The sequence below is a fragment of the Lontra canadensis genome, unplaced genomic scaffold (genome assembly GCF_010015895.1).
Source record: "Lontra canadensis isolate GAN:19392208 unplaced genomic scaffold, GSC_riverotter_1.0 scaffold15, whole genome shotgun sequence".
Taxonomy (NCBI): domain Eukaryota; kingdom Metazoa; phylum Chordata; class Mammalia; order Carnivora; family Mustelidae; genus Lontra; species Lontra canadensis.
The window spans coordinates 3136007-3420029 of NW_022631009.1; the positions used below are offsets into that span (position 1 = coordinate 3136007).

Sequence of the window (284023 nt, forward strand, 5' to 3'; positions counted from 1 at the left end):
AAAATAAAAGTAACTGTGACCTCCAGACACCTGGAAGGGTCAGGAACTACAATTTGAGAACCGTTGCTCTAAGAGAAGAGTAAGTGAGGAAAAATGGGTGAAGAGGCCATCAGGGAGCACATGTAGGAGCTTGTAGCTCATGGTGAGTGCTTGGAAATTTGTTCTCAGTCAAAGGTGAAGTCCCTGTAGAGTGCTGAGTGGTGAAGTGTGTTGGTCTGACCTTTAGAAGACCTATTCTCTGTTGAGGACAGACTGAGGGGGCCCAGCGTGAGCAGAGAGGCCAAGGAGGATGCAGGCCCAGTAGGTCCAAGTGAGATAATGACAGCTGGGACCGCACAGGTGGTGGGACTCACCACATAAACATTTGTGGAATGGCGGAAATGGAAACCTGTCTTTGCCTGAGGTCATTTCACCACTCTGTTAAGAATGATTCAATGGATTTCAGTTAAAGCCTCCATTTTTCTTTGTGGATGCTTCTGATGATCTATAAGAGATCTCGGTGTCTCAGGGAATTACAGTCAGCGCATAAAAGAACCCTGGAGAACAATCTCGTCAATAATTTTTAAATTATTCTTGAAGGAGCCACAGGATCTCTGTGAAAGTAAGATGCCAGTAATTATAGGAATTCAAGGAAGCCAATAGCATGTGCTTCAGGCTTCTCAACTCTCCTTGGGTCTGAGCAAGTCCACTTTTATCTGTCATATTAATGGAGTCTTTAAAAGCTTTTGTTCCAAGAAAGGGTTCTGTGGCTAAATAACAAGTTATGAATAAATCTTGGCACTCTTTGCGCAGTGGGGGGAAGCCGGAGTCCTCAACACAATATTCCACTCACGTTCTAATAACAGGTCAGAACTGGCCCTTCCCAAGAACACTCCCTGCCATTCCTCCTGTAAGCCCAAGCTCCCCAGCTCATCACACGGCCATCAGTTACTTGCAAAGCTTCTCCAGCTTCACTGGTTTCTACAACGTACCCACCCTGCCTCCATGGCTGGGGACGGTCAGCCATGTAGAGATCATGCAATGGTCAAGCCAAGGAAATTTTTAGAGATTCTTCAGGGACTCAAAACTTCAATGCCTTCAGAAGACAGGCGTGTAGGAGGCTAAGGGCGCGGCCAAAAGTGGGAAGACAGAATGTGGATGTCCTGACTACAGCATTCCGATTCAAAATTTAGAAAAACTTCTGGCAAACAACGATAAAGCACAGGCAAAGTAAAGAAATAAATCACCTCCCACAATGCCTTACAGATTCCGATTTGGCCCTTTAAAATCTCAAATTGGTTTGATTTGCCCATTTTTCACACGAGGCTCTCTTGTGGAGGGGCTGTGACTTGGGAGGTTATAGAGGTTGGGGATGGAGAGCTTGGGTTTTGAGTCAGATTCACCTAGCTTGTACCATGGGACCACCACTGGTGAGATCTGTGATCTTGGAAATCACTTCTGTAAGTCTTCCTTCCCTCAACTACACCCCTCCAGGAAGCTCTTGGCCCAGGCGGCTTGGCATTAAGTGCTCGAAAACCATAGCTGTTCATGTTGTTCTCAGAGAGGGTCCCATGCAGCAAACTGGGTACAAAACTAGAAGGTTCTGCATCATCTGGAGATTTGCTGTTGAAGAAATCTGCCACCGGGACTTCTGGTCCCTTTGGTGCACCTGCAGACACTGCCTCCAAGCCCTCAAAAAGAAGAGGACTGGAGAAAGAGGGAGACTTGGAGAAGGCGATGAATCAAGGCAGAGCTTGTGGCAGGACACGAGCTCCCTGTGAGCCAGACGGTGATTCTCAGGAGCAGCTGTTTTGCCTTAAGCATGGGGTCCCTTTAGGGGACGTTGTTAATGGAAGATGATCTTTCCCTCAGGTTTCCCCAGCTCTGCCCTGGGCTTTGGCAAAGGCCAGTGGCAGTCAGCTTGTGTGCAGGCCACTCTGCCCCCACCCCCAGGAGCCCCAGTTTCCTGAGAGTCCGCCGGGACTGCCGAGTGGCTGCCAGGAGGAACCACTTTCGGTCAGGTCAGATCGCGAACAGATTTGAACTGATGCCCTGGGATTAAAGAGCCATCCCGTCTCTGGCTGAAGAGAGACTGAAGTTTGCAAATGCAATTTTAAGCTTGTTGTTTGGATGGGTTTTATGTTGCCGCATACCCTTCTCTGGAGCGTTAAACACTTCACGAATGTCTGTTGGGTGTTTGGGCACAGTATGGTTTTGATTATATTATATTCACAGTTCTGGGGAAACGTTGTACCTAACATACCTCAGAGTATGGGTTTGGGGGACTTAAAGGGACATGATTTTACAGAGCGCCCACTGCCCTGATTCAGGACATTGGTACTTGCAAAGGAACCACTTTTATTCAAGAATTATCAGGGGTGCCTGGGTGGCTCAGTGGGTTAAGCCTCTGCCTTCGGCTCTGGTCATGATCTCAGGATCCTGGGATCGAGTCCCAAATCAGGCTCTCTGCTCAGCGGGGAGCCTGCTTCCTCCTCTCTCTCTGCCTGCCTCTCTGCCTGCTTGTGATCTCTCTCTGTCAAATAAATAAATAAAATCTTAAAAAAAAAAAAAAGAATTCTCAGTTTGCTTAAGGATGCAAAGTCTGAAGAACAAGTTCCAGCTGTCTGCTTTCCAGGCCTTATCAAGGCCACTTGAATCTCTCTGAATTCCTCTTTCTTCATCTGTTAAATGGGCATAATATCTCCCAGTCAGAACAGGGCAGCTAGGAAATTCAGACTGCATCGTGGGTGTTGAGTACTTAGCCCAGTGTCTGGGGATTGATTAGTGGATGTGCTGGCACCAGAATCGCCATGCCTTACTCTCCTAATGGCCTTGGTAAGCAAAAATAATGAATCAGATTTGGACCTCCTGCATCAATGACGCATGCATTACGTGTCTTGGGTTCGGGAGGAGCAATCTTCATTTTCTTACCACATGGCAGGTGCTGGGAGGCAAGTGCCACAGAGAACCGAGGTTATCATTTTCTGCACTTTCCAGGGCTTTCCAGAGATCAGTGACATTCCGCATTGGTACAGTGCCAGATAAAACACAATCGTGAAAGAAATTGGTTACCGGTGATCCACAACAAAGCAGGTGTGATTCACGACTCTGGCGGGTAGAAGGTGGGATAGGAGTCTGTTGTACTGTGAGCTTAGGTCTCCTGAGAAACTCTGAGAATGAGGAAAGAGAGATTTCAGATTTCGGAACACATAGGTAGAAATGCCAGGCACAAAGGGCCAGGCACAGTGTCTCCCTCGGGGTTACAGTGGATGAGACCGCCGGATAGGATCACCAGCCCTGGGCTCACCCAACAGAGCCAGACATGGGCTTTCTGGGTTCACCTGTTCTGCTAGACAGGGCTGCACCTGTGGTGACTTATGAGCAGGTGTCCCTCTAATTAATCAGCTCAAGCCTAAACTGTCCCCTTCTTTCACCTGCGAAGAAATGCTCCTCATTACTTTGGGTGTCCACCTTTCCTTTATGTGAAGGTGGGGTTTTTTTTTGTTGTTTTTTTTAAACCAACCAACCAACCAACCAACCAACCTCTCTCTCTCTCTTAAAATAGATAACATTTCTGGGAGAGGATTTTTCCAGCTATAGTAGCTGTGTCAGACTACTGATTTCCAATGAGACAACAAGTTGAGAGTGGGAGTAAGGACTTGGGGCTCATGAATTTTGAAAGAGGAGGACATGGTGCCCGACACACTATCCTGGGAAGTCTTTCAGTAAGTATGCTCTAAGCACCTATATCATCATTCTACCTCGGCCACTTACAGAGAATTCAGATTTTTTTTCTACAGATTTTATTTATTTATCTAAGAGAGAGAGAGCATGAGTTGCGGGGGGGTTGGGTGGAGGGAAGAGGCAGAGGGAGAGGGAGAAGCAGGCTCCCCGCTGAGTAGGGAGCCTGATATGGAGCTCAATCCCAAGACCTGGGAATCACAACCTGATCCAAAGGCAGATGCTTAACCAACTGAGCCATTCAGGTGCCCCAAGAATTCAGATTTCTTAGCCCCACCAAATCAGTCTTCAGGGGCAAGATCTGGACATCTTTGTGTTTAACAAACCCTTAGGGTAATTTTATCACAGTTTTGTTTTAGTCCTTGCCCTGGTTGGAGAGTCCATGGGGTGAACCACGTGTCATTTTAAGCTGCCAAATATATGATAGATCTGCTTATGTGATTGCACCTGAAGATGAAATTCATCTACTGTGCCCCAACCATGTTGCCGGAGTACATCCTGCTGTAGGTCTGTAGTGCTTGGGGGTCGAGTGCACTGACTCGTGGAGATGGAGAGGTGGGAAGAGAGGGGAGGATGCCCTTTCTTGTTCCCTCTGCTCCGACTCCTTATTCTACAACAACTCCCAGGTAGGAAGACACATGTCCTTTGATCTCCATTGTGTTCCTAGGATACCACTGTGAGCATATCTGGATTGTTTTGTTTGGACTTTCAAGGAGGAGAGAAAAAGCATTTAGCGGTTTCTTACGAGATCCTCGGTACATGGCAAAAAAGGTCTCCAGTGAGCTTTAATACAATCTGCTCTAACTCAGAAACTCACTCAATCCCTTTCCTGGTATGTGTACTCCTTAAGTTCTGCGGCAAACCTTTGCTTTGCTTTGTTTTGTTTTGTTTTGTTTTGGCAGAGCGGAAGGGAAACTGTAATGGGGGTTATTTTCCATACTTTTACCATAAATTTTTATTTCTCCATCAGGAAAGAAAAATAGCAGTAAATCGAATGTTCTACTCTTAAGAAGGACACATGCTAGGGAGGAAGGAAACTCACAAGGCTCTTAATGACATCATCTACAAAAGAAAGTCCTTAGAAACCTCTAGTGCTGGCAGGCAGACTTGCCTGGTTGATGTCTGAAGGAAATTAATTGATTCCTGTTTTTGTATTGAGTGGAAAGGGCATTAGATATGAATAATGCCTTTCACCTTAAATGCCTGCCCTCCAATCCTGCAAACACAAATGCCCTCCCTGAAGAATTTTCTGAGAGCACTAGTTTAACTAAGTGACAGGACCTCTCTAGTGGTCTTGGTTTCTGGTTGGAAAGGCAGGATTTTTGTATCTTTAAAAGAATTTGTTTTTAGAAGAGTAGTCCTATATGAATGCTGAGGTTTGAATTGTATAACTGCATACAAAAGGTTTACATGATCATCGTGAGCTTTCTTATCATTTTTATCTCTACTTGTCATGTTCATCAAGTGAAGATTGTATCAAAGGATCTGCATCTGATTTCGTAACATTTGTAAATGTAAGGAGCGTTTACTTTGTCCTGAGCGTACCAGTGCTTTGGGCGTCTGATCTTGTTAAGAGATCAAAAGAGGTAGGTACTGTCATTTTTATTTTATAGAGAGAAAACTGAGACTTGGAGATGTCCAAAGTTAACAAGAACAACAAAAAGCAGTCGAAAATATGTGATAGGAGCCAAAGACCATCTGATTTCAAAGTCCGTAGAGTTAAACACAACCCTAAGCTTGTAGGCATAGCATTTTGCTATGTGCCCACAGAGACGGATGATTATTAGGGACAAAATATTGCTTTATTTCATTTTATAGGGATCAGGTTCAAGAGAGAGAGGATGGTAGAGGAAAGGAACAGCCCCCCCCGCCAGCTCCCCACCAATCTGTTGGCCCTTGGAAAAAGTAGGTCAGGACTCTCACTCAGCCTCCTAATAACTGTTTCAAATCATTTTGACTTTGCATTTTAGTTTTGTTCTTTCGCTAACTCCGTATGTTCATAAGGGCAAGTGTCAGTGTCCTTAACTCTGGGTTCTCTCCCCTGGGAAAGATGGAGTTGGATCAAATAACCATGAAGTTCATTGAGTTTCTAACATTCTACGAGTATACATGGTGCCTGCTTCAGGAAGCTCGCGATCTCCCAGCAAGTGTGAAAAACACAAGCAATGCATGGTGCAAAGTAGAAGTTCAAGTGAATAAGTGAAGTATCTCTCTAGGTGGTCTGGGAGTCAGTGCTAAATCAGTGAGAAAGACTGTAAGGAAGGCAGAGAGATAACATAATCCTGGTGCCATCTAGGATTTCCCCAAGGGGATAAAACTTAAGCTGGGCTTTTTAAAAGTTCAGACAATTGGACTTACAAATATTTCTAAGATGAATCCATGCTCTCTGTAACGAGGCAAATACCAGGGGAGTATTGAAGCTGAAGGACAGCTAGGATAGATAAGGAGCAAGAGGGGAGCCCTTGCCCTTGTATCATCTGGTTTTTCATTTTGCTGCGTTCCCTTTAACACTGCACACACATTACAGGTCGCTTTGCGTCCCATCAGGGCCTTTCACTTAATGGCACTTTCATGAGGTCTGGAGTTCCTCGATGACACTTGTAGATCTCCATATCTGGCACAGTGCCAGCACTGATGACGCACTTAATAGATGATGGGTTGACTGAATGGTTGACATATTTTGGAGATGTTCATTCATTTAAACAACCACTACCACAACAACTCTATTGGTCCCTTTGGGGGCCAGGCACTCTTCGCAAAGATGAAAATGATCCTGACTCTGCTGTCACACAACTCCATCATCCCGTAGAGGTGTAATCATAAACAGCAGAAATGCAAAGTGGGAAGGGAAGAATGCCTCAAGAGAAATGTAATTGAAGCCCTCCCAATTTGGGTGGACCGGAAGGAAGAGTGCAAGTAAATTCTCAACTCGATAAAACCGAAAGAGAAGACATAGAATGGGCAAATATGGCCCCAGAGAGCCAGATGATTTTTTTTCTTTTTTCCCTATCAGCCCCTCAACTCTCAAAGTAGATCAGTTTTCTTAGGCCTTGGATGCTGGTTCTTGGAGTTCCCTCACTCCTCTGGCATTTTATCCATTCGAGAGGCTCAGATCACATTCTGACTTTTGGGTAGCCATGTGTCTAGCCAGCAGAACCCTGAACATGAATGAAAACAATATAGAAAGTGTTGGTTCTCATCACAGACAGAGCAAGAACTCAAGGGCAAGAGCTGGCCAGAGATTGAGGGGAAGGGCGAGGAGGATGAAAGCAGAAACAGCCCGTCTTTTCATTGCCATGTGTCGCCTCACAGAGAAGGAAGCATGGAAGGTCTAGGTGAGTGGGGGTTCTGCTTTAAAATGAGCTAGTTACTTCGTTTGACAAGCAAGTGGAGCATCTGTGATGTCCCAGGCAATGTGCCAAGCTCTGAGAGACCCTAGCGTCTCCCCATTTGTGTAATTAAATCTGAGATAGAGAATGCAAAGTGTATTAATTTATTGGGACCGCCATTACAAAGTACCACAGACTGGGTGGCTTAAACCACAGAAATTTATTTTCTCACAGTTCTATAGGCTAGTAGTCCAAGATCAAAGTGTCAGCAGTGTTTTTTGGTTTGTTTTTATTTGTTGTTGTTTTTGTTTTGTTTGTTTTTTTCCCTGAAAATTCTCTCTTTGGCTTGCAAATGGCCCCCTTCTCGTGGCTTCACAGCTCCCTGTGTGTTGCCTGTGTCCTGATCTCTTCTTATAAGAACACCAGTCAGACTGGACTAGGGCTCCCCCTCATGACCTCATTTTGCTTAATTATGGCCTTAAAAGTCCTGTTTCCACAGTTGCCTTCTAAGGCACTAAGGGTTAGGACTTGAACCTGTGAATTTTGAGAAGACACAGTTCAGCCCATAACATGGAACTTCAAACTCACAGCCTCAGTACAGGAAGGGGAGAAGCGTGGGGGTGTTTATTTTATGAAAGTTTACCTTTAATAGGTAAGTAAATCCATGTTCCTCAACAAAATGAAAACCAGCTTGAAAAAGCCAAAGTGTTAAAGTTTTCCATTTACTCAGGATTTTATTGTTTGATGAAGATAGTAATTTTTCAGTTTTTTTGGCACTAAGCTATGTTAACCAGCCCTGTTTTGTTTACTAAGTCCTTAGTTACAGCCTAGAGCTGACGTAGAATGTCTTGCTCTGGCAATGTGTACACAATGTACAAGCTCTGAAAGAGGAAAAAACATACTTTGCTGGCCGTAGCCTGAAATTTACTATAAAGGAGGATTTCAAGGGTGTTAAAAGAAGGGATAAATGATGCTGCATGATTTTCTTCCAGTGGATGGAGACGCATTTTTTGGACTTGGATAAGAGAAAACATTTTGACTTGGGATCAAGGGGAACAACATGACATTAAGATTGTTCGTTATGCTTATCAACAGGAACCTCTATGCTTGTTAAAGTCACTTCTGTTCCCATAGAGGACATTTTCATTTCTGACCTTAGTCATGACCTTTAAGTGCCTGTGTGAAACGATGAAAGATACTGCAAAATTCCATCCCTGAGCCAATTTTGTTATTATCATAGTGTGGCAACTTAAAAAAAAAATCCTTATTTTGTGCATGGAACAGATTTGGGGTTATTTTAAATAGTGCCACTTACTGAGTTTAAGTCTAATAATATTATCAATTTGTTTTTTTTTTTCCATGAAGAAAACAACTTTGTATAAAGTATTCCTAGACTAGTTGAATTCTAGGAGATATTATAAAATGCCTATCTTGTTCGTCTTCCTTATCTTACAGGGAAGAACCTGAGGTTAGCAGATGTTGCTTCTCTCTCTTTCTCAGTGAGAGAATCAAGATTCAACCCAATTGAATCCAAGGTTCCCCATCTCCCTACTTAGGGCTTGTTCTAGCCTTAGAGTCACAGAGTATGTGCCAAATGGGACCTTGGAGACCATTGAGTCAACCCCTCTTGTTACTATTAATTAATTGATTATTATTAATTAAGGGCCTGGTGGCCCAGAAAGGTGAGACAATCTGTTGAGGTCACAGGGAATTGAAGGTAGGAAGTGGAACCTACATCTTTTTCTCCAAGTTCTGAGACCACCCTTCCAGGATTTCTCCCAGCACCTCCTGTGTGTCTCCTATGCACAAAGGTACTGAAAAGGGCCCCGAGTCCTTATCTTACAGTAAGGATAGGAAGCACAGGGTTTGGGACTCCTCTTCTTGTACTATTTATCTTCCTTTTGTACAGAAGAAGGGAGATAGGACAGGGTTAGAGATTCCAACAAGGACACAGACAAAGTTCCAACTTTATTTAAGTGTGGTGGATCCTTTGAAGAATGTGTTTCTCAAGTATAGACTACCTGCTAGGAAGCAAGGATCAAAAACAAAACAAAACAGAAAAATGATTTTGTGCTCTCTTCCTTCTCAGTGTGGGGAAACTAGATTAAAAACATTTCAAAACATACCTAAAAATACACGGTGCATAAAACTAACTCACATACCAGGTATTTCTTTTATTGTAGTGTCGTGGACATGTCTCCTCTCTCCATCCACAAATTGAAACTTTCTGGAAGCAAGACTGTATCTCAATCACCTTTATCTATAATACTTAGCATGCCCAATAGCAGTTTAACTTAATGAACTCACATTCAACAACAATAAAAGATGTCATAGTGAACAAGATATCATAAGACTCCTACATTGGTTAGAATTAGATCCAATGGGGAGGAACAGGAAATAAAGGCAGTACTTAAACAAGTAGAAATGTTTTCTACCCCACATTCAAGATGTTCATAGGCAGTAGCCAACACTTCATGGTGCAAGTGATCAAGAGACAGTTCTTTCTTATAAACTGTGGAGTATGGCTTCTGCTCCAAAATGGCTGTGAGAACTCTAGTGATTACATGTAAATTCTAGCAAATAGGAAGGGGGGACATGATGAAGAATGATGTGCCCTTTCCATTTAAGAATACTTCCAAGAAACTACATACACAACTTCTGCTTATAACACAATAGCCAAAATTCAGTCATGGCCATAGCTAGCTGCAAAGGAGGATGGGAAATGTAGTCTTTTTCTCCTGAGGAAGTCACGGGCCAACCTTTAGAGGGATTTCATTAGGGAAGGAGAGGGAGGGTCAGGAAGAAAACTGGCAGGATCTGTCACAACTCCAAGCTCTTGAAAGGAAAGTTTCACTGTGGTATTTCAGGTTTTTGTTTCTTTGGTTGGTTTTTAGTTTTGGTTTGTTTTTAATGGGGGCCAATAGTCTTAGGTCTCATGATAAAGATTGTAGGTTTAGTAAGAAACAGATTGAACCCTGGCTCTGCCGATTACTACATGTGTGTGACTTTGATTAAGAACCTTAACTTGTAGGATTATTGGATGAATGAAGCCACAGTCCTGGCACATTTGCCATAGGCAATAAATGATGGTGTTTATTGTCATTTTTTCTTATTAATTTCCCCTTTGAGAACATGTATACCCCAAAACACATCTATAAAATATGTGTGAATTTCATCATTCTCCCATCAGCTGGAGGATGCATTACAAAATCACTCACCAAAGTGCCAAAGCAAGGAATAATTCTTTCCTTCTGATGAGCTGGCATGGGGAATTGTTTCTGCGAATATTCTATATATATGGGTCCTGACCTGTGGCCCCATGGGAAATGTCATTACATGTGGGATTCTGTGTATTTGGGAGCTAGGTGCTCTGGATAGAAATGGCATAGAGGAATTCCAGAACCCTTAAATATGTTCCCCTTATTAAGTATGTCCATTAAATGTCTTTTTCCCATAAGGAGAAAAACTGTAAAGTTGCTGGTACCCCTTCCAGCCAGTCTTGTTGGTTGGTTGGTTGGTTGTGAATTAGTGGAGCAATGAACTTGAGCACCAATTATGTGCCCCAATCTTGATGTTTTTATACTTTTTTTAAAAGACAGGCAAATGGGTTAGAGAACCACCTGCAGTGACCTCAGCCTGGAAAAAAAAAAAAAAAGAACAAACACACAACCCTCAGGAGAACAAACATTCATTGAACCCTGCTATGTGTCAGGCACTGTATTAAGCCCCAAAGAGCACTGATGTCTTGTAGGAGAGACAGAATCCAAGACAGATGATACCCTGAGAAAGAGGAATTACAATATAAGCTCACAGGTCAAGAAAGTTTACGTACTCATCATTCTATAACATAGCTGGAAATTATACAGAACTCAGGATGGAGAAATTTCTAATAAAGAACGGGCAGGGAAAACAGAGATATTTGCCTTGTTGCCTTTGTTTGGACACTAATTTTGTGACCTCTATTAGTCTGTTCGCATTTTCTGGGCTCTCCTCATTGCCAGGGTGGAAGCCAAGGCAGTCTGCCTGATCTGCAGGGAGCCTGGTGTGCTAGCCTCGTACCAACATAGTGCTGAGCACCGCGATTGTGTTTTGCCTGACAGCCGGAGTCCAGCAATAATTTTCTAATAGAAGTCACTGGGAAACGATGCTCTGAAACACATTTCATGTTTTTAGGCTCAGGTATTTGTTGATTTACCATAATCTGACTTGAAAGATAACATAGTGGAGACAGGATTGTGCTTTGACTGCAGGATTTGGGTGTAAATCTAGCTGCCTCCTTGGCTTCCTTGTGATGGTGCCAGAGTTACTTACTGTTTGTTAGCTTCTATTTCCTCTTCTGGGGGATTTTTGTGGAGCTTAACTGGAATGACATATGCAAATCAGTGGATTGCCTGGGAGGTATTAGGTACTTAATACTAGTTTACATCTTCTCCTCCACTTGCCTTCCTTGTCCCCCAGATTGCTCTCACCAAGGACCAAATTCTGTGGATGACTTTTAGTGCTTGCCTCCTAAGCCTTCTCAACATTTGACACGGCTGACCATCCATCCTTTCTGGGCACCCTCTTCCATTGTTTTGCACAAGGCCACCATCTCTTGTTTTCTTCTTACCTACCATTCTCTCCGTGGCTGGAGCAGCTTTCTGCACCAGCCCCTGAAAGACTGATATTCTCCAGTGTCTATCTTCACCCTCTTACTTCATCCTGTCTTTCTTGGCAAGTTAATCTATTTCATGGTTCCAGCCACCAGAGCTTTCAATCTGCTGGAGACATAAATCCATACCCACTGCCTTCTTTCCCAAACCTTGGTTTCCAACAGCCTGCTTTGTATCTTCCTCTGAATGTCCAGCAACTTCGGCATATGAAAGCATGAACTCTTCCCTCTGCTAGATTTCCTCTCTCAATGAATGCATGGCCATCTACTAAGTTACCTTTCTTTAACTGTCCTTTTTAATCAAAGTCCTGCTGATTGACCCACAGGATTTCTCCCAGACTTGTCTTCTTCCCCATACTACTTTAGCCCAGGTTAGCTTTACCTCTTCCATTTTCAATGACCATGCTAGCTTTCTAACTGGTTTCCCTTCCTCCCTTCTCTTCCCCCATCTAGTCTGCCTGCCAAAATCATAATTAAGTTTAGATCGATATATTCTCTCCTGCCTAATGATCTTCACTAGAGAAGTTCTGGCTAAAACAGGGCAGTAAAGCTGTTTCTACCCCAACTCTGTCTTCTAAAAGCAACTGAAAAAAAGGAAAAGAAGGTTTTCATCTTCAAATAACTTAGAAAATACCCACAACCCCAAGCTCTGAAAAATAATTGCTGAACACAGTTAATAGTTGGATTTAACTGAAGGAAGACACTTAGAGTAAATCCACTTTTCCATAGTGGTCTCCAGAAAGAGACAGCACATTGTTGAAGAGACAGTTTTGCCTGGAACAGCATTATGTGGGGTTGTGGGCAGCCTAGGTAAGTGTCCAAATCCCTGTTCTGCCCTGGGAAATGTCATGAGAAGCAGAGCCAGGAGAGAATCCTGCAGATGTGCCATCTTTACAAGAATTCTCAGAGGAGAGAGTACAGTAGAGATGGTAGGTGGCAATCCCGTCCGAGCCATTTGTTATATATAAGCAGACACACACAAAACACTTCTCACATATGTGAGGCTTCATATGTGTGCCAGTCAGACCTTGTTCTTCCATCCCATAGTTCTCCACAAAGAAAAAGAAAAAAAAACAGCTATATCAAAGAAGATAAAAACAGACCATGTAGTAAAAATTAGAAAACAAAGGAAGCATTAAAAATAGAAAACACAACTAAGAGAAGGCAACAAAGAACAAGCCCATCTATTGTCAATAAATTGAAATGGAGCTAAAATCATCTATTAAAAGAAAGACACAGAGAATGAATAACAAAACAAAATCCATACCTGATACCTTGTAGCAAAATGAACTCTTTGTTGATCAAAATTGGAAACATAAAATGGAAGTCCTAGAAGTATGAAAGAAAACATGGGTGTATTTTAAAATAATATTGGAGTGGAAGAGACATTTCTAAGACCTGGATGGGGCCCAGAACCCATAAACAAAATCATGGTCAATTTGCTTATTTTCCCAATATATAAAGAGCTCTTATAAATCAGCAAGGAAAAGACCACAAACTAATAGAAAAATTGGCAGGGAAAATAGAAACCCATTCCCAGAGAAAAAAAACAAAAATGGTTTATGAACATACAAGCCGTTGCTCATCTTCACTCAGTGAAAGAATTATAAGTCAAAACAGGAAGTTAAAAAAGGTCAACTTACTAGAGTGGCCAAGATTTAAAAGTTTGATAACAGAGTAATGTCAAGGATATGTGGAAACAGATACAGTCATACTCTGGTGATGGGAGTATAAATAGGTACTTTTTCTAATGGGCAAGCTGAAAGTAGCTCTCAGATTTTAAAAGCCACATACCTTTTGATCCAACAATTTTGCTTTTAGTGGGTTTTTTTCCCCCCTACAGGAATATTCTCACACACTTCCAAAGATATGAGGATGGATTGCAGCCTTATTGGTAATAAGAAACCATTGGGAACAGCTTAAATATCTACCACCTGAGAATCAGTTAAATAAAAGATATGCAACAACTAAAGTATGGAATACCTTACTGCTATTCAAAAAAATTAGGTGAGGGGAGTCTGGGGGGCTCAGTCACCCAGGTTGAGTATCTGACTCTTGATTTTGGCCCAGGTCATGATCTCAAGGTCAATCCCAGTATCACCCTCCACACTCAGCCCAGAGTCTGCTTAAGATTTTCTCCCTTTCCTTCTGTCCCTCCCCCTTCCCTGCTTGTGCTCACTCACTCTCTAAATACATACATATATAAAATCTTTAAAAAAATAATGAGATGGAATTATATATGCTGAATTATAAAGATCTCCACAATACATCACAAAGCAGGAAATAAGCGCATACAATGAAGTGTGTTTGAGTATTTGCTCACAGGCAAACTTTAAGAGTATTTATATGTATTTATATGAAAGGAGATAGAATAAGGAGCAAACACAGTTATGTGGGATAAGGACAGAGATTCACTTTTTATTATATCCCTCTGTACTGTTTGAATGCTTTCTAATATATGCTTGGTTTTCATAGTGAGAATAGAAAAATGTTAAAAACAAAATACAATGAGATGCAAAAGAGAAAATTTCAGATCCCTTTAATGCACCTGCATTATTTATAGGATTAAGTCCAGAAGCCCCGCCTACCATGGTAAACACTTAACCACCCAACCCAGTGGATCTTGCCCATCTCATCTACTGGCATTTCTTTCCTTTGTCTCTCTTCTAGCCATAACTAACCAGTTATCACTTCTTGAGCACATCATGACCTCAGTGTCTTTATTTTCCACTTTTGTATGAAATCTCTGATTCTATCCCAGGAAATGGTACTCATCCTTTAAAGCCAAGTTCAAATGATGCCTCGTCTCTGAGGTCTGACCTGACTGTTCAGATGCCGTAGGAGCTCGTCCATCCTCCTTGCCCTCACAGCACTTTCATCTGAGGGAGGCTAGGTTTGTTGTCATCTCACCTGCTCTGTGAGTCCCAGGAGGACTAGATGAAGCTGATTCTCTACAGAACAGCCTGATCAGGTCTCCAGTTGCTGTGTGCATTGGAACCATTCCTCTGAGACTCCCGTGAGCGAGGTCTGTGTTGAAGGACAGTTTGGACTTCACATTTGCTTGGGCAGGTCATCATACAGAAGGAAGGGGCAGGAAGGCTCCAAAAACATGTTTGCTGATACCACACACATGTATGTGTTTTACATAAATTACCTTGTTTGGTCTTGACCCTTCAAAGTTGGTCTTATTAGCCTTGTTTTGTAAATCAAGAAGGCTGAGGCTCAAAGAGGTTGGGTGAATCACTCAATGTAAATGGTAGAGTTTGGTTTCAAATTCGGGACTTTCTGGCTGCCAAGTTTTTGCCTGTTCCTTTCTGGAATCTGTGTTCTGTGGAGGGAGGGGGATTCAGGATGAAGTAACAGTGTTCTCATTGAGAGGCTATATCCCAAAGTCTCTCTTCGTTTGTCATATGGAGGTGAGCATAGACTGGGCTGAGGGCAGAGGTGTGGAGGATAACATAAGGAGTAACAGTACGGCAGATGGAGAAAGTTCAATATGGCATTTATTTGCTAATTCCTTCCCTCTGGAAGTCCCAGATTTGTGGATGTTCTCCTGACCCAGGTCCTGTCCTTCGAAAAGGCCAGCTGGAGCGATTCTGTTTTCTGGAATAACACAGGGAAGATGATGATTAATACTTGGCCAACTTCAGAGTAGGAAATGTGAAACACGTGCCTGTTCGGGGTTCCTTCACATGTTTCTAATCAACCAACCAGATTTTACTTGAATCTTTTATGGCTTCTCTGAAATTTGTAGTGAAATTGCAAGCCAAGTGTAGCCCGGGACCTATTTGCGGTTGCTATAATATCCCCTTTCCTGACTCCTTCCACCACTTAGTGAAAATTATTATTGCAGTAAAATCTCTTAGTCATACTTTCCAGGGGGTTGAAATTTCTTCGCTTGTCATATGGATAAATGTTATATTATGTTAATATAGAGCAGTACGGTTAGATGGGTCTTTGCTTGGAATTTGACAAAACACACAGTTGAAGTTAGATATTGAGAATTCTGTATGTAGGATGTATTGTAACTTCAAGAAACGTTATGTGTACCTACCATATATAAGGTATGTGGGAAAATGGGGATACAGAGATGGTTTCTACCTTGATTTTGTATAAAAGTCCATCACTTAACCCGGACACATCTTACAGTGAACTCACTATCTTTACCGACCTGAGTTTCGATGATGACACCGGCAGGAACCCAGTTGCTGAAGCTCAAACCATGGGAATCATCTGTTATTCTTCTCCCTCATTTATAACCATAATAATAGAGCAAATCCAAGCGATACATTTTCTCCTAAAGATTACTTGATTTTGCATCCTTATCTCCATTGCCATGGTCTTTTCTCTGGTTCAGGACTTCATCTCTTACCTTGAATGTTCTAGTAGCTTTCTCTCTCAGCTCCCTGCCCCCAAGCTCTTGTCTTCCTTATCCCTGCTTGAGCAGTTACTCAAAACACAAATAGGATATGTCACTCCCCTGCTTAAAATACTTCATGAACTCACTATCACCCACAGGATGAATGCCAGGATATTCAAGACTTTCCAAGGCCTTCCACTATACTGCCTTGGCTGCCAAGTGAGGGGAGGATGGGCAGACTCATAAGTGAAGACACCATATAAAGACCATCTTTTCATTTGGAAATATCCAACTCTGTAAAATGGGGAAGCTGTGGTTTTGGATGAACTAAGATGAGTTCCCAGTTCCTAGAGATCCACCCACCATGGTAAACACTTAACCTAACCTAGATGACCTTGCCCAATCTCATCTCCCAGCATTTCTTTCCTTTGTCTCCCTTCTAGCCATAACTGCATTCTGTGAAGGCAGAAAAAAATAGATTTAAGACAAAGTAATGAGTTTTGGAACTCTTTTAGTCAAAATGTGATGTTTATTGGAAGCATGAATTCAAGTTTTTTTTTTCATAACATACTTATGCATCCATCCATTTATCCATTCACTTCTTTGATCAACAGATAACTATTGAACACCTAGACAAGGGAGTTACAGAATACTGTGATACAGTCTCTGCTCTCAAGGAAAGGCAGATAAATAGGCAATTATAAGACCAGAGAATGAGCGCTCTGTTGTGAAAAAACACAGGGTGTTTTGAGGACACCTATTAGGAGCACCTAACGCAGTCCAAGGAAGGTCCGGGAAGGTATGTTGAAATGGAGAGCAGAAAGAAAATATGACTTACCTCGATGAAAAGAAGAATGAAGAGAAGTTCAAGTGGTGGAAAACATGGGCAAAGGGTTAGAAGCAAGACAGAGGGAAATTTCGAGATGCTGATATGGTGGGATTACAGTGCCGGAGGTTAGGATAGAAGCGAATGTGGGGATTCGATACGAATCTACAGCAGGAAGTAAAAGACCCTCCATTGGGACAGTGCCAGGGCTCATGGCCGAGCCTGTGGAACACGGACTGGGCTTCAGCTCACTGAGCTCCTTAGCTATGGACAACACCTTTATCTAGAGGAAGCACTTTGACCAGATTGTTGCTAAATTGTTTTAAGGAGTTGATCTTCTATCTTCAGGACAATGGAAAACCCTGTAAGGTATTCAGCAGAGGAGTTAGGTGGTTAGGTTAGAATTTTCAAACCATCTCTCTGGCTGTATCTTGGAAACTAAGTTAGAAGACTTCAGAGTTTTCCAGGAGACTTTCTTGGTGGTCCAGCTGAGAGATCATGGTGGCCTAACTTCAGGTAGAGGCATTCACTGGAATTAGGGCCATCATGAGTCATTGAGAGAAATTCAGCAGCAGAGGTCAAGGAGTTGGTGGGAATTACAGTCTTGCTCTTTCTCACCAAAAGTCTGCCTTGCTGAGAGGCACAGAATGCTGGGTTTGTTGGACCAGGATTTCAACTCAGTGAAGAAAAGGGTTTTTTTTATTTTTTATTTTATTTTTTTAAGATTTTTATTTTATTTATTTGACAGACAGAGATCACAAGTAGGCAGAGAGGCAGGCAGAGAGAGGGAGGGGGAAGCAGGCTCCTCGCTGAGCAGAGAGCCCAATGCAGGGCTCAATCCCAGGACCCTGGGATCATGACTGGAGCCAAAGGCAGAGGCTTTAACCCAATGAGCCACCCAGGTGCCCCGAAAAGGTTTTTTTTTTTTTTTTAAACAACAACAACAAAACTGTTAAATTTATTTCAGTTTATAACTGATATAAAAAACCTGCCTGTAGGGGTGCCTGGGTGGCTCAGTGGGTTAAAGCCTCTGCCTTCGGCTCAGGTCATGATCCCAGGGTCCTGGGATCCAGCCCCGCATCGGGCTCTCTGTTCAGCGGGGAGCCTGCTTCCTCGTCTCTCTCTGCCTGCCTCTCCGCCTGCTTGTGATCTCTCTCTCTCTGTCAAATAAATAAATAAAATAAAATCTTAAAAAAAAACAAAAAACAAACAAAAAATCCCTGCCCGTATCTAATGAATGGGATTTGGGGAGTTTGGACATATGCATACACCAGTTGAAGTAATAAATCTATCCATCACCCCAAAACAACTCTTAACAATAAAAATTCAACGAAGGAGTAGGAGGAAAAGCAGAACGAGATTCTGTTTGTCTCCCAAGCTGGCCCCAAATCAGTGCCCCCTACATCTTTTAATAGGAGAATAACCTCACCAGAGCCTGACAGGGACATTTATGTTTGTGACAACGTGTTCTATATTTCCTCCCACTGGAAACATTTTCACGAGGCAATTAGAGAATCTCATTCATTACCTCAAAAAGCAACTTGGGCTTTCACGGTTGTGCAATCACATCAAGTTAAATTTTTACAGGCCCTCGGTTGGCCTGGCGTGGGTGAGATTCGAGCCTGCGGGCGGGGGTGTGAGAAGCACTGAGAGTCAGACCCTAGTGGCATTAGCAAATGGCAGTTTGGGTTGGTCTGTGTTAATATCCTTAGTCACCAACTCAGGGGTGCTTTGAGGGCTAATTCTTGAGTTTAAAAAACCATTAATGAACAAAATAATCATTCATATTTTCTCTGGTTTCCTAAACACATTAAAAATTTGTTATTTTAACCAAAGGGGGAAAAACTATCATACAAGAACAAGGTGTCAGGAGAGCTGAATTCTATCTCCAGCATCGTCCCTACTCAGGCACCAGGATGCTTGATAAGACACAACCTTTCCCGGGCCTCATGGCCTTGTCTCAAAATTCCTTTCAGAGTGAAAATTCCATGCGTCTGTGAATGTTGGCATTTTGAAGTATTAGCACCGAGTAGGCTCTCAATGTAATATCTTTAAAATGAAAGGAATGTCCGTTGTGTGCTTGGCCCAGGGCTATGCCTGGGGGACACAAAGATAAGTGAAAAAATGTTCTTGTGTTGTAATTGTTCATAGTCACTTGTCCAGGTGATAACTGGAATTAGAGAGCTGTCCCACAGGCACGTGCAGAGGACTGTGAGATCACAGAGGGGAGGAAGGCAAGAAAGAGACAGTTGAGTAGAATCTGAATGGAGGCTGGCCAGATGTAAAGGAAAGACCATGCAAAGCAGTGGAATCAGAGAAGGATCTACTAAGACCCTTAATGCTTCCATGAAAGGACAACTGCCCTTAGAGCCAGAAGGATAAGTGTCAGATCAGCTGGTAGTAAATTCGGTACAGCCTGTGTCTACTTGCTACCGATGATTGTGTCTGGTCATGAGCTTGGCCACCGAGGGTCAGCCACCAAGTGCTGATTTGAGGTGTACTGAAGAGACATGCCAGGAGGGCTTAGCAGAGGATGCCACAGGCAGGTCCATATGTAAGAACAGTAGAAGGAAAAGAAAGAAATCACTACAGAGTGTAGTCCCTCAGGTCCATGAAGCCTATAACCCCTGCTTGCTAGAGGAACTGATATACATTTGGTGGGAAGAACGAGGTTATTTCTGTCAGCTTCTTATGCCAGGAATGGACCTAACCTGCTACCCACCCCCCCTCGCTATTTGTAATTCCTCTTCGGCTTCAGCTAAATCTTGCCACTGTCCCCCACTCTCACCAAGCAGAACGCAGATGACCATCTGGGATTGGGTATATGCATGGTGTATGAAACTATCCTGGAAGAGTGACTTGCATTATTTTTTAAAGCAGTAGAACCATCTTTCTACATTAAATTTTACTTAGAAGAACAGTATATAAACAGCTAGGGCCAAACTTCAAGAGCTACAGCAGCATAAATATTTTTGAGGCACTGATAATGTCTCAGGCACAGTGCTATGCACTTGATCTTCATCCCCTCATTTACTCTTATAACAATACCATGATGTGTGGCTTTAAGACAGGAATTATTTTTATCGTCTTTTTTAGAGATGAGGAGGCAGGGAATGAAGAGTTATAGCTAATGCATCACAAAACTCAAGTCTGACCTAGGCCATTGGCCCTCAGTGGGGACTCTCTATGGCACAGAAGGTCCTGCCCCAATGGGGGAGCTTAGACAGGGCTGGTGAGGCACAGCTGAGCCATCCCAGGATCTGTCCCCTTTCACTTTCTTCTGTGGTAGCAGGTGTAGCTAAGCTTCTATATCTCCTTTCTCCCAGCTCAGGAAAGGTTAGTTGGCCAGACTGCTGTGTAGTAGGGTCTAAGAAATACTGCCTTGACTTGTCCTCTAAGATCTCTTCCAGAGTCTGTATTCTGTCATAGCAACTCAATGTGAAAGGAATGCTTGAGGTTAAAAAGGTCTTTAGAAGTGGAAGTAGATGCCAATCTCTCTCTCTCTCTCTCTCTCTCTCTCTCTCTCACACACACACACACACACACACACACACCCCAAACAGTTATTACATGATTCCATTTATATGAAGTGTCCAGAGTAGGCAAATCTACAGAGACAGAAAGTAGGTTAGTGGTTACCTGGGATTACAAAGCTGGGGAGACAATAGGGGTGGGGTCGGTGACTGTTAATGGATATGAGGTTTCATCCTGAAGTAATAGAAATATTCTAGAAATATCAATTCTAGAATGGATTATTCTAGAGCTCTAGAACCTAGACTCTATAGATAGAGATCTATAGATTCTAGAATCTAGACTCTAGAATTCTAGAATCTAAGATAGATTGTTCTAGAATATTCTAGAATTCTGTAAATATCTGGAAAACCACTGAGTTGAATGATCTAAATTGAGGAATTGTGATGTTATCTGATTTATAACTCAATATAGCTCTTAAAAAACAAAAATCAAAAACAAAAAATAAAAAGTAAGCCTAGGGCTTATCTCTCTAAAAATTCATCCATGTGTGATCTGTTAATCTGTGAATTGATTCCACAGTGTCTGTGGAGAGCCATATCTGGCTGGGGAGTCTGCTACACAGGAGTAGACACGGAGGCCTGTCACCCCTCCCCAGTCAAGAAGGGTCCTGACACAACAGCAGGCAGCGGTAAGCCTTGCCTCACAGACATATATGCAAGAAGAGAGGAGGCTCAGAGCTCTGTGGGTGCACTGGGATGACCTGGGAGAAGGGTAGTATTGAACCCAAACCTAGATCTTACCAGGGAGACCAGCAGCAGGTAGCCAAGATGGCATCTGGGTGTTCTAGGTAGACATAGCTGCAGGCGAAAGCTTGGAGAAATGAGAGCACAGGTGAGTATCTGGTGGTTTATGTGCCTGGATAACAGCCCATTGTTTGGGAAGACCGGCAAGAAGGAGATTGCAAGACAAGCAGGAGCTACGTGACTCCATTCCTTCAATATTCATTCATCCATTCATTTCTTTATTGATCAACACCTGCGTCTAAGGCAGAGGTTAGGTTATAGTGGTGTTAAAGTTGGCTCTCGGAATTGCCTGGAAAGCTTACAAAAACTGATAGCTGGGTCTCACCCTAGGAGTAACTGGTGTTAGGGTGCTTTGAACATCAAAATTTTTAAAGCTGCTCAGGGAATTCTGTTTGCAATCAGCCCTGGAAACCAGTAGACTGTACAAGGGAGATGAAACAAAAACAAAAACTAAAGATCAGAGCAACGATGGTCCTGGCACTTGCGAGTTTACACTCAACAGATGTTTTCTGAGAACCTACCAGGTACATCCTGGACACTGGGAATACAGCAGTGAATAAGAACCCCAGACCTCATAGAGGTCAGACTAGTGGAAGGAACAGAAAATAGGCAAGCCAGCAAACGGAGGAGTCTCTCATTACAATGTGAAATAAATGATAAAAAGTAAATAAAGATTAACAGCCAACCCTGAGGGAGAGGATGGTTCATTAGATCGGCCAGTCAAGGGTGGTCTCTTTGCGGTGACTTTCAGCTGGGTTCTAAAAGAAAAAGCTGGCCTTAGAAGATTCATGAGAAATATGTTCCAGGCAGTGGGCACGTGTGCGCACGCGCGCGTGTGTGTGTATGTGTGTATGTGTTTATGTGTGTTATGTTCATTGTTGTTTTCATTATAAGGAACAGGCACATATTCAAATCCCATTAGGAGAAAAAGGAGTTCATTGTATGGAAGAGACTTGAATGTGTTTATAGGTTATGGTGTTTTATTTATCCTTTTATGCCCAGAATCAAAGGTGGTGACTGCATGTTATAGTTGTTTTGTAAATATTTACCGAATAAATGAACTAATGAAATCAGTAGAGAAGAAACTGAAAGATAGGGTGATGGTTGATCAAAGAATGTTCCAGAGGAAATGAGAAGAGGGGGATTCCAAAGCACACAGCGGGAGGGGTGCCCCTGAGGTGGGAGTGAAGGAGCCAGGGCAGGAAACACGATTCCTGGTGCAGAGACAGGAAGTGGTGTTCCCTCCTGAGATCTACAGTGTTCTGCTGGGGGAGAGGAGGGTGTTTGCTCAAAGGGAGCCAGGTGGACGTGAGCTCAGAGTTCTAAGGGTGGGAAGAGTGACTTTGTGTAACTGGGGAGGTGGGATGGTCAGGGACATTTGGAAAGATCTCAAGCATGGGTGTGTGTGCCCAGCCGAGGCTGCGGACCACACGCAGATGGTGGTAGCAGTGGACATGACCGTGGGACTACGTGCCGTGTTAGCAGATAACTGCGTCTTGGGGGTTGCTGGCGGATGGGTGTGACGGTTGTGTAGGACAAGGAAATGAACAAACTCTGAGTTTGGAGTGAGAGAAAGATTGAAACTGTTATTAAGGAAGTCATGTAGAAGAGCTGAGAGATAACAAGAGGAGGGAACAAAGGGCAAATCTTCATGAGTCAAAGGCCAAAGTGTGGTGGAGAGAAGGGAATGAGAGAACTGGAAGGGACGGAGATCCTTGCTTTCTCCTTGTTTCTCCACGGGAGGCACACAGCCAAGTACTATAAAATACAACAAGAGCTACTTTTTATTGAGTGTGTGTATCGGAAGAAAAGGGAAGAGTTTTCCCTACCCAATTTCATTTCATTCTCATAGCAGATACCATAACCCCCATTTTACTGATGAGAAAACTGAGGCACGGTGCGGTTGAACAGCTTGCTCCTGTTCTTGTAGCTGGGAAGAGGAAACCACGTGTGTCTGATGACGCTAAGGCCCCTAACTTCCAAGCTGGGTTGATAGAGATTTTTTTTCTTATTGTAGAACACCTCTGTGGCTCCTGCATCCTTTTCATGTGAGCTGATCACCCAGGCTGGCTGTATTTATCCATTCCGCACGGCAGGATGATGTCCAGATTCCCTGGAGTGATACAGGTGCCTGGCCAGAGTCCAAACCCACACCCTCCTCTCGAAGCTCGGCCTCCCACACCCAATGCGTGTGCCTGCAGGAATTATTTTCAGTCTCCCAAGGCACTGGGACAGCTTTTGTAGGTGTTGGTGTCTGGCTCAAGTGATGTCCTTCTCCTTCTTCTCCTCCTGGCTGATTTCTTAGAGTCCTTCCAAAATGAGTGTGAGTATCACCCACTTTCCCCTTCCCTAAGCTGAAAAAAAAAAAAAATGAGAGCGATACCACCTGTCTCCAGGCCATCGCTATAGACCATCACAGCATCACAGCTCTTTTCTGCACAGTAAAATTGTGGGATGCTGACTCCTTGTTCAGGGCTCTGCTCACAATCCCACACCCCCATCCCATCGTCTAGAAGGACCCAGAAAAGAGAGGGGAAACAGGCTCTGATCATCACCAGTGATGGCCTCTGGTAGCAGCCTCAGGAACCCTGGGTTTTTACCTAGACCTCAAAGTGGCCAGGCTGGTCCCTTAACCTCCTTTTAGCAGCTGCTAAAGGGGGGCAGGGGGAACCAGACAATTAAAAAATATGTTCTCAATAAATTTGAGACATCTGTGGGTATCATGATATGGGTATGATATCACAGCTATTATACTAAAGCAATTTCCAACCCTTGCGTAATTCAAAAATGAAAATAGTTGAGGCCACGACTATATAGTACATGCTACAATTATGTGTTCCAGTGTGTGTGTTTGTGCCATAACTGACTTCCGGCTCTGGGCCACCCGCAGGGAGGTGGGTGCTTTGTGGAAGTGGCCAGGCCGCCAATTTCAGAGGACGGAGATTTCACTTTCTGGTTGGGTGATTGGGGTAAAGACCTTATTTCTCTGGAGCTCTTGTTTCTCTGTGTGTGTAAAATGGCAGGCATGGGAGAGCCTCCCCGGCATTGTTTGAGGCCAAATGACAGCACGATTGTGAAAAGCGCTTTGTAAACCGTAGCATGCTCTAAAGGAGAGGGGGAAATGGTATTATTCCGGAGACCGTTAGAGGCGCTTCTCCAGCAAACCGCCCCCCAGGTTTCACCTGGAGAGGCTAATTCGGGGAACTCAGCAGCAGCGCGGCAGGAAACTCGTGCAGCAAAATCCTTTTGGAAGCAGGGGAAGAATCCCACCGAACGAGATAGAATCGCAGATCAAACCTCGTGGAGACTCTCCTTGAAAGATTACGGGATGAAAAATTAACTTGGCACTGTTGGGGGCGGGAATGTGGACGGCTGCCCTGGATGCCCCCGTCTTCAGCCTCCGGACACTTTTCCTTCCCCAAAGCCATTTTAGTCAAAGGTCATGTGTGAGTCTTGTCAAAGGCCAGCTTCCAATGGAATCATTGTCCCCCGGGACAGCGGCCCCCTGACTACATCTGCATTGGAGAAATCCCAAAAGCAAACGGCCCAGTGCAAACAAGAGCAGCCCGGGGCAGCCGTCCCGGGGCAGAGCTCACAGGTCCGCCGGCCCCGCAGCAGAGGCCGCGTCCGCAGCGCGGGGGCCGGGACCAGGCGCCCAGACGCCCGCAGCATGACCCGCCGCGCGGATCGGGTACGGTAGGCGCCCCGCTCTCTCTCCCCGTCCTCCATTACTGGGGCTCCCGAGTCCGAGCCGCTGTTCCGTCCGCCCGGGAAACCTTGCAAAGGGCCTCCAGATTTGCCGGAAAACGGTCCCTGTAGGGCTGCTTTCCCGTGCGCTCAGCTGGAGCAATTTCCAGGCGCGCAAGATGCAGAGCTTAACTCGGTCGAGTTTTCGTGGCCAGGGAATGTTTGGGTTTGTAAACACTGTGTACCTCGTTTCTGGAAAACGAGCCGATGGAACTTGCGGAGAGGGGTCGTGGACGAGTCTCCGTTCACCCAAGTGCTCGAACCCGTGTCGGATGGAAGCTCCCCGGGCCGCGGCCCGGCTCAGGGTGCTGTGAGCCGTGTGCTCCCGGGGCCGCCGGACGTTCCGCGTTTTGTTTATTGCCTGTTGCACAAGGGCTTTGTGGGAAGGATGGGGATTTTTAAAGCCATCTGTTTCGGTAATGTTCTCTGGGATCCCACACTTGTGTCCAGAGGAAAGGGAATCATCTCGCAGCTGGAGGGAGCCCCTTCCGCAGGGCCGGGGCCCCTCCCGGGCTCCACAAAGGAAAGATTTGATTGGCGTGCACGCAGCCGGGCAAGCCAGTCTCTGGGCCCTTTGAACTTAACTATTTGAACAGGTCTTTCAAATGGATCCGGCTCATTTGGGATAGGAGTTGAGGGAGCCTGGGGTCTCCACGGAGCAGGCGTGCTTTTGATCCGGACTTGGCCATCTCCCAGGGCAGACAGAGCAGGTGGGCACAGCCGGTGTGCGGGCGCGAGCGCTGGGTCAAAGGGTTGCCGTTGCTGCCCTGCCACGCTCTGGTTTCATTTTAACAGGTTAAGCCCAGAGCCATTTCTCCCTGATAAAGGGAATGAAAACAAAAGCCTTTCTCGCGCTCAGCAGGAGCTCAGCAGGACGGAGAGGGAAGCGGCCGTGGTGTTTGTTGGTGTGTTTATCGACAGTGCCACAGAGGCGGGGAGGTTCTCCACGCTTCAGTCCCTTAGATGTTACTGGAACTTCTGCTCCTCGCCATCTCCATTTTGTCCTCCACCTTCCACACCAAACTTCTCGGGAGTGGGTGACACCGGCTGTCTCCATTCATTCCCTCACCGCCCAGTGACGGCTTTGCTTTGTCGGCTTTGTCAGCAGGCCGGCCTCTATCATGGCTTTGAAGGTGCAAAGCTTGGGCAGGGCCACCCAAGACCTCTGTGAGCCCTAGAGCAAGTTCAGCTTTCTCCGGGCTTCTCTGCGTGGTTTTGAACCGTTGGTTATCCTCTCCCCCGCCCCCTCTCTATCTCATGACTCTGTCCTGGATCCCCTCTGACTTTCCCAGTGAAAACTGAAGACCTCGAAAGGTCTCCCCTTCAGCAGTGCTGGTGCACCCCTAGAATTCTTCATTCTCTTCCCCTTTCCTCCCTTGGGAAATCTCATTGGTTCCCAAGGCTGCAACCATTAGGTACAAACCCATGGCTTAGTCTGAGCTTTCTCCTAAGTAGCAATCTTTTATAAGGAACATCTTCACTTTGACGGGAGGGGGGGTTCTAGGTGTGTGGGGTCTCAGATCAAGGTGTTCTAAACTGAGTTTGTCTTCTCCCTCCCCCTTCTGGGCCTGCTCCTTCCTCTTCCATTCGCCCCTACTCAAATGGCCTGCCCAGGGTCCAAGTGGGGCATCCCAATCTCATCCTGAGTGACCGCCTCTGTTTCATTCAACCCGATCAGTCTCCGAGTCCCTACTGTACCAAGTCTCTCTTCTACCCACGTCATACAATTCATATCAGTCCCTGTGTTTCCATCTTACTGGGCCTTGTCTTAGTTGAAGTCAGTACCTCCCCGATTCCATTTGGGTCACAGTTTCCCACTCGGGAGCCAGTCCTACCTATCCTATCTTACCCACCACACTATGTCCAATGATCTTGCTAAAATGTAAATATCATCATACTTTTTTGCAGTCTTCAGTAGGTTCCTCTTTATTTCCTGTTGAGTCCGTGTGCACAGGTTTTTCCAGGCCTTGCCTTTTACCCTGCCCCACAATCTCATCTCTTATCCTTTACTTCCTCTCCACATTTTATGCACGTTGCTTGCAAATTGAGACATACTAAACTATTTAGGAAACGTGACTTTCCTCCTTGCCCTTCTCTTGGGTCTGTGTCTATATTTTTCCTTGAAGAATCAGCTGAGAGCAACTTTCTCTTGGAAACCACCCAGACCATCTGCTCCCCATCCTCCAGAATGGGTGAGGTGGCCCTCCCATATTCTTCCAGATCTTACTCTAGTCCTTCTGTCAGTGCATTTAGCAGTCCTCTTTCACATATCTCTTTATCTGTCTGTTTCCTACCTGCCTGGGAACTCCTCAAGGGCAGGGATCAGCACTTTTTCCTTAGTGTCCTTGGAGCTGATAACCTGGACCCGACTGGGATGCTGAGTGAATTTGTTTGAATTCTGGGGCAGTTCTTTTCATGACTACTATGTTCAGGCCTTGAATAGAATGAGAGAGATACAATCTACAAATACAGTATGGTAGAGGATGAAGAGCTAAGGTCAACTGTGATTATCAGGAAAAGGCATGGTCTTCAACTTTTTAACAAAGGAAGGGTTTAGACTTTCTGGGTATTTGAGATAATCCCCCAAGTCTCCCAGCTCACTCTCCAATCCACATCTCAACTTCTGAGTTTCTCTGATTACTCCCTGCATCTATCCTAACCTTGTTCAAGACCAGGAAGAGCTGCTGGAAAACCCTTTTGCAGGTTTGCTTTGGCTTTGTGAAGGCGAAGGAATCCTTTTCAGCTGGAACCTGGCATGGAAAGAGGGTCCTGAAGGCCAAGATGGGCGGGCTTTTAGGAGAGTCTTCTGTTAAGCTGCTTCTGATACCAGGTCTGCAAGGCCTTGGGAGGGACCAGATGATAAGTTAAGTGTGGCTCGAGTGTGGTAGAAGTTTGGGGAGACTAGAGAGCAGAAAATGCAGCTTTGGTTTTCCAAAGAGAGAAATATGTGCGGCTGAACCTCTAGACAGAGGTGAGTGATGAATGGGTTCTATAAAGAATTATTGAAACTGCAAGTTGTTTTTGTTAGAGCTGTGGTACTTTCGAGATCTGGATGGACCCGACTCTTCTTAGCAAAAATGACAAGATGCAGCACAGGCCACTTTCTGTAAACTCTAAGAAAGTTCGTGCAAGTCCACACTCTTGGATTCCTTTGAGTTGACATGAACCTCAGGTTAAGAATCTCTAGTCAAAGGTTAAAAAAAAAAAAAAAAAAAGCATCTCTACTCAAAGGGTTAATTCATTGGACAGATATTTGGGAGGGCAGGTGGTGATTAGCAGGAAACTGCATACATCCAATTAAGCATATTTTCTCTTTTGAGAGGATCCCAGTGTAATGTGTGGTGTTGAACCTGAGTCACAGGACCCGGGCTCACATTCCTGCGCTGGCACTCACTAGTTGTGTGACTTTCTCTCTGGATCGTGGTCATATTTTGTATTAAGGAGGGATAATAGGTTTCGGAAATTTTTACTAAAATAAGGCACCTGGAATATGGCTATACCTAATGATCACCAGTCAGTTCAAAATCTTGATTTCAGGAAGGGCCCAGATCTTACCTCTTCTTCTGGATTAGAAGGAGGCATGTGGGCTAAATGACGACCTGGTTGAGTGTCTTTGTTAAAGGCTACTGGATTAACAGGTGGATGTCTTTGCTGGTATGCTCTGGGCTCTGTCCTTATCCCTCTTTTATTCAATATCACTGACCTCCATAAAGGCATAATACATTGATCACATTTGCTTAGAAAAAGGCATCAGGATTAGGAGTCCAAAAACTAATAATCAGTTAGAGTCTATTTTGGCTTTTTACATTGTGGGGATGTACGCAGAAATCGATATAAAATGTATTGTGCGTGAGTCCTAAAAGTCAATTGCAAAGGATTGGGTGTATCTGTGTGAGAGGAAGAGGGGTGGGGGAGTGAGAAGTAGAGAGAGGAAGAGGAAGAGGGACAATGAGAGGGGAAGAAAGGAGGGGCTAGAGAGGCAGAGGGCAGGAAGTGACAGAGAGGGAAAGTTAAAGATAAAAGTCATGGCTTCGTGCAATTAAGGTTTAGGAATTTGACAACAGAATCAATAGTGAGATGTAGCCTCTAAAGTAATGTTAGGTTTTATTTAAAAAGGTATAGAATATAGAACAAGGAGGGTGACAGTCATTCACCTTTGTATTGTGCAGACCATATCAGAACTATTGTTTCTAGTTCTGGTTGATACATATTAATCCATTAGCATTTTTAAAGCATTTATTATGCACCAATTGTTGTGCCAGATGCTGATAATGGTGCTAAAAAATACAGACTTGCTTTCATGGAGTTCAGAATATAGCAAAGGTACTAGAAGAATAAGCAGCTGATTCAAATCCAGTGTGATACTTGCTTTATAGGGGAAACTTAGGTCCCTGTGGAACCACCTAACAAGGGATATTTAGTTCAGACTTTGTGGGACCAAGGTAGACTTTTTAGAGGAAGTGATATTTAGGATGAGTCAGGGTTCTCAAGGTGCAAGTGATGGAGGGAAGAGATTTCCAAACATAGGAGACAGTGCCTTCAGTAGGCTGAACTGAGACAGGGGGAACAGATTGATGAGGGGATGAGAGAGAGAAGAGATGGGGGGGGGGAGGGGCTGGGCCTTCATGTAGCGCAGCTGTAGTTGATCCCTGGGAGGGATTCATTAAGGGAATCATTAACACTGTGAGCAAGGCACAGTCTCGATCAGTTTTAAGTTTCGGAAAGATCATTCAGGCTGCAGAATGGACAATGGGCTGGAGGGATGGTTGAGGAGGGGAGGGGTTGTGATAACATAAACAAGAGAGGATGATGGCCCCAACCCCATGGAAGAGAGAAGAGGACAAGAGTAGAACGATTCAGAAGCTCGAAAGGAGATATTAAGCAGAGTGACCACCTGCGGGAATGCTGTAAGAAGGTGGCCCAGGACCTCTGCCTGCCAAAGGGAAGACTTAGAGGGGTCTGATGTCTGTCCTTCCATCTTTCACTCTCATGTGGAAGGGCGATTAGCATTGTGCTTGTCTCTCTGAGATGGCAGAGCTGGGCCAAATGGGTGGAAGATACAGGGAGATAAATTTCAGCTCCATACAAGGAGGAATTTTCCAACAGACCTCTTTCAAGGCAATGAGCATTTTTGTCACAGAGGTATTTGAACAAAAACAAACACTAGGTAACTATTCTTGTCAACTATATTGTCAAGAGGAGGCTGGGCTGGGTGGGCACTGACATTTCTTTCCAACTCCGAGATTCCAGGGTTCTGTGTGTGAAGTTCCACTATCTCAGCCTGGCATTTAAGGGCCGCTGTGATCCGGGCCTTTGTATGGCACCAGAAGGTCCTGGTTTCCCTGAGCAGTCCTAGTGCTGGCCTGCTGTCTCCTGGTCGCTCTTGAGAATTCCCACATTCACTGTCCAAGGGTCTTAGCTGGAACAATAAATTTTCTGACCATTCATCCCCCTGACTTAATATTCCTGCCTGGTCCCCTGGCATCCTGTTAGAAACCCTAGAAACGAAGCATACTGAACTATTTGTTACTCTCCGAGGAGACTCGGCATTTTGCTGCATGTTTGTTTACTTTCGCCCTTTCCTATGTCAGGAACACCCCTCCTCTGCCCAACCTCTTTACCTCATTGAGAAGATCCTTTTTTCATCAAGGCTTGACCTAAATCAAATGCTGAGTCCTTCATCAAGGCTTCCTTTAGCATCCTAGGCTGAATTATAGTGTTGAGTACCTAATTATTTTTATACGTACCTGGGCTCCTTCTGTTATCCCCTAAAAGTCCAGTACTGACATCTATGAAACATCCAGTAACCCTGTGGTATGAATGGTGCTAGGTCTAAGGCAAGAACCTTTCAGAAGGAAATTTCCACTTGTTAAAAAAGTCCTATTTTCATTCTATAAGGGATGCATGCATTTTGTAGGAAAAGCAAAATAAGGAAAGTATCCAGAAGAAACAAAAAATTGTCTACAGTCTCAAAACCTGGAGATAAGCATATGAACACATGGGTAAACACCCACCTATGCTTTTATGCACATTTAGTCTTAAAATCCTGCGAATCCTTCTGTAGCCTGTTTTTGACTTAATAATATACCAAGAGTATTATCCCATCACACTCTATGTTTTTCAAAAACGTGATTTTCAATGGGTGCATTGTGTTCCATTCTGCAGTCTCATGATTTGTTTAACAAACTTCTCTTGGTGGACATCAGGCTGTTTCTACTTTTTTGATAGCACAAATGATGTCATGATTACCCCCGAGACAGGTCCCCATGCACCCACATATCTGTTCTATATGGGATGTTTATAATTTCTCTAATGACAAGACGGGTTGTGACTAAAATAAGGATACTAAGTTGCTAAGAAAGTAAGAATTAAAAAAAAAAAGTTTACTTTAATTTTTAAAAATGTTTATAAAGATTTACATACTTATTTTAGAGATAGAGACAGAGAAAGCACAAGTACAGGGGGAGGGGCAAAGGGAGAAGGAGAGAGAATATCCAGCAGACTCCCCACAGTGGCTCACTGACATGGGTCTTGATCTCATAAACCTGAGATCATGACCTTGAGATCATGACCTGCGCCCATATCAAGAGTCAAGCACTCAACTGATGTAGCCACCCAGGCTGCCCTAATTTTAATTTAAAAAACTTCATTCCTATTCCATGCTATATAGATATATAATATATAAGACATTTAAATTTATTTATTTATTTATTTTTAAGATTTTATTTATTTATTTGTCAGAGAGAGAGAGAGAGAGAGAAGAGAGAGAGAGCACAGGCAGGCAGAATGGCAGGCAGAGGCAGAGAGAGAAGCAGGTTCCTTGCTGAGCAACAAGCCTGACGTGGGACTCGATCCCCAGGACCCTGGGATCATGATCTGAGCCGAAGGCAGCGGCTTAACCAACTGAGCCACCCTGGCATCCCAAGATTTTTAAATTTTTATGTGAGTATATATTTACTAACGTTTTAGAAAGATTTAATGAAAGCTTCTGATTTGGAGAGGTGGTAACAGTTAGTAAGCTTGATGCAGAAGTGAGAGATAACCAATAAATACATTTTTTAAAGAACTGAGTTTGAAATCTAAAAACTTCAACATCTCTGTGAGTATCAGTGTGACTAATTTTTATTTCTATGCTAAATATAAGGAAAAATGATAACAAGTATGTTACAGGATAAAGATAATTCTCTAAAATGAAGGACACTACCTAATATTTTGTTGTCTAGGGAAGGTATATGGCCGTGGCTTTAGATCCTTATTCTGGAGTAAATAATTTATCATCTTAGACATTCAGCAAACAGGTAGGTCTCCACTGTAGAGTGAAATGTGTTCATCTGAAAAGCAGGCCTTGATTAGGAAACACTGTGAATCGGTTTGGTACTTCTTAACAAAATAAATGAAAGATGTTTTCATGGGTTGAATTGTGCCTTTCCTTTACCTCCCATGTGAAATCCTAACCCTTGAGTACCTCAGAATTTGACCTTATTTGGAGGTAAGAAATGGCTCACATGATTATGGAGGCCAAAAGTCCCAAGATCTGTTGTCTGCAAGCTGGAGAATCAGGAAAACTGGTGGTGTAATTTAGTTTGAGTACAAAGAATGGGAGGCTGATGGTGTAAGTCCCAGTCTAAGTCCAAAGGTGTGAGAATCAGGAGCATAGATGTATGAGGGAAGAAGAAGAAGATGGATGTCCCTGCTTAAGCAAAAGGGGCAAATTTGCCCTTCCTCCACCTTTTTATTCTATTCAGGACCTCAGTGGATTGGGTGATGCATTGGTGAGGGTGATCTTTATTCGATTTGACCCAAATGTTAATCTCTTCCAAAAACATCCTCATAGACATACCCAGAAATGTTTTACCAAGTATTGGGTCATCCCTTAGCCCAATCCAATTGTCACATAAGACTAACCATCACAGGGTCTTTACAGAGGTAATCAAAGTAAAGTGAGATCAACAGGGTGAGTCCTAACCCAACAGGACTGGTGTCCTTACATAAAGGGGAAATTTGACACAGAGATATACATAGAGAGAAGAGGAAGGGAAGAAACACAGGGAGAATATGGCCATCTACAAAGCCAAGAAGAGAGTCCTGGAACAGATCCCTCCCTCACAGCCCGTAGAGGGAACCCACCCTGCCAACACCTTGATTTTGGACTTCCAGCCTCCAGCATTGGGAGTTAATAAGTTTCCGTTACTCAAGCCATTTGGTATGTGATACTTTGTTATGGCTTAATACAGACTTAAATTAGTACAGATTTCATGAGTGCTTAATTCCCCATCATGGTTTCAGCTAGTAACACTCATTATTATTATTTTGCTCTTCAGTCACTGTTATTTATTTATTTATTACTGAGATTCTGCTGTTATTTGCAGGAATGATAGATGACAGTGTATTGCTGTTCTTAGTTAGCAAAGCATTTCCATATTCACAATCTCCTTTGACCCCGACCAAAGCATAAGAGATGATAATTCTTATATCTCTGTTTTAGGAATAGGAATTGGAGGTTCAGAGAGATTCAAGGTTACACAGGTTAGATGTGGTAGAGCTGAAACTCAAACATAGAACTTTTGATACTAAATACTAAATACTTTGTTACTTTCACCTTCGTGGGCATGTCAAATACCATCTTTTGTCTTAAAGTTTGAAAAGACATGGGTTGTGGCATGTTGAGTCACATTTCTCTCTCTCTCCCTCTTTTTTATTTCTAAATCCCCTGAGAAAGATTTTATAATCCTACTTGTTGGACAATATCTGATGCCTAAGGCACCTACTCCTCCCACATCTTCATTATCAAATATTTATCAGGACTTGAGGCGCCTTTGTTTATGCGTGCAGAATATTTCTTCTCCACTCAGAAGCTTTGTTTACTGACAAACCGGGCTTTCTTAGTGCACAGTTTGATTGCTGACAAATCCAGTTGCAAAATTTGGACATGTTGGATATAATTGGGTTTTTCCATCATTAATACCACTCAGATATTAATTCAACAGATTGTCGTGAGGGGTGCCTCACAGTTTCCAGAAGCTGCTTGACTTTAATCAGCAGGAACAAATGCAAGATTATTGCACTTTTTCCTTGGGTGACCTAAGCTTGTTCTTGGCACCCGTGAGCGCAGAGCACTGGTTGTCTCATAGTGTTTCAGTGGCTTCTACCCAGGGGACTTATTAGTTTTGAACCTTGGGGATAATTCCATAAGAATGTAATTCTTTTCCTCCCTGAAGGAACAAAATGTTGCCTGTGTTGGGTTATTCTTGTTATGGGACAAGACCAGTGGCTCCCAAATTGTGGAATCATAGAGGTCCATAGGTAAGTTTGTCAGATTTAGGAAAAAACAAGCAAACCAAAACAGGCCACAATAACAACAGAAAACCCCAAGATTCTCTGGTTAAACTTCAATTTTAAATAATCAATGAATACCTTTTTACTGTGAATGTGTCCTCAATATTGAAAATACTAAAAGATGATGGTCTCCAGCAGCCCTACTTATAAAGTGATGTTAGGGGTAGAGTATTGGTAATTTTTCAACATTTCAAAAAAGTCTATGAAAGTTACCCATTTACCCAAGTAAGACTTCAGAAGTTCCTAACAATGTTAAATTTACTTGATTTTGAGGTTGGAATTTTTTTTGACCCAAGTTGAAAGCACTGGTCATCTCATGCTGAAACCATAATTATACTATCTTTTTTGATGACTTGTTGTATGCTGGAGATTATGCAGAGCACATACATTATCTCGTGTAATCTTCAAAACCAGAGGCTGGCAAATTATAGCCTGTAGGCCAAATCTGGCTGCTGCCTGTTTGGTAAATAAAATTTTCTTGGGACACAGCCAAACCCCTTTGTTTCTGGAGAGTCTGTGTGTGCTTTCATGCTATAAAAGCAAGTTGGGTAGTTATAAGAAGGATCACTGCGTGGCCTGCAAGACTGAAGATATTATGATCTGGCCCTTTACAGACAAAGATTGCCTGCACCTGCTCAAAACCACCCTTTGAAGGACTTACTGATATTCTCATTTTTAGAATGAGAAAAAATGAAGGCCTCAGGAGGTTCAATAACTCAGCAATGTCTCTCAGCTCTTAGGAGTGCCTTTGACATGAAGCGATGGGGGCTTCTCACAGCTCTTCGAATCCGAACAAAGGTCTGCTGAATTTCAAAACTTCTACTCTTTCTATGGCTGATCCGAAGGCTGATTTTAGATTGCATCTGTCTTAAATGGGTGTAACAATGCAGAATATGATTTATGATTTGATAACAATTAAAGGTCATCCATCTCTGAGACCAGGAAGACGGGATGGGTAATGGTTCAAGCACTCAGGCTCTGTTTACGCCCCGTCATTTCTCTGTACCTCTGTTTCTGCCCTTGTAATTTACAGATGATAATAGTACCTATAGTTGTGATTGTTACCCAGATTCAATGAGATGATGTCTAAAAAGAAATTAGCAGAGTGCATGTAGTCCACGCAACATCTGTTATTTTTAGTTCCAATGACTATTATTTCAAACTCGGGGTTAAAAAGAGTTTGGGAAAGTTGGGAACATTTGCCATGGTTGAGAACACCTCAACCAGGAAGCCTGCCTAGCATAGCTACCCCTGAGGGCTGGATAACAGCTAGGAAGGATGCTCTTCCAGCTTCACTGGCACAGACGTCTTTGGTCTGAGCCTGTCTTTTAGTTCTTGGCTGGCCATGTTTGCCTTGGGAAGGCGTGTTGTGAGATGTTACAGGATGTTCATCCCGAGCTCGCTGGATCCTAAACCCCTTATTACTATTACCCCCGATTATTTATAGTCTTACCATCCACTCCCAGTGGCTCTAAACTGACTAAAAATGTAGTCAGCCTGCCAGGGAATGACCTTCCTAAATAACACAAGACAAGCAATTTTCCTAAGAAACACCTCAATCTATAATTTGATCCTTAGGCCAAAACAAGGAAAAAAAAAAACCCAGTTTTTACCAGTATTCTCACCCTCCAAAGCAAGTTTTCTGTGTGGAATCACTAGGAATAAAATTTGTAGGTAGGATGTATTGAGCATCTTAGAATAGCCTTGATGTATTGAGGAGATGAGCGGGTGAAGTTGTTCCCTGAGAGGGATGGGAGTGGCAGGCTTGAAAAGCCTGGAAAAATTTTCGACGCTGTGTACAGACACTTGATGGCTGGTCAATGTGAAGTAACTGAAGACACAGCCGAGGCTCCTGGAGGCCTTGTTCCAGTGAAGAGATGTACGTGTGCGCGGACATCAGCAACATGGGTTTGGAGTTTCCCCAGCCTGTCTTGGGTGTGTGGGGACAAGAAAGTGGCCGTATTTTCTAAGGTTGAGCCTTAGCACTCCCCTGGGATCTAGAGAATTCTTGAGAACTCCAGCCTCGGGGACCAGGCTGGGGAAGGACAGAAGGAGAAGGCCCCAGCCAACCCTGCTGCCATTTCACAGAAAGGGCCAGTGCTGAAGGTTGAACCTAGGTTCACGCCTGACTCTAAGAACTCTCTACTTTTCCCTAAATTATAACCAAAAGAAGAATCATACTTGCTCTCAGAGTGTTTCCATTTGGCTGTGTTGGACTGCCACAAAGCAGCTTGAACCGCACGAAGGAAATCATTCATTCACCCAGTGTGGTCATCGACGAGGGGTGGGCCACACGGCGCGTGGAAGTGCAAATCGCAGCTGTGAGCACCACGACCTCGGGTGCTGAGGAAAGCCTTGTCAGGCTGGAGCTGACGTGATGCTGCCAGTTGGCATGCCCTTCGAATTCTTCACAATGCGTCCTTGACTCCATAGGGTCGGCCCTCATTAAAATGCAGGCCATGTGCCTCCCACTTGTGTATTCCTTTCATTCCTAAACAAACACCAGTCTAATAAAGAGGCAAGCAAGGCAATGCAGGACACAAGTCTGCCTGGGAATGCAGGTGTTTCCAAGACGTTAGGCTGAGCCTAGCCAGCTGCCGCTGCACCGTGAGCTCCGAATGTCCCCCGGCACTCTGGGGTTCACGGGTAGCATTGCCCGCCATGCTAATTGCACACGGGGACACGCTACCAAGCAAGGTTGTGTGGGCGGCCCTCTCTCTCTCTGTCTGGGGAATGCGGCCAGTCTAGAGGCAGGAGCTTCAGCTCGATGCTGGCGAACTTTCAGGAGGTGGTGGAGACACAGTCCCCGTCCTCAAGACACTTTTGGTTCAGGGAGAATTTTGGACAGAATGAACACAACAGAGAGGGCAAGGTGTGGTGGAGAGATCAGGGACTTTGAGCCATTCAGACGAGGTGTAAATCCTTTCCCCACCACTTCCTGGGTAGCTGTTTTTGGTTCTTCTCTCGTAAAATCGGACTCGATGGTAGAAGGTAATGCGATTATATAAGGTCATTATAGAGTACCTTCACGGGTGGTTAATTATTATAATCATTGTTATATCTATGATTGTCATTATCATAATATGGCAGATTCTTGTTTTAACAAGGATGACTTTTGGATGACTTTTGGCAAATTACTCAAACTCTTCATCTGTAAAATCAGATAATCTGAATGGCTTTATTTGTGCGGTTCCAGGGCTGGCTGTGGTCTTGCATCATTCCCACCATCCTGTTTTATCCTTTACTCAGGGCTCTTAACACTAATTGACATATTTGTCTATTTTATGTCTTTTCCATCCAACAAAATATAAGCTCCACGAGCAGGCTTTCGGGTTCTTTTCTTAATTGCTGGTGTCTTTTCTGCCTAAAAGAGTATTTGCTGCCTAAATGGAAGAACGAGTGAGAGCGTGCTGACCCCTATGTTAAATGTTTGGCCCGTGGTTTGCTCCTGGTAGCGGTGACTGCGCTTGGGGCCATTATTATGATTAGAATGTGTTGTGTGCAGTGAGAGGAACCAATACACAGAGTTTGCTCCCACCTCCGTCAGGCGGCGATCTTTGGCCTTACCGCTGGCATCTCATCAACGGTGTTGTCATTGGGTAAAACAACTGGGTCATTGTCAATAGTAAGGTCACATGAGATTAACTGCAAAAATAAGAGTTAGAGCATTTTGGTCAATTCTCAGGAAGCAGGGGAAGCAGCAGCCGAAAGGGAGAGCAGACTGGGAAAAGGAGAAAACGGCATCTTTTGCAAAGTGCTCTGTGACCTGAGGCCATCAGCTACATAGCTGTGACTGAGCTCAGCCAGCTTCAAACCTTGAAGGCATGCAAAACCAGCTGACTCGGTCAGGGGATGCAAAAAGAAAGCATCGGTAGAATCGTTCCAACCAGCAGTTGGTGCCAAAATGAGAAACCGTTCTTTACAGAGTCTGTTCTGTATCTGAACTTTAAAAAAAAAAAAAAAAAAACTTATTTATTTTAGAGAGAGATAGAGAGAGAGTGGCAGGGAAGGGGCAGAGGGAGAGAGAGAATCTCAAGCAGACTCCCCACTGAATACAGAGCCAGATGCGGGGCTCAGTCCCACAACCCTGAGATCATGAGTCCAATGCTTAATTGACTGAGCCACCCAGGCGCCCCTGTATCTGAACTCTTAAAAGTACCAAGAGAAAAACCCCTCAACTGCCCTCTACATGTGAGATTGGATGACTTTTTTTTTTTTTTTAAAGTAATAAACTCAATGTATCAAAGCATAGTGGACTATGTTCTATATTAACTAGACGAGTTAATAGAAGTTCTTAGAAGCTATACTCTGGTTAGGCAGACCTGAGTTTGAGTGAATTTGCATGAACTTGGGCAAATTCCTTCAACTTCTGTGAGCCTCTGTCAAAAAGAGAAACCAATATGTACTTTCCAAGACTGTTGAGAGAATCTCTGAGCCATGTCTGGCATATTCTAAGTGCTCAATAGATGGTAGCTGTTATAATTAACAATTAATGTCACAAGGGCCTTTTTACTTAATCCCCACAACAAGTCTGTGAGGGAGGTGTTGGTATCACTCCCATTTTAAATATTTGGAAACAGAGGTCTAGTGAGGTTTCCTAACTCAGGCCACACAGCTAGTGAACATCTGAGTTATGACCTTAACTAAGCCTGACAGCCCTGTATTTTAGAAATTACCAAGTTGTATAACATCTCTCATTAGAGCCCCTGAAGTTTAGTGGGATGCTGTAAGGTTCAGAACATCTGCATTCTCTTGCATAATGCTCTATTGGCAAGCTGAGGTCATTGTATTTCAACTTTGCAGTGGCCCTCTGTTTACAGAGTATTATAAGAGACCTGTAAGGCTAGGAGAAGAGGTATAAGGTCAGCTCATTTTATGCCTATATTTTAGATCTACCCAGAGTGGATTGCTTCATCTCTTACTTAAGTCCATCAAATGGTTCTTCCCTCACTTTATCTAGATTTTTGTTCAGATGTCCTCTCTGCAGAAAGGCCTCATTACCATCCAGTTGAAAATAGCTGCCCCCTTTCCTCTTTGTTCTCTAGCTCAGCTTTGTTTTCCTTATCACTTATCAACTATCTGGCATTATGACACATTTCTTCTCCCACTGGAGTGTGGGATCTTGGGGAAGAGGCTTTGTCTTGTTCCTTTTGTGTCCTTAATGCCTGATGCATACTAAGGGCTCAATTAATGTTTAAATAAGCTAATGAGTGAGTGAATTAATGAGGGGATTGGGTAACATGGACTCCTCATCATCCTACTAAAGCCTTTCTCAAGTACTGAAACGAGACATCCAAAGTAAACCCAATCCAGATGGGAGTCCAGGCTGTGCCAGGCTCAGCTGAACTTCTCTCTCCTGGATTGGGGAGTAATTGCCTTTGAAAGGAACCCAGGGTAAAATGAGGTCATTGAGAGCTGTGGTCAAGCATTGACTTCCACAGAACCTGCAGGTAACAAAAACTCCCAGCTCTCTTTTACAAAAATTGTTATCGGAGGAAGAGCTAAAAGGGCAGGAAGATGGATCGTGTCCCATTCTGCCGTTCAGATATCCTGTGCAGAAAGACAATCTCAGGAGTATAATTGACAGAATATGTAAATTGCATCTATAATGCCTCCAACAAAAAATCTGCAAGACGAGAGGGCTCCCTGGGAGTGGAGTGGAACAGAGATGGAGTGAGCCAATTCTCAGTGTCCCCCTCACATATCTGTTGCATACCTCTATGACAGAACTCACCAGAGTGTGCTTAACAAACTGTTGACTTCCACATCTCCCAGTCAAAACATGCTTTTTATGTCAATATCCCCATAGCCCTGGCATAGCGTACACTCGCGATAACCGTTAGCTTATGTTGTAGTGAGTGCTTGTGAAATCTGCCTTGAATCAATATTATATGAATTTGTAAAACTCTGGGTTCTCAAAGTTGAGGGCAATTGTCTGACAATGACGGGCCTTCTCTCTGATCTCCTGGGAACCTTGAAATGACATGGTTTTGACGCCCACAGTTATGGTCAGTCACTTCCTCACTTCCAACCAATTCCTTTTTTTGGGTGAGAACTAAGTCAGCCCAGAATAGAAGTTAATCTGTGGCTTCTGATATGTTCTGAATCTGGAGACATTATCAAGTGTTAAGACTTACCAAACATTCATCAGATTCTCTACTTGAATAGACTCAGGTTTCTCCCAGCAAATAGTTAACGTTCCCATTCCTTCTAGATTTTGCCAGTTTTATAATCCTCATTAGGAAATCATGGAGAACAGAGGAGTCCCCCATTTAACCGGTACTTGAATTTGGGCAGGTCTCCTGATATACTTGAGCTTGTTTTCTCATATACTGACAATAACAATACCGTGAAAGTTTTAAAGAAGGTTAAAGAAGGCAATACATATGTATATAAAATGTCTCTAGTACGTTGTCTGGCAAAGAGCAGACCTAGGAAATTACTAGCTATCACTTAAGGAGCGTCTGGTCCATGCCAGGTGTGGTATCATGCATACATGCTTGCTTTCCCCTTTCCCTCCACCATGTCTGAGCTGCCGGGATCTCTCCCAGTCAAAGGTATGTTAGCTCTGTGATCTTGCCTATGAGTTGACTTCTGGTTTTCCTGATCACAAAGTAGGAAGAGTGAGCAGGCCTTGGTTCTTCTTCTAGGGCTTTTTTTTTTTTTTTTTTTTAATTTTAAAGTTAAAAATTTAATTAATTTTTAAATTTAAAAAATGCAAGGCATTTTTAAAAATTGAAGTGTAATTGACATATAACATTATGTAATTTCAGGTGTCCAACAGAATGATTCTCTATTGGTATGCATTGCAAAATGATCACCCCAAAACGTTTAGTGAATATCTGTCAGCAAACATAGCTAGAGAATTCTTTTCATTGAGATGAGAACTTTTAAGGTCTACCTTTTTGTTGACTTTCCGATATGCAATACAGTATTATTATTGTCACTATGCTGTGTATTATATTCCTATGACTTATGCGTTTTGTATCTAGAAGTTTGTACTTTTTGACCCCCTTTACCCATTTTGCCTACTCCTCGTCCCCCGCCTCTGGGTGTATGAGCTTTTTTTAGATTCCAGCCATTAAGTGAGTTCATTCCGTGTTTGTCTTTTCTGTCTGACTTATTTCACTGAGCATAACGTCCTCAAGGGCCGTCCATGTTGTTCCAAGACATTGTTCTTGAATTCCCACAACTGTCCCACAAACTCTGATTACAGTGTGTTGCCATTAAGATCCAAGCCCCTTGAGATCTGTAGGCGAGAACTGGGTTTTCATTTTATTTTAAAGTAAAAAGGAAACAGGGAACTTGATTAAAGTATTATGACCGAGACTGAAGTAGTCCGAAAGAGATCCTCCTATTTTTAGGAATGTGAAGGGTTTCATCACACACAGGGGCTGGTTTAAATAGGTCCACACCACGACTCAAATGCTTGTCCCTGTTAATTGAAAGGTTTGGAGGGTAACTGAGGTGACTCTGTACACAACTTGGAAGGCACTGACCTGAGAGCTGAAGGTCAGGGTTAATGTTCCTTTCCTGTGGGTCCAGATGCTTTGGAATTTGCTTCACTGCAGGGATAATCTCACTAGCTCTCTCTGTCTCTCTCTCTTTTTTTTAAGCAGCATTTTTTGAGATATAATTCATAAACCATCCAAACCAATCCTTTTGAACTGTACATTTCAGTGATTTTTATTACTTTCATGGAGATATGCAAACATCACCACTGTGTAATTTTAGAATATTTTCATCACCCCCAAACAAAACTTCGTACCCAAAGCAGTCACTCCCACATCACCGGACAACCACTAATCTACTTTCTTTCTTTATGGGCTTGTCTATTCTAGATGTTTTATATAATTGAAACAATACAATATGTGGCCATTGTGTTTAGTTTTTTTTGCCTGATTTTTTTTCAAAGTTCATTCATATTATAATGTGTTTTGGGACTTCATTCCCTTCTATTGCTGAATAATATTTAATTGTATTGATATACTTAGTTTAGTTATCCATTCATGAGTTGATAATTCTGCTATGAACATTTGTCTACAAGGTTTTATATAAGCATATGTTTTCATTTCTCTAGGGTATACCTAGGAGTGGAATTGCTGGGACAAATGGGCACTCCATGTTTAACATTTTGAGGAACTACCAAACTGTCTTCCAAGTGGCTGCACTATTTTATAATCCTATCAATAATATATGAGGGTTCCGATTATTGTCACATCCTTTCCAACACTTGTTATTGTATGCTTTTAATTTTAGCCATCCTAGTGGGTGTGAAGTGGTATTTTATTGTTGTTTTAACTGCATTTCCCTAATGACTAATGTTGTTGAGCATCTTTTCTTGTACTCATTGTCCATTTATATGTCTTCTTTCTAGAAATGTCTATTCCAGTCCATTAAAAAAAAGTGGGGTTTGTGTTTTTTTTAACTGCTGAGTTGCAAGAGTTCTTTGTGTATTCCGGGTATCAGCCCTTTAGTAGATGTATGATTTGCAAATATTTTCTCCCATGCTGTGGACCACCTTTTCCATGTTCTTGCTATCTTGACATCTTGTCATCCAATCTATGAACATGGGTGTCTTCCCATTTATTTAGGTCTTCCACAATGTATTATAGTGACATTCTCTAGTTTTCAGTTTACAAATCTAATACTTCTTCTGTTAAATTGATTCATAGTAGTTTATACCTTCTGATACTGTTATGAGTGCAATTTTCTTATTAACTTTATTTTAGATTGTCCATTGCTAGTGTACAGAAACACAAGTGATTTTTAAAAGTATTTAGCTTGTCTTGTGCAACTTTCCATAATTTAGCTATTTGAAGAGTTTTTAAAATAGATTCATTAAGATTTCTACATACAAGTTCATGTTGTCTTGTGGATAGAGATAGCTATATTTGTTCCTTTCCAAGTGGAATGCCTTTTGTTTGTTTTCTTGCCTAATTGCTCTGGCTAGAAGTGCAGTGTTGACTAGAAATGGTGAGAAAAGACATCCTTGTCTTGTTCTGGGTCTTAGAGGGAAACCATTGAGCCTTTCAGCGTTAAGTATGATGTTGGCTGTAAGTTTTCACAGAAATCTTTTCTCAGGCGGAGGAAATTCCCTTCTGTTCCAAGTTTGTTGGATGTTACCAGCTCTTGTTTGTTTGCAGGGGGAATCACAGAAGGAGCAGTTTTGCTTCCTCTCCGAGAGGGTACCATTGTGCTGCTAAGCATGTGATGATACCATTCCAGTAGCAAGCATAAACTTCCTTTGAGGTTTGTGTTCAAACAAATTTCTTGAATTGAAGCTCAAATTCTTGGGGCTTTCCAATCGGAGTGGAGGCTCTTTGTTATTGTAATTCAAACTCATGCCTTCAAGGCTGTCCCCAGGGTCACCCCACCCTCTGCCAAATAAAAGCCGCTCATTTTCTCTTGAGGTCAGAGAGAATGTGACAAGGCTGGTTTGTAACATTTCCAACTTTAAGCTACATATCATCTCTCGAAAAGTAAATTTTCCTAGAACCTGTGTCACAACTAAGCACCTATTATGTGCTCGGATCTTTGCTGAATGCTGAGAATATGATAACAGATGTACTCGTTAGCCTCCTGTATGTAATAATAGCTAACATTTGTACATTTTCTATGTTTCAAGCAATGTTTCAAACATACTTGCTTAATATGCATTCTTAGCAGTTCGTCTTCACATCAGCTCAGTGTTGTAAGAACGCACATTATTTTTGCTAATAACCCATAGCCTTGGGAAAGTCTACGAGTTGACTGAGATTTGGGTGAACACCATGGAAAGAGGAGGACTTCAGAGCTGAAAAACAGCACGAGGAGTTGTGTGGAAATTAGCTTGAACTTGGAGAAGGGGAGGCGGCTGGTGAGACAGGATCCTGGCTCCCCCCACTTAAAGCGGAGCAGCTCCCAATTTAGATGTTACTATTCAATTTGAGATTTTACTTGAAAATAAGGTTTTAATGCTTAAAAATGTTACAAACCACTACATTCACCCAAGAGTTCTGCTTTATAGATGCAGAAACATGGGCTTGAAGCGACCCAGGTAGTAGTTAGTAAGAGAGCAAGGATTGAAGTTCAGTTGAAGTTCCAGTTCAAAGTTCTTGACACCAAGTACTTCCTTCAACAAAGGTTTATTGTCTGCCTGTTATATCCCAGGAAAGATGCAAAGCTCTGTGGAGTGCAATGATGACTGGTCCCTGAATTCAAAGAGATCCCAAGGGACAGAGAGGCCTCAAAAGGGATTTATTAGCAATAAGGGAGCAGAGCTGAAGAGTCCATTGGTCTGTATAGGAGAGGCAAAATCAGGGAGGGTTTTGCAGAGGAGTGACCCCTGACCTGAATTTTTATGAATATGTTGGAGTTTGCCAGGGAGATTTGGTGGAGAAGGGCACTCTAGGCCAAAGCAACAATCTATATTAAAGAATGGATGTGTGAGAGGGCATACCTTAATCAAGGAACAACAAATATTTCTCTAGTTAAAAAAACTTAACATTTACTAAACATTCTTCTGTGCCGGGCATTGAGCTAGGCAATTTACCCAGATTATTCCAGGTAATTCTCTTAGGAATCCTATGAGCTGGTTACAGATGAGAAAACAGAGTCTTAGGGTGGAGAAGCAGTTCGCCAAAGGTAATGTAAGGTCTCACAGTTAAACAGTAGTAGAGCTGGGATGTGAATCCGGGGAACTTAATTTTGGATTTAGAATCCTATTTGCCTTGCTCGCTTCGGCAGCACATATACTAGAATCCTATTTGCCTTGCCAAGGACTTTGGATTTTATGCTTTAGGTCAGTGGTTCTCAAACTTGCAGCAGAATCGCATGGGGGTGCCTGTTAACACAGAGTGGTGGCCCTACCCACCGCAACCCCCTGAGTTTCTGATTAGGTAGACGTGAGGTAGGACCTAAGGATTTGCATTTGTGACACGTTTCCAGGTGACCCCAACTCTGCTGGCCCAGGGATCGCACTTGGAGAACTGATGCAGATTTTGAGACTGGGAGGAAAATCAGCAGATCTGCATTTTATGCCAGCCTCTCTGGGCACTTAATGGGAATGAATTACGAGAGGCTTAATTAATGACCACGACTCGGGTCACCTGGGTGGTGCAGTGGGTTAAGCGGCAGACTCTAGGCCTCAGCTCAGGTGGTGATCTCAGGGTCAAAACCTCCCTGCGGCTTTGCACTCAGCAGGGAGTCCTCTTGAGATTCTCTCCCTCTTCCTTGGCTCCTCCTGGTCATGCTCTCTTTTTCAAATAAATAAATAAATCTTATATATATAAAAAAGAGAGGTCTCAAAGAAAGGGTGTTTGGAGGGGACAGAAGATGCAAACAGGTAGAACCATTTGCATGAGACAAACTGCCCATGTGTGTCCCAAAGAATGAAGATGAGGGGAGCATCTAAAATATTCACATGGGAAGACCATTTAGATATTAGTAACGCTCAGCCAGCTCTGAGAAAGGATGGTAATAGCTGGAATCAATATCTAGATCCCATAGACTTGGTGTCTGATGATAAGGAACAAGGGACGGAGGGATTGCGGGAGGTTTTCATGAGAAGGAGTGAACTTGGGAAGTGAGCCCGTTGTCTGGGCGGCTGTATTCTGCATGTGTAGAGTCGAGGCCCTCATGTGGTGTAACAGAGGGACGTCATGCTAGGGTGGGAGAGGGAATGAAGCTGGCTTAGGTGACTGGGTTCTAGACCTGTCTTGGAGATGTCACTTAATTTTGGATCTTCCATTTCTTCATCTGCAAGTGGAACGGGCAGCAGCTTCGCAACCTGCTGGGGTGGGAGACGGGAAGGCAAAGGATGAGCCTTTAGCTCGGGGGTGGACGTCTTTTCTGCAGTCTCACAGGCGGCCGTACGTGCAGTGTGTTCCACAGCGCTCCGTACAGAGCCGACACGCCCACAGAACCTCGCTCGAGCTCCTGCACGCGCAGGGGAGCCATCTCGCCCACCTGTTAAGTCCTTCCTCCACGCACCTGGAAATTGAGCATGCAGTTTTGAGAGTGAGAATTGAGCATGCGGTTTTGAGAGTAGACAAACTGACTTCTACGTTTTAAAATGTTCGTATTATGAGCTAGAGCTAGCAACGGAGTGGAGTTTTCCTGGCAACAGTTCCTTTTGAACCTCAACCATGAATGCGTGTGTCTTCAGTATTTAAAGTCCAAGGTAACTTTAATGCAACTGCCTTAGGTGATTTTTTACAATTACGGACAAATGTGTTAAAGCTATTAGCCATATCCCTTGCCCTTCATTTGAACTAATTCTGGAGTGTTAGCAAGCGGGTGCGTATCTCCACATCTGTTTTCTAATCCAGTTAGCACTGAAGGAGTGACTTTCCTGAGCCCTCTGTGTACTTGGTCATCGTCACCCAATTTCAGCTTCATTCGCTCGGGAGTCACACTTCACACCTTCCTGCGCCTCGTTCCTTGTACCCAGTTCATTGACGGGTCTTTCCCCGACTCTCTCAGTGTTCTCCCTCCCCACCGCTACGGCCTGGCTTGGTGCCAGTTGTCACTAGCTCCGTCACTCCCAGCTGATTGATGGGACCTGCCCTTGACTCCCTCCACTTCCTGTCTACACTGTACAGAGATTTGTCCTTCAAATCTGAGTAAATCACCTGCATAAGCCCTTCTATGGTTTTCCATTGCTCGTAGGGCCAGGCAATAACAACCCACATGACAGATGAAGCCCCACCTGAGCTGGCCCCTGCTAACCCCTCGGTCCTTGTGCGCCATGCTCACTTTTGCTTTGCTGCTCTAGTCGACCAGCTAGCTGTCTTTCCGTATCATGGGTGCGCTGGCCCTCTACCCTACACAGAAGCTTTGCCCGTGCTGTATGCTCTGTCTAGTATCTTCTCCTCTCTTACCTCATTGGTCCCACTTACCCTGCACATCTCCACCCCACTGATACCCCACAAAGTCTTCCATGAGCCTCCTAACTAGATCAATGCAAAATTGTATGCTCTCATAGCCACATTTACCTCTGCATTTCTACACGTAGCCAGGTGCAACTTTGCTTTTATTTCTGTGTCTGTTTGATTGATTTTAGGGGGCTCAGGGGGCTATGCTTGGTTCAGCTCCCCATATACTCCTAGTGCCCAGAACAGTGCTTGGCATGCAGTGGAAGCTAATGAGTATTTGTGCAATGAATGAAGATTCTTAGAGGAAAGAGATTGTTCTGGTGTGTGTGTGGTGGGGGGGCATATGCTTAGATTCCATTGGAAGTAAGTGTCATGCATAGAGATTTACTATATAAATTGTGGTCATTGAAAGACGTGCCAGTGTTGATTTCAGCTTTCAATGGTGTAATAACTAATAACGTAAGTCCTGTTCGCTTTTGAATAGATGTATGTTATTTCTCCACTGGAGAACCCCCTGGGGCCATAGATTACCCATAAAACCTTGCATCGGTGGTTTAGAATCTTAAGTGGTATCTGCTTTGTACACATCTGCTGTCCTGACTTGTGGGAGCAATTGTGCCCGCTCACTCCTCCATTAGCCACCATAATTTTTTGCTCAATTTAGATTGGTAAACCCCTTTTGCAAAGACTGCTATCCTGTTTTTCTCCTGAATTTTCTAACAGCCGGCAACCGCAGCAGAATTTAAAAGCAAGACTCAGCTCAGAGAGTTTTAAATTAAAATAGGGAGAAGACATGTGGCTGCTCTTTTCGTACTTTCTGAGCATATGTGCTGTATTTATGCCAAGAGATGCCACTGAAAAATTAGGTGGTCAGTAACTGCCCAACACCGACCTCTAAGGGAATTCCAGGAATAGGGTCAAGTCGCAGTCAAGATGCCATGATGTAGTTAATTCTGCATCACAAGAAAGTGGATGTTGATAAAGGCTGAATCAGTTCATGAACATTCCATAATTACCGCAGGAGGCAAGAATGACAACCTTCAATTATGTATCTTTCGAATCTCACTATGAACCTCAAGCCCTCTTACCTTCATCAGGGCTCGGGAACAAAGATTCACAGAACCATTTCATGAAAGATAGACTGTGCGTTAGTTAGTATAAATGCAACTACTGTATCGCAATCAGGCAACACACACACTGCCGCTTTGTGCCACCAGCAAAGTAAATAAAATTCTCTTCTGCTGCTTACACTTTGGAGATGATTCCTATGGAGGAACAGCCATGTTGTGTCATGAAGAACTCTCGACTTTTATGTCCACTTAATAGGGAATAAATGCTCTTCATCATGTATGAAAATTACATTAGGAAGGAGACCAAGCAATTCAACACACAGGACATAAACCAATTACTCAGAATAATTTATTCCAATGCTCTGTTCTCTCAATGTGTTTCTGACATTACTTGTGTCAGAAAAACCTACTGCAAAGTTCTTGTCTGACCTCTAGAATCCTCGTTTCTTCTCCTTGCCCCCTACACCCATAGGGGTGAATCCAAATCTTGGGGAGCAGGCCACAAATCCTGGCCTGATTCTAATGCCCAATAAAGCTTGAGAACCACAGAGTGATTACTAAGGCCTGAGTCTGTCGCAAGATTTGTTATAGTTCTGGGTGTGTTTTTTTTTCTGCCAGGGGGCAGTGTTCTCTGACATATGGCTGGATTGATAAACCATTCTGGAAGTTAATTTGAATCTTTCTCCTACACTTTCTTGTTTACTGACCCAGCCACGGAGGGCGTTATTCCAGAATCTTAAACTACCAGATTAAGTAGACTTTCTTGATTGGGTTGTGTTAACAGAAGGTTTGGGACCACATTCCAGTCACTTGGTTGAGTTTCTAGACCTATGGTACGCGTTTCCAGATTTTTTTTGTTTTCTGTTTTTGATAATGAAAGGTAATTGTATTTTGTAGTCGATTTGATGCCCGAGGTGGGGACTTTGGTCATCCCCCGAGAGGTAATTCATCATGATGTCTTGTAATAAAATTCTGTTTAACTCTGTATGGTTAGATGGTGTGTGTGTGTGTGTGTGTGTGTGTGTGCACATGCGCGCGTGCACACGTGCACATGTGAATATGTGTGTTTTAATGGGTTCCGTGGGCACAACGACCTGAAGACAAAACTCCTTGACAGAACGGTTGATGGAAATAATGCCTGAGCTCAGTCCTCTTAGATAACTGGTAACAAGTGCTGTACAGAAGCCAATTATGGATCGACATTACACTTAAGGCTTTTTTCTCTGCACCGCTTCACTGTATGTCAAAAAAAATTAATGGATGATGCTCAGCTTCTGAGTCTTCCCCCACCGCAAGGGGAGGCCTCATTATCCTCAAGCTGGGTTTCTATAATCAAATGTCAGACAGAAACTGAAGTTGTTGGCAAGGGCCAGAGAGGTTAGAGAGAAGGGGAAGCAGGGTTTTGGGGGAACATTGGGAACACCGTTGGCAAATGCGAGGCAATCCCAGGTTTGCCTTGAGCTTTTTTCCCCCCTTTTCGGTGTATCATTTTCTACTGTAAAAAGCAAGGCTGCACCTTGAACTTGAACCTGAGGAGTAGAGGACTCTTACACGGGGCAAACATCCTTCATAAGACTTGCCAAATCCCCGACTCCAAATCATTTCAGTACGGCACCGAAAATAAAGCAAGGGACTTCTGGAGAAACATCCACAAGCCTGCCCTCTCTGCGAGAGTACAAAGCTGAACGGATTCTAGAAAGGCAACTTGAAGTTTGGCCGTGCGTTTTCCTTTTCTCAATTAGCTGTTACTGAATTCTAGAATATATAATGAAACCCAGGCCTACTGTGCAACCTGCTGTAAACAAGGTCTTGCTTTTGTGCTCTCGTGTTTGATTTGAGCAGAGCTACTGCCCGGTTCGCAATCTGTTGCATGCTAAGTGCTGTATTTGTTAATGTACACACATACCCTCAGCCGAGATTGATGGTCCCCCCCCCGCCGCCCCACCCTCCAGGCACAAGGGAAACCGAAGGCAAGCCTTCTTCCCTCCTCTGAATCCTAAAAGCAGACAATATTTAAATAAGTTTCAGATTTAGAGACCTTGATTTTTTTCAGAAGCCTCCTGGTTGCCAAATGCTTCCTAAAGAAACTTAACATTTTAACATTTACGACGGCCTTAGAGGACAGCATTCGGGGGCGGGGGGTGGGGCGGGCGGCTAGAGGACAGCACAACTGGGGAATAATCAGGGAAACAATTTTTAAAGCTAACTTCTTGCTGCCATTGGGATTTCCTTCCTAAATTCAATCACTAATAAAGCTTCCCCATCCAGCCCCTTCCCCTTCATCCTCCCCTTCTCTCCCCTCCCCCTCCAAATATAAACCAAGCTGAGAGTATTTTTTCAGGAAGAAGAGACAGGCTGAAGTTATTTTGTCCTTCCTCACAGGGCAGAAGGACTCTCTGCTGCTTAGCTGGCATTCCCAGCATTTTGATAAAAGTTACTTCTTTAAACGCTAACAATACCACGAGGAAAAATAATGCTATCTCTGGTGTTTAGTTACAATCTTGGGAGATTTTATCGTGAGAAATATTTGAGTAGTCGGGAGTAGCTGAGAATGTGGCAGTAGGGACAGGGTCATTTAAACTGCCAGAGAAAATAAATAAATGGGAAAGACAGGGAAAGTTGTTAGGCTCATAAATTATAAAACTTTCCTTGTGTGTGTGTGTGTGTGTGTGTTTTTAAATAAAGCCGTGAGGTTGACTACATTGAATAACGACATTGTAAACCTTAAAAGCTTAAAGCTGGTGGAAACCCTTTTGCAGCTCTGTTTCATTTTGATCGGATCAAATACATTTGGTTTCTTTTTTAAAAACCATGTTTTTGTGAGGGAAGGAAAATGAACATGCACTGTTATTAACCACAGCAACATAAGAAACCCTCATGTTACCAGAGGAAACCACATGAAAGTGTGTGTGTGTGTTAGGGGCGGGACCGATAAGGGGGTGGAGAGAGGAGAGGGATGTTTCAAGCCTCTCAGGCTCAGAGCTGCCATTTGTGAACCAATCGTGATGAAATCAAGCTCCGGACAAATCAGAGGAGGCTGTCAACCTCCCAGGTGGGATTACTTGTAGTTAATAGACTGGACTCAGAGCCCCAAAAAGCAGTGCATTCAGTGTAGGCAAAAGAGAACGCACTGCAGAAGGCTTTCCAAGAACCCTCAGCCATGGCCAGGAGAAGCCAGGGCCGGCCCTATCAGGTAGGCGAGATTACGGCATCGCTGGGGAAGGACTGGAGGGGAGAACTGGTTCCTGATTTGGGATTTTTTCTTTTTGTTTTAAAACTGAAGACAGCGCTTTGTGATGCATTTTGGAAGTCATAGGGTAGGGTGGTGATGTTGAAGTCCTTTCAGTTGCCTTCGTGACATCTGACTCATTGGTTTGACACCTTAATCTCCTTATTCCTTTAGGTCATATCCCTGTTCACTTTTGCTGTCGGAGTCAATATCTGCTTAGGATTCACAGCAAATCGAATAAAGAGGGCCGAAGGTTGGGATGAAGGCCCTCCTACAGGTAAGTGTGACCCCTGCTTGTGCTGTCAGTCCTTTTAAAATACTAGGCACTGGATGGTCCATGTGAGCTGCTCACGAAATGCATCTTTAAGCTAACCTTGCAGTGTAACTAATTGAGTCCTAGATTTCTTTGGAGTAAAAACAGCTCTGTGTTTAATTCAGGTGAGAGAATGTGGTTTCAATTACAAGAACATGTAGGCTCGCTCTGTGATAACAGGCTATTTCAATCTTTGTTCTCTGAAACTCACACATCTTAAGATAAAATTAAAACTCTCGTTAGCAGACAAGGCTGAGAGAGAAGTGGTGGGAACAGGTGCTGGTTTAATATTGGAGAGACATGACTTTGATTTATTGTCAGATGGCATAGGATGTACAATTTGTCTCCAGAAACTTCTGATCTACCAAAAGAAATGTATAAAGGGGGTGTCAGTGAGCAAAAAGCAGTGAACTGTCTTTCTGAGACTTCAGAATTTAGGACTATGAGATTATGATTTACCTAGAATAGGAAAATATAAGAGAGAGGAGATGCTTTGAAGAGCTCCCAGGATTGACTTGCACCCAGTTTTCTCTTTTGGCATGAGGGCAAGTAAGTTTTAATAGTGTACCTTGACTTAACTAATAGAACCAAAGTGAAAGAGTTTCCTTTTACAATACACTGTGCCATAAGCAGTGTGGGAATTCTTATAAAGGAGCTCCTTGTGCAGACCGAGGGGGCTTAACTGACCAGGTCTTAAGTAATGAGTTGGTTAATTTCCTGGAAATTGGAGCTGCTGATGGTTTTATAAATAAAAATTACATATTAAGTAATGGGTACTCTAGGGGGCAATATTTTCTTGACTTTCTCCGACACCTCAGCATGTTTGTCTGCCTTCCTGCGGATTTTGAATTTCTCTGTATTTTTTGACCTGACTGATCTCAAAGACAATCACCTGTCTCTACTGAGCCAGCATGAACTTTTATTAACCAAGTCATGATATATATATACGTATATATATATACGTATATATATATACATATATATGGAATACTAGGTCTTCCTTGCCTCAAGTAAGTTGCTTTTTGTGTCATGCCAGAAGATTGAAAGAATAATATGAGAAGTAGTTTAGTGAGTCCAAGTGGGGTGTGGTTGGGGTACAAAGTGAGAAAATAGATCATAAAAATTGCACCCCCAGGGGGCCAAATGGACAAAATGAGTTGTCTTCTGTTGGGGAGAAAGAGGAGAGGAGATCACTGGGCTGGAGAATCCTGTTTTTATTAGTAACAAATGCTGTCTTCAAAGACCTCTTTTTCTTGTTCTAGACAAGTATAATTCCCATTAACACTGACTGTAACTGCACAGACTGACAGGGGGATTGGAGCCTTAGTGTTATCCTGTGGGCAAACGAGCAGCTTGAAATCCCACTGCTGGTTCTTTCTAGTGCATCCTAGAAGGAACCTTTTTTCTGCCTCAGAGTCCTATATTACGCCAAAACCAAGAGGACAAGCTGTTTTCTTAATAAATGTGTAAAATGAAGTAACTCGTTATTTTCATAGTTGATTTTTTTTTGGCAAACAGTCATGAGGCCCTGGACTGACCACTCGGATCCTTAGAATCTGCTGTGTGGCCTTGGGCAAGTCACTTGGGATGTCTGTGTCCTTAGCTGTATAACGAGAAGCAGGCCTAGATGATTTCTAATTTTCCTTCTGGATTAAAAAAAAAAAAAAAAGCTCATGATTCTATCCATTCTGTTTCATTGATCCTTGAATTTGGATGCGCTCTACTGGAGAACTTGGAAAGTATAGAACAGATTTATTAATCCTGAAATATATTTTGTGCATAATTATTCCCATACATTCTAAGAAGCAACTCTAAGAACTACTGAGTCTATGTTATGTCTGTGAAAATAATGTAATCTATATTGTAATGTGTACATCTAAGTGATCTTAAATGTAGTACAGAATATTTGCTTCTTGAATTATTTAATTAAATTGTGGATTATTTTATTTATGGTATCTTCTAAAATAATCTTAGTGGAAATCCTACCTCTTTGAATCTTAGTGGGGATATGATGACGTTTACGTCTGAGTTTTAGGATTTTGGTATGCCTGAACACTTCTTATTTTTAATTTATCTGTTTCCGTAGTTTACCAGGGTTTGGGGCACTAATGGTTGATTTCTCCTGAATAAAGCCCCGAGATGTACTTTGGAAACCAGGATGAGTGCGTCATGCAGAGAGTTTAATCATGTTCATCTTTTTAAAATGTTCTATGTGCCCTGAAAGGGCCTCCCTCAGATAATGTATGAGGCCGGTTACTCTGTAAGCAAGGCCTTCACATCAGAAAACACTGGGTGAAATTTTATATATGTATTAGGACAAGATACTAAAAAGGAAAAGCAGCCATTCCAATTTTCAGCAATGCTTTCATGTTCCAGAGAAATCCGGAGAAGCTCAGTGCTCCAAGACAGTGTGACCAAATGGAACTCAAAGGGTATTAATTTATGGCTAGCTTCAGACTGTCCAGAGTAAGAGCTCCCATTCAAAAGCATGCACCTTCTTGCTTCATAAACGTAGTTTCTCAGAGTCCTCAGGAATAGGTGAGAAAGTTCTACGCATGGGCAGACCCTCACTGCTGTACTCTGGACTGGGATGTTAGTTTCAAGGCTGTGGCTGTGCAAACAGACTGTTATAATTAACTAACTAGCACACTTGTTGGCTGGTTTATTGTTAGGGCCTAGTGACCCATCGGAAGTAATGGTAGAATGGGATTTCTTCTACCAGATGGTAAGAGATCCATGGATTTCTTAGGAGATATAAAACAAGCAGAGCTAAGTATAATTCTCTTGGATAAATATAATGGGCAATCAGGTGCACGGGATGGACGGAATATGTTTTCAAAGAAAACGTAAATAGGAAGTGCACATCCGTTTGACATCTTTGTTGCATATGTCTGGGGGTAGCCAGCTTGATTTACCTTTAAGGTTGGGAGGGAATTTGTATGCATACAGGTGTGTGTGTGTGTGTGTGTGTTTGTGCAGTCACAGACATATGTGTATGTGTATGTTTGTGGTGCGGAGTGGAGGCGATTTCATTGAAATCTGTGATGGATTCCCTTTTAGTCTCCAGATGGAAATGGGCTATCCTCTGAAACACAAGCCACTTAATACTTGCAAGGCACAGGGAAGTTTGTGAGCTTGTGAGTAACTGGCAAAGAGAGACTCGAAAGCCCACCCAAGTCGTCATCATTTTTAGTGACTCCAAAGCTTAAAAGTGTGTGAGTGTGAATGAAATTCGTGGGCAGATAGACAAGGAGGAGTGTCTCTCACAGCTTTATGAGGAAAGTGAGTCTTTGTGAATCTCAGAGAAGACAACCATGGTAAGAGGGACGAGAAGGTTCGTGTTCGTCCATTAAGTCTGAGAATCGCCTTCTACAATAAAAAAAACTGTCTCGATGATGGCAGAGCAGCATGTAGGAAACTGCAAAGCAGACAGATACACCAGCCATGATTCTGGAAGGAAGACCCTGTCATGACTAAGATCATGTTTTGGGACTTGATGTTAAATAAAATGTGGAGTCAGGGGTGTTTGTTTATTGAGAGAGAGACAGACAGAGAAAGACAAGGAGGGGAGGGACAGTGGAAGAGGGAGAGAGAATCTTAAGCTCCATCACCCAGGATGGAGCCCGACACAGGGCTTGATCTCACAACAATGAGAGTTGGTTGCTTAACCGACTGAGCCACCCAGGCACCTCGAGTCATGGGGTGATTTAAGTAAATGGAATAAAACTTTGCAGAGTAGAGTCTAAGGAGAGCACAGGTCATTCAGGGCTTTGTTAAACGAAGCTCTGGAATAGGGTTTTTTCATTTATCTTAAAACTATACAGAATTCTCTATCTTGTTGGTATACCCAGAAATCTTAGTCCCCCATAGTTACCACACAGATTCTCAAACCAAAAACCTTTCCAAATCATGTCTTCATCAGAGTCATAGACTGTGTACAGAATTTGAAAAATCCTTTGTGAACAAAAACAGTGCTATAGTTGTATTCAGATGATCTAAAATTTTAACCAGGCCCTTTTTAGCTCAGATTAGTCTGAGGGTTTGGATTTTCCAATCAGGAAAACAGGGATAATGTTGCCTTTTTATCGGAAAAGGTTTTTGAAAACAAAATGCTATATTAGGGGTGATGAGAATATAAGGTGTCAAGTATATGATGATACATTTAATTTATCTTCACTTATGTTTTAAGGCCAGTGTCTAAACTTTTACCTTTTCAAGTCGCTAGTACCTGTGATTTCGACGACAATATTTCCTTGTTTGGGGGCAGATTTGCAAACCATTCAGACATACTCTACTGACTACCATCCTAAATGCTACCTGAGGGGTTCAAAAGTTGAGCTAAAGTTTTTAATCTGTTTTATTTATGTCGCATAAATCAGTTTTCTTCTAGTATATGAGAACTTTCTACATGAGAATGTTATGTTTATAAATTCTTTAAAAGTGCAGGTGTCTGAAAACTTCCCAGGTAGGCCCATTTACTGAAAAATTTGGTCCAGAATCTGACAAGGAGGAGAGAATAGTGGTGCCGCCAGAGTGGGCATCTATAGGAACTGATGTCTTTAGGAAGCAGAGATACTGACATGGAGACTTGTCTGTAAGGGCTACTCCCTATGGGATAAGGTCAGTCATATCAGGAACACATGGCCACGGCAGTATGAGAAAGTATGACCAGAAAGGATGAATCATATACTCCAGAAGAGGCGTAAGACAACATGAAATGCTAGAGTTGGTCAGCATCTTGAATGTCGTCCATGTTGACAGCCTCCTTTCCCTGTGGTTTCTACTTCAGACACGGCAGGCAGACAGAGGAGAACCAGTTCTGTGTCAGTGCCCTTAAACAGGAGGCCGCATAACCACAGCCCACAGCCCCTTGTAAGGCTTCCCTCTCACTTTCAGCAAGCACTCGGGCTGAGGACCTCAGAGAACGGGAGGAAGAGACAGGGCGCCATCTCTCAGACCCTGGACACAGGGCCACCGCACAAAGCTTGAAGAAAGAGTCTTCCAGCTTTAGGAAATGAAAGGTTTTCAAACTTCTGTACTGCTTCCCTCACTGATCAACATCCAAATCTGAAAATTTCTGTTTTGCAGAGGGATTGAGAGGATTGATGGGGATTAGAGGATGATAGGATTGGGCGTCTGGGATGAACTCATGGGTAGGTCACCACTCTTCTCATGGATTACGTCCTTTCCCAGTGGCCTATTAAATTATCGGTAGTTTTTCCCCATATAAATGGCACCAGAATTCTATGACACTGCCTCTGTGTGGTAAGATGCCTATGTATGGTAAGATGGAACGTTGTATTTGTTTTTAAAAGATTTTATTTATTTATTTGACAGACAGAGATCAGAAGTAGGCAGAGAGGCAGGCAGAGAGAGAGGGAGGCAGTCTCCCCACGGAGCAGAGAGCCCGATGCAGGGCTCGATCCCAGGACCCTGGGATCATGACCTGAGTCAAAGGCAGAGACTTTAACCCACTGAGCCACCCAGGCACCCCCACTGTATTTTTTATTTTACCCTTTTAGAAAGACTTCATTTATTTATTTATTTAGAGAGTGGGTAGAGGGGAGGGGTAGAGGGAAGAGGAAGACAGAGAATCTCAAACAGACTCTTGCTGACTGTGGAGCCCAGTGTGGAACCCAATGACCCCGAGGTCATGACCTGAATTGAAAACAAGAGTCAGATGTTCAACTGACTGAGTCACCCAGGTGTCCCAATGGAATGTTTTAGAAATAAGATTTTACTTACCTAAATGAAAACAATTTTACTTGGGTCTATCAGAATTATGAATTTGAGTGTAATAAATCACATTTTTACATTGGTATTTTTTAAATCACGAAATGCTTCTGTGAAAAATAAGGAACGTGTAATACTTTTATGCCTCTCATATATGTACATATATACCTGACGTAAAATTTGAAGTCCCTATTTTAAGAAAAGGGTCTGTAGAGACTGTAAGAGTTATTTTTTAAGATTCTGGAACTGAGTTGCAACTTTAAGCAAAATAGCATTATTTAAATATGTAACGAGGAAGGCAGCGATAGAATTCAATCTCACAAAAGCACCGGCAGATGTCTCGTATGAAATTCTAAACCTCCGTACTTCTCCCACAGTTTCGACTTGATCCTTTCTAGGTGTTTGTTTTTGTCATTTGTCTTCCTTGGTGGTTCTGAACTTTTATGGGTGTCTCCGTAATTATGAGACACCACAAGTCCTCATCACACTGATCCTGCAGTTTTTATCACTCCGTTCAATAAGGTATAGAACCTGAGCGCTCAGACTGATGTACTCCTGATTTAGGTCACGTAAAGGAAAGCCTTACAGATTTTAGAATTTAGACATATAATAAGTCAGAGAATCTTTCTGTGTGGGACCGGGTTAACATTTTCCAATAAAAAGCCAAGACCTAAGATCTGTCCTTAGGCTGGTGTGGGGCGGAGGGAAAGACATGAGACATGGGTATGGAAGGAAAAAGCCAGAAAAAAGAGCATGGGGATCAGAGCTTGTTATGGAAGATGGCGGGGATGGGATGGGCCCTGGAAAGGCAAATTGAATGTGGCTCTACTCTATCACCTGATTTGACTAACAGAGGTGCGGAAGTTCAAATTCTTCAGATTATTGGACTGGAAGGACTACATGGATCCATTCATCTTCCCACTTCTCTTGCTGCCATTGTCAGCAGAGTCCAAGCCAGCCAAGAGTGAATTTGGCATGTGTGTCACCAGTCCGTACTGGCCCCCGAACTTAGCCTTACTTGTAAGCTGTTGGTAAACCTTGAGTCCAACACTTTTTACCATTTGTATATTTGCATGATGAACACAAGAGCAACGCTTCCTTCACAAAGCTGTCTTCCATTTAAGGCTTGGCAAAGAAGATTATCATTGGGGGAAGTGACTGAGAGAGAATCAATTATTTTCAAAAACAAAGTGGGGGTTACAGTCAGAGAATAATCAATCCGGTAGGGATACAGTAAAAATCACGTGGCTGACATGGATGGAGAAAGGCTTAAAATGGCTAAAATTCCACACAGATGTTTTAAAAGTAAAGAGAGAAACAGGGAAGAGATCGTGATGCAGGAAAAGCAAAGGGCATGCCCGGAGGAATATTTCAAATGCGGGCTGGATGCCATAAAGAAGAGAAGACAGGACGAGTCAGCAACTACGAACAATGTGCCTTTGGACCTTGTAGCATCATCTCAGTGATAAGCCTAGCTGAGCGTATTTGTGTATGTAGCTTGTGGGAGTGAATTCTGCTCAGAATTTATTAAATGGCCACAGGGTCTGTCTAAGCGGTACCCCTAAATAAAAGAATAATTCAATTATAAGCATTTTTCTTATCTTTGTTTTTATTATAAGGCTTTCTCTATTTTTACTTTTTGCACATCTCAACCTCTCCTCCCCTTGCAGTTTCTTATGGCCCAGCATGCACTGTTGCTAGGTTAGCCAAAGTCAATAGAAAAGTGTGGTTTTTGAACCAGAGGTACGGCACTGCATTGGAAACCTGACATTATTTCCTAAACTGAGCTGGTGTGGTTTGTACGTGTTTCAACATCCCAGAATCAACCATGCACAAGCGTTTCACATCTCATGGTCTAGTGAATCTGTTTGCTTTACTTGAACTGATCTGATGCCATAAAGGATAGGATTGGGTGACTCTGACTTTTAAAAGGACAAAGGACTGAGGGATGGGCAGGATGTAGAGATAAATGGCTTCAGTGAACCTGGAAATGTTATTTAACTTCTGTTCTCTGCCTGCTTCTTCTGTTTGCTTGTTTTCAAAAGTAATACATGCCAATTGTAAAAAAATGAAAAATTCAGACACAGAAATAAGGAAGTAAGAGTATACATAGCATGTCATCAATAACAATTGTTAAGCTATTTCTATATAATATATATTATATAATATATACTTTATACATAAATACGTACACAGGGATATAAATATATATGTATAAGAGGGATAGAAATAAGCAAACAAAAGACATTTATAAAATCCTAGAAGTTTCAAACTACAGAAAGGAAAAAAAAAATCCCTCTGCTTCTCTCTTTCTCAGTCATTTTGCTCAAATATAATTCCTGTAAAGAGCTTCTTATGAGGAGAGTGGTGGGGGGAGGGAGGAAGGTTATTGACACCTGTACCTTTCCTCAATGCCTCCGCCCCCCCTTCTCTGGCTCTGTTTTTATTTTTATATTTATTTATATCCTTATTGCTCTCTTTACCTCTATTTATGACACAAAATATGATGTTTAATACTATCATACTGTTCTGTTGCTTTGCTCTTAAAAAAAAACACATTAATATAATTTTATAGATCTTTCCATAGTACCCTACACAGCTCTAACTCATTCTTTTTAAGGGCTGGGCAATATTCCATTAATGGATACGGTTATTCTTTTACATATATCTTGGTAAACTTGTACAAATATACATGAGAGGTGAATTCCTAGTGATGGAATTCTGGGTGAAAGATTCATATGCATTTCCAAAATGTGTTCTATTTTACAAAAAATTTCATTCCTAGCAACAGGTAGGACACTGCTTACGCTTTCCATTCATCAGAAATTAATTATTTTTTAAGCTATGATGACAACAGAGTTGAATTTTTTCCAGTCGGCCAGGTATTCCAGCACTACTTACTAATTAATCCTTCTTTTACCTCCTGATTAATGCCTCTTTCTTTCTCCAATTGCTTTCTTCATAAATAAATTCTCATATATTTGACTCTATTTCCCATTCCCACCTTAAGCATTGATCTACATATTTCCTGGTATAAACTGTTTTAATTATTTAACTCCAGAATATACTTTACTATCTAGTCTTCACCAAATTACTCTTACTTTCAAGTACTTTTCATTTCATTTATTCATTTTTTATAAATTTTTAATATCCTCTCCAGTTTAAAAAACTCCTCTTTATATTTTATTGTGGTTGCATTGAACCTTTAGGTTCATTTAGAAAAAACTGATATTTTTATAATATTATTTTTATCTCCAAGATGTTATATCTTTCCATTTAATGAAATCTTTTGAAATACCTTTTTGTAGAGTTTTAATGTGTTCTTCAGGTACGTCCTACGCGTCTGATGAAATTTATACCTAATATCATATCTTTTAAGAACTATGAGGAATGGAACTTCCATTGAATTTTTTAACTTAATTCCTTATATAATACAAACATGTAGGATTTTTTTCTCACCTATTTTTTCCCTAAAATTTTAGTTGATCCTGAGATTTCTAGATATATAGTCATATCATAGAAAATAAAAAGGATTTATTTTTGACAAGCTGAGATTATGGTGTTCATGTTTGCGTAACTCCAGTTATGAGTGTGGATTTATGGCTGGAAGAGGTCTTACAAGTCTTCTATTTCAGTTCTGTATGTTTAGACTGTTCTTCGATCATTTAGGCTCAAATCTCCTTACAAAAAGTTACAGCTTTTCAAAGAGGGACATGAACTCTTGTTTCTAAGTGTGTACATCAATGTTCTCTTCTCTGTTGGCATCGTTAACATCCGCAGAGGCACTAACCCTCCCAGATTTGTAGTAATAATAATTGTAAACAGTAAAACAAAACCATCAGCCAACATTCATTGCACTTACTGTGTTTGACAGACTGCTAAGTGTTCTGCATGGATTGTTTCCTTGAGTTCTCATTATAATCTCCATTTACTTTCGTTAATCCCCCCACTTTACAGATGAGGAAACTGGCAGGAGGTTTGGCGACCTGCCAAGGGTCCACAGTGACCTGCCCAGGGTTCACAGCTAGAAGGTGATGGTGCCAGGCTGCTCAGCTAGAGCCTGACTGTGTCACCATGCTGTGCTCCTTCCCACTGCCCCTTCTCCGTGATGACAGGACCCATTACCCAATCCCATTGCTGTTGCCTCTTGTATCTTGCAGTGTTATCGGACTCCCCCTGGACCAACACTTCTGGATCATGCAAGGGCAGATGCTTTGAACTTCAAGAGGTTGGGCCCCCTGACTGTCGTTGTGATAACCTATGTAAGAGCTACAGCAGTTGCTGCTATGACTTCGATGAGCTTTGTCTGAAGACAGGTGGGTAAATTTTGGGTCCTCTGGAGACATGGTTGGAGAGCTTAAATGCCCTCACTGTTATTCTCCCTGGCATTTGCACCTTGCTTTAGTCAAACCAAACTGTGTGCGTTAGTTTTGTTTCTTGGATGATTATTGATTGTGACTGTTGTTTGCATACCAAGCCTACCCAAAGAACGTTATTTGCAACTGCGGTCATTATTTACTGATTTTGGAAATATTTACGGCCAGGCTTTTTTTTCCCCCAATCTCCATCATCTGTCTCTTGCTATCAATTCCTACATTCACTGCTAGGGTACATGGACTGAAACTAACAGCATTCTTATTTTTAATTTTCTGTTTTAATTTTAATTTTTTAAATTTTTGCTTCCCTGCTCAGTGTACAACATTTGCGTTATTTTGTCTTATCACGTAGTAACTATTGGCCTGCTCTGATGTAATTCCTCATTCTCTGTGCAGGTGGAAAGTTGTTATGGAGTTCTACTTGGGGTCTCATGCTCAGGGTAGCTCTGAAATATTCCTCTCAGTCATCCTGGCCTTTCTTGCCATGTCTGCTCTATTGGAACCATCAGTAGAATATACGGACTTCAGAATGAATACACTTGAGTTGAGAAGAAGCAGTTTGGAGACATTTGCCACCCCACCTGCTCTGTTTCCAAAGCCCAACGCTTTAAGTAGGACCCCAGAGAAACCTTGTAGGCTATCCAGCACGCCTCTGGGCAGCACTGTATGTAAACTCTGAGAAAGATGACTGTCAACAGTGCCAAGATCTCTAGACACAGCTTCCTTGACTAGTTATGACTTGTTTTTGTACTTTTATGGTTTAAATGATTCTTTCAAAAATCTGACTCATATTATCATTGATATTAGCCTTATATTTCTAATGATATCATTAGAAACAGAGACGTTATTCTCCTTTACTAAAGAAGTAGCCCTTGATTTATATAAAAACTGATGCCAACTCCCTTACCAGTTCTGGTTTGTTTGCTTTTCCCCCACCAAACAAGAAGAGTTTTATTAGGCTGTTTTCTGTATAATACATTTTCCAAACATGTAGCCATTTTTTTCTTGTTACTTTCCTTTGGAACTTCTCCCAGGTTCCTTAGCCGTGGGTCTGCAAACTTAAATGCTGAGAACCTTGTAAACTGAACATATGGATGGAACAGATGTTCTAGTAGAGCTCTTTGGCTCCGAAACATTATTTCAAACCAGCAGCCTATGATTGCTTGGCACCGGGGACCTAACCAATGCTCGTTTCCTTTGCGCCACGAGCATCTGTCCTCTGACGTGTCCTCTCAGAGGTCCGGATTCCTGATCTTAGAGCTCCTTGCAAAGTTTAGTGGATGTCCTCACTCTACCTTAGCTCTTTCCGAATGTCGTTCATGCCTCTCTTTCCAGATATAATAAATACAGATGATAACAACATTTTTGAAGTAGTTTATTTTCCTGTGTACCAAGATAACATATGCCAAATGTGGAAGAATCAAATATCAAAAAATAACAAAAGGTTGAAGGAAAAAATAAAAGTCCCTGAGATCCTACAGGCCTCAGAGATGGCTTACAGGCCACTTTCCAGAGATAAGCACAGTATTTCAGTGTAGACCTTGACTACTATGTGTGTGTGTGTACATGTATTTATATGAGTGTATATATGTATATGTCTGGGAGGGAATGTGTCTATACTCATATATCTCTTTACACACCGTCCTTTTGAATGTCTAAATAGTATTCCATTGAACAGATGCAACCTGCTTCTTGAGTAACTGATCATTATTTAGATTTCCCCCAATTGTTGCTATTATGAAGAATGTATCAATGAATGTGGTTCATGATTATTCAAATTTTGTCTGTTTTCCTTAAGACAAATTCCTAGGAGTGGGATTTTGAAGCAAAGTGTACATTTTAAAAATATAAATATATGATACAAAATTAATACTTCTCAAAGTTTATATTCCTCTCAAAAGACACAAGAGCCTTTCAGCACTCCCTTCAACATATTCTCACTTTTAAAAATACATATTTTCACTAAAAAATTGCTTTTTCTGATCTAATAGGTAACTTTCTTATTATTCCATAATGTTAATTTTTTTTTCTGTTTATTTCCATGTTTGTTTTCAAAATTATACAACTGACTGACTCCTACCTTGCTTGTGGTTCACTCTGAACCCTGGCTTTTAAAAATTCCATTTTTACACAAAGCCAGTAATTCCTCAATAAATTCAGCTTGTTAATAGTGATTTTTTTTAAACAAAGGGATTTTCTTATGAAACTAGAGCAGCAATAAAAGTATATGTGTTATATGAATTATCCTTGAATTGGGAAAAAAAATCAGTCCAAGTAACCTTGGAAAATTGCTAACCATTGGGAATAGCAGGTCCTGGATAAAGGAATTTTAAGCATTTCATCTGCTTGGGAAGCGAAGGCAGAGGAAGAGGGGATATCAGAAAATCAGAGAAAATTTGGATATAAATGTAATTCTAAAAGAAGGAAAATTAAACAGTAGTTGTATGGTTTTCTAGCATGGCAAATAGTACTTCTTTATTCATTTATTCATTTAGCAAAGTGTCTGTTGGTAGAATATTACTAAGTAGCAACATAGCTTCCTAAAACCATTGCCTTCTGCTTACAATATATAATAAGGGATGAAGACCTCAAGTGTCCTTAGCTCAGAGAGGGTTTTCTTGACCATTCTATGTCAAGTAGCATCCCCTTTCCACCCTGTCATTCTCTATCAGTACCATTGTATTATTTCCTTCATAGCACTTGACATGAGCTGAAATTATCTTGTTTTTCCTGGTCTGCTTGCCTATGGTCTGTCTTTCCCAATTGGAATAGAAGCTCCATGAAGATGTCCTGTCTTGTCTTTCTTGTTCTTCATGACCCACCCCCCCCCCCCCCAGCCCCTGGAAAATGGAAAACGTAATAGAAATATGTATTGAATAAATGAATTCATTATGAAATTTCTTAGTACATCAACCCCGAATTTAAAGAGTTGTGTTTTATTTTCATGATAATTTGCAAGTAGATGGAATGCATGTTCATGGAACACCTAGCATGTGCCAGGCACACTCTCAGATACTGGAGACATAATGGTGAAGAGAGATGTGTTTTTCTTTTTCCCCCTGCTATGGAACTTCCAGTCTAGTAGATGAAAATGCAAGCAAAAAAATACAGCACTTTTTTTTTTTTTAAAGATTTTATTTATTTATTTGACAGAGATCACAAGTAGGCAGACAGGCAGGCAAAGAGAGAGGGGGAAACAGGCTCCCTGCTGAGCAGAGAGCCTGATGCGGGGCTCGATCCCAGGACCCTGGGATCATGACTTGAGCCAAAGGCAGAGGCCTTAACCCACTGAGCCACCCAGGTGCTCCTAGCACTCTCTTTTAAATGAAAATGTTAATTTTCTTGAATATTTACTGTTGATAGAGTTAAACCATGAGCTCTGAATCAAGTATGTTCAGACAGAAATCTGTAACCCATCTATTGGCCTGGAGAGGAGGGGCTATGACCCCTCATTGTAGATGGGGCCATATTTTGGTTGATGGTTGGCACTATGAGTGTTTTTTCATATCCCTTTAAACTCTACATCTCTCTGTTTAGGACTGGACCCTCCAGCTGCAACTTAGAGCAGGAGAGGATTTGGTTGCACTATCGTTTGTAATTAAATCAAACTCATTAATGTCAAGTAAAGCTACTTTGGGAAATAAAAGAGCCCAGCTGTAGTTACTCTGCCTAAGATGGTGAAAACATCTATCACAGGCTTACACACCATACATTTTTCTGTTTTTTTTTTTTTGTTTTGTTTTGTTTTTTAGTACAGTGTATAAATGGTAAGGGTTCCATTTTTCCAGAGGAGCCCAATTATGTTTGGCTTCGTACTCTGATTTGAAAAATTAGGAATTCAACCTATTTGTAAGTCCTCCAAATATCATCTAGGCCTCAGGCCAACTCTAATTTCACAAGCAGATTAAATGATGTGGGATTTTAGCTCTTTTTGTTGGCAACACTTGTGAGCAATTGTGGCCTCTTTCATTTGGTTTGTGAGAAGCAGTGACAGTGTTTTATTGTGCCTATTTCAGCGGGCGGCTGGGAGTGTACTAAGGACAGATGCGGAGAAGTAAGAAACGAAGACAATGCTTGTCACTGCTCAGAAGACTGCCTGGCTAGGGGAGACTGCTGTACTAATTACCAAGTGGTTTGCAAAGGTACATGTTTCCGTGGGTTGGCTAGAGATTTAAAAGAATAAAAACTGGAGATGCTCCAAGGAATCTTGGATGTTGGGGCTTTAACACCTTGGATATGGGTTTGGAAGGAGGGAAGGGGTTGTGTTTTTAAATTTCTCATGCTTTTTTCTTAGTTTTGCTTCCCTGCATTTCACAGATCTGAAATAACAAGGAAATTGCCCCAAATTCCAGAATGTGGTAGAATCCTAATAATGAAGAGTTTACTAAAGTTCCTGTCTTGGTCTTAGATCAGGTTGTCTGAAAGCAGAGCCTGAGATGGAATTCCATGTGTGGAATGTATTGAGGGAATGCTCTGTGGGAAAACCACATAAGGGAGCAAGAAGGAGGTCAGGGCAGGGGGCAGCCAGCAAGGATGTGGTTTTAGGGGAAGTCTCACCTTGGCGTGATTTACTGCAAGGTCTGGAAGGTAAATAATAGCATTATTACCCTTTGAGGCCGGGGGAACGTGGCTTTTGTACCCATTGGATGTAAGCTATAAACTGAGGCACTAGCAGCAGCCTGAAGATGTGTGTACCAGCTGGTAAAGGGGTTCGGGGCATGCACAGTTCCTGTTGTACCCCAAAGCTCTGCATGCATATCTGTTCTCTTGGTATGGTCGATTGTGGAATATGATGGTTTTATTCTAATAGTAAATACCAGTCGGTGAACTAACAAAAATATAAAAGATGACGTTTCTGTCTCTAAGGATTTGAAGTTACCATAGCACCCAATTACAGAGGTTAATGGAAAGATCCAAGAATCTTTATGTAAACTTTGCAAGCCCCTTTATTGTCAAAATTAGGTCCTTCTTCCTAGCTGTGCCATGGAACATTTAAGAAAAGTTTCTGTGAAAAGATTTCAGGAAAAAAGCAAATCCATTCTGAATGTGTTTCATGTTCAGTTTGTGGTGGGAAGGTATTCCATAAATCCTGAATTTGGAAACTTTCCCCTGCCCAAACAGTTATTGTAACTTTTGATAAATCATACAATCAACTGAGACTCTTATTCCTTTTCCTTCCCCACCCCCCATGTAGTAAATGTAACAATAAACCACAGAGGCTATTAGAAAAGACCAGAAAAAGTCCTAGGTGTCGCTGTTCATTGAACCATTCAACATTGGGTTTTGCTGGTTAAAACTTCTAGTTGTAGTACTTTTGTGAGAGCCCTGGGTGAGTAGACATGTGGTAAAACTCCCCCCAGTTTAAGGAGCATGATACTAACCTACCCAGCTGTCAGGAGTCAGATTCTTATTGACCAGGGCGATTTCCGATTTCCGATGGTCAAAATACGTGATGTTTATTTGCCTTAGGGCCATTTAAAGTAAATGCTTTTTGATAATTTTCATTTTCTCCTAAGGAAGCCTCGTTGTTAATGTTTCTTTGGTTTTAAACCTGAACTCTTTTCTGTTCTCCATTCTTGACGGGGTAACTCAGGAAAGCTCTTGGACCCTGGAGGAAGAGAAAAGTGAAAGAGCATTGATTTTTTTTCCCTAAATTCACAGGCTGAACGCCCACCCAGGGGCAAATCATCTTTCTCTTGCAATCTTCCAATCTATCATTCCTGAGTATTCTAAGCCTTTCCCCGCAACTGAAGGGAAGTTGTGCCATAGTTTCTATGGCTCTGAGATGTTCAGTGGTGGAGAAAAGAATGTTCCATCTAATGACCAAACAGTTTATTTCTGGAGGGAAACAAACATGAAATTTTGTTCACTGACGCCACTGGTGTTTTTATCTACAAACCATTTAGACTTAGAAGGTTCGCATAAACACCACTTGGGGCTATTAAATATTAGCTTTTCCATTATGTATGGGTGTACTTTAGTAAGCCAAACCAATACTGGACTTTATTTCAGAGTTTCTCTTTAGATGGTGTTCCATAAGCAAGGAGTATCCAGCAAGACACGGACGGGGCCTGGGGTTGCAGTCTTTAGGGCTCTGGCTGGCATTGACCATGAGATTCACAAGTGAATTTACCCACTTTCCCTTATAGGAGAGACACACTGGGTAGATGACAACTGTGAGGAAATAAAGACCCCAGAATGCCCTGCAGGGTAAGTGCCTTTTATAAACATGATGAAGTTTTACATATTAGTTGATAAAACATCCCAGGATCCAGATAGGTAAATGGTGACAAACAATGTAAAAGCTGAGATCATCTTATACAGGTAAACTTATACTCAAGTACTTGTAAGTGATTAATTCATCGAAAGCTAGAATGCACATCTTGAAGTATTGAGTTGTTTTTTTTTTTTTTTAAGATTTCATTTATTTATTTGAGAGAGGGGGAGGAGCAGAGGAAAAGGGAGAAATAGTCTCCTTGCTGAGTAGAGAGCCTGATGCAGGGCTCGATCCCAGGATGCTGGGATCATGACCTGAGCTGAAGGCAGAGGCTTAACCACTGAGCCCCAAAGTAGGGAGTTTTTAAAAGCTTTTCTTCTATTGCCTCTGCACATATTAAAGACTGAATATCCTCTATACTTCACCGTAGCTGAAGATTTTACAAAGTGTATGTAAATACCACCAGAGAAGGAAAGATACATTTCTGGCATTGATTTGTTATTTGTTTTTTTTTGTTTTTTTTTTTTTTGAGTTTTTTTTTCTGGGAAGGCTGCTTCTGCCTTTTTTGGCAGGGGGGTGGGGAGGACTACAGAACTTCTCAAAAATATCATCCAAGCTGGTAACTCCTACTGGACGCTGCAGGAACTTGACAACTACTGAACGCTGGGGTGCAGCCAGGCTTGAGTGACCCCCACAGCTCAAGTGCGACTGGCGTGAGACACTATGCCTTCCAGGAAACTGCTGAAAATTCATGGACCTTTAGAATGCCTGGCAGAAAATAAATCATCAAGTGTGTTTTCATGAATGTATTTGTTCAAGTGGATTTTTGTTTCTCAGCAGCATAGCCTGCGACGCAAAATCCGAGTATTTCGATATTGTCTTGATTTTCATCTCCTCCTTTGGCTTTAATGAGCCACTTGTACCTCTTTGGAGTTTCTGAATGGAATGGCCGTCGTTTCTGACTGTTTAACATGTGTTCAGTTATTTTGGGGGACAAAGCAGTCTAGCAGTAGAAGCCCTGTTAATGGAGAATAGTCACAACTATAATGAACTCATCGATAGTTTCATTCTATGTGCTTTATCTGTGACGCATCTGAAATACGCCTTATTTGTTATGTGGCTTCAATAAACTCAAGTCAAACTACCAGGAAAAAATGTTTTTCTGCAGTTTAGTATTCTCAAGTCTGACCGGCCAATTCTGTCCTCAGACTATAACAGAGGACCTATTTTATTAGATCCTGCTCTAGTTAAATGAATCGTCTGGTCCTTTATTGATGAATTTTTTAAAGGTCTTCATTAATTTTGATTATTTTTAAAGTTATTTTATGATTAAGCCTAAAAGAATTCTTCTGTAAGTTTTAGGGACAAGAGTGCCACTGCTATAAATTTCATGCTCATTTACCCATTCATTCATGTATTTGATAAGCATTTATTGAAGCCCTACTAAAGGTCTATGAAATAGAAAGATGGATAAGACATAAACTATGCATCAAAATAATGTAGTATGTATGTGAATGAAAAAAGAGGTATGAATTAATATCTTAAAGGAATTCAGAAGTGTGAGCAGCTAATGTTATAGAAAAGGAAACCTTGAGGTGGGTTTTAAGGAATGAATAGGAGTTTTATGGGTAGCAAATGGGAGAACACCTATTCCAGGCAAATAAAACAACTTTATACAGTGTGAAAAACCTTGTTTGTAGTGTGAGAGGTGGCAAGGGAAATCTGGAGTCCAGTTCCTTCCTTGGCCATTTTATGGCCTTGGTCACTTAACTCTGGACTTTGGTCATCACAAATGCCATGTGGCTGGCAGCCCAGGCCTTAACCAACAGCCTCACTTGAAGTTTCATCTTGGAAAGTCCTGGTCTCAGTTGTGCATAATGAGAAGGCACAATGGAAACTTTGTAGCAGGACGTTTTCTAAAGCTTAATATGTTATTCTTGAAGGTTTGTTCGCCCTCCGTTAATCATCTTTTCGGTCGATGGTTTCCGTGCATCATATATGAAGAAAGGCAGCAAGGTCATGCCTAACATTGAAAAGCTAAGTAAGTCCTTTTCATACTGTATTCTCATCAGTATCCATGATCTGCCCAGTGCACGCTCAGCTATGAGCTTTGAGAGCTATGGACAAGTAGATGTAGTCTATTATTTGAAATACAGAAGTGATTGTAACTTAAGTCTTTGGTGGTTTCTGAAGTGGAGTCCCATACGTGAAGTGACTCCTGTTGGGTCTCTTGTCCTAATGTCTGAAATTCTGTCCCTAGGGTCTTGCGGCACACACTCTCCCTACATGAGGCCCGTGTATCCAACAAAAACTTTCCCTAACTTATACACTTTGGCCACTGTAAGTATTTTTTCTCTCTTTTCTTTCTTTTATTTTTAATTTTAATTTTATGTATTTATTTATTTGAGAGAGAGAGAGAGAGAGAGCACACGAGCAGGGTGGGGAGGGGAGGAGGGAGAGAGAAAAACAGACTCCCTGCTAAGCAGGGAGGGAGGTCCCCATGTGGGGCTGCATCCCAAGACCCCGAGATCATCACCTGAGCCAAGGGCAGATGCTTAACTGCCTGAGCCACCAGGGTGCCTCCTAAGTATTTTTTCAAAGGATGTAGATTCAAAGGGTGTGGGTGTAGATTTCATCCTGAAATGACTTAAAGGGAGATTAAAAAAAAAACATGTTTCTCAGTGGTCCAAGAAAATCTCTGTTTTCTATCTTGTCTGCCTGAGCTGTTCACAGTAAGTGTCTTTTACAACTTTGTCGGGGACCAAATCTCACGGTTGCTTCAAAATGAAAAACTTTTTTTCAGGTACCATTCTGTTTGAACATACACATTAAGCTTCTGTCAGATACCACAGGATCTGTTATTTATTTTCTGGGTTTTCAAATAAAAATATTGACCTCAGGACACTTTGTTTTCGTTTTCAGATACTCCCAGTCCTACCTTGTTTTCTTCTTTAAAAACACAATTTATTTATTTTGTTATTATGATGAATTTGAGGGGTTCTGAGGTAGAAGTAGAACTTAGGGAAAAGGAAAAGTGTATTTATAAATAGAAGCTTCTTTGAAGGCACATAAGTAAATTTCAATCTGCAGGTTAACTTATTGCAATAAAAGTTATTGTCATCTTACTAAATTGCAACAGTTAAAAAACCCCAAATATTAGCTTTCTTATCATCATGTTAAGTCTCTCAGATCGCTTATGATTAATAAGACAACATTCATGTTTGCTCAGACACACACAGAGTCTACATGTATCTTATATAAATTTGGAAATTAAATATTGCTATACAACTTCCTATGATAAGAAAATATATGATCGAACTCATTTGTACAAATTATCATATTGGTAGTTTAACAATAAATTTTCTTTTACACAAAGGGACTGTATCCAGAATCACATGGAATTGTTGGCAATTCAATGTATGATCCTGTATTTGATGCCACTTTCCACCTTCGAGGACGAGAGAAGTTCAATCACAGATGGTGGGGAGGTCAACCGGTAAGTTCTGTGTTTTGTGTGTATGTGTGTCTGTGCACTGAACCATTTCATCCCCAAATTTTTACCTGCATTAAAGATGCATATAATTTCCTCAGACTTGGCAATGTTTCTGCCCTTTAGTGTTGTGTATATATATCTGTGCACATAATACCTATATATATGTGTAAATAATGTGTATATTTCTGTGTCCATGTGTGTCTCTATATATGTGTGTGTATGTGTAGGTGAGGTTATGATTATAAATGTGCCAGAGGATAAATGTCTTCATTAGATGCTGGTGATGGAAATGGTGACAGAAAGGCAAATTTCAGAGACATTTTGAGGAAGGAATATATAGTCAGATCTTGCTGATTTACTAGATTTAAGGGTACGATGAAAAAGAGAAGTGGATGATTAGGTCTACCCCCAAATTTTGGTCCAGGTACCATATGAAGAGAGACAGAGAAACTTGCTGATAAGAAGGAGCTCAATGAACCCACCGGAAATTCGTGAATTCTTTTGTTTAATCCATTTTTTGAAATTCTTGGAAGTTACATGTAAGTGGAACCCTATCTTCATTTTGGACCAGCAAATTAATACTTTGAAAGAACTCATCCTGTTTACTTCGGATCTAATGGATGGGCAGAAAGTAAAAAAAGGTTGTAGGTGGCTTTCTACATTATATTTTTCCTATGACTGTATGCGAGGTTAGGCAACTTGATTTGGTCAGACATGAGCAAAAGGGCAACGTGAGACAAGGTTGTTGAATGCGCAGAATTGAACCAAGAGCACACGCCCCAGGGTAAAAGGGCCAAGATCCCCACAGGAACACAACCCAGTATACACCGCCAATGAAAAACATGTAGAAGAAAGGCAGCAAATGGTCCCACCTTATGTCAGCTCTGACTGGAGGCCATTACTCCCCGGAGCTCTGGTTAGGACAGAGAGCTGAGACCCTTGTATATTGGCTATGACATGGCCAGTGTCTGCACACATCCGTGAATCTACCATCCCCGAGCAGTTCCATAACCAGAAATCTTTGCTCCAATCTACGGGCAAGCTAGAGAACAAAAAGTCAGAAGAAAATGGTATTGCTTTGATTAAAGGTCATTCATGATTAAAAAAATAGATGCGTGCCTAACAAAACCGTATGCAAAGCTAAACATGGTCTTCTCATTTAAAAAAAAAAATATTGGAAGACTCCTTGTATGTCTGTAGAAGTGTTTCTTTATAATAGAGGTTCTGATTCTGCTGTCCTTATTCAGGCTGGACTCCCAGAAGTCTGTGATGACCTGAGCTGTGAGCTTAGTGAAATTGGTTTACAGGGTGGATTTCACAAAGTTTATGATAGAGGAACATTTTATGTGTAAATAAAATTATTAACATTAGATTTCTGTCAAGTATTGCTCATCGGTTTTTTATATTCATTTTGTCATGGAAGCAAAGTTGCCTGAGGAACCACACAGGAGATAGAGAGAAATAGTAATTTTATCAAATTGGATCACCTTACCCAAGCATTGACATTAATTTCCCTCTGGGTTGGCATAGCTCAGAAGATCCGTCCACATCTTCACTAACTTCTGCAGAAACAGAGCAGAGGGAATGCTGCAAAGTTGCCCAATGGAATGAAGTAGTTTTCAATTCTGTTTGCCTATTTCCTGATTCTCAATGTTGACAGATTTGACCAAGTTTAGTGTTTTCCTAGTGTTGACAACGATTTACAGTGAAATCTGTACTTCTGATTTAAGGGGACACCATAAAAATTTCAAGGAACATAGTAGCTATAATTTAAACACGTATTTATTATTGAAATTAAGCATATACAAAGAATATAATGACAGAAACTGTAAGGAACTACAGAATAAGAATATAAGAAACTAGAAATATTAGAAGAAGAGATGAGCCTTAATAAATATTTCTCAGGCATTTATCCCATCCTCTCAGAGGCTTATGCATTTCACAAAATCACCAGTGGAAAAAAATAATGGGTTGAGAAAATATTTATAAAAATCTTAGGTGATGAAATTAAACTCAGTTTATTTTTACTGAATGATGAAACCATGAAAGACATTTGGCTAAATAAGAAAGGAGTCAGAGTAAATGGTAAATAAGAACCACTCTAATCCTACTTTAAAATTTAATAGATGGGATGAGGCATTTGTATATCATGCATCTGAAAATTTGAATCTTACATTAGGCTTCCAAAAATAATTTCTTTCATTTCATTTCATTTCATTTCACCCCTCCCCCCCCCTTTTTTTTTGTAGCACAGATACAGCCGTTTTAGCCAACTCAGGTCTGCTTTTAATCTGTTAGTCCTCACAATGGGCCATTAAAAGCTGTCATTCACTTTATGATGCTACAGTTCTCATACATATTTTAATGGGATTCTTTTTGTTGTTGTCACTGCTTTAAAATTATACTTGGTTCTTATTACGACAGTACGCTCCATACTTTTACTGAAATTCCTTAAGCGCGTTCATTTCTTTGAAAAATCTCTCCGCTCTAATCCTGCAATTTCTGAAGATATCTCAGTGGGAAATTCCCTGTTTGGTTTAAATCTGGACTCAGCAAAGTGGACAATGAATGAGACTCCCTACGAGACTCCAACTCCACAAAAGATGGGGATTTGAGAAGCCCACCCCGCCCCGCAACAATGCAAGTCCTCCAGAGGCACAGTTTGTAGAGCAAGGCGTTTCCAGGAAGAGCAGGTGCTTTCTTACCACTCCTCGAGAGGCCTGGTCTGCCGCTGCATCTGCCAGCAGGAGTCATGCAGTGAGTTGGTCCAGAGACCACCCTCGTGAATTACTGTAGTGGGAAAATGCAAGAACGACCGCAAAGAGAAGCAGGATGACATTAGAGCAGGCATGAAATTCCGGCCTTAAAGGGTTGGCTTGATGGAAAGTGCCAGTCATTGTTTACCTCTCTTTCTGCCTATTTTATTATCCTGCTATTGGGCAGTTTTGCTGTCTTTTCAGGAAAATTTTATTTTTTATTTATTCTGTTGTTTCTTTCCTATAGATTGCTATAAATCAGGGCTTCCCTCCCCTTCTTTTTACTGTATCCTAAGGTACGTAGGTTGGACTCTGCTCTGCTCTGAGGGGTCTCTAATGCTCACTTAGCTGCTTTGCTCCTAGACTCCTAGCTATCTTTCAAATTTCAGTTGAAATATCTGTCCCCAGGTGGTCGCTAAGCTCGTCCAGCCCTGGCTAAGCTCAGGGACCCTCCTTTGGGTTTTCACATTATTTCTGTCATAAAATTGACCATATATTTTTGAAATTATTCACATATCTGCTTTAGACTATGGACCCCATGGGGGTATAATCTCTTTATTCTCAGGCTGTAATCCACAGCCTGATGCATTCAGGGGCCCCACTACTGTGTCTTGGAATGAACTTGAACTGGACCATATCTGAGGCATGTTTGCCTGTACTTTTTCCTTAGAGTTTATCAGTCACTGTCTTCAGGCCCTAAGCACTTCCAAAGAGCCACACGGGCCCACAGTCTGCTCTGCTGCAACCCCAGTCCTCATCTGGTAGCTCGTTCTGATCTGAATCTCAGTAAGTGATTTCCTACAGCAGATGCTACAGCCCCAGCCATCCCTCTGGTCTCCAGGAATTCTATTCATCCTGGCTCTGTGCTTTTGAATGCAAAGGAATCATTTCCCTGCGAAGAACTGCTAGAAACACTAAAATAGTAGCTGTCTTTGAAAAACTTCTGTGCTTATTTTCTTTTTCAAAACTTCTCCCCTTCTTTTATTCACATTTAATTTAATGTGATCATGTGTTGGATTTCACATTTAAATCCTCTGATTCCAGTGAGAAAGCATTTTTTAAAAAATTCCTAATAACCTATCAAGTAGGTGCAAAAATTTTCCCACTTGTTCCCTCTTCAAAATGTCGTAACTAAGACATAAAGGTTGAAAACTGTCTCTAGATAAAGCAGAGCAGTCGAGAATTGTTGGCATTAAAGGTGGGAAAACCAAACCAGTGTCCTGTCAGGTTATTTTTGTTGTGCTGTTTTTCCAGTCTTGGGGGAAATTTATATTCATTCAAATTCAGAGAAATACTGATTCCCTTTTCTCTGAATTAACAAGGAACTTGAAACTTCTCTCTCTCTCTCTTTCTCTAATGGCCCCAGAGGCTCAGTTTCAATTTTTTTTTTTTAATCAACATTTTAGTTACTTTTTTCCTCTGTAATTACTAGAATCAATTTCTGTGTTCAGAAATATGATGTATACATATGACCTACAAAGGAACTTTTAGAGCTACTTATGATCTGATTTAACTTAAGAATGTCATGCCTCAATCTCCTACCATTTGCTAAACCCTGACACAATGGCTGCATTACCACTAGGATCCCTTTGTTTGAGGTTTTTAAATGTTTTTAAATTTTAAATATTCTTCCATTTGTTCACTTTTTGCACTTTTCTGACCATGCTCCCACTTTTCTTTTGGAAAATATGGCCAACATGATTTGTACCGAAAAGCAGGAAGAATATTTTTGCTTCCTTTTTTTTTTGAGAAGAAATAAATTTTTTAAAAATGTTTTATTTATTTATTTGAGAGAGACAGAGTGTTGGGGGTGTGGAGATGAGCAGAGGGAGAGGGAGAAAGAGTCCTCAAGCAGACTCCCCGCTGATCACAGAGCCTGCCATGGGTTCAGTCCCAGGACTCTGAGATCATGACCTGAGCCAAAATCAAGAGTCAGATGCTCCACCAATTGAGCCATCCAGGTGCTCCAGGAAAAATAAATAAATAAATACACACACACACAAACACACACACACACAAAATTATATATATAAACAATTATATACAAATATATATAAATAAACAATTACCATTTAATTGTCTTCATGGTTTGCTTGCTTCTTAGAGTTGGCCAATTTTTTTTTTCTAATTACAAAGATGTTAATTGTCACTGTAAAAATCTGGGGAAGTGCACAAAAGTATAAAGGGCATATGACCCTAACTTTGCCCTTGGGAACATTTTAGCACACTCCCTTCTGCCACTCTCTCTCCCCGTGCTCTTTCCTTATACCATTGCAAAGATCCCTTCTGGTGCTCTTTTCCCTCATTGCTGAGCTAAAGGTTACCCATAGGGCTTCCTGTTACCCAGATAATGCCAACATCAGCATAATTCTACAACATAACTTTTGAAAGTGCGAGTTCATCATTTGGCAAAATTGCATTAAAAAATTTCCGTTAGAAAACCCCAGATTAATCTTATATTTCGCAACTGCAGGATAATGCCTAGTACAACTTCTTCGTAAATATGAAGGCACTGGATTTTGTATGCAGTTGTTTGGATAGGAAAACACTAGTGTGAGTCTCTGAAATTAAAGTAAGTTTGGAAATAGATCATTTAATGTAAGAAACTGGTTGGGGCACCTGGGTGACTCAATTCATTAAGCATCTGACTTTTGATTTAGCTCAGGTCATGATCTCATGGTCGTGGAATCCAGAAGGAAGGTGAGGGCTTCAAGCTGAGATGGGAGTCTGCCTGAAATTCTCTGTGTCCTTCTGAACCCCTCCTTTTCTCTCTCTCTCTCTCTATGTGTTGTGCGTGTGTGTGTGTGTGTGTGTGTGTGTGTGTGAGAGAGAGAAATGGTCTCTCTGGGATCTGATGTGGTTTTGAGTCAGTTGGTGGATGCCCAGCACTGAGTTTTGACTGAATCTTGACAGTAGGGGTGCTGCCAATGAGAAGGAATGGACGTGCCCAGGCCTGGACATGACCTTTCCTTATGGGCCCAGTTTCAAATGACCAATGCAAACTCTACAAAGCAAAAGGGTGCATGGCAAATTTCTTTCTACTTCCCGGACATTGCATTTTCTCAGTTTCCAGAGGCAATTGGGGTGGATAGAGGATGGGCTTGTGTTCTCTTGCCAGAGGTGGGATAGAGCACAGGGTTTGAAACTTGGCAGACCATGTGGACCAGCAGCAGACCACCTACACTCTAGAAGAGTCCCTGGGTGTCATCAGGCTCGGTCTGGATGAACGAATTTATACGGAAATGAGAAAGGACAGAGAGATTTGAGGCAGATTACATGCTTATGATCAACATTTAAATATGATACTGGGAACTGTGGAAGAAACTGTGACTACTATAGCAATCGATGAGAAAACACACGGAGATATATAGATCAATAAACTGGAATATTCCCGATGCTCTTTGTCTGGGGAGATGGTGTTGTACTAGTTGCCCTCTGTGAAGAGTTAGCTGAAACAAAGAATTTACCGTGTTTGGAAAATGGGAGATTTGCATGATCACATCTTCAAGTGTAGAAGACATTCAAAAGAGAACCCTGCCCAGATTTTGAGATTAAGAAATAATGACCAAGGGTTCTTCCACTCCCAAAATGAATTGGCTTGCAGATAACTCAAAAATTCATAAACTAAAGGGCATCTTTTTTCCCCTAACCTTTTCAAAAACGTGATCACCAAGAAAAAAAAAAAAAAGAATGAATTCTGGTTGAAACAAAATGAATTTTGAATCCTGGTTGGCCTGTGGACCCCCAGCATGCCAGAGTTTGTCCGTAAAGCAGAAGGATGCTCTGAACCAAAGTCTGGAAGGGCAGTCAGAGCCATCAGAGATCCTTATCTCTATGACCTATCCCTATGGGATGAGGGAACCACCTCCCCTTGCTGGCGTTCCCAAGGCAGCTCACACCTCCTCCAGTCTGAGAGAGTTCTCCAAGCTCTCCCGCCCATCCCTTACTTGCCAACTGCAAGAGCTATGATTCTTCCAGGCTGGAGATCTTCAGTCCTTCCTCAGGGGTTTGGGAATCTGCAGAATTCCCCAGGGCCAGATGTCCCAGACCCTTCTGAAGACATAGCCAACATCATGGAAACCCCACACCTCCCAATTTCCCCCTTTTCTCAAGCCCCAGAGGTTTCTCCTGGAGTCTGTAAGACCCTCTGGAAGTCTGGATATAAGGAAACCAGAAAAGGGGCTTGCTGCAATTCCTAGACCATTTCTGCTTGGGTCTTATAACAAAGCAGCCACATTTCCTGCTTGCCTCTTAAGGAGTGGGGGGAAGGTTCTTTGTACACACTTATGTTCAGTGGGACACTGGCCATCCTAAGCTGTTTTTAATGTTCCTAGAATAACTGGATTATACTTCTTTCCATTGCATCATAATTAAGATTAAAATTGATCCAGCGGTCACCAAATGCTAAGACACTGCTTTAAGGACTTTAAAAGTATTAACTCATTAAAGCTTAGAATAATCCCACGCGCTTGGTAATACTATCTACATTTTAAAGGAAACCAAAGCCCAGAGAGCTTAAGGAACTCACTGGAGGATTGCACCATTGGTGAGTGACGGAGGCAAGGCTTAAAACCCAGTGATCTGGTTGCAGAGCTCAGGTTCTTGACCACTGAATCTTCTGTCTCCTACAACATGTGCTGGAAAGAATATTTTAAAAGCCTCAATGAAATGCTTGGTTCCCCTAACTTATCCCAGGAGCTTATTCCTTAAATTCTATTTATTGAAAGGCTAAATAAAAGATACATGAGAAAATCCAGGATAAAAAATAGCTTTTTTTTTTTTTTCTTTTCACCCTTTTCATTCACCTTGTTTAAAACAAGATGAAACTAAGTTCCAAGATTCTGGCATCTGTGTACCATTGGGGTTCTCCTCTGTTGGCTTTCAATAGTACAGGAAACATATGGTCCACTCCTGGGTCCTTTGATGAGCAGAATTCCGTCATATAAGTGAAATGTTCAAAACAATGATCAGAAAAGACAGGTACAGAGAGACTTTTGAGATGAAATAAGAGTTAAAAATGCCACTAGGATCACAGAAGAGTTTTTGAAAGCTTTTGCAGAGAATGTATTAAATGACATTTATGGAAATAATGATTCTGACTTCCAGATGTGAAAAGTGAATGATTACAAATAATGTGAAATTTATGGTGGGATGTGGGTAAAGTATAAGATATCTGACCTAATATATTTTAAAAACTTCTTCTTTGACCAAAACTCAGAACACTTTATAAGCCTCTTATATTTTCCTCATTAGCTATGGATTACAGCCACCAAGCAAGGGGTGAAAGCTGGGACATTCTTCTGGTCGGTGTAAGTTATCTTTATTTTGTCAATGTTTGTAAAATCGCAGTCATGATTTAGCTTATGAAACAGGAACTCAGTTTGGTTTTACTTCAGTTAAATATAAAAGAACTCGAGCTGTTAAATATTTTTTTATTAGAATGATCTTCCAAGTATTTTTTTAGAGGTCTTCTCTCTCTTTTGCCCCCCATCGTTTCTTAACAGAATGTAAAGAATATTTTCTCTTCTTCTTGTCATCCTAAAGATTTTTCTGTCCCTGTTGATTTTGGTAACTTACCACCTAGGGAATGTATGTTTCTCTTAGACTATTTATTGCTGGGGTTTGCATTATCATTTTCTTTAAATATATTATAACTTGCTATATTTATTTTGGCTCACAACATTAAAAGTCTAGTGTGGTCTCAGACAGCTGATGTAGAGGACTAGAGATTGGAAATTCCAGATAGGAGACAAGGGGAAGCCTCTGTTTCCACTCCATTTTCTACCAAACACTAGGATTTCCCTAATAAGAAAAATGGAACTACTTCTCTTCCCCACAGAGGCAATGGGGGATTAGTAGTTAATGTTCATAAAATAGTCTTATGATGAAACTTACCTAATAAAAGTGTCAACATGTTGATTATTTTTTTTTAAAGATTTTATTTATTTTATTTGACAGATAGAGATCACAAGTAGGCAGAGAGGCAGGCAGAGAGAGAGGGGGAAGCAGGCTCCTCACTGAGCAGAGAGCCCGATGCGGGGCTCAATCCCAGGACCCTGGGATCATGACCTGAGCCGAAGGCAGAGGCTTTAACCCACTGAGCCACCCAGGCGCCCCATGTTGATTATTTTTAAGGCTCCTTAGTAAGAAAAGGAATCTGTTTCAACTTTCATGGGGATTTTGTTCCCACTGAGATGTTCTTTCCATTTTTTTTTTAACCACCTAAAGCTCTTTCCATATTTGCCTCTTATGCCTTAACAAAAATCTGACTATTCTATAATAGTAGTGTGCTGAAAGCAATCACAGGTTCACATTAATCCAGAATGGGATCGTCTATATTCTCCAAATTCGGGAATAAAAGTAGCTTTTTCAGATTTGAAGGACTAAATTGAAATTGGGTGTGGTTATTTGAAGGTAAGAGAGTGACCCTGTAAAAGTCTCCTTTTCCTGCCTATTTTTTTCTAAAGAGGTTTTTTGAGTTGAGAATTAAGTGTGGGTATGTTAGAAATGACACGTAAATGACATGTTCCTCTACCAATTTAACCCTGGACTGTCATAGATGCTTACAGAAATGATTTCTTCTGCCCCACAACATACTTGTTTGGCAGAATGGAGAGGGGCCAATAACATAATTAATACCTAGTCCCCACCCTGGCCCCCCGAAACTGTTGCAGAGCTTCATTGAAAAGGCCCAGTGTTCTGATTTTGAATGGTAATTTTCTCCACCCATTTCAAGCCACTTCTAAGAAGGTAGCTTTTGTGTGCTCTAAACATGTCTTTAGTTTTGCTTTGCTTTCCAGGCTATTGTTCTTTTGTCTCTGTATTCTGGAAGTGACTTGGAGTCAGTTTTTTCCTTTCTTTTTTTTTTTTTAAATCTTTTTATAACTAAACAAAAAAAACAAAACAAACCAGGGTTTTACTTTCAGTTATTTAATGAAATATACATCCGGGGAATTGACACATGGTACATTCTGAAAATTCCAAAATTTAAAACCAGATTTAGACCGCGGACTTAAACTCTGAAGGCCATCTATTTAACGTGGCTCTGGACTGCAACCTAGAATTATTCTTGCTTTTTACATAATAACATTTTATTTTTTTAATTTTTTAAAAGATTTTATTTCTTTATTTGACAGACAGAGATCACAAGTAGGCAGAGAGGCAAGCAGAGAGCGGTGGGGAGGGGGAAGCAGGCTCCCTGCTGAGCAGAGATCCCGATGTGGGGCTCCATCCCAGGACCTTGAGATCATGACCTGAGCCGAAGGCAGAGGCTTTAACCCACTGAGCCACCCAGGTGTCCCTACATGATAACATTTTATTCCAATGTCATCCTCAGCTGATGCCCCATTACATTGCGTGTGTGTGTGTGTGTGTGTGTGTGTGTGTGAATTCATGTTCAAAGGCAGTAATTCCCTGAATGTACACGTATTTACATTGGTTCTAATCCCCACCTTGCCAGTTCATAGTCTGCTGACTGTGGACAAGTAGTTAAATCTCTCAATATATTAATGTCCTCATCTTTAAATGGCAATGAGAACATCTTCATCATAGGGTGTTGTGAAGATGGCATGGGCTAACTTATCGAAAGAGTGTAGGAGGGTACTTAGTACATAGAGAGTAACCGATAAATGGTATTTGTTTTCTAATTCACATCATCTCTTCCAACATTGACTGGGCAATGATGATATGTGCCCTACGGTAATTTGTTCCCCTTGAACACTAAATAGCTCATCTAGCCCTTCATTTTCCATTCCTCCTTTTTTAAAAAAACTTTTTAAAAAAATTTATTTATTTGAGAGTGAGAAAGAGCATGCACGTGAGAGAGAGAGAGAACAGGCAGGGGGAGCAGCAGGAAGAGGGAGAAGCAGGTTCTCTGCTGAGCAGGGAGTCCTATGTGGGACTCAATCCCAGGACCCCAGGATCATGACCTGAGCCGGAGGCAGACGCTTAACCGACTGAGTCACCCAGTCAGTTTTATCTTTTCCGACCATGTCTGACGTACTTGGTCTCATAACAACTTCTCTGTCAAACAATGATGGTGAAGACAACAACATGAGCTCCATTTTTCTTTCTGTTTGGGTTCACAGTCTTCCTTTGCCATGTCTGTTTGCACTGTCTCTGTGTTGTATTTTAAACACTAATGGCGGGGCGCCTTGTTGGCTCAGTGGGTTAAGCCTCTGCCTTCAGCTCAGGTCATGATCTCAGGGTCTTGGGATTGGGCTCTCTGCTCTCTGCAGGGAGCCTGCTTCCCCCCCTCCCTCTCTGCCTGCTGCTCTGCCTACTTGTGATCTCTCTCTGTGTCAAATAAATAAATAAAATCTTAAAAAAAAAACACAAACACTAATGGCTAGGGCCCATGTCTTTTTGGTTCCTGGGATAATCTCATAGAGATAATCTAAAACTCCTAGGAAAGTTCAAGACCACTCTGTCCACCTCCTCATTGGAGAGATCACACTGTGGCTGAGAGAGGTAAAGTGTTGTGCCCAGGATCATACTTAGGAAGGATACTCAGTCCTCTACAGTGCCCCTCTCCGGGTCTTACCACGCACACACACTCAGCCCCTGCCCAGAAGTGACAATCTCATCCTTGTATTCCTAAGCAGAGGACTGTGACTCCTCTGTAAGGGTCTTTTCGTAGGAGTATTTTGTATCTTTATTCACATTCACACAAAAGCCTTGAACATCATATACGTTTAACAAGTATGTCGCGAATGAGAGTGTCGTCTCTGTGGACCGGTAAAGCCAGTACATGAAGACAAAAGCTAACGTTCTCTAAACTCAATGTCCTGGGCACTATCCGAAGTGATTTACAGGTGTTCTCTCTGTGAATCCTTACAACAAACTTATGAGATAGGAATTATTATTATCCTCATTTTATAGAGGCCCTGAAAAGTTAAGTAACTCGGCAAAGTCTCATCACCAACATACATTGGAGTCAGGATTCAACCCCAAAACTTCTGGCCTTGGGGTGGACACTTTTATTCCTTGCTCACCACTGGACAAACCCCGTATCTAGCAGAGGTGTGAGCAGGTGTGTGTTGTGAGCACCACACAAGTTCCATTAGCTTGTGTTTTTCCACTGGCATCAAGCAAGTCCGTCAGAGTCCACGTTTGTGACTTAACACAGATTACACAATATGAAGCAGCTTGTAGGTAGGTAGGGAAGCGAGGTAAAATGGAAGGGCAACAGCATTTGCTTTTTTCTAAGTTAGGAAAGAATTCCAAATATGTAATTATTTTGTCCAGATACAGGGGATTTCTGAGGCTGCTGAATTAAATACCTGAAGTGATTAACGTGGCTTTGCTGTGCCTAGTTCTAATTCAATTATAGGATATAATAAACAGGGGCCCATTTATTCAAGGGCATTGGATTTTGTTTAAATTAGGACTCTTTCTCTGGGCTGGTGGGATAGTCCTAGTCTGAGAGGGGGCCAGAGGAATGACAAATCTCCCATCTAGGAGTTGGCGAGTGTAGCTGGCGGAGGGTGGACATAGGGAAAGAGCTCCAGGATTACAGCTCCTGCCAGCTGGAGGCTTCTGCCTTGGAGAAAGATGTGTCTTTCTCGTGGCCTTCCCTTGTTCACATCCACCAAGAGTAGAAGTGTAGATCGCTCACCAGCATCCCACAGTAAGTTTTCAGTAGAGTTAATTTTTTAGAGTAGTTATGGGTTCATAGCAAATTGAGCAGATGGTACAGAGAATCCTCATAGACCGTCAGTCCCCACGACACATGCTCACCATTATAGTGTCCCCCACCAGAGTCGTGTGTGTGTTACAACCCATGAACCCACACTGACACATGATTACCCCCTGGGGAACGTAATTTATCCTAGGCTCACTCTTGGCCGCAGCCATTTTTAGTAACCATGATTAAACTTGGGCTTTAGTTTGAGTTTGTCATAAACAAGTTCTAACTCCCGGTCTCAGATGGGGAAGCAGAAAAGCCCGTGGTGCTCCTTGTTAGGAAACAGCAAGCCAATCTCCCCCATAAATAAAAACATTGCTCTGCTCATGAGTGTCTTAATGAAACTCAGCCCTGGCTACGGTGCTGTCATGTTAGCGGAGAGCTCTTAAAGCTGGTGCCAGATCTTGGGTAATTATATTTCAACAGAGGAATGAAACTTAAACACAAAAGTCATTGTGGATGAAGATTATACCCTTTTTGTCAGTCTTATAATTATATGGGCTTGTTCTTGATAGATTTTTATAGAGCTAGAAGAGAATTTCAAGACTACCTTTCCTACCCCCTTATTTTATAGAGGAAGAGTGGAGTTTCAGATTAACATTTCTAAAGTCATATAGGTCTTTAGAGATAGAATGATAACTCATGATCATTAATAAAAATTAAAGATTTTTTGGAACACACTATGTGCTAGGCACTGTACGTGCCCTTTTGCCTGGGTTGTCTCATTTTTTAAAAGACTTTATTTACTTATTTGAGAGAGAGGGTGTGCGTGTGTGCATGAGGTGTGGAGGGACAGAGGAAGAGGGAGAAGCAGACCCCCTGCTGAGCAGGGAGCCCACTGTGGGCTCCATCCCAGGACCCTGAGATCATGACCTGAGCTGAAGGCGGGCACTTAACTGACTGAGCCACCCAGGTGCCTCTGTCTTGTCTTGTTTTATCTTCACAATCATCTTTCTTTTACCATTAAGTAAACTAAGGCCCGGAGAGGTCAAAGTGGTATAGAGGTCAAGAGCGGTCACAGCCCCAGTAAGATGCTGATTGGGGATGAAGGTTCTGGTCCCTTGTGGCCACAGCTAATGGCTTTACTCACTCAATGGTGATGTTTCTGAGCCTGGGGTCCTTTCCACCTGTAGCAGAGTCTCTGATCAACGGGCCAGGTTCCGCATTTGACTGTGAACGAGAGTTTCTGGTCTCTCTAATGTGACAGAGGTTGAGCCATACAGTATGTTGCAGATGGATTGGAAGTTTAAACATGAATTCGAAAGAGAGCCTTTTGCAACAAGGAAGTGAAAACAGGTGGTGGTAAATAGAGAGCCCTTGGCCTGGGTACCAGAGCAAGGACTAAGCAGGCTGGAGGGTGTAGAACTGCGACCTCACATCGTGTTTGCTTGTTATGATCCCCCCCACCCCCCAACAGGGTCATCCCTCATGAGCGGAGAATATTAACCATTCTGCAGTGGCTCACCCTGCCAGACGACGAAAGGTATTTATTGCTGCCCCCTGACTTGCCCTCTTTCTTCTTTCTAGCACATTTCCAACCTAGGTCAGAACAGGATGAGGACTAGATGGGCACGGTCGGGGTGTGGGATTCCTAAGTTTTGTGGTTCTCAGCCTTGAGCCTTAGTTCCCTAAGAAAGATATTGTGACATAGACCATAGGGGACCCCTTAATTATAGGGGTTAGTACAACTGTTCATCCTGGCCACTAGAGCAGAGCTCCAGGGGGTTCCTGGCTTTGATAAATGAGCCAGCAGCAGCCTTCCAAGGACTAGGGAAGCAGTAAGACTGAGTTCTCCCTCTAATGGAGATGTTCATTCAGGCCACTGACCCTGTGATCCATGTGACTTTCCACTGGGCTCTATTATCTTGAGGATCAAAGACCTGAGTATGCGTTCAGATAATCCTTTGTGACATTTGCTCCCTGAAGGTGGTACCAGGCAGTTAGCACAGTGGGGGTAGTTTAGGGGGTGGTAGATGTGAAAAGAATAGAATCCCCTCCCCCGCCCTGCAAGAAACAAAAGAGATCTTTTCCGTGTTAAGATTAACAGTGGTTGGGAGATTACGTAACTAGATTTGAGAGGAGTTTTTCTCAGTGTGGAGGGATACTTGATATTCTTTGTTATCTGTGGTTTGGGGGAGATTCTGAACCTTCCAATATCCCCGCAGGCCTTCCGTCTATGCCTTCTATTCCGAACAACCTGATTTCTCCGGACACAAATATGGCCCTTTTGGCCCTGAGGTTAGTAGCTTATCATCTTCCTGAGGAGAGCCTGGGCCCCCGGGCTACTGACTGGATTTCTGGATTTGTATAAAGTCTCTTGGGTATTTGCATCTGCAGGTTTATATACAGTCAAAGAACTACAAGATTAAAAACATTTTAAAAATATCTTAAACACACCTACTTCTTAAGCAGGAATTTCAGTTCCGATTGATTTGCTGTTCAAACCTAGCCTAAAGTTGGTGTTCATACGAGGGGTATGTGCCATCCCTGAAGGCATCAGAAGGCAGGGGATCAGGAAAGGTTGGCATTTGCCATCCCAGGGTTAGGAATGGAAAGGCATCTGAGGTTGAAACCTGCAGTACAAAACACTCAAGCTGAATTTCGGTTCTCTTAAAAGGACTATGCATTTCAGAGAAGGTAGGTCACTAAGTAGCTCTAATAGCCTTAGCAGGTACAATCAACCTGGCATCTGTTCTAGCATTGGACAGTTTTTTGTTTGATAAATTTTGACACAGGGATATATACACCTGTGAAGCCATCACCACAATCAAAACTGTGAACATATCCATCACTCCCCCAAATGAAACTGATTCTTAATTAAGGGAAATGCACTACTGAACGAATCTACTTAGCAGAGCAATGTAATGCCCTTTTCTCAAACAATCAGGAATCTCAGTTGAAAACCATCTGTTTGTTAGACGCTAACCAGTCAAATTTCAAATTCAGAGATGGGAAAAAGAGGAGGGCTGTAATTTATGATGTCTCTCAGTCATCTGGAGATGGAAATCTTCCTGGTGTTGAGGTATAGATCATTTTAAGACAGGATGGGATTTGCAAATCTAAAATGGTTTCCATCTCTCATTCTAACTAGAGTGGTGAGGTCTACATCAATGCTTGAACTTGATTGGGGAGGAGAAATCATTTAAAAAACTCTGCTGATGGAAACTGCCTCCCATTCTCTAATAGCCTATGATAGCACCATTGATGATAATTAAGTTCACTGTGTTCAGCATAAGATTGAGTAAGAAACATAGAGAAGTGTGTCTTGGTTTAAATATTTTTGAGCAAAATGCAGCATATCTAGCTAAAGGCAGTAAATACTGCATACACCAGAAATACCTAAGTATTTTTGAATGTTTGAACATCAATTCTGTGGTGATTTTTTTCAAACACTGCAAAGTAATGGCTATATGAAAGCATTCTTGGTTTGCCTTAAATCATTGCAGCTCTGTAAGTCTGATGCTCTTTTTCCTCTCCCTTTGATGTTTAACGAGTGTCACATGATTATGAAACACAAATGATAAAATGAGATAAACATCTGTATGAAACGCAAATCTTACTCTTGCCAGTGTAAGCATGGCTGTTTTATCTTTAGGATAACTTTCTTTGAGATTAATCTAAAGTGAACCAAAGGAACCACATTTTATTAAAATGTTAAAAAAAAAAATCCTAAGCAGTTCCATGTGCCTTATTTAAAAGTTGAACTTTGCTTGGATAATAATGTCCCCTAGAAGATGCTATGGCTTAGTTAAGCCAGAGGTTGGTATAACCACTCTCTTAAAAGCCGGAGGTTGGTACCTGAAGAGATATGGGGTGGCTCGGGTCACCTGGCTTTAATAACTTAGTTAAGTGGACTTAGAGGCAGCTTCTGGGCTCTTCCCATGGAACCCTTTAAACCTCCAGGAGATAAGCAGAGCAATCAGGTAAACAGCCATGTTCGATTCAGACGGACGCTATTCTTTATGTCAAAAGTTGGCTTTTTACGTTATGAACAGGTGGAATTCTCACAGTCCTCAGTTCTTTGAAAGTTATACAGCTCAGCAATAAGCATTCTTGACCCACAAACATCCCTGGATTTCTCATACATGTAGTTCAGTTGTATATGACATACTTGAAAGTGTATGTGTGTGTGTGTTTTAATCAAGAAATAGAGCGAAAAGCTTATTTTTTTAAAGTGCTGAGCAGTAATAATAGAACACAGTATAGAATGCTTGAATTTGTTGTAACGATGGCACTGTGCTCAGGGTTGCTCAGAAACATACAGAGATTTTTCCCCCCCCTCTAGAAGTTTCGAATTAAGACTTGGAAATAGTCATGCTATGTTCTTTCTAATATTAATACTTCTTGTAAGCTAGAATATTCTCATATATCCACTGGGTAAAACACTCTTAATTAGATATTTTGGAATGTATCTTCAGTTCTGGTTCACCTGGAAACCTGGCCACTTTCTTCTGGTAAGGCAAGGAATATTTTCAGATTTCAACTCTTTTTCGTTTGGTTCTAGGAATCTTATTTTTACTGAATGAAAAGCAAAACTGTTTACACTTTAAAAACATGAAACCAAAACAAGCCAGCAAAACGTCTCTTCTGTAGTCGACTAATTGGTATCTGTCAATTATATACATGTGGTATGTGAATAAAGACTTTATGAGCCAAAATATTATTTATAAAATCAGTGACATGTCATCATTTACATCTAAGGAGAAAATACCTTGTATTTGAAGTTGAACTGAAGAAATGTAGTCTGGCAGAACGTTACGTGCTATGATGCAGTTAAAAATCTGTGCTTTATTTGCTTACTATCTGAGTATACTTTTTTCAGAACGATTCTCAAAGGCTATTAAGTGAGATGACCAAACAGTGAGCTAATAGCCGCAAGAAATGGTGTATTGCTCCTGGTTTCATAGTGTAATGGTGAATGGTCAGAAACACGCTTGCTTTCGATTATTGGCGCAATCTTTTTCTCCTTGACCTTCTATGCTTTCTCTATGACTCCTCGTTCGGCTGCTCTTCCAAGCCTAGAGGCAGAGCTTTGGCTGGCTAGTTTCTACCTTCAGATGGCAAAGTATCCTTCTGAAAAGCAGGGAAATTTGCCCCTCTACCTTCCATCCTCCTAATAACCTCAGGCTAAATCTTCTAAGTCAGACTAAAGTACGGCTGGTCAGTGAAGACTTAGCTTTCGTCTACCTCTAACATTCGAAGAAGAAACTACCTGAGATGTAATCCTTGGATGAAAACTCATTTTGACTAAATTCTGTTTCTCCCACTGCTCCTCTAACCCGCTGCAACCACACGGGCCCGCTTGTGGAGTCTTCGGAATGTTGAGGTCTCTTGTCTTGCAAATGGCCGAGTGTCTGATGGGCGGACGAGTGCTAGCTGAAATGGGTTCGGTGACCATGAACTGGGACACCCTCTTTTTCTTTTGCTTCTCTTCTCATGGAGAATTGCCTAAATACTAGATGTATTAAAAAAAAACAAACCAAACTGGAGTCTGTGGGGCTGGGTCTTCCCATCCCTCTGCGGGAGAGAGAGGATGAGGTAGAAAAGCCTTTGCAGTTGCTTGCTCTAGAATCAGTGACCTGGCATGGCGGATGGCCTCCTCCTTGGATTCACTAACACTGTTCCTCCTCCTGCCCCTTCCTGCATCTGGATGGTTCTTGGAGCAGTCCCAGCGAGAGAGAGGCTCAATTAGGGAGACCCTAGGGCTTGCTGCTTTAATTCACCTTTGCACCATCAACAAATCAGGGGCCTGTTTTTCTCCAGCGTTTGGAAATCCCCAAAAGATATCTTCCTTATTCAGCTTCTGTGTCATCTTCACTGCTCTCTAGATTTTCAAAATAGGACACCAAGTACTGTCCTCACTCCCCACAAGAAGGGGATTTCTGTTAGGAAGAGTATCAGCCCGTTGATTCTTTCTTCATATGTAAGACCAAGATGAAGAGATCTTGATGACTTTATATTTTACCTAATTTTATAAGATAATTTTTTAAAAGACAGTCTTATTTATGATTATCTTGGGGTTAAAGTTCCCCTGTGCTGAAAACCCAAATTATCAGTGAGAAGTTCTCTCTCCTGCTCAAAGTCTCAATTTGTGTAAGTCCACAGCCATGACCAAGGAGGATTGCTTATTATTTATGTGTCACTCCACCCTTGGTTTAAAAAATATTTTTTCCTAATCCTCACCAATGAAGGTGACACTTGTTTTGATATATATCGGTGGTGTGAACAGATATCCATCGGATTCTGAACTGGAGTCACCTATCTGTATCCCGCTGTCACCTTGAGATGACCAAATGGCTAGTGTTCTATTTGGTTTTCTTCTAGTACTTTAAAAATGGAGAGTTTGGATAATGAAGGACCAGTCTCTCCCCAAGGCAGGAGTTATGGAATGCTGAACAGTATGTCACCCACATAACTAGATTCTCTTAGACTGTCTTGCTCTCGGGAAGAGACTGACAGCTGTGTCAAGGTGGATTGAGGAGGTTTCTCTCTATAGAGTTCCCGGAATCACTCCTCATACCCACTTTTTCTCACTTAAGGAGCCTTAGTTTTTCTAACTAAGGCTCTGCTGACCCCAGATGGCAAAGTGTGAGCTTTATTATCTGACCCGGAAGGACAGACGACTTCTGAGTCCAGACATCTCTATCCGCCAGTACAGGAGAGTAGTTATGGCTCACCTCTTACTCCGGCTAAGAGACCTAAGAGGAAGGTTATCCCTAAGAGGAGACAGGAAAGACCAGTTGCTCCTCCAAAGAAAAGAAGAAGAAAATTACATAGGATGGATCATTATGCTGCGGAAACTCGTCAGGACAAAGTAAGTTTATCTATTGTTCCAAAGCTTTGTGGCGGGCAGGTCTGAGTCAAAGGTTTCCTTCAGCGCCTTGGTTTGAAAATCAGCTGAATAAGTTTCAGAAAAACTCAGGTTGCATCATCCTTGGCTTGGAGTCCAGAAGAATCTGATACTTCAGAGGTTAACATTAAGGTGAAAACCTCCTGAGCTTTCAGCAAGATAGGAAAAAAGAACCTTCTAGAATTAGTTGCCCTAAAACTGGTATTAACATTTAGGCTTGAATGAATGTTAAGAAGGCTATTGGATTTGCTTGCACTTATTCACGGAATCTGTTACGATGCTTTGTAGCCTCGGTTCTTGAGAACAATCCAGAAAAGCAGTGAGGGGAGTCTTCAAAGACAATGTAAATTAGAACTCAACAGAAAATTGGCTTAGATTAATGGCCTGTACCTTTCAGAAAAGGTCCTAGTTTATAGATAAGAGAATGGCTGAGACAGAAGGAAAGAGAAAACAATGGAAAGTTGGCATTGTGTATATTTTCTCATAGAGACATGAGTGATGTTTGCTGTTTTCAGTACATTCAGAATAGGCTGTAGGTTGTCACTTCTCTTGAAACCTTCAGATATCTCCAAGGCACTGTCTTGCTTATGACTATCTGAGCTAATCACTGGAAGGAGGTCCTGGATTTCAGCTGGTTGTCTGGTAAGAGCAAGTCATCGCCAAGGACTGATATATATGGCACATTTTTTTGTCGAGGTGAAGGTCTTAAAGGAGAGCTTGCTTTTCTCAGAAGCAAATACCAGTTAGTCCCACACGTATCAACGCTTCAGATGCTCCTTGCACGTATCATCCTGAGACTTGCACTTGTGGCTTACTCTTTGGAACAGAGTTTGAAACACTGACCCCTGTCATGAAGAAAAACAAGTTTACACCTAATTTTTACTGAGGACATGATCTGAGGAAAGGTCTTGGGTCATCTGAGAAGGTGCTAATGGAAGATAATATTGTATGTCTGAAATTTAAGAAAATGATACGCAGACCCTGCTGTTCTGACCAGTCTTCTTGTGTGTATGTGTGTGGCTGCAGCTAAGTTGTAACATTCATCCAAAGTACTGTCAAGTGTTTGTCTGATGAGGTGTTTCCTGGGAACCTTTCCATTGCACAGAGATGGCATGAGAGGGGAAGCCTTTATTGTGCGGGAGCATTCATGCTCTTAGATGCTTCCACTGGAAGCAAGAATATGAGAGACGGATTATGTTTGTTCAGCTTTGGAAATGTTCCTCAGGGAACTGAGTTCTTGTGTTTCCTTAGGCTGAATAAGAAATCTAGAACAAGCTCAGTGGTTCCCTTCTTGTGAAGTTAGGACTCTTATAGAATCTTTTTGTTTTTTTTTAACTCAAAATCAGCTTGAAAGGGACTAAATTGAGAAATAGCAGTTTGTTTCTTGGAAGAGGTTCTTCTATCAAGAATCAATTGTTCTCAGACATTGACCGTTCAATGCTTTGAAACATTAGATGGATTCCGTTGTAGTAATAAGGTTCTGTTTTAGCATCCAGTGGAAGGGTACCATTTTACCTCAGAACTGCTTTTGATTCACTTAGCCTCCATCTTCTCGCCATGGTTCAAAACCTGATGTGATTTCACCTAATGAACAAGAGGCTTTAACTATCCATCTGACTTTCTTCTCACTCTCAAAATTCTTGGATTTAAATAACATTGTTACATTTTAGAAAGGTCATTTTATCTCTAAAAAAGAAAAGAATTACCCTTCATATTTCTGATATTTTTGTATCACAGAATTTTGAAAGGGATTGGATGAGGAGAGGTTTTATGTTCCTGAAATAATACAAATAAAAGTGCTCAGAACAGGTTTCCATTAAGAGTGGCAGGCAAATCTCCCTAGACAAAGCTCTGCCTCTGGGCCCGAAGTTTTCTTTCCAGAATGTTCTAGGGATAGAAGAACTATGAGAAATTGGAAGGATAAAAAAATACCTGCAGGGACTAATTTGCTCCTTTTTCCAGATGACAAATCCTCTGAGGGAAATTGACAAAACAGTGGGGCAATTAATGGATGGACTGAAACAGCTGAAGCTGCATCGCTGTGTCAATGTCATCTTTGTTGGAGACCATGGTAAAGCTTTGTTTTCTCTTTGCTAATAGGGCAGCCACATAGATCAAGTTTCTGATGGTGTTTGGGGGAGGAACTCGTGCCCTCAGAATCCCAGATTGCATTCTTCACCACCTTCCCTCTTTCTTCAGGGTAGGGAAAGAAATCAGGCCATGACTCAAGGTATGAGATGATCCAACCATTTTGATCAAAATCAGGGACTTCCTGTGTCTTCCTTTCCTTTGCAGGAAAGGAAGTCTTTCTACAAAATTCTGTCTCTTACTAAAGTGTGTGTCTTACTAAAGATTTGCTTGTGGTGTTAATCACTTCCTCCATGAATGTGACATATCGAGTCCTACTACTTCATCTCTGTTAGTCACCTCTCCCAAAAGGATCCTATGAGTTTATGTGGCTAAAAAAATGAATCTAAATATGATAAAGAAGAAGAGACATAGGGTTCTTAGCAAAGAAGAGGTGTATAAGTCAAATGATAGCCCCGTATTCACTGAGGGAATTTGAGACCTAAACCAGAGGGCCCTACTTCAGTTACAGAAACTGTTAAAGAGAGGAAGAAGCAGAGTTTTTCTAAAACATTGTATAAAGGGGAAAATTCGTGACCACTTTTTTGAACATCCTAAACATTAGATATTAGAGAGCTGGAAGGGAGTCCTCAGAGAGCATTCGTATCTCCTAGCTGTGCATCTTGATTTCTAGAGAGTACCTCCTGCATTCTAGAATTCTCAGTTTGAAAGAGTGACCCTGGAATGTGGTCTCACGTCCCCTTCTAGGAGAGCGTTTGGGGGAAAAAATTGGCAGACTCTTTGATATTAAGAAAGGCAGACAAGTATCCCTAGTCAAAGGTCTGCTTTGGGCATGTAATTTTCTTCCCAGAATGTTCTAGAACATTTAGGAGAAATTTTTTAAAAAGTTGTGGGACTAACTTGCTCTTTGGCAGGGGCTAACTGCAACCCTCTGTGAAATCATGCTCTGTGAATTTGACTTGGTGGAGAGCTACAGATAAGACAGAGAATCTGGAGCATGGGACATGGCTGATTCAATTTAAGTTGCCCAGACGTGTCAAGAGCATTTGCTCACAGGCTGAAGCTTGATGTCTAAGACATGGATGGGTCCCAGTCATATACTAGAGCATTTAAAGGTCTTAGATTAAAACCTTGTCTTACCAGGAGCAGGCTTCTGAGCTGAGTAGATCGCGTTGGCTTTGGGAACCGTAAGGAAGCCATAGCATCCCTTTCTTGAAAGGTAGTGTGGTTTAGTGTTTCAGAGCCTGGGATTTGGAGTAAGAGTGGATTTCAATGGAGTTCAAATTGCACTGTGCCACTCAAGAGCCGTGAGATGTGGCCTCTTCCTATGCAGAATGAGAACACTTAACATTATCAACACAGAGTTAGTCAGGAGGATGAGAGGGGATGATGCTTGAGAAGCCCTTTGCATATGGTCTTTGAGAGCAACAGGGATGGTTCACCCCAGGGCAGCAGAAGTGACTTCCTAGGCATATAACCAACAGAAGATCTTTCCAGTCTTCCACTAATATGGATTTGGAGACATCCTTTTCCTGAGTTAACAGTATACTAAAACAGTAGCTGTTCATTGTTTTACTTTTTCTTTCTGGGAGTTTAAATGTTAAAAGACAAATTCTATACCCTTTATGCTATGTTGGAATAAGGTTTTGTCTTTTTTCATTCCAATTTGTATTGAAGAAAGAGGTGGGGGTGTCTTGATCTGGGACTCTCAAGAGGGAATAATTTGGATTTATCAGGTCTGTGCCACTCTGGGTTATATTTCTTTATTTCAAAACCTTAGGTTGTCCTTTACAGAATCCCTTATTTCCCTGCTCTTAGAGAATATCTATCTATTGGATTGTGCCAAGCAAGATATTAAATCTTCACAGTTCATGTCACCTTAGAAATTTCAAAATGACCAGCCTCCCTAGTCTGTTATTCTGAGATTTGAGTTTGTGTTGTTATTTATTTATTTATTTTTAACATTGATCAAGACATTTTTTTGTAAGGGGACAGGAAACAAATCTTGTATGAGGGAGGAATACTTTTTGGTTAAAAAAATTCCCTACCTAGACCCTTTTGTGTTCTACTCGCTAGCCTTTAGTTTTGACTGATTACATTGTTTACAACTTGTTTTCAGCAATATTTTGTTTTTCAGTTTGGGTGGTCATTGGGGCTGACATTTTTTTTTTTCTCATCTCTTGTTGCCAGTATTGTTTTTTCGGTAACATCCAAGGTCACCAGTGGAGACAGAGTGAGGACTGGTGATTATGTACTCAAGTCAGGAGATATATTGGAGAGAAAGAAAATTGAAAAATTACATTTTATAAAAGAGACACAGGACTATATATTCTGGTCATTTACACCACCCCCAGTGGGAAGAGTTTGAATTCTAGGATTCTTTGTGTTTTGTTTTGTTTTGTTTTTTAGAGTAGATCTTTTCCATAATGGCTATGTAAGTAGCTTAAAAGAAAGATCATTGTTACTTCCTTTGTCTTGCTGTTTTTGCTGAATGACTTAAGATGATCATTGAGATGATGCATTTTCAGTCTTCTAGCACTGTGAGATGATGTGACTAAATCAAAACCTGGTGAAAAGTGATATAAAGAAGCATTAAAAATTTTAAAGTCAAGAGGGGTCCTCACATTAAGTTGTGACAAACAAACTAAGGAGATGCCTGGATGATATTTTTAGTGTCTGTGTTAGGATTTTAAGTTTATAATGGCCTGAAAACACTTCTTTTTCTCCCTTAGGAATGGAAGATGTCACATGCGACAGAACGGAGTTCTTGAGCAATTATCTGACTAATGTGGATGACATTACGTTAGTGCCCGGAACTCTAGGAAGAATTCGGCCCAAATTTAACAATAATGCAAAATGTAAGTTGAGTCTTAAAATACTAAGTTGTGAGAATGGTAATATAGTAGAGTATGTAAGGGCTTTTTCTCTGAAGCTGGACTACTTGGGTAAAAATCCTAATTTTGCTACTTCTTAGCTAGGTGGCCTTGAATAAGTCATGTAAAATCTAAGCCTCATTTTTTTCATCTGAAAAATGGGAAGCTTTGAGTTATTGTGAAAATGAATCTGTGCATATCCCTTAGAGTACGTCCTGGCACATGGTAGCATTATGTAAATATTTGCTCTTGTTTTCTTTATGTGGAAAATACACTTAATTTGAGACATGCATACAACCATAAGCTTTTACAGGAGAGGACTGTTTCAACAAGAGGCGCAGGCTTACTCTCTCGCTGAAGCTGGGGAGTCTAGGACAGGGTTGGCAGAACCACACTCAGATCCTGGGTGCCCCTAGGAGCCCAGCTGAAGGGGACTCTTCACCTTTATGAAAGTGATTGACAGAACGCAGGAGAATGATGACGCCCTCGGGAAATCATGGCCGTTCTACAAGATATGAACAGGAACAATCTGGTCCCTTATGTTGTACACGTTCAGGTTACATATGCTACTGATGAGAACTTTTATTTATAGACTAAGGTGTTTTAGGTGGTGCCCATCTAGCTTCTGAAAAGTCCACAGTTTTGTTGGAGACCTGCTGCATTTTGGGGGGAAGAAAATCTTTTAGAGGTTTTAGCCTTGGGAATAAGAAACCATTGGCACAAATGCAAAGCTTTGGAAAATTAAGTTTTTCCCGAACTGCGTTCCTGAGTCAACACGAAAGGGAACTATTCCAAGGTCAGCTCCAGGCAACGTTGTAAAATAAACAAATGATCAGTGTTTCTGCAGCTTCTCTCCATGCCCTTTCTGTCCTCCGTGTCCTCCCCAGTTCTCTGCTTACTTGAGACAGGCTGGCCCTGACCAGAGACAGGACACAAGTCACTAGGGTACCTCTTGATTTAGTACTTCTATATTAGGGCTTAGGCAAGAAAGTCTTTGTCTATTTTGAAAGGTCCTTCACACATCAATAAATGTAATGGGAAAGCCATTTTAGGGGAAAAGGAAAACTTTCTTGGGGCCAATGAAATAATAAGCACCAATAATTAAATATTTCATACTGTACAAACACTTGCAGATATGTGATTTCTTTTGGTGAGGATCAGTAGAGGGGTTGGTGAACAGTATAGACATTGGTGGCAGGGTATCTGGGTTCAAATCCCAACTCTGCCAGGTGGTCCCTCTATGACCTTGGATGAGCTACTTATACACTCCATGCCTTGGTTTCCTCATCTACAAAGTAAGGATTGTTGGAAAGATTAATGAGGGATTATCTGAATGTCACATGAATTAGTGTTTAGCACATAGAGTTGTATAAATGTTAGCTACAGTGATGACGTCTTGGTCATGTCACTATTTCAGCTAAACATGCACAGTCTTCTTTAATCCTTCTAATAACCTTGTGGGCCAAGTGTTACTGTCCCATTTTGCAGAGTAGAAATCAAGGCCCAGAGAGAGGTGGCGTCACCGACTAGGAGGATGAGAGCTAGGAAGTGGCAGAGCTGGGATGTGAAACCAGACTCCAGGTCTTCAAGCACCAGCCTGTGCTGGGGGACCTCTTCCCCGCAGGCAAAGTGGGAGCTGTCAGCAAGAGAGGCCTGAGAACTTCAGGACTGAAGGGTTGGTGTCCTAAGCATGGGCTTGGGCATTTGTTATTTTCCAGTCATTCTCTGGGATTTATCTGAGCACAAAATTGCCCCATGCTATTTATTTTTCTTCATTATCAAAGAACGTGAACTTGCCCACTGTGGTCCCTTTGAGGACTGTGGTTTATGAGCTCACAGAGTGCAGAGCTTTGAAGCATGGTATTCTGTTTGCTAGAGTCCCTGTAGGCAAGCCCCTCTCTTCTAAATGCCCATTGGCTTTGTGAAGATTCTAATAGCACCTGCCTCCCAGAGTAGCTGGGAGACCAGAGAAAAAGTGTCTGTAAAGCTTGCACATGATTGGGACACAATTTGGGCAAATCATTTTGCTACCATGATTCCTTACTTGCTTTCCATTAAAAGATGCAACTAAGAGATGCCTGGGTGGCTCAGTCGGTTAAATGTCTGCCTTCAGCTCAGGTCCTGATCCCGGGGTCCTGGGAGGGAGCCCATCTCACATCAGGATCCCTGCTCAGTGAGGAGTCTGCTTCTTCCCTTCCCTCTGCCCACCCAGCACCTGCTTGGGTTCTCTCTCTCTCGAATAAATAAATAAAATCTTTTTTAAAAAAGATGCACCTAAAATTGAACCCCAATTTAAGTAGAAATTTAAGTAGAATGGGATACACATTTTAGCTTCGGATTTCATAGCTTTAGAACCAAGATTCTGAAAACTGTCGTTGACAAGTGTGTACTTACACTGCAAGGCAAGCTTAGTCATGCATTTTCAACAAAATACAAATATTTATTTGTATTTATTAACATGTTTATTGAGCGCCTAGTATGAATGAGGCACTGGGGTATAGACATGACCTACTCTACTGACATGTAAATTTCAGGGAGGACTGCTTCTTGAGAGTTGCTATCTCTTCTGTAAGCTGCTTTCCTTTTCTGCTGATTCTATAATGACACACTAAAGCAAATTTTTTGGAAACAAAACGAAATCCAACCAACCTACAATCTGCTGTTTCTCTCCACACCCACCGCCCCCCAAAAGGGGCCTTCAGATAATATAATCCTGTCCACAGTTTATACATAGCCATCATTTACATAGTTTTGCTTTTAGCTCTTCCAGGGTACTGACTAAAATATCTTTTGTCCACTGGTAGTGAAAATAAAGGAGGTTCGTGTGTGTGTGTGTGTGTGTGTGTGTGTGTGTGTGTGTGTGTCTGGAGAAGGACAACTACCTGTGGAATTAGACCCATGGTGTTACTGAGGAAACCAAACTCTCTGTAGAGAAAAATAACTCAATGGATTAAAGTTTCATCTTAAAGTTGATAACTTGTTTCCTAGATCTGCAGATAAATAGGAAATTATGCTAAGAGCCCCAAATGCCCAGTTGGGTTCCTGGATGTCAAATTGCAAATAAACTAAAGCCAAGATCTGGAGCGATCATTTGGGGGTAATTTAATGATGTTTATCTTCCATTATCCTTGTGCTCTGGGAGGAGGAATTTCCTTCCAAAAGAGGAGAACCAGATCTAGCAGGGAAATTTACCACTGGAGTATTTCTGCTCCATTTCACTGGCCAAAATTTTAAAATACCAACACACAATTTTGTGTGTGTGTGTGTGTGTGTGTTTGTTTTAGAGATTCATTTATTTATTTAAGAGAGAGAGAGCAGGGGGAGGGAGAGGGAGACAAGTAGATTCCCTGATGAGTGGGGAGCCTGACGCAGGGCTGGGTCCCAGGACCCTGAGATCATGACCTGAACTGAAACCAAGAGTCGGATTCTTAACTGACTCAGCCACCCAGGTGCCCCAATTTTATATTTATTTTAAACAAATCTTAAAGTGATAACTCTTCGGGGAGGGGGGAGAAAGAGAAAGAATTTAGTCTTGCTGTAAAAATTATTTCTCTTAGTGATTATTGTCATCTCTTTTGAAATTGTTCTCCTTCTCTCTTTGAACAGATGACCCCAAAGCCATTATTGCTAATCTCACGGTAAGTATTGAAGGGCACCCGGCCTCTGCCCTCAGAGTAGCTTCCACACGCTCACTTCCTAGGATCTCTTACCCTGTGGGTCAGGAGGAACATTTTCCTTACTGCCCAGCGATCCCATATATTTGTTTCTTTAAGAGTTTTCAAAACTTCAAAACTGTGGACAGCTGCAGGCTCCCTAATGGTCTTGGCAGTGATACAAACAGAATATTTGATCTTTCCATTAGAACTGAAAAATACTCATTCATGAGTAAACAAATCCTTGCTCTCTCTGAACCAGATCTGCCCATCACCCTATTCCATTGTCCTCCCCCAATGCCCCATACAGGATGTAATCACACAGGCCCAGGTCAGCATCCTCCTCCCTCCACCCAACCTCCCATCCCTTGACTTAAAGTAGTTGGAAAAGGCTTTAGAGTTTGAGTTGCTCTTAGTGACAGTCTCACAAGTCAAGAATGTATCTTAAAAAATTCCTAACTCCCTCTGATAACCTTCCATGTCATCTACCAAGCTGTCAAATCCCCTTTAAACCTAATTGTTTCTAGCTTGTGTTATTTGATGGAGGGTAACAAATTCCATTTATTCACTAACGGACCTTTTGTTTGACTTAAAAAACCTCCTTTGACTTTCTAGAGAGAGACAGACTATCTAGGACTTTTCCTAGAAAATACTCCATATAAAGTCCAATTTGCATTTGTTTCAGTGTAAGAAACCAGATCAGCACTTTAAGCCTTACATGAAACAGCACCTTCCCAAACGCTTGCACTATGCCAACAACAGAAGAATTGAGGACATCCATTTATTGGTGGACCGCAGATGGCACGTCGCAAGGTAACTTGGGGATTGGCAGGGACTGTTTTTGATCTTCGTAACCACCTTTGGTAACTGGAGTGCTATAAGGTCCTTAGCCATTCAGAAGAAAAAAATAAAAGAAAAAGAAAAAAAATCTCTGTTGGAAACCCCACCATTTGCAAAGACTTTTTATGCTAGATAAACACTTAGTGCTGAGCCAACACATCTCTGTTTTCTGGATCCCAGCCTCTTGGTGTCTCTTTGAAGTCTCTCAGTGCATCTCTGTGTGGTCTCTCTCTCTCTTTCTCTCTCCTTTTATTTTTTAAATTTACAACCTAGTCTCTATTCTTATTACCTATCAGGTCAAAAGTGTGCCTGGGACATTGACTTACCACAACTGGACTGATTTGGTCTGGGTTGACAAGACTTACCCTGTAGCAGCATTTGTAGAAGAGTTTAGAAAATGTTGTTCATCTTAAAACTTCTGTTACTGTGGGCATGTTTTATATTGCCTTAAATATTTCAGATGTTTGCCTTCTTTTGAACTATAAAAGACTTTCCAATATTTAAGGGACAATTTCTTGCCCTTGAATCTGGTATAGGATGTGTCTGGAAATTCTAAGCACTTCCGCAGAATTAATCATTAAAAGTTTATCCATTCTCAAACAGACCCGGCAGAAGCCCTTTTCTGCACAGTCCTGCTCTGACTTTCTCCTTAAGAAAAGCTTTGTGAGCTGGTCTGTGGTAATAATTGAAGTACTATATACACTCTCGTTAGGAACTTCAATGAGTTTATAAGGGAGCGAAGATGACGAGAAGATGGTGGTCCTCTAGAAACTGACATTAGTATGAAACACCTGGTGGGACACATGTGACAATTACATCAATATCCTACAGCAATTGTCAGGGGCTACACAGAATTAAATAGTAGGGTTATGAAGAGAGACATCTGAAGACCAGAAATTATTGAAATCATTTATAATGGATATAAAGCATCTTCATGGAATAGTTAGGAAGATGTGGAAGACATGGGCTTGGCTGAGTGTGTCCTCTGCAGAGCCTTTTACATATGGGGTGGCTTGGAAAAGAGAGCAACTTCGGTGCAATTGGTAGGCTGATAATGATGGAAAACTGGGAGTTGAGCAGAAGTAAGAAATGATAGCAGTTGACCAAATTAGAGGAGACCAAAGCCAGGTATTTTAATCATCAGTAAATCTTTTTAATTCTTGCATTGCAAACTCTTGCATTGTTGTGTTATCATATGCACATATCTCATTATCCCAAGTAGAAAGTTCTTTTTCTAAGAGTGGGGTCCCAAATGTTCAATTTGTTTCCCACCAAACACTTTAGCTCCATGCAATCAATAGACCCAGTAAATGCTTACAAGGATCCATAGAAATGGGACCCATGAGAAAACTGGTATTAATAAACATTAAAGTGTTTTTGGAAAAGTGCTTTGTGACACAAAGCAAAAGGCATCTTCCTGTCAGGGAGGAAGGTCAAGTGGTTTTGATGCCTAGAGAGCAATGTTTTCACTTGCTCTTTCTAAATAGAGATGTTTTCTAGGTGAGTCTGGGCTTTGGTGAAATATGTCACTATTATATGTTAGGTTTACCACTCAGTAATACTCAGGTATACTCTGTAGTTGTAGTCTACTGATAGGTAAATTTGTGTGAAATATTTTTATAAAATACGGACCTCCATTCATTGATGAAGCATCCCATGTTGTAATAACAAGCCTATTATGGCCTTGGCATTGTTCACTCCTATATCTCTATCATGAGGGACAAACGTGGCTCCAGAGTGGAGAATCTTACAGTTTTGGAGCTAGAGAAGCACATAGGCAGACAGAACATGACCTTTGACAAACACTTTGCTCGGTGCAAGCATGAGTTAAGAGGAGGGTACCTGATTTCTATTCAGGGTTCCCATTTGTTGGGGGCCAATTGTCAAAATAAAGCCACTTAGGGAAAATAACTAGCATCATCTTTTCAACACTGCAAGAATGATACAATTAAAATAGAGACAAATATGCCTGTAAAATCTGCTTCTGAGGGATATTTTGTGTGCCTAAATGGGCTTTTTATGAGGGCTTTCATGAGAAATCCTGGCTAATCCTACAATTATTTCAATGTAGGAAACCTTTGGATGTGTATAAGAAACCATCAGGAAAATGCTTTTTCCAGGGAGACCATGGATTTGATAACAAGGTCAACAGCATGCAGGTATGACCACAGACCTATGCATTGAAAATGTATTTTGGTGATTCTCAGGAGGGCTGGAGAAGAGGGGCTCTAATGAAGTTATACAGTATTCATGAACAGGGGAGGGGTAGCTACTAGATAGTAGCAATGTCTAATTGTTTTTGTTTGTTTTCTTTTCTTTTGGAAGACTGTTTTTGTAGGCTATGGCCCAACGTTTAAGTACAAGACTAAAGTGCCTCCATTTGAAAACATTGAACTTTACAATGTTATGTGTGGTAAGTCACTTATTTAATCAAGGCCAATGAAGCAATCTGAGTTATCGTATGAACTTTCTCAAGGTCAGAGAAAGAACTGAGGTGTCTGTTTTCTAGGACCACTTCACCTCCCTGCCAAAAAAAAAAAAAAAAAAAGGTGGTAGCATGCCCATTGGTTCAAAGGACAGAATCTCATCCCCTTCTAAGGCTCCTTTGTCTTCCTTTAACCGTTGACTAATGGGGAGTTTTCATAGTGTTGCTGTTGGCAGCCTCTGGTTGATCTCACATCACATTACAATTTGACACCACTGGTCAGAGACCTGGTGAAGCAAGAAGAGTTCCTCACAGAGCTTCCCTGCCTCCATCTCTCGTGCTGTAGCCCAGTTAAACTGTTGCCAGCTCGCATCCTGGCCAGCTATTTATGTGATGCTAATTATTTTTCTTCCTTGAGCTTCTAGTCACTGAGTGAGGACAACTTTTCCTATTTAGTAAGGGAGTGCCAGTCTGGTGGTTAGAGGGGGAGTCTGAAAGTCGGGTCTCCTGGGTTCTTTTCCCATCTTGGCTTCTAGCTCTCCCCTGTCCTGCCTCTCAGCTTAGGCAAGTCACTGTGTGCCCGCTTGGCAACTGTTCACTTGCTATGAAATCAGCCTGTTCATTTCACAGCAGCCTTTCAAGGCACCGAGCCAAAGCCTCCTCTTCTCCCCATACTTCTGTGGAGTGCATTAGAGGGCAGGCTCCAGATTACTTATTGATTATAAGTCTCATTTCAAAAGCTGGGATAAAAAGTCTCAGTGCCGTAGAAAGGCATGACCCTGACGCTGGTAGTCCCTGTAGAGGTCACAGACATAGCCATAACTACGCAGGGCCCCGTTCCTTCCTTTTTTCTTTTTGGGGATGTCTCTCTCTATGGTCAGGCAATGACCGTGGCTATTTCAGAAAGCTGTGGCAAGACATGGTCAGGCTAGCGTGGTTTGGGAACTAAGAAGAGAGTGCCTACAACTACTTTTGGGTTTATCCAATTGGGATTTGTGTTCAGAGTTTTCAGACCCTTGGAATATAAGTGTTTTCTACACTTACTGACTCTCATCAAAAAATGTTTGTAAAGCACCTGGCTTTATTTCTTTCTTCTCACCAGATCTCCTGGGCTTGAAGCCAGCTCCTAATAATGGGACCCACGGAAGTTTGAATCATCTCCTGCGCACTAACACCTTCAGGCCAACCATGCCAGAGGAAGTTACCAGGCCTAACTACCCAGGGATTATGTACCTTCAATCTGATTTTGACCTGGGCTGTAACTGTGACGATAAGGTAGAGCCAAAGGTAGAAATCATCTTTATGTTTATCATGGAAGAACTTACTGGGTGTAGAGCAGTGTTGTCCACTAGAACTTTCTGTAATGATGTAAATGGTCTGTATCTGTGCTGGCCACTGGGCAGACATGGTTTTTCAGCTCTTGGAACAAAAATTTACATTTTGTTTAATTACTTTAAATTGAAAGAGCCGTATATGGCCTGTGGCCACCATTTTGGGTTCATGGGTATAGAGAACAAAGGCAAAAAAGTAGAATTCATGATGCTGTTCTGTAGAGTCACAATTCCTAACCAAAGATGCTTTCTTTTTTTCAAGCTGGACCATGTGTCTATCTGTCATGGTCCCAATAGGAAACAGATGGCCTATTCACAAAGGTTTTTAAAGAGCATTTAAAGGGATTATGTGAATTATGTTTACTGAAGGGGTTATTTACACAGGCTGGGCCTGGTAGAGGCAAGGTAGTGAGGGATGGTATAGCACCCGGGGGGCTAGCGGGTGTCAATCCTGACCTTGAACAATAAAGGGACTAGAACATGGAGAGAGAACTATATAGGGAGGAGTTATGGGATAGATGGGTGCTTCTAGTACACCGCAACCTGGTGGGAGGGACCTGGCATTATTCACTCCTATATCCCTATCATGAGAGACAAATATGGCTCCAGAGTGGAGAATCTTACAGTTTTGGAGCTAGCGAAGCACAGAGGAAGACAGAACATGACCTGTGACAAATGCTTTGCTCGGTGCAAGCATGAGATAAGAGGAGGGTACGTGATTTCCTTTTAGGTAGGAAATTGTTTCTCTGTAGTTCCTCCTCTAATGCCCCGCTGGTGCCTTGTGTGGGTGGAGGCTGACAGGGAGCTGGAGAGCAAGCTGGCTTTTTGGTGCAAGGTCAGTCTCCTGCGGTGCAGAGCAGGGTAGAGGTGGGTGTAGCATAGATGGGAAGGAGGATGGTGCAAATAGAAAACCACCCAGCACATTGTGTTTGGATAGTTTTTGAACACCAAACTGCAAGTGTTAAGCAACAATTTGCTTATTGAATTTTATATTGATCAAAGACCTTTATAGTTACCAATCCGTGCTTTGACAGCAAGAAATAATCAGCGTTACCACACTGAGCTGATGTGATTCCAATGCAAAGCAAAAAAAAAAAAAAAATATCTGTTATTTTTGCATGTGTAGTTTTATTATGGATAAATGTGTGAACCTTCTATTAGACCTTGGAAAAATGGAACATAGTTCTCCTGCCTGCCCTGTCCTCTCCTACTATTTCCTACCTTCCAGGATTCCTAGGGACCTGGGAGCCACAGGATGGGAAAAGCTCACCACTGGAGGAATTCAGTTTGCTCTTCTTCCCCCATCCCCTGTTATCTCTCCTTCCTACTTTTGCTCCTGACAAGAACCAACAAAGCTAATTACTGTAAGGCAGGTAATTTCTTAGACCTGAGCTGCAGGTGTTGCATTGCCAAAGGCAATAGGAAGTGGCCTTTGAGTTGGATTCCAAATATAACTTTAGAGGAATCTTGTAGTTGTATCTTGCTTTCTGAATTACCTTTCTTCTGGAAAACAAGAAATATTTTGCATTTGTTATCTGAAACCATTTTAGACAAATTCTGGATTGTCTTTATGTTGTCTCTGGGTTTTTCCAAGAGACTTCATTCTTTTTCTTTAAAAAAAAAAATCCAGACATCCTGAGAAGGTATACAGATTAATAAAATAAATACCACAATACACAATTCATGAGAAAGAAAATGTCACAGATTCTGGGGAAGCTCTATGTGTATACCCTTCCTGCCAATCCCACTTTGTTCCTGCCCCAAAGGTAATTAGCATCTTGAATATAGTGTATATAACTGCCAGGCAGGTCTCTATACTTCTACTCCATACATATATATCTCTTAAATAATATATTAATTAATCTTTAACATAGTTCCCTAAAATAATTGATAGTGTAGTTTTGTATGTTATACACTTGTATGTAAACACTATTATATGTGTCCTGCAATTATTTTGTTCATGTTTTGAGATTTATGCACATTAATACATAATTTTAGCTCATTCATTTTTACTTCTGATAGTTAACATTTAATTGTGTAAATATACCATAATGATTTTATTCATTTTCCTATTTGAGAACATTTGGTAATTTCCAGTTGTTAGATCCTCCAAACAAGGCCGTGGTAGACATTATGGCCCATGTTCTCATACACGTATGCTAGAGTGTCTCTAGGACATATAACGAAGGATAGAGTTGTTGAGCCATTACTTTCCAATCTTAGAAAAAGTGATTTTGTTCATTAGTTTGGGAATCACCTTAGTGTACCTAGGATTAATCTGAAATGTTGAGGTAATATTCTAATTAGTTTACATATCTATGTGCCCAGATAACCATTCTTACCAGGTAGTTTGGAACTTGCTTCCATGATTATCCACAGCTTTAGGGAAAGGAAACAAAGTCATGGAGAGATTAAAGAAGGTGCTCGTGATCATAGATCTCCTAGGAGGTGGAACCTGGAATGTCAGCTTGAGATGCCCATAGTAATTCCTCCACAGAATTTACGGAATTTAGGGTCTTCTTTTGAATTTAGCAAGATGCAAAGTAGAAAGAAGCCTGCAGGAAAGACAGGACATTTCTGATTTGCTTTTTTTTTTTTTTTTCCTCCTTTCCTTTTCTGGTTTTCACACATGAAGAACAAATTGGATGAACTCAGCAGACGCCTTCATATAAAAGGGTCTACAGAAGGTGAGGAGTGGATGGGGGAAAAACAATCAGATAAGTTTTCGTTTTAGTTTTCAGAGATTGAAGAGACTTCTTATTTATTTCATAGTGTAAGCATCACATTTTTGAAAAGTAAAGTTTGGGTTGTGACGTGATTTTCATATCCATCTGGCAAAGGGTATTGGTTTATTCTGCGTATGCGAGATGCCGGTTTTTAATAGCCGGAAAAATGCCGTTAGCTTTTTTGTTTCTCAGTCGCTTCTAGGCTCTTTGAACAAACAGGCATAGCACTGTGATCTGGTGGGCCGTAAGTGAAGGTGCTAATGGGGACGTCTACGTAGGGACTGGAAGTCACAGTATTACGTAATTGCAGCTGGTACCTATGAGGGAGCTGAGGTACCAGAGAGGCAATGATATGTCATGGGGAAAGACATGCAGAATGAACCAAATCAGAGCTCCCCCTTTCCAGAAGGATCCTCTTGAGCCCTCTAACTCATTCTCCTCTTATTTTATGTACAAAAATACAATATACAATGATAACATGTGGGTATTAGTCAACTTTTGCAAGCTTATGACTAAAGAAGAGAGTCTCAGTGGTTTGTACCAAGAAAGCTGCATTTCTTGCCTGCATTTCGGGAGGCCGACCCTAGGCCCGCTATGGCTGTGGGTACACTTTATTCTGGAATCCAGGCTGAGGGAACAGCCCCCCCCCCAGCTGGGGCACGCCCTTCTTCCGGAAGAGGGAAGAGAGGAAGAGCAGGCCCGTGAAGTGATCCTTAGTGCTTCTGCTTTTATGAGGTGTTTGTCGTGACGGCTCCTGGTGGACTGGTAAAACCAGAGCACTTGAGACCAAGGGAGCAGGGAAGTCTTCTTTCCACACGGATGCTGTCCTGTAAGACGCGTGCCAATGGGTGGTCATACGTAGTCCTTTCCAGAAGGGCAGTCAATAAGAAGGAACAATAATGCAGGCTACCTTGTAGGCTCTTCCTTCTGGTTTCGAAATTCCAAAAATGAGAAGAACATAGAAAGGGAAGGAAAGGCTTCAGTGTAGGTTACTACAGGAGGTGGCGTAGCTTCTTGTAACAGCAAAGGAATGACAAGAAGTATATTACAAAGCAGACAGAACTCAAACACAGTGGCTCCAAGTCAGGCAGTGAAGAGAGACACATTGTCGAATTCTCCTGAGAGCATTATTTGGGTTATTAGCTTAGGTGGGGCCTTGTTTACCATAGTGTTGTTTTCAGTCTGATTAAGTGAAGGACAAGGAAACCAGTAGATTTTATTTACTTGACTCACTTTCCATTTTTTTTTTTTTTTAAAGAGAATGTGAGAGTGCTTGGGGGTGGGGCAGAGGGAGAGAGAGAATCTTATGCAGACTCCACGCCCAACACAGAGCCTCACTCTGGGCTTTGACTTCAGAACCCTGAGATCATGATCTGAGAGGAAATGAAGAGTCAGGCGCTAAACCGACTGAGCCACCCAGGTGCCCCTTACTTTCCCTTTTTTTTTTTAAAAAAAGATTTTATTTATTTATTTGAGAGAAGGACAGAGGCACAGAGAAAACACAAGCAAGGAGAGGGGCAGAGGGAGAGAGATGGGCAAACTCTCTGGCAAGGCGGGGAGCCCAAGATGGGGCTCACCTCAGGCTCCATCCCAGGACCCTGAGATTATGACCTGAGCTGAAGTCAGACACTTAGCAGACTGGGCCCCCAGGAACACCCCCCTGCCCCCCCCCCCCCCACCCCCCGCTGCTTTATTTGCCCTTTTGATGAAGATTTTCATCTTCCTCCTTCCCTTTCTGCCTCACGGAGCCCACAGACTCTTGGGTATTTAATTGGATAAACAGCTTTGAAAATAGGATTCAGTTGGTAGAAGGTATGCACATCCTTCACAAACTCTAAAAGTGATTTGAAATGTTTGACAGCTAGCTGCTAGTGAACTACACTGTCATTATACTTAGAAAAACGGAAATGTTGCCAGGGTCAAAGGGTACAGAGTCTTATGATCAGATTTTTCAAATATTCAGTCACCAAGGCAGAGAAATAATACTAGATGTTTCTCCTCTAGAAGGCACTCATAAAATAGTTAAATGTGATAACTTAATGGACTCTTGTGTTTTTGTTGGTTCAGGCTCTGGCTATTCATGATACTAAGTCATTTCCATTTTGGGGGAAAAAAAAATCCTGCATTTAACTTGGTGGCAGTGTGCTCATGTGACAAAACCAGTCTCATGACTCAGCATAAACAGTAGTCTCAAATTTCTGAGCATGAAAATAAGTACCTTCTAGGTGAAGCTCAGACTTTCAGGGCTGAAAGGAGCTATAGTTAGTGACTTTTCCTCCTCATTGCTCCACTCAGAAGTCAATATAAGTGTCTTATTTCAAGATGATTTCACATCCCTGAAGCTTAAAGCTGATATGCTTTCATGGAACTAGACCTTCCCAGGTGTGAGTTGAGTGCCAGCCTGGGACTGGAAACTGATTTCTCTGAGAAAATTTGGTTCTGTCAGCTGTGACACTGATAGTTTCGTGCATATGGACATCACACTGGTGACAGAAAATTTTAAGGGAGAATCATGGTAGCCTATCTCTTTGGTCTGCTCCTGACCTAGCTGGATAGTCTTTAATGGTACAAGAGAGACTTTAGCACTAGTACATGGAATAAAAATAATTATATACCATTATCTTATTATGTGCAAAGCATTTCCTTGTTTAGACTCTGGATAATGTGTAAGTCTCTATAGTCTCTCCCTTGTCTTCCTATATCTCTGCCTCTTGGTCATTGGCTGTCTCCTCATGCGGGTCCTATCTCAGTCATTTATGAAGCTACAAAGTGACATTTTCTTTGTCAGAATTCTCTCCAGTCTTTATGGTGTTTCTTGGGTCATAAATCTAGTCTCCCACTTGAAATCTTGGATGTGTCCTCTGCTAGAGGAGATCTTCACGAGGTTGAGTCCTTGTGTGTGTGAGTACATGCCGATGTCATGTTCAGAATATCACTTCTCCCTTCTGGATATCTTTGAATATAGGTTGAGACTTTTAAAGGATTTCGCAGACCTAAAGTCCCATACAAATATAAAGTTGTATTATTTTTATTCCTAGTTTTTTTCCTTAATACACCTATAGGTAGCTAACTTTTTTTCATAAGAAATCATGTACTTTGCACATTCTATTTGTAACCTTCATATGTGGCTATTTTAATGTCATATGCTACAAACTTCCTCACACATAATACATGTGTACAAGCTCTACATCACAGTAGTGAAACAACCCAGGGGATACTTGAGGTCTATTAAATTAATCTCAGGCAGTATTTTGCTGTAAATATTTAAACTGTTACAGGATCTAGTCTTTCACTAAAATGTAGAGGAAAAAACATAGATAACCTTCAAAGGCAGTGATCTAAACTGCTTGCTAAAGCCTTAGTATTTTTAGATTTGTGGAGATTTCTGGATTTTAATTGCATGACTACTGTTGTTTCCAAATCACATGTATGTCATGTCTTAACAAATTTGCTGTGCAATGAAAACTTATTTGTTTGAGCCATTGAGTCAATAGAGGAATGAATGAATAAAATGGAAAATTATAAATTTCTTATAGCAAGCAATTTGGGCACCATAGCCAGGTATAATTTTCACTTTCAGAATAATTATACTATTTATTATTACCTTAGTCTTTCCTCTATTTGCATTGGTATAAAAATGTTTTATAATTTGTTAGATTAACATTCACTATCATCTTCATGAAGACAGGAATTAAAAATCATTTTAACACCAAATATATTGGACCCTTTATCACATACAATAAGAAGGTAGTTTAGATACAAAAATTACTGAAACACTAATAACTCTTGTGAATTTTAAAGCAGAAAGGGACTAGACTAGCAGGGAATCTTCTGTGTAGCTCTTTTTGATGCTGAGATCTTTTAATTTTGGTTATTTCTGGAGATGTTAGCTATGCTAGAGAAAGGAGATATATTTGTGTTCTCTGTGTGTTTATCCTTCTGTGTGGGTTGTGGAAGATTTGGGAGAAATCAATAAATAGTATAATTCTTTATGATTTATAGTAAGATTCAAGATGAATTAGATGGAACAGACACTGAATTTTAATAGCCTCTGCCTACCAGTATTCCTGGTGTTGTTGAAGTTAAGCATATGCCTTTTACAAAATCACTGCAGTTACAACTACAACCACCTTTTGGGTCAAGAGTGAGCTAGGTGCTTTACCTCCTTCATCTCTAAATAGTGCAATGTCCCAGGGAGATATGAAGTTTTGGGAGGTTAAGTTAACGGAATCGCAGAGCTTTCAAGAGGTGAGATGAGATTTGACTTCAGTTCTATGTGGCACTAAAGCCCTTGTGCTTTTCTCTGTAAATGCTTCCCATTCTAAGGGCTGATATGAAGAGAAAACATCAAGAGAATCTCAGTGCTTCTCAGGGTCTGGAAGTGGTTTCTGAAGTACTAGATGCTTTGATACAAATTGCTCTTCTTTCTTTAAAAATTAATAGATTTACTTAAATTCCAGTTACTTAACAGATACTGTGATATTAGTTTCAGGTGTAAAATTTAGTGATTCAGTACTTCCATACAACACCCGATGCTCATCACAAATTCTCTCCTTAATTCCCATCACCTACTCAGCCCATCTCCCACTCACCTCCCCTCTGGTAACCATCAATCTGTTCTCTATACTTAAGAGTCTGTTTCTTGGTTTGCCTCTCTCTTTTTTTTTGCCCTATGATCCTTTGTTTTGTTCCTCAAATTCCATATATGAATGAAATCATATGGCATTTATCTTTCTCTGGTGACTTATTTTGTTTAGCATAATACTGTCTAGCTCTATCCATGTGGCTGCAAATGGCAAGATTTCATTATTTTTCATGGCTGAGTGATGTTTCATTTTATATATATTATTATATATATTTCATTATATATATTTATATATATATTTTTTTTTTCTTTATCTATTCATCAGTCAATGGACATTTGGGCTCTTCCCATAATTTAGCTATTATAGATATGCTGCTATAAACATTGGGTGCATGTATCCCTTTGAATCTGTATTTTTCTATTCTTTGGGTAAATACCTAGTAGTGCAATTTTTGGGTCTTAGGGTAGTTCTATTTTTAACTTGTTGAGGAAACTCAGTAATGTTTTCCATTTTCCACCAAAAATGCATGAGGGTTCCTTTTTCTGTACCTCCTCACCAACACCTGTTTCCTGTGTTGTTGATTTTAGCCACTTTGATAGGTATGAGGTGATATATCATTGTAGTTTTGATTTGCATTTCCCTGATGATCAGCGACGTTGAATATCTTTTCATGTGTCTCTTGTCTGTATGTATGTATTCTTTGGAAAAATGTCTATTCATGTCTTGTTCCCATTTTTAAATGGAATTATTTATTTTTGGGGTATGGAGTTGTTTAAGTTCTTTATATATTTTGGATACTAGCCCTTTATCAGATATATCATTTGCAGATATCTTCTCCCATTCCTTTTAGTTTTGTTGATTATTTCCTTTGTTGTGCAGAAGCTTTTTATTTTGATGAAGTCCCAATAATTTATTTTTGCTTTTGTTTCCCTTGCCTCAGGAGACATATCTAGAAAAATGTTGCAATAGCAGATATCAAAGAGGTTACTGCCTGTGTTCTCTTCTAGGATTTTAATGGTTTCTTGTCTCATATTTAGGTCTTTAATCCATTTCAAATTTATTTTTGTGTATGGTGACAGAACGTGGTCCAGTTTCATTCTTTTGTGAGTTGCTGTCCAGTTTTCCCAACACCATTTGTTAAAGAGACTGTCTTTTTCCATTGGATGTTCTTCCCAGCTTTGTTGAAGATTAATTGACCATATAGTTGTGGGTTCATTTCTGGGTTTTCTATTCTGGTCCATTGTTCTGTGTGTCTATTTTTGTGGTAGTACCATACTGTTTTAATTACTACAGCTTTGTAGTATAACTTGAAGTCCAGAATTGTGATGCCTCCATGTTTGTTTGTCTTTCTCAAGGCACATAGCTGTTCTTATTAGCTTCTCGCCAAGTATGACTCAGGCAGAACTCATGCCTGGGAGTAGCCAGATCTTCATTCCAGTATGCCTATACCCTCCTTAGATAACCCAGGAGTTAGCATCGATTTGGAGGCTGCCCAAAATGCTAAAGAGGAATAATGGACCAGGAGGATAGAGGCCTACATTCTGGGTACTGCTTTGTAGCTGAATTATCTTGTACAAATCATGAACCTCCAGTTCCTTCATTAGTAAAATGAAGATGATATTGATCTGGCTAGTGTATCTTTCAGGGTTTTATTAGGCAGGTCATATATAAAAAGTTAGTTCTTAAGAGTCATAAAGAACAGTGTTTAAAAAAAAATAATACAATCATGCATGTATTCAACAAGTATTTACCAGGTAGATATTATGCATTTGGTATTGTTAGAGGTAGAGATACAATGATGAACAAAACAGAGAAAATCTTTATCCCATTAAGTTATTATTTTATCATGAGATTTAGCTGGTTGATGAATTACAGCATAGTATATTAAGGGTTAAGATAAGAAAGAACAGGACATTAACAGGCATTGAATCAAATCTCAGAGGAGGTTGACATGGCGATAAATGATAACAGGCCCTTCAAGGGAAAGGAGGAGAAAGGATGAAGGAAAAGGAAAAACTTTGGATAGAGATTATGTGGTAAAATCCAACAGCATATTACGTGGGAGTGAATGTTTTTTTGTTCTGTTTTTTTTTTTTTTAAAAAAAGACTAAAAAAGAGAGATTTTCATGTGGCTCTCAAGTCAGCCTCCTAATCTGTGGGAATATGAATCAGGAAGCTGAGGAGGGAAAAGAAATACAAACTAAACGTCTGGATGACCAAATTTTGGAAGACAAAAGAATGAGCCCTGAGGAAGTCCACACCACTTAAAAAGATTTGCCTCACAGTATTTTGCCAAATGTGGTATCTGGAGGAGAACCTTAGCAAGTACCCAAAATGCCAGCGGCTACTGTAAACAGGGAACTGGGGTATAGAATGAAGACTCTGTCTGGAATCTCATGGAACAGGAACCCAACCTGAGAAGACATGGAGTCTAGACCCATATCAAGAAATGACGAGGAACGTATTTCACAAGTGGAGACTTGCAGTCTCCTCTCTGGGATGACTGGTCTCAAGATGAAGAGCTTATGTGTCCAGAGACTGAGACTCAAGTACAGTTATATGGCTCAAGCAGAAACTCTTTGCTAAACAGAAATGCAATGGATGGTTTGTCCAAGATGTCACAAAGAGTAGCAGAGTCAGGCTGAGACCAAGAATCAGTGGTTCTTTTCTACTCTGACAAACTGAAAAAGGAAAATCTAAATTTTGACTCTGGACCATAAAACTTGTGTTTCTTTCTGCACAGATTATTTCACCTCTTTCTTAGATGAAACAATTATGCTTTAGGAAGACAATTATGCTTTGGGCTAATCAGGGAAATTGGTTAGATTTTAGGAAACTGTCAAAACCACTGTATTGTTTTTCCTTCATGCTGTATATACCAGTTAATAGTTAAGAAATAGTCACATAATGATATGTTTGTGCTCAGCTTTGTGCCCAAAACAGCAGTTGTGCTTAGCTTGGGAGCTATGATGAAGTGCACATTTCTTTTTTAAATTATTTTTCAAGATTTTATTTAATTATCTGAGAGAGAGAGTGGACACAAGTTGGGGGAGGCGTAGTGGCAGAGGGAGAGGCACACTCAGCAGTGAGCTGACATAGGGCTGGATCCCAGGACCCTGAGATCATGACCTGAGCCAAAGGCAGACCGTTAACCAACTGAGCCACCCAGGCAGAACTGAAGTGCACATTTCTCTAAATTCAGAGCAGAAGAGTGAATAGAGATGGAGAAGCTCAACTGGGGAAATCTTTCAGAAGAAAGTGAATCTTAATGTATCACTTTCCTTTTTTCCCTCTCTTCCTCACTCCTTCATTTCTCTTCCATGGGGCTCTGGACTATGTGAGTGTGTTATTTGTCATCCACATTTGAGTATGGAAAAGGGCACTGCTAACAATTATGCTAGGGAAGCAGGCTTAGCTTTCTACCTTCTGTAAGGACTGTACTGATGCCACGTCTCCCCCATCCATGGCAGTCATGATGCTCTGGATTCCCATCGCACTTTGTAAATATCTCTGATGAAGTTCATACATTATTGCACTTGAGTTATTTGTGCTATGTTGGTCTCTCCCATTGAACTGTGAGATTTTCAAAGGTAATGTTGTAAGAAACAGAGGCAAAAGAAAAATTAAATTTCCTGACCACTTATAGCCCATTGACAAGTCCTTGAAACAGGCAGAGTGACATTCCTCTAGGAGCACAGCTGCTTCGAAGTTGATACTTTGCTAAAGGCAAAAGTCAATCTTAGCCTGATCCCCCAGGATCCTGCAAGTCTACTTTAACATGCAAAAATTCCTTTGGAAATTTCCTTTATCTCTACCCCCCCAAGATACATGTTGGCAATCATCCCCCAAGCATATGACCCACTGATACACATCTGAAGGGTCTCATGACTAAGGTTTTATTAGATAAATGACCTTTTCCTAACAACAGCTAGCCCCCTCAAGGTCCTGGAAACCTTGCTTTCAAATTCCTTAGAGACTTATGCTATCCCTAACAGCTCTCCCAACTTGAAAGTAGATAATTGGGGCTACTCTTCACAACCCCAGGGCAGCTCTTTCTGCCTACGGGTCCTGCCCCTGTGCTTTAATGAAACCACGTTTTTGCACCAAAGATGTTTCAAGAATCTTTTCTTGGCCTTCAGCTCTGAACCCTAACATCTTTCCTACATCAGTAAGAACTCTCTCATCATTATCTTGGCCCAGTATCTCTCTACTATAGCCCAAGGGCTGGCACAAAAAAAGGTGCTCAGTAAATGTTTGATGAGAGAGAACACATTAATGAAAAATTTGAAGGGAGATCAGTAATAGGACTGCTGGAGAAGCCATTCCTGGTAGAAAGAAAAGGAATCAGCATAGAATTGCTAAGGATGATAATGACCAGATTATTATAAATAAACCAGGCTTTGCAGAAGTAAATGAGGACTGGAGAGGAAGCCAGATTTGGTGGAACCTAGATTGCCCAAGACTATTGTTGGTGGCTGTTCTTAGGAGGGGTGTTGCAAGGAAAAACGTGGCTGCTGTTTTGTTGTCTCTTAATGAGATAGATTGGATGCTAGCCCTGCATTTGAATTTGGAGGAATGTGTTTAGTAAGCATTAAAACTTGAATGATAAAAAGAGAATAGCTTCTCAAAGAATTTTGATACTTCTGCTTCCAGCTGAAACCAGGAAGTTCAGAGGCAGCAAAAATGAAAACAAGGAAAACGTTAATGGAAATTTTGAACCTAGAAAAGGTTTGGTTTGAGTTTTGAAGGAAAGTCTGACTTGGTTAACTGTCCCCAAGTACTACTGTTATGATTTGCTGGCTTCTTATTTCTTCATTATATTTCATTTATATAAGGTTATCCTATTATGTCCTAATTCTTAGGGTGGGTCCCCAAATTTGGCAGCTTGAACAAGGCTTCTCCATTTACTGCAATGCTGAAGAAGCCAGGCTTTTGCGATAGCAGTGTGGGTCACTTTGCCTCAAATCAGCAGTTCTACTTGGGAAAGTCTTGCAAAACATTCTACAAAGAGTTTTCTCTGTTACTTGCATAGAATGGTAATACTTTAATTAAAGCAACATGTATACATAATTTAATAAGTGATTGCCGGAACTGATTTCCTGTAATAAAAATAATCATAAAAATTTTTTTGATGATCACTTAGGGAATTGTGAATTGCCTAAGCCTCAATCTCTAAACATTTTGGTCCGTTCAATTTCCAAGAATCTATGGAAGTTCTGACTTTAGCCTATCCAAAACAGGCAGCTCACACTCCAGGCATTTATTGTGGGTGTGGAATAAAGGTTTGCACACTAAAGTCCCTTCTCTTCTTCTTAAAAGAGTAAGGTTTTAGACCCCCCCACCCCCAAGAGGAGAGCTTTCTCTTGGAGGTCCCCATTCTTGGGTCTTAACTGAATTCTTTGGTCCATGTTGATGTTCCCTCTTCTGTATTTAAAGGACCCTCCTGAATGCCCACTTAATTTATCTATACATGTTCCTTTAAGTTCTTACCTAAAGAGTTCTCCTCCATGTGACAAAGCTGCTTACTTTAAATGCTCATTACTACTCACCGTTTATGCTGAAATAATGCATCATTTGAGTTGTAGTTTGCAAATAATGATCAAAGAGTGCCTTCCTCTTAATTAAATCTGGTTAATTTGATGAGCCTTTTCAGGGGTCAAATGAATGAATTCTATAAAAATCAATCCTATCGACTTCGCATTCAGCTGAATCATTTCAATATTTACTATCATGTTTCCTTCCTCTACAGATTAAAATTCTTCATAACTAAAAAAAACATTCAAAACAAATATGGCATTTACATAATAATTTTGGTAACAGTGAACTTTGACCCATGCTTAGGTGGTCAGATAAACCACAAAGTGTTAGGAAAACTAACTTGATTAAATTAAGAAGAAGGAACCACACTATTAATAAGTAAGCAAGCAAATTTTGGACAACTTGACTCTTCCAATATTTCTTTCACATTTGTTGTAAAGTTTAATGTGTGTTTAACACAGTCTACTTTCTTTTTCCTAGAGAGACACCTCCTCTACGGTCGGCCTGCAGTGCTTTATCGGACAAGATATGATATCTTATATCACACTGACTTTGAAAGTGGTTATAGTGAAATGTTCCTAATGCCACTCTGGACATCATACACTATTTCCAAACAGGTCATTGAAAAAGTTGGGTTTTATATTCGTCTTGTGATTACGTGCCTTGCACTCACATAATGATTGCTTGCTTAACAGGAATTTGTCTCTGAAAAGATTTTAATTTTTCTTGATGAAAGAAATCTGATATCGAATCTATTGTAAGATATTTTGAATTAAGCTCTATTCAATGTTCTAATAACTTCACGGGAATATGTTCAATTATCGACACATCGAAGGGAGGATACTAATGCTTGTCATCGCTTTAACTCTGCTTGCTGTTGCCCAGTAGTTACTGAAGACACCCAGATTTGGCTGTTTGTTTTAATAGCCTTTATTTATGTATTTATTTTTTATAGCAGTTTTAGGCTCACAGCAAAATTGCATCGGGACACAGAGTTCCCATATACCCCTGGCCTCCCCCTGCACAGCCTCCTGGACTGCCAACATCTTCTTTTTTAATAAAGATTTAATTTAATTAAAGATTAATAAGATTAATTAATAAAAATTAAAAATATTTAATAAAGATTTAATTTAATAAAGATGTTGGGAGTCTCAGTTTTGGTGAAAATGAGATAGGTAAATTTATATCTGGAATAAAAAAAATGTATTTGGCAGTTGAGGCATGTTTTTGATTTTCGATTAGAAAGTGAATACTTCCAGTGCTGCAAACCCAACTTCCTGTTCATTTGTGTCCCTGGTACAGCTGTATGTGCAGTATCTCTTTGTATAGATGATATGTCTATATTATTTCTTAGAGTCTTATTTTTTAAGCTATCTTCAGTGGAATCCTACCCATTTTTTCAACAGTGCAATTTCTGCTTTTTTTTTTTTCCCAATTTCTGCTTTTTATATTGTTGTTTTACTTAGGATTTTGATAAAAGAGTTCTGTCACTAAATAATACAGGAGTTTGAAAATTCCTGGCTTACTGTATTTGAAACTGAGGCTTTGGTTTTGGAGTCAGGATACCAGAGTATGAGCTCTAGGGAAAGCTAGAGGGGTTTTGGTTCTGGCTGGTCATGACAGGGCAGCCTGGCTTCCATAGTTCCCCACTGCTTTAGCAAAGTCTTTGTGATGGCATTCCTAACTACCTCTGACTCACCATGCAGGCAGAGGTCTCGGGTGTCCCTGAGTACCTGACCAGCTGTGTTCGGCCTGATGTCCGTGTGTCTCCGAGTTTCAGTCAAAGCTGTTTGGCCTACAAAAATGATAAACAGATGTCCTATGGATTCCTCTTCCCTCCTTGTAAGTAATAGAACATCAGGATCTGACCATTCTAGAGGGATGTTATTTTCGGAATTTGGACTGTTAAGATTTCAGTCATCTTCAGGTTTTCTTCTGGAGAGACACTGAAGAGATTGAAGAGGTGAACTTCTGTGGGAACCTTCCAAAAATCAGTCAGAAGAGAGACCACCTTTCACAAATCCTGTTCTCTAGAAGCATTTTGAAGTACGAGGGAATATACATTGTACCCCCTCTCATCATTAAGTGGGAACCTGAAAGTGAAATAGTATATCATTAAACTTTAATGTTTTAAATTCTATACAGGTGATCGCTTAAGAATATGGAAAGTGTTTTTATTATTTCTCAATAGCTTGATGACGTTTTTAAGTCCAAATTAGACTAGTGAAATCAAGGAATTCTTTTACATAATACTTAGTTGACCCAAAACTCGGTAGGAAGAAGAAACATTGTAAAAATTTTGAGGAGAGAGCTCTTGGTGAAGAAAAGAGATTGGGTGGGAGGGGAAGCAGGGAATGCTATATCAAGTAGGGAATGAGTAGAAATAAAGGAGTAGATCCATTCGCCATTCACTTCATGCTGTTTGGACCATTTTAGAAAATTGATTTTTTTATTGATGTAGATTTTGGTAAATAATGGACACTGTTTGTTTGCCTAATGTTTAGATCTGAGCTCTTCACCGGAAGCTAAGTATGATGCATTCCTTGTAACCAATATGGTTCCAATGTACCCTGCTTTCAAACGTAAGTCTGATATTTATCTAGTAAACTACTATTTATGAAAAGAAATATTTCTAAATTTACTGCTTGCATTTTCTACCTCTATATTAATTTTGATAATAATAGTATCTTTCATGTGTTTATATTTTCTATTTTTTAAAAAATTTTCCATTTTTTTTTTAAGATTTTGCTTATTTATTTGAGAGCGAGAGAGGGAGGGCAGGAGTCGGGGGGGGGGGGGCAGAGGGAGAGAAAGAAGCAGAGAGAGAGAGAAGCCCCCCACTGAGCAGGGGGCCAGATGTGGGGCTCAATCCCAGGACTCTGAGATCATAACCTGAGCTAAAGACAGATGCTTAACTAACTGTTTTGTAGGTCACTTGACATTTAACAACACCTACATTTATTTACTGACTGTTAGAAGCTACTAGCACTTCTCTCCTTTAGGGTTGCTGGTGATGATGTATTCTGACTGTTGACTGTGAAATTCAGAAAGAGCTTTGCAAATTATTCTGGTTTCATTGAATACTCATAATTTCTTTATATATGACATGATAGTGGATGCTAGTGATGCTATGAATGGCATAGTGAGCCCTGCCCCCAAAACCAAGTTCTAGTCTCCCGAATATGACCACTTAGCTATGTAATCATAAAAATGTCATTTAACCTCTCATTTATAAAATTATGAGATTTGATTGCATGATCTCTATGGCTTATATGGATTTATGACTTAATTGTCCAATGGCCAGAATAATCCATTTCCTATTTCTGATTACAAAGAATTTACTCATTTGCCCATCCATCCATCCACCCATCCATGTATCCAAAGATAGAGAAAACATTCTGGAATAACCTTTACCTCCCTTTCCAGTGAAGACTTTTATGCTTATAGAAAAGATAGGAAAGGGAAGCACCTCTATCAGCTTCCACTTGGCAAAGGAGCACTGACTGTGTTACAGGACTCTTGGGGCTAAAACAAAGTCTCAGAATCCAAACATGTGATTGTGGAATGCCATCAACAGTGGCAAGCTCCACCAACTTGACATCGGTGAAATGGCCAATGTCATTTAGAGAAAAAAAAAATGTTTATTTGATGTCCTAGCTAGTAAGTGAAGGTTTATTCAAGGGTGTAGAATCCATGGCTTAGGAGTGAAAATTAAAGTAAGCTTTTAAAAGGAGATTTCCTGGGGTTTTTTTTAGCCCCCCCTGAGAAATGTTTTAGAAACCCACATAGATACATTTGTTATCATATTACATGAAATGCATCTTCATTTAATTTCCACAAATCAGGGTTTCCTGGATTTCATTATTCTTTGCTGATGCTTTTTTGACCAAGTGTAATAAAGGAAACACACAGTACCACCCTGAGGCTGGCATGGCAAGAGGCCTTTCACAGAGGGCTCCCTGTTCTTCCCTAGGGGAATGGTTTTTTCACATGCCACATGTCTGTGGGTTTGGTTTTTTGACTGTTCTCATTGTTATTTCTTTCCCTCTCTGCCTTTCCAGTTTTTCTGCTTAACATTCGAACTGCTCTCTCACTGGTCTCCTTTCTCTCTTACAAACATCTAGGGCATCTGGGCTCTAGTGGGCTGCTCTGTCTTTCTCATTCAGAGTAGAGTATCAGGAGGTATAAAGAACATTAGAAGCAACTTGAGAAAAACAGCCAAGTGCTTTTTAATAAGGGGAGATAAGAAGTGATAATAGCCAGAACCTCACCATCCCTATCCCCATGGAGAGCAGAGTGTAGTTAAGTTATACCTAACATCGCAGAACCAACTCACTATGTGCCTTTCCTGTTCTCTTGCCATTCCCGTCTTTCACTTTTCCTTTTCCCCCACTCTGCTCCTTTCCATCCTTCCGACTGACCATACTATCAACTGGAGCTAAGGTGGGCAGGGAAGGCCTCTCCAGGGGTGACCTTGAAAATGAGAAATGATAAAGGAGGACAAAGCAGACATGCACAGATCAGGGAGGTTTCCCAGCAAAAGGAAGAGCAAACACAAAAGCTTAGTCTGAAACAAGTTTGGCAAGTAGGAAGGCAAGAAGAAAGCCATGTACCTGAGGGGGAAAGAAGTAGGAAGTAAAGTTATGCAGGTAGGCAGGGGCCACAGTGGAAAGTTGGGACTTTATTCTAATTGCAGTGATACCTCATCTGGAATGTTAGGAACAGGAAGTTGGGAAGAACATGAAACAATCTGATTATGGTGCAAAATGATCCCAATGGCTATTACAAAATGGGCTGTGGAGAAGTAAGGGTTTCTAACTGGGAAGTTGTCTTCTGCGGTAGTTCTTTGCTGAGAAGGGAGTAACTGAGACGGGTGGATGCCGTGAAGATGGTGAGAGGTCATCAGGTTTGGATGATGGGAGAGTATTACAGAGGTAAACCTGGAGGGCTTGTTTGTGTGTATGTGAAAGGAGCCACTTGACAATGACTCCTAGGATTTGGACCTGATCACGTGAGTGAGTGAGGGAAATTAACTGATGGAGAAGCAGAAGTTCAAGCAGGATTGGGAATGAAGACCAAGAATTCTGTTCTGACAAATTTTTGCTAGCCATGATTATTAGGTATTCAAGAGGACCATGAAACGCGTGCTTGAGTAACGCATCTGGAGCTTCTTCGAAGGGTCAGGGCTAGAGACACAAACTTGGAAATAAGCTTGTGGAAGGAAGGAAGGAAGAAAAGGTAGATGAAGGCCTTTTTTTCAGTTTCTCACAAACACTGTACTTCCTCTTATGTACACATGGTTCCCCTTGCCTGGTGTGTTTCCACCCCTTTGCCTAGAAAACACCCACTTATCCTTCAGAACTCAGGAGCAATTTCAGTGAGGAACCCTTCCCTGACTTACTGGGCTAGGTGAGCTAAACTCCCCTACCAGTGTCTCCATACCTTTCCCTTTGCCGGCTCATAAATGACACACACACAGCTGGTACTTCAGGGCGAATTCTTTTCAAGAATCGCAACAGCTCTACTGTCTCTTGGCTTGTGACCTTTGGCTTGTAGAATGCATCCTAAAGAGAATTAAACCACAGCAAGGAGTTTTTGTTCATGAATTACAGATTTTTTCCCCCCCACAGGAATCTGGAATTATTTCCAAAGGGTATTGGTGAAGAAATATGCTTCAGAAAGAAATGGAGTTAATGTGATAAGTGGACCAATTTTTGACTATGACTACGATGGCTTACATGACACACAGGATAAAATCAAACAGTAAGTTTGTCATTTCTGCTTAGGGTGTGGTTTTAAATTCTAAGAGCTCACTTAAGGCTTTTTTTCAAATATTCACACATTCAAGAAGAGCTGATACCCCTGAAATCCTTTGCTCTTTGAATCTCCTAATGATTTCTTTGGTGCTTTTGGACCTTTGATGAAACATGGTAATGGTGGTTGGAATGGAATGGAGTTTTGTGGTGAAAACATAGACTTTTCCATTCCATGAGAGAAATGTACCAAAAGATTTTTTTTTAATTTGTCATTTATTCTTTAACAACTCTTCAGTGGAAAGATGATAATTTTCCCTTATCTCTATTCTTTTGGGGGGGGGGACTTTTGGAATCCCTTAGATTTTCTGGTTCAGTATGTCTTTTTTTTTTTAATATTTTATTTATTTATTTGAGAAAGAGAAAGCAAGAGACGGAGAATGAGTGGAGGGGGAGAGGCAGAAGGAGTGGGGGGGTTGTAGACTCTCCACTGAGCAGGGAGTCCGCCATGGGGCCCAGTTCCAGGATCCTCAGATATGACCTGAGTGGAAATCAAGAGTCCGCTGTTTAACCAACTGAGCCACCCAGCTTCCCCTCTTTAGAAGTCATTTAATTTTATATGTGCATGAAACAGAGAGTGGCACAAAATATGGGAGGGTTTAATTGTGCTTTACAGATAATTAGGAATAAAAAGCTATTTTTTCACATATATAATTAATAGAACAGTTATCCTACTCCCTTTCTCATCATACATACAAGAAATTTCATCTTACTTATACATTTATTTTATTGCTAATCATTGTAACAGTGTTTAGCCAAAATTAAGTTATCATATTTCAATCATATATTTTGAAAATGATTGAAATTAAGGTAATAAAATCCAGGTAAGGAATTGTGAGTTTCTGTACTTCAGTTTACTGGAAAAGATTTTTTTTTTTTAATTTCTTGGTTCGTCACTAGCTCATCAGTCCTTAGTATTTCCTTGAGTAAATGAGGTCTCTGTACCAAGTTCAGCATCTCATTATGGTTTGAAAGGGCTTGTTATTCCCCTTTCTCCAGTATCTCTTCCCTCAGGTCCACTTTACACAATTTTGTGCAAGCTATCTTCCTGAAACATGGGATCTCGTGACGACTCTTCCTGGCACAGAAACCTTTGATGAGGTCTTACTCCTTAAACCATAATGCCCAAATCCCACAACTTAGCCCTCAGAAGTCACCAAATTATGACTCTTTTTTTTTTAAAATATTTTATTTATTTATTTATTTGAGAGAGAGAGAGGTAGTGAGAGAACGCAGAAGTTGGGAGGAGAGGCAGAGAGCGTAGAGCCCAATGTGGGGCTCAATCCCAGGACCCTCGGATCATGCCCTGAACTGAAGGCAGATGTTTAACAGATTGAGCCCCCAGGCACCCCAAATTATGGCTTTTTATTGACTCTTCCAGCCTCATATTTCTACTCTCTTGATATGTTCATCCTGTCCAGCTTCTAAGTCTTGGCTCGTGTTGTTCTCTTTGCCTAGACCATCACTTTCTCTCTGCCAAGTCTACAGAAAGAGGGGATTCAGGCAGCAAAAGTATTAGGTTCAAAACACAGAAGTCTAGTTCTTAGAAGTGAAAAATGATTCTGTTGAATGGGAGTTAATTTTAATGACTTAGGCAATATTCATTGGTCACCATTTAAAAAAGAAAGCTACTATGTCAAACTACATCAGTGGTCATTTTATTTTTTCTCCTCCCTCCAGGTACGTGGAGGGCAGTTCTATACCTGTACCCACTCACTACTACAGCATCATCACCAGCTGCCTGGATTTCACTCAGCCGGCCGACAAGTGTGACGGCCCTCTCTCCGTCTCCTCCTTCATCCTCCCTCACCGACCTGACAATGACGAGAGCTGCAATGTGAGTTCAAAAGACCAAGTCTTTTAAAAGGAGTCACCTTTGTTTCTTAATGTAGATTCCCACCAGGGAAACTTACACACTTACTATGAGCCTTTTGGACTATACAGTGTAACCAAGTAGAACGAAGAAAGGATCCAAACAAAACCTGACTTATCACCTGGGAACTTGGTGTTTGTCACCTTCAGTATAAGGGTGTGGGGAGGAGGAGTATAAGGGTGTGCATTTCCTGTGGTTCTAATTATGTGTTCGATTTTGTCCACTGATCAAATTACCCAAATGTCTTCGCTTTTGCAAGAGACATACTTTGTAAAGGTAGGATGACAGGAACAACATTGTGATACTTGTGGAAACTAGGTAAGAATTCACGGGGTTCTTTATATTAGTCTCTACTTTTGTGGATGTTTGAAAGTGTCTCTAATAAGAACTTTTTTTAAAGACACATACACACAGGCATAAATACATTATAAATCAGATTTTTCATCTACTGCTAATTATGAGAACAGTTGTAACAGGTGACCCCATTCTCAAATAGCACAGATGACTTGTCCACAGAGGCAGGAAGGCATCTTGAGGAACACCCTGGCAGGGGATGGAGCCATGCTGTGGGCTCCTGGCTCTGGGCTCATTCTGCCTATACTTGGGGACCTATCACATCACTTCCCCAGATCTCTTTAATGTGACAGAATGGCTGCGGTCCAAGATTGATTTTAGAATAGTCCCTATGATTTTGCATTATAGACTAGAAGGAGCAGGCATGTAATCTAGGGAAGAGGGTTTTAGTCACAAATCCTACTCAGTTCCTAAATTGTGTAAGTTGTGGTGGGAAAAGCAGCAGTCTGCTAAACATACTTACTACTCTAGGGGTCTGTTGTGGGCCAGAGCAAATAAAACAGGGGCAGAAATGGCTACAAAAGGCAAAGAGCTGTAAGAATGAGCACTGGGTGTTATACACAACTAATGAATCACTGAAAACCACATCAAAAATTAATGAGGTACTATATGTTGGCTAATTGAATTAAAAAAAATAGCTTCACCACAGATTATCAGCTTCATGGACAAGGTAGCTATTGGACTATGGCTTCAGCTGTGGGTAAAGATGGCGGCTGTGGATATATCCAAAGCCAACTAAGCAATACGGGAAAAAATGGAAATTTGAAATATGGCCAAGAAAGCTAATGAAGCTTGACCAGAATATTGAAAATGAGGGTTATGGTGGGATATAAGGTTTGAAAAGTTGTTTGGAATCAAACTTAAAATAAAAATAGTAGCAATAGTAGCCATAGTGGCAGAGGTAATCATTGCCGCCATTTTCTGAGTCTGTGTTGCCAGCCAAGAATTGTGCAGGTCCTCGTCATAAATTATTTCTAATCATCTCTTTACTCTACCAGGCAGGCGTATATGGTCTTCCCCCCACTCCCATTTTATTCACTGTTTTGAAAGCTCTAGGTAATAAAGGAAAAGTGATGATCCAATGTTACCTGGCCAGTCAGTAGGAGAGCAGAACTTCAGATTCAAGTCTTCTGACTTCAGAAGCCCATCCTCTTTCAAGTTTATCAGATTTCCGTAGCAGAACCTTGGGACGTTAGAAACTTCTAGTCGCACAGGCATTAGGTAGCCACGGAAAATGCTGACACGTAACAGCAACATTTTAGGCTTTAGGGAGATAAATTGAAGTTGGAATGGATCAAGCATGGTGCTCAAAGTGCTTTGGCAAGATTCACGGGAATGAGGTCATAGAACAGGAAGTGAGGTTATGGTCTTGGGAATTTCAAAAAGAGGGTGGAAGGCAGCAGTATAATACTGAAGGATCGGTAAGATCTTATCGGTAATTTGATGGGAGGTGGAGAAGCAGGGGAACTGAAAGTGAAAGGCGGTCGTCAACTTATTAGCTCAATGTCCTCCATTTTGATTACTCATAACCACAAGAGTAGCCAGCAGTGTACCAGCGTGATGTAATGCCTCGGCAAAACGTGATATACTTTCTTTGGACTTGAGTTTTACTACAAACTTATGGGGAGGTGAAAATTTCTGCAAAAAAACTAAACCCATATATTATGGGGTGAAATTCTAAATTGCCATGCATTTTTAAGACAGAAGACTACAAAGACATTCCAGAGTGATAGTGGGCCACTTAAGGTACACCCAGATTCCTGGGGAGTATATATTCCGGTCTCTGTTATTAGGAGAATTTGGTGATGGGACGCTCAGTTCAATGGCATTCTTCAGTCACCCCAAATTGCACAACTGCCAAATGAAATCCACAGACATCCTCCCAGGTCTTCCGACCCTTTCTGGCTCTGGACTCTGCTTAGAACTTAGAGATATTTCTTGTAGAGTTCGTGGCAAGCCTGTGTCTTATTCTTATTCTGCCTGCACAGATGCCTGTCCTTACTTTGAAGATTACCTTACAACTGCTGGGGGTTGAATTCACAAACTTACTTAGGAGAAAGTCAGGGAGAAAAGGCAGGTGAAGAGTAAATGTCTGTAGCAAGAAAGACAATAAGCAAGTTGATGGGTGGGCTTTTTGTTTGCATTTACCTTCTTAATTATTTATTTTTAAAGCATTTCCTTCCTTTCCCTTGGTGCACATGAACTTTGATTTGAATGTTCCTAGTTTTGCATTTCACACCAGAGTCTCCCCTAGCAAATATTTCTGTGGATTGCCAGCTCGCATCAGGCAGAAGATATTTTCTTCCTGTGTTGTATGGCCAGTATTTCCTAACCACTAGTGGCAGGCGAGATTTCTGCATGTGAGAACCAGAAGAAAATGCCCTTCAAGTGAAATTGGCAAATTACTTCCCAAGGAAAGAAATAGCAAAAGACAGATTTTTTTCTTCTTTGAATTCTTATAATCCCAGCTGTCCACTATTTAAATTAGGAAAAACCTTTCCACCCCTTTGTACATTTGAGTGACTGCATTTACAAAAGAGAAATTAGACCACTGAAAAATCAAATAAAGAGTTGAATATGAAAATTCTCCCAAAATATAGCTTCATGCTTACTCTGCTTACTCTGAGGGGTTCCTGATCCATTTGGAGACCTCCTACTTCGTTAATTATATGGTCACAGTGAGGATTGGTCAGTACCGTTGTGGGCAGAGTTATATTTAGGCCTGTCTCTTCCTGTGAATCGTAGAGAACTTGGTTAGCTTGGGTTAGGAGGGTGGGGCACGGAGGGTTAAAATCCTTACTTCCCCAGCCTGCAAAGCAATTTCTTCCTATTTCTTCATTTTGCCCGGGATGGCCAGGCATCAGCTTCCTGAACCAACACCCTCGTGGTACATTTTTAGCACTGGCAAAAGCTGCTGGAGCTCTGTGTCCAGGTCTGTGTGGGTTGGAGCTTTCCGAGAAAACCCATTGCAGGTTCTCGGGCTTTGGTGGCGAATTCATTGAGAACACGTGCGGTGAAGGAGTTGGGCGAGGGCATTTTTGAACATGCTCAGCCTTGGGACACACAGCCACCCTTCAAGTTGTAGAATGGCTCTTGGGAGCTATTGCATTTCTGGGCAGCATTTGGGAATGAAATTATTTGCTCAGGTCTACTGATGAAGGTAGGCTTATCCCCCAGAATTCTCAGGACTCTCAGATCTCATTCTTTCTCTCGACTTCTCACAAAAGTGAAAGAAGATATTTATAAAGTGCAAAGTACTACTCCTCCTGAATTACTTTTTAGTTTCATCATAGATATGAATGAATTATTTGGTGTGGGACATCTGAACATCCGTCATTGGAATTTGTGCCAAGGAGGCCATATTGGCAAATTGCTAAGACAGAAAGAGATTTCCTTCCTTTTTTCTATGACGTTGTTTCCTTACTTTATCTTTGCCCCCCACCTTCCTTTTTCTTCTTATTCCCACTATCCAAAAAAGCTGATGAAGTAAGCATTATTTTCCATGGGAACCAATGAAGAAAGCCTAGAGAGGTTAAGTAGTTTGGCCAAGGTCTCCTCTTTAGGGAGTCATAAAGCCACAATTCCAACCTTGGTTTCTTGGGCTTTAATGCACCAGATGTAGCTACTGAGCTGCTTTAAGTTGAACTCATTATTTAAATATCAATTCCTTGCCATTTGATAGACCATGTATGTACTTGATATCATGGGCTCTTCCCAAAGACCAGGAACACACGTGTGAGATTTTGTGCATGGGGCATCAGCTCTTCGCTTTCCTCAGAAGTCAGAAGAGCATTCCAGATTACCCTTGCTCTGTGCTCCCCTGTGTGGTTTGACAATAGTGGGGAAAGAAACACATCGCTGAATCCTCCAGAGCCTTTGGTTTTTGTAATTTTATGTTCTGAAAACCTATTGAGTCAAATGCCCTTTCATACCACATGTCTCATTTATCTGGTACAGCTAATTGCTTTTGAAAATGTTCTCAGCCAAGGGCACGCATTTGTGGCACGTTCCCAGCAGGAATGTGGTAGAGCAGCTGCAGAGGCCCGGAAGGAACAAGACACACCGGTTCTGGGTTCAGGAGGATGGAGGGCTCATTTGTGGACTCGCAGCAAATTGACTGTTTGGAGAACCTGCTCTGGAAAAGTCTGGCTCTGATTGTCCTCTGTTTCCACTGCAGAGCTCGGAGGACGAGTCACAATGGGTAGAAGAACTCATGAAGATGCACACCGCTCGGGTGCGGGACATCGAACAGCTCACCAGTCTGGATTTCTTCCGAAAGACAAGCCGCAGCTATCCAGAAATTCTGACACTAAAGACATACCTGCATACATACGAGAGTGAGATCTAACTATCTGATCACCTGCAGTGCAGTCTTATCAACTGGTGTATATTTTTATATTGTTTTTGTATTTATTAATTTGAAACCAGGACATTAAAAAAAATGTTAGTATTTTAATCCTGTACCAAATCTGACATGTTACGCCTGAATGACTCCACTGTTTTTCTCTAACGCTTGATTTAGGTAGTCTTGTGTTCTGAGTAGAGCTTGTAATAAATAATGCAGCTTGCATTTTTAGTGGAAGCTTCTAAATGGTGCTGCAAATTTGATATCTGCATTGAGGAAATATTAATTTTCCAATGCACAATTGCTACATGTAGTCCTGTACTGTATCAAAATACTGATTTTGTAAAGTTGCATTCATTTACTGTTAATTATGACAGACATATTTAAACCTTATAGACCAATCTTAAATATAATAAATCACACATTCAGTTTTTTTCTGGTTTATTTGGCCTGTGTTTCACTTATAAATTAGAGGGTTTGCTTCGGATATATTCATGCATGAAAAGCATCCTTTTTTTTTTTGTATTGAGCCCTCTACCTCGCTAATAGAATGCAAATAGTCAAAGGGATATCCATGATATTCAGTCACAGTGGCCTGGATGAAATAATTTAGGTACGCATCTCTGAGAAATCAGGAGGGCAAAAGGGGAGGGGAACCAGAAGACCTTCTGAATACCCTCTCTCACCAATCTCTTTCAAAAATATTTTGACTTTTGGAGGAGTAGGTTCTTTTGATAAGTTGGTTCAAAGCTCTAAGTATTAAACTCAACTGAGACTCTCTTAAGGATATATTTCACTTAAGGTCAACCTATGAGCTATGGAGGATATAAAGAGAAATAAGATAGTGGGATGGAGGATAGTTATAAAAGTGTAACTAACCCATTTAGGTCAAAAATAATAAATGCCAAGTGAAAAGTGTTAGTAACAATAGAATAGGACAAGGGTCATAATGATAGGTGGGATGATTGTAGATGGACACAGCTTTAAGTAATGAAACACAGAGTAAGGAAGTCATTGAGAGATTTTCAGTCCTTCTGATTGTGTCTTGGAGAAAGGATCACATTAGTGTCCTCATATCTCTAATAGTTGCTAATCCCCCTTTAAAAAAGAGAAGAGGAAAACATATGGCTTTGTTTTCATTATGTGAATTTTTATAGTTGCCCCTTTTATGGTCAGTGAAATGGGGTTTTAATTTTTATAAAGTTTCCTTTAAAAATTAAGAAGGAGAACATTGTGTCAAATAAAAAACACATTACAGCAGAAGTAGGAGAGATTTGACTGGGATATGGGAACCGCGACGACAGTAGTAAGGGAAAAAAGCCATAATTGGAAACCAGCTGTTGGAATCCCTGGGAAGAAGTGAACACGAAGATACTAAAGACTGTTGTAATTACTGAGCGCCCACTATGTTCCACGCATATCTCTAGCCCTTCATATGCCTTGTCTCTAAACACTGAAAAATGAGGAGTTCAGGGGAGATTTTACAGAAAGGAGAAAAATGAGGACGACAATGCGAAAGAATGCTTGCATTGGGCTTTTTAGTTTGTGTGAGGGTGAAAGTATGAAAGAAATGAATTGGAATATGACTCATTCTTCATCTGATAGGCAATAAAGATGTATTGATCACTTGATACATGCCGGTACTGATACTTTCTGTTGGGGACAACACTGTAAAATATAGATGTGTTTCCTGATGTCATGCTTGTGGTACATGCTGTGAAGAAATTAGACAAGTGCAGGGGGACAAGGGGTAGGAAGAGAAGAACCTTGTAGATGACATGACAGCCAAGACTTGGAGGGTGAGAGGGGCAGGGACCGGAGAGTAGAGTGTGGCCAAGGACTGGGGGTGGGAAAGATCTTGGAATGTGTTAAGACCCAAAAGGAGACAGGTGTACCTGAGCACAGCGGCGAGGTGGATAGGGACCAGGCGACTAGATCCTTAGAGGCCCACTGAGGCATTTGGATGGAAAATGAAGAAATGTCAAGCAAAGGTGAGACAGAATCTGATTTAGTGTTTCATATTATTAACATACATCTGCAACAATGACATGGTATGTTCTAACTGTAATTCCACATAAAATACCCCTGATAACTATTAAGGGCTATGATGCTGTTTCCCAACAGTAACATTACAAGAGAGGGGTCAGTTCTGCTTTTTTGTAAATAGCGGCAACCATTGCAACCTCCTTGCTTAGCTGGCTTTCTGTATCACCTCAAGTTGAATTCTTCTCAAAATAGGTTGTATGTGAGGCTTTTGGGGTGAGTGGTGGCAAATTTAGTTGACTACCGCTGCTCTATTTTTATCCAGAGGTCAAATCTTTCTTTCTCATAAATAAACTTCATCCCCAGAGAGAACATCAACCACTCTGTATTTCAGGTGAGTGGCTTTGCCGATAAACACATGTCATTAATTGTGGGGCTATTTACAAAAGTCCCTGAATGGACAGGGCCTCTATTAAAATGAGTCCTGAAAGACTATTTTAAGTTGGGGTATTTGTTATTTTTTTATATTGAGACCTCAGTCCATTCATGCTTTCATTGAGCAAGTTGCCAGCAGCTCGCTAGCATGGTGGTCCTGTGCGAGGGGATGGATTCAGAAACTGCCTCTAAAATGAGCTCATTGTAAATAGTGTAAACCAGAAAAGCAGCCACATAGTTTCCCAAGAGAAAAAACATTTGGAATTGTTTTTAGGAGAGTTGACTTTAAAAAAAAAAAAAAAAAGCTCTGAACAAAAGTAAGGTTTGGGGCCAGTTTGCTTTGTAGAACTGCCCAAGAGCCAAAGCCCCCAAATCCAGTGCCCATGATTCCTCGTGGTGGTTGGGAAGAGGGTGGGTGCGGTAGGTCCCGATGATTTCTCCTGTTTGGATTTCTCTCACTTCAACTGTCTCTCACTGTGTCTTTGCTGAGTCAGGACCAGGCTGCCTTGTGGGTGGGAAGTGGTAAAGGCAATGGGAATTCTCCCATGACTTTGAGCAGAGGGACAGTATGGGACAGTGAGGAACCAGTGTTAGATGTTTGAGTTTGTAGGTTGGGGATAAATAGAACATTGCCAGAGGTCCCACCAAGAGTGGCGGGAGTTCCTGTTTGGGCTGCATTTCTAGGAAGCACATGTCCTTGACCCCTCTTGGCAGGGATGTTCCATTTTGGCTGGAATATAAAAATGGAAATGATGCCCCTGCCCTTCGAAATTTTGCACTCTGGCTATTGGGAGCAGGCAAAACTCCAGTTCTTGTGTGACACTGGGCCCTGTTCCCTCTAATTCCTTCCCTGCCTTAGGTAGTTCCTCCCAGAAAACCTCAAGTGGTGATCAGTGTGCCATTGAGCTATTGAATGTTAAAGACCTTCTGCAGCACTCTGGAAAAGGAAGAGCACCAGCATTTCAGGCTAGAGGCAAGGGGACAGGCCATGTCAGACCACGGTTAAAAGCTGAAAATTTGCCAGGGCCCCTGGGCGGCGTAGTCAGTTAAGAGTTTGACTCTTGATTTTGGTTTAGGTCATGATCTGAGGGTCGAGAGGTTGAGCCCCGAGTGGGCTCTCAGCTCTGATTGAGGAATCTGCTTGAAATTTTTCTCCTTCTCTCTCTGTCCTTTCTCCCACTTGCACTCTTTCTCTCAAATAAATTTGCAATTACATGATATTGGGCAACATAAATTCCAATTCAAATTTTTTCATCTGTAAAACACTGATAATAATACCTATATCTCAGAGTTGGTGTAAGAATTATGGTAGGATATCTCATTGAAACCTAATTTGTAAATTTTCTCCTTCACTTTTATCTCTATTTCCCGCCAAAGAAGACATACCCTCTTGAAGTATTTTTTTGGCTTTGGGTCTTTTTGCAGAGTAAGGGCGGGGAGCCGAAGTAGTCTGAAATGAATGGATTTCTTGTCTTTTGTGAAACAGAAATCCACTGAATAGGTGAAAAGAAATAGCTTTTAGGAGGGTCCTTTCCTTGGATTCAGAACTGGAGAGCAGTCTGTGGATCTGAGCTTATGGTTACACTCCAGGATGTGCTGTGTGATCCTTTTGGGGAGCTGGAACCTTAGGCCCTGGGGGTCCTGGCCAGAGCTTGAAAACAGGAAATTAACAAACCTCAAGGAACCTAGACACATGCACAGTGAAGATATGCACATCAACTGAACTTCTCATATCATTTTTCCTTTATTAGATTCTGGCATCACCCTGGCGGGGATGAAGGGAACCTGAAGAAAGACTAAACGAAAACATGATGTAAGCCATGTAAGCTGGACACATAGATTAGAAATGAAATTTATTTAAGGCAAATAAAGTTTTACTTCCTGTGGAGTGAGATATCTACCAGCTACATTTGGAAAATGCTTAGCGCCATGCTTGCTACATGCCAGGTGTTCAATAAATATTACTGGGACAAAATCAAGCTCAGAAAAAAAAAGAAAAAGGCATGGAAAGAGCAGTCTGAGAGGTAGGAAACAGTGGGTATTATGAAACTCAAGGATAAAGACACTTTCAACATGGAGGTGGTGGTCAGTGACATCAAATGCCAGAGAGAAGTTAGATGGGAATTTGAAAGCATCTGTTGAATTTTGCAATAAGGTGGTCATCTTTGATCATCCTGAAAGGACATTCAGTGAAGTGGCCCGAAGAATGGTCAAATTGCACTGGGTTGAGGAGAAAATGGGAGAGTACACTGGAGGCAGTAAGTAGACTTACTGTAGTAAGTAGTAAGTAGACAACTCTTTGAAGAAATAAGACATAAGAAATAGGATAAATAGACAAAAATGCAGGCTGAGGGTAGAGTTGAGGGAGGATTTGATTCTATCTAGGATGGGAAAAAGCTTGTACAGGCTGTTGAGATTTGACAACCCTGCAAAGGCACTACTGGGTAAAGCAGTTGCATGGCAAACACATTTGAAATTGAAAGCAATTGATGAAGTCAGTGGTAATAGATCTGCCTTCAAATCAAGGAACTCATAGAATTACCTCTTGGGGTAAGTGTTAGCATAGCACACATTGTGTACATCACACTTTGCAAAATAGTAGCCTGAAGTCTGGATACAAAGCACAGATTGCTTTGTTGTGCCCATGGGATATTTTAAAAAAAGGAATTAGATGCCAAATTTGAAAATCAACAGATTTCACATAAAAATCCAGCTTTTTGACTTCTCTTAAAACATTAAGAGTTTTTTGGTTAGTCCCTGAAAGCTATTGTTTCTGTCAACAATCAGTGGAAGCCCATTTGACTGCTCTTAAGGCCATCATTCTCTAGAACAGCAGTTGGCCATAAATATTTTCCATAAAAGGTTTTGCCATCCAGTTTCTAATGACTCATTTCTGCCATTGTAGGTGCAAAAGGAGCCATGGGCACCACATCAATGAAGGATCTTTGCTTTGTCCCACTAAACTTTATTGTGGACACTGAAATTTCAATTTCATTTCATTTTCATGCATCAAGAAATATTGCTCTTTGGCTTTTTTCCCAACCATGACAAGTTTTCACTGTTCTAAGTGTTGTGGCCAGATAGAAACAGGTGGTTGACTGGATAGTTCCTAACTGCCGCTTTGGATCACCACCTGTCCCATTGTTCTTTCCATTCTGGATAGTGTACAATTCCATTTTTAATTGTGTTTTGCATTTTAATTTTCTTTCAATTTGTTTTTCTCCAACTTGCCCTACTACATCAATTTACTTTGCTTGTCTTTAGGCATTTGACTTTGATCCCCATGTAGGGTTACCAGATGCCTTGGATTGAAGGACTGTCAGTACTAAAATGAGGAAAGTTTTGGGCAAACCATGAGGAGCTGGTTTACATTATTTTACATTTCTGTTAGTACTTTGCCTTTGGAAAGGCATTGCATCTTAAATAGCTCATTTTTTAAAAGATTTTATTTATTTATTTCACAGACAGAGATTACAAGTAGGCAGAGAGGCAGGTGGAGAGAGAGAGGAGAAAGCAGGCTCCCTGCCGAGCAGAGAGCCGGATGCAGGGCTCCATCCCAGCACCCTGGGATCATGACCTGAGCAGAAGGCAGAGGCTTTAATCCACTGAGCCACCCAGGAGTCCCCTAAATAGCTCATTTAATAATCTTCCATCATCTTTCATCTCTTTCCTTCCATAGAGCTTTGTTTGCCATCTCTTAGTAACTTTAGCCAGTGTTGTACTTTAATCTCTTTATCTCCCTCATCTCCAAAGTGGCAGATCTTGTCTCATTCATTATCTGTTCAGAGCCCTTTGCATAGTGTCTCCCATGGGTCTCTTATCATCAAGTGATAGATGGTGACTGATGAACCTCATTCTCTCTTCACCTTCTGAGACAGTTAATGTCATTATGGGTGAAAAACGGCTGAGATGAAGATCTAATGGTAATCTAGAGGCCCCCATCTTACTTACAACTTCTGTCTTACTGAAATGAGAACTCTGTTTCTTCTTTGTGTTGGTGACATCCTCTCTGGGCCTTGAAAATACTCCAGCCAGAAACCTGAAGTTTCTTTGTCCTGTTCCCCTCCTTTGCTGAGACCCAGTTTCAGACTTGGTCAAATGAGTTCAGCCTCTCCACTGTCCCCTTTCACATAAACAGCCTGAATCAGGGACATGAGGAAAGGCCCCATGGCTTTGAAATCAGATGTGGGTTCCAGTCTGGACTCCACCATGTGCTGGTTTTCAGACGTGTTTCTTACATTGTGACCAGCTCATCCTGTAACATAGGGATGGTCATAGGTATGTCTTCAGATATTGTGAAAAGTAGAGATAATGAATATTCAGCACCTAGTATTATGTCTGATTCAATGACTCATCAGCTATTCAATGAATCAGCAGTAAGATAAACGCCAGGTTAAATCATGAATTTAAAAACCAGCGTTCTCTTCTTAAGCTGCCACTAATTTTTGAAATTATGTGCCTTGTCTCAAACATAAAAGGAGAGCAAGTTGGAGAATCTCTCTAGCTGAAGTCAATGATTAGAATTTTGTAATTTTGAATTTCTGGACTTTACATCCCACTCCACCCCTAATCTCTGGATCTTTGTCTACTCAATTTATTTATTTATTTTTTTTACTTTTTTGTCTACTCAATTTAAATGTAGAATTCTTTATATAACTTTCACCAATAGTTTGTTCCAAAGTCAAGATTATTTACTCCCATCTTTGTGTTTCCATCACAATCTATCAAAGAGATGATATTTATCTTGACACTTTTTGGTGAGTTGTTTGCCACTGCTTCCTCCCTGGCTGGGGCTATTTGGATCATAATCTCCATTACTAGTGATGTACTATCGGTTGGCTAATTGAATTTAAATTTTTAAAAAGTCTCCATTATGCATCAGTGTATTCTTGCTATCCACTAAGAACTTGATAAATGTCCCAGGAATGGATGAATGCCTAAGAACAAAGAGTTTTAAGTGATTTTCATAGGGAGAAAAGAACATCAAATTACCTTACTTAACCAAATATGTATAACATAAATTGCTTTTAGATTTTTGCTGCCTAGGGACATTGCCAATGGCTGGGCATTTCAATACCCATCTCTTCTCACACTTCCCTCTTGATCTTTACTCCTTTTGTATTTCTTCTTCCCTAATCAGCTGCTTGGAGAAACTTGACTCACCCAGCAAGAGGGACTGAATTCTAGAACCCAGTGACATTTTGTCTTTGTAGTCAAGTTTTTGCCTTCCTTTACCTTTGAGACAAAATAAATTCAAGGGATTCTTAGCAGTGATCTGGGCACTCTAGCTCTTTTATGTGATTTTAAATTATATAGGTTTTTTTACACATATTCCCTACCTGACTATTGGCAAGACATCTTGTCCCTTAGGGATTATGAAGAGAGAATCCCTGTGAAAACTCTGGACCAGATTTTACGATTCTTAATTTTCAAACACGATCTCTAGCTTAGGTTGGGCTGGTTGAGAATATTGACTCATTCACTTATTAGCAATGAGAAGTTGCACAGTCGCTTAACTTCACCAAAGCTCACTTTCCTATCTGTAAAATGGGGTTAATAAAGCACCTACCTCAAGGGAGCATTATGAGAATTCTATTAGATAATTGCAATAAAGCTGGCATGCAGATTGGCCAACACACACACACACACACACACACACACACACACACAATTAAACTGTCACATAAGTCAGACTATTTAGTTGACTCTTGTTTATCTTCATTGAAGCTATCAGAATATATAGATCATAAAAAAGACTCCGTAAACTGTGAGGGGAATTTACAGTGTCTTTGGCTGCTGGGATCCACCCCTACGCTTTTGGGTAGAAGAACTCCAATCTCCTCCTAAGATACCACCTTCCCTTATCACTCTGAATTCACACAATTTGAGTGATAAGGATCCACTCCAGTTTTATGGGCATGTTACTCAGATCTGACCAATTTTGATTTGTTTCTCCCTGGGCACAGTGAGTGGTTCTGAATGGCATGGGACCTAATCAGGACCAGAGACACAGTGGGACTTTGGCTCGAACATCCAGAGAAATTCTCTTTCCCACTAAACTTGAACCCAGGAGGATGTAAAGCTGGAACGAGATATTCTTCTTCCTGGAGAAAAGACCACTCCAGGTATGGTATATTATAGTGGGCACAGAACAAGGTAAAGAGAAACAACCTGGCTCCCTGCCTAAGCCAAGCATTACCACTAACCCTTTCATGGGCCAACAAATGTCTTTTTTACTTCAGCTAGTTTGGGCTTGAATTTGACACATAATTGAAAGAGTTCAGACTCACACAGGAGCTGGTCATTTTGTCCATTTGTCCTTCTCCAGATTAAGGTATAAGAATCAATCCCAGACTGAGAAAGCAGTCATAGTGACACAGCCCCCTTTCACCTCTACCATCATTAACTGCTTCATCTCAAAGCTCTTGCTTCAACTTCTTTTTGCCACACTCCCACCTCCATTAATTCAACTTGTCTATGACCTTCCTGGGCACAGTCATATCCTCCTATGAGCTCCCTCCCAATACCATCAGTAGCTACTGGTCTTTGACTGACTCTAACCTGGCCTCCCACACCCTTCAAGGGCAACAGTGAACAAACACATAACCAATACTAATCTAGCAACTGGTCCCATCACATTCCTCCTGAGATTTCTCAGTTATAAGGATAAACCTGAGTGTCCAGATTTTGCATGAGGCTGGTGAGGACCTTAGTTCCTTTCTTTCTTGCAAACCCACAGACCAGCTCAGCTTATTCAGTTGAATTAGATCAGAGGAGCTCCAGAGGCTTCCACTGTGAAGCTCGCAGATTCCTCGCTTGTAGAGGCTGGAGAAGAAGGGGAGGCAAAGGAGAGCCAGAGTGTGGTGTGATCACAGTATAATTTTCCTCCCTCTGGGAGCAGTTCAAGTGTATTCTACAAATGTCAGGGAACCGATGACTCATCAAATAGTCGAGTGTTGGTTTTGGAAAAGGCAGAGGAAGTCACTGCTTTGGAGCTCAGTGATGGATTTGCACTAAGGTGAGATCTCATCACACCAGTGGGACTGAAATATTGGCAGTAATCCCTTGCTCTTTTCTGAGCCCAGGAGAGGTGCCATGTCCCCCAGATCCAGGAGTGGGGTGACGTACTGGTCGTCAGAAAATATTGAGCATAAGCCTTCCAAAGGTAACACCTCCTGTGCCTCCAAGGACCAAGCTGCTGTCTGCAAAGTGAAGCTTCAATTCCCTTAAGACAGAAAGGGGACCAGCCTCACCTTCTGTCCCACCGCACTGGCCAAGAGGAAGATGTGGAGGGCATCTCTCACTTGGTTCATCTAGGCAAATGTGAGCTGCAGATGAAACGCAGCTGTAAGAGAAAATCTTGCTAGACATTTCCACCCTTGGCCCATATGTCTGCTCCACTTGCTGAGTTTGGTAAGTGAGAAAGCACAACTATTGACTCAGAAGCATGAGAGAGGGGCACAAGCCCAAGAAAGGGAAAAACAACAATGGATGGGACTATTCAGCAAAGCCCCCAGTTCCTTACGTAACCCTTGCTTCATGTGAACTCATGCTACCCGCATGTTACAGGTCATATGTAGTGCTGATGTGAATGATGTGTTGAAGTGGAGATAACTCATGGGGGGGCAGTGAAGTCATGTTCTATGACACTCCTCCTTCTTTTTTTTTTAATGGCCTTGAGCAAAGACTGTAACTTCCTGACCATTTCTACATGCTCCAGAAAGTGTACACCTCTCCTGTTCAGTCTTTTCTTTTTTAAAATGATGAGGTGTGGGTAGATCCTTGTGTACGTTTGGTGGTAGTGATGAGAGTTAGGAAGGAAGTCCCATGGTCACTGGGCCTGTTCCATCTCCTCTTAATAAGTCCTGGTGGTAGAAGTAGGGAAAGGGAGGGAGACAAGAACCTGGCCCCAGTTGCTGGCAGCCTATGGTGGACACTCCCTTTTGAATGTGGCTTACAAATGGTAATTATGTCCATAGCTTTTGGCCTTCATTGCAACTCTGGGATGCTGGGAAAAGGGCTACTCAGCAGCCTGTAACACCTACATGTATAAAGAGAGCTTCAGTGACAGTCCTCATACTTGCTCTTCTCCCTTTCCTACTTTCTTGATCATCGCCATTGTCTCACATTGCTATGGCAAAATCCTAACTTACATCTGCTTTTCCAGGTCTGTGTCTGAGCAGTGTGGTGATCCTGGAGAAAGCCACATGGGAGGGACATAGTGGAGTCACAGCATTCATGATCATCCCTCAAATGGGCTCTCCATCTGGCCCATCAGCTCTCTTAATGACTTTCTAGAATGCCCACCATCACTCTGCCCCAACAGTTGACCATGTTTCAAGGCTCTTTGCTCTGAGCTTTTGATTTCTTCTCTTACTTCCAGTGGCCGTTGGAACCATCAGATTAGAAATTTCTTTAAACTCTGTACCTGTCTGTACCTGCCCAATAGCAGAACCCATCTTTACTTCCAGTTATATTATTGAGGTATTTCTCCTCCTAAGGTGAATCCCTCCCCTTGTGCTTAAGTTCTGCATTCTTCCATCTTCCCAGAGACCTTACATTATCAATGAGTCCCCGCAATGAAATCTTTTCATAAATAGTTAAACACGCTTAACTCTCTCCAACCTGCAAAAAAAAAAAAATTAAATTAAATTAAAATTCCTTTTATATTATACATATCTTCTCTTACAGCTTCTTCTTACTATTTTTCTTCCAATAGTCTAATCCTTTCCAATTTTCAGAGCCAAACTTCTCAAAAAAAAAAAATCTGTCTACACTTGGGGCTTCCATTTCCTCTGTACTCTGCACCTGGCTTCTGTCCTCTCACTGCTCCGACAGAGCTCGCTAAGTCCGCTAATGGTCTTCATGCTATTTATTCCAATGGCAGCTTGTTAGTTCACATTTTCTTGACCTCTCAGCAGTATTTGATACCACGGCCTCTTTCCTTCACCATCATTCTGAAATGCCACACCTTTTTGAACTGCCTCCTTCATCTTTGGCTGAGTCTTTCTCTTTGTAGCATGTTGCTTTTTTTTTTTTTTTAAGATTTTACTTATTTATTTGAGAGAGAGAGAGAGAGAGAGCATGAGTAGGATGGGCAGAGCAGCAGGCAGACGGAGAAGGAGAAGCAGAGTCCCTGCTGAGCAGGCAGTCCAATGTGGGGCTCAATCCCAAGGCCCTAGGATCATGACCTGAGCCAAAGGCAGACACTTAACCAACTGAGCCACCCAGGTGCCCTGCATGTTGCTTTTCTAACCTGCCATTAAGTATTAAAATTTCTCAAGGCTTGATCTGAAGTACCCTTCTCTTCCTTTTTTTTTTTTTTTTCTGTGTATCTTTTCTCTCTGGAATCTCTCTGATTATGTGACTGCCTTTAGCATTTAGTTAGGGACAACCTCTCACTTAGTCTCTAGTCCAGATCTTACTTTAGATCCTTATGCTTGTGTGTCAAAACTTCTTTTTTTAAAATAGACTTTATTTATTTATTTGAGAGAGAGTGAGAGTGCACGGAAGCTGGGGCAGGGCCGGCGGAGGAAGAGGGAGAAGGAGAAGCAGAATCTCCACTGAGCACAAAGTCCAATGTAGGGCTCGATCCCACGATCCTGGAATCATGACCTGAGGTGAAAGCAGACACTTAAAACAACTGAGCCAGCCAGGCGTCCCCATATCCAAATTTCTATTGCATATCACCCCCACATGTTTCAAGGCTACCTTAGACTCACGATATCCAAAACAATGTATAAACTTTCCCTAAACCAACTTTTTTGGTATTATTTGCTATTTCAAAGAATGGCAGAAAGGTGAGTCAATTTTGCCGTTATCTTTGATCTATTCCACCATCACTAAACTTGTCCATTTTACCTCCTTTTCTTTTTCCTTCCGGGCACTTTGTCTGCTTCATCCTTTGCTTGTTTAACCCTTACTGCTTCCCAGAGTTACTGTAAATGCTTTCTATTTGGTCTTCCTGCATACGCTGTGGTCGTTTTCCAACCCACAATTCATGCAACAGAATGATCTTTCCACATGCAAACCTAATTATGGGTATCAGTCTTCTCCTTCCTCTTCCCCATGTCAACTATCTACTAAAAGTCCTTAATATTCCATTGCTCTTTGCCAAAACACAGAGAACTTTAATATGACCAACAGAATCATTTATTTGTACTGGTCCCTGATACCCTCTCCAGCTCCATCAGCCATCACTTCCTTCCTCACTTTGTGTGCTTCTGTCACATGGGCCCTTCTTTTGTTTCTTGATTAGGTTGGGTTCTACATGGACACAGGACTTTTACACATGCTGTTCCCTGGAATAAACTTCCTTTCTTCTTCTGTCTAGTTCAGTAACATTTACTCTTTAGCTTGCCAGATAAACATCATGTCCTCAAGCATTTCATGACCTCACAATATCGATCAGAGTCTTTTCTTATGTGGTAGAATAGTATCACAGCATTCATCTTTACATGGGATAGCGCATTCATCTGGGCTTCATATCTGTCTGTCTGACTAGACCATAATGGAGAGCAGTGATTTGCTCAGCATTGTTGTCCCAGTATTCAGAACACTATCTCAAACTTGTTAAGCACACAACAAATATTTGTAGAATGAGTGAACCAAAAGTCCTGTTAGGCTCCATTGTCTTCATTGTGTGACTTACAGAATAAGTGATAGCGTTGTGTACGCTAACATGGGTAGGTATCTCTGACTCTAGAACAAGAAATACCTGATGTACAATGGCTTGTGCAGTGACTGAAGCAGCTTATTCACAGTACCCTGTGGGTGTGTATGTGTGTGTGTGTTTATTGTTAAACAGAGACCATGAAATTTTGCCATAGCTTAAGGAGGCTTAGATGTAGGTTGACTATAGGTCCTGATTTACACTTGTTGTCTGAGTGTAATTATTAATAGTGTGATTGTTCATCATGCCTTCTTTAACTCTCTTTGACATTGAACCACACATGATTTGGACATCCTGTTTATAGGCAAGGCAACAGGGCCAGTGTAAAGAGGTTTAGGGTTAGGAGCCTTCAGTAGTAGTTCCAGCTCTACTTTTAGATTTGATGGTGGTGAGTTACTTTAGTAAGTTTGAAAGATGAGGTTCTTACTAGCCTGAACTTGGTGATTTTTGTGGGATCTTCTGGCTAAATTATTAAAGGTAGTTTGGGTTTTCAACATGGGTAGGAGGGCCCACTAAGCTTTAGGGACATGAGCAAGGCCAGAGAGATATCAAACATGCATAAATTTTTAGATCACAAGGAACTTGGTAGGAGAGGGCAGAAATAGGTTGGAGATTGTAAATTAGACCATTTTTTAATGATCTAATTAGAAGAGACTATTTATTGAATGAAGTAAGATGAAACACAACTTTCAATAATTCTGTAGGACAGACATGGATCTGAGGTATGTAAGAAGAGTATATGAGAAACGTTCTTGAAACAGATACAGTTAGAGGTGATAGAGGGCCAAAGCTGGGCACTAACAGCAGTAAAGAAAAAGGACTTGGAAATCAGAACCACCTTGAGGTAGAAATAAATGTTTGGTGACTTGGGAATAATTGGATTGGGGAATGATTATTCAACAAATATTTTTAATACCTGTTTTGTGCCAGATATTACATGGTGTCTTGTAGTACAAAGATGAAAAGACTTGATTATTGATTTCAAGGAACTATATAAGTTAACAATTGTAATGAATACAACATAAATATTGGAATGGGCTTATGTTCAAAGAGCAGTTAAATCATAAAGAAGGAACTTTTAAGTCTTCCTGGGTGAATAAGGATAAGCATCATAGAAGAGGTATTTGCCTTGAGACTGAAAGAATGAGCATGGGAGGTGGTTGGATGAAAGCAGATCAATGCCAAGACTTATGTCTTAATCATCTTTCTTTTCCTAGAACCCTTATGGTGTCTACAAAATGCCGGGCTCTAGAAAGAGGTGGCTACAAAGGGAAGTAGAGGAGGATGAAGCAATGAAGGAGAGGAAGGAAATGATGACCATTCAGAGGTTGAACTTAAAGACTGCTTTGGTATCTTCCACATCCTGAATGGCACTGCGCTAGCTTGAAAGGGCTGGATCTGCCTTTGAAGTTAGCTAGCCTGCAATTAGGAGAGCTTAGCCATCAGGAGACTCTGACTCAATAAGCAGAATTATAAATTTCTATTCTAATTACGTTCAGAAACCTTAAAAGATTTGATTATATTTTGGTCTAAGGGATAGGCCACAAATTTAAAGGAGTCAGAAGTCCTGATATTTTCTGGAATCTTTCTGCTCATCTTTAATTGAAAGGATATTTACTTTTAAACTCAATTTTCAGGTCAATCCAATTATGCTTCTCCGTAACACATGCTCTCATTTCACCTTGGCAGATTGGTTTCATTAGAAATAATCTATGGTGGGGGTAATGTTAACATAATATTGCTTCTAAACTAAGCACAGTTTGATGAAAGATTTGGATGTACTTGGTGGGTTGCCGTTCCAATTTCAGACGTTTTGCTGGCATTCCCTGAAAGTCTGCCAAGAGCAGGGGATGACAGCTAAATGGGCTTTTCATACTCTGAGTGTGGCGGTGAAGGTTTAGCCTTGTGACTCTTTCTAAAAGCCTTGGGGAATTGATGATCAAGAGGCCCCAAACTCCTCTGAGAAATGTTATTTCAAACGAGTACTTGCCAATTCCAAATTCATCAGTTAAAATTTGAAGATGAATTAGGTCACCTCTCACATTTATACATTGTTTAATCCAATTTGCAATGTAATGTCACATGCATTATACCATTTGATCCTCATAGTAACTCTGGGTTGTAGTCAAGAATGGCCTTGCTTTTTCCATTTTATGGGTTTTACAGATGAGAACTAGGTTTAAAGAGAGTAATTTGTATGTCCATATTTGCACAGATAATTAAATGTTTATGAGGTCTGGAAATCAACTTGGTCTACTCATTCCCAGTCTAGTGCTTATTATACTTAACCATGAGGACTTACATGGTGAAGCTTTAAAATATACTCATTGAATAAATGACAATTCAGTCTTTGCAGCAGATAATGTCCATATGACAGATTTAGGCAGGCAGGCCTAATGAGGATAGAAAAAGCACAAAAGACAATGACTTTGCTCTTTAAGGTTTGAGCTTTGGTGTATCCTCTTGTCAGCTCAATGGTGGCCTTACAGATCCATTAGTCCAAATGCATATCAGCTTATCATACATATACCAGGCATCTCCTTCCAAGACAGAAAGGGCTCCATAAAGAATAAAAAGTGACTGTGATGGTAATCTTTTATGGGTAGAAATTTCATTTAACAAAGATGATCTGCCTTACCAGCTTAATGGTATAAATGAAGCTCCTTCTTTGATTTTTTTGATATTCAAATTAATTGCCTCTCAAGTTGCTTTAGCAGAATGGTATTTCTGGTCTAGATTATTGTACCTGCTGCAGTGATTTTTCAAGAGAGAACAGTCTGAACCCTCATTGTTATCTGCTGCTAAAGAATTTACAATTGTTATGGCTCTTTGGTTTATTCTCATGGGAAGATGTTATTTTCACAGTTGCTCATAATGACTCTTGGATCGGGAAGAATTCAACATCAGCAAAAATCAGTGCTCTTCCTATGAGCAGTAGAACCTGGCTTTGAACCTAAATTTTAAGTCCAGGCCCCACCTTTCTTCATTGTGAACTCCATCTTGAAGGCATTGGTGGACTTAGATTGACATAATTGTAATCTATCAAAGAGGGTTTAATGTTGAACATTGGAATAGAAGTTGAAGCCTCTACCACCTATGTATCTAAAAGTTCCTTAACCTCTGTGCTAAGTTTCTCATCTAATCACAGCAATGTCTTTGACACAACAGAATATCAGGAGTGGAAGTGTTTTGGTAAATACCCCCAAATGATTCCATTTAAAAATGTCCACTCACCGTATCTTTACCTATCTTAGGCATTTTAAGTGATTCTTCCTGAAATCAAGAAGTCAGGAAGGTACTTCCTCAAATTTTTTACATAGCAAAAACTAAGAATGAATTTATGTTTGTCTGCCAAGACAACTTGATATAACAGTATTGTAGGCTACTGAAAAAGTTGAAAGCCTTAGTGTGACACAAATATTTGAATAAGCCTTCTGTATGGGAACAGACATTTGTTCTGACATTTGAATACTGAATAGATATAAAAAAGAAATCTAAACAATTAGATAAGAATAATGAATTTATGAACATCTGATTTACAAATACCCAGGAAGGCTATATTTTACTCTATTGTCAGAGAAAAGAAATAGAAAGAATTGTCTTCTGTTAGAATGCCTTAAAGGGAAAGAAATGGACAAAAGTGAGGTGACAGGAAAGGCAACAGAGCTCTGAGTCCAAGAAGGGAACCAGGGTTGATCTGTAGCTGATGTGAAAATGTTGGGGCCAATGGACTAGTGAAAGAACTGCCATTAAGTTACAGGTGCAGTGGAGTTGAGTAGCCAATGGCAGAACTGCCATGAAGGACAGCAGATGGCAGAAGGGTTCAAGTCCAGGGGCACTGGTGCCATCTCTGATGACAGTGAGAATTCTATGGCAGTGACATCATTGGTAGTGGTGATGGTGTTCTGATTGTTTTGTCTCATTTTATTTTCTTTGGAACATCATTTTCTAGCTTTCCTGTCCATTCAGAGAGCTACCAATTTTATTCCACTAAATTACTATTTTTGCTTAAGTTATTCAGGGTTATGTTCTGTCATTTATAAACAAGAAACCTGACCATTGCAGATACTGGTCTGAGTACATGCAGGTATATCTCAGGAAATTGTGAAAAATGTGGGGCAATCTGAATCAATTAGAATTAAAAGCAATCGAAGTTCAGTTCAAATTCAGGGATGATAATCTGGAAGTTCATGGCATGCAGTTGGGAATCTGCCAATTAAGGCAAGAATTCAGTACAGTGAGTAGTTTAATGTCCTAAAATGCAATAAGAACCCATAGGAATTTGAGAACTATGGGTTGAGGTGTGTGTTATTTGGGATCTCAGCAGGAAAGAGATGGTACACTCTATTGGGAGTTTTGAAGAGAATTTAACAGAGGGCTTATTTACAATATTGTGGGCAGGGCTAAGAAAAATCAACAAGTAGTTTAGGGATTTGAGCTACAAGATCCCTTACTGCCCCCTATGCCTGAAAGAGCAAGGTCCAATTACTAGAACTTAGAGAGAACCAGAGCTGCAGCTGTAGCTGTAAGGTTTTCTGATAGGAACTGTGGACTTTGGTAGAAGAATCCAGTCACTGCTAACTCATGGTCTGGCAGGTGGTGGGGGGGGGGGTCAGGGAAAAAAGTGTACCCTATCTTCATCTAATTTTCCTCACATGCATTGCGTTGTCCAGAACCTGAAGTGGTAAAGTTAAGGTCACCTGGTTGATACAGTACATGGCACTTTTTTGGGGCAAAGAACAAGGAGGGGAAAAACGAAGTGTAGATCAGGATGGGCAAATGGAAATTAACATCACAGGACAGCTAATTCTAATGACATTAGATAGCTTTGAAGAGATAGACCAATTCAAATTCTTACATTCTTGGCTCAAGGAAAAACTTGAAAGAGAGGAATTTTCTATGAATAAAGAATGTCTTATGTCTTAGAGGCTTAGGACTGGGATAGGTCAAAAACCAATTTCATTCTATGGTTTGACAAATTCTAATCAATTCAGTTCAAAATTTTATTAGACTTCTCCTAAAACTGGCACAACGAAATAGGAAGAGACTCCTAGATTAGATTGGAAATACGTGGGAGAATTTGGTGTAGTTGAAGTGAGCCTTCATGTTCACTTGAAACAGCACCTCCCTTTCCAAGCTTGCTGGAAGACTTTGTGACTAACTCCCTAACTCTTGCAAGGGAAAGCCAATTCTTCCTTTGTCCTCTCTCCACTGACCTCATTGACTTTCTGTCTGTAAAGTTTGCCCCTAAAATACATGGGATAGAAAAACAAATTTAAAAAATTAAATCCAAGAGGAGACATCTTTTACTCCAAAAGTATTACAAGAATTTACTAATTTATGTGGACAAAAAAAAATCTAAGATGTATATGCAGGAATGTATTCTGAGGGTGTCGTATTAAGGAGAGAAGAAGATAATTTTATTTCAGGCTGAATTCATTGTTATTGGTCTCTTTCCTGGTTACTGTGGGCTCATTGGACAAGACTGAACATCTGGGAGTGGTTCTAATTGTTGACTTTGTTGACTGAAATCTGGGTCTACATGAGAAAGATACCAATACTGGGTCTACATGAGAAAGATACCAATACAATATTCAAAGACTTTCAGAGATAGGAAGATTGAAACAGATTGATTATATACGACTCATCCACTCATTGTCTAGTCATGGTCTTGCAAAGGGCCCACATTGCAGCTTGACTCTTTCGTTTGTTTACTAAGCTTCCTTCCTCACTTTTCCATAGGTGTTGATCCCAAGGGCTCTCCTAAATAAAATATCTTGGAAACTAAATGCCATCTCAGAATCTACTTCCTAAAGAACCAACAGGTAGCACCAGTTATAGCCTCATCTGAGGTACAAAAATGAGAGATGTAACCTGAAACCAAATCACTTTCCTTAGTGTGCATGTGTGTGTGTGTGCACGCGTGTGTGTGTGTACTTGTTTTCCCTTTTCTTCTCTCTCACTCTAGCCCATCTTTATATGTATGAATATTTTGTGTGTGTTGGGGGCTGGGTTTTAGTTTAGTCAAAGTGGCAGGATATCAGGAAGAAAAACAGACATCATCCTAAGATTCTGGACCTGGAGCTAATGACAGTACTAGACGAGGCCATGTTCTGCCTCCCATCAGGAGGTGGTGAGAGTTTGGTTGTCATTTGGTTGCCATTGTGTAAGGAGCAATATTTTTGGAAATGTTGAGAAGGGAAGAAGGATCTGGGAAGATGGAGAAAAGTGGAGAACTGTGATGAACATTAGTCATTTTGGCTGCCTGGAATCGAAGAATGTCCTTCGTATTTTGAGGGAAAGTCCTGAGAGAGGTGGGAGGTGATTGAGTTCTACAGAACTCAAAGGGGTGGACCATCCTCTCCTTATCTTGGCCATCTAGTTGCTGGGGCAGTGTCTTGGGACCCATGTTTAACCAATGAGATTCTCTAGCATCAAACTTTAAATGTTGATGCAACGACGCAAATAGCATGGTCAGTTCATAGTAGTTCCTGCAGACTACAGCAAACTCACAAGTCCAGTATCATTATCACAAGAATTTGGTGGCTAAGGAGCATTCCACATACAAGGGTGGCATTCTAGGCAGACTATCTCTAGGCAAGACCTTGGCTAGGTTTCCTTTGGTTCCCAGTTGTCTCAACTTCTTGCCAATTCTGTAAAGTTTCTAATGCCTGTGCAGTCAATTCCCTTTCTTGAGTTAGGCAGAATCTGTCTCTGTAATTTACATTCCAAGCTCTAGCTAGGCGTACAAATATCCCAGGACACTCATAAGTTCTAGGAGTATCAATACCTAATGGGGTTGAGTAGTTCAGGCACTTGAGCTTTAAGGCAGATCAGTGCAAGTTACCTGGAGATAGAAGGGAATGAGAGCACTTCCACAGTACTGAGATCCCCTTGTGAAAATACTTCCTTGTTCTTTGACCTAAGAAGCCTGGGACTTTGCGGTGAAGAAAATGACTCAGTGATAGGCCAATGAATATAAGTGATAGGGACTTACTGTTCTGTGGCCTTGACTCTGTTCCTTGTAGTCTTTATTCTCTGTTTTCCCTGATTATAAGTGACACTGGGATATTTTGTGTTGGCAGGAATATACCTTAGATACCCCACTCCCTAAAAATGAAACAAAACAAAACAAAACAAAACTGATTTTATTTACAAGTGATTGCAGTGAACTGAGGAGCAGTTGGATCATAGACTAGGACTGGTCACTAAGTGAGGGACCCAGGGCCATCTTTCCATTTCTGCCATAGCTATAAAACTGGCAGACATAAAGAAATGTGTTGGATCCTCCAGTCAGGAACTTGAGAGCTGTTGACTTTCTCCTCATCAAAACAAAACCCCAATTCACTCACTTAGATGCATTCTCAAATTTATAGATCAGATTTATGAAAACCATAGCAATGGCAAGAAAAGAGGTTGCTTGGCAGACCTCAAACAGGCTGCCAAGACCACAAAGTTTTACACATACATTTCTTCTTAACTCTTATGACATTCTCATTGGAACAGGTGAGTAACACATCTCCTCTTACATAAATGGCAGAGCATGTTACAGAGTGTTGTTTGTTTCAGTTAATCCATAAAAGGGGCAAGTTAACTCATAGCACCTGAAAGGTAGGGAATAGTTAATCCCTTAGGATCCAGGACGGGGTTGAGACAGGAAGTCTGAGCTGTAAAGACCATCCTAGGGACCAAGAGTGAACAGAGCAGACATTTCTTTGTGGTCTAAAGTTGGGGCACTGCTAGCAAAACACTAATACTCCCTTCCGCTATAGACTGAATGTTTGTGTCCCCCTGTCCCCATATTCCCATAGTCAAATCTTCAAGTCCTAATTCCTGGTGGCATTTAGAGCAGGGACCTTCGGGAGGTAACTTGGGTGAAGCCCTCATGAATGAAATTAGTGCCCTTTTAAGAAGAGACATGTGAGAGCTCTCTCTCTCTCTCTCTCTTCACCATGTGGGACATAGCCAGAGGACGGCCATCTGCATACTGGGGAAGGGCCCTCAACGGGAATCAAACTAGCCAGCCAGCTAGAAAGATCTTAGACTGTCTAGCCTCTAGAACTATGAGAAATAAATAATTGTTGATTAAGCTACAGTCCACCATATTCTGCCATAGCAGCCTGAGCAGACTAAGACCAAGACAACTGTGGACTAAGAAGGCAGCAGGTTTTTCTTGGGAAGGTGGGAAACCATTCACTAAGGGAATATGATTATAGTAATGGCTTGGATCTCATAACCAACTCAACTACCACAAACTGAGAAACCTACAGTCTTAGGAGAGTGATAGACAGAACATCCATCTTTTTACTTGTCAAAATTCATTGAGTCCCGGCTATACGCCAGCGACTATGCTCAAGCGTAAACATACATTTTCTCATTTCATTCTTTCAGCCGTGCTCTGGAGGAGGTTCAACGGTGTTCATTTTACAGATGAGGCTCAGAGAAGATAAAGTCACTTGTCATAGTCTCTTTTTCTGTGTGACAGGGTACGTCAGAACCCAGTTCTGTCTGATTCTGCAGCCCAGGCTGTTTTTACTAGAGATGGAGCAAAACATCCATGAAATGTCTGCCCGCAAGATAGGCGTGTTTGCTCAGAGCTCATCCCTGCCCTTTTGAGGTTAACAACAACTAGTGTTTTGTTTTTAAGTTTTTTTTTTTTTTTTAACCACTTGTCCCTGGGTACCACTGTCAGATTCAGAACCCCAGGCTGCCCTGAAATTTGATCCTACCCAGTGTGGGATCTTTCATATTCTTCTGTTCTTTGGACTCACAGTTTACATAAAGCACAACATCAATCCGGTTTACCCTGGACCGAGTTCTAAAAGAAAGCACATTACTTTACATGCATGGGGAAGAGAAGTTCAGGGAGTTAGGTTTGAAACAAACTTTGTTTGTGAGAGTGTTTTGTTTTGTCACAAGGGCCTTTGTCACGTGTACTTTAAAAGAACCCAAACAACCAAACCACTGAGATGAAGAGTGGTTTTAAAGACATACGGTTTGAATCACCCCTGTTCCATAGAATCACAGAAACAAGAGCTGAAAATGACCTGCTTGGCTATCTTGCCCTTCCGGAGCCAGTCCATATGGCTCCCCGGGGATGAGGCTGCCTTAGCTCCATGGGGTTCCATGAGCCAAGCGTTGGGGTACTCCTTGCTTCCCTCCTCTGTGAGTCAGACACTGAAGAGTTCTTAGTACTTGGAGTTTTCCCAACCCCAAGCCAAAGTTTTCCTTTGTTGCGTTTCATTTAATTATTCCTCCTTTATGTTGCTGGGCCTCTGACTCATTCTTTTGTCTCTAGCAGTTTCCACTCTTTCCAAAGTCTCTCAGTCTTGGGGAGTTTCCCCAGGGCCCTTGGCTGTTTGTTTATTTATTTATTTGTGAGAAAGAGAACATGAGAGGGGGGAGGGTCAGAGAGAGTAGCAGACTCCCCGCTGAGCAGGGAGCCCAGTGGAGGACTGGATCTGGGACTCCATCATCACAGGACTCCAGGATCATGACCTGAGCCCAACAAGGCAGTTGCTTAACCAACTGAGCCACCCAGGTCCCCCCTGGCTGTTTTGAAGGTTCACCAGCACTTCACCTTCTCCAAGCGAGGGAACCTCCAGCATGAAGCCCTGAGACTGACATAAATGAGGGCTTGGGTAGTGGTAACGAGCCTAGCTGGGTTTTCCCCAGGTGTTCTCTTAATAGTAGTATTTCTTAAAAGTTGCTGTTAATGTGTCCTAAATGACATGGAGGAGCGAACGGTGTTTAAAGAACACCACTGAACCCCCCCCCAGAGCACGACTGAGAGAATGAAATGAGAAAATGTATGTATAGGCTTGAGCACAGTTGCTGGTGTATAGCCAGGGCTCAGTGAATTTTGACGAGTAAAATAATGGATGTTCTATCACTCTCCTAAGACCTGTATCTCAGAGAGATCTTTTTTTTTTTTTTTTAATTTATTTTGACAGAGAGAGATCACAAGCAGGCAGAGAGGCAGGCAGAGAGTGAGGGGGAAGAAGGCTCCCTGCTGAGCAGGGAGCCCGATGTGGGGCCTGATCCCAGGATCCTGAGACCATGACCTGAGCTGAAGACAGAGGCTTTAACCCACTGATCCACCCAGGCGCTCCTGTCAGAGAGATCTTCAGATAGTGCAAGGTACCTTGAGATTTCTTTGACATCATCTATTTTGTCTTAAATGTTTATATAATTTTAAAAAGATTTTATTTATTATTTGAGAGAGAGAGAGAGAGAGGAGCACAGATGGGGGGAGGGGCAGAGGGAGAGGGAGAAGCAGACTCCCCATTGAGCAGGGAGCCCAATGTGGACCTTGATCCTGGGACTCAGGGATCATGACATAAGCCAAAGGCAGACCCTGAACCAGCTGAGCCATGCAGGCACCCCTTAAATATTTATATTAAATGCATCCAGGTTTATTTTAAGGAGAAAATATTTTAAATGCTAACCAATTAAATTACTCAGTCTTCTACTGTCCCCCCAATGTGCAGCCCCAGCCTGCAAAATCCTCAAATAAAATTGCCATTATAGAATGTGCTTTATGCTAAGTCCACGACCTCAAAAAAACCTTAAACATTGTAAGAATATAAATTCCAGGTTAAGAAGCATGACTCTGAGAAGCACAAAGTGCTATCAAATTCAAATGCGGAATGAAGGATCTGGAATAAAGGAAGAGATGAGAGAGAGTTCAACTGATAGAAAACGAACATGACCTGTCTTCAGGCAGACCAGGTTTGCTTCCTGAATCTGTGAGAGTCGGGACGGTTATTTAACACTTCTGACATTCAGCCTCTGCATGGGGGGGGGTGGGAAATGAGGATCACAGACTTCACTGTGAGATTTTAAAGACAGCATATTTGCAAAAACACTTAGCCCAGGTTTAGCATCGTTGGCAGTAAAGAAATGTTACTTGCTTTTCATTTGAAGGAGGGCTCTGGAGGAGACGGCCATAAAGAGAAGAAAGCTATTCAAGGCTCTTCCTGGGTCATTTACCTTCCTAGTGTCGCCATCTACAGCCCCACTCATTGGCTGGAAGAGAACACTTTCAACTCAAAGACTCAGCCCCTTCTTGGTGTTGGCCAAATGTGGCCATGTTTTAAGGGTCCTCCCCTTACCATTGAGAAGAACTTGGAATTAGGGCCATTGCCAGTGTTGTGCTGGGGGTGGGGGTGGACCATGGGTGTCTGCCCACCCTCTGAGCTTCAGTTCTCCTCTCCACTCTCCCCCTTCTGCCAAGACCAAGGCCTCCCTTCCTGAGTGCATTTCCATTACTTGGTCGAGAGTGAAGTTTGCTGTCAACACCACATCTATGCAACTGGGCCTGGCATCTGCATAAACCTGGTTAACTCCTTCTCATCAAGACATGGCCTGGAGTCTAGGGTTTCTGACTCTTTGTTGTTTGGTTTTATCAGCCCGTTACCTGTCTCCTTTTCCTCTGTAGTAGGCCTTGACATCTGCATGACTCATTTACCACTTCTCACACGTGCGGAGCCAAGGTGATTGTCAGGTCTTTGTTCTTTGTGTATTTTTTTTCACATCAGTTCAGTATCTGATCCCCTTCTGATTTGGATGATACTTCCCATAAGTTGAGGAGGGAAGCAGGACCTCACCTCCTGATAAGGAAGCTGACAGGTTGGATGTTTCCCCATCCTCAGCCCTGGCAGCTAGAAGATGGGCGCTAGAGTACACTTGCTCAAACAGAAGCTTCTGCCCAGGTCTCTGAATTTGGAGGCAGTGATTCCGAGTAGCAGGGAGAGGTCAGAATTGACTGCAGGGGTGGAAATGGTGGCCTGCATTGTGTCCTGGCATCAGAAGTGGCCCTTGAGTCCAGGCTGTTTCCCTGGCAGAAATGCAGTTGAGATTTTAGACACTTGCCCACTCTTTGCTATTTCTGCCCATTTTCTTTTAAAGATTTTAACTTATTTATTTATTTGACAGAGAAAGAGAGAGAGAGAGAGCTAGTGCACAAGCAAGGTGAGCGGCAGGCAGAGGGACAAGCAGGCTCCCTACTGAGCAAGGAGCCTGATGTGGGGCTCGATCCCAGGACCCTGGGCTCATGACCTGAGCTACCCAGGTGTCCCAATATTCCTGCCCATTTTTGAGCTTGTTTGTTGGGGTGACCCATCAATTTCCTGAAGGAATTCATGCCCTTCCATAAGTCCTCTTACGTTTTGGGTAACCAGAGTCTGTTTGGGTCATTTGCATTCAAGAACACTGACACAAAATCTTTTAATCCAGGCTAGCCAACCATAGTCATAATGCTGCCATCTGCTGGACCAGTTGTTTCCCTTTTGTACCTCTGGGGAGATCAGGACCTCTAGGAAGCAGAAACTGTACTAGGGTGAGCACTGTGGGGTGTCTCCCCCAATTCTCCATCAATGAAGGACTTGTTCCCTGAGATGCTAGGAGTGCTGTTGGTAGATTACCTTTGGCTGTCAGCCCCTTCAGTGACAGTCTCATCCATAGAGAGCCACCTTGCCAAGTTCACACCCCAGGATGGCTCCCATCAAAGGACTGGTGGATGTGGCCCTGTCAGCCCCACTGGGGACAAGTCTGAAGGGCCATTCTAACTCGAGGACTCCCTGTGAGGTTTGCTGAGGCTGTCACTGGCCATGCATTACAGCTTGACCCCCTCTCTGCCCAACCTTGCTCCTCCCAACCCTCTCCCTTTATCAGGTGTTGATTAATAAACTCCTTAAGAAGCCTCCTACATGCATATCTCCTTCTCAGGGTCTGCTTCCTGGGAAACACTATATTCTGATAACTAAATTGAAGAACTGGGTTAGGTTAGAGTAAGTGCAAAAATACACTTGCTGAAAAATGGAGTGATTCCTTTTATAAACAGAGATGCTAACCATCTCTTCCCTAAGAGGGATCACCACTCCTGTTCTGGATCCCATCTATTCTCATCTACTCTTGCTTCTCTGCATACCTGTCTTCACCCTCTTCCTCAAGTTTCTTACATATCCCAATCCTTAAATACGGGAGTACCTCAGGGCTTTGTCCCAGGCCATCTTTTCTAGATGGTGTCAACAACCAACTTGAGTTGTCAGCTTCAAGGTCAGTTGACAAGTATGTTTGTTATATCCCCAACATCTATGGCAGTGCTCAGCACTTAGTAGCCACTCAACAAATATTCATTTTATTGACTGCAGGTTCATACCCTTTATATTTATTTCCCTGTTGGGGAAAAGAAAGCTAACCTAGTAGCTGCATGGAAAAATTTTGAAGAGAAGATTTATGTTAAGTTTCTGAAGTGACCTGTTTTTTTCCCCCCCTTTAAAAAATTTATTTATTTATTTATTTATTTATTTATTTATTTGAGAGAGAGAGAGAGAGCATGTGTGTATGTGCACAAGCAGCAGGAGATGCAGAAGGGAAGGAAGAGGGGGGGAGAAAGAATCTCAGGCAGACTCTGTGCTGAGTGCAGAGCCTGATGCAGGGATCTGTCTCGAGACCCTGAGATCATGACCTGACTGAAACCAAAAGTCTGTCACTCAACCAACTTAGCTACCCAGGAATACTTTTTTTTTTGCTTTTTTGGTGTTGTCTCACGTTTTTGTTTCTTAGAGCCCTTTTTTGGTCATCTCTTCACCCTTTACTTTTATTCTTCATTCACATTACAGTGCACAAAGACAGTGTGGCTAAAGCGCTGTTCTCAAAGGGAAAATATTGTTTTAGCTGATATTGGTAATAGAAATGGGAAGTGTACTGCATAATAATCATAACCATCTCAGTGTTAGCTGTGCTTATTTTGTTTGGTTCTGTGAAGGAGAATGACTTCCACTCTCTCATTTGATGTCTACAATGCTATGAGGCCATTCTTCTGATTTCCATTTCATAGCTGATGAAACTGACAGAACATAACCTTTTCCAACCCAAATTACACAGCCAGCAAACAGAGGCTCAGGAGTCAAATTCTTGTGTTTCATTCTAAATTGCATGCTCTTTTTTTTTTTTAATATTATATTGATGAAGCAAAAACCTAGAACTGCTGGCACATTTGGGTTGTCCGGTAGGGGAGGACTGGTCAGTTTCTAGCATAAACCACTGTGCAGTGAGATCCGTCTTCTTTACCAAATCTGAAACCAAGTTTCTTTCTGTGATGCCCTTGGAAGACTAAGCCTTCTCAGTCCTATTGTCTGGCTGTCTAGCTTTTTCTGGAAAAACTCCTGTTTGAAATAGAAGCCTATCTTCACATGGACTGTACCTCCAATTCATAGAATTTATGGATATTTGTCACGGGAATCAAATTGTTAACTGAAGTAGGAAAAGCAAAACTAAGTAACAGGGCATAGATGGGCCATCTGCACTGATTCAAATTTGACAATTTTACCCAACTACCATGGGAGCAAAAGCACCATAATGAAGCTATTCCTTTTAAATTGAGGAAGGAGAGAAGAAAGAGTCCTTCTTGAAAAAAGAACCAAATAGTATCCTGATAGTGATCTGGCTAGCCCCAAGCTCAAAACTGATTAATGTCTCCCCAGAGCATGGTCTTACCCACAGAACTCTTCATGCCAGAACACCAGCTGTGACTCCGCTATACTTTTCATTTGGAAACAAATCTTCCTTTCCAGTTTTCCAAGCCTTTCTGTCTAACCATGTTCTTGGCACTCTATCTGATCACAGCTCAGAGATTTTTAACCTGCCTGAAAAATACCGTGGATGGATTTTCCAGGAATGCTAACCTAGACTGGAAAAAAATGTTTGATCTTAAGTAATAGTTTCTTTTTTCTCTTTACCCACTGTCATGCACAAAATATACCTCAGGAAGCGGCTGACTCTGTGTGCGTGTGTGTGCGCACGCGCACCCTGGAAAAACGATTTCAACTTATTGATGGAGGAGGGAAGTGCCTGAAAGGCAAATTCATTATTGATAATGTGGGAGAACTGGCAAAGGATAAGGCAAGATAATGTCAGTATAGTCTCCTTATGAGGTCTGGGTAATACTTCTTAAACATCTGTATTCCCTGCTCCCTATTACTCGTCTGAAAGTCTTACCCCGATTTTTAACCATTTCAGTGGAGCTGGAGATTTCGATTATTATTTCCACTTCCCTACTTTTTTGAAAAGATTTTATTTATTTACTCATGAGAGACAAAGAGAGAGAGAGGGAGAGGCAGAAGCTGAGGCAGAGAGAGAAGCAGGCTGCTGAAGGAGCAGGGAGCTGTATGCAGGACTCGATCCCAGGACCCTAGGATCATGACCTGAGCCGAAGGCAGATGCTTAACTATCTGAACCATCCAGGCACCCCCTACTTTTTTTTTTTTTTAAGATTTATTTATTTATTTGAGAGAGAGAGAGAGAGAGAGAGAACAGGTGCATGTGTGCATGCATGCGAGTCAGGGTGGGAGGGAGATTAAGGCAGAGAGAGAGAGGGTTCTAAGCAGACTCTTTGCTGAGCACGGAGCCTACTGGGGCTCTGTCTTACCACCCTGAGATCATGACTGGAGCTAAAACCAAGAGGTCGTTTGCTTAACTGACTGCACCACCCAGGCACACCTCCCCGACTTTCTCATAGCCAATATTTCTTGGGTAATCACCACCTGCTAGACGTGGTGTTAACTGATTTGGGAACGTTGCTTTGCCAAAGCCCTCCAAGCCCAGGAGGTGGGTATTAATTATTATCTCCATGTACACGTGAGCATGTGAAGTAGGCACGGGTTAAGAAACGTGTCCAGGGTCCTAGAACTAAGAAGAAGCAAAGGCTGTGTTCCAACCCAGGAGTGTCTGACTCCAGAAACCCCACTCATCGCATTAAACCAAACTGTCTCCACCTAGAAGCTGCTGAAGGCGCTTGCTTGCCAAGATGTTGCTAAACCGTCTCCAGGTTCCAGCCTTCTAGCCGTGGCCTCCAAACCTTCTGGGAGAGCTTGGTAGATGTCTGTGTGCTTTTCAGACCAAACGTGGGGTGAGACTTAGTAACCTGGGAAGCCAAAGAGAAGATGAGTTTAACAAACACAGACTTTCCCTCGCACAGAACAGCGTTGCTGGCCGAGGGCTGTGATGTTTATTAGCTGTGGAGACAAGGACCTGCCTGCCGAGCAGTTTTATGGCATACCAAGAACTCTGTCTGTGGCCTTTCCTAATTCTGAGAAAACCAGACGCCAGGAAACAGGATTGCAGTGAGTGAAATATAAAACTGGTGTAGAGTACATCCTAGCTATTGTAATGCCCACTGAGGATGTCAGCCCTAAAAAAACAAACAAACAAAAACCATCATGGTCTTTATGGTCCAGGTTTTGGTTCTTTTTCACTTCCTTCTTCAGTCCAGGTTTTGTTTCTTCATTGCTTCTTCTGAGTGGGACACATTCTTTAAGGTGCTTTAGAAAATGCCAGACTTCCTCAACATTATGGAAAGAAATACAACTTTGATGTTTTTAAAAGATGGGGCACATATAGATGGTATGTGTGTGTACGGGGGTGGGTAATTTTTAGGATTTTTTGCTTGCACATAGCAGAAACATAAACTCAAGTTGTAATCATGAAGAAAATATATTAATTTAAATAATGGTGAAGTCCAGCGATCATGTGTTCTTTAGGCTGGATTTGATCCAGGGGCTCAATGATGGAACCAAGGCATCAGTTTCTTCCCATTCTGTTTCGCCTTCCAAGGGTTTAACCTCATTATAAAGTCCTCTCATGGTTTAAACTGGGTGCTGGCAGCAACTCAAGCCAAAGGATTTCTTGTTTACATCTGGGAAAGAAAAAGGGAGTCTTCTCTCCACCATCTAACCGAAGTCCTTTACTTAACTATGATCAATTTAGACATGACTACGTCCATGAATCAACCATGGTTGCTATGTGAACTGGAAGAGCTTGACTCCACCAGCTCCAGGAATGGGTCCAGACTGGCTTAAGTCAGTGAGTATAATCCCCACTCTGTTCCTGTAGTAATTAGTTGAGGATTGGATGCATAGCTGGTGCCTAAGCCATGCTGAAAATGGGATTCTTTGGCTATAGTGCTTGTTTTGTAGTAAATGGGGGCTGGTCCAATGGAGGCTAAGCCTGGAGCTGCATCATCTACTTCAGAGGTAGGAGCAAAATAGAATCAACCAGTCAGAACTATCTAATTTTTGGTCGTGGGGAGAAATACTTACATATAAGAAAATTAGTTACATTATTTTAAACAACAGGCATGCTGATTCTGCCTCTACTTAACTGAACAGTTTACAAATTCCTAGTTCACCTTCCACACAATGTTGAGGCAGATAATGTACGTCACTAGAGTCACTATTTCTGGTCAAAAAAGAGTTCAGGAGCAGCTCTAGCTTTGGGGTTCTGTCTTGTTTTTCCTTAAAAAATTTCTTATTATATTTCCCTATAAAAATACACATATACAGAAAATGACAAGAAAATATTCATACTGCATTCACTGCATAAGTACAAAGTTATGTAAAGCAAATGTCAAATTTTTTCTCCATCTTAATTACCCCAGAGATAATTAATATTAACACCTTACTACGTACTTTCCATGTTTTTTACCCACAAAGAGCATAACTGCATGTATAGAGTTGTTTTGGCTCAGTTTTTTAAGTAAAAAATATGAAATATACACATTATAAATATCTATTCTCACTTAAAAATACATCATTGCTATATTTCCATATCAATAGCTGTAGATTAAATTGTTTTTTTTTTAGTAGATCCCAATTTGGAATATGTACTACAAAATTTATCCAACTATTGTGTTATTCTATTCTATTATTCATGGGCATTCAAGTTATTTGCATTTATTTGCTACAGAAAACAATGCGATTTCACTTCATTTAATTCAGAATGGGATATAAATTATATTTCAATAAAGCCGTTATAAAGTATGTGAGAGTGTGTGTGTGTGTGTGTGTGTGTGTGTGTGTATCTTATCAATCAATCTTTTCTCAGAGCTTGATCCTGTCTGTGGTCCATGGTATCAACTAAGTAAATGTTTGTTCACTTAATTTCCCATGGATTTAGAACATTAACCAAAGTAGTAAGCAACTCATCAGAAGTACATTCCAAGGCATTTACAAAACTTCAAATTCTTAATACAACTTTTATCAGTCAAGGTTTGACAGGAAACAGATTGATATAAGGTGATTGAGGTGAGTTAAATGAATGGACTAATGATGAGGGTGAGGGTCCATTTAAGGGAAACCAACTCAGAAGAGTTAAGTAGCCCAGAGCTAGCAGGAACCCTAACCTGGCCCCTACCTTGAAGACCGAGGAGTGGGAGCCAACACTGGAATCTGGAAAATGGGCTACACCTGGAGGAGAAGGCTGACTGTCTGGAACAGTGGGGCGGCTTCAACAGAGGAACCTGGTCCCTGCCTAACCATGGCCTGCCAGGAAAGAGTTCTAGGGGGCTAACTGTCCCAACATTCTCCTCCTGTCCTTTCCTCTCTGATTGCTGCTTCCCATTGGCCAGTACTAACTGGACAGAAAGGAAACTCAAAGATGCTGTTGACAAAGTCAGCCTTTTTGGCCCAAGCAAGATTGAACAGTATAGAGCATATAGGTTATGGTAGCATATAGTATACCACTTAGAATTCAGGAATTGAGTGAAAAATGTAAATGTTACTGTTGGGTATAATTTTATACACATGGGACTAGAGTAATTTTACAAAGCTAGTTTTTTGTTTTTGTTTTGGTTTTTTTTGGTTTTTTTTCTGAGCAATGGCACCACATTTTTTTTTTTTTAGCTCTTTATTTTTACTGTCAACATTTGCAATAAGAACAGATAAACATATTACAAGCTCTTCAGTATGGGGTCATATCTGTGCTCCACAGTGACTTGCAAAGGGATGACTGGTTGGTTGCTTCTGGAATTCCTTTCTCATTAGCATCATTATACCCAGATGGGCTAGAAAACAAGTCATCTCAGGAAAGAACTCCATCCTAGCTTGGTGAAACTGAGATTGAGTGATATTGTATGATTCAATTATTACCTCACCAACCCACTCTGTGACAGGATTTGTACCAGACACTGGGAAGAATGTAAAGAGGTATTAGACACAACCCTCAAGGAGCTCATCATCTCCTGGAAGAGAGAGGCAAGTAAACAGATGTTTGCCGTGTACTGTGTAAATTTAGTGCCAGAGCCATGCATGGTCAATAGAGTGTGGGGATTATGTGCTTGTGTTCGAAATATGGTTCCATCACCTACAACATCTGTGGCCTTTAGCAAGTCACTTAACTTCTTAAGTATAATAATAACTGTGGCAGATTATAGTTTCTCAAAATGGCAAAACAACAACTTCCTTCCCACATGTAACATGACCTTGCCATCTAAGCCCCCCAACAAAGGGTGGAATTAAGTTTTCTGACCCCTTGAATCTGAGTGTCCTGGGACTGCTTTGACCAACAGAATATAGTAGGAGTAACACTGCCAGTTCTAGATATAACCCACATTCATCTGGTCTGGCAAATTTCATGTCTAGCCTTTTGGAACACTGCATGATTGCAGTCAGTCATGGAACATGGAGTTCGTGTTAACCATCTGGCTGACCTCAGTAGAGTCTAGATCTATTAAAAAACCTAAGTTGGACAAGGCTGATGATAGAATGCAAAAATATAGGAGTGTAAGAACACAAGGATTTAGGGGTTCTGCCATAATACCTCCCAGAGCAGCAATCAAATGTGCTGCCTTCCAAATACTTAGTGGAAAATGCAAAGAAAGTCTGCATTTCTGCTCAGACTCTGACATAGATAAGCAGTCAAGGTGGTTGCCATTTACAATGGATTTGTTGCTCCTATTGCTAATTGACATTCCCACTATTTGTTACTTTAGAAAACTCAGTCTCTCTGAGCTTTAGTTTCTTCATTGATAAAATTGGGATAATGTTAGAACCTATCTCGTAGGATGACTGTGAAAATTAATGAAACTTTGTGTGTGGTGGCTTAGCATAATGCTTGGTTGATAGAAATCAGTCAACAAAGCTTTGCCTAATTGCTGTAGACTGAACATTATGTCTCCTCAATATTCAGATGTTGAAACCTCATCCCCAGTGTATTTGGAGTAGAGCCTTTAGGAGGTGATTAAGTTATGAGTGGAGCTTTTATGAATGGGATTAGAATCCTTAAAAAAGAGGCCACAGAGAGCTTCCTGGGTCCTTCAGCATGTGAGGACATAGCAAAAAGAAGGATGTCTGTGAACCAGGAAGCAGGTTCCCAAGAGATATAGAATCTCCCTCTGCCTCAATCTTGGACCTCCCAGCTTCCAGAATCATAAGAAATAAATTTCTGTTGTTTATGTTACCCAGTCTATGGTATTTTGTTATGCCAGCCTAAATGGACTCAGAAACCATTTGAGGGTTTAATATAATTGTTATATTAATAATTAACAATTGACAATTAACAATTAACAACAATTAACATAATTGCTGATAGGCATTAAATCAGTTCTTAACTACTAGGGAAGTCAGCTAATTTTGTAAACTTTGATTTTAAAGGATATTAGCATAAAAATATTCATTCAGGAGAGTTCTCGCCTATTTTTTGGGACTGTGGCACTCCCATCTCTTTAACGCAGGAAATTTCAGTTACCTCTGAGATGTGAGTTAGGAAAAAAATTGGCTGCTTAAGGATATTTTCATCTTTGCCTACTCAGAGGTCTGCCAATGACTGAGTTGGGTCCTAAAATCTAGAGAAAAGATGCTTCAGGGACTCTCTAGAAGGTCGGTTCAGTTACCCCAACCACTGAAATAATCTTAGACTATTTACCTAACTCTTCTGAACTTCGGTTTACTTATTTGTGGAACAAGGGTATAGTAGGTTTGGGAAGATTACACAAGACCACATATGGCAGAAGATAATACATACACTTTAATTTTGTTCTCCTCGTTCTCATTCCCAACTACTGTGAGTATGCACTATAAACATCTCACGACTCCCTGCCCTCTTCCCAGGCAAGGAAAAGCCACCTAGACCAGAAGGGTGCACACCACTGGACTCAATGACTGATGGATATGGGAGTACAAAAGATTGACCTTGGCTTTAATGAGAGATAACTCTGAGATGCAATTTATGCTTCAGGGGGCCACCGCAGGTAAGGCTAAGTCTAGACTTTATCTCAACATTCTTTCTCTTGCCTTGCTTTCTTAGAGGTTCTTCCCAAAGAGTGTTCTTTCTATAAATCACATTTATTGGCCACACCAGTTCCTGCTTTGAGAGATCCAGACCTTACATGCTTAGCAAAGAGCCCAAGATAAAATAATTATCCTTAAAATCTTTTGACAACATTTCCTACAGAAACTGCCTAAATGTCTTTTTCTATCTTGAGTCAACTAAAAAATTCCTCCATTCTGCCATGGCCCCAGGGAACTTGCTTGATTACCAGGGAACTTTGACCCAAAGGAAATCAGTCTTTTATTTGTTTAAAGAAATAACTCTGCAGCGTTGATACCTTTGTGCCTCTCTGTGAATGTCATTTTACTTCTACCCTTCTATAGTTTGTTAGGGAAGTAGAGGCTATCTAAAAACCCAGAAAGAACGTGTGAGGTTTCTTGCTGTGGATAAGCCTGTTTTTGAAATTGGTAGGCTTCTAGAAGCAAATACTTTCAGACTAAACTGGTTGATATATTTGCATAGATTTTTCTTTCCTTTTTCATTGGTTTCTCATAAGGCAAGTTCTGGAGGCAGGTAACTTGAAGACGAATGAAGACTTTATGAGAAAATATTGAGTTTAAAAACTGTTCCATGTGGCTCAAAATATGTTTTAGATATTCAGTAGGAAAAAGTGTGGACTTAATCACAATAGTTTGATTTGGAAGAATTTTCTATCAGCAGAAAACCCAGTGGATAGCTGGGGATTCTGAAACATGACTTAAATATTGATGTGCAAAGATTGTTCTCACCAGGGAACTTCAGAGGAGGGAAGAGGTTCACTAAAAGAGGCTCGATGGTGGTGGGGAAATGGCATAGGATGGAGGGGTACATAAAAGGGTTGAAACAGCCCCATGGACATTTAATAAGGAATTGGCTGTTGATGAGTACATATATTTTATTTTATTTTATTTTATTTTATTTATTTTATTTTATTTTATTTTATTTTATTTTATTTTATTTGACGGAGAGAAACACAGCCAGAGAGGGAACACAAACAGAGGGAATGCGAGAACGAGAAGCAAACTTCCCAACGAGCAGGGAGCCCAATGTGGAGCTCGAACCCAGGACCCTAAGATCATGACTTGAGCTGAAGGCAGATGCTTAATGTCTGAGCCACCCAGGCATCCCGATGAGTACAAATATTATCATCAATCAGGCAATATCTAGCACAGGTCTGGTGGTAGGAATTTTAGTAGAATCAAATTCATTCATCCTGTCGTGTATGTGTTTAACACTCTTAAGTACCTTCTATGTATGGTTGTGCAAAGACAAATAAGATTTCTCCATGAAATTTCTGCACTCAAACGCCAGCTATAAGAACAAAAATAATCTAGCTTATTCTGCTTACCATAATGTCCTCAATATTCACTCATGTTATTGCATGTGGCAGGACTTCCTTCTTTTTTACAGTTAAATAATCCCCCCACCACACACACACACACACACACACACACACCACAGTTTCTTTATCCATTCATCCATCAAAGGATTTAGGTTGTTTCAAATTATGTGAGGTATCTAAAAATAGTCAAACTCAGAAGCAGAAAGGAGAATGGTGGTCACCAGGGGCTGAAGGCAGGGAGAAATGGAGAGTTTTTGTTCAATGGATAAAAATTTCAGTCATGCAAGATGAATAAGTTGTAGAGCTCTGCTGTACCTCATTGTGCTTATGGATAACAATATTGTGGTCTACACTTAAACATTTAAGAGGATAGATCTCATATTATGTGTTCTTGCCACAATTTTCTAAAAAAAAAAAAAAAAAAAAAAAGAATGGAGCCTAAGACCATCTCGATCTTGGATAAAATAAGAAAGAGAAATGAAAATTTGAAGAAATAAGGATTCTAAGGTTCTAGGGAGAGGCCAGTTTGGGAGACCAGTGCAGCCAGGAGAAGGTTAAAATATGAGAAAATAGGAAGAAATGAGTGCCTGTGGTCACACTGAACACAGATCAGGAAGAGAAGTCAAGATGGGACTTTAGGGACAGAAAGGGCAATTTCACAGTTTGCTACCCTTAAAATGGATAAAGTTTAGGAAGCCCCTCCCTTAGGGCATATAAGTTTTCTCCAACTTTTTCTTTTTCCACCCCTTACATTTTGTATGAACTCCTCAATACTATGCCCTCACCTGCCCAGCAAAGATTGTTTTATCCTGGTCAATCTGGTGTTTTGTTTTGTTTTGTTTTGTTTTAAAGTATTCTTATGAAAATAAGAAGAGACAAAGAGAAGCCTGGAGGAGTAGAAGGAAATGGAAAAGAATAATTCCTCAGACTCTCCTTTGTTATGGAGAATCTGAAGGATAGATCATGCAGAGAGTTAAACTTGAAAGAAGTTATCAGTGAAGCTAGGCCAACATACATATCAAAGAGCTAAGAGCAACACAAGAAGTAGAAAAAAATCTGACAAAATGGCAGAAGGGACAGAGAAAAAGGGAGAGACTAGAGTAATGGGTTTTATAACTGACCTGTAGCTTTGATTACCACATTTAGTTGAGACGGGACCGTATTGAGACTCATTCAAAATACAGAAATTCTATCATTGAATATAACTTCAAGTTGACCTATTAAGGATCAAATATTACCTATAATCATCTCCCAATTTGCATGTGCAAACTGGGGATAGCTACTATTAACTGATTTGCCCATGTCACAATATTAGTAAGTGGTAGACTCAAGGGTTAAACTCAGATGTGTTGGACTTCTGAGGCTCTAAGTTTTCTGCCATTTAAAAATGGAATGACTACAGAAGAGAATTTATTTTAAGAAATAATAGTCTTGAACGTGTGTGTGACTACAATGGAGTAACATGCAGTTACCAAATTAGGAGAAATGGACAAATGTCAGGCCTGCAGATGTGTAGATGATGATATCTTGGCAGATGATGGAGTAACAAAGAAATCACCAGCCAGATTCACAGAACATTTGTCCACCCTTCATCACACTATCATCACATACTCAATAAATATTTAGTCCTTAATGAAAATAACTCAAAATTCTGAGGTTGATAGATGCCCTTAGGGAGAAGAGAACGGTATGAAGATGGCATGAATTTACCAATGCGGGGTTTGCTAGATAGTGGTGGAAGAGTAGCGGAACGATCTTCCATTCTATGAAATAAATGTGGTGGATGAGAGGTCAGTGGGAGAAATCATTTATTTATTTATTTTTAACAGTACAAGACTTGAGACAATTTCTCTCAATCTTCCAAAATTTCTGTAACAATGTCAGATTCTTTTTTGACTTTTATTTTTTTAATTTTTATTTCTTTTTAAAGCGAGAGAATCTTAAGCAGGCTCCACGCCCAGTGCTGGAGACTGGTGCTGGATTCACGCTCACAACCCTGAGATCATGACCAGAGCAGAAATCAAGAGTCAGAGGCTTAATGGACTAAGCCATCCAGGTTCCCTTATTGTTTGACTTTTAAAGCTATTTTTAAGATGAAAGCTATTACATGGGTTCCAGGAGTCAAGTCTTAATTCCGTTACTTCGTTAGTGTATGACTCTTAACAAGTTACCTAACTATTGGCAATTTGGGTTTCTTGATCTGTAAAATAAAATTTATGATGGTATCACCTTATTAAGATCAGTGTGTGGTATTATTTAAGATCTCATTTAGATCAGCTGTGTGTAAAGGACTTTGTAAGCTAAAAAACACACTATGAATGCTAGTTTTACTAATAATGAGAGAACTTTTGTGGTCATATAGTATTGTAAATATTTTTCCTATTTCATAATTCTCATGCTTATTCTGTCTAATGCATAATATTCTACAAAATTGATGCATCCTAAGTAACTGGGGATGTGAACTTCAGTGATGTGAATCAGCTCACCCAGGAAATGTTGGCACCAGGGTATGAATGTGGTTCTCCCTGACCTCAAAACTTACGCCATTAATATAATATTGCCTAAAAGAGGGAATACCTGTGTTGTAGTTATCCAAAATCTCTATCTCTGAACACATAAGGAAAACAAAGAAGGAACGGTTACTCTGCAAGGATGGGGCATAAATCTAAAACTGCCAATATTCTCAGCTAGGGTAAGAAAGAAAATGGTTGTGTGTGTTGGGTGTGAGAAAGAATAAAAAGTGTAAAAATAAGTTTTGCTTGGCCCAACTGACCGAGGGACAAGGGACAAAGAGCAGTCTTCATTTTGGAATCAAGGCTTCAGTGCATTTGCAGCTCAAGGTTGAATGAGCCGCCCCTTAGACAAATAAAGGGATGCTGCTGGCTTGTTCACTCCAGGGATGGAGTAGAGAGCCATGCGCTCACCTGGGCTGTACAGTTGGTCATGTGGAAACCCTTTGAAATAACAGTTGTTTCCCTTCAACTGTTATTCTGTTATTCTTAGGAATTGGGGTTTTTTTCCCCCTCCCAGAAAGCCAAAGCCTTGAGTATTATTCTTCAGTAATATGGACCAACTTGGCAATGAAATAAGAAGGATTGTTGTTACAGATTCAATATGAAACAGTTATATATAAAGAAAAAAAAAAAGAAAACAAACCAAAACTTCAGCTCTTTGAGGAACTGATCTTTGAACTTGGTCTGTTCTCCAAAGAGAAAGAAAAATGTCATCTCCTCAGAAAGTTAGATTTATTTTCCTTCTCCAGATTGTGTTTAGAAGTTGCGGGCCAACCTTTCATTCACCAAACACCCAATGTTACCTGGGTAGGATGCCCAAAAAAACAGTAGCAGGAATGTCTTAGCTTGCCACCTTTCTTTCTTACGGTCCTCCAACATGCCCCCTGCCCCACTCCACCCTTTTGCCCATTTGGCCAGTCTGTATGGTGGCCCAGAGCCAGACATCCTGGTCACTTCCATGGTGTGGTGGTTCAAACAATAGAAGCATTTAGTCAGTGTCCATTGGATGCCGAGTGCTCTGTTGGGCTCACTGTAGCAAGCGGGGGCAAACCAAGGAAGATTATGATGGTACACTAAGGACAGAAAAAGACATAAAATGCCATCCCTGTTCCTAGGGAGCATACAGTCTCTTGGGAAGATTACACAGTCAAATGTCTATGTGGAGCCCAGGCAGGTAAGGTTAGTGAGGGAAGAAAGTCATGTGGGGATTACGGAGTTTTGGAGAGCAATTCCTCAATAGAAAGGGGCATCCACAACTCAACTCCAGAAAAATTGTTGCTGTTCAGAAGTTTGGAACAGTGTGACCTGATGTTTAAAGAAATACTAAAAATCCAATTTAAAAAATTGTGGAAAATCTCCAGATTTATAATGTTGTCAACTAAAGTGTTATTTTGGAGCATTGTTTGGCTAAAAATAAAATACATATATAGGTTGGATACAGTGTGAGAGAAATCATTTTGTGATTTCTCCAAAGGGAGAAAGGTAAGAAGGATGGTGATCTTTTGTTGTCCAGCCTGCTGCTCCCTTGCAGTGTCGTCAATAAACTTTTATATCTTTAAAAAGGAGAAGAAGATGGGGCACCTGGGTGGCTCAGTGGGTTAAAACCTCTGCCTTCAGCTCAGGTTATGATCCCAGGGTCCTGGGATCGAGCCCCACGTCAGGCTCTCTGCTCAGAGGGGAGTCTGCTCCCTCCTTTCTCTCTGCCTGCTTCTCTGCCTACTTGTGATCTCTCTCTGTCAAATGAATAAATAAAAAAATATTTTAAAAAAAGAAGAAGAAGAAAAATCCTATACCATTTTGATGTACGTTATGATAGGAAAGGTCTAGATGCTGTGTGAGCAGAGGCAGGCACTCATCCTGGCACAGGAAGTCAAGACAGGGTTTCCAGAGGAGATGGCATGGGTGTGAACCATGTTTTCACCATCCTGGATGGTTAGAAAGATGGAGAGTGGATCACGTGTTCTTGACTAAGAAGCCTGCATGTCCAAAATCAGGGATGTGCCTAGGGCAGGATTTGCTGGGGGATCTGGATATAATTTAGAAGAAATGAAGGCTGCCTACAAGTTACGGAGTACTGAGGAATGAAGCTGGAGAACTAAGTTGGTGCCAGATCACAAAGGGCCTTGAACATCGTGCTAAGGATTTTGCACTTGATTCTGCAGTGTTAGGATTTTTTGAGCGAATTTAAGTGGAGGATTAGCATAATCCGATTGTGGTTTAGAAAGACTATGCTGATGGAAAAAAGGCAAAAGTGGATAAGTTCATGTTTCTTGAGAGGTTCTTTTAGGGATTTGAGAGAGACATGATTTATATAAGTGACAACAGAAATACAGAATTGGGATTCAAATGATATTTACCAGGTAACCTCAGGGGGCTTGGTGAGAATGGGGAGGGAGAGGGATGAGTTCGGAAAGAATCCAGGTTCCTGGCTTGGGGGATGGAGTTGATGGTGACCTGAAAGAAGGGAAGAGGTACAAGAGGGGTAGTTTTGTGTTTGAAGCTCAGGGGTTCAGTTTCAAATAGGCTGAGAACAGGCAGAGATCTGCCCTGGCAGTGTTTTCTAGAAGACGGGGAAGGAGGAATGAGCCCCAGGTGGGAGGGGTAGATTTGCGCTCACACAGGCAGCGGAGGGAAGACACAGGATCACACAGAGGATAGAGGATGGAACTTGATGAACACAGAGCTGGGGATGGTGGGTCAAAGCAGAGGCATCTAAAGGAAGTAGCCATAGAGGTAGTAAGATGACCAGGGTTGGGGACTCTCGGCTAACCCATTGCAGAGAGACTTAAGGAGGAAGTGCTACACAGAGCCAAATGCTGCTGAAAGACTAACACGTGGAGAAGGATAAATATTTGTCTATCAGATTTAGCCTCAGGATGGTCATAGTTGATCTTGGCAATGGCAACTTTGGGGATGGCGGGGGGAAGAAGCTGGCCGAGCATTGAGGAAAGTAAATGGAGGTGAGGAAGTGGCACAGGGAGTCCCAAATACCCTTTTAAAGGTAGTTTGGATGTAAAGCGGATGAGAGAGAAAGGGTGCTAATGGAAGGACTATACGGGGTGAAGGGACCTATACTTGGAAGAGGTTTAGAAATGCTGGTGTGTTGACAAAATGCTCACAAGGATGAGCAGCTCAGCTATTGAGGAGAGGAGGAAGACTGACCCAGTGAGTGGCCCAAGATGGACGACCAGATGGTCCTGGAACATGTGTCATCTACTGTCGTTGTCCATCCCCCCCATTCCCACCCACCCCTGCCCCATGCCTTGGTCATATTGCTTTATGCTTTTCTCTCAGCTCCTGCTTCTTGCCTGCTTTGTTCTTGTGACATATTTGCTGGCATCTTTAGACAATTTCTCTGGCTGTGGGGTGTCTAGGAGAGGCTTGCCAATGACCCGGGGTTCTTACATTTCCATACACAGGACTCTACTTAGGAAATACAAACAAACAGGATCCATACAAAGTTGACTTTGGGGGCGCCCAGGGGGTTCAGTTGATTAAGCGTCCAACTCTTGATTTTGGCTCGGGTCATGATCTCAGGCTGGTGGTATCGAGCCCCATGTCGGGCTCTGTGCTGAGGTTGGAACCTGTGTAAGATTCTCTCTCTCCTTCTCCTTCTGTCCCATCCCACTTGCACTCTCTCTAAATAAAACAAAACAAATCAAAGTTGACTTTGTATACCTTTTAATAAAAGAATACTAATAAATGAGTCTTAAGGATGAAAAGTACAGCTTAGGGAACACAGTCAATAATATTGAAATAATGCTGTTCAGAAAACCAGTAGCTACTACCACTTAGCATGCTGAGTACCGTGTAATGTAGGGAATTGTTGAATCACTATATTGGACAACAGGAACTAATATAACATTCTATGTCAACTCTATTTCAGTAATAATAATAAAAGAATACTAAGAATTTTCTGTTTTTCCCGGAAGCAAAAGGCCAATACATGCGGTGGGTGGTCTGCTCTTAGACCACTGACAAAGCCTGGCAAAGGGTAATAGTAAATGTGTCCCTGGGCAGCTATTTTTATTTTAACTGAATTGCGAATTGAAATGTAAATTTTGTGTCCCATTTTGCCAAGTGACCAGTGTTCCCTAAAGGAAGAAGAAAGCAGAGAAGCTCATGATTTGGTCTGGGATTGAGAGTTGAATCAGCAATATCCACCATGATTTTTTTTTTTATAGCTGGCGTTCACATAACTTTGTTTGGGTTGATTTCATGCTAAAAATGTCCACTGCTACAAATGCTAAAACCCCTCTCATCCCTCGCTCCCAACTCCCACCTCCAACCTAACTCAGGTTGGATGCTGAAATCTGAATGAATTTTAGCAGAGGCTGGCCCAGAAAGCTACCATGCAGACAGTGCTGTAGTATGATTGGGTGGAGGCGTCAGTCCATGCATGGGGCAGAGTAAGAAGGACATTCCAAGGTGGAGTGAGTGAACTATGGGGACTCCGGGTGAGAGGGGCACCCACTTGGATGAGAGAAGCCTAGTGTGGGAAGTCAGAATCCAAATGCATTGAGGAGGGCTTCTGCTTGGAAGTATAGCCCGATGGGGAATGTTAATGCTTGAGTGGATGGAAGGACATCTATCTGAGGGAAGTGTTGCTGAGAAGATGGAAGATTTTTTACCTAAGTGGGATTAATCATGTCAAAAGGAGTTACAAATACGGAAAGAGAGAATATCCAAATTAACTTGATGGTGTTGAACTCAACTTGAAGTGTAATTGTGAACTTATGGCATTTAATATATAAGTATATAGAAATACAGTGTGTGTGTGTGTGTGTGTGTGTGTGTGGTGTGTATGTGTGTATCTGTTCTCCATTTCTGTTCATTGAGAGGGCCTGAGAATAGAGACATCCTTATAGTAGGAAGCATACCTAGCACCAAGATCTTGGCTTCTAAAATTTGTTCTCTACTAGAAAGAACCTGGAATCCTCAGAGAAATGGCTGATTCCAAGTCTGGGGCAGGGAAAATGCAACATGAGCCTAGAACTAGAACTTCTTTTGTGAGCAAGCAAGGGGATGCTGAAGCAGTCTGAAGTGCTTCCTGGTGGGAACACAGGGAGGATGATATTAACGGGTGGTAATGTATACATTTGCATAAATAGGTAGTAATAGATAAACCCAAGTAAAATAAGAAACCAGATTCCATATGTGTGTATGTGTGTGTATGAATAAATGAGAGTTTGCTGAGGAATGGGACATTTACACAGTTTTAAAACCACTTTCCCCCATAACATTTATTAATTTCAAGGGAAGAGAATTACTTAACAACAGAGAAGCCTGGAAGACCCCATTCCAAATAAGAGATAAAGGAAACACCATCACTAGGAGGACAAATGGAAATCATGTGCTACTTGATTAGATGCAATGAAAAAATCTCAACATCACATTTGTGATATCCCTGCCTAAGGTGGGTAACTTGAATCTAATCATGAGGATCCATTATTAGACAGACTCAAATTGAGGACTATTATATGAAGTAACTTGCCTGTAATCTTCAAAAGAAACAAGATCATGAAAGCCAAGAAAAAAGCAGAGAAATTGAGGTCAAGAAAAAAGCAGAGAACTTAAAACTGAAGAGGTCTCAAAGAGACTTGATGACTATTGCAATAAGTAATTTTTTCAGTAGTGATGATCTCACTGGGACAAATGGTAAAGGTTAAGTGAGGCCAGAAGTGTGAAGGTAGGAGGGTGTCAGTCACTCCTGATTTTGATGGTTGCACTATGGTCATATAGATGTCCCTGTTTCTAGGATGTGCACCCTTGGGAGGCTGGAACATGCTTGCAATTGAATCTTAAATGGTTCCTTAAAAATGTTCGTTGTACTGTAGTTGCCATTTTTCTGTAAGTTTGTGATGATTCCAAAAATTAAAAAAAACTATATATAAATATATATGGCATTATTTTTTTAGAGTAGTTTTAAGTTCACAGTAAAATTGAGGAGAAGGTACAGAGATTTCCCATATACCCTCTGCCCTACATACACACAATTTTGCCCACTATACTCCCCACCAGGGCATTACATTTGTTACAATTGATGAACTTGGTGCTGTACATTCCCTGGGTTTGGACAAATGTATAATGGTATGTAGCCATCATTCTGGTTTCATGCAGAGCACCTTCACTGCCCTAAAAATCTTCTACGTCCTGGGCATTCATCTCTCGGAAGAAATTCCAACCTCTGTCAACACTAATAGTTTTACTATCTCTATAGTTTTGTCTTTTCCAGGATGTTGTGTAGTTGGAATCATACAGAATTTAGCCTTTTGGATTAGTTTCCCTCACTTAGTATTATATATTTACATTTCCACCCTGTCTTTTCATGGCTTGATAGCTCATTTCTTTTCTTTTCTTTCTTTCTTTCTTTGTAAAATTCTAGTTATTTATTTTAGAGAGAGAGAGACAGAGAGAGACAGAGAGAGAGCGCGAGTATAAGCAGGGGGAGGGGCAGAGGTAGAGTGAGAATCTAAAGCAGACTCCCCGCTGAGCTGACACAAGGCTCCGTCTCAGGACCCTGAGATCATGACCTGAGCCAAAATCACAGTCTGAAGCTTTACCGACCCAGCCGCCCAGGTGCCCTAGCCAAGTAATAGCGCTGAATAAGAGTCCCTTGTCTGGATGTATCACATCCATTCACTTCATCCATTCACAAACTGAAGAACGTCCTGGTTGCTTCTGAGTTTTGGTGATTATGAATAAGAGTGTCCTAAACATTTATGTGCAGGGTTTTGTGTGTATCAATTAGAGATAGATGTATAGATCGAAATCATTTCAATCCAATCACTGGATTGGGAGGCATGAAAACCCTCGCCTAGATTCACTGTATTCATTAGACTTCCAGGGAGGGTTACTAAAATAACGTGGGTTCACCTTCTGCATAAATATGCTTATTTTTTTCAGATGAGGAAACTAAATCCCGGATAGTTTAAATAATGCATTTTCCAGGGGCGCCTGGGTAGCTCAGTCGGTTGAGTGTCTGTCTACAGCTCAGGTCATGATCTCAGGATCTTGGGATCACCCCGTGTGGTCGGGCTCCCTGCTGAGCAGGAAGTCTGCTTCTCCTTCTCTCTCTCAGCCCTTCCCCCTCCCCCATTGTCTCTCTCTCTCAAACAAATAAAATCTTAAAAAGAAAAAAAAAAAAGAATGTGCTTTGTAGGTTTCTGGCCCCTCTGACACTTAAACCTGGGATCTTTTCTCCATGTCAGATTCATCTCTTCCCCTTTCTACTCCTATGATGCTAATGGCCCAAGCCAAAGCTCTCAAAGCCAACTTTTTCCAGGTCTTCTCTTCATATTTTCTTTTCTCAGCTAGATTTTTTCCCTGACAGTGGCTTCCTGGACTTGGCAACTCCCCTGGGGGTACTTGTTTGGTGTTGGAGGCATGGATGATGGCGACACCAGGGTGTGCTTGGATTAACTCTTTGTACCGCCCAGTCTCATTTCAGGTCAGTTTCACAGACTCTTTGGATAAGGCAGCAGTATTTGGCCTCCAGTGCTTCCAAACAAAGACAGGAAATGGCACAAACTTCAAAGTAAGCCCCTGCATGGTGTCAGGGCCATGAGTACTGACCATTTATTTGAGCTTCAATAGTTGTAAATTAATGTCAAATATACATGGAGGCCAGAACTAGCTGGAGGGGTGGGAACAGACTACTTTTATCCTTGCTTCCTGAAAATTTAGAGCATTTTCCATTCTCAGTGTTTGGAAGTTTAGGGTCAATTTGAAGGTTATGGTTATTTTCAAACCTTTAAACAAGCCTAAGCTTATTCTTGGATCTTTTTCTTGATCAAGTTAATGTTATTTTATTTATGCCCCATATATTCTTTTTTTTTTTAATTTTATTTATTTATTTGACAGACAGAGAGATCACAAGTAGGCAGACAGGCAGGCAGAGAGACAGGGTTGCAGGGTGGTGAAGCAGACTCCCTGTTGAGCAGAGAGCCCGATACGAGGCTCGATCCCAGGACCCTGAGATCATGAACTGAGCCGAAGGCAGAGGCTTAACCCACTGAGCCACCCAGGAGCCCCTGCCCCATATATTCTATCAATATTACTTTTTTTATTCATTTTTCATTCTACAATCTTTTTTTCAGAAGCAACTTTATTGAGGCATAACTTACATACAATAATTCACCTTTGAAAATACAGTTTGATGAGATTTTTCCGAGTGTAAACACCCATACAAACATCACTCCAGTTAAGACAGGATATTTTGCGTATCCTAGGAAGTTCCCTCTTATCCTTTTGCAGTCGTTTTCTCTCAGTCTAGGGGCACTTGCTGGTAAGGCTTCTATCACCAATACTTTTGTCCATTCTTGAAGCTCATCTAACCGGAGTCATACAGTGTGTCCTCTTAGGTGTAGCTTCTTCTGCTTAGCGTAATTTCTTGGAGGTTCAGTGATATTCTTGCCTCTCTCCGTAGTTCATTATTGTTTTCCATTGTTAATATAACACTTAATTATAAGTCTTTTTAAAGATTTATTTATTTAGAGACAGAGAGAGAGGGAGAACATGGGGGAGAGGCAGAAGTCAAGGGAGAGAATCTCACATAGACTCCCGGCTGAACATGGAGCTCCGCAGGGGCTCAACCTCATGGCTCTGAGATCATGACCTGAGCCGAAATCAAGGGTCGACGCCCAACCGACCGAGCCACCTAGGCAGCTCGCATTTAATTGTAAGTTCATGTAATTTATTCTTTAAATTTTTTTATTTTGAAATAATCTAGGCTTACAGAAAAGTGGCAATAAGATTACAAAGAGTTCCTATAAACCCGATTAACGTCAGGGAAATACATGTGCTTCTACTAACCCATGTATACACTACGTCTGTATTTATTTTTGTATGTATCTATTTGTATGTACCTGATACAGGTAATATACGGATCCTAATATAAGCACACACATCAGAACAAACATGAGGTCACACTGTATCTCTGACCCCAATCCAGTGGCATTCCAACAGTGAGAAACCTGCCTTTCATCACCTATACCTTACTTATGAAATTGCTCATACCTATCATACACATAAAGTACTTTTGGAATGGTTATCCATATTTCCAAGAAAAAAAATTTTCCAACTAGAATAAAATGTTTGCATACAGTTTTTGTCTTTAACCTTATAGCAAATAGTCAGAACACTTTTTTTTTTTTTTCTTAATAGCTGTGTCCTCTCAGCCCAAGATGTTTTTTTACAAAGTTATTAAGGCCAGCTCATTTCTTCCCCATCTGCTCCAGTTGGGCAATGTCCTTCATCTATAATAGAGTTAGATTTACTTGTTAAACTCTGCATTTCATCTTGGTTTCTCTTCACTATCTTGGTTGAGCCTTTAAATTTTGCATATGCTAAAATTCACTTCTTGTGATGTATAGTTTTATGAGTTTTTAAAATCACATAAAATCATGTATCTACTACCAATAACATGCAAAACAGTTCCATTATTTATTAGTATTATCCCACTGAATTAATAGTTCATCATTTTTAGTACTATATATAAAGCTTCTATGAACATGTACATGAAAGTTTTCATGTGAACATATTTTCACATGTCTAGGATAAATGAGAAGGAGTGCAATTACTAGGTTGTATGATTGTTACGTGTTTAATATTTTAGACAAATTTCCACAAGATTTTCCAGATTGACTGTACCATTTTACACTTCCACACAGCAATGTCTGAGTGATCCATTTTCTCCACGTCTCCAGCATTTGGTGTTGTCGCTACTTTTTATGAGTCATTCTGAAAGGAGTGTAGCAATATCCCTCTGTGGTTTTAATTTACATTTCCCTTATGGCTAATGTTGAACATCTGCTTCTTTTCTAACTGTACGCTCTCTTTGACGAAATGTCTTTTCATGTCTTTTGCCTGATTTCTAATTTAATTGCTTGCTTTTTAATGTTGAGTTTTTCCATGTGTCCTTATATATTCTAAATAATACTTCTTGGTCAGATTTGTGGTTTGCTAATATTTTATCCCACACAATAGCTTGTCTTTTCATCCTCTTGACAGGATCTTTTGCAAAGCAAATGTTTTTAATTTGGAAAGAATCCAGTTTATCAGTTTTTCCTTTTATGGGTCATGCTTTTAGTGTCAAGACTAACTTTTGATCCTGAAGATTTTCTTGTACAGTTTTCTGAAAGTTTCATCATTTCACATTTACATCTTAGTTTGTGATCCATTTTGTGGTAGTTGTTTTTTTTTTCTTAAGGTGTGAGGTTTAGACCAAGGTTTATCTTTTTTGTCTGTGAATGTCCACTTGGCCCAGTGCCATTGTTAAAAAGGCGATTTTTCCTCCCTTTAATTGCTTTTGCAGTTTTGTAAAAAAATTAGTTCTATAGACCTACTCCTTTGCCAGTACCACCTAGTCTTGATTCCTGGAGCTATATAGTAAATAATATTCTTGTTTTTCAAAATTGTTTAGCTATTTTATTTCCTTTGCTTTCCTATATAACTTTTTGAGTAATCCTGTTTATAGCTACAAAAAAATCTTGCACAGATTTTGATAGCAATTACATTAAAACTTTATATCAATTTGGCGATAAGTGACATCTGTACTATGTTGAGTCTTTCAATTTTTTGTATGGTTTTCAGCATACAGATCCAGACATATTTTATTGGAGTCACACCAAATTTTAATTTATTTCAACAATTTATATCTAAGCTATTTTATATTCTGGACCCAATAGTTCTGTGCTCCAAAGTCTTAGGAGATCTAAATCGTTGGTTGCTGCTGGTAGCTTTCATTCATGGTGGCTTATCTTCTGTACTTGGTGACCTTTGAGTATCATCTCATTTAGGGCTGCTTTGAATTTGTGGAAATGAAGGATGCTACCCTCCAGAGATGATTTATATTTGCTTCTGCTGGACTGCAAAAGTTGATTCCCACTTGGGATCTTCTATGATCATTGGTAAGTGTAGTTTATTGGCAATTTTATCTCTATCCCTGGAACCCTCCTTCTGTTCCAAAGCTAGTTTCTGATTTGCATTGGAAATATATCCTTAAGGCAACCTTAGCTTTTGTCTCTACTTTATTTGTCCCTCAATTAGTTTGAGCCTATTCTGCTATTCTTCTTCTTCTTTTTTTTTTTTTAAAGATTTTATTTCTTTATTTGACAGACAGAGATCACAAGTAGGCAGAGAGGCAGGCAGAGAGAGAGGAGGAAGCAGACTCCCTGCGGAGTAGAGAGCCCGATGCAGGCCTCAATCCAAGGACTCTGGGATCATGACCTGAGCCGAAGGCAGAGGCTTTACCTCACTGAGCCACCCAGGCGCCCTGTTATTATTCTTTAAAGACAATCTTGGAAATTTCCTTTTCTTCACTCATTTTAAAAGCACATTTTTGTGCAGAATTGATTTTTTTTCCAAAAAAAAAAAAAAAATAGGCCTTAAATAGTAGAAATTCATGCCTATCCATTTAAATTTCTAAATTGGTTTTCCCCTCTCCTCAGCTTGTCCAACTCTAATGGATTCCAACACAGTTCTTTGCTGCCTTCTTTGCATATATATTCTTCTAATATACTACTGATCTCTTTAAAATGTTCCTTTTTTACTAAAGGTAGCTTTGTACCACCTCACGGGGCGCCTGGGTGGCTCAGTGGGTTAAGCCTCTGCCTTCAGCTCTGGTCACGATCTGAGGGTCCTGGAATTGAGCCCCACGTCAGGCTCTCTGCTGGGCGGGGAGCCTGCTTCCCCCTCCCTCTCTGCCTCTCTCTCTGCCTACTTGTCATCTCTCTCTCTCTCTGTCAAATAAACAAATAAAATCTTTAAAAAAAAATATGTACCACTTCTTACTTTTTTTGTGTCTTTACACTTCAGCACAGTGCCTTGTCCTTGATAAATGTTGGTTGAAATTTTTCTACCTTCCATATTTTCTGTTTAGGTAGACTGCACATAGTTGGAGATTTGGAGATGTTTATTTAATGAAGAGTTTGCTAGAGTTAGAGAAAATTGGAGCTGAATTTTCTTCTTTAGAAATATTCCAAATATGTTTGTGGAGAGATTTCTGAATGGCATGAATAATGGAGGGGAGGGTCAGGAAGTTCACATGCTGATTTTCTTTGAAAAATCACAAACAGCTAAACAAATTGGGACCTAAAAGAACTTTTCATTATCAAAACTGATTTTGCCCTAAAGAAAATCACCTGAAATTGTACAAAGTATATGTAACTATGATGCTCCCTGGTGGCCATTTTTTGCCAGAGCAAAGAAAAGAATTTCAGAGTTCAGCAAACAGAAGTGTTGGGTATTCTGACATGCAAAGACTATAATATTTTCTTTAATGTTTCAAGTTTTTAGTTAACTTCTAGTTAGTTAGCCAATAGTCGTAATATTTTTAAATCAAAACTGCCTATACAGAAATCTAAAAAATTTTCTCTCTCTATAAAACATTCTATTGTTGCAGCAATAAAATCCCTTAAAAAAGCAATTTTACATAATAAAATCTTCTTTCCCCACCCACATATGGACTTCTGCTCTTTGACAGTCAAGAAGTTGAATAACTGATGAACCCTGCTTCCAAAAAGATCAGAATATGGTGAGGATACATACATATGAATAAAAACCCCTGCTCACTGAGACAAATTCAATAATAATTTGTACAAAATCCAAAGAGTGGAAATACAGTAGGTTAAGGATGCTATTGAGATTTAAAGATGAATTGATCTTTGACTTATGCTTTGAAGTGTAGGTATGCTTCTATTAAATAGAGCAGTAGAAGAAGGGGATTCCAGGCAGATGAAGGGCATGGTACAAAATCTTGAAGAGGCAAAAAAATAATAATAATAACACCTTCTCAGGCACTTTCTGGTAGAGGCTTTCACGTGGGCTACATGTGGAACTCTTGCAGAAAATATCGGAAGGAGGTGAGCACAGGAGTCAAATAATGCAAAAACATGCTTATCGCATGAAGGAATTTGAGTTTGTGTGTTAGCAATGGAAGATCACAGATAGATTTTAATCTGGACAGCGATTAGATTTTGTTTTTTATGAAAGATCTCTGGTATTGGTGTGGAGGAGGGGTTGGAGGGGCATTAGTAGTACAAATCTGTTGTAACATTCCAGTAAATAAATTATAAGGTGGCTATCTAGAATGTTGCAGTAGTGAAGGAGAGCAGGAGAATAATTCTAGAGAGACTTTGGGATATCCTTGGACGGACTTGGCGACCAACTGAATGTAGGATGTGGGAAGATGGTGAAAGTGGTTAACTGCATGGATAAAAAACTGCTAACCTAGATTAAAAATATAACGACAGCAGCAGACATGGGCAAAGGTCAATGATAATAAGGACAGTAAATTTATCTGGAAGTAGGTTCAGTATGAGACATCTACAATATGTTGAGAGAGCTCTTACTAGGCATTTGGAAATATGAGTCTGGAGCTCAAGAAAGAGAGGTCTAGAGTGGTGTTATATCTGTGGGGGAATTCCCCACCCTTTGAGTGTGGTTGATTTAGGGATCACATCCAATGAATGGGAAAGAATGGAATTGATCATTTGTGTCTTCAGAGACTAGGTTATAAAAGGCACTGTGGATTCCTGCTTGCTGTTTCCTTGAATCATTTGTTCTGGGGGAAGCTGCTGTGTTATGAAGATATTCACTTATGAAGAAATCCACATGGCAAAGAAGTAAATTCTCTGGCCATCAGATAGCAGGGCCTGAGCCTTTCTGCCAACACCACATTAGTGAGACTGGAATAGGGTCTTTCAGTCCCAATCAAACCTTCAGATGGCTGCAGCCCTGTCCAAAATTTGGACTGCAGCTAAGTTATTCCTGAATTCCTGATTCACAGAAACTCTGCAATAATAAAAAATGGGCATGATTTGAAGCTACTAAGTTTGGGGATAATTTGTTATGCCCCATTAGATGACTGACACATAAGACCATGTGCTGGTTGGGTAGCTGCATCTCTGCCACACATCTATTACTCTAAAAGAGGAGAATAGATTTCAGTAGATAGCAAGTTGAATTGTCTTCTCTATCTTATGGTAATTAATTTGGATTGTAGTTAAAATACAATGGGAAGCTGCTAAATGGACAGAGGAGTGGACTATTCACATGCTTTGTTATGAAAACAACGGAGCAGGGTTAGAGAAGAAATGGGAAGATGAGTCAGAAACCGTTCTAAGTAATTCAGGCAAGAGTTGCTTCTGCTATAAACCAGGAAGGAGGCAATGGGGAGACAGGTGACAACTCAAACTGTGTTTAGAAAGTAGTAAAGATGATAGGACTAAGGACAGGATTAAAGTTTTTCACCGTCTCCAAAAGTATCCAGGCAAAGGGAAGAGGTCAAAGTATGAAGCCAAACAAGATGAAGATCTTCTGAAGCCAGTGTATGAAATGCATGGAAAGGACACTGGGCCAGAGTAACTCTCAAATCTACCCAGAGAGGCCTGTGATTGGCTTTGGCCTGGTTCATGAGTGTGCACATTGGGTGTTCTTAAGACAACCCGAGGCAGCAGATGTAATGTAGATTGTCTCCCCAGAACTATCTAACATCAGGAATCTAGGTGAGGATGAAAGCTGCTATGTTTTGATCATGGTTCCAACATTACATGTATTATCACATTTAATTCTCATAATAAATCTATGAGAGAGGTCTCTTAGATTTTCATTTGGCAGAAAAATAAACTGAGGATCAGAGAGAATAAAGGTCTTGATCAAGCTCACAAAGCCAGAGTAGGATTTGAATACAGGTTTGTTTGACACCAAAGTCCTTACTCTTAATCACTAAGTCCACTTCCCAGCCCTGCTCAGGACCCAGCACTTGTCTGACACTTCCAACCTGACTCATTTGGGAGCTTCCAGAGACAGCTTTTTTGGGTATTATATTCATATTCTCAGGAGAGTTGTTGACAATGACAATGGAAAACCTATCTCAAGCAATTTAATGAACAAGTATTGACTCAATGAAATCAGAGCCAGGTAGAAAGAATATCGCGGATTTTCAAATGGTTTCTGTAGCTAACAGATTGAACGTGGGGATACACAAACATTTAATTTGGAGGATTCTCAAAATGCTTGAGGGAAAAATCTGTGTGTGTGTGTGTGTGTGTGTGTGTGTGTGTGTGTGAAGGATTCTGCAGATGTAGTTCAAGGTCAAGAACAGAAACTTTGATTATGAACATAAAGGTCACTTCATTTGTATCTGCAGACAAGAAGGAACCAGTGACTTTGAGTTACAGTGGTGCTCGATCCAGGGAGTAATTTGTGCAGAACTGATAAGCCATCGATTTGAATAAACCTGAGTAGACTTGAATATAGAAGCTTAGAGTTAGAAGGATTCTTAGAGGTTGTATACTTTAGCCCTCTGGATTAAAGGAGAACACTTTTCTTGGTAGCAAAGGCAATTATTTCCCTCATCCTGGCCTCAGAATAACTTAAAAAAAGATTATATTCTCTGTTTTCCTAAAAATGTAGCCTTCTTACAGAATGCAAATATTTTATGAACATTTCTCACAAGTTTCTCTAACATTAACTGGAATTTGAGATTAATAAACTCAGGCTATAGACCATGGCCTAATATTTTGGAAGCATAATAACGAAAATAACGTATTACAACTATTATCATTACATAATTTCCTAATTTGATTATGAATTAATCATAATACTGTTTTCCATATCTTCTGAATTTTCAACATCACCTATTCTGTGGCTTTATAATAATATTGATGATGATAGTAATTATTATCTTTATAAAGCAACAGAATTAGGCAATCCTTTGAATTCAAAATACCTTATGAAAAGAAAGGTATCTGATATTTGTGTATACAACTATCTTGTTCATTGGTGAGGTAGGTATGATGATCTGTGAACTTGTTCAAACTTAACATAGATAATAAATGGAAGAGCTAGGACCTGAATGTATGGCCTATTAAGCTTGTCTTGCTAACTTTCATTCATCTTTATAAGTACTACATCAGTCCAGTTGTTCTTGGGAAACAGTGCTTTCCCACACGTAGTTCATGGATTGCTTTGTATTGGCTTGACAACATCCCCAATGCAATGGATGGTCCCTTATTGAATCTAACCAATCTTAGTTGGATAGCAACCACTCATCCTATTGCATTACTATGGTCCACCACCCTATGTCTACCTCCTTCTTCTTATTGCCCCCTCATCACTTTCACCAGGGTGGGAAATTTGGGGCAATGAGAGAAGTTCAACAAATTCTCAACACCTACCTTAATTGGTGCTTACTTTCTCTGCCTTGCCTCCCGTTACTGTGGATAAAATGTCTATCTATATATCTAAGGTAAGTTCCTTTGCTTATGTCTTAGATGCCATAGCTCTAGCAATTCGCTTCTTTCCAACCCCTGATTCAGGGCATTTTTTCTCTCCTTCTCTAGTTCATTCCCATTAGCACACAAAAATTTTATAAATCCTTCCATAGTATAAAAAAACAATACAAAACAAAATAACGTCTTTATCCAATAGCATTCTCTTTACTTCATTTTATTGCTAGCTCCCTGAAATGTTATCTGGAATCACTATTTCTGATTTATCTCCACCCGTTCTCTATTGAACCCAATCCATTCAGGCAATCACCCCATCACACCCATGAAACTGCACCTGTCAATATTTCCATGACTAGGGTGACTCATGTCTCAGTTTGTACAGATAGTCCTGGCCTCTGCCTGTTCTCCAGGATTAATTTTTCACTCTCAAAGTGTCTTGATTTAGATGATAAATTATATGTTCACCCTATTTGTGACCTTCACACTGATAAATCCAGCTAAATACAGCCTCTCAATGCTCATTATACTTGAACTAATAGTGTTTTGTGCATATTATCACATCTTTCTTTCTTCACTTGTCTTCCAGGATCTCACATGGTTCTCCTCTTGTCTTTCTAGTAGCTTCTCCTAAGTGTCCTTAACTGATTCCTCCTCATCTCCCCAGTTGGTGAAGGTTGCAGTACCCTAGGGATCAATCCTTTGAACCCTGTTCTTCTCTACTCATCTATACTTATTCTCTTGGTAATCTCATCTGGTCTCTTGGCTTTAAACACCTTTTATGTATTAACTACTCCTGCATTTATATTTTTATTCTAGAAGTTTCCCCTGAGCTTCAGACTCATATACTATTTAACTGATAGCATCCCATCATAACATATCCAGAAGTGAACTTCTGACATACTCCCACACAAAAAAATTGCTTACCCCAATCTTCCCCATCATAAGTACCAACTACAGTTTGCAGGAAGTGAACACCTTGATCTAATCTTTGAGCCTCATTTTCTCTCGTATCTCTCACCCAATATGTCATCTGATCGTGTTCTAACAGCAAACCCTATATTCCTCTCCTCCTCCACTACTTCTGCATGTATCTCTCACTGGGATTTCTGTGGTATCCTCACAATAGGCCTTTGCTTCCATAGGATAGTCTCTCAACAGACCAGGCCAAGCAATCCTTTCCACAAATGCGTCATGGCATGCGACACTCTTCTGTTCATAACTCTTTAATATTGTATCTCAGCATAAGCCCCAAACTCTACACAGTGACCTACAGACCCCCTATTATCGTCCTTCTTTACCCCTCTGAGGTGACTGCCTTCTTTTCTCCTCACTGCTCACCCTGCCCACCAGGGTACAAGGGCATTCTTGTGTTTTCTCCCACCTCAGGGCCTTCACACTGCTGTTTACTCTGCTGGTATTCCGTCCCACAGTTATCCGTGTGAGTCACTCCTCCATCTTCTCACTGAAGCTTTTCCTTCCCACCCTTTTTCCAATGGCAATTCCCTTCCTTCCTGTATGAGTTTCTTCGGCTATTGTACCAAATTACCACAATGTGTGGCTTAAAACAACAGAAATGTGTTCTTTCACGTTCTGGAGTCTAGGTGTCTGAAATGCGGTCATCAGCAGTAGAGATCGTCTCTACTCCATCTCTGGGTAGAATCCTTTTCTGCCTCTTCCTCGCTCTGGTCAGGGTAGGCGATCCCTGGCATTCCTTGGCTGGTGGCTGCATCACCCCAGCATCTGCCTCTGTCGTCACTGAGGGTCCTTCCAATGTATCTGTCTTCACATGGTGTTTTGTCTCCTTATAAGGACACCTATTGCATTGTATCAGGGCCCACTCTAAAGATGCCATCTTAACTTGCTGACATGTGCGATGACCTTCTTTCCAAATAAGATCACGTTCAGAAGTGCCAGGAGTTAGTACTTTGGTCTATGTTTTGGGGGACACAATTCACCCTGTAACACTTCTGCTGCACAATATTTCTTACCTGATTCCCTTTTGGAATTTTCTGCATTCCATTTTACTGTCCTTTCCCTTACCAGACATTGTATTTTATAGATCATATTACTGACTGTAAATATAAGCTCCACAATGGCAGGGAGTTTTTGACTGTCCCGTCTCTTGCTGTTACCCTGGTATTTAGAACAGTGACCAAAACATAGTACACATCCAATAAATAATTGTACCAATGTTATTGGTGAACTGTCGATGTTATTTCTTTTTGCAGTGATTCTCTTAAGTAGTCTTGAATTTGGGGGTGGTGTGGAGGGGACAGTTGCTTGTACAGATTGAGAGAGGATAGAAATACTGTCTTCCTTTGCAGGGGCTGGTAAACTATTGCCTTAAGGCCAAATCTGATCTGCTGCTTGCTTCTGTAAATAAAATTACAGTGTAATACAGATATGCTTGTTTTGTTTATATATTGTCTAAGGCTGCTTTTGTGCTACGATGGTAGAGTTGAGTAACTGCGACAGGGACCACATCCCTCGCAAAGCCTACAATATTTACTGTTTCCTCTTTTATAGAAAAAGCAAGTAAGTGGTCCAACTTCTGTGCTTCTACTGTTTCCATAAGTTTAACTGTGGGGAGGCGCCTGGATGGGTCAGTGGGTTGAGACCCTGCCTTCGGGTCAGGTCGTGATCTTGGGGTCCTGGGATCGAGCCCAGCATTGGACTCCCTGCTCGGTAAGGAGGTTGCTTCTCCCTCTTCCTCTCTCCCTGCTCATGCTCTCTCTCTATCAAATAAATAAATAAAAAAATAAACAAAAGTTTAACTGTGGGGATCGTTGATCATTAAAAGAGGATCAGATTTAAGAATTAATGAACATCTCTCAAGTGAAAATAAAATGAAGCAGGAGATGGTTTTCAGCAGCTCAGTTGATTCAGACCACTGGGTGTCTCTCTTCCCTAAACTTTACAAGGAAATGTGGAACCAGGCATCAGCCAACTGGGACTGTGACATACCAGACAAATATTGACAGTTACTAAGGCAACTGGGATAAAGTATTGGCCAAAGGATAATATAGGCGCCAATTGTGTGTGCCATGTTTCTCACATAGGGGAGAGACAGAGAGAAAATGAATGAAAAATATATTTCAAGATCCTTCTTTGACTGTGGCCTGAGAATAACTCACAGCTGATGTTTTTCTTAACTCCTTTATCGTTTTTTTCTGGAAATTAACACTTTGGGGGCTGGGGGGAGTCCTTAAGTCAGCTAGCATATGTCACAAGGGGGAAATCTGTTCGGGTATCAATTCTCTCTTCCAGTTATCCCTGGAATTTACTGTTTTACACTGTGTTCTCATGGCCAACTGTAAGGCCAAATGCATTTTTTGGCTTGCTTGCTCTTTTCACAGAAGTGGTTTCTGCAACACCTCCTCTAAGAGATTTCATATTAGTCAACATTGAGATGATTAGACTGCCTTTCTCTTTGCCTCCTGTACCACGGTCTGAGGGAGTTTTTAACCTGTGGTTGAATTTGAGCTTTTGTCACTGATGAAACTTAGGCTTTTGTCATTATGCCAGTGCAAGGCTTCCTAACAGTGGTATTATTGATATTTTGGGATCGATGATTCCTTGTTGTGTAGGATGCTTGTGTGTTGCAGGGTGTTGAGAAGAATCTTTGGCCTTTATCCACTAGATGCCAATAGCAACCCTCCCTCCCCGCTCCCCGTGATTAAGATCAACAATGTCTTTGGATATTACCAAACATCCTCTGGGGAGCAAAATTATCCTCTGTTGAAAACATTGTGCTAGTCAATGTTTAACCATATATATGTATTTTTTTCCAGATTATTCTTAGAGCATTTTCAAGAAGAGCTCGAGTTTCAAAACACTAATGGGAGAAATTCTGGAGATTCTAGATTATTCAAGTTGTAAAAGAGAACTTCAGTTTTGCATAAAGATAGGAAATTTAGAACGTAAAATATTGATGATAAGCCCAGAGATAACATTAAACAAGCACTGCTTTCATTCAGTGAGAAGCAAAGTAGGATCTCCCATAGGAAATTTTGAGGTCTCTTTCTGTATGGCATATTCAGAAGTCCTGCTATTGAGATCTCTTGCTTAATGAGAAGACATTCGGGATGGTCTCAGAACATGCCCCGGCTCTGCTCTCCCCAAAGCCTTGCAAATGACTGAGTTTGGCTGGCTGAGTTCAGAGCAGCTGGGGCTGATAATGGCATGGCATCTAGGAAACTTGTACATCTGATATTTGTCTTCTGGAAAACCATATGCCTGTCCACAGTCCCTGTGAACTGCCCAGTCTTTGAGTCCCTCCTTGCAGGCTGAGTAATCTCGTTTCCCCACTGGACAGGAGGGGCTGGCTGAGGTCATTATGACGATTCATTAGCAGCATGTTGGGCTGTAACTCCCAAAAGAGCTTGAAATATTGATTTTATGCATGTCATGCTAAAGATTGAGCAGTTGTAATCCTACTTTGTATATTACTTCTTGCAGATTTAAAAACAAGATGGCTTTGCCACCAGTGTAGCTGACATGCTCTAATTAATCTTTGTGGGAAAAGTTGCACATGTTTAAATGAGCTCATCCCAATAGCATCACTTATCCTTTTCTGATATTGAGGATACATTGGAATGAAACATGATTTGGGAAGAACAGAAATCTCACCCTTCTTTCTTTTCCTTGGCTAGATCTGTCACCTGCAAAATGGGTTATAATTTGTAAAGCCTATAAGAGTAGTGTTGTAGAACATATTTTGCTATGCCTAACAATACAGAGAAATGGTCGTATTCCCAATATGCCTATGTATGACCATGGGGCAATATCCATTTAATGAAGATTGTCTTCTCCAAGTTCTCTAATGGATACTGTTTAAGAGCTTTCTAGAAAAGGCCATAAGCCACAAACCAGCAGGATTCTTTACTGTTCCTTTGGAAAAGTTAGGCAATTAAAAGTTTACATCATTTGTGGGAAACATGACTGATGGTTCAAATGAACTTATTATAAGTTATTTCTTTAGAGCTTACAGACTGCATATTTTTCTCTCAAATGCCAGCATCATTAAGTAAAATGTGAAAGCACTGGAACTCTAAGGGATCTTAACAAGTAAAATGGGCAGAAAAATCAGTACCTCAGTGAGTAGTTATGAGAATTGAATGAGATAATGTGTGTAAGGAGAATTTGGAATGAGAACCAACCTAATTAAAGTTGGAGCTATCTCATTAGGATGGAAGAGCATATATCAGACCTAAGAATCCAAGGCTCCTTCCTCAATAATTCTGTGGTCATTGTTTCCACAAAGGGTGAGGTCAAAGTCATGCTGAAAGGAAATATATAAGTTTTCATGTACCACAATAGACCTTTTTTTTTTTTTTTTGGTTTGAGCTTGTTTTGTTTTTGAGGAAAAATCAATTCTTGCCCTGAGATACTCTCCCTTCTTAGATTAACTCCTGAGGATATTAGCTGAATCTCTTGAGGACCAAAGGTGAAACTCAGAACATTCATTTTTTGTCTCATTCACAGGACTCTGATCCAGTTCTATCCTCATAAGTCAAATAGGTCAAGTTGAGTAGAACTTCTATTAGCCTCGGGCTAAATCCTCAGACACTTGAGTTTGTAAAAGTTAAGTAGCCTTAAAGGGACTTTATTGGGGAGTGGTGGAGTTATCTAAGAAACCATACTGGACTTTGGAGTAGAAGGCTTGAGAGAATATTAATATTCTTGTTATATAATGTTAATATAAAGAATTCATTTAGAGCACCCTCTCAAAGTTTCCCTTGTTAATGAGGCACAAAGGAATGCCTAAGTTGGACAAAGCTAACCTCTCCTTTATTACCCTGTACTCTTCTTTTGAGATCTACTCTACCTCTCCCTTTGCATGTTTCCATCATAGCCTGGTAAATATTTGGTATAAGGAAGAAAGGTAAGGTGGCTTTCAAGGAAGAGAAGGTATTAGTTTCCGAGTCATCTTGTGGACACTTGTGGTAATATAATTAGGAGAATGCATTTCCCCTTATGTTATCCCTCACATACATAGATTACCAAATGAAGCTGTTATAACTATTGGCATGATGGAAGCAGGTCAGAGGCCCAGAATCTGGTTATAGCAGCAGGAAATTTCCTTCCAGACTGGAGAGAAAATAAAACTGAATTCTTTGAGTACCCTATATAGGTTAGCAATGAGTGTCTTCTGCAATAGGAAAGGAGGATCTTGCTGTATTTGAGTTTCACATGTGCTCAGTAAATGTCAGGTTAATTAATTTTCGCATAATGATACGACATGTTTTCATAGAATTAAGTTCGGGGATTCCAATCATTAAAATCATAGGGCATTTTACATATCACCTTCTTGAGAATGACCTTACCTACACTGATTGCTTCGTAAATATTGTCTTGTTCAACTGCATCAAGATAGAGAGGTGTTATTTGTGACACATCATCTTCTGTCACATAAAGAATATTTGTAACAGGAGTGACACTCTAATACATTTGATACGATCTTCTGCAAAGCACAGAAACATATCCAAAACCAAGATAATTGTATTGTCTGCTAGTGGTCGTTGATTCTTTTAGCTAAATGACTCACATTGCTTGACCATTTTTGCATATGGTCAAAAATTTTAAAGCCTAACTTTAATATTTCCTTTTCTGTTTGCAGCACAGGTAAGGTACTTAAACTTTATAGGGAAAATGTCTACAAGATGACAAACATTGACTTTTCCTCCTTATTGATCCATTAACCACCCAAAGTGTTGGGAGTAGAATGCCAAATGGGCTTTTTCAAATATCAAGCATCTGGATGATGAAAAATTTGAATTTATATTCAAATGTCTTGGAGTTGCATAGACAGTTAATGACCCCTAATAATAACTTATGCCAAGTGGGAATTTAGAATTTACAGATTACTTTTACAGACATCTCCCCACCTAGAGTTGAAGAGAGTAGTACCTTTTTTAAGCCACTATGGCCTTAATCCTGATAAAAATTGGGTGTTAGGTAGCAAAGAAGAACCTTTAAAACACAGTGATGTGAGAGGCTTTTGTTATTCAGCATGGACAAAGGGAATCAACAATATCATTTATGACTGTGTTGGTGTTAAGTCTAACAGTTTAAGGAAACTATCCAATTCCTACGTCTTGCCTTGATGGGTAAGTTGGGGGATAACAGTCCAACCTTGCTGGCTGGGGTCAAAGAGACAGAAAGGGCAAATTTAGGGAGAGCATGTTTGGATGACATACATCAGAAATTGGACCAGGTTAAGTCTAGGGACAAGAATCAGCAGGAACAGTCCAAACTAAGACAAATAACTAAAAGGAGGTTTGCTGTGAACCAGAAAGCGGAGCATGGAGAAGTAGGTGTGGGCAGGCATGAACACTGGACAGATTCCTGCGATCATCACTGATGGAACTTTCCAGAATTTTAGCATCAATTTTACAATGGTAAACTATTTTTTTTAAAGGGCCAGGGAATGACAGTCATAAAGTTTCAGTTCTATTTGTTTGCTTATCTGTTTGCTCATCAATTAATACCCTTTTCCACGCATATAATCTCCCTAATGATCCTTTCATCCTCTTGATTTATTCTTTTATTTTCTATCCAGCACATATTGAGTACCCATCTTGTATAGAATTATTGCTTAATGTTTCATAGAGGAGTGAAGAGAGTTAAATACAGCCCATGAGGTGTTATCTATGACCCATAATAATGGCTATGATAATTTCAGATTGAGTATGAGACTGCTCAGTGGACCCTATTATGGATGGATAAAGGTTTTTTCTTAGTTGTGCTTATGTAGAGATTTCTCCTGTGTTTGCTTTCCACCTCTTAAGTTTAGGGATGATGCCAAGATGACTTAATAAAGGCAATTTGATGGTTTAGCCTAGAAAAGAGGTCATCAGTGGGCATACAGAGCAAATGTTACAACTCACTGTCATCCCTGAGGACCCATGGACTAGGGACTGCTTGCACTTTCCAAAAATCTTTTGAAGAAAAGAAAGCAAGAAACTGGTAAGTTGGAGAGAGAAGAGAGGGAGGCAAACATAAAAGCTTGGAAACAAAGCAGCACCTTTTTACTATTCCTCTAAGTGGTTCTTCATGATTCGTGATGTATCAACTCTCCCTTAAAACCAAATCATGTAACTAGCAGGGGAATCTGAAATAGCAAAGAACACTTAAATAAGCTTTTATTCTATAGAAGTTATAAATCATGAGTAATTTAAAATTTGGCCATGTGTCTACAGGAGCTCTATATAACCAATAAAAGCACATTTGCCTCTGGGTTTACTGCCCCTGTACATGCTACATACAACTAGCTAACCAGGGTGGGGGTGAGGCTTATAGAAAAGTCAGGGGGTCTTGACTGTTACTATATATTTCAGAGTGAGACTGCAGCATTCAGGGAATACTGAAGTCAAATCATGTCACTCCCCTCATCAGAATACAATAAAATATCTTCTCTGGACATTTTCAAGCTATTCACTCATCAAAGAAGAGAAAGACACGAAACTAAAAGAGTAGTGGAAGATAATGATGTGCAGCTTATGAAATTTGAGGCCCTTATAAACCCACAGTTAACTTATGTAGGATTGAAGAAGTGTGTAAATCAATACAAAGTCTTGGTAGAAGAAGATGCCCATTAAACAGCAGGGCTTTTAGAAAATTGTACTTGTACTTTAATTGTGCTCGAAGTTTGAGAAATCTGTGTTGCATTCAACCTCCTGGTGTGGTATGGAGTTCAGCTCTTTTGTTAAAGAAACTGTGTCCAGCATTGTAAGAATGGATCTGTGATGACCAATCTAATATGACAAGAGGTATGTGCTCAGACCTTAGACAATCCGAAGCTTCAGTTAAGTAAGAGTATTAACTAATTAATGCATTTTTCTTGGATATGTAGTGCAGGTTGATTTAAAAAATGTCAGTGAAGGCCTATCAATGGATGAATTGTTTTTGATATATTGAATGAGTGATTACTAGTGAGTAACTTGGGTTATAAAGGAATTGTTTGAGTGAAATCATCCATTTCAAAAAATGATCTAATTCAACGATTCTGTCTACAAAGCTTTGTATTTATGGATGCATCTTGATACTTTGTTTGAGAAGCCTGACAAAGCAAGTGGTCCCATGAAAAAAAAGTCAAATTCATTGATTATTTGGTATAGTTTCTTTTTATGGCTATTTATAAAATGAAACTTTTTAAAAAATTGAAGTATAATTAAAGTACAATGTTATATTAGTTTCAGGTGTACACATATTGATTCAACAATTCTTACATTACTCAGTGCTCATCAAGATAAGTACAGTTACCGTCCATCACCATATAGCATTATTACAATATTATTGACTGTATTTCTTATGTTGCACTTTACATGTCCATGACATTCATTCTATTACTGGTAGTTTGTACTTCTTAATCTTTTTTATCTATTTCACTCATTCCCCAGAACCACCTCCCCTCTGACAACTACCAGGTTTTCTCTGCATTTAACAGAGAGAACAGTTTGATGTTTATTTGCTGTATTTTTTAGATTCCACATATAAGTGAAAGCATATGATATTTGTCTTTCTCTGTCTGACTTATTTCAGTTAGCATAATATCTTTCAGATCCATCCATGTTGTTGCAAATGGCAAGTGCTCATAATTTTTCATGGCTGAGTAATACTCCATTGTATATGTGTATATATCACATCTTCTTTATCTGTCAGTGAACATTGGGTTGCTTCTGTATCCTGGCTATTATAAATAATGCTGTGATAAACATAGGGATGCACATATCTGTTCAGATTAGTGTTTTTGTTTTCTTTGGGTAAATACCCAGTAGTGGAATTAGTGGATCATATGGTAATTCTATTTTTTAATTTTTTGAGGAACCTCCATACTATTTTCCATCAGTGTGCATTACCAACAGTGTACAAGGTTTCCTTTTTCTCTGCATCCTGGCCAACGCTTCTTATCTCTTGTCTTTTTGATTCTAGTCATCCTGACTGATGTAAGGTGATATCTCATTTTGGTTTTAATTTGCTTTCTCTGATGACAAGTGAAGTTGAGTATCTTTTCATGTGTCTGTTGGCCATCTTTGTTTTTCTTGGAAAAATGTTATTTGGGTTTTCTAACCATTTTCTTAATTGGATAATTTGTGGTTTTTTGGTGTTAAGTTTTTTTCTATATTTTTAATATTAACCCTTTATCAGATATGTCATTTGCAAATAACTTCCCATTCAGTAGGTTCCCTCTTCATTTTGTCGATAGTTTTCTTTGTTATGCAGAAGCTTTTCATTTTGAAGTCCCAATAGTTTATTTTTGCTTTTGTTTCCTTTGCCTGAAGAGACATATCTAGAAAAATGTTGCTAAAGCCAATATCAAAGAGCTTACTGCTTCTGTTTTCTTCTAAGAGGTCTCCCATTTAGGTTTTTAATTCATTTTGAATTTATTTTTGTATATGGTATAAGTGGTTCATTTTCATTCTTTTGCATGTAGTTGTCCAGTTTTTCTGACACTGTTTATTAAAAAGATTGTTTTTCCCCATTGTATATTCTTGCCTTCTCTGTTATAGATTAGTTGTCTTATAATGTTGCTCTATCCTGGGCTTTCTATTCTGTTCCATTGATCTATGTGTCTGTTTTGGGGTCAGTACTATGCTCTCTGGATTATATAGCTTTGCAGTATCTCTTGAAATCTGGGATTGTGAAACCTCCGGCTTTGTTCTTCTTGTTCAAGTTTACTTTGGCTGTAAGGTTGGTAGGATGTCATTTTATAGATGGTTTCCTTGGTTGACTTTTTCATATCTCTACCACTTTGAGGGATGTAATGTAGATACAGTTTTTGTTAATATTTGCTTTGCTCATTTCATTACCACGGTGCCTATAGAGACCAGAATAAATCTGAAGTCTATGGTTGTTATTTTCTAATCCAGAAACCAGAAGTGTTTTTATTGTAATGAGTTCAGCCTTCAGAATGCTCATTGTAATAAAAGAGAAAAGAAGGAGGAAGGACATTTCAAGCTCTTGGGAGCTGGTGGGAAGTCATGCTGCAGGCAGCCTGGTCTGCGTGGTCACAGCCGGTGCCCCTGGGTGAGTCCTTACCTATCTTATCTATAAAATAGGACAATGGTACTCATCTTGTAACACTGTTATGAAGAAATGTTAGGTTGTAAGGACGATATTTATAAGTGCATGGCACATAGTATAGGTAGTCTGTAAGTCAATATGGATGGGATCACAGAAGTTGGTGAATTCAGTATCCTTCTTTTGTGTACATAGAAGTCCAGAAGCTACACAAGTAGAGCATGGTTTTTTCCAAGTTCAGTGTTTTCCAATATGTTCTGCTACTATGTTTTTGCCTTGGCTGAAGAGACACATGGTAGGAGAGGACTGAAGAGAAACTAGGAAAAATTTAGGGGATAGCATTTTGTGATGGGCCTTGAATGATAGGTTAGATTTCAAAAGGTGAAGCTAATGGAAGAAGGACATCCAGGTAGATGGTATAGCAACAAGAAGAATCTGGACACAATAAAACTTCAGCCCTTCTGCCAAAGGGAATAAAGATCACATGATCCTGCTGAACAAATCATTGGACATTGGTTTGGAGAATAGATAGTTCTTTTAATGAGGGCTTATAGATAGACTTCTGAAACTTACCTTGCTGTGTCATGAAATCGTGCATAGTAGGCATGAGAGACTCCATTTTCCCATGGTTGCTTCAGAGAGACCTTTGTTGATAGCTGATCATCAGATGAGAAAATGGCTTCTAAAGAGGCTTCAAATGAGGAACTGGCTTATATAAGAACAGAGGTCTAAACTGCTTCAGATTCAGTTTGGGGACATTAGTTTCTCTGGATCCTTTCTGGAATTTGGGGGGCATCCAATTGGGATTGAGTTCTGGGGAGCCCATGGTCATGAAAATGGTCAAAATGGCAAGCAGAAGAGTAAAGGCCAGAAACACTCAATAATTTAATATGAAAAACTGAGGTCTGAGAAAATTTACACAACTCCCCCAGACTATAAGCTTCTTGAGGGCAAGCACTGTATTTGCTTTGTTCTCTGCTTTTTTTTTTTTTCCAGTTCCAGCACATTCCTTGGAAGGTGGTAGATGATCAATCCACATTTGCTGAATTGATTAATTATTCAATTTACTAACACATTAAAAAAAGGAACTCTTGCCCTCATCCCAGTGGTTGGTGAAAAGCTAAGGAATAGCATGGAGGACATTAGGAGAAGGAAAGGAAAAATGAAGTGGGGAAATAGGAGGGGAAGATGAACCGTGAAAGACTGTGGACTCCAGGAAACAAACTAAGAGTTTTAGAGGGGAAAGGGGTTGGGGTGTGGGTTAGCCTGATGATGGGTATTGCATGGCCATGTATTGCATGGAGCACTGGGTGTTATATGCAAACAATGACTCATGGAACACTACATCAAAAACCAATGATGTACTCTATGGTGGCTAACATAACGTTAAAAAAAAAAAAAGTGGGGGAATAAAAAAAAGCAAGCTCAGGACCACATTCCTGACAGTTCTTGGTCTCAGAATTGTTATCCAAATTCAATGTTTGTTTGGTTGTTTGTTTCAAAATCCTGCATAAAATGCCTCCTGCCAGAGAAGTTCCTTAGGTGGTGACCAGTGTCCAGATCACAAATTCTCAGAGCTCAGTAATAGCTCTTCATTCACTCGACTCTTTTGAACATGAACTACCTACTTCCTCAACTAGATTATATGTAACCCTAAGAACATAGACAATAACACAGAGAGATTAAATGCATGAATTCTGGATTCTGAATGTTAGGATTCAGATCCAGGTTTTGCCACATAACAAATTTATGATCCTGTGTAAGGTACTTATCTCCCCAAACCTTTGTTTTCTTCATCTGTAATTTTGAGATGTAACAGTCCCCAACTCAGAGGATTTTTATAAGGACTAAAGTAAATGTGCTAATCTATGTAAAGTGCTTTGCTTATTGTCTGGTACTTAATAATCTTGTAAATATTATTTCTCTTTTTTCTCTACTTTGTCCCTTTTAAAAATCTTGTATTTTAAATTATATATATTCTAAAATCAACATTTAAAATATTTCACTGTTTATGAAATTAAGATAAATCTCACAATTGAAGGTGTGTCCTAAGTGAATTGGCATAATTTTTATTTCTTTTTGTTCATAAATTAATAATACATCTTATAATTGATGGCATCTAAAATGAGATAAAATTGGAAATTATTGTTATTACTACTGATTTGACTATGTGAAGTATGCAAGGAGATATGTGACTTCAGTGTAGACATTGTACATCATTCTGGGGCATCAGTTTCACCTAAAGATTTGGGTAGGAAAAGTTGAACACACTAACCCATTAGAAATCTTTAATATTATTTTTTTATATTTAACAAACATGGATATATGTAAAGAGAAATCAAGATTTACCTGAATTTTTCATTGAAAAATGTGGCATTCCATAGACACTTTGGCCTGAAATGTTGGATTTCTGCTGTAAGTGTTCATTACACTTAGCTGCTTGGAGTAATGTGAGAGAAAAATATGAGACACGTAATGAGAAGCAGTGGTGAGAAAATCAGACAAGGTCTCTGCTCTCATGGAACTTAGAGTCTAGTGGGGGGATGGACTTGAAAATTAATGACAGAGGTGCGGTGTTTTAGCTGCTGTGATAGTAATTGTTATAAGAAGCAGTTGAGCAGGAAGGAGGGCATGGTCAGTTCTGTTGTGGGGGGTGGGGGAGGTGCCAGTCAGGAAGTCTTCTCAGAGAAGGTGAACTTAAAAATAGATTCTTGAGCAAGGATATGGAGTTTGGGGAGATGACGGGGTCCATCCAACAGGATCCTTGTAGTCTTTGTCCCTTTCTTCTGGGGGCTGAGATGCTCTGCAAAGTGTCAGGGAAGATTCTCACTGCTGAGATTTAGAAATTTTTAGAGGAACCAGGACTTGGATTTACTGGCATCTCCCCTGCCAAGGTCTTCCAAGGATCTTGTGGGTGGCCTTGCTTCAGGAGGACAAATCTGTGTCCATTAGGAGCATACTGACCCTTATTTAACCCACACAAAGAACTTTGTAACCTCTTCCAGACTTCTGAACCTCTGCTACAGGCAAAGCCTGCTTCTCAGATTTTGCTAATAAAATATAAGTCCAAGCAACATCCTCGTTTTGGATTATAAAACATTTATTTCCAGGTTCCTTCCAGTAGAACCGGTGGTCAGTTCATTGTGTGAAATTCTGCCATTTGAATGGAACTATATCTTCTTTTGTAGTGCTCCCTGGGCTGAAATTCAGACCTTCAATTTCTTGTCCTAAGAACAGACACACATCTTTAGGAAGAATGGGACAACGGTGACATCCTTACCCTTTGCACGTCCTGATTATCCACAGAACAGCTGGCTTAGTGAAACAGTAATTCACAGTCCTCAGCTGGATAGCTGCAGAGAATTCATCATTATTCAGAGTTCAGAAAGTGCCAGTAGTGTTATTGAAGTGGTAATTGAATTTGGTGGACCCTCTGTGGTCCAGACAGCATAGCACTGCCGGCGAGAGCCATGCGGTGTGGTTAAGATGAATACGTTTCCAACAATAATGAATCTTCAAACCAAGCTCAATAGCACACAGCCAAAAGGACATACTGTTTTGATAATTTGATTTATGATATTGAGCATTTTGGATTGAAACCCGAGCAGAAACATGACAATGTGTACCTACAGGAAGATCCTGGAAAAAAAATCCAGTCCTGCCTAGAAATCTCTGTCAAAAGTTCTATTGATAATCTCATCAAGCACAGATACATATGTGACAAATTATTTCCTTGTGTAAAGACGTCCTTGCCACATTCTTGAACTGCATCCTTATGGGTTGGAAGAAAAATTCCCAAATAATTTTCAATGAAGTGTGCCTTATCACTAAAAAGCAATTAAGTGCTTTCAAAATTTCACATTCACAGAATGATCTCAACCATCTCACTACTTTGCAATGCTGTTTCTAAAAGAGAACATTTCTAGTTTGGGAAAATAGCACAAAAATGAAAACTGTTGGAATTGTTTTGGTTGCTGAAAATACACTTGGCCTCATGGCTGCGGCGCTGAAGAAAGGAAAGATCTTTGGCTCTGAGCTCAGGCAGACCCTGAGTTTGAACCCTGGCTCCTTCATTTACTGTGTCCTTAATAGGCAATTAGCTTCCTTTATACTCTCTATATTTCCCTGTAAAAATGAGGTCAGTAATATCTACCTCTGAATATGACAAGCAGAGAATAAGGGGCAAAGCTTGACTCTACTGGATGTTTCTTACGATAATGGCTGTCATTTGCTGGCCTACTGTGTGTCTGGCACAGTCAAGTGCTTATGAGCACATATTATCTTACAACAATGTGTGGCTGATAATTAGAGTAACCACTTTGGCCCAGTTTTCCTGGGATTGTCTGATCTTACAACCAAAAGTCCTGAGTCCCAGCAACCCTCTCAGTTTGGGACAAACGAAGGTGGTTAGTCACTCTATCAATATTATGGTCTCCTCTTACAGGTGTGGAAACTGAGGCTCAGAGTGTATGTGCAAATTACTCAGTATCCCACAGCTGGGAAAGTGTAGGCCTGGTATTCAAATCTAGGCTTGACTAAGTCCCAAACCTGCACTCTTTCTGCAGCCCTCAGCCCTGCTCAGTAAATGTTGCATTCCTTGCCATCTTCCTAGAACATTCTGGACTTCACAGATATTTATAGATCAGATCATATTTTTAAAATGTCTTTAAATTGTCATTTCAGGACTGCATGCATTCATGTGTGTGTCTGGGTGGGTCTGAGAGTGGGGGATTGCTCTCCAAGAGACTGTGATAATGAAAATGATAGTTTAAAAGCCTAGCATTTATTTCAAAGAATGTTCTGTCTATTGTCCATTCATTCATTTTGTCCATTCATTCATTTATTCATTCATGTGTTCAATGGGTATATAGTGAAGTCTTACTGTGTGCCAGATACTGGGGCAGATACAAAGAAGATTAAGATGCTGGCCTCGAGATGCTCAATGTAATGGAATTTAAAGAATGGGTTGTAAAATACTGTGACACGGTGGGGAAAGCCCTCCATCATTCCCACTTCCCCTGGCACACTCAAGCCCAGCAGATCTTCTCTAATGAAGCGCCAAGCTTATTCCTGATGCTAGTTTTTTTTTTGTTGTTGTTGTTGTTGCATTAGCTGTTACCTCTGCAGAGAAGATTCTTTCTCCTAATCTTGGTCATTCGGATCTAGGATGAAACGTGACCTCTTCAGAAAGAGCTTCCTTGACCACCTCCAGATAAAATGGCCACCAAGAAATTCTCTATTAGATTGCCCAGTTTTGATGATCATCCTAGGGTTTATTTATCACTATTTGATATTTCTCTTCATTGATCCTTTACTTGCTTTTTGCCTGCTTCTGCCAACAGAGAAAGAGTGTAAATTCCAGGAAGGAGAGGTGGCTTGTTTATTTTATTGTTTGTTTTACTTTCCCAGAGCTTAAAACAATGCTAGGCACCCAGAAGCAGTCAGTGAGTGTTTTTTGAATGAACAAAATGAATGAATTAGCAAGTGTTTCAGATGCTGGAAGGGGCAGCCAACTCAACATGAATGAGCAGAGGTATGAGGGGAACTTTGCTTGAAGGGATATCTGAATTTAGCCTTATCCTTTTATCCCCCCTGCTTTTAAAGTAGTACATTCTAAGTTAGAAAAAAAGAAAAGAAAAAGATAAGAAATCACAAACAACAACAAAAAGGCCCAACTTGGCAAAACACTATCATACTTTATTTTATATTGTCTCCTAGTTCTCTTTACATTTGTGTTCAGAGATACTTTTGAACAAAAACAAATCACTTTTCCCACAGCTCTATACTTTCTGTGGGAGGTTAGTATTTTTTTATATTTTCGTTTTAAAGATAGCTTTTTTCTTCATTATAATGGCAGTACTGGATTTATCCAGCCAAATCTATATCGTCGGGCCTTCAGATATGCCCATTTTGCCATTGTGGAAAAATACTGGACTGAACAGCCTCACAGAGAGATTATTTTTGCATGGATTCATGTGATAGCTTGAAGTAGAAACAAAAGGACTTTGATTTGAGTTCGCGATCCACCAGTTTCTTTTAACCCTTTGTTTAAAAAATTTTAAGTTTCCTCATGTGTAAAATGGGGAGGAGGGGCCATTGGGCAAATTAGATGCTGTTAATGAAGGTAATGTGTTCTGCAAATAAGTGTGCAATAGTAAGTGTGCAATAAATGTTAACTGTCCTTAATAATGTTCTTTGATTAAACTCTAGAAATCAAATTGGCTTTCCAATTTATCTTAAGGGACAAATGCAAACTTGCTAAATATATGGGTCAGGCAGGAAGCTATAGGTAGGAGAAATGAAGTTGGGGATAAGAGGACGAGGTTTTTTTTTTGTTTTGTTTTGTTTTTTTTAATGTGGAAGAACTATAGACCCACTGAATGATCAAGAAACTTAAATATAAAGCCTATATTAACTTTGACCCTCACATTGCCCAGATGGCAGCCCTATTCACTGCTGGGCTCTGCATTGCCTCTGGAAATATGCTTTTCTAAGCACATAGTGAAGAGTAGGTTGATCAAGATAATGCTGGCGGTTTAAGCCAGGTAATTGGGAGGATGGAGAGCAATTTGAAACCAGGGAGGCAAGTTTTGCTTCATCCACATTCAATTTTTAATACATAGATGTGTCTAGCAGGTTGTCTAGAAAAACGTATCAGAGCTCAAGATGTGGGCTTGAATAAACAGTGTGGGGACTATCTGAGGCCTTGGCAATAGAGATCATCTAACTCAGAGCTATCTTTTGTTTCCCTTCTGATAAGAAATTGTAAGCTCATCTAAAAATATCCACCTTGTTTTCAACAGATGCTGTCGCTTGGTGTCTGATTTAATTTGTAAATTTTAATTTTATTTGTATTTCCTTTTTTATATAGAAGTAGAATTAACATAAAGTGTTATATTAGTTTCAGGTGTACAATATAATGAGACAACAATTCTTTACATCACTCACTGCTCATCTCAACAAGTGTACTCTTATTCCCCTCACTCTATTTCATGCGCTTCCTACTCACCTCCCCACTGAAAACCACCAGTTTGTTCTCTACATTTAAGAGTCTGGTTTCTTTTGTTTGTCTTTTTTTCCTTTGTTTTGTTTCTTAGATTCCCAATATGAGTGAAACTATATGGCATTTGTCTTTCTCTGTCTGACTTATTTCACTTAGCATTATACTCTCTAGATCCATCCGTTATTTATATTTTCAGTAAGCAACTCATAAGCACATAAGTAATGGCAGTCACACTTTGATAAAATCATGTTTATTTAGTGAGGTCTGACAAACAGAGAAAGTAAAAAGAATATTTTTTTAAAAATGTATAACTTATATATAAATACTTTAAAAGAGAAAAGCTGAACACATGTGGTGACAAAAGAATGTATACATTTAAGTTTGCAGCCTATCTTATAGCCTGACAAATTAGATACACATATGTATACACATATATCTTGTTCGTGAGTTTGCGTAATTAGGGCCCAAGGATAAGTTCTGGGTATGTCTACCATCATTCTGAACTCCCATAAAATTTGTGGTATTTTACCACCACAGTAATGTTGATTTTGTCCTTCTTTCTCAGAATCTAAGACCAGCACACTTGAAAGTCATCAAAGGTGGTAATCAGGTGCTTTGGGCCCCAGTTTACTCATCAGTAAGGTAAAGAAAATCTCTGCTGATGTGTTCTGCCTCTTCTGAGTGAAAAAGCAGTGAGTCCCACTAGCCTCCAGCATATAGAAATGTATGAGGGCTGAGAGGCGGGTCATCTCTGTATTAGGGGAGTTTTCTGTTTGGTTTCTTTCTTTGGAAAGGAGTCAACTATCTCCAATGGAGCAAGTTTATCACACCAGTCCACTTAACTAACAAATATTCCATTCCTGTAGATACATCTTGTTTCCTAGTATGCAACAAAACAGAAGACTAACAGTCTCTGGCTTTTAAACTGAAGAGCTACACATTTCCTCAGATCTTGAACTTGGAAGTTGAGAGTTGAGCCACTCAAAAAGAGAGTTCAACAGTAACCCCATTGAGTCAAACCTCACTACATGGCAAAATATTCGTATGACAACATGTTCAGTATGATATTGAACCTCACTGTCATGTTCACGACTGACATTTTCTTGATATTGCACTAGTGTATAACAAAATAAGATGAGTGTAATGTGATAGTCTACACAGTAAAACATGTATCTTGTTTCTTAAATTTATACAAATTTTTGTTTGTAGTAAATACCACAGAAAAGTAAGTCATCCCTAAGTACTATCCTGAGCTTACCTTGATTTCAAGTTTACAGTTAATCATATCTTTCATTTTAAAAAAAAAAGACAGATATAACTGACCTCATATGACCACAGAAAATACATAGGATTCAAGGGTAAAATAATAATTCTTCCTAATTTTGCTTATATTCATTTGATGGTGGGTAGCTAGTTTGCCTCTGTAGGTGTGCTTCTCAAGGATTACATGTTACATTTCCCCTCTGCTGGTGTTCGGCTTTAACTCTTGGAGGAAGGCCTCGTGGTTATGAGGACAGTTGCTGTGACAGGTGCACGTCCCAATGACCATCACTGGTTTCCTGATGATCTGTCCTGGGGAGCACTGGAACTCCACCTGGATGGTTTTGGTGTTGTGGGGGGTGCAGCACCGGCCATCACTACAGACCCCACAGAACCTGGGCTTGTAGGTGTGGACGCTGGTGCAGTTCTTGAATTGCAGGTGGATGGCTTTGAGTGACTTCGTGGTGCGGAGACACTTCTTTCCTTTCTAAGAAGAAAAGGTGGATTCATGGAATGGCTACCCTCCCTCCAAAGAACTATTTTAGGGTTATGGAGTAAATTGCTAGCTGCCTACCCCCATCCATTGTTCTTCTTTGCTAACATGACATTATTGTGTTTGGACAATTTGGTCAGCTACTAGGATTTGCTTCCGCAGAATATCTGAGGGCTTAGGGTGGCTTCGTGATCAAGTTCTGGCCAATGATACATAAACCAAGGGATTCTGGGAAATCCTTTGACCTTCAGACAGGTACAGTTCTTTATTGCTTCCTGCATTCACTATCTTCCTGCCTAGAATGTGGAAACCATGCCTACAGGTATATAACCATCTTTTGACGTGGTGATAAGCATGAGGGTGAAAGTGTATATGAAGAAATCTATTTTTTCAAGCCACTGAAACAGACTTTGATGTTGTTTTAGCCAATGCATTCTTAGGCATTATAAAAAGAAATGGAATACACCTGGCAGCATTGCATACCTCCTAATGCTTCAAATACTTCAAATACTTTTCAGACATTAACTCACTTAACGTTACTAACATTCAGTCCTACAAGGATCAATTATTCATGTAAGGAACAACTGTGCAAGCTTCACAGATGAGTAAATGGATTCTCAAAGGCCTAAAGTCACCAGAAACATCTAGTTACTGAACGTCTGACACAAGCCCATGTCTTCTATTATACTATAACCTCAGGAACATCTAAGATAATGGGATTTAAGGTTATTTTCCATGTAGGCAGGGTAAGTGAAGAATTTATTCAATTTCCATTAGTAATGGCTGATGAGGAACCCTCATACAGATTCAGCACAGCACTGACTCTATGTTTATTTCCCGCTCAGATTTCTTCACCTACTAAAACTTGCCATAATTCTCTTCTGCTTTTCACTTTCCTAGGCACAGTCCACAGCTGTGGAGTGATGAGGCTTGGGATTCTCTTAAATCTGTGGCTCTCAAACGTTACATCAGAATCTTCTAGAAGGTCTGCTAAAACAGAGGGTGTTGGGCATTACACCCAGAGTTTCTGATTCAATGGGTCTGATGTGGGTCCCAATAATTTGCTTTTCCAACAGGTTCTTAGATGATGCTGCTGGTCTAGGGAGTCACACTTTGAGAAGCACCAGCCCATTTTAAAGCATCTTTTGGTGTTAGGAAGTAATGATTATTATGCTGTTATTTCCCTAGCTTCTAAATAGGTTTTGGAACCTTTATGAAATGTATGTATCTTAAATATAATATCTCCCAATATAAAACTGGGTGCAAGTTACACAAACAAATATAAAAATTTTGGCAAAAGAAACAATAGAAAAAACAAAGTTTTGATGGCATGACATGGAAAAAACTTATTTAATAAAGAAGTGTGTCCTTGACAATGTTAAAGGTCCTTTGTTTCTTCCTTTTTGATATTTAATGTATAGCCTACATTCTTGCCAATGTCCTCACAAAGGTACAAGGTCAGCCACATCTGTGTGTGTGTGTGTGTGTGTGTGTGTGTGAGAGAGAGAGAGAGAGAGAGAGAGAGAGAAGCAGAGACAGGAACAGACACAGGGAGAGAGAGACAGAGAGAGGGAGCTTTGTGGGTGAACCCACATTACTGTGTCCCATGCATATTGCAATTCCCCTAAGTGGGGAGGAGGGGCAGCTTCTAGCATATAATTTTAGGGATGTTTCTATGTGTTCTTTTAAAATTGGTGGAAGAAATATAAATTAGGATGGACCCCCAAAAATCATATAGCCATGTGGTCGTATAACTAATATGATTGCTGGAGACTTCTTTGAGCGATAAACAGAAATGATGCCCAATGCTAACAGAGTCATCTCTGCGCAGCCACTTTGTGAATTCATTCCATTTAATCCTTCATGACAACTTTGAGGTAGGTACTGTCAATGGCCTCATTATATGGGGGAAGGAATTGAGGCTTAGAGGTTAAGAAAATTCATCCAGATCCCACAGCTAGTTCCTGTAGTGTAAGCCAGGAGTTAGGCTGTCTGGCTCCACAGTTGCACCCTTAGGCATTAGGTGATATGGTGTAGAGATATGTAAATCATTCATTGTTAGACACTTGTTGGCTTTAGGGTTGTACAAATTTCCATATAATGGTCAGTTTGGGTATTGCGTTTTCTGATCTATGGCTCCGGGGAGGAAGCCTGTGATGTCATCAGGAACCAATCAGAGCTTCTGATCCGCATGCCTTATGGTCAGTGTTAACACACTGAGTTGATTCACTTCCAGCAAAAAAGGAAAGAAATGTGCTGTTTTATTTGGCACATATCGCTTTTTGCTGGCAAATGTACTATTCCCCCTAGACTTTTTGAAGCACTGAAAATAATTCCCAGACACCCATTCATTTACCCATCAGCGACTGTTTATCAGGCGCACAGCAGGGACCAGGTAGGATGTTGGGGACAGAGGCTTGAGTGCGGAAGATTAGATTTCTACACTGTGCTTCCTACAGATGGAGCCTAAGGGGTGTAAAATACGGAGGTCAGAAGCGACCACTTTCAAATCAACTGAGTTTGGCAAGCGAGCGGCCAGTTTTTTTCCAGGAATGGGAGGAGATTTGCCAGACCTTCTCAACTGGGGACACTTCTATTGCCGGCTTTCTCCCTCTGCCGCTAGACCTGCTGTGAGTTGCTTGGATATTTCAATACATGAAAGAGGAAAAATAAAAGACGGTAAACTCCCTCACTGCAGGAACCTCTCCCCCTTTTCTCTGGGCTTCACTCCCAGCTAGAGCTGGCCTCTGTGTCGACTACTGTCAGGGAGACTTTCTAGAGCCCAAGACACCCAGGAGGCAAAGCTGCTTCCTCTGGGTGGGGAGGCTGCCCCCAGCCTCTTACCTTATCTGCGGGCTGCTTGGGTTCTTGCTCACAGGGTCGCACAATGCAAAGCCGAGTCTGCTTCACCATTTCACACTGCGGGTTCCTGTTGGTGACCCGGGTGGAAAAACCCATGCCACAGCTCTTGGAACATGCACTCCACTCTGTGGTCTGTTCAATGCAGTTGATGCTGGAGTCGGAGACCGCAACTCCCAGCGTGGCTTCTGTCCTGTAGGCTACGGGAGGGACCAACAGAGGCGGCCATATTGAGTAAAACATGCAGATTGCGGAAGGATGCTTTCAACCATCCTTGGAAAGGGGGTCTCATTCAATTCTGTACCTTCTAAACTCGGGTGCTCTCAGAACCGGATCTCTGTTTATAAACCCTAAAGAGGAGCCACAATGCTGGCACGTTCTGGCCTTCCAGAAAGGTCTGTGGGATGACTCTCCAACTTGTCCTGAACTAGCTTAGGAGACCCTGTCTTTAAGAAGCCTAGCAGTCTGAAGAACGTAGAACAGGATAGCATCAACAACCATCCCATAAGCTGTGGTGTTTTCAACATGGAATATAGACACTTGGACTTTGATTACAAACATTTCTGTCTCAACACTTAATAGGTATGGCTTGGAGGCACTTCTACACGGAAGTTTTCCTATCCGCAAGGCACGTTTGATAATTTCTGACCTCAGAAAACCTGCCAAGATTTATGTACTGTCATCCTAAATCTGGCATTTAAGATGTAAATCTGGCTGATTCAGTATCTGGCTGACATTGGCTCTTGAATTTTTTTTTTCTTCAAAAAACCATTTCCTTTAGAAGATAAAGCACAAAGAAAAGCAAAACAAAGCTCCTTGACCTTTCCTAAAGCATCTGGAAAGCTGGCACTTCTCTGGGACACCTGTCCAGGGAAAAGCAGCATTCTTTAGAGAGGCTGGTCATGCAGTAAGACAAAATCAGTCTCCTTGCTCAAAAGAACCATTGAATGTAGCAGGTTCTCTTTCGGAGAAACCGTGCACCTACTTCAATAGCTTGGCAAGGATTCACACACACGTGATGTGTTTGATCTCAGTGGGCAATCTGGAATCCACCACTGGATGGCCAGAAACCGAGGCCAGTTTCTCATGGAGGATCCAAAAGAGCTCACATGCTTCCTGCCTGCCTTTCCCCTGTGCGGTGATGACTTTCAGGTATCCGGAGTTTCCTACCTGGAAGGGCGAGGCCTCCCAACTCCCCCTTCTCATTTGAGTCACAGATCCACTTTTCACAGCACTCCCCCGGCACTTCAACTTTTCTGGGAGCTGGGCAATCAGGCTGGGGCAGGAGCAGGTCCTCTCCGCAGCGGGGCACACAGCCAATCTGCCCATCTCTGCAGGCACACTGGTATTTGCAGCTTGGCTGAAAGGTCTCCCCGCTTTGGTAAATGACCCCATCAAACACACAGTTGTCTCCTTCTACCGCTAGAGAATCAGGGAAGCAAGGCAGAGAGGGAAGGGCAGAGAGAAAAATCAAGAACAGAGTGTGATGGAGAAGCTATACAAGCTACACGCAAACCCAGGTGTCCGTTTTTTCTCGTTGAAGCTATCTGTTTCTTCTCTCTCTCTCTGGCAGGGATATGTCCCCATGGAGGCCTACCACAGCTAGAAGAAACCTTGAAGACCATCCAATGCTGCCACTGTTTTGTCCCCCCCCCCCCCACAGATGAGGCAGGGAGTGCACCACTGAGGAGTGACAGTCCCAAGGTGCCAAGGCTGTTGTTCCCAATAATAAAGTCATTTTGCTAGACCTTCCTTCAATTCTCCTACTCCAGCAGCTTAGAATTAGAAAGAAAAAGGTGCACGTCGTACTTTCCAAATAGGTTAACTGGTCAAATCGGGAAGAGAGGTAGGATTCCTTGGCATTCCAGCACAATAAATCATCACTAACTTAGTGAATAAAGTAAAAGCCTATTCCAAGCCCTCTTATAGGGGTGGGGTGGGGGGAGGTGGGGGCAGCCTCCAACTAAATTGTGCACCAGGTGGAAAAATGATCCCCCAATCAGTGTCACCAGCCTGAATGGGTTAGTTGCCTGCGTTTTATTTTATTCACAGCCCAGACTAGGCTGACAGAGTGGTCCCAGGAGACCAAAAGCTGCTCTAGCTCAAATAGGGCCATTTCAGGTGTGAAAACAAACCTGCTGGGCGGCAGGTGGGGGAAACTGTGAGCTTGTGAGTCAGCCCAAGATTCCATTGCCCCCAAGCATCCCCTTGGAAATGTCCAAAGGAAATTATTTCACTGGCCCTAAACTCTGCTCTGCTCCCCGCCTAGGATACCTAGATTCCACTGTAAGGAGGCAAGCGATGAATGCTTCTCAACTTTGCCGTCAGTTTTCTCCTCCGGCTTCCCCAGAGCTGGAAGCGCCCCCTTCCCCACCCTTCCGCAGACCGTGCCTAGCGCCCAGTAAGCTCTCCACAAACATCACCCGCAGCATCATCCCCATTGTTATTTGCAAGTTACCCTCAGGGAAGGGGAGAAGGGGAGGAAAGGGGCCTCGGGCGGGAGCCGACGGCCGTGAGCGCAGGGGACCCGGATTACCCATGCAGATGCCGGTTCCCGCGCTGGGGTCCGCTCTGCGGTCGCAGAAGAGGCCGCGGCTCTCCTCGCACGGCTCCAGCAGGGAGCAGCTCTCGCCGCGCTGGCGGGCGCACACCAGACAGCAGGAGCAGTCGTCCAGAACGGCTCGCACCCCGGGGGCGCAGGTTGGCGGCGTCTTGGGACACCGGGCCGGGCACTGGGTGGGACAGCGCGGGGTGGCAGCGACCTGGCGCGAGCGGGACAAGAAGGAGAAAGCTCTCAGCAGGGACGATCGAAGGCGGAGCAACCCGAGCGCCCGGGCAGGGGCCGCCCTGGAGGGCAGAGTAGCCAGAGGCACCTGAGGGGTGCGCCACTCACCTGCCCCAGGACCTGGAGCAGCAGGAAGGCCAGGCCGATGCACCGCTTGGGCAGACTCTGCACGCTCTGCATGATCAGGCTTTCCCCTGCGGCTTGGCCGGAACAAGACCGGGCGCCCCAGATCCGCCGCGCTGGCCCCGCTGCAGGTCGGGCGCCCGCCTCTGCTCCCCGGCGACACCGGCTTAGGTTTTATAGTGCGCTCGCGGGACGCGCTCAAGCCGGTTGGCTGCAGGGCGGGGGGTGGGGGGACCGGCTGGGTGGGGAATGGAACGAACCCCGGGGTTGCCATGGCAATTGGCCGTGGGTGCCGCTCTCCTTAGGGCGCGGCCCCGGGGCCTGCGTGTGCCTGTGTGTGGCGACTGGCTTTTCCCGGAGCGCCGGGAGGGGCAGGGTGGAGTCGCGCGGCCGGGACCCGGGGCTCGCTCGAGCGCGTGGGAAGGAAACGCCCGTTTCCTCCTGGAAGCCGCTCGGCCTTCCCCCAGGACCGAGACACCGGCACTCCCCACCGCGCTGCGAGCCGGCCCTTCCAGGCAGGGCTGCAAACGTGGGGCTCGCCTCGAGGGGTGCCTGCAGCCTGGGGCCATCCGCGGGGGGTTGGCGAGAGGCCCAGCGGGTTAGTCATAAGGGAAGCACATGCAAGTTTGTCACCCTTTAGGGCGCTCTTTGAATGTGTGGAGGAGAGGGGAGAGGAGGGAGGAGAGGGAGGAGAGGGAGGGAGGGGAGCAGAAAGAGAGAAGAAAGAAAGTGGATGGGGGAAAGCGAGAAAAGAGAAGACAAAGGCAAAGGCAAAGCAAAGCATCCCGGCCTGGTTAGGATGAGGGATGCTATTGGCCCAACGGGGCAAAAAGTTCCTTCGATTCGAATCATTCCAAGATCCCACCGATTCTTAACCCTCACCCCTCCTCCGATTCCTCAGGCTTGGAAGAAATAAATTGAAAACATAATAAAGTCAGAGCATAAAGCCCGAGGTAAATACAAGCTTTCTTCCTGATAGAAGAAAGCCTTGAAACACCTGTTGTATCACGCCTACCATAAATCAGCGCGTGTCAAAACCCAAGAGCCCTTTGAGAGTTGGTGAGACAGGTTCAGCTCAGCCACTGTCCAAACCTCAGTGAGTTAGGGAAGGAGGAAGGACGGGTTTGGTTTACTTGGCTGATCCCTCCAGCAAATCACGTCTCTCTCCCACCTGGCATCCGCCTTTAAAAAAGGGCTGCTTCCAAGCCCTTGTCATCTCTCACGAGAATGGCTCCAAAGGTGAAATGGCTTGACGGATTAAAAGAAAATTTCTCCCCTACTTCAGCTTCGCCGCTGCCTCTGGGATAACTATGCCCAGCTCCTCTGAGGAGAGCCGCCTTGGAAAGACACTTTATAAGAAAAATTATACAGTCTTGTGATGTAACTCTGGACTCGAAAAAGAAAACAGATTTCCTCTACATCATCTATGCCCAGCATGAAGGAAAGCAAAGGCAGCTGGTGGAAGGGGCCAGGCCTGCCCTGGCAATGCCTGTTCCTCGTGCTGAAGTTATCTCAAGTCCCTTGAGGAGAGTTCTCGGAGCATCTTGAAACTGCTATTATGTATTCCCAAGCCCGCGATAATTCTGCTTTCTTTGAGGTAAGCCAGACTCAGCAGTACTCAAAGCTTGACAAGAAATGGAACAGTTAATCTGCGCCCTGTCTAGGACCCTCGTATACTCTGGACAACCTTCCCAGGACATCTGGTCCAGTGATGCTTCTACTCCGCCGAACGTCGGAATCAACCAGCGTGTATTTAAAAAAAAAAAAATACAGATTCTTCTGCCCCACCCTTGACCTACTCAGTTAGAGTCTCTGGTGAGGGTTCTTGGTAGACAGCATTTTAGTGTATTTCAAAATGGGAGCTGGCTTCGGGAAACCTGCTGTCATGGAACAATTGGAAGCATAGCTAACGGGGAGGCAAGAATCTGGGCCAGGTTTTCAAAGTATGAATAGCCACAATAAGGAGAAATCGGCAGCACTGGGGTTGGGCTGACTTTTCTTGGGAAGGGGGAAGATGAGAGGAGAAATGTGAATTCCAGATTAAGGATGAAAATGTCAAGAAATCACAGCTGGGCGCCTGGGTGGCTCAGTGGGTTAAGCCGCTGCCTTCGGCTCAGGTCATGATCTCAGGGTCCTGGGATGGAGTTCCGCGTCGGGCTCTCTGCTCAGCAGGGAGCCTGCTTCCCTCTCTCTCTCTCTGCCTGCCTCTCCGACTGCTTGTGATCTCTCTCTGTCAAATAAATAAATAAAATCTTAAAAAAAAAAAAAAGAAATCACAGCTAACCTGAGCTTCTTGATTGCACGCAATGGAAACCAAACCGGAACTGGCTTCGGCAAGAGGACTTCTGGAGGAATGCTGTGGTATTTCACAGATAACTAATGGGAAAGGTGCTACTAGGCCTCAGAGGCCACCAGGACAAGGGCCTGGGAGCTAACAAGACTCCGTCCCCCCATCTGTTTTCATTGCTCTTCTGGGTGTCAGCTTTACTCAGTCTCACCGCAGACCAGCTTCTCCCATGTAAGGGAAGTGTCAACCTTAAGATCTCCTTAACCTCTTACATTGTGACCTGATCACCGCAGAAGGAGTGTCCCTCTCCCTTGGCTCAATTTGGAAAGTTCCAGGAGAGGAGCTGGATGAGCTCACCCTGGGTTAATTGAAGGAGAGAAAGATGAGGAATGGGGATTAGCTGACACCACACAGTTGGAATGGGATGGAGGAGCAGTTCCCTAGGAAAGAAGGGATGATTCTTTAAGAAGAACGCATGTGTGACAGGCAGAAGAGGACATTTCCACTCTACTGTCTGCTGTAAACGCTCCTGGATAAGGAGCTCCACATTACAACAACTGGAAATGGAAAGTGAACCTATCTGATGATAATCAGCTCATGCTTGCTGTCTCTAGGACATCATCTGTCAAACCCCACATGCTGGGATAGATTTTGTCTTCTCCATTGGCCTGGCACCGGTGCTTTTCCCTTCTATCTCTGAACTCACTGAATAACAATGATGTGACTGTTTCTGTGCTCATCACCCTCTCCTGACCAGGAGCCCTTGAGAACAGAGAGTCCGTCATAGTTTCCATAACACTCCCAGGGATGGACAAGCAGTCAGTTGTTCTTGGACCTTCTGAGATACTGCAGACCTCGCTTTGAGTTTTGTCCCTTGTTTCTGGTTGAGGTAAGAAAGAAGTGGATGTGTTTTTCTTCAGCCACAGCTATCCACTATCACTATCTGCTTCTGACATGCACCTTCTCCCAGTCTTTCTTGGCGCAGAGTCCAAAGGATGGCATACAGGCTGGTGACATCTTCTTGTTGGAAATAAACCCTGTGTCAGTGGAGATGTCTGAGGAAGTCAGGGAATGTTACCTTAGAAATTCGGCATGAGTTGCTGGTCTTGGCTGCCAACCAAGATGGCAGCTCCGCTTGGTTATGAGGTGCAAGTACCGGCGGATTCATCTCTTCATTCCAGTTCATCTCTTTCTCTCTTCTTTTTCCCTCACTGCAGATGTGACACCAGAAACTTATTGCTCCTTCTCTATCTCAGACAGGTTTTTAACTGATTTATATAGATACATTTTAAAGATTTTATTTATTTTGAGAGAGAGCAAACAGGGAGAGGGGTGGAGGGAGAGAGAGAATCTTAAGCAGTCACCGTGCTGAGTGTGGAACCCCATACAGGTTCGATCTCATAACCCTGACATCGTGGCCTGAGCCGAAATCAAGAGTTGGACACTTGACTGACTGAGCCATCCAGGTGCCCCTAATTTATATTCTTATTACTTATTAGTCAATACTCCTACCCAGAGTACATGTAGAGAACTCCTTATATTCTATAAAGGTAAAATTTTATAGAAGTTTCCATTGTTGTCGTTCTATTTTTTTCCATTTTAGAAAAGATTTTAAAAATATACTGGCACTGATTTCTGCAGCAGGCAGGAGAAATGTAAAGCACAGAACCCCATATTAAAAATGAAACAAAGAAAAAGCAGTGACTATGATGTTTTCACTTCCGGGACAACTCTATCACTCTTCTCTCCTCAGTGATTACATTCTCCACAAACGCATGGAGTTTGCATCTTCATTCAGTCATTATTTAGTGAAGCCACGTGTACTTAGCTCTGGGAATGTGCCTCCTAAATCAACCTCACAGCTCTTTAATGACTTGGTTGCTTTTTTCTAAATTTCCTTTGTATGTCCCTTTCCTGCGGTCCCGGGGAGTTGGTAGAACACAAGGTAATTCCCATTATATGTTAGGACAGTCAGCTCTACAAGGTATACAGTTCTATGGGTAATTTCAATCACACCCTCTTGCTTCTCTAACAGACCTCTTCTGTTCTTGCTTTTCTGGAAATGAGGAGGGACAGAGAAGAAGCAGTGACAGGAGGTGAAATATAAAATATATAATGTTTAGTGTTATCCCCTTTGGAAACATCTGCTCATCGCCCACATTTTTAAAAATTATTTTTTAGTGTATTTCTTAGACAAAACAAAAATGCAGAAGATTAAGTACAAAGAATTCAAGCTAGAAATTGACTAGAAATGTGAGAAATAAGTTAATTTCTCCCACTGCTAAAAGACCTCTTTATAGGGAAATGGGCTTTTTGAAACTGAAAATTTTTTTTTTTTAAGTTTTTGAACTTGGGGGTGCCTAAGTGGTTTAGTTGGTTAGGCATCCAACTCTTGATTTCAGCTCAGGTCTTGATCTCAGGGGTGTGAGTTCAAGTCCTGCATTGGGCTCCTGCACTGGGGACGGAGCCCACTTAAGAAAAAAAAAAAAAAGAGTTTTGAACTGGATTGTAGTCTGTCAAGCTTTAGGTACATGCCACATTCCCAGGCTCTAGGCACCAGCATTACTCATGCCCACCCCCAGCTGAGCCAAGTGGCCCTAAGCAATTCTTTCTATGGGACTTCTCTATGGCTTATAACAGCCAGGTAGAGTCTAACCAGTTCTGCTCCATGGACCAGAATCCTTTGGACCAGGAATTTGTGTCAGAGACAAAGGCACATGCATAAGGATTGGACATCAGTATAGCCAATAGCATTTCAGGAGTGCTCCAGACTGGATGACAGTGGATCCAACTCATAATTGCTAGTGGCCAGGAGAGCACAGAGAAGGAAAATGATATCACTTGAATACAGGCAAAGTCCTAAGCAATTTTAAATGACTGTTTCTGAAAAAATAAATGATACTTCTAGGGACAAGTCCCTATTCCCAAATAATATCTCAGAGCCCAAACAAACTGTGCAGCCTCTCCTACCCAATTTATGAATTCTCAGCAACAAATAATAGAGACTCTTTGGAGAGGTGTGACCACAGAATTGTGTTTCTCTTGACAATGTTCATATGTCTAATTTATTACATGATAATTTCTTATAAAAAATTAATGAGATGTTTTGTATTTTCAAGGATTTTATTACCTAGTAGGAAAATGAAGTAAAAAAAAAAAAAACAATTCCCACATAAGGCAGAATGTGATCATTTCTGACCATGAATCTAGGAAAAGTAACATGGAGCATAAAGGAAGATGAAATTAACTCCTGGGAGAACATGGGAGTAGTGGAGGTTGGGGAGTGAGTGCTGAGAAAACTAATCATTCCATGTTCATTGTTTGTCTTTTCACTAAGCCTTCTTGCCCTAAAGGCTAAATAACATTGAGTTGGATAATCCATGGGTGGGATTTTGAAACCTGGAGATGTGGGTTGAACAGAGACAATGGAAGAAAAGTATAAGGATAGGAAAATTCAGAACTTGTTCAGGAAATGAAGAGTGGCTTAATTTATCTGGAACAGAGCAAGGTAATGGGAAATAAGGTTGGAAAAGTGGACCACAGCCACCAACCCTTGGAAGAACATAAATGCCAAACTGTAGAGTTTAGTTTTTTTTTTTTTTAATATCTATCCATATATTATCTATCTAATCTATCTATCTACCTGTATATCTATCACTCTATCTCTTTATCATCTATCTGTTAAGAAGGAACTGCATGATCAGGGCCATATTTAGGAACATTTTCTTCAAAAACTTATGCTTGTTTACAGAAGAATGTGACTGGGGATAAGTAATGCAGATACAGTGTTTTTACAGCAGTGCAAGGAAAGATGATGACTGGAACAGGCAGAGTGTCACTGGGCATGGAAAGAGGAGGTTGGAGATAAAAGGTGATTTGCTTTACATGGAGCTCTGGATGGCTGTGGAAGTATGGGGTAGTGATTATATAAGTATGATTCTAGTTTTTGACCCTAGATGACTATGCATGTGTGATAGCATTTAGTAGAAGTTGAATAGCTTCTGTGATGAAACACCTCTCCCAACAGACTACCTGGGCTCCAATTCTGAGATCTTAGACAATTTACCTGGCTGGCCTGGGCCTCAGTTTCTTTCTCTGTTTGTAAAATAAAAATGGTAATAATTGTTTTTTCTTTCTGGGATTGTTGATAGTATAAATAATGTGATAGATAGAAAGTCCTGCAGCCCTTCTCAATGGGGTTCTGTCAAAAAATGAAGCCCTAACTCCATGAGGCATCCCATTCAATGAATTGACTTCTCTTTTCTGCATCTTGAACAGTGTTAGCATGTAACACACACTATGGGGAACCACGGGTCATCTTAGAAAGAAGTTAGTAGAGACTTATTATGACATCCAGGCATGGGTTAGGTGACCTTGAGGACAATTCAAGGAACTTGAGTTCTGTTCTGGATTGGGTGCTAACAGGAAGAAGGAGCAATTTCACAACTGGTTATCTTAGTAATCTTTATTGCAAAGGCAGGATGAACATAGCTTGGATAGAATCGTTTTGGAGGAAGAAATGATAGTTGCTAGGTTAGCTGGATCAAGGAAACCTTGGTCATTTTTGTAGTCGCACAGTGTCTTTAATTTCTGTCACACATGATGATAGAGTGGTCTTGTCATGGAAAGGCCTTATCAAATGTTGATAATTACGGCAGAGGAAACTCACAACCTAGTTGGTAGCAACAGTTATTAGTCAGGGCTGCTTTTTTTTTTTTCTTCTTGTGAATAGCTTAGATTTTTTTCTTTGAGATGAGTAGAAGTAGAATTATCAAAGGAAAGGTTTAAGTAATTTATGGGTTTGAACACAAATTCATGATTTGCTTTCAAGGAGCGTGTATCAATGTACTCTTTTTCTAGCAGTGTAGGATAGTGGGCTAAACATTGAACAGTTTCCAGAAAGCCAGTCCCTTGGGTGGTTGGGATGATTTGTCAGAATAACCCAAATCTTTGGGGTACCTGGGTGGCTCAGTTGGTTAAGGGTCCAACTCTTGATTTCAGCTCAGGTCATGATCTCAGGGTTGTGAGATTAAGCCCCGTGTCAGGCTCTGCGCTCAACAAGGACTTCCTTTGGATTCTCTCTCCCTTTCCTTCTGCCCACCAACACCCCCACCAAACCCCCACCAGTTGCAATCGCTATCTCTTTCTCAAAATAAATAAAAATCTTTTTTAAAAAATGGCCCAAACTTTGATGCTTTTAGTGGTTCTACATAGTTGGTTCTCTTTCATTAGGTTTTCTTGCTGAATTTGCTAGTCACATAAGTCATGCATATCATTCCTTCCCACTATTATTTCCTCCTTCCTCTATTAGCAGACTCCTTCCTTTCTGTTGATTGAAATCAACAATACCAGCCAACACCGTGAACCACTTCTTTCTTGTTAGCCAGTCTTGACCATTTATCATCCTCATATCACTAATCAGGAATGGCTATCATTCATTCCTTCAAGTCATGTTTCTTTCAGGTTAACTGGACAAAAAGCTGTCACTAATCAAAATTCTCTTTTCCATTGTCTTTCTGGACTTCCCAGTGTCCTGCTAGATACTGTGAGTCTCCTTTTAGAAGAATCTCCTCTTGCTCGTGCTAGCCTATGTATGCCAGGTCACCTGTAAACCAACTTGAACGGTGGCTCTCACGTATTTCTGACCATGACACTTAGGGAGAAGTATACCAAAAATTTATATCATGAACAAAAATGCATAAACCCATGTTCACATATACACATACCGGTTTGTATAAATTATTTCACACCCATAACTATATAATTAGAACAAAAGTTTCACCAAAAAGTATGTCTTTACTACATGGCCTGTGTTTGGATATTTACTATTCTAATCTCTTCTATTTAAAGAAAAAGCTTGTCATGATGCTCTAAATTAATGTTTTAGCTTCTTACTGATAGAAGAGTGTCTCCTTGGTTAGGGGAGGTGAATGGTAACATAATTAATCTGTTCCTGCATTCCTATTTTCTCCATCTTAGAATTTCTTCCTTTTTCTTAGACCAAGAAATTTCAATTTGGTTGGTACAGCTCAGCCCCAATTCTAGATATTCATTATTCACCCCCATCTATCTAAGTTAGAAAACTGAATTCAGAATCTCTGGTAAACTCAACCACAACCATAAATTCAGTCTGCTCTCAAATGATGCTTCCTTCCTCCTTAATTGGATGTTATCAGCAACCATTTTCATGAATACAATCCCATATTTTTTCCCAAAGCTTGGCAATTATTTTATCCTTGTTTTTAACACTTAAATGTTTTAGTTTCAATTTAGTAAATGTAGCCTTATTAAATTACAAATGTATATACATCAGATGATAGTCAAAACTTTAATTCTCTGTATCAAGGAGCAGTTTACTTGGAGAAAATATTTAAAATATATGAACATGACCCAAAATAATGGGTTTATTCTCAAATGGAAGGAAGAGGCCATTTTAAATGCTATTCCACATGATAACTCCAGTAGACAATGACAAGTGTAATGGTCTAAGGGGATATTATCAAAGGATGGTGATAACGTTGAAAACTTCCATCTTGAATACCACGAGAAGAAGAATTAAATGTATACTAGTCTTCTTCTTACCCATTGCAAGAATATCCTCAAGAGAAAGCTTATAGGTTTTGTTTTTTTGGTTTTTTTGGTGTGATATTAACTACTGTGAACCTTAGCATCATTCTGTTTGAAATTGGTCACCCATTTGACAATTATTTTAGTAATTGTAAGTCTGTTCCTCCTTCTTCTGGATTCTGAGGAATGGGAGTTTAGGACAGAAAGAGAACCAGATCACATGGGCAAGGTTAGAGTCTGAGGGAAAGAGGAGGCCTACCTTTAAGGAGGACAGAAAACATCTCTATTAGATAAGGAAGGAGGAGTTCCATCAGTTGCTAAGCTATTCTTGGAGGGATCTGTAGCCCCTAAGCTCACAGGTTTTCCCATTTCAATTCCATTTATCAGCATCCAGCATTTTCCTTCTCCAGGATACTGCTAAGGCTCTGATATTGATTCCACTGACATTTCTCCATTGTGAAAATACTGGGTTTGGTTTTGTTTATTTCAGTCTTTTTTTTTTTTAAGATTTTATTTATTTATTTATTTGTCAGAAAGAGAGAGAGAGAGAGAGAAAGCACACAAGCAGGCAGAGGCGGAGAGAGAGGCAGGCTCCCTGCCGAGCTAGGAGCCCAATGCGGGACTTGATCCCAGGATCCTGGGATCATGACCTGAGCCCAAGGCAGTGGCTTAATCCACTGAGCCACCCAGGCATCCCTGTTTATTTCATCTTACAGCTAAAAGAGAGGAGATTCTTTTAGATTTGTGAAGAGGTTGCCCCTTCATCCTCTGCTATCCCATCAGTACTACCCAAAGTGGGAACTTTGCCCCAGAATGGATAGAAAGGTTCAATGTTAAAATAAATGCTAACTGTCCATATATGATGAATGATTTTCTAGCTTTTCCTGTATCTTTAAATTTAATTTTCATGATTTTTGATGTACAGAGTTTTATGAATTTAAGTCAATACATTCATAGATATTCCCTTTGTGTTTTTTTTCCATTCAAGTAGCTCTTTTAATAATTTTTTAAAAAATTTCAATCTTTTAAGTGAAAAATCTAATGGCTTTTTAAAGTTAAAATTTATGAAAATTTTACTTAGTCTAAAAATGTCAACAAGTACTATGTAATTCTAAGGAACAATAGTCTTCTGCCCTATGCTTACATTCATTTTCATTCTTTATAGTCAAACATTTAAAAATCTTTTAGCCGTATTCATCTTCAAATATTTGCCCATGTATCTTCCCATACTATATATATCTCCATATTAGCTTAAACTGATTTTTTTTTTGCATTTTCAGATTTTCCTGTCACTCACTGACTTTCTTCTTTGCAAGATGAGGGTTTAGCTTTCTTACATCACAACCACAACTTCCTTCTTCCCATTGATTCTCTCTTCCTTCTTTTTTCCAGTTGTCAGAATTTCTGTTTAAATAAATGCTGTTTTATAAAATTTTTATTTTTTTAATTAAAAAAATACATACTGTTTTCCTTATCTGACTATTGTAATATGAGTTACAGGTGACAATGTACCGTACCTACATTTCCTTTTTTAAATTTTCTTTTAGAGAGAGAATGTGAATGGGGGGGCAGAGAGACAAGGAAGAATCTTAAGCACACTCCCTCCAAGCTGAGTGGAGAGCCCGATGTGGGGCTCAATCTTGACTTGGAAATCATGACCCATGCCGAAATCAAGAGTCAAATCCTAACTGCCTGAAGTACCCAGGAGGCTGCTACATTTCCTTTCTCGTAAAACCTTTTGTTTCTCCTAGAGTTACTGTTTCATTTTTTAATTTGCTTTTCTTTGTACTTATTAGTAATTAAACTTTAAATTTCATGAAATAATTCCTCAACACACGGCCAAGTACTTCAGATAAATCACTAGTTGCCTTTTCTTTTCTCTTGGCTACATCTTACTTAGGACTCTACAAACTTTTATTTCAAATAGAAATGGTACGTTCCAAACCCGCTTACTTGTTCTTGTACTGAGAGCTCCTTACATGCGGGACCTCCTTTCACTACATTACCATGCCAAATCTTCTATTTTCTAAATCCCAGATACCATGTTACAGTTTAGATAATAACTTATATTTAGGTAGAGCTGTATCAATAATAGTCAAGTAGTCAAATGAAATGATCTACAAATACAGTAGTCCCTTTGGGATAAGTTTACAGACGCCCGTGGATGTCTGAAACTGCTAATAGTTCTGAACCCTCTGTCTACTGTGTTTTTCTTATACATACATATCTATGGTGAAATTTCATTTATAGATTAGACATAGTAAGAGATTAATGACAACTAATAACAGAATAAAACAACAGTCACAATATGCTGTTATAAAAGTTATGTAAATGTGGCCTTTCTCCCAAATATCTCAAAATATCTCACTGTACTGTACTCACCCTTCTACTTATGATGATGTGAGAAGGCAAAATGCCTCTGTAATGAGATGAAATGAGATGAATGATGTAAGCCTTGTGACATAGCGTTAGGCTAGTATTGACCTTCTGATGCTACATCAGAAGGAGTGTCATCTACTTCCATGGCTCTTGACTGTAGATAATTGAAATCATGAAAAGTGAAACCACAGGTAAGTAAGGGGACTATTGTAATCCAACTTACCAGTTGACTGGGTGGAACAAGAGGGTGTGTCAGGAGACCAGATAGAAGACCACTGCAGCTGACTAGCTGAGAGATGATGGATGGCCTGGACCAGCGTCTGGCAATAGAGATGGGGAGAAGAGAAAACATTTCACACAATTATAAGGCAAATGCACTGGATTTATGATTTTTAGCAGAAGTGACAGAAACCAAGCAAAATTGAAGAACAAGCCTAATTATAAGATTATGGGGATGCCTCCAAGGAAATGAAGTATATAGCTGAGACTTAGAAAGTGCCTGGAACCAAGAAATGGAAAGTCTTAGGAAACTTATGCAGTAACTTGTTTTTATCTCTCATTTCTGTTTCTAAATTGTCACTGCTTTCTGTATCTAAGCACACTGTTTGAATCTACTCCATGTATATATGTTGGAAGATGGCCATAACACATCGCCCACATTTCTACATCTCCTCCATTGAAAAGGAAGCCTGCAAAACTGTGTTTTTAATTTTTTAGTTTCAATTCAAATTCTTCAAGAGTGTGAACCAGGGTGGCTGGTCCACTTTGAATCTTTTAAAGTGGATTCAGGGAGAAGCTTTATGGTAAAAATAAGATTCTGAGCATGCACCATATTGAATGGGGCTAATGTTAGGGTTAAAAATCTAATGACTTTGGGGGTGCCTGGATAACTCAGTTGGTTGAGCCTCTGACTCTTGGTTTCAGCTTGCATCATGATCTCAGGGTTGTGGGGTTGGGCACAGAGTCTTCTTGAGATTCTCTCCCTTTCCCTCTTTATCCCCCCATCCCACCTCTTTCTCTAAAATAAATAAATAAAATCTTGACCAAAAATAATCTCATGATTCTTATTTCCTCATGAAGAGGTAGATGTGGTAATTGTTGGGAATAAGAGAACGTCATAGAGTCAAAGATTTCAGGAGGCAGGTTAAGGTTAGAAATTATAATTGCAAAAAGAGAGAGACTGAGTAGAGAGACTTCTTATGACCCTAGGTAACATTGAGAGCCCAACTGGGATGACAAATTTCAACTTATGGTAGTACTAATCTGCAAATTGACAGGGGCACAAAGAGTTTAGGTATTAGATAGTGATGGACCATTCATATTAAGGATGAGAAGATAGGGGAGACTTATGGGTAGAGAGAAAATAGAAAGAGCAGCATGTGTAAAGGCCCTGAGGCGGGAGAGATTTGGTGGGTTTGAGGCACCATGAGAAGTCTAGATTGGGAACACCATTTGCAGGCTGGAGTCACAAGTTGGCTTTTCTTCATCATTCAGCAGAGTGACTCCAGTGTCCAATCCAGTACCTATTTGTAGTAGGTGCTCAATAAATATTCGTTGAATGAATCTAGACATATCTCTATCCAGCAATTTTCCTTCAAATTTTCTGTCCTCTAGATGGCACCCTTCCATAATTTACAGAGGTAATTCTGGCTATCTACTTTTATGTTGGAAAAATTACTTAAAAATTTTGGGTCTCAATTTCCTCATAGGTATAATAATACCGTTCCCCCCACTTCATAGGTAGTTGTGAGGTTTCAATTGAGTACAATATATGAAGTGCTTACCTTTTGATTTGGGAGGCCATCAATACTTATTACCTAATGTAATTATTATTTTTATTGTTGTTATGGGTATTATTTCAGCCTGTGAGATTATTTGTACTCATGTTATTGTCCCATACAAAAATCTTTCAATTTTCACTAGACATTTGTAAGTTTCCTTTCCTTTCCTTTCCCATCTTAATTGTATCCTGAGTTTTCCTCTGAGATACTAGCTTTTCCTAATTCTGAGTCCAAGGGTTGGGTTTTTTGTTTGGTTGTTTTTGCTTTTTTTTTAGTCCAAGTGTTTTGAGTGAGATGTCCACTCCCAGTTACAGGGTACAACTCTGGAGACTTACTGTCAAAGCCTGTATTGTATATTTCATCCCCCCTATCTTAGGGAGTCTGGGAGTCCCACCAGAGTTGAAATGAAATATGCAATAATTTGGGACTTTTTTCTCTCCTCTATGGAAACACTGAGAATAGATCATTACTTTTCCCCACAATCATAAGAGGTGAAGTCGTGAGTTTGGTATCTGTGAAACCATTGCTGCTAGAAGGATGGCTAAGAGAGTCAAGCAAAGAACAGAGCAGAGAGAGGCTTAAGAATGAAGTTCAAGGTGGGGCACCTGGGTGGCTCAGTGGGTTAAGAATGAAGTTCAAGGTGATATTTTTTTGAGCCCCTGGATTCAGTTCTGCCTGAAACTAGTTGTGTTTCTGATCTTTTGCAATATGTGAGCTAATACATTTCACATATTGTTTAAACTAATTTAAGTTGGGATTATATAATCTTAATTTATACATAGTTTTTATTGAGAATGCAATCTGTCCACTTCATATCAAATATATACTGACAGAAATACAATATTCTTTTAATAATTTTTTCTAGAAATTCCATTAATATAAGAATCAATGGATGTTATGTCACTAAGTAGTCGATAATTTTTTTCAGTATAAACCAAACTCGAGGACAATGTGGTCTTTCAAAAATTAGTGACTCTTTTAGTAATTACGCTGCAGTTCTCAGGGCCTATCACTGGGTAAAAATTCCTACACATGTTAGTTTTTCTTTTATAGTTTACTTCACTTTTTAACGTAAACAAGAACATGAGTGTTCACTTACTATAAAGCTGAATTCAACTTTTTGCTATTTAAATCCATTATTTAATTTCTACATTTCCTTTATATCCAAATTTTGAGAGACCATGGTTTTTATTACTCACAGGGAGAACATTTGAAGTGGAAGGAATTTTGGAAACAGACTGAACTGGGTTCCAATTTAGCTCCGCTACTTGCTAGCTCAGTGAGCTTGAACTAGTTATTTAACTCTGGGCCTCAACTGTTTGCTTTTCAAATTGGGAGTGATAACAGAAACTTTCAGAGAGAGAGAGATGTAGTGAGGAATACTGAGACAGCGCACGCAAAACTCCTAATGTACATCGTGATACCTAAAGGCTCATAACATGTGTTATTGCCCTTTTTCTAATTAGTACATTTAGCTTTGTCTCCAAAAATTTTAGTGAGAAATCATGCCAAGCAGATATATTGTTCTGTGAATTAAAAGTATTAAATCTTCTTCTTTATTTACCAGTTTCTAAATGCTCAGTGAGAAACTAATGTGTATGTAGATTAGATCTTGTTCATTGCTAATTTGACGTCAGGTTTACAAATTACTTGCAGTAGTGTATCTAAGGATGATGATAAGGATACCCATATTCCTTAACACAGTATATATTTAGAATTATGGGGAGCTTAGAAAGCCATTAAATCCCTCTCTTATTATAATGGCCATACATCAGTTTTTCTGTATATTGTTTCAGTTCCACTGGAGAATTTTGGCTTCATGTTTTTTTCATTTATTGTTCAACTTTATATTATTTTATGTTGCTAGCTGTGTAGCTCATAATAAGGAAATTGGAAAAATGTGTGTGCAATCATGCTACAAACTGTGACCCATGCATTTAATATGAGCTGGGAGAGAAGTAGCTCCTTCTTTGTTTTATTTATATTATTGAAACACTCTCAACATTTGTATTTCAAGTCCAAAGGAAGAATTTTGTTCTTCGTAGTGTTTTTTGTACAAATGTCTTGAATGGATTTCATGTGAAATAAATTTTGCTCTCCCCCTGGACCTCAGTTCTAACTTTGACAATCAGAAATCATTTTTAAAATCTCCCAATTACATACCCTGCCCAATGGTCTAACGGCCATGACCTTTTCATGCCAATTGGATCCTTCCTCTCTTCCCAGCTGGAGACTGAGCTAGAGTAGCTAAGGAACCTTCTTAAACAGAGGGATAAACATATCCAAGTTTAAATTTCTCTGAATACTGGTATAATTACACGAATGACTTAGCTATCTTTTTTTATTGTTCGACATGAAATCAGGAGGGAGAAATAAGCTCCTGAAAGTTAATGAAGACAGAAGTCAGAGAACAAGAAAGTATCGCCAGAGATGTCTCTTTATATGTAATGATACTTACTTAACAACTTATGACCAAGACGCAAGATGGTATGATGGTTAGAAGCAAGGGCTCTGGTGCTGTTGGCTGTGAACCCAAATCTGCCACAAGTACGCAATGCTGGGAAGGAAGGGAACTTCCCAGTGTGCTTCTATGAAATGGAGATAAAAAAACAGGACCTACTTCATGGATTCTAAGGAGAAGAGGTAAAGGTAAATTAAGTAAGTACACTTAGAACAGTACCTGGAATGCTATAAATGCTCAAAAAATATTACTTTTGGTTATTGTTGTGTTTCTAGGTATTTAATTTAATAATACTCTACAGAAATTTCATATAAATAAATAAATGCTGACTAAATAAAAATAAACATAATTTTAGGATTCCAGGAAATTTGATCCTGTAGAAATCAGTGAGAAGATATTTTATATTAATTTATATTAATTGAAATGATGAGCATTGGCTGTCATATAAATTTTACAGAAATCTTCATAAATTTCTTCATATGCACAAAAATAGCACTTTACAAACAGACCCTAAAGGGAAAAAAGAGACAAAAGTTTTTTGACTTCCAAGCAGTGTTTCTTCTGGAAACGGAATCCTGTTCCCTCTTTGAGCTATTCCCGTTCTCCCCTTACCTCCTTTCTTAACCAAAATTATTAAAAGAATCCTCTCTACTTGAGCTTTCGATTTATTACCTGCAGTTTTCTCCTGGCCTCAACTAACCTCACTTTGCTGTTCCTTTGCAGCTGTCTTTTCAAAAACCATTGGAAAACCTGAAACTTCTAAAACACAACAATCCTTTTAGTCATTATTGATGGATGCTTCAAAGCATCAGAGCATGTTTGTTTTTCTTTCTTTCTCAAAACTCTTCCCTTCCCTTGACATTCTTATGCCTGTTTCCCTCCTCAATCTCTATGCACTTCTTATTCTTCTCAGATACCTATGTTTGCAGCAATTTTGCCAATTATTGTATCCTTAGGATTTGTATCTCAGACATATCACTCTTAGACTCTCCTGGGTTGATTTGACCCAAGCCAATAATTTCTGGTTACCTCCCAAATTGTCCCAATTTATATTTCTCAATTTCTGTTTCAGTTGTTTATCTTTCTGTCTCTTAGATACTGGGGTGCCCCATAAATATTTCAAGGTCACTGTGACCTCAATTAAAACTAAGTATTTTCCTTCCCACTCTGAAGTTGCTTCTACATTAATTTTTGTTTAGATGAGTGATTCATCAACATGCTTATCTAAGTTAGAAACCTTGAAAGCAGAGAAGATTGTTTCCTTCATATTTTCTGATATTTCCCATTGGTCCCCAAGGCAAATTGAACTTACCTTTGAAATTATTTGACCTATCCTTCTCTTTACATCTACAGTCCTACTATTTAGTTTTGGTTTTCCTCATCTTTGGTTACATTATTACAATGTCAACTTTGGCAAGGAAAGACTATAAATGTAACTGAAGAACATTGAATTCTCAGAAAAGAAGAACTCTAGATAAGTAGAACCTTTAGAATAAAGTGGAGAAAAGGTGTGGTTAGTTGGCATTTGATGGAGAAATTTTGCAATAAGATGAACTCTTGAGCTGCTATCACTGAACTGTGTTATTCCACGGGTCAAATAATAATTTAGGGGTGATAGTGGTGTTTGAAGACTACTGAGGGATTGTCTACTCTGATGATCAGCCATGCCAGTCAATTTAATTAATTTTAGAAGTATTTATCAGTTGTGTAATAAAAATTTGGCAAGCACAAATACAGAGCTAAACCTATGACCTTACCCCCAAATCATCCTTCTTTCTGTTTTCCTTCTTTTAGTAGCTGGTACCCATGGATGGCCATTCTCCCACTCTAGAAACTTCAAGAATTTCCCTGCTCCCCATCCCAGAGTCCTCACACTGATTCCTGACTTCTCATGGCTTAGTGCAAAGCTCATCATTCATTTTCTTAAGAGGGGTAGTTCATATTGGATCTTTAGCACTCTACTGAACATTGACTTTCTAAATAAATGTTTGTTGATTCTCATTTCAAAATCATAGACATTGTCATCTATGATGTGGACTATTCCAATAACCTTCTAACTTGATTTTCTAACTTTTTTTTTCCCCAGTTCAACTTAGCCTCCATATTGCCAACACAGTTATCTGCCTAAAAACCGAGATCAAATCAGTCCTTTCTTCTGGCTTTCAAGGGCCTCAAGCACAAGTTCAATGCCCTCTACTTGCCAGCCTAGGCCTTTTACCAGTTGACTCCATTTTCCCCCTATAGTCACATTCCTGACACTTCCCTTCCTGCATCCTATGCTGCTGTTACTTCTTGTGGTTTCTCACATAAGCTAGGCCTTCCTCCTTGTCTTTTCCCACATGTTGTTCCCTTTGCAAAGAAGCCCAACTCCCTTTGTGGACACCCAACCAATTTCTCTTGTGCTCACAGGACATTCAGACAGGTAGCCTTTCCTCCACCATCCTCACCACCCTCCTAACTCTCCATTATACCTTTCGGTATTTTTAACAACTCATTCTTGTCTCTTTACCCCACTTCGTGAACACCTAGAAGGCATGAATTTTTATTTGGATATGCCTCAGAACTCTCAGAGTTTCTTACTCAGTGAATGTACTCATAGAGACAATTATGTCTCTAGTAAAGATTTTTTTTAATGAATAATCAAATTCTAGGATGACATTCTGTTTTCACTTATGTACATATTTTAATATCTTACACACCATAAGCAGGCACATTTTTAATGTCATGTTCTAATATTTGACCAAAGAGATATTTTTATGTATGTTCTAAGGAAAAAAAATAGAGAATCATTGTAATTGTATAAGATTTCAATTGAAGTGTTTAGTGGTCTTGTTAGCTAGGTACCCTAGGCTCTTGAAAGAAAGAGAAAGAGACGAAAGAAAGGAAGGAAAGAAAGAAAGAAAAAAAAGAAAGAAAGAAAGAAAGAAAGGAAGAAAGAGGAAGGAAGGGAGAAAGGAAGGAGAGAGAGAGAGAGAGAAAGAAAGAAAGAAAGAAAGATTGATTAAATACAAATGCTAGAAAGGTGATAGACTAGCATCAGTCTAAATGTGACCTGGTCTCAGTAAATGAGAGGTTTTATCCAAAACGTTCTAAGTTGTTATCTCCCTGACAGTCATTCCACAGTGGCCCAACCCACTTTTCCACCCATATCTTCAACTTCCTCCAACCAATCAGCAGGATTGATTCATTACCAAGAACATGTCTTGGGTTCCCACTCTATTTTTTAACTCCACTGTTTCCCTTGTCAGAATGCCTTTAATCCTCTATTCCTTCTCTCCTCTAAAGATCCTACCTACTACTCAAGAGACTTCAAGATGTCACCTCTTCCAGGAAGATTTTTTCTGATCCTTGCCCTAAATGAAAACTTTCTTTTTCCTCTTAACTTCTTCAATACTTTGTACCTTTTTAATGTCACTTACCACAACCTGCTCTATACCGTGATTATTTGTGTACTTGGTTTATCTTTCCTATTAGAGTTTAAGCTTCTTCAGGTCAAGAGAGCTATTTTCATCCTTCTGTCACTCTAAAGTAGTGATCTCTAGACTTCCTAGCCCCGAGACAGCATCATGTTGAGGAGGGAATAAGGTGGATTGTCAGAAGCACAGACTCTGGATCTTGAGTTGCTTCGGTCTGAATCCTGGCTCTGCCATTTATAAGCGGTGTGACCTGAGTAAGCTACTTAACCCATCTGTGCCCCACTTTTAGTATCCATAAAACATGTATTTTAACAGTACCTACCTCAAGGGGATTGTGCGAGAATGAAATGAGTTAATATATATAAAGTGCTTAGAAAAGTATCTGGCACATGGTAAGCACTCAGCTGGTTTTATTTTTTTACTTTAGTATTACTATTACGTGCTCTTAGTGTCTATGCCTGCCCCTCCTTTGAAAGCATGAGCTTCTACATGATTGATACTGTGTTTTCTTGGCCTTTGTATTTCAAGCGACTGGTACAGTACTTCATACAGAGGTAACACTGAAGGAGAAGAACCTGGAAGAAAATTCCTCCTTGTCCTAGAGGTGAACCTGAACTTGCTTGCTCCCTGTCATGGATATTCAAAGAACTTCCTTTTTATGCTCTCAGTAACCTCATATTTAACCCTGCTGGTTTTCATTTACTTTATAATTCAATCATAATGAATTTTAAAATCCATTCTAACTTCCAAAGATCTCTAGAGATTTGCTTCATCAGTCTGACATCACGTTCATTTACATTTCTTATTTTTTCATTTCTTTGTATGAGGTCTAAGAATTGTTCCAATAAAACACTTTTAAGATTGTATTACATATACTGTGTGCTATTTATTCCTGGCTACATGTTCAAATTAACAAGCACGAAATTGCTAATGCTCTGATCAACTATTATAAACTCTAATGCTAGATCTGTCATAATTGAAAAAAAATTGGAACTGGACTATTCTTTTGTAACCATCTAAGCTAATAGTTTACGTGGAAAATATTTATACAAAAAAACATAGCCAGTTGAAGTTTGGGGAGTTGTTAGAAGCCATCTAGCTTGGTCACTCTCCCAAGAGGATAAGATCCTTAGTAGTCCCCATAATAAATAATTGTCTTTTGCCTAGATTGTTCCAGGAAGAAAGAACACATTTATTCTAAAGTCATCTTTTGCCTTTGATGAGCAATTTTAACTGGTGGGAAATTATTTCTCCTGTTGAATAAAACTCATTGCTCTCAAAAACAACATAGGTTAGAGTAGATGAACAGCTTCATGATGGCCTTCAAATATTTCCCCAATATGTTATAAGTCAACAGATTGTACTGATGGAACTCAAGAGTTTTTAGATCTAGAAGGCATGTAAGTATGATTTGACCCTATTATTTTGCAGATGAATACATTAATAAGAAGAGAGGTTGAGTAGTATGAATGAATGAACAAATGAACATTTGTTCATTCAATCATTGTGTCCTCAGCCACCAGCTTAATAAATTTATAATTTTGTAAGTTAAAATAACATGTAGTTTTATAATTTACTATAACACAAAATTTTACAGTTTATTATAACAAGTAAATTATGAAGAAATTTATAGGTTATTACAAACGTAATGCTGAAGATCTTGATGAATTACAGACAATCCATTTTCCTCCCTCTTTCCCCAAAGGCTATCACTAACCTGTATTTATTATTTAAGATTCAAACACATTCTTACTGCTCCAGTGGAGAAACAGAATGACTACGAGTGATGTAGAATATGGGATTTGTGATGGGGATTTGATTTTATGTGGTTTGTAGGTGCTCTGGAAGAATTGGGAGCCTATTGCCTCTCCATCTGGGCCTGAAGTCATTGTTGGTTAGTAGAATTGGCAGTTAAGAACACAAACCAGATGCAAAGTGGGGTGAAATGAGAACAAAAAGGAATGTACGTCCATCCTTCACTGCCTCCAACCTTGACAATGATGGTTAAATGGAAGGAGCTGCTGCCCCTTGCTATGGAACTGCACACATGCCTGCCATTGGACTGAGGAGTTGAAGGAGGACTTGTGGGCCTGGACATTGTTCCTTGCCAACAAGATAAGCACCAGTCAGACCACCGTATGCATGGATGTGGTGGCCCCTGGCACTCATGCTGACCTTTGGAGCAAAACAGCTGCCCCACAGACTCGTCAGAAGCCACAAACTACAGATCTCTTCTCTTACCCTATTTACTCCAGCAACTTTCTCAGTGTGGCCCATTTTTTATGACATCATACCGGTCAATCTCAATATCTGAAACATTTGCTCCTTTAATCACTTGCAAATGGAAAATGGTGATGAAAAATGAGAATCATTATATTGCTGACATCGTCTTGAGGGTGAAATGAGATGTTTATGGAGTACTTAATTTAGCGAGATTCAACAAACCACTGTAAATATTAATACCTAAAATCTCTTGCTGTTTCCACTTGATGTGTCTCACCATTAAACTATGTACTTCTTGAAAATAGGATCTGTGCCTGATTCAGTCCTATATCCTTAGAAACTTAGGTAGTAAAGCCATCAAATTTGGGGGGGAGGGGAATAAGAATGAACATGAAACCTTGGAACAACATTTTCAAAGCATGTTGCCGAAGAAAGATTTGATAAAATATTTAATATTATAAAAATAAGAAAAATTGTCTATTTAAAAACCTCAGTGAACTAAAGAAGAAAAAACAAATTGTAATGATATTTGCAAACTATTTGACTAAATGTTAATGTTCTTAACATGCAAGAGACTCCAATAAACAAGAATGAAAAATATAAACAAGTCAGTAGAAAAATGAGAAAGAGGATGGACATTTTCCCCCATATATTTTAAAGATTTATTTATTTATTTTAAGGAGAGAGAGAACCTGCAGGCAGCAGGGAGAGGCAGAGGAAGAGACATAATCTCAGGCAGACTCCCCACTGAGCAGGGAGCCCACCACAGTCAGGATCCTATGACCCTGGGATCATGATCTGAGCTGAAATCAAGTGTTGGTCACTGAACCCACTGAGCCACCCAGGGACCCCACAAAGAAACATTTTAACACAAACATATTCTTTTACAGTTCTAGAGGTCAGAAGTTTAAAATGAGTTTTCCGGGGTTAAAATCAAGGTGTAGGCTGGACTGCTTGGTTTTAAGGGCTCTCAAGGAGACTCCATTCCTTGCCTAGCCCAGCCAGAGGCTGCCACCATTTCTTGGCCCATGGCCACATCGCTCCAATCCCTGCTTCTGTGGGCGAGTTCTCTCTTATCGACTTTGATCTTCCTGCTTCCTTCTTATAAGGACCACTGTGATTACACTGGGCCTTTTGGATAGCCCAAAATAATCTCCCCATCTTAACTTAAAAATTTCTTCAAAGTCCTTTTTGTCATATATATAAAATAATATGTTTGTAAGATTCTGGGAATCATGATGTAAACGCTTTGGGGGTGCCATTATTGAGACTACAAGAATGAGTTAAGAATTATTGACTATTATCTAAATTTGTTATACTCTTCTGCCCTGGATGGATAACACCAATACCCAGAGCAGTAGGAAAAGTAGACTAGATAGCAACTGGCTATGTCAGTTTTCCTGGCATTTGAGTGGTCTGGGCATGGCAACATGACTTCAACTTTCTTCATTTATTTTTTATAGCTTAAACACAAGTGAGTCTTTCAAGATGTTGGTTGTGAACCTAAAAATACATTTTTTAATCAAAAAAATTAACTAACCATAAATATTGTTTTTACTTCTTCATCTCTCATTCCTCAGCTTTATGGTATGTATGTTGAATATTATTTAAACCCAAAACCATTTTTTTTTTTTTTAGTATTAAATTGAAGGCTGAAATGAAGGTCACACCTCACCAGGGAGTAATGATATTCTCTAGCATCATAACGGGGAAATCCCCACTCCTCCATCTTCCCACTCTGGACCCATCTTGTAATTCTCATGAAACACATGACTGGATTAATTCCTTTCTAGGCTTTCACACTAAGAATACCGTGATGACATCCAGACCCACTGACCCCCAATACATCATTCAAAACGGGCTGGTAATGGGTATTAAGGAGAGCATGGATTACATGGAGCACTACATCAAAAACGAGCGATGTACTGTATGGGGACTAACATAACACAATAAAAAATTAAAAAAAAATAAAAACCCTTCTAAAACAAGCAAAGAAAAATACAGCCATGAAGTCTGTAAAAGGAAATTATAGCAATTCTTACTTTGAACTTAGTTGCTTGTTTATTTGTCCAGCATTGGTAGGAGACCAAGTTTTCTGAGAGCATTGATTAATACTTTATTCAGCACATAACACAATGCCTGGCATGCAGTAATTACCAAAACAATTTTTTTTTGTTAAATATATGAGTGAATGGAAGAACGAATGACTTCATTTTACTGCAGCCTGTCTATCGAGTGGCCTCTGACATAAGGGTAAGGATATTACTATGTCATTTTAGTGCCTTCGGTTTAAGCAAGAAGGGAAATACTTCAGAAAAAAGTGTTCATTCTTCTTGGGTACTTAAACATATATCTATCTGCCTGTCATTGGTAGTGGAAGAACAGCCCTCAGGGGTCCGGAAAGGCATTTCTTAGGCATTTCCCAGAAATATTCAGAGACTGCAATTCCTGGGGAGAAAGGTTGAGCTCAATGTTGCCCAGAGCAGGTGCTGAGGCTGCCTATTGGGTAATCAATTTCCACTATGCATCAAGCATTTTCTTGCTTCAAGCATCACCTTGGGGCGGCTGGAGCAAAACTGTGAAAAGGAAATGAACATTCTTAGAAGTGGTTTGGATTTTGAGAAGCAGTCCCTTAAGGGGTGCCTAAGATTTTTAGGAATCCTAAAATTCCTTAAGAAGGTCATGTGATCAAGGAAGAAAACAATCGAGTTCTCAGTAGGAGAAAAAGAGTCAGACCAGAAGCATTCATCTTAGGGTACAAAGTCTCGTGTTATGTGTAGAAACACACACAGAAAATTACATTTAGAAGACTAGAGCTGGCTGGAAACTTTGGGAAGAGCTGATTCTGAGTTCTACACATCAGGGGCCTATGGCCAGGGTGTTTAAGCAAATTGTCCAGAGTGACACAAGGAATCTGCCGCAGAGCCAGGATTATAAAGTGGGGCGCCCAGTTCTAACTCCTTTCCATTCTCTTGAGCTGGCGGCCCAGCCCCGGTGCAGCAAGAGAAACCACTCCTGGGGTTATTTGGAAGAGCATCTGTCATCTGGCTGCCACGCTCATGGAAGAGCCAGACCACTTGACGGTGGAAAAAGAGGATGGAAATGCAAAAGGCAAAGATGGAACTGCAGTTTTTATATGGAAAACATGAACCAACTATGGTTTGAAATATTAAAAATAGGTTAAATTCAATTTACATTCTATTGGACACTGACTTCAGGGCTATAAACAAAATGTTTGGAAAAATTTATGCAGCTATCTCTCTTTTTGCCGCATTAGGTAGATTAATAGGACTGTGCCCCTCCTCTAGGAACTTATTTAAAGGTTGAAAACATTAACCTTAATAAAGAAAAGGGAATGAAACACGGAACAAAGATTACTCCTATGATCTCTTAGCCTTGCCCTCTGTGATGTAGAACCAACAGCCCTGGGCTGGAAATGCAAGAACCGGATCCTAATCCTGTTTAAGCTATGACTTTATTCAACTTGCTAACAGTGCTCTGGGGTTCAGTTTATTTACCTGTAAAATGAGGAAATTAGGTTAGATGGAGTGTCTCTAACAGTCCATCATATTTAACATTCTAAGACTGAAATTTTTTTTTTATGACCACCCATGTTCATTCATTAACTACTCTCTATGCATCAGGTATCATGCGTGATGTTGTACACACAAGCATGAAGAAGAAAAATATGATCTCTGACCTCGTGGAATTTAGAGAGACAAAGAGTAAACAAAAAACACTAGTAGATAACTTATTACATTTTATCCATAAAAAGTAGATAATATAACTAGTGATAGGAGCTAAGCTAGGTTGGAGAGTAGAGTCAATGTCAAGAGAGGAAGGCCTCCTTTGAGTCTCATCCATGGAAGACCTCAAGCCTCAAGGAAAACATTTAAATAGACATAGGAACAACGTGCCTAGCAGAGAAGGCATCATATGCAAAGGCACTATGGTCAGAAAGAGTTTGCTATAATTGACTACCTGACAGAAGGTGACAGTGGCTGGGAGATAGGGATCAAAGGAAAGGAGGCATAAAATGAGGACAGAGCAGGTCTTTCAAGATACTGCAGATCAGGGGAGGCAGTTTGGATTTTTCCCATGGGCAATGAGAAGCCAAAGGAAACTTTAAAACAAAACATTACCTTCAATTCTGTGTAGAGAGAATGTAGCAAGGCCAAGGCACAGAAGGCAGACTGGGAAAAGGTAGTTGCAGAAATTTTGTTAAGTGAGGTGGTGGCTTGGGTGAGAGTTACACAGTGGAAATGAAAAGCACTGAGTAGATTTAAGAGAAATTTTAAAGGTGGTGTTGACAGGACTTAATAGCACATTGTATGTCCAGCGGGAGGGTGAGGTGGAAGAGCAAAGTCAAGGTTAGAGATGATTTGAATAAGTAGATGGTGGAGCCATATATGGAAGGCTGGAGGAAGAAGAGGGGTCAGGTGGGGACAGAAATCAGTGATTCAGTTTGATCTTGTCAAGTTTGAGATGTCCCTTAGACATGTGCAAGGACACACTAAGTAGATAATTGGTTAGAGGAGTCTGGAGATCAAAGGAGTGGTCTGAGCAGAAGAGGTATACATTTTTGGAATTTCTGGAATACAGGTTGTAGATAAGACTCTGAGGATACTGATAGAGGGTGAAAATAGGGAAGAAGACCCAGAAATTGGGGCATAAGTGGGAGAGTCAGCTGCAAAGGCTGAGAAGGGATGACCAGTGGGATAGTTGGGCTAAAAATCACATAAGCAAGAACAAAGTGTTTCTTTCTTTCTTTCTTTCTTTTTTTGAATAGGATAAAAACACTGAAGTTTTATTGCATATGCAAAAAGTCCCACTGATGAAATTGAGACAAAAAGAATGATCAGGGAAGGCAGATTTTGTACATTTTAGACAAAGAAGTATAAATCTTTGATGATTTATGAGACAATTATGTTTTTCATCTTCAGGTGCTAAAATTAGTAAGGAATTCTAAAGATGATTTGATCTGGGCTTACAAATTGATAAAAGTAACAAAATTTACTTATATAGAATTCTTGGACCTGAATTCTTTGACAATGAGAATGTCTCTCTACCTCCTGGTGTTTGAGGTGATGCCTTTCAAATGGGAGATTTACTTCCTTCTTTCTGGAGACAAAGGAAGGTCATAGTATTTTTCTTGCCATGGACATATCTTAAGTAACTTAATGCAAAATAATCAATATGCCACTGGGAAACATTTTGTGGTGGACTGCCCAAAGGCACTAGAGTTTCTTCCTCTAAAACTCCCCTGGAATATTCACATCCTAAAAGCTGTTTGTTCTGTCTCATAGAACGAGTTCTAAGTCCTGACAATGGGTTGGTTGGATTCAGCTTAGTTCAGGAGGTGGTGATGCTGGTGTGTTCCCAAAGTTAGGCCTTAGGCTCAAGGAATCATGTAATAAATTACAGGTATTTCTATTCAGATAAATAAGAAACAATGGTTAACAAATGTAGTAAATTATAAACCAGTTTCTCCATTCTGGGTGTAGCCAGTTGAGAAGGTTTCTGACATCAGGGTCCAAGGATCTTTCCCTGAAGTGAAAGCAGGCAGTGACAATCAAAGAATTTTTCCTGGTTTGCTGGTATATCTCTGGTGACTTATTTTTTTCTTCTTTAAATCTTAATGAAGGAACATTTTAGTTGAAAGACGCATTACACACAGTGTAATTTCAATGATTTAAGCATACAGCTATTTTCATACGTAAGAAGAGAGTGTTTCAAGAAGGGAGTGGTCAGCTGTGTTGAAAACCGCTAAGAAATTAAACAAAATGTAAACTGAAAAGTACCATTATATTGGAAAACATAGAGGTAATTGATGACCTTTGCAAGAGAAGTTTTTTTGTTTTGTTTTGTTTTGTTTTGTTTTAATAGTGGCAGGATGAAAACTACATTAGGATGATAGGAAAAATAATTGAGGGAGGAATATGTGGAAGAATGTGTAGAAAAAAATTTAAGAAATTTTGTTGAGAAGATCAACAGAGAAATAATATAGTAGCTAGAAAGACATGAAGATTCAAGAGGACACAATTTTTTTTAAAGAATTTAAGGCACTACAGCATGTAAAATAATTGTCACTAGTCTGCTAAGTACTAAGAGAGAAATAATGAAGAGCAGAGACTGGCAAACTATGTCCCATGGGCCAAATTTGGCTTTTTCCCTATTTTTGTAGACTATTAATGGTCCATGAGCAAGGAATCATTTTTATGTTTATAAATAGTTTAAACATTTTTTTAAAATGAATACTATTTAGTGATGTGTGGAAATTATAAAAAATCAGATTTTAGTGTTCATCAGTAAAATTTTATTAGAACACAGTTATACCAATTAGTTTCTGTATTGTCTTTTAGGCTTTTGGGTTAAGATGGCACAGTTTGGATGTCAAGACAGAGACTGTATGGCCAGCGTAGCTTAAAGTATTTACTCTCTGGGACTTCAGAGAAAACGTGTAGAAGAAAATAAGTGAGCATAACTTGGGAAGGGAATTCATCTGAGTCCCAGAGGGACTGGCTTCTCATAGGGTCAGGGAAGCTTAATCAGTAGACCTGGAAGACGTTAAGCATTGCACTTAAGTGTCTTGAGTTTGGTGACTGTAGGACAATATCGCTCTCCATTATGCCTCTTTTCTCAATGACAGGTAAGTTACCTAATGTAGGCATAGAGTGATCCTGGAAGTGTGACCTAAGCCTTCTTTCTCTCAAGAAAGAAATGTCACAATGAAACAGACATACAATTCATGACTTTCAAGTCTCAAAAGTGAAGTATAATGAAATATCTTAAACTTGAAACAGTTCTCGGAGCTGGGGAAGGAAAGAGATACTCTGAGGGAAAGCCAATTAGCGTGATGCTAATGGTTCTCTGAGGGGCTCTGCCCTTTCCCTCCTCCTAGGATTAGTCATAAAGGGAGGGAAGATACACCTCCCAAGCAATTTGAGGTAAATTCAAATAAATGGAACATGGCTTTGATCTTCTCCTTTGAAGCCTGGGAACCATGTGGCTTGGAAACAGTAGAGGAGATGGCTACATGGGGGCCAGAACAGAGACAGGTGAGGCCGTCCTGCTTTAGCTGACAGAGAATTGGGTTAGACAATCCAGCCATACCATGGGGCCCCTACAATCAAGACACCAGCAGTGGATGGGAGTATGGAAGTGGGTGAAACAGACAATAAAAGCCAGGGACCAAACATGAACGATAGAAATGAAGACAACGGAAGTCTAAAGAAAACCCCAGATTGAATGGGGCTTTATAAGCCTCAGTGGAAGTCAGCAAGGATAACTGAGGACCGAGAACCATGTCTTACTCTGGATGCTAAGTAACTTTGAAGAGCCCTTGATTGTTGGAGGCTACCACAAATGGGGCAGGTGTTGAACCATATATTTTATTTTATTTTATTATTTTATTTTTTCAGTGTGAACTATACATTGACTGAGTTTACTTTGAATTAGAGTGACTGAATTTTCCTTGAAATTGCAAAATCCAATTTCTGCTCTAGGTGCCATAGGAGTTTTGGACAGAAACTGGGAAAAACACTTAGATTTTTTGCATACTTGAGTTTTGTGGTTTGAAAATTTAAAAATCTTAACAGGAGTTGAAAGAGAGAGGGGAGAGTTTGAAATTTTTAGTTATGCCCTCTGGAAGGAGAAAAATGTTTTTACCACATAAGTCATTTCTTCTTCCTGATACACTAAGTTTACTTCTTTAATCAAAATTGTCGTGCATAACCACTTACTATATGTGGAACATGATATAAAACACTTCATGTGCATATTTCATTCAATTCCTACATTAGTCTATGAACCTCATATGAACCTCATAATTCCTTATGGTATAAGGCATTTTTAATTCTCATTAATGAAAAAACAAAGGTCTAGAATATCTTAAATACTTTGCCAAATGTATTTGAGAGCAAAATCCACTTAATCCCAAAGCCTTTCTTTCTCATCTTTCTTCCTAGCTTCCATTTCTCCCAGTCAATAGCTATTAATAATGACTTCCATTTGGTAAAACCACTTTTTGATGAGTATTGAGCTAATTGCTTTTAAATATTTAATTTCCCTTAGACCTTGCAAAAAAGTCCATGCCATATTATTATCCCAACTGAGGCTCATGGATGCCAAGTGATTTATTCCAAATCACCCAAACAGTAAGCAGCAGAGCCAAGATTTAAACTAGTCTGTCTCAGAAACCCACATTCTTAATACTCTTTCCCTTCTGCCACTTGGAAACGTTTTCTAACAAAAAGCAAGAGTGATGACAAATCGTCTTCTCTCTGCTTTAACTTAAAGGACATATACAGGTCATTTGCAAAAAATTCATGCCCCTTTCTTCTTGGGCACTTAACTAGGCTCCTTTGCTGTTGGCCAGGGTGTGTATGATACGATTAGAAACCATAGGTGTCATTTCCAAGCATGGCCCATTAATCCTCCTGTACCATCCACCAGGATCTGTCCCCTTGATCCAGCTGGATGCAAATGTGAGGGGGACCCTAGGAATTGGTAGAGTCACAAGATGGAAGCAACTGGGGTCCCCGAATAACAGCTTTAACAGAATCATCCCAAGAGAACTGATACTTCCTCAGGACTGTTATCTGGCAGGTGATACAGAAGAGAGGAATGGGTTTTATTTGCCTATTTAATATTTGCTATGATATCTTAGCTTATTCTAACAAATACAAATGGAGAAGGACATTGCAGGTAGCACACAACCAGAAGGAAGCAGGGGAGCCGCGCTGAAATCAGACAAAAAGCATTCTGTGAGATTGTAGGAGGCACGCTGCAGGTATCCTAGAGACCGCATTCTGGCCAGAATGCAGTTTGGATGGGAACAAGCCCAGAAGAACATTAGGAGAGAAAATGTCAATCAAGAAGCTATAGTAGCAACTCAGGAGGTAAATAGTGGTGGAGTGACCTGGAATGATAGGAGAGGGGTGAGCAGATTTAAACTATTTTAAGATTGTAGCATCAGTAGGGCCTGTAGTTGAATATATGTGGACTAAGAAAGGGGGAGTCTTCAAGGGTAACACCTAGGTTTCTGGCTGGAGGATGGTGTCATGTGCCAGGTGCACTCGAGGATGCATGTAACACGGGAGAAAGGGCAGGCTGGTGGGGTGGTGGTGGGACATTTATTATAACTAGATAAGGACTCTAGGCCTGTGAAGGTTTAATATCTTCTCCGAGATCAAAGAAGCCATCCTTCTGCCTTCCAAACCCAGGTTGTTTTCACTAGTACAGATTGCAAGGAAATTTAGAGCTTCTGATTTCTAGTACCTTTATCTTTCGACCACTTTTTTATAAAAGAGAGTTACCTTTATCAGGTGTGGTCACTGGAGTGTTCAGGAGAGTTATGTACAACGATGACACTTCTGTGGCTAGAAGAAATCCCAAGGAGGACTCCTTTTGAATGAAAAAGGATTCCTTTCTCTAGGGTTTTATTTCTGATCCACAATACTGCTGTGTGACAAAATTAGCTTCCTCTACTCTTGCCTCCTTCTTGGTATCCTTAATGCCTAATTTATTTCAGCTCAATGCCCAGTATCTGTACCGATCTGAGTGACTCATGAAGCTTAAAGCACAGCTGTATTCAAAGGCGTCCTGGGTGACCTGCCATTTCATGGGCTGCTGCCTTAGAGCTGAGCATGGTTCCCTGGGTTTCTGTGATGCTCTCATCTGCCAGAGACTGATTGGAATGTGCAGTTGCTCACGGTGGAAGGGGAAACATGTTTCTCATTCAGCAAGAATGTGGTCCCATCCACAGAGTTTACAGCACGGTTACATTTGAAGTTCAGCCCTAGAACTCTGTGGCAGTAAAAATGGTCGTGATTTATAGAAAAATGTCACTCGGCTGTCTCCTCTATAAAAGCCTTTTACAACTCTCATTGAATATAAATCAGAATGTATGCCGCCAGCAAAATGATGATTTTGGCATAACATTTTCAAGACAAAAAGAAATGGACTAGAATTGTCTTGGCTTTTTACTGAAGACAGATATTACAGGAATGTATTGCTGGTCCAAAATCCATATTCTTGTTTTTAAAAATAGGTACGAGTAAATTTATGTCTTGGTGAAATTCCAGACTAATTAAAGCTGTCATTATAAAGTTTACCCATGGATACTGAGGGTGCCATGCTTTTGTAGTTTGAAATTTAGCTGAATGTGTTTTTCTTTTAGTTTTTGTCTTGTTAAGCCATATTCTTAGATACATAACTCAAGCTGGAAGCTGTATTTCATTCTACTGGGGAGAAAAGAGTTGGCCTCCAAAGGATTGATTTGCTAAATTCGTTTTGGAGATACATAAGAAGCCTCACAGTATATTTTTTCTCCAAGTTTCAAAAAGATGTTAAAAATGAATGATCAAACAATTAAGATCTGTATTTGAAACTGCATTCCCCATTTCCTTGGGTACTTTTACATCATAGGACACTCAAAGGAGAGATTAGGGTAAGGAATTAAGGGATGGGGGGAGCTCATGTTTCTGTGAGAATATGGAAAGAACATCCAATATTGTGGTAGGGGAAAGGCGGAAGATAAAAGGTCTTCATGTGACTGCTTTGGGGGTAGAAAAAGAATGTTGAGAATGCTTGTGGAGAATGATACTATGAAAGACTCTCAGGAGGTTTTGAGAGGGCAAGTCAGGCAAATGGCAGAAAGATTTGGCTTCTCTTCATGGCAACCATCCTTACCCTCCCCTCCCCCATACCTACCTTGGCCAGACCCCACCTAGAATATCGCTTTGTGAGTGCTACAACTGGGGGATGGAAATAAATGAAAAGGGTCAATAAAATACATTATCTTAGGAACTGTTAAAGGACTCAGAATAGCTCATTCCCAACAAGGAAAGCCTTCAGAGAACATGGTACCTGTTGTGTGGAAGAGTAAATCCACCTGTTGTGTGAAGTCTCAGGGATCTGATGTCTTATCAACAGGAAGATCTTACATTCATTCATTTACTCCATGAAATGTTTGTTGAATGTCATGTGGTGGGTGGAGATTTAGACACTGGATTCCAGTGCAGTGAGATAGTTTAAAATAAAGAAAACCATTCTTCCTCTTCCATAATTAACATTATTTATTCTAGATAGGATTCTTAAAAGTCATTTGATATATGGTTCCCCTGTTCTTTTCATTGGTCCCTGTTCACTCTGAGTCTTACTTAATATGGACATGTAATCTCTATGGTGATTATAAGGACTGGAGACAATTCCATATTTTACTTTCTAAATTTAACAATAAATCAACAGCTTCCTACGAGAATGAGGTATGAACTTTTCAGTGATGGGCTGAGCTGACTTAAAATCTGTGAGTTTCCTACCCTGGGATCTTCTAAGCAGAATCTAGATGATTACTTGGAAGAGATCATGTAGAAGTTACTCAAACATTTATGACAGGTGAGGCTTGTTTTGAGATGATATAAAAAGAAGTATAGTGTTGTGGAAAGAGGCCTAGTGACTCAGAGGTCTGGTATTAATCTTTACAAAGAGATTTAATATTAAAGCAGTATTAGAAGCATACTTAGAGAAGCTCATATTTCTCTCTCCTCCCACTGTCTAGTTCATTCTTCAACATTTTTGGATAATAGCGTTTTCTATTTTTTCCTAGTTATTTTCTTAACAATACTATGACTTTGTCTTCCTAATATCTCTCCGATAAGGAAAAACTCTTCTCATCTAGAAAATTCAGTTACCTGGGGATCATTTAAATATACTAGAATCTCCAAGGAAGAGACAAAGTTCCTGGGTAAGATAGTGGTAGGTTTCTATTTCCCTGCCTTTACTTTAAGTGAACAACCATGGTAAACAGAGGACAAAATTGAGCTCAGAATTAACAATAGGTTATACTAATAAGACATATAAAATCTTTGTAAACATTTTTCCGAGTTGCATTTGAGCCCTGTGACCCCCATGCCATGGTTGGAACCTTGAGCCTAAGAGTAATATTGTATAAAATCTGTAAAATTCTCCTAGCTACATGATTTCTTTCACTCTTCTATGTTACCCTAGGATTATGAAGTATTATGACATAGGTCCTAGTACTTATAAAATTAGCAAATGGAAGATATTATCCATTGAGTCATGTTAAACTTTTCAAATAGGTAAAAAATAATGTATATAAAGAAACAGGGTTAAAAAAAATCAGAAAAGAAAAAACCAGGTTGAATAGTAGAACAATGACAATCTCAGTACGTTTGGAGTTTGATATAATGACGCGAAAAGCTAAAGTCATTGTAGTTTGCTTTATTAAAGGACCTGTTTGCGGAAGAGAGCCATAAGGGTATCATTGAATTTTGCTCATGTAAGAACACCTCTGGGACCTAGTTCCCCTTCTGCACACTACACATTTGTGAGCAACACTGGCAAATGAAATGTACCCCAAATTGGTTCCTGGTATGTATAACAAATCATCTGCAAATGATTGAAAGAACTGAACATGGCTTAATAGAATATGGCTTAAATAGTGACATGAGAGTTGTCATCAGATAATTAAGGACAGATGGAGGAAGAACACCTATGCCTGAACTAATCTAGGACCAGAAGCGAAATTTAGGTGCAGTATGAGGAAATGCTTTCTGATGGTTCATGTTATCCAAAGATAGAATTTCCTTAGGAAATGTCCTTATCATTGGATGTGTTCACGAGGATGAATAACAATCCCACTGGGGCTATTGGAAAAAGGATTCTTGCAATCATTGGAAGGTAAAATTAGATATTTCTGTTTCCTTCCAATCTATTATTATTGTTATAATCAGGGTTCTCTCAGCTTGGTGGCTAGAATACAGTGTTTAGAGCCCATAGGAGAAGAAACACTTTGCAGAGAGTCTACTTCCAGGCATTCTGGAGAAAGGGATGATTTGAATGACCTTTTGCAAAGGGGCAATATCTTATGCAATGAGAGTACCATTGATAGTGGACAGCACAACATTTGACTGAACTTCCAATCTCCTGGACCATGGATCCTCAGCTTTTTTCTAAGGAGATTCTCTTAATTTCCTTATGGTTATTTTCATGTAAAAGGACATAGGAGAGCTGATGGGGACATCAACAGAAATAGCAGGTGTGTGGGAATGGAATTTTGGTCCTATTTTCCAATCTCAGCCATGTGTCAGAGCCTTTGAAAGGGCATGATGTCAGTAACTTTCTAAACATGTCCTCTACTAACATGACTCTGGTGGTCGGAAGGAACTGATATCATGACAATAGAATCTAGCTGGTCAGGTATAATTCAGGAGTGTGATTTCCTTGACATTTACATAAACTAACTCATTCCCTCTTCCACATCCAGGGGATGCACAATGACCTCTTACAGTCGCATGGACATTTCTACTTCTAATTCCCTGTGCCTTCTGACCCCAATGTCTTCCTCTTCTGTCACCAACCTCTTCTGATGCAGACATGGAAATGCATCTCTTTTGCTTTTTAGACACTTTTTATACAAGGGTTGTGAGTGGAGTTGATTTTACTAGAGATTTGGGAAGATAAAAATGTTTTTGTAATGACAATTGCAAATAACATGGCACTCAACTCATGTAATCTCTTGTTATGAAAAATCTTCTGAACAATTGGCTGCTGGAGATTTCTCATAGACAGCATTGCTTTATAGGCAATAGACCACGGCCATGTCATCCAGCTCCTCTCTCTCTTTTGTTCTTTCCCTTTCATGTTCATTATTTATTCCAAATCCAGATTCCTGTTTTCCTCTCAAACAGAGCAGTCAAGCTTCTTCTCACTCAAATCATCATGTTCTCACCTTCCCCTGCTTAAGTGACTAGACATTGTAACTTTCTGACATAATTCTTTCTTCAAAAGAATTCAAGGTACCAACTGTAAAAATATTTTTTTCTACCAATTTCTCCTTTTGGTTTTCTGAATGGAGACCTCTGGCCATTCTATCCTTGAACCTGGACTATTGGTCATTGAAGGTAGAGGGTTAGGTGGGAGGAATGTGAGATCTGAAGTAAAAAGGCCGATGTTTTGAACACCTCCTTTGCCACTTATTGGCTACATGACCTTGGAGAGTTGACCCAGACTCTTTGAGTCCCTTTAGTCACAATAAAAGGCAGATGACTTATACCTTAGAGAGTAATTATGAGGATTATTTGAGCATGTGTAGACAAATCATCCAATTAAGTGCTTAGCATTTGCTAACCTCTAGATAAATGTTTATTTCTATCATCTCAGAATCCATTTCAGTTCTTTTCCAGCCTTTTCTCAATATCTTAGAACCATGTCTTGACCTATAGCTTGGAATATTGGGAAATATTTGTGCTAAATTGAACAAGAAGACACAGATGAAAAGATATGTGTGTTTTATAGACAAATTCTAGCTTTCTGTTATATATTCTCAAACCAAACTCCTACCTTATTATACATCCAAACAATGAAGTTGAGAAACTAGATTCTAACAAAGCTGTAAAGACAATAAACTGTTGACAGACGATTTACTCTGGAGCTTGGAATTCTAAGCTTTTCTTGGAATTTACCCTGGAAGTTCTTAAATGTTGCGATTGTGTGGAAATATTCCATACGTTGTGATTAATACGTTTCCCTCATTTGTGGTAGCTGATGCAATCGGAGGGGGTGCTGGGGAGGGCAGAGCATTGCTCAGAGAATGATGTCAAGCTGGGTGAAAGGTTGGAGTCCAAGCTGGACACAGGTCTGGCCTTAGGCAGTTCTTTGGAAACTCTAATGACAATCTGATAATGGGAAAAAGAGTGCTGTTTACAAAAAAAACTAAAAAATTATGTCTGTCTCCCCTTGGGCAATTTTTATCTTTAGCAGATCTTTTCTGCCTTCTATTTGTTAAGTGGCGGGACCTCAACATCAGATCAATTTGGATTTTCATGCAAATAAAATACACTAACTTAATGGGATGTGAAAGAGCCAACTTCAAAGTAAATCTCTGTTGAAAGGCACTTGAATTATATTTGAAATGGAAGTGAAACAAAGTTGAATTTTATGGTATTGGCTTACAGGCACTGTCTGACACCATTTATAGATTGACCCAGATGAGATAGAGATCAGAATGGATCAATTCCCCCCATATACATTTCAACTGTTTGATGACAGATTGATTCCATTTTAATATATGTGTTTTCTTTTTTCTTTCCTTATTTTTATTTTTTCCAATAAGAATGTTTTTTCTCAAAATCCTAACATGAGTTAGCCTTTAAATATACAATTATGAGTTTAAAATAGATTGTGTTGGAATCGACACAATATAAAATGTCCTAATCATTACTATCTTGTTTCATTTAATTTGTAAGTGTTCCTTGCAGTTTTCAAATCTGTCCTCCAAAATCTCATTTGCCTCAATTGTCAATCTAATATCGATCCAGTATCATCCCTAAACTGCAATTTAAGATACCATAACTCAGAAAGATGAAGAGATTCCCCTAATCCATGTATCTAAAAGCAACATAGGTACATTCTTATGGACCTAATTTCCTGCCAAACCTGGGTTTGGGGGTAGTAAGTAAACACATATTGTTTTGGTATTAGAATGTAGATTTTAATCTCTAGTGAGCTGTATTCTCTCTCCTAGACCCCAAGCCTCACCATCACTTCCATGCTGCTGTCAGAAGTAGTGGTAGTAGGCACCCTTTCCACTTCTCCTTAACACCCTCTTGCCCCACTAGGGCCTTCATGGTTTCATGCTGACTGTTGATGATAAAATCATGGGGGATTTTACCTCATTTTGTTTAGACTAGATTTTGCAAGGGGGATTATTGATGAAGAGTGTCTTGTGTTTTCTCCATACTGGTAGAGACTTGCAGAAAATTAATGCCTACAGGATTCCAATTCTTACAATTATACGATACCACCAGGAAAGGAGTATTATAGGATAGGACACACTGTCAGAGACTACCATGCTTGTTGAATTTGTAAGTAAGCAACTGGATTATTCTCTTGTCTTTCCTTTATCTTTTTGGGGACATGGGTAGGAGAGGCGTGGTGTGATTTTGAAGGAGATCTTGGAGGGTAGGGGGAGAACTTCTGTCACCAAAGGTAGCTACCCTAGAATTGTGTTTAAGGGCAACAGCTATTAGAACCCTTAGTATCCATCTCTCAAAGAGGTGCTATGATTTTGGGGAGGTTTTGAATATGCAGAAATTATAAACTATTTAGGGTATGAATGGTCTTTTGCTATACAACAAAGGATTATAAAGTAAGTAATTTCCATACTCATGGATCTGCAGGTTGACTATGGATTGCTGATTAGAGAAATAAATGCTAAGGAAACTCAGAGAAGAAAGGCAAGAATGTTACTTGGTATTGCTTCCTGGACCCAAAGAATATGGAGTTCCTAGAAGAGCACATAGCTCATCTGGAGAGAGAGAAATGTCTTCTCAAAACAGACCTAATATGTGCTTGGACCTACTGTGTGCTGCCTGTCTCTCTTTGGATGGAATACTGATTCCAAGTATTAGTGAAGTTGGGATTGTACACAGAGCAATACCTCAAAAAGATTCTAACTAAAGATTTTATGAAGATGACGTGAGTATTTGTTGAGAATGCCTGACCTAACACCTGAAAAAGACAGCAGTAAACTGTTTACACTGTGTATATAAGAAACTATCAAGGACACCTACTGAGAAATAAATTCCAGTCACACATTCCAGTCACACTGAGAATAAATTCCAGTCACACATTCCTCTTCACTTAGCAGCTAAGGCCCACAGGGACGTGTAGGTGACCATCTCCCAAGATAGCCAGTACCAATGATATCTAGTTCCAAAGTTGATACATCTCCCAAAGGAATATTTTCCATTCTGGTCTGCATTCTTTGACTTTCATGTCCTGAGGCTTTTCCAGTAGCTCCCACACCAGTGAGATGGAATGAGCTATACAAAGTTGGACAGTGTGACTTCACTCAGAATCCTGTGAAGCAGTATCTGTGTTAGTCTGTGGTCTTCAAGCGTGTAACCCACCATCATGGGACCATGGAATCTCCATGCTTGAAGGGACTCGAAAGAGACCTGTAGTCCAGAAAGGCTCACTGAGTCATAAATACCCTCCATACCATCTATAACCCTTCAAAATATCTCATTCTGTCAAAAAAGTATACAGTATAGGAACCCAACTGTATCCCATGGTTGCAAATTTCATGTTACCTGTTCCAGTTGTTAAGGATTTTTTTGGTCTTCCTCATTTTGAGCAGGATATCTTCTCTTTACAAAATCCTCTCTGGAGTCCTAATTAAACCTCACTGGATTAAAATCAGCTGTAAAAATTAATTTTTTGTGGCTATCTGCACACCAACCCGGGGATTCATGGGACAGAACATTTGCTCACCGACTCTATGTTTTTAACATACCTGTCTATTATTTTAGTTCACTCCTTAACTAAACTAAAAACACCAAGAGGCCTCCAGGGTAGAATATGAAGCCCTAAACAATTAACAGATGCTGAGGGTTATAGGAACACTGAGAATTACTATAATTGCTGTTTGGGGAATCATAGCCAGGGCTTGGAGCCCAGAGACAGATGATTCTGATTTCCCACCTCCCTTTGATGTCCTTGTTGACAGATAATATGAAACTAGCTCCCTTGAGCCTAGTTTGCCTGAATTTACTGGATTTGCAGGTGTTTGGCTTCATCCCATTAATGGAAAATGATACAAATCGTCTCTCAAGGCTTACGCACTACAGAAGGATCTCATGTATCATAGAAAACCAGACCGTTAGAATGAGAAGTGACTCTCAAAATCTAGCCTTCCCCCTGATTTTATCTAGTTTTTTAATTAAAACTTTTTTCTTCATTTTTTCTTCTCTTTCTTCTAGAGCTCCAGTATAAAAAAAATCAGGTTAATCTTATTTTCTAGTAATTAATATTATCATTAGAGACAATGCCCTCCTCTTATTTTATCTCCTTTCAGTATTTTCTCCTTAATCACCTATCTCTTTCTGTTCTCCTCTTGCTGTCATGGGCATGGGTATAGGCTGAAGTCTTTAAAGTTGTATGGTTCTTTGGAAAATGAATGTTATTATTTTGTGTATAAAGGTGTTTTGAATTTGCATGAAGACAAGGTAAATTATATCTTATGATTCTTAGTTTTTTTTCCATCAACACTTGTTTTGTACATTTGTATTTAGTGTTGCTTCTGATAGCTGCTAGGTAAGCCACTGAACACACCACTTTCTACTTATCTGTCCATCCACAGATGCATACCTCGGTTGTCATCAATTCCCCAAGTCCATACACAGTGCTCAGCTGATCATTCTTAGATAAGCCTGTTTATGGATCTGTGGACAGTTCTCTCTGGGATATATACAAAAGAGAGGCTTACCAGGATTTATTAATATTTCATTGCATTAAATGCTTCAAATTGCTCTCCAGATGACTGTATTAGCTTCCAATTCCACCTGCAGGTGCATTTCAAATGTGGCATTACCCTCGTTTTGGGTAGGTCTCAGCCTATCTACAGGGATGCCAGGAACTGGGAATGCCTGGGGGCACTCTCCTGAGCCTCCACTACTGTGGCAAGTCCCTGTTGACATTTGCCTAACAGAGCCAGTGTTGTGGCTGGACCTGATCTTGTGGTGCTTATTATGATTGTGGGACTTACCTCAGCAACACAACCAGGGACACACAGCCAGGTCACAGAGGGAGAGACAGAATGTGCATGGACCAGGGACTCTCTTTATCGATCGAGGGTGGGGTGCCTAGGATTTCACAGGATCACTCTTGACTGGTGAATTTAGAACAAAGAGTAAGAATTAAAGCATGAGAAGGGAAACAGGGTCACTCAAGTGGTCAGTTATCTAACTCACTTGGGGCTTTCTAAAATGGGAACTTAAGGGGTGGAGGGACCTGGCTCTATCCAGATGTGTTCATTCAAGACAGATATCTTTGAAAGGGATGCCTCAGCGATCAATGGCTTAATGTCCAGTACTTCTATTACATTCAAAAAAAGCTAATTGTCAGGCACTTACACTACAACACTCTTTTTGATTTTTGCCAAATTAGTGGGTATAAAGTAATCGAATGTTATTTTGTGTTACATTTCTCTAATTTCAAGAATCTCATCTTACACTTGTTAGCTTTTTTGAATTCATTGTGAATTGCCTGTTGATAAACTTGCCCATTTTTCAGTTCAGCACACTAGTTTTTAATGTATATTTGTAAGAATTCTTTCAGTATTATAGATATTAACCTATGTCAGCTTTTCACATTGTAGGTGTTTATCCTAGTTAGGCTGCACGAGCATTAGAAACCACTTCCCCATATTACATAGATTTTTTGACCCGCTATTATGTTTTTTTTGGTTAATTTACTTGTTCTTATGTACTAGACCCAAACTATTTCTAAGACTTTATTGTAAATCATGTGTAACCGAGATGAACTTCTCTCTTTCCTTTTCATTTTAAAACTGACAAGTATTCCTGTATCTGTATATCTCATCTAAGTTTTGGAATAAATCTGTATTGAATTTTGATTGGAATAGCATTAGATTTATAAAATAATTTGAGAAAAAGTAACATGTTTATGATGCTAATTAGTCTCATTCATGAACATGGTATATTTCCATCTTTTGTAAGTGTTCTTTTACATATTGTAATGGAGTTTAAAATGTTTCTCCATGAAAGCTTGATCAACATTTATAAAGCTGTTGAGAGGATTTGTTGCTATTTGTAGAGTATTTAAATTTCTAATATATTTTTCTTTTTTAAGATTTTATTTATTTATTTATTTATTTATTTATTTATTTATCAGAGAGAGAGAGAGCACACCAGCAGACTGAGTGACAGGCAGAAGTGGAGAGAGAAGCAGGCTGCCTGCTGAGCAGGGAGCCTGATGCAGGACTTGATCCCAGGACCCTGGGATCATGACCTAAGCCGAAGGGAGCCACTTAACTGACTGAGCACCCACTTGTCCCTCTATTATATTTTCTAATTGATCATAACTGGTAAAGGAAACTTGATTTTTTTATATTAAATTTATTGATTTCTTTGGATATAGCTGATATCGTTAAATATTAAATCCTTAACTTAAGCTTCAACTCAACTTTTTCCAATCTTGTTTATGTTTTTAATAAACTTTAAAATTCTTTTCCATAAAAACTATAGACATTTTTGTTCATTTAGTGCCTAGACAATGTACAGATCTCTTTGTTTGCTCTTATAAATCACATGTTGTTGTTCTACAATATTTTCTTATTGATGTTTTTGTCATGGAGGAACACTGTTGGTTTCACAAATTGACCTCAAATCCAGCAACCCTGCTCATCTCTAATTTTTCCAACATATTTTCTGTTTACTTTTTTTCAGGTTTTCTATGTGAATTTTATCATCTGCAAATAATGGCAAACTTATCTCATTCTTTTATATCCTTATTCCTTTTTTTTCCTTTTTTAAGTTGTAATTAGAGTACTCCTCAGCTCAACACCCCACAGTGGCTGCCCATCTTACTCAGATCAAAGCCAACCACTTGCAATGGCCCGGAGGCATCTCTGTGGTTGCCTTACATCTCTGACCCAGCGAGCTGCTGTCCACATGGGTCCCTTTGCATCAGGCACACTGAGCATCTCACTGGTTCTGAAATTTTCTGCAGGAAGTCTGCCTCCCACCCTTTTCAGGATCAACTGTATTTGCATGAAGTGAGAGTGGGGTCTTCCTTAAATTTTACAGCTAAGGCCCCTCACTTACCGTTCTCTAGTCTAAGCTCTGCTTTTCACTTAGTTTGTGTTTGGTTGTAAAGCTCTTATCCCAAATATCTGCATGGCTTATCCCCTCATGTTTTTCTAGTCTTTTCTTCAACAGCCCCTTCTCAGGACATTTAAAATGGATGTCTGCAAGCACTTTCCATCCTTCTTTCTTGCTTTATTGTTCTCTGAAGCTTTTTTAACTGCTTAGCACACCCCATGACATGTATATGTCTATGTATATGTCTACATGTATATGTACATGTATATGTATATAATGTCCATGAGGCAGAATTTTTTGTCTCTGTAGCTTACTGGAATATCCTCAATGCATGTAACTGTGTCTGGCATTTAGAAGGAGTCTAATAACCATTTGTTGGTAAGTAAAGAAATGAAGGAATAAATGAAACTACTGATGTTTTCATCTTGTTCTAGATGAAAAAAGAGACTTCATCTAACATTTGCCCAGTAATAGGAGGTTCACAGTAGGTTTTTGACATTTAGCCTTTTTCAAATTAAAGAGGTAGATCTGGTATATCCAATATTATTTCTTAAGATAAATAATAGAAAAAAAATTCAGTTAAAAAAACACTATAGCATATGGAAAAGGATATTAATAGCTAAGTAAAAAAATATCAAAGTATTAGAATGAAATGCAAAAGAAGTGAAAACAGTGGCTATCTCTGGATAATGGCATTATCATCTCTGTTGTATTTACAATTTTTCTATATTAAAAATAATTTACTCAAAAAGAAAACGTCAAACAATAACCTCATTGCTAGGCAATTAAAGTATTCATGAATTTCCAAGGACATTATGTTCCATTTTATTTTATTTATTTCCATTTACCAACCCTTTACTGAGCAAAACATTGTGCCAGGTACTAGGAAAGATACAAAGATGAATAAAACACAAGCCATGTCCTTAAGAGTTTATAAACCGATGTGCACCAATAATACAAGGGAGCAAAGTGCTGAGTGTGTACCAGCTATGGAACTCCTGACCCTCTGGGTTCCAAATTCGAATGCTGGTGTTACATTTGAGCCTTTGCAATTTCCAACCTAGGAGTATGCTTGACATTATTCTTCCCTGGACTAAACCAGAGCTACTGTCTAGGAAGACGAGAAAAACCTCAAACACCCGAGGAGGCATGGAAAATTTTTTGGAATGGGAGAAAGAAAAGAAATAAAGTGGGTTGATGAGAAGGTGACCTGATCAGATGGGCTGATTGATGGTAGAGGATGGCGGCAGAGGAGAGCACGAGTCAGTGATGGTTCCCATACGCCGCTAAGAGCATTCGTCTTCACGGACAGTGAGGAAAAGGGTGAGGTAGGAAGGCCAGGGAAATTTTCAGGACTGGGCAAATTCAGCAACTTTCAAACCACAGAATCTTTGAACGTCTGCATTAAAAGAGACTATAAGAGGTCATTTAGGGGTGCCTGCGTGGCTCAGTTGGTTATGCATCTGCCTTCAGCTCGGGTCATGGTTTCAGTGTTCTGGTACTGAGCCTCACATCGCGCTCCCTGCTCAGTGGGAAGTCTGATTCTCCCTCTCCTTCTGCCCCCACCTTCATGCTCTTTTTTCTATCTCTCTCAAATAAACAAATAAAATCTTAAAAAAAAAAAAAAAAGAGGTCATTTGGTCATTCTCTTGCCTGCAAACATAACCACAAACTGTCCTCAAGATGGGAATAATCACAACCAAACTTACAGAACGTTCACTATATGCTAGCACTGAGCTCGAACATGTTTATTCTTTCTGTTATTATTTATGAAATAGGTACATTATTATCTCTATCTCATGAAAAAAGGAGAGTGAGACGCCAAGAAGCTAAGCGACTGGCAGAATGCCACAAGCTAGTAAGCAGAGATAAGATCGAACCCTAACAATCTGGCTTGTGAGTCCATGCTTTTTAACCACTCAGCTCTCCTGACTCTCTTTAAGATGTGCAATTTATTTAACTTCTACAAAGAAAATCTATAACTTTCTCATCAAAAGACAAATCACTTTTTTTGCCTGGGTCAACTTCCTTTTTTTCCCTCGTTGGTACTCATATCATACTTAAAAATTGTTATAAAGTCAGCCACCAGCAATTATTATTGCTTTAACTTGGAAGTTTAACTTGTTGGACAACAAGGCTGGTATAAATGCCTGGTTGACATGGGATAGACCATGGTCTTTCGTTAACTTGGCCTCATAACCACCTCCTTGTAAGGTCTCTCTGCATCACAGAAGAAAAGGTAGGTATGTCCTGAATTCTCTGCCTTAACTGGTTCCTGGATCATTTTCCAAAGAAAGGCATGCTTTTGAGATTTGGAAACAGGAAGAGAAATAGAGGGTATTATTCTTATGAGAGAGAAGCAGCCAGATACATAGCAGACATGGGGTTTTCAGGGATCCAATATAATCCTCTTGCCACCAAGTGGCGGGGCAGTCTCCTCAAGAAATAGGCCTATACTGGGGATATACTTTTGGGCTCTGTCGTTAAGGGTTAGATATTCAGAGGCATTGGCAAGGGTGAGCCCATGATTAAGCTTCATTTCTGTTGCTGTAAACACTCTATTCAAGGAGCCATCATGCCAGTTCAAGGGTGGCTGATGGCAAAAACTGCCTAATGTCACCTGGCTCAGGCAATTTTTTTCTGCCTGTTTATTCAAAGCCTTTTCTATTATGGATACTTTCTGGAAGTCACTAACATGTGATGAGAATATATTTCAAATACAGAATGCTCACTCCCATATATGCTTCTTTACCCTTCTACACTGAAATTTTTGTCTCTAAGTCTTTTTTTCAAGGACTTGTCTCCAACCTTCTAACCTCTCTTTCTTCAGACTCCTGACCAACTTGCCAGGCTTATAGGCCACTAATGTAGATTCCACATGTAGTCTCACCATAGGCCACTTACCTTTCCATTAAAAGTAGATAAGCCAGTTTTACTGGTTAAGATTCTGCCCAGCTGAAAGATTTTCCTCTCTACTGTATTTCAAATTCATTTCTGAGTGTGGCTATAGCGTAGTCACCATTTAATTTTGGCTCACACCCATATGCTGAACTATTCATAAACCAAGTTCAGGCTTTTTTTTTTTTTTTTTTTTTTTGCTTCTGATGGTTTTGTAGATACCCTCCCCCATAGGGTCATTAGTGTGGGCTGATGGAGGGTCATGCAGCCAGCAAGATAACATGGGGGTCTGCTATGTTTGATCAGATAGCTTATTTGTACCCTCTGATCTTGCTAGAGCTTAATACTGGATGTACCTACCATTTTTATCTTAGAGTGAATTGCTCCTGGGACTATTTGATTTTATGACTTGATGGTTCCTGTAGAACTCAGCTCTTGATGGGAAATTCAGGTGTGGTTTTTGGTGTCCCATGGTCAAGTATTCCATCTCCACCAGGGCCCACTAACTCTCTAAGAGCTTTCTTCAAAAGGCAAATAACTCTCCCCTGCATATGATATGGCCTTGCTGTTGAACCTCAGGACACTGCTTTGTAGTATAACCAGTGGTCCCTGCCATGAACTCCTCTCATCTTCTTCAACTACAGAAGAGATTAGGATAGGCTAGAAAGTTAGGTTGAGATCAGGTTATGGCATGGTCATGATTTAGAATTTTTTTCATATTTGTGAAAAAAATTAATGGTTTAATTAGGGAAATTTTTTTAAAAGATTTTATTTATTTATTTGACAGACAGAGATCACAAGTAGGCAGAGAGGCAGGCAGGGAGAGAGAGAGAGAGAGGAGGAAGCATGCTCCCTGCTGAGCAGAGAGCCCGATGCGGGGCTCGATCCCAGGACCCTGGGATCATGACCTGAGCTGAAGGTAGAGGCTTTAACCCACTGAGCCATCCTGGTGCCTCAACTAGGGAAATTTATTAATTAGAATAGCATTTACATTGGAAACATAAATTTTTCGGCAGCTCAGAAAGTACACATCAGAGAGAAGTAGAGGTTTCCCTTACTGTGTGAATGCTCACTATCCAAATATTCCCTTAACTTCTTATAAAATATTTACCCAAGCCTATCACTTTAGTTGAAATGCATACTAGTGTATCTACATACATGTACTAGCAAATATCGTTTGGGTTGGAATCCTCACTGGAGGATTCAGAGAACACTGCTCCCGTATCTTCACTGTTCTGTTAGGTTGGTGTCTCATGCTCCTGCTTTTAAACCATTGTGTGCACACCATTGCATGCACACCATTATTAAGTAAAAAGGCTTTTAAAGAGAATTAGAAAAAGAAATCTAAAGAAAATAATTGTCTAGAAAAGCTCATATACTTAAAAGACAGGCTGGAGGTGATAAACTATATTGAGCAAAATAAATGCATTAAATGTATAAAGCTCATCCATGGGCATGTATATACCCATTGTGCACATGATAAGAAAATAAATGTTGTGAGAAAATAACTGGGGTTTTGTAAGCTTTGTATCATGCAGGAATCCTTGAAGTGGTACTATATAGATGTTGATGCTGGAGAGTTTCACTGTATTACTTGATTCCAGGATAATATTTTTTAATAACTAAAGAAATGCCTTATGTAATGGATTGAGAGCACGGGATATCCTTTAACACTCAGCACGGGATATCCTTTAACACCATGTTGAAATAGCAGAAGGCTCTAGACATCCCTAAAGATCTGAAGAAGGTAGTAGAGAAAGGGAGTGATTAGGTGGGGAACTGAGTTTCAAAGCAAGTGAAGAATGGTTTGAGAAATCGGAGAAGCTGCAAGATTTTATAATTTGAGGACCATTGGCAGACCCACCCTTAATAACTACAGAGCCTGCGGTAGAGTAAAAAGGAGCGTCCAGGCCACCGCTCATCCAGACTTCCCCCCAACAGTTGTAACCCACACTGTGAGGGATCTTGCACACACGGATGTGGATGCTCCAGCCCATACTTCAAAGCTCCGTCTACAGGCTCTCTTCCAACCCTGGGCTTAACAAAGAACCCTGGCATCTCCACCCCTCATGAGACACCCAACTTGTGCAGGCCCTAGCAGGGGGGCTTGTGTCCATTTGAGCAGAAAATTCCTCTTTCCCTAACTGTGATCTAAAGGAGAGACAGAGACACTGGGGTGGTCATGGTCTCTTGATTTCTAGGACTGTTTGCTCTGTGGGGAGGGTTCTGGCAGGAGGAAGGTCAGAGCTAAGCCCAGGGAAGGTTTGCTGAAACCTAAGAGCAATGCTGATTATGGTCAAAGTAGTTTCTACTTAAGGTGAAGATGAACGAATCTTTCCCAGTGGAGTAGATGTAACCATTGATTAAAAAAGAGCAGAGCCATGAAGAGTGATGACAAACCTTTAAAAGAAAATTTAGATGATGCAGACAAAATTATTGTTATTGCTTGTGAATGTGATCATGACCTGAATAGCAACATCATATTTTAAAAGGGGATGACATACACCATCTCATATTATCAGGATCTATATAATTGCAACTGAAGGACTTTAAAGAAATTATTAATGAGACTTCCATCCCAATACCTTGTCTATGGTTTCTCATGGTGGTCTGTTTTTGAAGTACTCCAATACTTGAAGTATTGGCACTATTGAGTGCCAATAAATGAGATCTTTATATCTCAGGCATTTATTTTTTCACTCCCCCCCCCCCCACCAGCTCACTCTTAGCTAAACCTCACTCATTACCAAGGGGCTCCTGTGACTACAAACTCCCTCTCCCTCTTCTCATTCAAGCAACTCTTTAAGTAGTTCTGAACTGTTTGTCTTTGGTTTTTTTAACTGAAGTATTATTTGCTTTCATTGTGTACCCTGAACATAACACTGTATTTTGTAGTTTATTTACATTATAGCTCATATTCATTGAGGTATGAAAGAAAAAAACATAATTTGTCTGAAATTCTCATAACTTCATTGTGTATTGCAGACAAACATATGCACAGTGCACATTAAATGTTAGATAATTAGGTAACTGGGGTTTTGTAAGCTTTGTATCATGCAGGAATCCTAGAAGCGGTACTGTATGGAAATCTACAACAGTGTCTCTGAAGCCAGCTGAGAAGAAACATCCACTTATCTTGAAATTTCCAACCCTACACAGACAATATAGAAAATATAATACAATGAAATTATAAACATATCAGGTGGGGCACCTGGGTGGCTCAGTGGGTTAAAGCCTCTGCCTTCGGCTCAGGTCATGATCTCAGGGTCCTGGGATTGAGCCCAGCATCTGGCTCTCTGCTCAGCAGGGAGCCTGCTTCCCTTCCTCTCTCTCTGCCTGCCTCTCTGCCTACTTGTAATCTCTGTCTGTCAAATAAATAAATAAAATCTTAAAAAAAAACCATATCAGGTAGGGTTACATTAATTGAATTCAGGAGCCCTGCTGGACGGCGGCACTTCCTACTGTCATTCCTATGCTGCAGAGAAGAGCCACCCTCTAGAGCTTCTGAGATGCCAGAGCCCGCTCAGGAACATATTTCTCATAGCTTCAGGGAAGGGAGTGTACTCTGAACCTACTGGAGGAAGAGTGTTGGAAGTTGGGTGAGCAGATTGTACTCAAAAAAATCCATTTTATATATAGCTGTCCAGTTATCCCAGCATCATGTATTGAAGAGATAGTCTTTTTTCCACTGTATATTTTTTCCTGTTTTGTTGAAGATTATTTGACCATAGAGTTGAGGGTCCATATCTGGGCTCTCTACTCTGTTCCACTGGTCTATGTGTCTGTTTTTATGCCAGTACCATGCTGTCTTGGTGATCACAGCTTTGTAGTAAAGTTTGAAATCAGGTAACTTGATGCCGCCAGTTTTATTTTTGTTTTTCAACATTTCCTTAGTGATTCAGGGTCTCTTCTGATTCCATACAAATTTTAGGATTATTTGCTCCAGCTCTTTGAAAAATACTGGTGGAATTTTGATCAGAATGGCATTAAAAGTATAGATTGTTCTAGGCAGTATAGACATTTTAACAATGTTTATTCTTCTGATCCAAGAGCATGGAATGGTCTTCCATCTTTTTGTGTCTTCTTCAATTTCTTTCATAAGTGTTCTATAGTTCCTCAGTACAGTTCCTTTACCTCTTTGGTTAGGTTTATTCCCAGGTATCTTATGGTTCTTGGTGCTATAGTAAATGGAATCGAATCTCTAATTTCCCTTTCTGTATTTTCATTGTTAATGTATAAGAAAGCCACTGATTTCTGTACATTGACTTTGTATCCTGCCACGTTACTGAATTGCTGTATGAGTTCTATTAGTTTGGGGGTGGAATCTTTTGGGTTTTCCATATAAAGAATCATGTCATCTGCGAAGAGAGAGAGTTTGACTTCTTCATTGCCAATTTGGATACCTTTTATTTCTCTTTGTTGTCTGATTGCTGTTGCTAGGACTTCTAATACTATGTTGAACAAGAGTGGTGAGAGTGGGCATCCTTGTCGTGTTCCTGATCTCAACAGGAAGGCTGTGAGGTTTTTCCCATTGAGGATGATATTTGCTGTGGGCCTTTCATAGATAGATTTTATGAAGTTCAGGAATATTCCCTCTATCCCTATACTTTGAAGCGTTTTAATCAGGAACGGATGCTGGATTTTGTCAAATACTTTTTCTGCATCAATTGAGAGGATGATGTGGTTCTTCTCTCTTCTCTTATTAATTTGTTCTATCACATGGATTGATTTGCGAATGTTGAACCATCCTTGTAGCCCAGGGATGAATCCCACCTGGTCATGGTGGATAATCTTTTTAATGTGCTGTTGGATCCTATTTTCTAGGATCTTGTTGAGAATATTAGCATCCATATTCATCAGTGATATTTGTCTGAAATTCTCCTTTTTGGTAGGGTCTTTGCCTGGTTTGGGGATCAGGGTAATGCTGGCTTCATAGAAAGAGTCTGGAAGTTTTGCTTCTGCTTCAATTTTTTGAAACAGCTTCAGGAGAATAGGTGTTATTTCTTCTTTGAAAGTTTGGTAGAATTCCCCAGGGAATCCATTAGGTCCTGGGCTCTTGTTTTTTGGGAGGTTTTTGATTACTGCTTCAATCTCGTTACTAGATATTGGTCTATTCAGGTTGTCAATTTCTTCCTGGTTCAATTTTGGGAGTTTATAGTTTTCTAGGAATGCATCTATTTCATCTAGGTTGCTTAGCTTATTGGCATATAGCTGTTCATAATAACTTCTGATGATTGTTTCTACTTCCTTGGTGTTAGTTGTGATCTCTCCCTTTTCATTCATAATTTTATGAATTTGGGCTTTCTCTCTTTTCTTTTGGATTAGTGTGGCCAATGGTTTATCGATCTTATTGATTCTTTCAAAAAACCAGCTTCTAGTTTCATTGATAACGTTCTACTATATCTCTGGTTTATACCTCATTAATCTCTGCTCTAATCTTGATTATTTCCCTTCTTCTGTTGGCTTGATTTGTTGTTGATTCCCCAGTTCTTTAAGGTGTAGAGACAGCTGGTGTATTCTGGATTTTTCAATTTTTTGAGGGAGGCTTGGATGGCTATGTATTTCCCCCCTTAGGACTGCCTTTGCTGTATCCCAGAGGTTTTGGACTGAAGTGTCTTCATTCTCATTGGTTTCCATGAATTGTTTAAGTTCTTCTTTAATCTCCTGGTTGAAACTCGACCATTCTCTTATACTGTACACAAAGATAAACTCAAAATGGATAAAAGACCTCAACGTGAGACAGGAATCCATCAGAATCCTAGAGGAGAATATAGGCAGTAACCTTTTCGATATCAGCCACAGCAACTTCTTTCAAGATATGTCTCCAAAGGCAAAGGAAACAAAAGTGAAAATAAACTTTTGGGACTTCATCCAGATCAAAAGCTTCTGCACAGCAAAGGGAACAGTTAACAAAACAAAGAGACAACCCATGGAATGGGAGAAGATATTTGCAAATGACAGTACAGACAAAAGGTTGATATCCAGGATCTATAAAGAACTCCTCAAACTCAACACACACAAAACAGACAATCATATAAAAAAATTGGCAGAAGATATGAACAGACACTTCTCCAATGAAGACATACAAATGGCTATCAGACACATGAAAAAATGTTCATCATCACTAGCCATCAGGGAGATTCAAATTAAAACCACATTGAGATACCACCTTACACCAGTTAGGATGGCCAAAATTAGCAAGACAGGAAACAACATGTGTTGGAGAGGATGTGGAGAAAGGGGAACCCTCTAACACTGTTGGTGGGAATGCAAGTTAGTGCAGCCCCTTTGGAAAACAGTGTGGAGATTCCTCAAGAAATTAAAAATAGAGCTTCCCTATGACCCTGCAATGGCACTACTGGGTATTTACCCTAAAGATACAGATGTAGTGAAAAGAAGGGCCATCTGTACCCCAATGTTTATAGCAGCAATGGCCACGGTTGCCAAACTGTGGAAAGAACCAAGATGCCCTTCAATGGATGAATGGATAAGGAAGATGTGGTCCATATACACTATGGAGTATTATACCTCCATCAGAAAGGATGAATACCCAACTTCTGTAGCAACATGGATGGGACTGGAAGAGATTATGCTGAGTGAAATAAGTCAAGCAGAGAGAGTCAATTATCATATGGTTTCACTTATTTGTGGAGCATAACAAATAGCATAGAGGGCAAGGGGAGATGGAGAGGAGACGGGAGTTGCGGGAAATTGGAAGGGGAGGTGAACCATGAGTGACTATGGACTCTGAAAAACAATCTGAGGGTTTTGAGGGGGCAGGGGGTAGGAGGTTGGGGGAGCCAGGTGGTGGATATTGGGGAGGGCACAGATTGCATGGAGCACTGGGTGTGGTGCAAAAACAATGAACACTGTTATGCTGAAAAGAAATTAAAAATTAAAAAAAAAAAATCCATTCCAGCCTTCCAAAGTCATTCTAAGTCTTTGGGTGCCTTATTCTACAACATACAAGAACATTATGGCATTTAAATATTACTTAGTGTTGTCAACTTTGGGTCCAAGTTTGAGTGAACAAACAAAACACAATGTTAAGCCAGATCATGACCTTTGAGATAGGCACAGAATCTGGACTCCACTTAGTGCACTTATATCAACGAATGATAGCAACATCATTTCACCCTGGTTTAATAGCATTAGGATCCATTCCCATACACATTCTTTGTCTGGCAATTTCCAGCAAGGACACAAACAGGGAGCAGTAGTAACTTCACATTGTTATGATGGCCAGTTTTTTGTGTCAGCTTGGCTAGGCTGTAGGCCCCATTTATTCACTCAAACACAAATCTAGGAGTTGCTATGAAGACATTTTGTAGGTGTGATTAATATTCATAATCAGTTGACTTTAAGTAAAGTTTATCCTAGATAATTGGGCTGGGCCTGGTTCAATCAATTAAAAGTTTGCCAAACTATGGAAAGAGCCAAGATGCCCTTCAACAGATGAATGGATAAAGAAGATATGATCCACATATACAATGGAGTATTATGCCCCCAACAGAAAGAATGAATACCCAACTTTTGTATCAATATGGACAGGACTGGAGGAGATTATGCTGAGTGAAGTAAGTCAAGCAGAAAGAGTCAATTATCATATGGTTTCACTTACTTGTGGAGCATAAGGAATAACACAGAGGACATTGGTGAAGGAGAGGAGAAGTGAGTTGGGGGAAACAGGAGGGGGAGATGAACCATGAGAGACTGTGGACTCTGAGAAACAAACTAGGGTTTTGGAGGGGAGGAGGATAGGGGGTTCAGTGAACCTGGTGGTGGGTACTAAGGAGGGCACGTATTGCATGGAGCACTGGGTGTGGTGCATAAGCAATGAACCTTGGAACACTGAAAAAATCTTAAATAAAAAAATAAATAAAAGTTCTTAAGAGTAGAGCTGAGATTCTCCTGAGAAAAAAAGAAGAAATTCTACCTGTCTACTGCACTTTAGCTTCTATCCAAGAATTTTAGGTTTCCCTCACTGATGGCCTGGACTTGCCAGACCCCACAGGAGCATAAGCATATTAGTTGCAACAAATTCCTTAATATACATGAACTACTGCTCTGTGTCTCTTGTTGAACACTGACTGTTACTGCTTTTGATGCAACTTAATTTGTGTCTCAGTTGGCAATTTGGAAAGTTGAATGTATGCTCACTCTAAATCCAAGTTTAGTTTAAATGTTTAAACATTTGTTTTAGACATATAGTTTGAAAATACTTAGTTTAAAACCTTAAGGAAACTCTCTTTCATTTGTGTAAAAGAACTACTTATTTAAGGATTTTTATCCTTACACCTACACACCTACAAAATGTCTTCATAGCCCGATTATCTAGGATAAACTTTACTTAAAGTCAACTGATTATGAATATTAATCACACCTACAAAATGTCTTCATAGCAACTCCTAGATTTGTGATATTGTTTACAAGGTAACTACAGAGAAACTAATTGTCCATCCACTAGAGAATAAGTAGAAAGATAGGCAGATAGATAAAGTACCTTGTAGGAACAAGAAGCAAGAACCCAAATCCACTGTATCCATATACATAAACATAATAGTATATAATATGATATGATATAATGTCATATAACATCACACTATATTGTATATAAGAAGAGAGGTGGTGGTGTCAGGGGAGTAGTATTTCATTATCCTTGAATTAAATCAAAATGAACTAAACAACTACCACAAAAAAAAAAACAACAAAAACCAGAAAATATCTTCAATCAAATTAGGTAACAAAATATTCTCATGAATTTGAAAATAGAAGTGAGTAGGGACAAGTAATCAAAACCCAAAACACTCTATGTAATAAAAACAAAACAAAGCAGGGCATAAAACAAAACAAAAAACAGGTTGATTATAATGGGGCAGTCTAGTCTTGGAAAAGGAGCTCTTTGTTCTTACTGAAAGAGTCACTTACTCTGGATTGGGATTTTTCTTTCCTGCATGCACAGCTCTGTCAACATTGGCATCCATGTCCTTTCAGTTACTGTATCCACCATCATTGTGTTCTACACATCCCCTTCCTTGTCACTGCTGTCGGGATCCTCAAGCTTCTCTCCCAGACATGCTTTCTCATTTCTTGCTGGTACACAGTAGCCAGGTTCTGTAGGTTTTTTGGTGAATAATCTCTTTCCCCCCAACTTCTTTTACAAAAGATTTTATTTATTTGGCACACAGAGAGAGACAGAGACAGCAAGAAAGGGAATACAAGTAGAGAGAGTGGGAAAGGGAGAAGCAGGCTTCCCACTGAGCAGGGAGCCTGATGCGGGGCTCAGTCCCAGGACCCTGGGATCATGATCTGAGCCAAAGGCAGACGTTTTAGTGACTGAGCCACCCCGGCGCCCCTCTCTTTCTCCCATTAACAGGACAGCACTACACCCAGCCATGCAATGCTGATACTTGAACTTGGTTATTGGTCTAGTGGCAGCAGGGGAGGTCGAGACGGATCTTGAAAGGCATACATGCTAGTTGAGGTCGGTGTACATCCTTCAGGCAGAAAGGTTGTCAGGGGGAGGGTAGGAGGATCTGGGTGCTATCTTCCAGCAGGGGGAAATAGGCCACTTATGCAACAAAGAGGTCTCTGGGGCATATGGAGATTCAATATCTACAGTTGCATCTACCCCGTGACCCCATACTGACCTAAGCCTTTGGGCTTTACTCTTCTGATGTGGCCTCTTGACTTTGGTTAGGAGGCTTTGCTGCGGCTGCTAATTCAGGCTTCTTTGAAGTTTTCTTCTGTTAAATGCCATTAAAGATGACTTCTGATTTCACAGCATGCTCTAAGTTGTTAATTGGCTGACCTGAGACCATCATTTAGTTTTCTCTTCAAACAGTGGTGCCCAGAGTACAAAACCGTCTGAGTATCAAAATGAAAAATTTCTGAAGTTGATGGAAGCACCAAATATACTATCTTCCAAGAGATTATAAAGGTATTTTTTTTTTTAAATCCCACTAGTCACTTTTGGAGGTTGCAAGGGAACCGATTCATTATTCTGAAAACTGATAAAGGAAAAGAATAGTATATGAATTTTTCCAAAACGATATAATGGGGAAATTATAATATGAAATATAAAAAATGGTTGAAAGATAGGTATGGTATGATGTCTTTTGCAGAACATGCAAAGGAATAATGTATTTTATTTATAGAAACAAATGTATGTAGCAAAGTTTAAAAAATATACAAAGTGTTAAACAACATTTCAGGATAGTAATTATCTCAGAGAAGACAAGAAGAGAATGAGATCAGGGAGGTTTTTTTTTTTTTTAAGGTTTTTATTTATTTATTTGACAGAGGGAGAGAGTGCAGGAGCAGGGGGGAGAGGCAGAGGAAGAGGGAGAAGCAGGATCTCCACTGAGCAAGGAGTCAGAGGCTGAGCTCGATCCCAGGACCACAGGATCAGGACCTGAGCTGAAGGAAGATGCTTAACTGACTGAGCCACCCAGGCGCCCTAAGATCAGGGAGTTTTACGCAGAAAACTTTATAGTATCTATAATGTCCTTCTTTGAAAACAACTAGAAAAAATATCTGAAGCAAATATCGCAAAATGTTCTTATCTGACAAACTTGGGAGATGATACGCAGTATTTCTTGATTATTCTCTGCTTATAATTATGCTTGAAGTTTTTTCATTATTTTTAAAACAATAAAATCAATAAAGTCAATAAAATAAATCAATAAAATAAATAACAGACGTTATGACTTCGTGTCTAGTCCAATACCTGAATGACGGTGGTATCACCCAATGTCCCACAGAAGATAAGAGCAATGGGTTTCTCAGCGAGATCGGGGGTTAAGATTTGGTTCTATCCATTTAGAGAAACCTAAAGTGTATTTGCATCTTAAGACAAAACAAACTATCCTCATGTCTTTCTTTTTTTTTTCCTCTTTATTTTTAAATGAACTTTCTAGACTGGGAGGCATGTCCTGAAAGTGAATGGCCTTGACTATGTCTAGATTTTGATAAGAACATAACATAATGAAGTTTTCCATGTTGCCTGAAGACCTGACGGAGAAACATGGGCAACATAGAAGGCCAGTTAGATGTGCTCAAGATTTCTCATAGGATTAGCTACAGCTTGGCCCTGAGTGGATTAGTATCGATCAATAAAGATATCTCTCTAAACCATAAGAGACTCTTAATGTCACAAAACAAACTGAGGGGTGCCGGGGGGAGGGGGGTAGGGAGAGGGTGGTTGGGTTAAGGACATTGGGGAGGGTATGTGCTATGGTGAGTGCTGTGAAGTGTAAACCTGGCGATTCACAGACCTGTACCCCTGGGGCTAAATATACATCATATGTTTATAAAAAAATTAAAAAATTAAAAAAAATAAAGTCTCTCACACTTAAAATGCATTTTCTGGAGTTGTTAAATTGTAAGCAGTAAGAACCGTAATGAGTTAATCTTCACAGCAAATAATAGACTGGCATTCATTCAGCATCCTGAGGACTAGGCTCTCTCAGAAATACTTAGCGTGCATTACTGCCTTTTAATGACGACTACAGCCCTTGTAAGCAAGCCTTGTTGCCATGCCGACTTCACAACCAAGGGAACTTCGGCTCAGACAGGTTACGTAGCTTGCCGGGGTCCTTTGGCAGCTCACACACCTGCTTACTGCCTCACCGGAAACTTCCCAGGGGCCATGGGAAAAGACAGTGTCACAAGATGGTTATAAGCATGGGGTGTAGGCGTCAGGCCAGACCTGAGTTTGAGTCTGAGGTTGTGTTTTCCTAACCCTGTGGCTTTGGGCAGGTACTTAATTTCTCTCCTTCTCAATTTGCTCACCTAAAACTGGTCAAAATAACAAGTGGTTGATTTCACAGGGCTTCTGTGAAGACAAATGAGGTAGTGCCTGCAAGGTCCTCCTTACGTATTCAAGACCTTGTGCTGCTGAGTGTGAGCTTGGACTTGCTTCAGAATAATACAAAGGAAGGACTAATGTGAATGATAAGCTATTGGGAAGATAGCTTTGCCTGGTGCCCTTGGGATTACATTGTCCCGTTGGCTCCTCCGTAGAGATGGCTCCGGGTTAATCCCACTATGGGTTATAGGCACGTGGATCATTTTAGAAGGAACTGTTTTCTACCATGATGACAAAGCAGAAACATGCCTTCTTCTTTTTCTTGTTCAAAGTCCAGGAGTCCAGAAGCCAAGTTCATTTCTACTTTGAGATGAGAAAGAGTAAACCTGCCGATGGGTGAGGTTATCACGTATTTCTAGATTTTGGACAAGCAAGGAAATCCCAGTGGATGTCCTGTGAGTGCTGAGTGGGGTATGGTGGACCTGCTTCAAATGATAACACCGTGATCAATGTTGCTGTCAGTCAACCTGCCAGGCTCACTCGCACCCAACAGGAACTGTTAGCAAGACCCTAAGGGGACCGGCTCAAAGCTTTGGAAGGCTTTTAAACATCATTTTTCTAATTATCAGTGGAAAACTCTGTTTATTGTGGAAAATTGGGAAATAGAGATTTTCTATGCATATTATAAAAGGAAGGACATTTTCCTGCAAGAAGCAGTTCCAGTTACAGCCACGTCCTCTTCAACCTTTCTCTTGAAATATGCAGTTTTGTGATAAAATAGGAATTATTTTGAAAGACAATTTCACAGGTATTTTTCATGGCTGCTGTGTATTTTAGTCTTTTCTGTTGAAAAGGCTTCTTTCTGTGTGGTGCTATAAAATGTAAGTCAACATGAAATAATTTTTTTTTTTCCCCTAGAAAAGCAGGCTTACCTCCTCCAATGCAGCAATTGGCTAATTTAAACCTCAAAGAAAGGGCCTGGGGTGGTCGCCTTTCATCTGAGATTTCATTCTAGGAGGTGGTGTTTCACAGGCCAATCATAATACAGGAGCTGAACTGAGCGCCCCTCCCTCCTTGCCCCCAAACAGCATTGTTCTTTAGAGAAATGATTGCTTTGCTCTGCCTTGTTCTTAGCTTCTTGAGTCCAGACAGGAATTCTCCAGGTGTAGGGATCAGGAGAGTACAAGTATTTATTTTTTATAAGGCTCAAGGGATTTTCTCAAAAGTATATTGAAGCATGTTTTTCCATAATTCTTTTGTACTTGCTCAGAAAAATTTTGGAAAGCTAGAAATTATCATCTTTATCTTTCAGATGAAAGGCTTATCTTCTTATTAAGTAATTGGCCCTCTGCCTCTTCCTCCGACCATGACCTCACTTTCTGGACAATGGAGAGAGGCATTCGGAGTCATCTACCAGGTGCCGTGGGAGAACTAGGTGGCTTCAGACTTGGTGACGCCTGAAGCATCATTTGTTCTTTTGGCGTGCGCCATGCCATGGGCTGTTTCTTGTGATTTGAATTTACCAAAATGCTTCTCTGAGCAGAATGGACTGCTACCTCCACTGGACATGGGAGCTTTCGATGGGCTTCCTTTTTTCTTCCCCAGATTTTCTTAAACCTATTTCAGGAACAATAGGGAGTTTATTATGTTCATTAAACATTTTACTTCCTTGTCAAGAATCTTATTCTTTCCTCGTTATTTGTCACAGCGTCAACCATGTTACATGGCAGGCCCTCCCGGATAAGCCCATGAAACACAAAATACACATTTTGGCTGAATGTTGGAGGACCAGGGGTTAAAATGAGTATTCAGCCAAAACTGAGGTTGAAGACTAATGTCACCTCCTGGAATGACTTCCCAGGATGTAAGAATAAGTATTAAATTTTCCAAATTTTAGCTTTATCATTAAAAATGCTGGTAATCAAATTTTTTCAAGTTTGACATTATTGTGCAGGACAATAATTTCCTTAGACCTCGCAGCTGAGGTCAATATACTCAACCTTTATTATGCTAATAGATGCTCACCTTCAGTTCAAGTCAAGAAAGGGTGAAGCTATTCTCTGTTAAGCTTTGCCATTGTAAGTGCTGAGATGACCCCCAAGTCACTGAGTTTTCCTTTTGGACAGGATTGCAACATGCAGAGCACATAAGAGGATGATTTTTTACTCAAAGTCAATTTTGAAAGTCTACCTGTATTTGGAGGTGAATATTTAGGGATGCCTGAGTGGCGCACTTGGTTAAGCAACTGCATTTGGCTTAGGTCATGATCTCAGAATCCTGGGATCAAACTCTCATGGGGCTGCCCCGCTCAGTGGGGGGTCTGCTTCTCCCTCTGCCCCTCCTCCTGCTTCTGCTCCTTATCTCAAATAAATAAATAAAATCTTTTAAAAAATGAAAGTGAATATTTAGATATTTAACTTGGTAACTCATAACTAATATTGTTCATATACTATGAGCATATGAGCACATTCCTTATATTATATTATATTATATTATATTATATTATATTCCCCTATGGGTATATAGTTTCTTTTGTTAGCTGTGCATCATCTCCGCGGCCATTCCTGCTCTCATAGGAAATAGAAAACAGCAGCAATCATCGTTTGTCAGATTCACATTATTCATGTACTGTTCTCTGAGACAGGACAGTCTTCAGTCCCCCTTAACCCTTCATTAACTGGCTCACATTGATTTCTTAGTTTATTTTTATTTTGTAAAGATTTTATTTATTTATTTGACAGAAAGAGAAAAAGGGCACAAGCAAGGAGAGCAGCAAGCACAGGCAGAGGGAGAAGCAGACTCCTTGCTGAGCAGGGAGCCCAAAGCAGAGCTTGATCCCAGGATCCCAGGACCCCAGGATCATGACCTGGGCCGAAGGCAGACACTTAACAGACTGAGACACCCAGGTGCCCCTGATTTCTTAGTTTAAACATCTTATTTCTGGGAGAAGTTAAGATAACCCTCTATATCAATTTCTTAGGGATGCTACAACTAATTACCACCAATGTGGTGGCTTAAAACAACAAAAATTTATTTTCTTACTGTCTGGAGGCTAGAAAAGTTTAATTAAGGTGCTAGAAGGGCCACAGTCCCTCCAGAGGCCTCTAGAAGAAAATGCTTCCTCGCTTTTTCCAGCTTCTGGGGGCTCCTGGAATCTCTTGACTTGCAGCAAGACAACTTCAATGTCTGCCTTCAGACTTTCACATCGTTCTTTTCCCTTACCTGTGTCACCTCCTTGTTTCTTCTCTTAAAAGGACGCTAGTCATTGGAATTAAGGCTCATTCTAAATCCAGGATGGTGATCTCATCTAGCGATCCTTAACTAAGTTATATTGGCAAATACCTTATTTCCAAATGCCGTATTCATAGGTACCTGGAGTTAGGATTTGGATACATCTTTTGAAAAAGACACAATCTAACCCAGTGTGTCCTCCATGTCTAGGGTAAGTGCACTCCCATACACCACCCATAAACACCGTGCTTAGCTCCTGAAAAGCAATTTTTATAATATATTTTTATTGCTTTTGCATTCTGTCTAGGTCACTGAAGGCAGGAATTGGGTCTTTACATCCTTCAGCACCTCGTGTGGTGCCTGGCACATAGTAAAAAACCAATAACTATCAGGGAATGAAAATCAATAGAAACAGCAAGAAGATACATTTCAGGCCAGCATAAAGATTTAGGGAAGACATTTGTGTTATTTTAAAGCTGGTTACAGTCTGAACTGGTTACTTTAGGAAACAGAGTTAATAAGAGTGAGAAAATTGTTCTTTTGCATATAAAAACACCCTATAATACAGTTTTACAATGCAAATATAATCTCCCACACCAAGCTAGTCTGAGTAGGAGACCTAGAGAGTGAGTTATCTTCCATAATAAAGTGAGACAGAATTGAGTGTTTTTAGATGTCGGCCCTGGACATTGTAGGTTGGAAGAGAGAGAGCAAGAGGGAGAACGAGAGAGAGAGAGAGAGATGCTGATAGAATGCATGAGAGAGTTAGCAGTGGTAGATCAGAGACTAAGGAGAAGAATGGCCAGTGAGAAACTGACCCAGTGTGTTGAGGATGACCAGGTGTCTTCCTAACAGTAACATCTAATCATTGCTCTCCTCCCGTGACCTTACCCATTTGCAATAACAAGTTTCCTAAATGGCTTGTAGTAGTTGGTATTTTGATAAAATGAAATATGGGCAAGGCGATAACACCTGGGGCACAATGATGTGTGACAAGTGGACATCTGCCTCTGCAAGGAAGATAAAAGAACCTGGATGGCGTACTCAGTGTGAGCAGGAATCCAGAATCAGAGGCTCCAAGAGACCACTAGGTCCACAAATCATCCCCCGGAATACTGGAGGATAACAAAAATTTTTAAGTATGTAAGATAGGGGCTTGAGTCATTTTGTTTTTGCCTTAATGAGAATTGATATTCAGGAAGTTTTATATTAGCAACTCAGAGAGGCACTTGAATTGTATAAGTAAGAGCTTTCTAACAGGCTGAAGTGTCTTTAGATGAAAAAGCACTGAGTGTTTTGACATCACAGGTGTGTAAACATGATCTAAATGACTGCTTGGCAGGGACACAATATAGGGAATTCATGCTTCTGATTTTTGGTGTCTACCATCCATGATGCTCTATGGAGCGATGATTTTAAGATTCTAAGTTCACTGTGATCAGTGTAACTTTCTTGTTAGGTAGGATTCTATACTGGTCAACTCAGTACATAGGTCATTTGTGGTGGGTAGCTCCAAACAATTAGAAAGTTCTGCCCTTCCATTGATTTAAATGAGATGTGAGTTTCTATCCCGTGTGGCCCATGGTGTGCTTTGTTAATGGTGTGTTCATTCTTGTTGCATTTCTTGTTTGTCCTCCAGAGTCTTCAGTGGGTTTGGGATCCTCACGCATGGAAGCCTGGGTAGCTATTCTTCCCCACCCCAGCTACCGTTCTCCAGAAGCTTGTTATAAAAGAGATTCACAGTGTTCTACAAATGCTGGCTGGCATTCAACGCAGATTTGAAATAAAGCTCCAGATGGAAACACCTACACAAATCTACAAGAAGACTAAGGAAAACAAGTAAATGTCACCACCACCTTCTATGTTAAAAGCAGAATGGAAGGTGTAAACATGCCAAGGAAAGTTGCCTCTCCCCACATTGACATCGTCTGCCCACCCGAGCTGTTTTGATTATTGCTGGAAGTTGACATTATAGACACTCATCAAAGAATCTTAGCAATAGGAACAAGATGGACAACTTCCCTTCATATGTAGGCCCTGTTGTTTGTTTTTATTTGGAATGAATTAAAATTAGCTGTTCCTTATTACACTCTGATATTGGCTGACTACCTACCTGAATCATATGTCATCTCTGAGAGGGCAGGACATTGGTCACTGTTGTATTCTAGTGTCCAGAAAAACATCAGAAACATGGTAGGAATTTAGAAAATACTTGTGGAATTGATAAATGGTGCTTACATTTCATAAATCAGGACATCGACTATCGACAAGGAACTAATTGAAAACTATGATTAATCATACTGAGAGAAACACGAAGGGAAAATGTATCTAAGGTGTCAGAGGAAGGTCTGTTTGTGGCTAGTTACAACCTCTTCAGGTCTCTGAAGGAGACCTGAACTGTGTGCAAAGGCAGAGAAAGAACAGCACGCAGAGAACTAGCTCTGGAAGTCCAGAGGAGAGAAAAGACTTCAGGTGTTCTAGGAGTTCAGGAAGGGTGGTGTGGTTGGAGCGGAAGGAGCAAGAGGAACTATCCAGTAGGAGTAAGCAAGGGGCAGGTGGTTTGCTGTTCTGCACAAATTCACAGTGTTCTGAAAATGCTGGCTGGCCGACTCCGTGCGGTAGGATATCACTGAAGAAAACCCAGGGTGTGCCATCATGTGATTTAGGTTTAAAAAGTTTATTCTAGTTGGTGTATAAAGAAAACATTAGAGGAGATTAGGGGTATTGGGAGGTCAGTTGAGGGATGATTATCACTTAGATTAGGGTAGAAGGGCAGGGCGAAGGAAAGAGAGTGATGAAGAATAACTTCTCATCCTTTAACTTGAACGAGTAGTGGTGCCTTCTTCAAATAATGTGTTTATATGGAGCTGTGGGAAATTAAGAGCTTTGCTAGAACTATCTATTAGATGGAGAGGTTGAGTGCATAGCAGATACATGAGCTGGAGCTCAGTAGGGTATGTGTTGGAGGTGCAATTTGGAAAGGATTTTAAACCAGGTACTAGATGAGATAACTGGAGGATAAACAGATATAGGGAAGAAAAGATAAGCTAGGGATGAGCCCCAAGTCACTCTCTCTAGGAGCCCATCCTAGGAGCAATCCTGGCCACAGCACACTGAGGGGTAAATCAAGAGGGTCTAGTGAGGAGACAGAAACCATACCTGTTATCTGAACAGGGAATATGTAATGTAAGTAATTACTATCTAGTAATGGTGGTCAGCTACTAAAAGAAGAAAGTGGATTTGAAGGGATCCTAACATCTCTAGGATAAGAGAAGAAATTTAAGCCTAGGAGAGATTCCCTTCCCCCAGTGCTGAGATTTGAACTTTTTAGAAGAGGTTGTGACTAGCCTCAAACAGGCAGCTTGCAAGTAGAGAAAAGGTGAGGGCGGGGGAGGGGGGCATGAGGAGGGAGTTGGAGCTGCCCAGAGGAGGGCCTGGCGGGACGCACATGACCTCAAGGTGTATCAGAGCTACAAGAGAAGCTTCCTATAGCAATTACCCAAATGGTTGCATATGGAGCTTGTCCACAAGGACCACCGGGTTCCCATGCAGCATGATAACAAAGGAGGACCAAAACCCTAAAAAGAAATGCCTTCCCACCACTATCACCAAGGGATATCAGTGTCACCCAGAGTCCTCTGTGAAAAGCCTGACATTTCACCAGCTGGCAATGAAGAATTGTTTGCGGTGTCCAGGTGACATATCCCCCAAAAAGGGCAGAAAAAGGTAGATTTGGAGCTGAGGGACAACACATTTAACAGTGGCATGAGAAGCCATGTGTAGACGCTCCAGGAGACAACCCTAGCTGAACCCCCAGCTGACAGATGGGATGAACCACCAACCACGGAAACAACCCACCCTGTTGGCTCATCCCGGTTAAGTGTTCAGATGATGGTAGCCCCAGCAGACATCTGAGTTTGTCTGCCTAAGAGACTTGTGAGCGAGAAACATCCAGCTAAGTCTAGTCGATCCAGAACCACAAGAGACGATAAGTTGGTTTCAGTCAGTAAGTCTTGGCGTAGTTTGTTATAGTAGAGAACTGGAACTGAGGGAGGCTAACTGTAGAGAAGGCTGCTGAAAGACCATTTGATATGAAGACTCACCAGAAGTGTCCATTCAGTTTCACAACATGACATAAGAAGTGGAGGAACAGGGGCTCTTGGGTGGCTCATTTGGTTAAGCTCAGGTCAGGATCCTGGGGTCCTGAGATCAAGCCCAGCATCAAGTTCCCTGATCAGTGGGGAGCCTGCTTCTCCCTCTCTCTCTGCTCCCCAACCCCTGCTCTCTCTCTTTTGCTTGTTCTCTATCTCAAATACATAAATAAAAATTTAAAAAAAAAAGAAAAGATAAAAGGAGTGGAGGAACAGAAGTAGGCAACTAGGGAAAGAACGGGGCTGGGCTGTGCAGGAGCTACACCACTGGGAGAGAAGGATGCGTGCTTTTTTTTTTTATGTCATTACCTTGTCTTGTTTTTGTTCCCACTCCTCTGACACTCTTCGATGAAGGTAACCCACCTCTCCCCATCTGGCATTTCCAGGAGACTCCTTCCAGGCATGTCACCCGTCTCTTCTTCTCAACCCACACTTATGTTAGGCAACCCTTCATCTCCCACGGTTTGAAACGGCAACAATATGCTTATAAACCTCAAAATCCATACCCACAGCATCAGCTATTTCCTGAGTTTCAGACACATCTATCCAACCCCCCATTTAACATTTACACTTGCTTCCTTCCAATTGTTTATGTCAAAAACTGAAGTCATGAGCTTCTCCCACCAACTTCGTCCTCTACTTGCCCTATCTAGTGAGTGCTGCATTGTGTACTCAGTAGTCTAAGCCAGAGTCCTGGGGGCAATTATGGCCATATCTGTCTCTCCCATCTTTCAGAGACAATTCTAAGTCCAGATTTATTCTACCTTTTAATGTCTCCTGAATCTTCCTTCCTTTCTCCACTTACACTATCATTAGCTAGATCTGAAATGCTTTGGTCTCTTGCCTGTCCGCCTCACTAAGCCCCATTTTCATAGCCTCTATTTGGTCTTTTCATAGCCTCTATTACCCCACTTGTAACCAGTCTGCTCACAGTCTGCCAGGGGAGTCATTAAGAGTTGCAAACACGAATTTGTTGTGCCTCTGTTAAAAAGCTCTGAAGCGACTTTCCATTGCTCCCCTGGTCAATATTTATGGTTCTGATATGTTCTGATATGGTCTGCAAGATTTTCCCTTTATGATTTCCTCAGTCTCATGATTTCTCAGTTCCTTATACTCCTGATTTACCTTTATACACTAGCATCTTTTCAGCTCTTTCAGCATTTTCTTGCCTGAGACACTTGTAGATGAGACCAGTTGCCTAATCCAGACTAGGTTAGGTACATCTATTCCTCTGTAGAGTGAACTACTCTTCTCCATTTATGAACTCACAGTGATTTCAATGAATTATAAATTATCACTTGTCTTCTTTGTTCCACTGAAAACATTATTAGGACTGGGAACATGCCTGTATTAGCCTGTAGTGTATCTCCAGCACTTACTACAATAACTAGAACTGAATATGGATTTCAAGCTTAATTGCTGAATTTTTAAATAAAAAAGGAACTAAAATTATGAGAATTTAACATTTATCATCAGGTTGCTATTTCAGACTATGCCCATTGAAATGAAAATTCCATTTAGCTCCTAAGTGGGCATGTCGAATTCTATTTACACCAAGTATTAGAAGAGTTAGAAAATACCATCTTTGGTAAAAAACAACAACAACAAAAACCCAACAAATAATAATGAGAATCTTCTTTCCCTTTGGCCTCACTGACAGAATATTGTACTCTTATTAAATGTAAAAAGAATGAGGGAAATAGAAAAATTATCATTAGGCAAAAAGGACAATGGTAATTTTTTTTTAGGTAAGAACCCTTGAGAAGTGCTAAAATTAGGGGGCAAGAGTATGATTGAAATAATATCTGTGTGAAAAGAAGCTATACATTATAGGTCATCATAAAGCTATACATTATAGGTCATCATAAAGATGCAAATTAAAACAACAATGAGATACAACTGCATACCTATTAAAATGCCCCAAATCTGGAATACTTGACAACACTGAATCCTGATGAGGATGTGGAACAACCAGAACTCTCATTCATTCCTGGTTAGGAATACAAAATGGTACACTTTGGAAGATAGTCTGGAAACTTCTTATAAAAGCAAACACACTATATGATACAGAAATCTCCTTTCTTAGTATTGACCCAAAGGACTTGAAAACTCACATCCGAGTGAAAACCTGTACATGAATGTTTATAACAACTGGATTCATAGTTGCCAAACTTTGGAAGCAACCAAAACATCTTTCAGCAGGTGAGTGGATAAACCATGCTACATCCAGAAAATGGATTATTATTAGTGCTAAGATGAACTGTTAAGCCATGAAAAAAACATGGAGGAACATTCAATGCATGTTAGTAAGTGAAAGAAGCCAATCTGGAAAAGCTGCATATTGTATGAGTCCAACTGTATGCATTCTGGAAAAGGCAAGGCTGTGGAGACAGTAAAAAGAACAGTGGTTGTCAGGGGTTGGGTTGCAGAGGGATGAATAGGTGAGGCACAGGGGATTTTTAAGGTAGTGAAAATAGTTTGTATAATACCGTAATGATAGATACATGCCATTGTATTTTTGTCCAGACCCATAGAAAGTACACCACCGAGAGTGAACCCTAAGATATAGACTTTGTGTGATTGGTGTGTCTTAATGTAGGTTTATTAATTGTAACAAATCCTGCTCGGTATCACTCTGGTGAGAGATATTGACAATGGGGGAGGTTATGCATGTGTGGGAGCAGGGGGATCTGGGAAATCTGTAGCCTCTCCTCATTTTTGCTGTGACTCTGAAATTGCACTAAACACATAAAGTTGCTTTGTTTTGTTTTAAAGAAAAGGATATTTGTATTATCTCAGAGTCTTTCTTCATTATCTACTTATAAATTACGATGGTGGAAACAGTAACTTTATAGTGAAGAACTATAAGAGACGCCGTATTAACCGTGATCAAAGTTGACATTTCAGACATATCAACATGGTGCACACCAGCTCTGATGCACTGAGAAGGTCCCACCACTACTTCTGTGATATTCTTGTTCTATTTCTCAGATCTAACAGGAGGAAACAATAGACAAACCCAAACTGAAGGATAGTCCACAAAATAAATGACCAGTATTCTTTGAAAATGACAAGGCAGTAAAAGAAAAGACTCATGAACTGTCACTGATTGGAGGAGACCTCTGTGGAGACATGACCGTGAAATTCAATGTAGGACCTTAAATTGGATCCTCCTGCAGAAAAAGGACACAGAGGGGAAACCAGGGAAATTTGAATGAAGTCTGTAGGTTAGCTAAGAGTATTGTATCGATATTTATTTCCTGGTTTCAATAATCATACTACGGTTATGTAACACGTTAACACCAGGGGAAGTTTGGTGGACAGTGTATGGGAGCTTGCTTTACTATTTTTTGCAACAATTCTGTAAATCTAAAATTATTTCAAAATAAAAAGTTAAAAAAAATACATGCTTACTCTTTTTAACTGGAGTGGTGAGCAAGATCTTTTTGTTTGACATCTTCAAATACCTCTTATCTCTTTCAGGTTCTCTATGTCAGAATTTTTCCCTTCCCTAGTTTAGATTTTCAACTGAAGTCCACTCATTTTCCTTTTCTAATTTCCCACTATGCTTCTTCTTGCTGTGATGATCAGCTACTCACTTTCCAATTGTCCTCTAATTTATACTCTATAGAGAGGCCCTCCCAATTTATATACAATTTCCTGCTATGTGGAGATACCAAGCCTCCCTGATATCCTCACCCTTAGTACACCAAGTGCCCATGGGTGAAATCACCAAAGACTTAGATGGTGATTTATCTATCTTTGCCCTTGTATGAGAGGTTTTTAAAAATAATAATGTCAAATTCATAATCTTGAAATTTTAATCCCAAGAACAAAACAAGCCCAGGCTGCTATCCTGACCTTTGGCATATGGCAGCTTTCACCAAGGAATGCAAAGAATTTTATGGCATTGAATTCTGGTAATTAGGCCTGGCACGTTGGGCAAGTACTCTGAGGCTTATTTTTATGAAGGAATAAAATACTGAGCCCAGAACTTGAGTGCCTTATCCAACACTTAAAACAAACTGGCAGCAGGAGAGGTAGTGAAGTCTGCCTTCGGACCTTCCTTTTCCTGCCTTCCTTTACCGTTCCAATCACTCTTCCTTTTTTTTGAGATTTCTTATCGGCAGGTCAACAGACCAGAGGCTAATGATTCTGAGAAGTCAGCAGAGAGGTCATTGCCCCGTGGAGTCTAGGTTTTGGCTTCGTTGGTCACTAGTTCCTTTACTCAGAAAGTAGGCATTCAATCCATGTTTGCAAGCCATTTGTTCTTGTTCTCAAGGAGACAGGCTGTTTTTCTTTTCTCTTCTTTGGTGAAGTGCACTATATTACAGGCACTACTTCAAAGGCAATGCTTGAGTCGGGCTATGCTGAAAAAGCCCTAGTAACCTGCCATAAATTTAAAACTTTTCAGTACAGTCAATATTTTTCAAATGCTAAAGATAGGAAATGTGGCAATTTTAAAAAATTCAGAAAATGTATTCCCCCGAGGAGAACTCTCGCCCTCTTCCCACTCCTGGCTGTTGGCTTATTCTAAAGGAATCTTTCTTATCTTAAAAATGTTGACCATTAGGAGTGAGCCAATCGGAGCTAGCTCCCAGATTGGAGATACGGGTATCTAGAGTGGGAACTCTGGGATTCACATCTGAACAGATGTGTCTTTGTTCATTTCATATCAGTTGGGTATACTGAGCTCTTTTAAGAAAACATTAGTGTACCAAAGATTCTGAGACTGCAGATACTGTAACCTAATAACTCCAAGGCAAATAACTTCCAATTTTCAAATAGAAGGTTAACATTTCTTTCCATCAGAACAAACTATATAGGAATAAAGAAAATCTATGAGATGATCACTGCAGAGATGTGGTTTCTGAAATCCAGACCAACCGGTCTAGGGCGGAATAAGAATCACCCAGCAATCTGGTTAAAAGCACAGACTCTTAAGCCCCAATATCTGATTGATCCCAATTCAGTGATTCAGATGCATGGCCAGGCTAGGAAATCATTACACTGAAGGAAAGGAAAACTGAATCATACTGGTGGTTTATAAGTTTGGAAAATAACTTATTTTTTTATACTTAACATTCGTCCGTTCATCTATCTGTCCACTCAACGTATATGTATTAAATCTATGTCTATAAATGTCTGCTATAGTAGGATGGAACTATGTGCTAGGTGCTTAATTACAGTCAGGGAGCACCCAGTCAGAGGGAAAGATGTATGAGGAAATAGGTGTGTGCGTGGTCTATTAACTATAATGCTAGTGGTGTGCACATGGTGAAATGGAACCAATAAAAACAGCACCAACTCTAGCCTCAAGGAGTTGGGGAAAATACCATAGAGGAAGTTAACTCTGATCTGGGTTCCAAACGATAGCTGGGTGAAGAAAAATTGGTGAAGAAAGATGAGATAATGAGAAAGTATGTGTTAAGACCCCAGAAGTGAAAAGAACACAATGTAGAGGAGATTTCCAGTAGTTTAATAGAGCAAGAGTATAAGAAGGCCATGGGGAAATTGGTGAAAGGTGAGATTAGGAAAGTTATGAACAGGTCATGAAAGGCTGTATAGTGAAAGATTGCATGTCCCTATGTACCTAGGACAGTCCTTGTTCATGCCTCTTGTCCCAGATTAATTTTAATAGCCTCTCTTCCACTTTTAAAAGAAGATACAGCTTATGGTTGAATGAAACATCATATGGTTGGTCCACTTGCAGCCATTGCTATGGAATCTGGCTTTTTGGTCAGAGGAAGACATAATGTTTTTGAAGGGTTTCAGCAGGAGAGTGTGTTGATCTGATTTCTGGGTTGATAATTTCACCTGGCTGCAGCACAGAGAATAGATTGTAGCAGGACAGGATTAGAAGTAGGGATATTGCTTAGTGGGCATTTGTAGGAACCCTGGCAAGAGATGATCGTGGGTTGAAAAAGATGGTGGCAGGGGATGTGAGCAGAAAGGAATGGATTCCTCTAATGCTAAGAATCAGAATGCACTTGCCACTTAACATGTGATCATGGGTAAATTCCTTAGTTTTTTCCCCTTCATTTGAATAAAGGGTCATAACAATTCCTCTTGGGATTCTCCTAAGACATAACAGAGCAAATTGTTGAGAACACTCAGCACCCATCCTATGAGGCCCTCAATAGTTGTTTTCCCAACCAAAGCCAACCAAAGCCACCGTCTCCATAGCGCACTCCCCAGGCCCACCTCTGGGGGTCTGTTCTCCATTCTCCCAAATTAGGTGGCATTAATTTTATTTTCAGTTTCCTGGTGCCTCCACCCTTACTTCTCATTCCCTTAATGCCCAGATACCAGGTGGATGTCTCCAAGAATAGCCTAGTTTTGTTGGAAGATGTGCTTAAGATTTATAGTTGCTTGAAGGATGCACATATCCATTAAAACAACAATGGCAACAGCAAAGACTCCATCATGCTTTAACCTAGAAACATATGCCTAACCTAGAAACAAACTACACTTCTGAGTGGTGAGACCTATGGGCATGGTAGCTGTGTCCCCAGGATTTTCTAAGCCTGTTCATTTATCTGTCCTGTGTTTTGGGTTTAGAAAACAAGGTGTCTTTGAAGAAGGATGGCCATTTTTTTTTTGGAATCGACTTCACCCTCCACTATAGAACACTTCTTCCTTTTCTTTTTCTCATTTTCTCCACCTGTTCTATCCTTCTTTTATTTCTTGTCTACGTCTTTCCCTCTTTCTCACTTTCCCCTTCCTCTGCTGTATATGTTTGCCTCTACTGATACCACCAGAGACGTTGACCTCTGTAGTTTGGCTTCAAGGCTGTTTATAACCCTGTTTCTCTCCACCAAGGTAGACCTTTTGTCCAAGTCAGTTTCTTTCCTGAAGTATGGCATACTTTCCTCCTTGTCACTGTTTATGAGAAGACTTTATCCATCCCTTTGTGTTTGAGTTGGCTCTGCTGAGCTGAATTTCCATCTTCTCCAAGAAGCACTTTCACTTTCTGTTGCCGTCTGGAACTGATGTTCTCCTTTTCCACCTCTTCCCAATTCCTTCAGCACCAATGATCTGAATCTGCACTCCTATCGAACTTTTTATGTGTGCATGTCTGATCTTACCAACTACACTGACAGCTCAGGGTCACGAGATTTTTGTCATACACACTCATACTCACCCACCAAACTGGCATGAACTTTACATACAATAAGTTATGGCTTTTTAATTACATGAGAAGTATAGAGAAAAACTACTTATCATCTCCCTTCTCAAAACTAGGCTTTTCTTTACACTTGGCTTCCATACACCATGAGTGTTCTTGTCTCTAAGTAGGAATCTGTGGTCTTGTCATCAGAATTTCTAGTTTGGGAACTTGGGAAAGGTTAGGCTTTCAATAGAAAATGGGGATGTGGGTGGTTCAGTTGGTTAAGTGGCTGACTCTTGATTTTGGCTAAGGTCATGGTCTCGGGGCGGGGAGATGGAGCCCTGTATTGGGCTTCATGCTCAGCAGGGAGTCTGCTTAAGATTATCTCTCTCCCTCTCCCCCTCAACCCCTGCTCATGCACTCTCTCTCAAAAAAATAAATCTTAAAAAAAAAGGAAAGAAAATGGGGATATGAAATTTCTTTTATGCTCGTCTTCTGAGTTGTCATAAAGTTAAATGAAACAATGTATTATGGTTTCTGTTTAACTTATTTTCTGAGTATACATAGATAGAAGATCAGTTTACATATTGTTTTGAATAACTGACCTTATCATGGACAATATCCAGCCTGACATGTTTCCTGTTTTCCATCAATACTGAGTCACTTCTCCTAGGGGCAGTTGGTGTCTGCCCTCAAACTTAGGGATGAATTGTACTCCTCATTCATCTCTAAGAGAAAGTCCAAGGTGAAAAAATCATAGAACTCCTACTAGTACCCTAGAATTCTGGATATTTTATTTTTCCTAATTTGTAGAGATAGTTAAACAGTGTATGGTCATTGGTGGAACACTTCATGAAGGATTCATCCTTTTAGATTAGGCTGTGGATCATGAAGTCATGGTGCACGTTGCTTTTCTTAATGGAAACTAAACAAGTAGCGAGAAGCCTTCTTCTTCAATCTTATCTAGGACAGCTAATATTTGAGCACATTAACCTTCCCCCCTATAAATAATCCTTTAGGTGAAGGAGCATGTTTGTACAATATCATCCTTCATTCCTTCACCCTCTCATTCACCCCACAAATATTTATTGTTTGCACACTATGTGGCAGGTACTATTCATGGTGCTGGAGATACATCAGTAAACACACAAAAAATTATGCCTGCAATTTAGGTGCTTATATTTTAAAAGGGAGAGACAGATGAAAAGAGTAAATAACTAGGATACATAAAATCATTGTAACAGCTATGAAAGAAGTTAATAGGGTGATATGAGAAGGAATAATGAGGTGTGGAGATAGGATGAACAGTGAAAGTCCCTCTGAGAATATCACATGGGCCAATTTGCAAGGAGCCATCAAAAGAGTCTGCCAGGCAGAGGGGATAGCTAATACAAAGGCCCCAAGGTAGGAAAGAGTTTGACAGTTCAAGATACAGAAAGCAGCATGACATACAGCTAAATAAGAACAAGAAAGAAGAGAGTGGCATAGAGTCAAGTTGGAGAAGCAGGTGGCCAAAGCCAGGAATGAGACTAGAAATGAACAGACAAGTGATTTGGAATCTGAATAAGAAGAGTGAAGTCTTCTTTCAAAAGAAAATGGACCTAATCAATTACTGTTGGTATCTTTAAACAACAATGTCCTTTTCTCCTAAACCTGAAAGTGCCTTGTGACTTTGGCTTGTCTCATCTGAGCAGTGGTATATGAGCTGTCTTCTCCATTGATTCTACACAGGAAAAACCCCTGTTTGGTAGGACATGGGAAGATACTTTCCATATGCAAATGAGATAATTATTCAATATAAAGGACCTAATTTAGCATAGATCAACATGTTAAGTATTATCCATTCTCCCATGGGCTTTTTTTTTTTAAGAAATCAAAGTTTCCCTTTAGTCCATAAACTCCTGTGGATTTGAAAGCAAATTTAATCTGGAAGTTTCTGATTCATTTACATTTAGCTCATTACCACATCATTCTTTTACAGTAGTTTTAAGAAACCTCTTGAGACTTATTTGTCTTTAAAAAAATAACTTTAAAAACCCTTTTAACTCTCCTTGTTCTTAAGAACAAAAGATAATGATTTTATAAATACAAATAAATGGAAAAGCCCAATGCCAGAGCTCAGTGAGCAACATAAAAAGTTATGATGTCTATGTCAGTTTCAAATTAAGCAAATGGAGTCACACACCCAGCATAAAATGAGAACGTCAGACTCTGGTAAAATGTGCAATGCTTCTTTGATATAGAGTAGACACTGTAGCGTATTATGCAGACCTGAGAGTTTCACTCTGTTTCCTCACTTCACCTCAATTCAGCAAGTTATTGAATTTCAGAGATTCCAGAAATACCAGACGTTTAGAAAAAAATCATCAAACCACAAACAGACAGTGTTTGAAGAGACTTTATAAAAGGTCATTTTATGTGTTAAGGCATTTTGTGACAGATAATCCACTCAGAGTGGGCTTAGACAGAAGAAGAAACTAATTGGTTTATGTGACTGAAAAATATCAGAGATAAAGGGGGTTTCAGGCATGGGAAAATTTAGAACCTCAGTGTCATCAGAACACTCTGTCTTCTACCTCTTAGCTTTTGGCTTCCCTTCTTGGCTTCGTGTGATCATAGGACAGCTCTAAATAACCCCAGGCCATGTGCTCCCAGGTGCTGTCGAAGCCCAACAGGGATTAAAGAGAGGCACATATGCCCTTCTCTTGGTAATTGTTCCAAAGCTCCCCAGATCTCTGATCGGGTTGGGAGTTCATGTCTGTGCATGAAGAGTATGATTCTTTGATTGGCCTGACTCTGGTTCTGTGCTACTCATGGAACCAGGGATTTGAATAAATTGTGCTTGAAACATAGTCATAGAGATGGTGGGGAGTGATATTCCAGAGGAAAGTTGGAGAGTAAAATAAACAATCAAAAAAACAAACAAAGCCAAACACAAATGTCCACTCTATAACCTACTGTACCCATTCATCTGATGTTTGAGTCCCTTGAGCTGCAAAAGGGAATTGGCAAGCTGGACTCAAGTCCTTACTTTGCCATAAATTACCCATGCAATGTGGCCAAGTTTCTTCACTTCTCTGCCCCTCAGTATCCTCGTTTCTAAAAGGAGGGGACTAAACACAATGCTTTCTCTGAGTTTTCTTCCAGCCCTGAAATGGTAATGACCCCAAGGTTGCCAAATAATAATGGGAAGATCTCCTGGCCTAAGATTTCATGGAAAAGAAAACTGAAGCAGGCCCAGGTGCAGGACAGAAAAGGGAGCCAGCAGACCCTGGGCCACAGAGCGAAGGAAGCAAAGAGAATGCTCAGGGGAGTGAGGTCAACTCTAGGACAGGACATCTCTCTGCAAGCCAAGGAGCACCCTCCAGTCTCTGCAGAGTACTCAGGGTGAGTGAGCTGGAGCGGTGGTGATAGTTGCCATAGAGAGGGATAAATAGACTATTGTTTAGTGCAATAACGATTTCTGCCAGAAAGTTTCACACTCAAAATAAATATTATATATGGCTCCCATCAGAAGTATCTAATCTAGGAAGAAAAAAAATGTATATTTTCTGAGGTGTTTTAATAAAGTGCTTTAATTCTAGATGTCCCTATCTCACATCTAAAACCTGTGAAGTCATATGTGTTCTGGACTCCAATTTGGTGGTGGGGGGAGGATTTTAAGAAGCAAACAAAGAACATGTACAGTATTATATTACCCTGAGTACGGTACAGTGTATTACTCCATAATCATCTATATCAATATTTCTGCAGTAAAGCATATGAATGTTCATATGGAGAGATAAATAAAGACTAAATATTGCCTCATATTAATTCAGGTCAGATTTTTTTTTTTTTTAAAGATTTTATTTATTTATTTGACAGAGATCACAAGTAGACAGAGAGGCAGGCAGAAAGAGAGAGAGAGAGGGAAGCAGGCCCCCTGCTGAGCAGAGAGCCCGATGCGGGACTCGATCCCAGGACCCTGAGATCATGACCT

The 284023-nt window shown here is 40.6% G+C and overlaps 2 protein-coding genes across 6 annotated transcripts; one reads left to right on the top strand and one right to left on the bottom strand.

Annotated features, from left to right (window-relative positions):
• Positions 1–24590: 24590 nt before the first annotated feature.
• ENPP2 (ectonucleotide pyrophosphatase/phosphodiesterase 2) lies at positions 24591–129704 on the top strand. 5 transcript variants are annotated; one of them, XM_032858424.1, is made up of 26 exons: positions 24591–24854; positions 51577–51679; positions 61609–61764; positions 65841–65966; positions 67974–68034; positions 69985–70082; positions 70302–70381; positions 71418–71537; positions 79544–79599; positions 85393–85458; positions 86141–86213; positions 92788–92896; positions 95646–95771; positions 99393–99424; positions 100125–100252; positions 102351–102438; positions 102605–102692; positions 103807–103991; positions 106671–106722; positions 116001–116075; positions 117366–117502; positions 118592–118727; positions 119390–119467; positions 122516–122648; positions 124379–124535; positions 129103–129704. In XM_032858424.1, exons 1-26 carry the CDS (start codon positions 24606–24608, stop codon positions 129271–129273), a joined length of 2883 nt encoding a protein of 960 aa, XP_032714315.1. In that variant the 5' UTR covers positions 24591–24605; the 3' UTR covers positions 129274–129704. The 5 variants fall into 5 exon arrangements, with proteins under 5 accessions (XP_032714315.1, XP_032714316.1, XP_032714317.1 ...); XM_032858425.1 differs by having other exon boundaries at positions 103807–103979; XM_032858428.1 differs by lacking the exon at positions 24591–24854 and adding an exon at positions 51154–51366.
• Positions 129705–201796: 72092 nt separating this feature from the next.
• On the bottom strand, positions 201797–209256 carry CCN3 (cellular communication network factor 3). The gene is made up of 5 exons (XM_032858429.1): positions 209068–209256; positions 208711–208936; positions 207345–207596; positions 206160–206374; positions 201797–203309 (listed from the first exon to the last, which is right to left on the bottom strand). The coding sequence occupies exons 1-5, from the start codon at positions 209137–209139 to the stop codon at positions 203013–203015; spliced, it is 1062 nt and encodes a 353-aa protein (XP_032714320.1). The 5' UTR covers positions 209140–209256; the 3' UTR covers positions 201797–203012.
• Between the last annotated feature and the right edge of the window lie 74767 nt (positions 209257–284023).

Excerpts from the sequence above, each read along its gene's own strand:
- ENPP2 (XM_032858424.1), top strand. The coding sequence starts at position 24,606 with ATGTGTGAGTCTTGTCAAAGGCCAGCTTCCAATGGAATCATTGTCCCC. Across the intron at positions 92,897-95,645 it reads CATCTTTGTTGGAGACCATG|GAATGGAAGATGTCACATGC; the intron begins GTAAAGCTTTGT and ends TTTCTCCCTTAG. Across the intron at positions 124,536-129,102 it reads ACAATGACGAGAGCTGCAAT|AGCTCGGAGGACGAGTCACA; the intron begins GTGAGTTCAAAA and ends TTTCCACTGCAG.
- CCN3 (XM_032858429.1), bottom strand. The coding sequence starts at position 209,139 with ATGCAGAGCGTGCAGAGTCTGCCCAAGCGGTGCATCGGCCTGGCCTTC. Across the intron at positions 207,597-208,710 it reads GGGAACCGGCATCTGCATGG|CGGTAGAAGGAGACAACTGT; the intron begins GTAATCCGGGTC and ends CTGATTCTCTAG. Across the intron at positions 203,310-206,159 it reads CCAAGCAGCCCGCAGATAAG|AAAGGAAAGAAGTGTCTCCG; the intron begins GTAAGAGGCTGG and ends TTTTCTTCTTAG.